The sequence below is a fragment of the Trichosurus vulpecula genome, chromosome 5, assembly GCF_011100635.1.
Source record: "Trichosurus vulpecula isolate mTriVul1 chromosome 5, mTriVul1.pri, whole genome shotgun sequence".
In the NCBI taxonomy this organism is placed as follows: Eukaryota; Metazoa; Chordata; class Mammalia; order Diprotodontia; family Phalangeridae; genus Trichosurus; species Trichosurus vulpecula.
In genome coordinates, this window is record NC_050577.1 from 275,345,859 (window position 1) to 275,604,356 (window position 258,498).

At 41.0% G+C, this 258,498-nt stretch overlaps 6 protein-coding genes across 7 annotated transcripts; 2 read left to right on the top strand and 4 right to left on the bottom strand.

Annotated features, from left to right (window-relative positions):
• Positions 1–3,078: 3,078 nt before the first annotated feature.
• Positions 3,079–108,453, top strand: LIMA1 (LIM domain and actin binding 1). The gene is made up of 11 exons (XM_036761161.1): positions 3,079–3,261; positions 44,392–44,535; positions 52,889–52,934; positions 60,338–60,799; positions 77,980–78,064; positions 78,937–79,085; positions 86,995–87,099; positions 92,345–92,402; positions 94,419–94,528; positions 104,941–105,074; positions 106,190–108,453. The coding sequence occupies exons 2-11, from the start codon at positions 44,417–44,419 to the stop codon at positions 107,187–107,189; spliced, it is 2,268 nt and encodes a 755-aa protein (XP_036617056.1). The 5' UTR covers positions 3,079–3,261; positions 44,392–44,416; the 3' UTR covers positions 107,190–108,453.
• A 6,617-nt stretch (positions 108,454–115,070) lies between these two features.
• Positions 115,071–142,435, top strand: CERS5 (ceramide synthase 5). Its single transcript, XM_036761240.1, has 10 exons — positions 115,071–115,301; positions 134,657–134,762; positions 135,165–135,295; positions 135,972–136,029; positions 136,813–136,863; positions 137,434–137,526; positions 138,595–138,723; positions 138,829–138,935; positions 139,307–139,463; positions 141,543–142,435. Exons 1-10 carry the CDS (start codon positions 115,105–115,107, stop codon positions 141,693–141,695), a joined length of 1,182 nt encoding a protein of 393 aa, XP_036617135.1. The 5' UTR covers positions 115,071–115,104; the 3' UTR covers positions 141,696–142,435.
• A 4,045-nt stretch (positions 142,436–146,480) lies between these two features.
• On the bottom strand, positions 146,481–166,884 carry LOC118850772 (cytochrome c oxidase assembly protein COX14). Its single transcript, XM_036760411.1, has 2 exons — positions 166,777–166,884; positions 146,481–146,891 (listed from the first exon to the last, which is right to left on the bottom strand). Exon 2 carries the CDS (start codon positions 146,881–146,883, stop codon positions 146,704–146,706), a length of 180 nt encoding a protein of 59 aa, XP_036616306.1. The 5' UTR covers positions 146,884–146,891; positions 166,777–166,884; the 3' UTR covers positions 146,481–146,703.
• A 1,298-nt stretch (positions 166,885–168,182) lies between these two features.
• GPD1 (glycerol-3-phosphate dehydrogenase 1) lies at positions 168,183–175,405 on the bottom strand. The gene is made up of 8 exons (XM_036760186.1): positions 175,294–175,405; positions 174,534–174,711; positions 173,573–173,713; positions 173,117–173,255; positions 172,779–172,891; positions 171,298–171,531; positions 170,884–170,990; positions 168,183–170,260 (listed from the first exon to the last, which is right to left on the bottom strand). The coding sequence occupies exons 1-8, from the start codon at positions 175,332–175,334 to the stop codon at positions 170,164–170,166; spliced, it is 1,050 nt and encodes a 349-aa protein (XP_036616081.1). The 5' UTR covers positions 175,335–175,405; the 3' UTR covers positions 168,183–170,163.
• Positions 175,406–178,336: 2,931 nt separating this feature from the next.
• SMARCD1 (SWI/SNF related, matrix associated, actin dependent regulator of chromatin, subfamily d, member 1) lies at positions 178,337–188,572 on the bottom strand. The gene is made up of 13 exons (XM_036761251.1): positions 188,172–188,572; positions 186,912–187,099; positions 186,573–186,615; positions 186,342–186,464; positions 185,776–185,898; positions 184,532–184,648; positions 182,812–182,913; positions 182,479–182,640; positions 182,294–182,391; positions 181,706–181,841; positions 181,011–181,133; positions 180,128–180,229; positions 178,337–180,001 (listed from the first exon to the last, which is right to left on the bottom strand). The coding sequence occupies exons 1-13, from the start codon at positions 188,346–188,348 to the stop codon at positions 179,948–179,950; spliced, it is 1,548 nt and encodes a 515-aa protein (XP_036617146.1). The 5' UTR covers positions 188,349–188,572; the 3' UTR covers positions 178,337–179,947.
• A 1,263-nt stretch (positions 188,573–189,835) lies between these two features.
• ASIC1 (acid sensing ion channel subunit 1) lies at positions 189,836–222,212 on the bottom strand. 2 transcript variants are annotated; one of them, XM_036762004.1, is made up of 12 exons: positions 221,849–222,212; positions 220,597–220,975; positions 219,151–219,346; positions 197,038–197,188; positions 196,092–196,219; positions 195,627–195,777; positions 195,027–195,083; positions 194,136–194,289; positions 193,688–193,779; positions 193,069–193,148; positions 192,813–192,917; positions 189,836–192,123 (listed from the first exon to the last, which is right to left on the bottom strand). In XM_036762004.1, the coding sequence occupies exons 2-12, from the start codon at positions 220,956–220,958 to the stop codon at positions 192,019–192,021; spliced, it is 1,581 nt and encodes a 526-aa protein (XP_036617899.1). In that variant the 5' UTR covers positions 220,959–220,975; positions 221,849–222,212; the 3' UTR covers positions 189,836–192,018. The 2 variants fall into 2 exon arrangements, with proteins under 2 accessions (XP_036617899.1, XP_036617900.1); XM_036762005.1 differs by lacking the exons at positions 219,151–219,346; positions 220,597–220,975; positions 221,849–222,212 and adding an exon at positions 201,324–201,992.
• Between the last annotated feature and the right edge of the window lie 36,286 nt (positions 222,213–258,498).

Here is a 258,498-nt window from a genome sequence, read left to right on the forward strand (position 1 = left end):
TTCCCTTTCCCACTTCCACCTCAGTATATTCTTCTTCCCTGTCTCTTTCAATTTTTTTTTCTTAAGATCATCAAGATATAACAGCATACTCCCATGTTGTTGTTCAGTCATGTCTGACTCTTCATGACTCCATTTTGGGATTTTCTTGGCAAAGATACTGGAGTGGTTTGCCATTTCCTTCTCTAGCTCATTTTACAGATGAGGAAACAGAGGCAAAAAGGGTTAAGTGACTTGCCCAGGGTCACACAGCTAGTATCTGAGGCCACATTTGAACCCAGAAAGAGCAGTCTTCTTGACTACAGGCCCCAAGCTCTATCTACTGCAGCATGTAGGCTACCCTAATACTCCCAGACTCTGTCTAATAAAACTCTCTCTATGACCCTGAGAGTGATCACATGTATCAGGTCTCCATATCTGAATTTAAGAAGTTTATCCTTGCTTAGTTCTTTATTGTTATTTTTTCATGTTTATCCTTTCATGTTTCACTCCTGTGTTTGAGCTTCAAAGTTTCTCTGAAGCTCTGTTCTTCTCATCAGGAATGCTTGAAACTCCTCTATTAAAGGTCCATCCCTGCCCCTTCCCCAACCCCATAGCATTGTATTTAGTTTTCCTGGGTAGGCTATTCTTGGCTGTAAGCCTATATCCTTTGCTTTCTGGAATATCATATTCCAACTTCTCTGCATCTTTCTAGCTATGGCTACTACATTGTATGTGATCCTGACTGTGGCTCCTTGGTATTTGAATTCTTTCTTTCTGGTTGCTTGCAATATTTTTTTCTTTGGCCTGGAAGTCCTGGATTCTAGCTATGATGTTCCTGGGAGTTTCATTTTGGAATTTCTTTCAGGAAGTGCCCAGTGGAGAGAGAGTCTCTTGTTCCATGGAATCAAATGATTGGCTCTTGTATTTTCTACACCATTCAGAAAACCATGTTAACAGCGGGATCTGCTATAGACTATATCATTTGTGAAACTCTGCCTATTTCTTTCTCAAACTTTTATCAAGCAGTCCTCCATGCTTGTGTAGATTATTTTCTAAAGATTTCATAGATGTAAGAAGGAAAGCATATAGATTGGCAATTGCTAATTTTTTCTCTAGTACTTTTAATGTAGTATACTTTAAAGTACATTTTAGTGCTTTTAAAATGTTTTCCAAGCCTTTATTTTTATACATACGTACATTATACTTATAGTGTGTGTATGTATGTGTGTGTGTATATATATATATGTACACACATATATACGTGTATATACATACACACGGAGTAACTTTTGCTAACAATGAGTCATTTCTTTTGTACAGATCTCCAGGGGGAAAAAACAGTATAGATTAGATTTTTGGAAGATGGCAGAAATAAATTGGCCTTCACTAATTGCTATGAGCTCTGGTCTCAGTTTTTCCTTCACACTCTTTTTTTATTTCTGCTTTCCCATAAACTGCAGCAGTTCCTTTTTGCTCCTCTCCAAAAACTTCTTTCCCCATACCTACAACAAAATCTGTGGCAAAGGAGAGTTGCCAAAGGTAGGAGGGCTTGGATAGAAAAGCCCTTCTAACTCTATGTCTCTATAGCAGAGCTTGGAGCATTAAAAGGAGGCAAATAATGGAAAGAAGCAGAATAAAATGAAAGCCATTCAAAAAAATCTGAAACCAGTTCTAGCTCATCTTAAGCCTTGTGCCCTTCTCTCCACCATTATACTATGAGCTCTTAAAGAGTAGGGCCCCTGCTCTTTATCTCTTTCTTCCCCTGGACCTACCAACATAGCACAACACACAGAGGGCTCTGTTGGATGTGAATGTTCAACAAACAAGCCTAACAACTGCTTCAAGTAGCCGCTGTGAACCTGTAGAAGGCAATGTGGGAAGTTTCACAATGTCCAACTGCACCTGGCATGAGGAGAAGCCAGGGAGCTTACTACGCGCCAAAAAAGGCAATGTTCTTTGTCTCTTCTAGGGTTGAGATTATAGAATGTCAGGGACTGGAAGAAGCCTTAAACATAAGAGGGTAGTGGAAAGGGAATTGGATGTAGATGTACAAGTCTTGGGTTTGAGATTTCCACAGTACCTGTGTGACCTGGGCTAGTCACTTAAGCTGTCTAGGGCTCAGTTTCTTCATCTGTAAAATTTAGAGGGTTAGGCTTCTGAAGTCCCTTCAGTTTCCCATCTACCTCTCAATCTCTCATTCTTACACTGCTACATTAATTACTATTTGTGTGGCTTTGGGAAAGTCTTTTGACCTCTCTGGGCTTTCCTCATCTACAAAGTGGTTGGAGTGGACTTCCTACTGGAAGATGCCTTCCAAGTCTGCAGCTCATATAATCCAACCCTTTCATTTTCCAAATGATGAACCAGAGCCTCAGGGACAGGAGGAGACTCAGCAAGATAGTGGAGAAGCTGGGATTCATACCCGGACACCTAGGCACATCAAACTGAAGACTCTCGTTTTAGAGGCTGCTAGAATGCATAGTGGATAAATGAATACTGGGCTCAAATCTAGCCTCGGACCCTGGCTGTGTGTACCTGGACAAGTCTTCTCTCCTTCCTTCCCTCAGCTGGGAATATTTAAATGGCAGGAGATGGCTCCAGCACACCCCTGAAATTTATACACACACACACACACACATATACGTATATATACATATATATAAATTTAATATAAAATTGTGACTTTGTGTTACGTACAACTTGGTTTTCAGAATACACACACACACCCCACTTAATTAGAGGCTTTGTGACATAGGAGACAAAGAGCCGACCACAGAATGTGCGCTGCCAGTGGCTGTGACCCTGGCCAAGTCATTTAAGTAACCTCTCAGTGTCCCAGGAAAATCTCTTAATTATAAACTACAGAACAATTGCTGATCTACATTGGCGGGGGAGTTTGCAATAAGAAACAAAATAGAAAAAAACCTCTCATGGAGGGCTGAAGCCAGGAGAGAGGTGTCCGCCAGACACCCGAGTTCTCCAGCTCCGGGGTCCCAGGGCAGGCGCGCGTACCCGCCGGCGAAGGCGCGGGCATGGACGCAGCCCCGGGCGTGCGCGCTCCCGCGCCGGGAACGTCAGAGGCACTGGGGAGGGCTGTGCGTGCTCGCGCCCTAAGGTGATGGGCGGGACTGGGGGCGCGGCCGGGAGCCAGGCTGGGGCGGGGCTGCCGGTGCCGTAGGTGCGGCCGCCTGGGTTGCTACAGGTGCGTTGCGGGAGCCCGAGCGCGAACCAGCCGTAGCGGGGTGGACTGCAGCGCCTAGTTTGAGGCAGCCGGGGAGTCAGGTAGGTGCCTCCCCTCTCGGAGTCTTTCTCGTTTTAACCCGAGGGTCAAAGGCGACTCTTCTGCAGGAGAGGCCTCAGGGTGGGGGAGGTGGGGTGCGAAGCAGGTGCGCCCCTCCTAACTGCGCATGCCCCCCCAAAGGGGGTGGTGGGGAGGGGAAAGAGGTGTCCACCAGATGGGCATGCTTTTGCGGGGGGTGGGGGTGGGGATAAAAGGAAAAGTATTCCGTTGTTTGGGGTAGGCGGTTGGGGCTAGAATGACCCGCCCTCACCCCCATGCATGTCCATTTTCTCCCTCTCCCCTACCTGTAAGGTTTGAGGAGGAAAATAGAAGCCAACTAAAACTCGAAAACTCTACTGAGGTTGGAAATGAGCGTAGGAAGCCGAATCCTCCTCCCAATTATTCGTCTCTACTCCTGTCTTCCTTGTATACCCAGTTATCTTTGCTTTCTCTCTCCTACGCTCCTTCAAGTCTTTGTAATGCTGAGGCCTCTAGATGTTTGAGACTTTACAACGGAGGAGAGGATGTGTATTTGTGAGTGGGGTGGGAGCATACTTATATAGTACGGAGAATTCCAATAGCACCTATCACTTAGGTATCGAGCTGTTAACATGGGGTAACCGTATACTCATGGCCACACCTACTAAGGTCCGAGATGAAGATGTTAGGAATAAGCCATCCGGCACACTCTTCTTTTGTCCTCTTATTGATGCTGACGAGCAGTTGTGTTTAATTGACGCTGTTAAATAGAGATATTTATTTCAACCACACCCCCCCCATCCTTAACGTACCCTCCCCAAATTTTCTTAATCTAATACATTTTAGTTGGTCTCACTGTAAAAAAAAATATATATGCTTAAGGCAGCAGTACCTGAGAGAATGCTATTTTTAGGAAAGGAGAATTTTCTTTGTATGGAAAGTATTCCTCATTTCTTTCATTCATTGCATAGTGTTGAAACCAAAAGAGAGACACATGTAACGTCATCTTTTATTAACCTATGAGTATGGGTATTGGTCTTAGGTAGCTGCTTTAATGAAGAGAGGTGACATTTTACTTCCTCTTCAAACATTATTTTCACCTTGTGAATAACAGTGGATATCTATTAAATCTATTTGCCATTTCCATGTTTCTTAATTTTTCTGCTCTACGTCTGTAGAATTTTTGAGTGCAAGAAATCAGGCCAATTAACCTGCCTCCACTTCCATCCTGCTATTAAGCCTATGAGGATTTAGTAAATGTGTAGCAGTAGTCATTTTCATTCTTAATTATGCCCTGGAAGTACATGTTACCTCTTGGTCCTTGAACTGTAAACTATCTCTGGCAAGGGAAATGGATTGGCAACATTAGTAACTGAAAGGTGGCTGGTGCCATCTTGTGAAAAGAAAATTGTTGCTTATTGATTGCCTCCGTCTATGATTTTAACTTTATATGTTTATGATTTTGATATTTTTGATTTATGATAACTTTGTATGTTCCTGATTTTGGTTAAAGGTTAAGACTGAATTTCAAACTTCTAATCACATGTCTAAAAAAGAAAACTTTAGAAGTGAAACTTTTAACTGGATGCTCTACTGCAATTAAGTTTCTGACCTTGTAGAGGATATCTTTTTTACTGTGTTTTTATTAAACCAGTCTCTTCCTAGCTGAATACGCTTGTGCTTGTTGGAGCTGCTGCTTTTACAGTTATGGTTTTAGGGATACATATGTTCTGCAGATCTGAGAGAATGCTGCTTTCAAGGAAAAGGGCTTTTTTTGGATATAAAAAGTATTAATTTCTTTCCTTCCCTGTATGAGTGTTGTACAGAAAACACACACAGGCATCTTGCCATCTTGAATTACTGGATGAATAAGCATATTGCTAATAGAGTTGATATAATGAGAATATAGGTTATAATAATGTTGATTTTTTTTTCTTTTGTAATTTGAACTATGGTACTCTAATTCCAAGGTGCATCTCTCCTCTCTTCTGCTTTCTATTCTAGAAGGAGGAAGGTATTTCTACATAATTTGTGTATTTACATTAATGATGCTATTTTCTCAAACAGTTTTCAAGCTAATTCTAATTATTGCTCCTCTTTGGGTTGCCATTTTTTCCTTTCATGTTTTGTCATCAGTATGCAATAATGAACATAGATGGTCTATGCCAGAAAAAAGTACTTTAAAGAGAAGGAATACACAAAGGTCCAAGAGAAGATATAAGGGAGATGGAGAGTTAGTGTGGTGCAGTGGAAAGAGTGCTGGATTTGTAGTGTAAGGATCTGGATTTGCATACCAGTCCTTTGTTTATCTGTAAATTGAAAATGAGATGACTCTTCAGATCCTTTCCAGCTCTAAATCTATAATCCTCTGGTGAGAACTAGTTAGTAAAATGACCTCCAGCTGCAATTTTAAGATTTTTTTAAATTAGTTATAAACTTGAAAAACATTAGCAAACATGAACATTTTCATATACAAAGGCTTGCCTCTGACACAAGGCTGTGACCTTGGATAAGTCATTTAAATTACCAGGGCCCCAGGCAAATCTCTTTGATTATAAACTGTAGAACAGTTGCTAACCTACATTGCTAGGAATTTGCAATAAAGTCACAGGTCCAGTTTTAAAAAAAAATGGTAGCATCAGCATTAACTGTCCTACTTGTCATTGTTCCCTTCTGAAATTCCTTCTGCTCTTTTGCATATTTTAAAATGTTTCATTGTTGCTCTTTTATTTCTTCTTTTCTTTTACATCATCATTATTTCTATCTCCACGTCCTTCCTAACTCTCCCCCAAATAACAAGTATAATCAAGCAAAGAAAAAATAAAAATTCATACGTCGGTTGTGTCTGAAAATGTTGCGTCTCAGAATCCTGCACCCAGAGTCCTTCACCTCTGCCAAGATGTGGGAAGCATGATACATCAGTAGTCTTCTAGAGGTGAGGTTGGGCATTAGATTGATCAAAGTTCTTAAGTTTTTTCAATTTCTTTTCCTTTGCTATATTATGTTAGTCATTGTGTAAATTAACCTTTTGGTTCTGCTCACTCTGTATCAATTCATGCAAATCTTCCCAGGTTTCTCTAAAACCATCTCCATCTTTTCTTTCAGCACAATGATACCCTGTTACATTTATATTTGATATTTTGTTCAGGCATTCCCCAGTTGATAGGTACTCACTTATTTTCCAGTTCTTTGCTACAACAAAAGTGCTGCTTTAAATATATGTATAGATTCTTTCCCCTTTGATGTCTTTGGGGTATAAACCCTAGTATATTGCTGGATCAAAAAGAATTTGGAGAATATCATATCAGCTGGATAATCATCAGTTAATTGAGAAATATTTTATGACATCATACTTAAATGCATACTACTCTGAAATAGATCATATATATGGATTAAAACTATGACCTTTAATGGAATATGTACAGCTTTTAGTTTTTCTTAATAAAAACATTTTCTTAAGAAAAGACAATGATTTGAACTTATAAATATATCAAAAGAGCTGTAATTTCATTGATTCAGATACTCCTTCCACCACTTCCATAATCTTTGTGAGTTACAGTGACCAAAAAAATATATGTATATTAATCACTGGGAACTCAGGAAGATGGGAGCCTATAGTCAAAATCTTTCCCTTTGGATTGGTAGTACCTGCCAGAGCTTGTGTTCCCCATTGGCATAGACACTGAAAATCCAGAGTAATCTCCAGGACAATATAAGGCATCAGAGGAGGATTTCATTTATGATTTAGTGCCATGTGAAGCTAAAATACTTAATATTTGGTTATTTTTAAACTGTAGAACACTCTAAAATTACATATTAAATTACATTAAAATTTAAAAGTCTAAACCCTTTACTTTGTACCAGTTCTGTGGATACATGCTTAACAGCTGTGATCAAATAAATGTGATGATGTGGCTCAATGGTACTCTTAGTATTGGGACACTGACACAGTTACTCTGTAATTGGACCCTCAGTCCTCAAGACTCAAGCAGGTGATTGTATTAATGCAGATGTCTCTTCCTTTCACAAAAAGGGCAGAGTTTGAACCAACAAAAAATCCATTATTCTGTTTGCTAAATGCTCTCTTTACATTTAAAATCTGTAGACTACCTATTTCTATTCATTATCCTTTCTCATAGTTAATATGTGTACCATGGTACTAAAACATTTTATTCTTTACCTCTTAAATGATTTGTTTAATCATGCCATAAATCTAGGCTTAAAAAGTGCTACCTTTTAGGAGAAAAGAGGAAAGGAGGAGAAATACAACTTTTCCCTTCCATTAGCCTTTGTCCTCTCCCTCTGGCCCCATGCTTTTAAGAGCAAGTACGGAACTGCTTATTTCCTTGTTTATTCAGTAACAAATCTAAAGTTTAGAAAACTTTCCAACCACTGTGACAGGTCTTTTCTTGTTTCATGCTCTTGGTTTTAGATTTCCAAAATAATTTTTACTTTTCTCCCCCCAAAGCTGAAGAATAGCATAATGTAAGAAACATAAGACCATGATAGTCTAACAGGAAACCTTTAACTATTATATGTGACAATTCCACTTTTAAGTATCTTTGGAGTTATAAAATTTGTACAGCAATGGAAAGAGCACTACAATGAAGTTCACAAAAGGAACACTTTATGCCATATACCACAATTATCTCCAAATAAATGCATGAAATAAATTTGACAGGTCTCTTCATTTTAAAAAGAAAACTAGAGGATAATGGAAGGAGGTCCCTTATGCAATATTGGCTAACTATACAAAGAATAGAAGTGATCATAAAAGAGAAAATGGACAGTTTCAATTTTATAAAATTGAAAAGCTTTTTCATTTGTAAAATTGAAGAATTCAGTTGGGGGAAAATCCTTATAGCAAATATCTGATAAATGCCTGATATACAAGATATTCATGGATTTAATATACACATATAAGAACAAGATCCAATCCCCAGTCATTCTTTTTTTTTTAAGGTGTCCTTATTATCTTTATTTCATAGTTGAGCAAACTGAGACACACAGAAGCTGAGTGACTTGCCCAGGGTCACACAGCTACCAAATGTCTGGATTTGAATTCGGATCATCCAGATTCCTGGTGTTGCACTCTATCCACTGCTGAGGCAGAGGAGGTATGAGTACCCATTTGTGGAGGGCCTTTTCTCACCTGGGAGTTGTCTATTCCATTGAAATCACAGATCTGGTTTTTAAAAAGCAATAACCTGGTAGTGCCCAGGACTCTAACTCACATTTATGGGGCACTTTGAGGCCTCAGGTGCCCTGCTCACAGTGCCTGGGTGAGGTTAGTAGTCCTGTGTGTGTATTTTGATCCAATCCCCAGTAATTCTAACTATATTGAGTTTGCTTTTATGAAAGATTTTCAATTTCATGTAATCAAAACTGTCCCATTTTATTCTTTACCTTCATTTTATCCCTTGTGTGGAAAGAATTCTCCTGGTCACAATTGTCCAAAATTACTTCCTTCCATTTTCCTTTAATTTGTAAAAATGTTGTATCACCTTTTATATTTAGATAATGTGTTTATTGGAGTTTATTATAGCATATGGTATAAGACATTTCTCTTTCCATTACACAGTGCTGTGCAAATTTTTTTTCACCTCAAAATGAGATTTGTTAAAGTACAAATAAGATTGTTCTGAGAATATACTGTATATCGGTGATTGTAAAGTGCACTTGATGTTCATACTAAGCTTCTTACATTGTGTATGTTATTCAGTTTTGGGAATAAGTAAAAATGAGCATGGGCCCCGGAGTCAGGGAAAAAGGAATGAGTAAAAATGATTGGGGAAACCTGAAGTGGTCAGAGGATATGAATGGGCAGTTTTCAAAAGAAGAAATGTAATTTATCAACAACTTTTTGAGGGAATGCTCAAAATCACTAATAATAGGAAAAATGCAAATTAAAACAACTTTAAGGTTTTATGTTATATCTATCAGGTTGACAAAAGTTTTAAAAAGTAAAAATGATAAATTGGCAGGATTATGAAGGCAGGCACACTAAGAAATTACTTTTGGTGAAAATGTAAATTGGGTCAATTATTCTGGAAAATACCTTGGATTTTACCTTTTTAAAAAGTCATAAAACCCTTTATACCCTTTGAGTCAGCAATACTAGACATGTATTCCAAGGGGATAAAATAGAGAGGAAAGCATTCCATAGATACAAAAATACTTATAACAGCGCCTTTTTGTTTTTTGTAAAGATATTTTATTTTTATGTATTGCTTTTACATCACCTAGATTTCCCTTGAATCTCTTTTCCTTTCTTCTCAGGGGAGACATTAGCTGTAACAAAGAATGTCCTTAAAAAAAGAAAAGAGGAAGAAAATTTGGCAAAGCTAATAAATAAATTGAAAAAAAAGAACCTGACATTTTGAGCAGTCTTTCCAAGTGGATACTTCCCCGCCTCTGCAAAGGCATGGATGAGACTTGTCGTCTCATATTTCTTCTTTAGGGCCAAACTTGTTCTTGGTCATTTTGCAAAATTCACTTTTGATTGCTTTGTTGTCGCGCTTTCCATTTACATGTAGTCATTCTGTATTTCTTGGTTCTGCTTACTTCACTGTGTATCAGTTCATATGATCTTTCCATGCTTTTCCTTTCACAGTATTTGATGATTCTTGCAGCACATTCCATAGCATTAATGTACCATAGTTTGTTTAGTCATTCCCCAGTTGATAGGCATTTACTTTTTTTCCTGGTCCTTTGCTACCACAAAAAATGTCTGTGTAAGATTTTAGCGTATATGGAGTTTTTCTTTTTGTCAGCGACCCCCTTGGGGTATATATGCCAAATAGTGGAGTCTCTGGGTCAAAGATAATGAACATTTAATCCACTTTATGTACATAATTCCAAATTTCTTTCCAGAATGGTTGTACTAATTCATAGTTCCAGCAGCAAAGCATCAGTATGTCTACCCTTCCAACATGGACTGTTCCCATCTTTTGTCATCTTTGCTAATTTGCTGAAAACTTCATAATTGTTTTGATGTGTGTTTCTCTTATTAATGGGGCAACGTTCTTTGATAATGGTTAATAGTTTGCAATTCCTTTTTTGAGGCCTATTTGTTCATATCTTTTGACCACCTCTCTATAAGGGAACGGCTATTGGACATACATATTTCTGGTGAGGGTGCGTGTATATGTGTGTATGCATTTATGTATGAATATACATATATCCATGTATTGAATAAATGGTAGTAATGACGTGAAAACAGTGGATGCCTGTTAGTTGAGGAATGGCTGATGAAACTGTGGCATCTAAATATAATGGAATATTATTGCCCAATAGAAATAAGGAATATGAAGAATTCAGAAGAGCTTGGGAAGGCTCATGTGAACTCACATAGAGAAGTGAGCCCAACCAGGTGAACAATTTACACAGTGAGCACAATAATGTAAAGGAAAACAACACTGATTAGTGCCGTGACTAACCAATCATGACTTCAAATGACTTATGGTGAAGCATGGCTCTTCTTGGCAGAAAGTGGTGAGCTCTAGAGACGCAGAACGAGGCCCAAGTTTTCACACATGACCAATGTGTTATTTTGTTTTGCTTGACTGTACTTTTTTTCTTACAAGGGAGGAGGGTTCTGTGGGACTAAGGAAAAGTGACAATAATGGTAAACACCAAAAAAAGGGTGGGGGAAGCATCAATAATTTTCAAAAGAACACTTGATTTAGGGTGACAGTACCAGGTTCAAGTTCTATTTCTATTTATTACTTCTGGGAACTGGGACGTATTTGTGTTTTAATTTAATTAATTGTAAAATAGGGGAACTGGACTAGATGTTCTCTCAAGTCCCATATACCTTAATAATGATAAATAATAATAAATGACCCTACTGAAATAACCAGAATCTCTTCTGTGAGGGAGTTTCCACTAGATCTCACAGCAGGAAAAAACAATTTTTATGGAACATTTGATGAGTAACATGACAAGGTCCGGGTTCCCTGACTCGAATCATTGCAGGGAGGTATAAATTTGTTACCTTTAAATAATGTCTGAACTGCCATTGGGATTAGGAGGGAGAAGTTAAGGGTCAGGTTTACTACTGCTCTCAGCAGGACTTATGCCATTCTTGTTACAGCTTCTGAACAGCACTCCACTGAAAGAGGGTTATCGCTGTGCAGCATATCTGGTAACCATACATTTTTTGGTGGATGCTACAGCAATGTTGAGGGAGACAAAGGGAAGATGGATCATAAAGAAGGAAGGAGACAAGCACTGTGCCTGGCACTGCTAAGTGCTTTACAAATATCATCTCATTTATCTTAAGTAGCACATCTGAGCTTTCAGTTTGCACTTTATTTTAATGGACATGGTCAAAAGAGCCTTATTTGAATGAGAGAGATGTGGAGGTTTTTGTTCCTTTTCTTCAGGGTGGTCAAAAGGGAAAGAGTCCCTTTTCCCCTCAAGAATGTATTCATTTAAACATCTTCATTTAGGTGTTTTGCTATGTGTTCTTCTAAAAGAATATTTTTTTTCTTGAAGAAGTTATTTTCCTAATTGTTGTGCTGTATGTTTTCTCCTACTTAAGCAACAACTATTTATTGAACATTGACTTTTTAACAATTTAAACATTTACCGGGGGTGGGGATGCAAAGATATGAAACAAGATGGAATTTGCTTCATTTAAATTGCTGTTGATTTGAAAAAGAGAAACAAGATATTTGTGTTGAGGATCCAAACTAGGGTGGTGGTAGTGGTTTTCATAGAGGAAGGAATGTAAGAGGATGGAAGAGAACTTGGCAACTGATTGGATATGATTGAAGTAGAGGGAAGCTTAGAGGTACTTAAATAAAAAGTCAGATATGACAAATATAAAGGAGAGGTCTAGAGAAAGTCATTTGAGGGGAATCTCAAAAAGCTTCATGGAGGTGGTGGTATACCTGAATTAGGCCTTGAACCAAGGGAGGGATTTTAAGTGGTAGAGATGGTAGAGGGCCTGCTAAAGCCTTGGAGGATGAGCTGAGCCTTTGGTGTGGCATGGAAGACAAGATACAGCAAGAAGAGAATGGAGGCCAGTGAGTAGACTGGTCTGGTTGGAACATAAGAGTGCTTAAAGGATAATTTTGCAAGATATTATTTTCTAGGTAAGTGGGAACCAGATTGTGGATAGCCTTGAATATTAGGCTAAATTTATACTCATATTCAGTTGGTATTGCTGAGCTTCTGAAGGTTTTTGAACAAGGGAATGTATTAGATTATTGGTTTTTTATGGTAAAGAAGAGATTGAAGAGTGTAAGAGAAGGCAGTCAGGAAGACCAGTTAGGGGTGGATGTAATAATAAATAGACCAGAACAGTAAAGGATGCAGATGAAGAATAAGATTTGATCTTATTCACACAACCAGAATTAACACATGTGAAACAATAGTGAAAAATACCAGCAGAATATATTTGTGCTAAATTGTGTCTGTGCTGTAGGATAGGCATCTCAAATTCTACATTTGAATTGCATCAATACCGTCCCCCCTCCTATGTTCCTCATGTTTACAGACACTTTAGTCAGATAAATATACAACAGAGTTTTTGCTTGTTTGTTTTGAAAGTAACTGGAACTTGAGTAACTAGTTTTTCAGTAACTAGAGCTTGAAATAAAAAGGATTTTCTAGTTAATCAGAAGATGTAATTGCAATTTCTCCATTCTCTTAGTATTGTGCTTAATTTAAATGTTACTGCAACTAGGTTCAAATAACCTATTTTTCAATTCTATTTTCTCCAGAATCTGGTTTGAAAAATGTTTAGGAAAACTGAATACTTCAAAGATATTTTTGTGGTGCATTTTTTTTTGTCTAGCATTTAGGAGATGAAATAATCAACCATGTTAGTTTTATAATTTAGAACTGGAAAGGGTCATTAGGGATTATCTAGTCCAATCCTTTCATTTTAAAGATAAGCAAACTGATTTTTTTCATAGCTCTCAATCCTTTAAAAATTTTGCTACATGGCCACAATGCTGACTTGGTCTTTTCTGAGGCTGTTACACAATACTTTTGTTTCATGCCCTGTCTACATTTGTCTATCTATATTTGTCCTCATTTGGAACAATTATCGTATATTTACTGCTGGGAATTTTTATAGAGAGGACAACTTGACAGGTATACATTTTGTTTAAAGGGAGTGATTAAGTTTATCTTAACTGGCTCTTTATATTGTGCAAGCTCTGAAACCAACAAGTGAGCTAAAATTTCAGACAGCAGTTGAAGCCAGTCCTTTCCTGGAAATGGCCTGAAGTGAAACTAAGAAGCCTTATACTTGGAGAGAACTTAATTATTAATCAGAAAAGACCTGTATAGAAAGGTGGCAGTATCATTAGGGAAGTAGCTTGTTAATATATTCTTTTTGCTTTTGAAATTTTAAGAGGAAGAATTCAAGCCAATTATCCTGCCTTTATTCAACAGATACTCATTTGTGTAGCTGTCACTGGTGAGAATTCTAGGTTAATGCTTCAACATCCCTTCAGCCAATGTTTATTGCACACTTAACTGTGCCCAGAGCATTGTTATCTGACATATTGCTTTGCAAGGGCATGGTGCAAAGGTTAAGAAGAGAACTGGGCCTGCAAACTTTCATGTGGTTTGTGTGATTGCTCCAATAATTGGTAAATTCCCTACCTTTCTTTTCTTAGAGACCTCTATTTTCCTGTTTCAGTCCAGTATCTTTACCCCTAAATAATTTTGCCATGTTGTCTCTATGTCGAAAGACATTTATTCACTAATGCCTGAAAACTCTATTGAGCTGTCCCTGCCCTTACAGTGAATTAATTAATTATCAACTCTTGGGGAAAACACCTAAATCACCTTTACCAAATGGCATTATTTGGGAGTAGGGTGGAGTTAAAATTAATTTCCAAATAACTTGAATTAGCCCTGGTGAGGTTTTCTAGTATAAAATGGACTAGAAAGATTTAGTTAGTTCCTAGGTTCTAGGATGTCTTAGACAGTAATCTTAAATATAGAACTTAAGTAAGTTTTTCACTTGTGTAAATGACATAAATGATGATTAACACAGTAATGCAAAAATGAATATTTTTAAGTAGGAAGGATATTTAGCATAACAAGGGAAGGTAGAATGTAGTAGAGTTGTGGTTATGTAATTTTCACCTTGAAGTTTTTATAAAGAGATTAGGTTGTACTTTTATATTTTTCTTTTATAAGCTACAATTTAAAATATATGTAGACTTTTTAATCCAGAGTCATGTCAACATTTGGGACCAAAAAAAATCAACAAACCTGATAAATTTGTTGCATCTGCTGGACGTTAGGTTACACACACACATGCATATATGTGTGTGTATCTATATATATCTATCTATACATACATACATACATATATATATATGTATATATATATATGTACACACATACATATTCACACATACATTTCAGCTGTCCAGGAACGTGCCTCTGGGCTGAGATGGGCCTGGGGCTTTCTTGTCCTGAGTCTTTAAGAGCTTTGGATGGTCTGGGCCTGAGTCCTTGTTAGTTCTGGGACCTTTGAGAAGATAAGATACTTCTAGGCCAACTCTAACTTTTAAGGTTCCTTTAATTTGCAGTCAGGAGCTTATTTTGGGATATGAAGCCTAATACTGGTACTCATGAGGTTCTAGACTCCTAATCGATTCTGGAGTAGCTCTCTTCTTTAGAGCAGGAGTGTCTAGACTACTGGCCCAGCAGCAATAACATGGTTCACCTTTATATAGCACTTCATAGTTTACCTCACAATGACCTTATTAGGTAGGCAGTTGCACCTATTATTGTCCTCATAGGATCATGAGTACTGGAAGGGACCCTTAGGGATCATGTTATCCAACCCTCTCATTTTAAATATGAGGAAATGGAGGCCTAAAGAGAGGAAGCGACTGATCCAAGCCCACATAGGTCAGTAAGTAGCAGAACTGGGATTTGAATGTAAGCCCACTTGTGCCCAATCTGGTGCTCTTTCCACAGCCATGTTGCTTTTTGTTTACATACATGAAAATTAAGAATCGTAGAATCACTGAGTTTGATCACTGGAAGTGATCTCAGTGTCATCTAGTCCAACCCATACATGAAAAGAATCCCTTCATTCAAAAGAATACCCAACAAGTAAAGCAGCCCACTCCGTTTTCAGGCATCTCTAATTGTTGGGAAGTTTCTTCTGATATTAAGCCTAAATTGGTCTATTTAAGATTTTCATCCATTGCTCCTGATTTTGATTTCTGGAACCAAGCAGAACAAACATAATCTCTTCTCCAGGCTAAAACATCCCCAGGTTCTTCAACCATTTTTACTTCACATGGACTTGCCATCTTGGTTGTTTTCTTCTTAAGTACTCTTCAGCTTATTAATGTCCTCTTTTAATCAGAACTAAGAGCAGTATTCCAGATGAAGTCTGATAACAGCAGAATACAGTGGGAATTTCTCTTCCCTATTCCTAGAAGTTATTACCTCTTTATAGAGCCCAAGATTGCATTAGCTTTTTTGGCTAATGAATCACTCTGTTGACTCATTGAATTTATTTATATTAAAACCTCCCGATCTTTCTCAGAACTCTTTGTCGACCTTACTTCCACCATCCTTTATTTGTGAAGGTTTTTGTACCCAAGTGTTAAGATTTTACATTTCCTCTCATTGAATTTCATCTTATTAGATTCAGCCCAGTGCTTTAGCCTGTCAGATCCTTTTGGATCTTGCCATCCAGTACTTTAGCTTATACTTCTCAGTTTAGTCTCATCTGCATAATTTGATGAGCATATAATCAATGATTTTATTCAAGTTATTGATAAAAATATTAAATAGCTCTGATTGCTGGGACACATCATTGAATACCTACTTCTACCATGACATTGAAGTATTTCTTTTCTGAATTCATCCAGTTGTCTTTCCATCTAGTCTATATTTATCTTATATATGAGAATAGTGAGAACCTTTATCAAAAGCTTTGCTAAAGTCCAGATAAACTAAATCCATAGTATTCTATATACAAATTATAATCATTCAAAAAAGGAAATGATCTTTTAAAAATAAGTCATGTTTTAATCTTCACTGGCTCTTTGTTTTTGTCTTTTTAAAATGTTATTTTTTCATTTTTATGAACTTGACAAACAAACATTAGTATTTCTCCATATGAAAAAGAGCAGAAAGGGTACTGAATATGAAACTGAGTCTCTACCATAGATGGTATGGAAATATATATATGTTTTTAAAAGTAACATTTTAGTTCAACTGAAAATTTTAAGAAGTAACATTTTACTTAGCCTAAAAAAAAATCTTTTAGATATAGACTTCTTAGGAAAATAATTAAAAGGTCAAGATCAAAGGCTAAGGGCCTGGGAATTAAGAATGGACCACCAAACTTAGAACACTGAGTAGCTCTTCTCATTAAGATAATAGAATACTCTATACCCAAATCTATCTTGGGTCTCTTCTTTCCCCATTTCCTTATGGGAGGTTATTTACATTTACTCTGAGCCAGTCAGGGCCCAAACAATTACCAAGTGGGGCTTGGCCTGGGACCTGTTGTTGGATGTGGCATCACTTTCCTGACGTCATGATCCTCTTTGAGAACAGGAAGGACAATAACAAGGGATTAGGGGATGGATTAGAGGGCCTCTTGATTACTTCAGTTCACTTGTGACCAACTAAAAAGGAATGGGTAGCCCTTGAGGGGAGTGGTCGAAGAGGGATGACTAGTTTTAGCTGGATGATTCTGAGTGTTCTAGAAAAATTAATTTAATATTGCTTTATTGGATAAAATAGAATGCTAACACAGTTCTGTGTGTTTTGTCATTTTGTAACATTTTCTTTGTTCAATATTCCTACAAATTGTCCTGGGATAGAGGAATGTCTGGGGGCTTTGGGAGGCGGGGCAGATTATGTCAATTTGGACAGTTTTCTCTTTAAGTTATAAGTTCTTGGGTTTAGAATAACGTTAATTTAAAATTTTTTCTATTTATATATTTAAAATTAAAATTAATTTTTTAATGAAAAAAATCTGTTTTCTTTCCCTACTTCACTCCCCGCTACCTTGAGAAAAGGGAGAAAAACCCTGTTACAAATGTGTATAGTCAAACAAACAAATCCCTGAATTGACCATGTTACATATATGTCTCAATCTTTACTCTTGAGTCTCACCTTTCTCAGAGGGTGAGTAGCATGTTTCATCATAAGACCTCTGGAATGTGGTTGGTCATTGCATTAGTTAGAGTTGTTGAGTTTTTCCAAAGTTGTTTGTCTTTACAGTATTGAATTGTTCTCCTGGTTCTGTTCACTTTATTCTGCATCGGTTCATACATACAAGCCTTTATGGGTTTCTCTGAAATCATCCACTTCATTTCTTCTAGTATAGTAGTATTCTATCATAGAATAATGTTAAATTAATTTTTAAAATTTTCTAGCATACTTGTGTCTAAAATGTACAGTATTATTATTTTTTCTTTGACAAGTTTAACATGGTTTTTTTATATTTCAAATTTTACATGGTAATTCCAGTACCATGTGTCTATATCCCCTTCTGATCTTCTTTGGCTCTCTGTGTTTATTATTTATTAGCAATTCTGTAATGCTCTTTTCTTTCAGTAAAACTATCCCTACTCCCTCCCACCAAAAAAGCTCTTCCTTGTAACAAATAAGTATAATCACACAAAACAAACCCATATATTGGCCTTATCTGAAAATGCATGTCTCATTCTGTATCTCTAGACCATTATATTTCTGCCATGAAGTAGGAAGTATGATTCAGTATCCAGATTCAGATTGCAGTCATGATTAGTTATTGTGTTGATCGTAGTCTTTCACAGTTATCTTTTACAGTATTGTTGTCATTGTGTAAATCATTTGCCTGATTCTGGTTTTGCTCCTTTCACTTTGCATCAGTTTATATAAATTCTCCCAGGTGTGTATGAATCTATCCCTTTCATCATTTCTTCACACTAGATCTTTGTAATCACCACTTCTCTTTGTAGATTTTTGTAAATGATCCCTTTCTAGAATTCATCTATTCTAAGATTCATGAATTCTAGGATTCATCCATTCTAGAATTCATCCATTCTAGAATTTTCCCAGGATCAAAGTCAGGCTTATTGGTCTATAGTATGTAGGTGCTGTTCTCTTTACTTTTTTGAAAATTGCGACAATATCTGTCTTTTTCCAATCTTATGGTGCCTCTTCTCATTTTTCATGATCTTTCAGATGTCACTGAGAGTGGTTCAGCAGTCACATCTATAAATTCTTTTAGGACACAAGGATATAGTTCATCTGGGCCAGGTGACTTGAATTTATCAATTCAAATTAGATTAGCTCTTACTATCTTCTTGTCTTGGACATCAGCTCCCTGCTAGTTGTTTTTGTTTTCTCATTTTCAGTGCAAAAACTATCCTCCTTGACAGAGGAATGAGAAGTAAAATAATTATTGAGCAGCAATGCTCTCTCATGTTAGTTATCACAACTCTACCATCCCAAGCAAAGGTCCTGTCCTTTTCTTTGAGCCTCCTTTTTTCTCCCCACAAAAAGCCCTGTTGTCCCTCATCGATCTCATTCTTATCTTTAGAATTCCTAATACATTCAACAAAGAGTTATCAAGTGCTTGTGTGCGAGGTTTACTCAGCTAGTATTTATGTTATGTTAAGCACTAGTAGAAAAGTTGGGCTAAGTTAAATTAGTCCATGGCAGGATTAGATTCAGAACCCATTGACTCTCTCATGTAATTGTAATTTGTGAAGCCTCATAATTCGTAATTGCCCCTTTACTAGAGTAGATTTTTTTTATACCAGATCTGTGATTTTATCAGTATAGGTAGTTAGTTCCCTGGGAGAAATTTCCTCTGCCAGTACAGATTAGTGTTTTCTCTGACACCAAGAGGGTAAGTCATTTGCCTAGGATCCTGTTTGAACCCAGGTCTCCCTGACACGAGGCCAGTTCTATAGCACGTGGCAGTTCAACCTCTTGATATGCTTTGCTATAATAGATAAAATGCCAAATGTTTTAAGATCTAAAAACAATTTCTCTTTGGATGCTTCTTGATACATTTTATATATTTTTATGTAGTGTCTTGAAGCTAATCAGACTGGGAACAGTAAGAATGAAATGAATGTGGCTTTTTGTTCATTATAACTCATCTGCCTATTAATATTATGCAACTGTGATTTGGGAAGCACTAGGTAAATCTATATGTCAAACAGTTATTCAAACAGAATTTTCCACCTCACTGTCACAGGTTCACTATTGTTCCATAGGCACAGCTATTTTCCAAAGTCGTTCATAGCTTGGCTGTATTGCTTTGAGTCATTTAACAAAAATAGAATTTTATTGATCTCTTTTGTTTCTGTGTCACCTCCCAGTGAGTCATCCCTTATAAGAAAGAGGTATTAAAATTGTTGTAGGCGGAACTTTAAAGCCAGCGTTCTTATAGTTCAGGCTCAGTGTTGGGATGAAATGACCTAAGTCACTGAACATTTAACAAAAGAGGAGGTTTACTTAGCCCTAGCACAGCAAAGATACATAGCAAGGTTACTGTGGCACTTCTTTTCAGCTTTGGTAGACATGCCCTTCCTGCCTCTTTATGGAAGAATCTGATAAGCCAGGTCTTTGGGATTTGATGACTTCACATGGTCTTAGGTAACAATCAAATCTGAAAGGTCCCAGTTATACCTGGCCGGGACTTTTTGTTCTTCAGACCAGGAAGCTCCATTAGGGAACTTGGGGTCAATCAGAAGCTGTTTGAAGGAAGTCAGGGAAGCTGCATTAAAAAAACAACTACACTGGTCCCATCCCAACTCTGCTCTTTGGAATGCTTACACCATGGGTAACAAACTTGTTTTCATCTTAAACCTTTTTCTCCCTGCCCCCTCCATCTTCTTGCACTCTCTGAAACCTGACTCCTCCTGATGACAGCTTCCCTAGCCCCTCTTTCCAGCTCTGGTTACATTTTTCACACCCCAGAACTCACTATTAAAGTGGAGGAGTTTGAATATTCCTTACTCCCTGTTGCCACTACTAGACTCTCCCAGCTCTATCACTCAGTAACTTCACTTCCTTTGAGGTTCAGTCATTCCATATTTACCACCCAATAAAGATTCAGGCAGCTATTACCTACTGAACTCCAGGATACTCTCCATCTTCCCTCAACCCATTCAGTTTCTGGCTTACATTCTTTCTCCTTCCCAATTCATGGCCTTATACCAGAGGGGTTTAATATACATACATATTGATAGTCCCTTGATACCCTAACCTCCTAGTTTTTACTCATTTCATATGACCTATTCTCCTACCCTTTCTCAGTTGCACACAGATGGTCATACCTTTAATCTTGCTATCACTTACAAGTGATCCACTTTTCATATTCATGAACTGAGAAATTCTTATTTCTAATCACAATCGTTGTTACTCTGAATCACAAACACTGTTCTTTATCCTCCCCGTAACTTCCAATCCATTCAGTCCTCAGTTCTTTCCCAGGCTATCACCTCTGCACTGACTACACTCTTTTCCTTTACCCATCTTCACCTCTTGATTAACCCAGTTTAACTCTATACTGGCCCTCTTCAAGTGCCTTGAATAAATGTCTTGCCCCTTATTCTTTTGCTGGTCTTGCCCTGCCAAGTCTCAGTCTTGGCTTATTCTGCTGCTGAAAGAATCTGGAAAAAAAAAATCACAAAACCATGTTGACTGGATCCACTACAGATTTATGTTACATAATCTCAATTGGGCCCTCACTTTGGCAAGGCAGTAATTTTATATCCGTCTAATCAATTCACTCTCCTGCTCACCAGAGTGCCTTTTGTACGCCTTTTCATCCCTTTTCAAACATTCCATGGTGTCCCGTCCCTGCCCTCCCCCCCACCCCCTCTTTTTCCCAACTTGTCACCTAAGAACCTTGGCTCATATTTCACTGAAAACCTTGAGGCCACTCCCCAGAAGTTCCCTCTTATATCTCCTTCTTATGTCACATCACTCAGATGCCACTGTCTCCACTGTCACATGAAGAGGTGGCCCTTCTTGCCAGGGCTATCCATTCCTCAGGGTTCTTTGCTAAATCTTCATCCAGGTTGTTTTCGTAATGCAAGAGAGTTTCAGCGAAGAGCAGAGTGATACAGGAATAGCAGTTACAAAACTTTATTACTATTCACAGAGTTACAAGAGGAAAAGAACAGATGCCAACAGGGATGTTGTGAGGCCCCTGTTGCTCTCAGTTGAGGGCATAGCTTCCAGATGTGGAACCATGCAATGACCTAGAGGCCCTCAGGTCTCAGACTTATATAGCATTAGACAGAGCCCAGCTGGCAACCTAATAAGGAGTGAGAAATGAGGGGTCAGGAGTTCAGGAACTTAACTCTAACTGCCATATAGCAAGGGGAGGAGAGGTAATGCCCAATATCTGGGTAAATTAGCCTTAGCATACATGCATCTTGGGAAGCAGGTACCCATGAGTCGAACTAGTTTGTATTGGTTCATACCCATGAGTGATTCGTTATTACATCCATCATCAAATATAAAATCCTCTGACATTGAAAACTTCATAATCTGCCCCTCCTTACTTTTCCAGTTTTCTAATACCTTATCCTTCTCTCTCCCCCCCCCCCCACCCTTTGCTCCAGTGACACTAGCCACCTTGCTGTTTCTCTCAGAAGACACTCCATCTCCCCTGTCAGTACATTTTTACTGGCTGTTCTCCCTCGTGTTTGTCTCATGGACTCCCTGGCTTTCTTCTAGTCCCCACTAAAATCTTACCTGATTCCCTTTCATGTAAGTGCTTTCCCTCTGTTAATTATGTACAATTTCTCCTGTACATGTCTTGCTTGTACATAGTTTGCATGTTGTCTCCTCCATTAAACTGGTGAGCTCTTTGAGAGCGGGGACCATCTTTTGCCGTTTTTTGTATCCCTAATGTTTAGTACACTGCCTGGCACATAGTAGATAATAAATGGTGCCTAACACAAAATAAAAAAAGAGGGGAAAGGTTTAGTAAAACTAACCAGCACATCAAGAAAGTCCGATATTATCTGCCAGCCATGCAAAGAAAGAAATGAGGTGAATGAATGAAGTATTTATTAAGCACATTTTAGGTACAAAGTGCTATGCTAAGCCCTGGGGATTCAAATAGAAAAGTAAGACAGAATCTGCTCTCCGCTCTAGCTCACATTCTAATGGGGGGAGAAACACACTGGAAAACTGAACTGCAGGTCAAATGGAAAATCCCCATCATCCTTAAAGGTGCAATGACAAGGCAGATGGTAATGACTCTTCTTGATATCATTTCTGTTGATAAAGTATTTTTGGGTTCTGGGTCCTGGGCCGTCTCTGTCAGGGTGCATCAGATATGTCTTCTCAGGCCTCTTCTTTTGGCCTCAAGCTTGATCATTATAATTTCACATCAGTCTGTTTCAGTTGTTTTGTTGTCATTTTTTCCATCTGCCTTGGAATAGTCATTGTATTTATCATTTTTGTGGTTCTGCTTACTTCATTTTCCATCACTTCATAAAAGTCTTCTCATATTTCTCTTATTCATCATATTGATCATTTCAAACAATACAGTAAATAATATTCCATTACATTTACGTATCCAACTGGTTAGCCATTCCCAAATCAATGGGCATCCACTTGAGTTTTTTGGTGTATATGGAGCCTTTATTTTATCATAAACCTCCTCAGGGTATATTCTCAGCAATAGAATCTCTGGGTCACAGATTTCAGACTTTTTAATCACTTTCTTTCGATAATTCCGAATTGTTTTCCAGAATGATTGAATCACCTTACAAGCCAGTGTACATTTTTCCGTGATCCCAAGACTATGGACTTTCCTGTCTCTTGTCATCTTTGCCAAATTGCACTGGTGTGAGGTGAAAATTCAAAGTTGTTTTGACTTGAATTTCTCCTTTTATCAGTGATTTAAAGTTTTCCTTAATATAATTAGGGTAGCTAAGTAGCATGGTGGATAGAGTGTTGGTCATGGAATCAGGAAGATCTGAGTTCAAATTAAGCCTCAGACACTTAGTAGTTGGGTCATTTAACATCTGTTTATCTCTGCTCACCTGCAGAATGGAAATAAGAGCATCTACTGCCTCAGGGTTGTCGTGAGTTTCAAATGAAATAATAAATAATAATAAATATAAAGGGCTTATCACAGTGCCAGGTACGTGGCAAACACTATATAAATGTTATATGTGCAGTTCTTTTGAGAACTGTTTATTGTTATCCTTTGACTACCCTAGCTGTTGGTGAATGATTTTTGGTCTTAATTTTCTTTGTTGGCTATATATCTTAGATATCAGATTCTTATCAACAATATTTGATAAAAAGGATTTTCCCCCACTGATATGGGCCATCTTTATACTGGGAAAACAATGTTGGTGTATAGGATTATAATTGGTATCAACTGGTATAAAATTATGATTCAAATGACTTAGTAGTTAAGTTCCTTCAATAACCTTCATTACTTTGAAGCCCTATGACAATTCAAATGAGGCTAATACTTTTTTTTTTCTGTCTCTAAAGTTACCATTTGGCTCTGCTACCAGTGGAACCAAAGGGAATTATTATTAGTGTTTGTAAGAAACACCTCAATAAAGGTTCACAGGGAGTTTATAAATCCAGTCTGGATTGATGGGGTTCAATTTAATTCCGCTTGGATTTACTCCAGCTGTTATTTCCCTAATATCCCCTGGTGTTACTTTTCCCACAAGTGAGCTTACTAGCTTACTATAAACAAACCAGGCCTGCTTTGTGTTCTGGTGGCTCTTTTTTGTTTGTGAGTGCCTGTGTGTTTTGAAGACTTATGCTTTCAAAAACATAGGAAAGGCAAACAGTAGACTTGAGAAGCCCAGAAGTGAGAGTTGGCCTTGCCGATATGTTAGGAAAAGATTTGCACTAAATCTAAAAGTTGCGCAGTTTCCAATTTGCTAGAACAAGTTGTTTGGTCGAAGAAAAACCGATCTGCCACATTGCTTTATTTGAGGGAAAAGTCTTTCCTAATTGATCAAGTCACTTAATCCTGCTTTACTATGTAAACATTGGTGAAAAGTATCTTAATGTCATTGAGTTTGTAAGAACTAGCGGAATATAGGATAAATGTGCCAAATTTCCCGTCTCAGTAATTTATGTTCCTCTCTGGAAGGCTTAGAATCTGAGAGAGCAGTAGTGGAGGAGTCTTGGATATGCTGCTTTCTCCTTTAGCCTCCTCTTTCTTGAATTGGAAATTATTGGAGATAGTTAAAAGTTAGTCTTTCAGAAGATGGAAATTAGTCAAAGCTGGGATTGTGAAAGGAGGAGTACACTAATAAACTGAATTGGTCAAACCAATTCAACAACAGGTGGCATGGTGGATAGGGCCCTTTGCTCTAGGTGCTATCAGGGAGCCCTGAATTTAAATGAGGCCTCAGATACTGCCTAGCTGTGTGACCTTGGGCAAGTCCTTCAGCCTCTGTCCGCCTCAGTTTCCTCAATTGGAAAATGGAGATAATAGCACTGTTGTGAGGATCAGATGAGATGTTTGTGAAGCTCTTAGCACAAGTGCCTCGTACACAATAGGTGCCTAATAAATCCTACTTTCCTCTCTAGTTCTTCCTTCCTCATCATATCCACATTCTTCTGCCTAGCTTTTAGGGTCACCCACAATTTGCTTGCAGATATTTATTGAGTGTTCAGGACACTGTGGTAATTTCTGTAAGAGATACAAAAATATAGGACGTGAGCTCTAACCTCAAGTAGCGTGTGCTATCATAGAGTTCTCTAAAGTCTTAGAACTCCCTATGATAAATATCCTCTTCGTTTAGTGAGGCTAATCTCCTCATTGTCCTTTATGCTAGCTGGGCTAGTTGCTATTTCCGTGTCTTTGCTCAGGTTATGCTTCTTTCCACACCTTAATGGCCTTATTCCTCCCCTTTGCCTGTCCAATTCCTATCACTCCCTCAAAATCCAAGTTAAAACCCACTTTTTCAAGAAGCCATTTCGATTATTCCACTTCACTTCATCTGATCTGCTCTTATCCTCTTCAGTGATGCACACAAATTTAGCACTTTGTTGGACTCTTATTACCTTTTTTCAATGGGATTCTCTTTGAAAGTAGAGACCTTTGGATAAGATTTATTTTTCATACTTTGCCTTTCATACTTCAGGGGAAGTCAAGTCAAGCCAAATCAACAAACACTTATTAAGGGCCTTTATGTGCTTGGCATTGGTTAAATGCTGAGGACACAAAGAAAGTAAAAACAAACAACCAACAACAACAAAAAAAACCATCCCCTGCCCTCAAGGCATTCACAATTTAATTGGGGAGACAAATGCAATCAAGATATATACTGGATGAATTGGAGATAATGTCGGTAGGGAGACTCCAGAATTAAGGGGGTTTGGGGGAGTGCAGAAGACAAGAACTTAGCTGATACTTGCAGGAAACCAGGAGACAGTATGAGGAGTGAGAGAATCCTAGGTATAGAGGACAGCCAATGAAAATGAAAATACAGTGACAGGAGAGATGGAGTGTTATGTGTCAGGAACAGCGAGAAGGCCAGGGTCATTGTGTCAGGAAGTATGAATAAGGGAATTGAGTCAAAAAGGTAGGAATAGAAGCCAGGTTATGAAGTGCTTTAAAAGCTGAACAGAGAATTTTGTTTTTGATCCTGGAGGTAAAAGGAAATTACTGAAGCTTTTTTGAATGGAGGGATAGTTATTAGTGATGTGGTCAGAGCTGCACTTTAGAAAGATCATTTTGGTACCTTAGTGGAGGATGGACTGGTATGGGGAGAGAGGGGAGTCAGGGAGACAAACCAGAAGGCTATTGCCGTAGTCTAGGTGTGACGTGATTAGTATCTGCATTGGGGTGGTGGCGGTTTCAGAGGAGAGACATATATATTTGAAATGTTACAAAGGTAGAATCAATAGGACTTGACGACAGATTGGACATGCGATTGGGAGTATGAGAGTGAGGAGATAACACCCAGAGGTTGTGAACTTCAGTGTCAGAATTAGGAATTTGGAAAGAGAGGAGTGTTTGTGGGGAAAGATAATAAGTTTAGTTTTAGACATGTTGAGTTTAAGTTATCTACAAGATATCCAATTTGACATATCTAATAGGCAATTGGAGAGAGGCTAGGGTTGGATAAATAAATCTGAGAATCATTTGCATAGAGATGATAAGAGAATATACATGGTGCTCAATAGGTTGACAGAATTAGATCTTAAAAATTTTATTTTTTTTCAATTACATGTAAAAATAATTTTTTTCTTTTTTAAAAAATTTATTTTTTTATTTTTAGTTTACAACACACAATTCCGCAAGTATTTGGGTTCCAAATTTTCCCCCCCTCCCACTCCTCCCCCTACCCCCCCAGACAGTATGTAATCCAATGTAGGTTCTACATATACCTTCACAATGAACTTATTTACATAATAGTCCATTTGTAATGAAGAATTATAACCAGTGGAATGAATCATGAGAAAGGAGTGTAAAAACAATTTTTAACAATCATTAAAAAAAAATTTTGAGTTCTGAATTTTCTCTCTTCCTCCCCTGCCCCCTCCTTTAGAAGACAAGTAATTTGATATAGATTATTCATGTGTAGTCATGCAAAACATTTCCATATTTGCCATGTTGCAAAAGAAAACAGACCAAGAAAAATAAAGTAAAAAAAAGTGTGCTTCGAACTGCATTCAGATGACAGAACTAGTTTTGGCTTTTGAAGGCTATGAGTTTAAAAGTCTTCAGTGGAATGAAAAATTCAGTTCAACTCAGCAGTAGCCTAATCACTTGCCTACTTTACATACTTCTCCAACATTGTTACTCTGACTGCATTAATTTCTCAGTGTTTAGCATACTTCTGCCCTTCATCCTCTTCTCATCCCAAATACAAATACTAATTCACTCAAATACAAACCCAGTTCCAGCTGTCCACTCCTTCACTTCAGCCTTTCAATTCACCCTTACCCTCTAAATGATCCTACTCTAGATTTGCCCATCCCTTCCCCTGTTTGGAATGCCTGCAAATTTGCTGTCATCTTAAAACTTTTATTTTCTCACTCCCTCAATCTGTTGGCATTCACTGAGGCCTGGCTCTTTTCTGATGATACTTCATCCCTAGATTCTCTTTATAGTCCTATACTTTCACTCACACACTCTTTGGTCATGGTGGGGGAGTTGCTCCTCCTTGCCACTTCCAGACTGTTCCTCTACCACCATCACTCAGCAACCCCTCCTCCTTTGAGGTTCATACTATTCAAATTTATTACCCAATCCAGATTCTGATGGCCAATATCTATTAACACCCAGGATATTCTCTTTTCTCCAACTTCTGCCCTCATAGAAGGGAGCTTCAACATACATATAAATACTCCCTCAAATACCTAACTTCACAGTTCCTCATTCAGTTCCCATGACTTACTCCTCCCCCTATGCTACATACTGATTTGGTCATACCTTTAAACTTGCCATCACCCAAGTGTCATACTTCGTGTTTGTGAACTCAAAAATTATTTTATCCGATCATAACCTTTTATCATTCCATCTTTCTCTCTGCCTTTTGACCCTTAACCCTGTTCTTTGTCTTCACCATGACCTCTAGTCTCTCCAACCCTCAGTTCTTTCCCCTGATATCACCTCTGTACTGGCTGGACCCTCTTCCCTTCCCTAATTCTACTTCTTGTAGAGTCAGTTCAGCTCTATACTATCATACTGTTATCCTTGCCTCCTTATCCTGTAACTGATCATACACACCTTGCCAAGCCCCAGCCTTGGCTTATTCTCACCATTTATTGCCTTTATTCCTTTTCAAGTACTGCTGAATGGAATTGGAAAAAGTCACAAAACCTTCCTGACTTGAGTCCATTACAAATTTAGCATTACATAATTTCAACTGGGCCATCACTGCAACAGTGGAATCATTTTATACTTTCCCAACCAATCTGAATTGATATTCCCATTCACCACAACTGCTATTTCATGTTTTTCATTCCTCTTTAAAGCTCCTATTCATTGTACTCCCACCCCACCCTCCCCCAGATGAGGACCTCACTTGATATTTCACTGAAAAAAATGGAGGCCATTCGAGCTTCATCTTCCCTCCTCCTCATCTCAGTCTCTTTTCTTATTATTTCCGCCATCCTTGTCTCATGAAGAGGTGGCCCTTCTCCTTGATATAACAAACTCCTCTACATGAACAAGTGATCCCCCTCCATTTCTTCTTCCCCATCATGGTCATTCTTTTTCTCTAATCTTCAATCTCTCACTCTCCACTGACTGCTTCTCTTGTGTCTCTAAACAATGCCTATGTCTCTCCCATCCTTAAAAATCTCTCATTTGATCCTATAATTTCTAATCTCTCTTTTCATCTAAACACCTTGAAAAAGATATTGGCTGCCTCCTTTGCCTTTCCTTTTTCTTCTAAACTCTGAAATCTGGCTTCTGACCTCATCATGTGACTGAAACTCCTCTCTCCAGTCTTACCAGTGGTCTAATTGCCAGATCCAATGGCCTTTTCTCAAGTCTCATCTTCCTTGATGTCCCTAAAACTTTCAATACTAGATGATTTCTCCTCTAGTTTTTCATGATATTGCTCTCTTCTGTTCTGCTAACTGCCCAATCATTCCTTCTTATCTCCTTTTGTGATTCTTCCTCCAAGTCAGGCTAACTAAATGGCGATGCTCCCCAAGCCCGTGCCCTCTTTTCTTCTCCCTCTATACCATCTCATTTGGTGATCTCATTAGCTCCAATGAATTTAGTTATCATCTCTATGCAGATTATTCTCAGTTTTATATATCTAGCTCTAACCTCTCTCTTGAGCTCTAGCCTCTTATTAGTTACCTTTTGACAAGTCTTAAATTGTATTCCTGGAGTTATGTCAAACTTAACATGTCCAAAACACAGCTGATTATATTTCCTCTTGAATCCTTCTCACTTCCCAATTTCACTTTTACTAGTGTAGGAGTCACTATCCACTCAGACACCCATCAATTTTCTTGTACCTCACTTCCAATACATATTCTTCAGTCTAGTGACACTAGTCTCCTGGCTGTGCCACCAAGAAGGCACTCCATTATCCGGCTGCCCCGCCTACCTGGAATGCCCTCCCTCCTCCACTTCAACTGTTGACCTTCCTGGCTTCCTTTAAGTCCCAGCTAAAATTCTGCCTTCTTCCGGAAGCCTTCCCTAACCCCTCTTAATTCTGGTGCTTTCCCTTTGTTAACTATTAACTATCCTGTACCTAGCTTGCTTTGTATACATTTGTTTGCATGTTATCTTCTCCTTTAGGTGGTATGCTCCTTGAGGGCAGAGACTGCCTTTTGCTTCTCTTTGTGTCTCCAGTGCTTAGCACAGTGCCTGGCACATAGTAGATGCTTGATAAATATTTATTGCTTACTTGATTGATTCATGATTACCCACATTCACTTCACATTTGCTATGTGTGGCCAAGACTTATTTCTAACTTCACAATGTCTCTCATTCACCCAGCCACCACTCTAGGTTTTAGGCTCTCATCACCTCTTGTCTCTCCCCACTTCTGTCCGCCCTCCATTCAGCTGCTGAAGTGATCTTTGAAAGATGTAGCTCTGATCATGTTTCTCTAGGATTAAATATAAAATAACCTGTTTTGTATTTATTAAAGACCCTTGCAGCCTAGCCCCCTTGTATTTCTCCACTTGACTTCACCTGCTCTGTAATCCCCCTACCCTGGTCTGCTCGCTGTTTTTCCCACATGAAGTTCCGCGTCCAAGTCAGTGCCTTTTCACTGCCCAGCCCCCATGCCTGGAATGCTTTCTCTCCTCACCTCAGCTTCCTGGCTCTTCTTTCATGATTCATATTAGATCCCATCTGCAGGGGGACTTTACAGATCTGGTTCTCCCCCCCACCCCATCCCAACCCTCCTTCACTGCTAGTGCCTTCCCTCTGGTTTTACCTTCATCTAACTCTACATGTATCTTGTGTGTACATGGTTGTTTTTAGATCATCTCCAGCTGTTCGAATGTGAATTTTTTGAGGTCAGGGACTATGTTTTTGCCTTTCTTTATCTTCCCAGCACTTAGCACAGTTTGTTGCGTGTAATAAAATGCTCCTCGACTGTGAGCATTTCTTGGTACTAGGAATAAAAAAGAAAAATGAATCAGCCCCTAACTTTAAAACAACATGTACATGCCAGGTATGTGGGACAGCTTGTTCAAAAGCATGGAGGCCTGGTAAGCGAATATTGTGTAATGAAAACAGCAAATAGATTAGTTTGTCTTGAAAGTAGAATGAATGAATTAGAGCCTTTAAAGGGCTTTAAATACCAAACAAAAGAATTTATAGTTTATTTGTAGACCAGGATTTTTTAAACCCAGGTCAGTCCACGGCCCCCTAAGTTTCTGTGGATAGATTTCAGGAGGGGCCCATGAACTTAGAAGAGAAACCATCACATATTCGTTTCAATAAAATTGATTTCCTTCATAAGCATATATATGTATGTATGTGTATATATATATTATATATATAATTTTTTGATTTTAAAAACTTTATTCTGAAAATCAATCCATGGGCTTCTTTAGACTACCAGAGGTATCCATGACACAGAAAAGGTTAAGAATTTTTGTCTGAGAGATAATAGCGATCCAGTAAAATTTCTTGAGCAGAGGTATGACATGATCAGGACTAAATACTTTATTGCTATATCCTTAGATTAACTCTGAATGATGTAGAATAAGTGTTTTTTTTATCCCCAGAACAGCTGACATTTTCAGTTTTGATGCTATTGAAAGATGGGAACAGAGCCACAAAGAGAAGGAATGAGACCCAGGTTAAGTAATACCACATGTTCTAAACCTTCTCCAAAATGAATGCTTTTTAAAAGAATTTTTAAAAATTGGAACATAGTCATATGTACAGGGCTAGAAGGCTTGAATTCATAATTCAGAGACGTGGACTAATTAGTAAGCAATATCAGCAATTCTTTTTTTTTAATATCAGCAATTCTTAAATGCTATAGACTCAAAAGCTTCTCGATTTTATCTAACATTATCTCAAAGGATATGGACTATCTCAAAGGATTATACTCTTCTGGATGAGTTAAATCAATTCATTTAGAGTATAGTAGCCAAAAGTCATTGGGGGAATAACTAAATATCTATGAACAAAGGAAAACTTCCTTGATCATAGTCCCCTAACCCTTGCCAACTATCTTACAAAAGAATGTTCTTGGTCACAAAAGGTTCTGGTCAAGAATGTGTACATAAAGAGATAAATTAATGTAATGAAAAGGGACAAACAGTACACTGGAAAGAGTTCAAGACCTAGGTTCAAATCCTGCCTCAGTTCTGGAGAAGTAGCAGGAAAAAGTACAAAGAACTATCCTCCAAAACTCATGCAAACTTTTCTAGTCAATGTATCTCACTAAATCCTGATAAGGAAAGCCAAGAAAAAAAAATCACAATGAATCACTTTTCTAGCCTAGGTTGGTATAGGGAGACAGCGAGGTCTTGGGCATTGGATTCGGGCACATGACCAGGAGCATGCCAGGCATGTACTCTAGTGCCCTGGAACTGGGCCTAAGGGCAAGATGACATCCCAGACCCAAACCATGGTACAGCCTCATGCAGGGTGTAAGAAAAGGTGCTAAATGACAGTTTTGTCAACCACTATCCAGTTCTGTGTCACAGAACCAGGGTGAACTGAAAGAGTGACCTGCACCCAGCCATTAGGAGTGTTTGCAGGCTCTGACTTGACCTGAGCAAGGAGGAAGTCCACAAACAAGAAACAGCAGTGTGGCTTGGACAGCAGGTTCTCCGATCCAGCTTCTGGCCCAGTCTGAAACCTACAGAGAGAAATAAGGAAAGCAGGAATCCTAGATCAAAGGGAAGCCTACATACAGTTCTGTCATTTTGAACCAAGAGAGTTTTCTAGTTGGCTCATAGTGACAGAATCTAGTAGCTGCCTACTGTTGCTCAGACTCAGATCTAACTAAGAAACTTGCTTAGATAAGGTAAGCAGTAATCAGAATTTGCCCTGGATCAAACCATCTTGGGAACAGTAAAAAACTTGTGGGGCCTCAGTTTGAACTGCTCCTGAGATCTTGGAATAATACAACATTCAATACCCCCAAGTGAATAGCATAAGGACCAACCCCAGACCCTCCCTCCAGAAGTTCATAGGGCTAGGCCCCTGCATTAAATGAAAAGTCAGAAAATAGGCTGGAAGAATGAGGAAACAGAAAAAGAATCTCACCACAAAAAAACTATTATGGTGAAAAGAGTATGCTCAAGACACAAATCCAGAAGAAGAGAATGCCTCAAAAACATGTACAAGCGAAGCCTCAAAGAAAAATGCAGCTTGGATACAACTAGACTCAACTAGAAGTCCTTGAAGAGATGAAGCAAGAGTTAAAAAAAAGTTTTAAAATATTTTTATAAATGAAATGGTGATACTAGAGAAAAAAAATGATCAAAAAAGAGCTATGGAAGAAAGAATTGGAAAGGAAATTAGCAGCTTGGCACAAGAGGTGCAAAATGCTGCCCAAGCAATAAACTCCCTGACAATTATAATAGACCAAATAGAAGCCAGTGATTCCATGAGACAACACAAAATATTAAAACAAAATCAAAGGTTGAAAAATAAAAGAAAATGTAAGGTATCATAACAAAAACAACTGCCCTAGATAACAGATTAAAGAGAAAAAAAATTTTTTAAATTTAATTGGACTGTCTGAAAGTCATGACCAAATGAAAAAAAGGCCTAGACATCGTATTTCAAGAAATCATAAAAGAAAACTATTTTAAGATGTCTTAAAACCAGAAGGAATGTGGAAATAGAAAGAATCCACTGGCCACCTCCTAAAAGAAATCCCAACATGAAAACTCCCAGGAACATTCTAGCCAAAATCTAGAGGTTCTGTGTCAAAGAAAAAACTATTACAAGTAGTTAGAAAGAAAGAATTCAAGTACCAAAGAGCTAGAGTGAGAATCACACATGATTTGACAGCCAGTCAATAAACATTTATTAAGAACTTTCTTATCATGTGCCCAGCAATGTACTGAGCTCTTCACCACTTAACCTCTATTTGCAACAGTTTCCTTATCTGCAAAATGAGTTGTACCTACCTCACAGGGTTGTTGTGAAGATAAAATGAAATAATATTTGTAAAAGCACTTGGCACAGTGCGTGACACATAGTAGGCACTATATAAATGCTTGTTCCATTCCCTTAGTCCCCTTTCATTACTGGGAAGGAGTGGAGAACTTGCAATACAATATTCCAGAAGGCAAAGTATATAGGATTACATCCAAAAATAACTTACACATGAAAACTGAGTATAATCCTAAAGGGGAAAAATGGATCTTTAATTTTAAAAAAAGAGAGAAATTATAAGCATTCCTGATGAAAAAATAAACCCAAGAGGTACATAGAAACTTTGATGTATGAACACTGGTGTCAAGAGAAATATAAAGGTAAACACAAATAAACAATGGTGAAGGACTAAACAATGATAAATTGCCTACATTCCAGTATGAGGAGATGATATATGTATCTCCTCAGATCCTGATCTTAACCTTGATGGGTTAAGTTAGTCGAATTGTGGTTCTGTTATGATTTGATCTTGATAGAATGGAAAGGGAGGGGAAGAGAAATCTGGAGATTAGAGGAAAAGGAAAGGAAGATTCTCTCATAATCAATATGCGAGTAGAAGTCTATATATATAAGGAGGAAGGTAGGGAGAATGACCAGCATTTGAACCTCACTTTCATCTGAACTGGTTGAAAGAGGGAAGAATACTCACTCAGAATCGGATACAGAAATACATTTCACATAACAAGGAAATAAGAGGGCAAGAGAAGAAAGGAAAAGGGGAATTAAAGGGAAGGTAGATTAAGGGAGGGGACTATTCCTAAGCAAAACAAACTTTAAGGATGTATGAAACTATTTATAGCTCTTTTTGAGGTTGTGAAGAATTAGAATTTGAGGAAGTGCCCATCAATTGAGGGAATGGCTGAACAAGTTATGATATCTGACATGATATGGTGTGATATGATATATGATATAATGGAATACTATTATGTTCTAAGATATAATGAAGGGGATGGTTTCAGAAAAACCTAGGAAGACTAACGTGAACTGATGCATAATGAAGTGAACAAAACCAGGAGAAAAATTTATACAATCACAATAATATGGTAAACACAAACAACTTTGAAAAGACTTAGGAACTCTGATCAGTGTAATGACCAACAATGATTCAAGAGGATTGATGGTGAAATATGTTATCCTTCTCTTGATAGAAGTGAAAAACTCAGAGTGCAGAAACACACATACACACATCTTTCTTTTAGTCCCCTCTTTGCCTTATAGGGAGACTATAAAGAAAATAGTTTATAAATCTCAAAACTCTCAGTACTGTAAATGTGCAGATTTATCTCCAGAAAGTACTTAATATTGTAATTATCTACCTTTTGATGTTCCAAGGCTATGTTTGTGATTGTCATAATATCAGTTCACATTCTAAGAGCAACATTTTAGAAAAAAAAATGGAAAAACTGGAGGAAGGGAGCCAACAAGGTGAAGGGTCTGGAACATCATATACACTTAATCAATGCTTATTGATTGGTTGATAAGCTCATGTCAAATGAGGATTGGATGGAGGAATTAGGGATATTTAGCCTGAAGAAGCAAAGACTTTGACATGATAGCTATCTTTAAGCCTTTGAAGAGTTGTTTCATGGAAGAAGGAATAGACTTATCCTGCTTGACCTAAGGTCAAAACTAGAAGCAATAGTTGGAAGTTACTTGTTAAATATAAGTTTAATATAGGGAAAAACTTAACAATTAAATGTATTCCAGAGTGGAGTGATCTGCCTTAGGAGGTTATGGATTTTCTCCTACTGGGGATTATCAAGCAAAAGCTGAATGACTACTTTTTGGACATCTTATAGAGGGGTATAGGTTGGTTTGGATTTTATAGTATCTGAAGTCTTTTCCGATTCTGAGATTATAGCATAGTACTGTATCAGTCTAAATGTGAGTTGTCATTAATGTGGCTTAAAGTCGTATGAGAAGCAATGTGCTGTAAAGGATATAGAGCTGTCCTTGGCGTTGGGAAGACCTAGGTTCAACTTCCCCTTCTGACCCATACTGGCTACTTGATACTTAATTTCTCTGTACCCCAGGCAACTCTCTAAGATTGTAACTGGAAGAGCAAGTGCTAATTTGCATTGGTAGTGAGAACCTGGAGTTCCATATGCCAGTGAAATCGTAGGTCCAACCAAAAAAATGTTAAATTAGCTCTTTTGACTACCACATCATACTGCTTATGTTGAGCTTAAAATACTAATAAAACCCCTGTATGTTATTTGCCACCACCCAGACACATGAACTGCATCCCAGCCACAGCTGTCTTTTTCACAAATCCTGTTTCTGTACAATTTACTTTTTAACCCAGATGTTGAACTTGAACTTTAATAGACATAAATATAATCAGGTTCACTTCAGTTTATAGCTCATGACTGTTGAGATATTTTGGTAACATAGTTATGCCATTCAATAAAAATAACTCATTCATATAGCACAAAAAAGTTTATAAAAGTCTTTCCTCATATCAACTCTGTCAAGTATGTAGTACAAGTGTAATTATCTTCTTTTTTCATTTAATTTAATATATTTAGTTTTCAGCATTGATTTTCACAAGAGTTTGAATTACAAATTTTCTCCCCATTTCTACCCTACCGTCCATTCCAAGATGCCGTATATTCTGGTTGCCCATTCCCCAGTCAGCCCTCCCTTCTGTCACCCCACTCTCCTCCCATCCCCTTTTCCCTTCCTTTCTTGTAGGGCAAGATAAATTTCTACACCCCATTACCTGTGTGTCTTATTTCCTAGTTGCATGCAAAAACTTTTTTTTTGTTTTGGAACATCTGTTTTTAAAAACTTTTGAGTTCCAAATTCTCTCCCCTCTTCCCTCCCCACCCACCCTCCCTAAGAAGTCAAGCAATTCAACGTAGGCCACATGCGTATCATTATGTAAAACCCTTCCACAATACTCATGTTGTGAAAGACTAACTATATTTTGCTCCTTCCTAACCTATCCCCCTTTATCCAATTTTCTCCCTTGACCCTGTCCCTTTTTGAAAGTGTTTGTTTTTGATTACCTCCTCCCCCATCTGTCCTCCCTTCTATCATCCCCCCTTTTTTATCTTCTTCCTCCTTCTTTCTGGTGGGGTAAGATACCCAGTTGAGTGTGTATGGTATTCCCTCCTCAGGTCAAATCTGATGAGAGCAAGATTCACTCATTCCCCCTCACCTGCCTCCTCTTACCTTCCTACAGAACTGCTTTTTCTTGCCACTTTTATGCGAGATAATTTACCCTACTCTCTCTCTCCCTTTCTCCCTCTCTCAATATATTCCTCTCTCATCCCTTCATTTGATTTTATTTTTTTTAGATATCATCCCTTTATATTCAACTCACCCTGTGCCCTCTGTCTATACATATATATATATATACATGTATATATACACACATACATATATACATACGTACACACACATATATATATATATATATATATATATATATATATATGTGCATATTCCCTTCAGCTACCCTAATACTGAGGTTTCATGAATCATACACATCATCTTTCCATGTAGGAATGTAAACAAAACAGTTCAACTTTAGTACATCCCTTGCGATTTCTTTTTCTTCTTCTTTTTCTTGATTACCTTTTCATGCTTCTCTTGAATCTTATGTTTGAAAGTCAAATTTTCTATTCAGCTCTGCTCTTTTCACTGAGAAAGCTTGAAAATCCTCTATTTTATTGAAAATCCATATTTTGCCTTGGAGCATGATACTCAGTTTTGCTGGGTAGGTGATTCTTGGTTTTAATCCTAGCTCCATTGACCTCCAGAATATCATATTCCAAGCTCTTTGATCCCTTAATGTAGAAGCTGCTAGATCCTGTGTTATCCTGATTGTTTTTCCACATACTCAAATTGTTTCTTTCTGGCTGCTTGCAGTATTTTCTCCTTGATCTGGGAGCTCCGGAATTTGGTGACAATAATCCTAGGAGTTTTCTTTTTGGGATCTATTTGAGGATTCTTTGTGGATTCTTTCAATTTCTATTTTACCCTCTGCTTCTAGAATATCAGGGCAGTTCTCCTTGATAATTTCTTGAAAGATGATATCTAGGCTCTTTTTTTGATCATGGCTTTCAGGTAGTCCAGTAATTTTTAAATTATCTCTCCTGGATCTATTTTCCAGGTCAGTGGTTTTTCCAGTGAGATATTTTACATTGTCTTCCACTTTTTCGTTCCTTTGGCTCTGTTTTATAATATCTTGATTTCTCATCAAGTCACTAGCTTCCACTTGCTCCAATCTCATTTTTAAGGTAGTATTTTCTTCAGTGGTCTTTTGGACTTCCTTTTCCATTTGGTTAATTCTGCCTTTCAAGGCATTCTTCTCCTCATTGGCTTTTTGGAGCTCTTTTGCCCTTTGAGATAGTCTATTTTTTAAGGTGTTGTTTTCTTCAGTATTTTTTTCAGTATTTTTTTGGGTCTCCTTCAGTAAGTCATTGACTTGTTTTTCATGGTTTTCTCTCATCCTTCTCATTTCTCTTCCCAATTTTTCCTCTACTTCTCTAACTTGCTTTTCCAGATCCTTTTTGAGCTCTTCCATGGCCTGAGACTAGTTCATGTTTTTCTTGGAGGCTTTTGATGTAGGCTCTTTGACTTTGTTGACTTCTTCTGGCTGTATATTTTGGTCTTCTTTGTCACCAAAGAAAGATTCCAAAGTCTGAGACTGAATCTGAGTGCGTTTTTGCTGCCTGGCCATGTTCCCAGACAACTAACTTGACCCTTGAGTTTTTCAGTGGAGTACGACTGCTTGTAGAGTAAAGAGTACTTTGTTCCAAGCTTGAGGGGATGCGCTGTTGTTTTCAGAGCTATTACAGCCAGCTCTGCCACATCGGCACTCCTCCTCCCCCAAGAACTACCAACCCGGACTGGACTCAGATCTTATGCAGGCTGTGCACTCCTGCTCTGATCTGCCACTCAATTCCTCCCACCAGGTGGGCCTGGGGCCAGAAGCAACTGCAGCTGTAGTTCTGTAGCTGCACCACCTCCACTGGCCCTGGGGCGGTGGCCAAACCGTGAGCTCCTTCCACTCCCTGCAGCTTTTCCCACTAACCTTCTCTGTTGTCTTTGGTGTTTGTGGGTTGAGAAGTCAGGTAACTGCCACAGCTCACTGATTCAGGGCACTAGGGCCCACTCCGCCCGGCTCCCAGTCTGGTTGGTCCTGCTGCCACCCATGCTGGGCTCTGCTCCTCTCTGCTCCCAGCTCCGTGTACGATAGACCTTACCCAGAGACCATCCAGGCTGTCCTGGGCTGGAGCCCTGCTTCCCTCTGCTATTTTGTGGGTTCTCCAGTTCTAGAATTTGTTCAGAGCCATTTTTTGTAGGTTTTTGGAGGAACTTGGCGGGGAGCTCAGACAAATCCCTGCTTTCCCGCCGCCATCTTGTCTCCGCCCCAGTTATCTTCTTTTTTACAAATGAGAAAACCTCAGGTCAGGTTAAATTACCTGCTGAGGATCACATAGCTATTGTTAAAGCCAGACTTCGAGACCAAGTTTCTCCTAACTCCAAGCTCAAAGTTCATTCCACTGAACCATGTTACTTCTTAATGAAGATTAATAAAGATTTACTATCTCTCCCCTGTTCCTATAATCTGAAAATTTGGTAAACATGCTATTACTTCATCCAAGTCTTTTATAAATACGTTAAATAGAACATTAAACAGAACATACCCTAATAAGTATTCTTTGGTTCCGGACGGTCAACCAGTTCTGACCCAACATTATCATCTTGTCCATTTTGTCTATCTTATCCATCATGAGAGACTTTGTCAAGTACTTTGCCCCTGAGAAGGCAGCATGAGACATTTGATAGTGTTGGAGTTGGAATCTGAGCGACCTGGCTTCACACCCTATCTCTGACACGTATTGGCTGTGTGATCGTGGACAAGTCATGTAATCTTTCTAAGCTTCAGTTTTGTCATCTGTGAAGTGGGGGTAGTAAAGACTGACGTGTATACTATGTACCCCACCTCAAGGTGCTATAAAATCAGAAACTTGCTATTAAAATTCAGATACAGTGTGTCCACTGCGTTCCTTTGATCTCTACTAGTAATGCTGTCCAAAAAATAGGAAACAGTCCAACGTGAATTATCCTTAAATACATCCTGACTTTATCATCACTTTCTAAATGTTTGAAAACCATTTCTTGATAAAATTCTATTGTGAATTATTAAATGGAGAAAGTCAAGCCCACTAGCTCGTATTTTGATTTATCTACCTACTAACCTTCATGTTTTTGGAAAGTGGGACATTTTCCTAATTCTACTTTCAAAATAGCCTATCACTCCAATTTATTATGCAAGACTTAGCAGTCAAAGTTCATTCAGTACTCTAGGATATATGTACATATATAGGTATATACATATGTATATGTTTAGGCATAATGACGCTATAGAGGGCAAGTAGGTGCTCTTTTATCTTCTCACTTATCTTGACTTTCATTTTCTTGTTGACTTGTTCTTCTAGCCTTCAGGCTATTCTTTTTGGTTGAGAAAACAAGTTCATTACTTCTGCCCTTTCTTTGCAAGTAGCCTGGTTTCTGAGTATCACACAGACTCATTAGCTGAGCTACTATGGGAAAGCCAGCTAACCTCTCAGTGCCTCAGTTTCTTCATCTGTAAAATGAGGTTAATAATTGAGCCACTTAACTAAAGGTATACCATTTAAGGTAAACATCCTAAAAGTTTTATAAACGTGAGTAATTGCTGTTCATTTTCTTTCATTCTTTCATTCTCTTGTCCTACTCGCAGAATAATCTTAAAAAAACAAAACGACCAAAACCTTTTTATAACCTTTAGCATTTATGATGTCTCCATTTGTATACTGCATTTTAAACTACTTACCACTAATGCTAAAGAATCTCACCAGTCTTCTACTTCTTTCTAGTTACCCAGTTCCATCTCTTTTATATACCCTTTTAAAACCCGAGCTCCTTAATTACCTCCCTATTCAGATTCTCTGGTTTCTTTAGCCGTGGCTCTTTTTTTTTTCTTCCTGGTTGAAATAATTTGTATTTTCATTACCAGAATTTTGGTTTTAAGAGCTTTCCATGCCTTTGTCTTATTGGCTTGAATTGAGCTGAATTCCCTTTTAGAGCCTCAGGACATGGAATCTAAGTCTCAGTTTCCTCATCTGTAAAGTGGAGATAATGAGTTGTACTACCCACTTCACAGGTTCACGACAGTGTAAAACTGTCAAATGGTATTGAATGGGAGCTATTATTATTAGTACAAATCTGTTGCCCCAATACTAGAAGCAGTAATGCAAAGTTCATGTTACAATACTTGGAGAGGGGTTCTGTAATAGTAGTCACCATTATATTCATATAGGAAGACTAGCTTGTGCATGTTCTTTTTAGAAAATGCATTGTACTGGCAAGCAGAATTGTAGAAGACTTGATTTTGATGCTCTGCTACTTTACTAGCCAACTGAACTGGAGGAAATCAGTCGCTTAATCCCTCTAAACTTTAACGTCCTAAACACTAAAAAAGGGATAATAAATATTTGTACTACAAATTTCAAACTCTCCTTTGTTAGGATCAACTGAGATAATGCATATAAAAATGCTTTGAGTATCATTAAAAGTGCTATATATATATATATGTAAGCTGTTAACATTTTAATACTGGTCTCTGTTTAAAACAGAATAAAATGTGCCATTTCTCACCCAGATCTTTTACAGTGTTAACCATTGCTTTAAAATAGCAATAAGCTTTCCATGTGTTTGTAGAGAAATGGAATAACATTTGTTTTGGTTTTAATTATATAATGTAATTAAAGATAGAGTTCATAACAAGGCCATAGGATCATAAACTAGAAGGGACCTTCTTCAGAGGTCATCTAGACCGCTTCCTTCATTTAGATCATGATTCCAAGGCACAGAAAGGTTGAGTGACTTATAGAAGTAGAAGGGATGGGATTTGAACCCAAGTCTCCCTACTCCAAATTCAGCTCTTGTTCCATTGTACCATGCTGCTATCCCTGCTGAAAATCATAGGTTTTTTAATGTAACTAAACTTGGCAATCGATAAATTTCTTTTTCATATTGAGGCCCTCTTGATTCATAAATAAGTAGTTTCATTTTTAAAAATCTGCAAATAGGGTGCTTCTTATGTCCCCTTTGTAATCATTGGACCAGTAGACTACTCTGCAAAGAAATGTTTTGACCCAGAACTGACCTAGATAAAAGAATTGGCAAGAGCTTTACCACACAAGTTTTGGAGACATAATTGTACAATATGAAAGCCTGAATATTTTTTAACCAAATTGTGTCTGAATGTTACTTACTTCAGTTCTTCTTTTGGTTTAACCTAAACCAGGTTAAAGTATATTTATCATATTAAGGAAATGCTTAGTTTAGTGCAGCTATTTGTTGCAAAAAGAAGAGGCGTGATTATTTTGAACTTTTTGTTCAGATGGCATCTTAGTTAAGAATTAAGGTCATTCCTTGACTGAGCTATTCTCATCCACATAATGATCCAAGACAATTCTGAAGAATGTATGATGAAAAGTGCTTTCTACCTCTAGCAAATGGACTGATGGAGTCTGAAAGCAGATTGAAGTATACTTTTACTTTTTTTTTTATTTCTTTTGCAGCATGGCTAATATGGAAATGTTTTTGCATGACTGCACATATGTAATCTGTATCAAATTGCCTTCTCAAGGAGGAGAAAGGAGAGCGAGAGAATTTAGAAAAGTTTTTTTTTAAAAACTAAAGTTTAAAAATTTTTTACATTTAATTGAGGAAAAAATTTTTTTTTAAAAAACTGTAAAAAAAATTAAAAAATGTCATTCTTATGGGCTTCCAGTTAAGATGACTGCTTGAAAGACAGGCATCTCAGCTGTCACACACCTACTCCAGCAAAACACTAAAAATTGCACTAGACCAAATAATAATTAAGAAATTAAAAATGCCTTCATCCAGTCTAGAACTACACCAAAATGCAGCTAGAAGCAAAAAGGCAGTAGGAAAGGAGGCTGGCCACAAAAGCCTCCATCAGCACAGGCTGACTTTCCTTTTAGACTCTACTTGAACCTCTGAAGCCATTCTTCTTTTGGGTTGGACTTTGGGGTGTTTCTGGATCTACAATAATTCTTTCAAGTCGTCAGTATCATCTTCTATTTGCTTGCATCTCCAGCTTTAGTTCCTGAATTGGGGCTTAGTACAGCTTTTCTTTCACCACCTTCTTTGTAAATGGAATGAGTGGCATGGTATGCAAAGTATAGGAAGATATGATGGCATTATTATTCAGTGATTTCAATTGTGTCTGGCTCTTCACGACCCCATTTGGGTCAGTAAAGATATTGGAGTGGTTTGCCATTTTGTTTTCCAGCTCATTTTACAGATGAGAAAACTGAGACAAACGGTTAAATGACTTGCTCAGGTTCACACAGCTAGTGTGTGAGACTAATTTTGAATTCAGGAAGATGAGTCTTCCTGACATCAAGGACTGTTTCTCTGTCCACTGCACCACCTACCTGCCTCATTTGATGGAGGCAAATACGCAATTAACCATAACCATGAACATGAATGGGGTGAATTCTTCCACAAAATGAAGAAGGGCTAGTACAGTGGGTTAGAAAGCAGAATCCAACACTAACAAAAGATCAAGAATCTCAAGGGAAATCATGTGGGAGAAAATGGGAAGAAAAGAGGAAAGAGGCCTAGCAGTACCAGCTTTCTAACTATACACACACACACACACACACACACACACACACACACACACACACACGCACATACACACACACACACATGCATGCATGTACACTCTATACTATAAAGGAGAAATCATCAAAACTCTTTGGTGCTTGTTTTAAAAAAAATAGAAAAGTTAATCAAAGATGACTGAAAAAGGGAAAATGAAAATCATTGGACGGGCTTTGGGAAAACAGGCACACTCATACACTGTTGATAGAGTTGTGAATTGGCTTAGCCATTCTGCAATTTGACTTCTGCTTTCTCATCCATAAAGTGAAAAGTTGGATCCTCCCAACTCTAAAATTGTGAGCAAATTAGATTCATGAATACATAGAACAGTATGATGGTATCAAATTGTCTCAATCTTTATTAACATAACATCTAACATAATTCAGTTTTAGAAAGGAATTATGAGTATTTGAAGTGACTATAAACTAGGATTTTATCCTGCCAAATAACTTGTTCTACCTACTGTTGTGAGTATTATAAACTACTTAAATTTACATCTGTGTCTTTGCAAAACAAGGGAACCAGTGATTCTATTCTGATCTCACCTTATTGTGACAAAAGTGGGAACTCCAACTTTTATTTGATTATTTGGAAGATTTTGATGATTTACCAGTACAAAAATCAAACTAATTTCTTAAAAATTAACTAGTAATGGACCTGTTGCTATGAGGGACACTGTTCTTATATATTTGCTTTCAGTTATCACGAACACATTTAATTCATTGAAGAATGGTAAAAGGATTTCTAGAAAATATTGGAACGTGGTAGCCATTATAAAGCTTTTTATCAGCTAAATGTAAGCTAAATTGTTTTCCTCACTTTTTTAAACAATTGAAGGGGAAAAAATCCCTATAAGCAAGGCTAATGTTAACTAACACATGTAGAACCTGTGTACCTTTATTAAAAACAAAGAGTTTCCGGAGATCTTATTGGGGACAGACAAAAAGGGAACGTGAAGGTAGCTTCAGCACCTTTTGTGCCATTGTCCCTATCTTAATGACAACTTTTTTGAGATGCTGATTATGGAAACGCCACTTTGACATTGAAATATAAGGAGAGATAAAGAGGGAATGTCTACATGAGGGACCAGTCATAGGATCATAGAAGCACTGAATTTTTGAGCCAGAAGTGAGCTTCTGATTCAGTCTCCTTATTTTGCAGATACAGAAACAGACTAGAAAGAGGTAAAGCGATTTGTCTAGTAGCACATAGCCAGTTAGTGGGAAGGTGATTACTAATGCTACTACTTGTTGACATTCAGATAGTGCTTTAGGGATTGTAAAGATCTCTTTGTCCAGTGTCCTTTTGAGTATATTGTCCTGCTTCCTTCAAGTCAGCACTTGGTGGCATTGTGACATTGATCATCTGATGTTCCTTATTCCAGGGGAATTTCAGCATCTTGAAACAAGATGGACCCAACTCCATTTAACAGGCGACAATGGGCTTCTCAATCATTGAGGATCACTGCCAGAGAACTTTCTCTCGTCAATAAGAACAAGTCATCTGCTATTGTAGAAATATTCTCCAAGTAAGTATTGATAATTATCCAGAGCAAATATTACCACTTATTAGAGAATAAGGGACCAAGAAGCATATTGTATAAAATATTAAGATTGAAGATGCTGACCTAGGAATTAGTTAACCATTTACTAAGTGGTTTCTCAATTTAGATCTACAGAGAAGCATATTAATAGAAGTAGAAGACATGGTAAGGAATTTACCACTTAGTTACAAAAGTTAAAACTCACATATGAAACAGCCTGAGCAGAATAAATTATAAAGCAGAATATCAACAAATATAAAGCTTACTAAAAGTATGTAGAAAGGAGTGGAAGAAATGATAGGTATAAAGTCACAGAGACATTGGGATTAGCAAATAGTATACTCAAGATGGAAAGCAGATTGACTGGAGTGGAAAGTCATTATTAAGGAATATTGAGAAATCAGATTGGCGAGATTATTGAAGGAGGTACCATTATGATAAAAGGCCATAAATACAGACCAAGTCTAGATTTTTTTATCCTAGGCAATATGAAGCTGCTTTGATTAGGAAAGTGAAGTGGTAAGTAGAGACTGAAGAAGATTATTCTCATAGTCATGTGTAGAATGGTTCAGAGCAGACAAAAACTGAAGGTTGCTAGGAGGTAGTTGTAATCCACATGTGAAGTGATTAGAGTAGTGCTTATAAAAATGAAAGGAAGGGGTGAATCAAGAGAGATTAACGGGAAGAATTAGAAGTATTTCTTCACTGATTTGATAAAGGAAGTGTAGATGAGGGGAGCAAAAACGGTGAACTGGGAGACTAGTAGTACCATTGATGCCCATTAGGAAAGTCAGTCAATAAGCGTGTATTGAGTGCTTACAATGTACTAGGCATTTTGCTGAGTGTTGGGGATACAAAGACAAAAGTCAAAGTTCTTACCTTAAGATGTTTACATTCTAATAGGGAAAGAAATGTGTATTCCTTATACATGTGTATGTATGTGTACACTTACACCCACAGACACACACATGAACACACATTGAATATACAAAGTGGATATGGGATCAGGAAAGGCCTCATGTAGAAAGTAGCACTTGAGCTGAATCTTGAGAGATAGGAATGTCTTCTGAGATCCACAGCTTTCACCTCTGATATTCTATAATACCCTCTGCTCATACAGAAGTGCCTCTCAAGGAGCTCTCTAATACACTTAGGTAACAGTTCTAACCTGACAGCCAATTCATACAGAATTTCTTTAAATAATTTCTACCATCTTCCCTATAATTAATTATTGTCTTCTAGCACTCTAGGTTCCTTCTTTCCCCCTCACCAATTACAAATTAACATTCTAGGAAGTCCTCCTAACTCAGAGATTCAGAATTTGTCGTTTGAAATATCTGTTGGCCAGGGCACGCAGTAATAGCAATACTGTATGTCAGTGATGAATGCTGTTCTGTAAAAGCTTTGTTAGCACATTAACAAAATTGAAGTCTGGGGGCAGCTAGGTGGCACAGTGAGTAGAGCACCAGCCCTGGAGTCAGGAGGACCTGAGTTCAAATCCGGCCTCAGACACTTGACAAATGTACTAGCTGTGTGACCTTGGGCAAGTCACTTAACCCCAATTGCCCTGCCAAAAAGCAAAAAAACAAAAAAAAATTGAAGCAGTTTGGACACAGGATCTCCCTCATTTGCCATGATAGTATGCCCAGTCAGAAGGGTGTTTTGATGCCCCCAATGGTGAAAAGTCCATCAGACCTCAGGAATGCCAGTTCTTTGTTCACTGGACTTTTGTGATTTATGATCATAGTGACCCGAGACATCCAGGAAGTTATGTAAAGAATTTAAGCTGTAGTCCTCTGGACCAATTCAGTCTCTAGAGTGATTTCATTTCCTTTTTAGGGGAAAAAAAAACTAGCCTAGGTCACAGGCACCTTCCAGTCTTCTTAGAGTACGGCTGATGAGTTTTAGCTGTGCAGCAGGTCCTAATATCATGAGTTCCAACCAAATTAGTTGTGGATATTGCTCCCACCAACCCCTCAGTGGCAAGGTCCAAAAGGATTTTTAGAGATTCTTCTACCACTAGCCTCAGTTAATAACGTGGAGCTCAACTACTTTCAGTTCTTTTGGGAATTCCGTGAGCCTCATTGTTTCTGTCCAAAGTTCTTTCCAGCTGCCTTTTAAGTGACAAATTTAACCCAATGATATTTGTTATGTTTAGTCTTTTCATTACATTGATGGGCCTTGTTTGGTCTATGTGAACTTGTTCTGTGTTTTAACACAGAGTGGTCATGAGTGTCTAGACCAGGGGTGGGGAACCTGGGACCTCAAGACCACATGTGGCCTTCTAGGTCCTTGGGTGCAGCCTTTTGACTGAGTCCAAGTTTTACAAACCAAACAGAAAGATACACACATAATGAAAATAAAAGGCTGAAACAGAATTTTTATGCTTTAGCTGAAGTAAAAAAGGTAGGGGTAGCAATTGTTATTTCAGACAAAACAATACCAAAAATGGACATAGTTAAAAATGATAAATAGGAAAATTATATTTTGTTGAAAGGTATCACAAACAATGAATTAATATCAATACTAAACATATATGTGCCAAATAGCATAACATCTAAATACTTGAAGGAAAAGTTAAATGTTACTGGGAGAAATAGATAGTAAAATTATAATAGTAGGGAATCTCAATTTATCTCTTCTCAGTTCTTGATAAATCTAACCATTAAAATAAACAAAAGGACCTTAGTAGAATGTTAGAAAATTTAGATATGATAGACATTAGGGAAAGTCAAAGTAGAGAAAGAAAACTATAGACCAATATCCTTAATCAGTATTTATTTAAAATTTTTAAATAAACAATTAGCAAGGAGAATAATTAGCAACATATAAAGATTATATATTATGACTAGATTAGATACATACCAAGAATGCAGAGTTAGTTTAATATTAGGAAAATTATAAACATAATTGACCATATTAATTGCAAGAACAACAAAAATCATATGATTATATCAATAGATGCAGAAAAAGCTTTTGACAAGATACAATACCCGTTCCTGCTAAAAACACTAGAAAGCACAAGAATGACTCTTTCCTTAATATGGTAAGCAATACCTATCTAAAATGATGGGCCAGCATTATCTGTAATGGTAATAAGCTAGAAGCCTTCCTAGTAAGATCAGAGGTAAAGTAGGATGTCCATTATCTCTATTATTATTTAATATAAAACTAGAAATGCTAACTATAGCAATAAGACAAGAAAAAGAAATTAAAGGAATAAGTATAGGAAAAATAAGAAACAGAATTATCACTTTTGGGAGATGATATGATAGTTTACTTAGAGAACCCTAGACAATCAACTAAAAAACTAATTGAAACAGTAAGAACTTCAGAAGAGTTGTGAAATATAAGATAAACTCCCGTAAATCATCATCATTTCTGTACATTACCAACAAGACCCATCAGGAAGAGCTAGAAAGTAAAATTACATTTAAAATAATTGCAAAAAGTATAAAATTTTGCGAGTCCATAAGCCAAGATACAGGAATTATATAAACACAATTACAAAATACTCTTTACAAAAAGACTTAAATAATTGAAGAAATATAAATTGCTCATGGGTAAGCTAAGCCAATCTAATAAAAAGGACAGCACTACCTAAATTAATTAATCATTCAGTTCTCTACCAACTAAACTATAAAAGGATTACATTATGGAACCAGAAAAATAATAACAAAATTCATCTGGAGGAACAAAAGATCAAGAATCTCAAGAGAATTAAGAAAGTGGGTAAGAAAGAGGTCTTAGTAGTATCAGATTTCAAGCTATACTACAAGTCATTAATCAAAAATAATTTGGTACTAGGTAAAAAATTGCTCAGTTTCACTATACAGATTGATAAAAACCAAAGATCCCAGCTGGAGGAGCAAGAATTCTATTCAGCAAAAACTTACTGGGAAAACTGGAAAGCAGCCTGGCAGAAACTGAGTAGAAACCAAAAACTCACACACACTGCAAATTAAGACAGTCTCCAAAGGGGCACATGACTTATGCAAAAAGGGTGACATAAACAAATTAGAGAAGCAAGAGGAAATAACCTGTCAAACCTATATATAGGGAAGAGTTTGTGATCAAATAAGAGAGAGAATATCACAGAAGGTAAAATGTACCACGGATAAAATTTCAAAGTTTTTGTGGAAACAAAGAAAAGCAGAAAAGGGGGGAAATCTTTGCAGCAAGTTTTTCTGATAAATAAGATATATAAGGAACTGATTCAAGTTTATAAGAACAAGAATGATTCTCCAACTGATAAATGGTCAAAGGATATGAATAGGTACTTTTCAGAGGAAGAAATCCAAGCTATTGATAGCTCTATGAAAAAATGCTCTCAATTGCTAATAATCATAAAGATGCTAATTAACAAAACTGAGGTTCTACTTCACATCTATCAGATTGGCAAAGTTGACCAAAAAAATAACAAATATTGGAGGGGATGTGGGAAAACAGCTAAATTAATGCACTATGTTAGGTGGAGCTGTTGGTCCTCTAGCCGTTCTGGAAAGCAGTTTGAAACTGTGTCCCAAAAGCTACTAAACTGTGTAGACCTTTTGATCTGTGATACAGCTACTAGGCCTAGCCCACAAAGAGATCAAAAAAAGACAAAAAGGACCCATATGTACAAAAATATTTATAGAAACTCTTTTTATAGTAGCAAAGAATTAGAAACTGAGGAGGTGAATTGAAGAATGAACAAGTTATGGTACGTATATGATGGAATACTCTTGTGCTATAAGGAATTACGAAAAGGATGATTTCAGAGAAACATGGGAATAAATAAATACAGAGTGAAGTGAGTAGAATCAGGAGAATAATTTATATAGTAACAACAATATTTTAAAGACAGAACTTTGAAAGGATTTAAAACTTCTCAGCACAGTGACCCATCACAGTTCCAGAGGACTCAAGATGAAGTGAGCTACGTGCCTCTTGATAGAGAAATAGTGGATTCACATTGTGGGGGAGGGGAGTGGAGGGGACTTAGCCAATTCAGCAATTGGTTTTGCTTGACTCCACAAGTTTATAGTACTAGTTTTGTTTTTCTTGCTTTCTCAATGGAGGTGGGGTTGGAGGTGGGAGGAAGGGGGCAGAAATTGCAGATAAGAAAATAAATTTTAATTCAAAAAAAGATCCCTGGTGTGGCTGAGTCAAAAACCTCAATCAGTCAATAACTATTAGTGCCTATTATGTCTCAGGCACATTGCTAAGCACTGGGGATACAAATATAAAAAAGAAAGATAGTCCCTACCCTCAAGGAGCATAAAATCTAATTGTGAGGGGAGGTGCTGGGACATAGTGGAGAAGTCAGAGAAGTCCCAAGGTAGTGCAGCCAGATGAGAAAACTTTCAGTGTGTCCAGAATGTTCTCATCTAGGGCCAGGTCTGATTACTAGTCTCCTAGTCTGAGCTTAGCGAGCTCCTGATCCCTCAGTTTGAGTCTGGGTGACGGAACTTCAGGCTTCTCCTTAAGTGGGTACACTGCTGCTTGTCCCACTCTCTGCTAGCTAGAAGGTGCTATTGATTCAAAGCAACAGATTGCAGGCTTCTCCTTGACTTGGTCAGAGACATGAAGGTGCTGCCAATTTCTATTCTTGCTTCTTGCAAGCACGCAGCCTCATCTCCATGACCACCGCTTGCCCTGGTATGCAGTTAGCCTTAGGTTGAAGTTGCAGCATCAAGTCAGTAAGTCACTTGCCCCTAGGTTTAGGTCTCCTCATTCCACATTAGATCCACATTCCCTTCCCCCAGTGACAAAACTACCAATTGTATCCTATTCCTGCAGAGAAGGCAAGTATTGGGTACAAACTAGGGGTGGGGTTTAGTAAGGTGTGATCAGTGATAGGATAAAAGTACAAGATAGAGGACAGAAACCGTTTCTCTAAGAGATCAAGACTGGGGAGAGAAGAGAGTGTAGTCAGAGCAAAGGCAATGGTCTAGGAAAATATGGAAGGCTAGAGAGTTTGGAAATTTTGGTGAGAACAAATAGGTTTAGGTGGAGTAAGACAGAAAGATGTGATAAGAGATTATGAAAAAAGCTGCTGGTGATACCTCAGTTTTCTCAACTGTAAAATGGAGATAGGAATAACACCTACAACTCATGGTTGTTGTGAGGATCTGATGAGATAATATTTTTTTCAAGTGCTTAGTTCAAAGTTGTGGCATATGATTGTGATGAAGTATTATTATGCTCCAGTGAAGAAATGGTGAGGAAGGTGGTTTCAGAAAACCATGGCAAGACCTGTATGAACTGAAGCAAAATGAAATGAGAGGAGCCCAGAGTTCATTATGCACAGTGACAGCAGTGTTGTTGTAATGATGATCAGCTGTGAATGATGTGGCTACTCTGATCAATACATTAGTCTGATTCAAAACAATTCCAAAGGACTTATGATGGAAAAAAATGGTATCCACCTATAGAGAGAGAACTGATGGACTCAGAATGCAAATTGAAGTATAATTTTCTTGCTTTACTTTTCTTGCTTTTTTTTGGAATATGGCTAATGGGGACATATGTTTTGCACAATTTCACACATATAATGGATAACTGATATTGCTTACCTTCTCAATGAGAATTTAGAACTCAAAATTTAAAAAGAATGCTAAAAATATTAGAATGTTTTTAAGTGCTTATTTAAATACCTGGCACATAGTAAGTGTTTAAATGTTTGTTTGTTTTTAAGAAAGATTATGAGAGAATAAAGGAATTTGAGAGTTCTTGAGAACGGAAGTGGAACATTTATCAGCAACAGCCTGACCAAGTATGTGGTCCGCTTTATGTGTAGCTGAAGTAGGATGATAGAATAAATCATGGAAGTTGAGTAAATTGATAAAATCTTAGGTTAGAGTGTATAAGGGAGCATCAGTATAAAGCTGAAAGTCTCCTCTAGTATGAGAGCAGGAGCTAGGGTAGAGAGGGAGACTATAAAGCAATTCACTGAGAAAGAAGGAAGAATGTACTTGGTGTCAGGAGATAATAGCCACCAGGCCTGGATTAGTTGATATATTTGGACAGTGTAAGCCTCTAAGAAGAGAAGATAGCTAAGTGGTAACAGCAGAGAAAGTCTGGAAGTGGTATTCTAACCCTGCCCCAGACAAATTTTTCGGAGGATGCGGTATATGAGACAATGCAACAGGTATCAGAAAGGATGCTAAGAAACGTAGTATCATTGGTGGGATAAATGTGGGAGGACACCTCTCAGTGAATATCAAGAGCAAGAAGGAAGGAACATGAGAGAAAGTGGAATGAAGGTAGGTTTGTTAATTCTAAGTGATAATTCTTGAGGGCACAAGTAGAAGAGATGGGTTGATTTGGAGAGGGACATGGACAGGGATAAGATTGAAGTGGATGGAGGTGAAGAGTAGGCAACAGGAGTTGGGGGGGAATGTTTGCTCTTTGGTAGTCCAGGATTCAGTGTCACAGAGAATGAGAGAGTAAGAGAGGGTGGGCATCTCCTACGCCTTGAGGAGTGGATTCAGGCAGAGTATCACCGGTGGGAAGAGCTCTTGAAGGCAGCTGAGTAGGATGTTCAAGGGGACTTAACCCGAAGGACTTATACCTGTTGTACAGGCCTTATGGTCTCTCCGGAGACTGAGAAACCTAAGCAGATCTTGGCTGTTAGTCTGGTTCTTGGTGTACCCCTGCTGCCCAAACAGCGGCTTAACTGTTGAACATGTCACAGTAATAGTCTGTGAACTTTACCCAGCTTAGTCACTTTAAAATTTGTTTAGCACTGATTGGTAAGCACTGGGTAAGTAGGAGCTAACCATAGTAAGACTGGCGGATTTTGGTATAATGGGGAGTGTGGCTTTAAGGGATCAAATGCCCTATCAACCTTGGATTCAAGACTCCTAGTAAGCTGGTTTTATTCTGTTATGCTGGTCTTTATCTTCCCTATTTTCCTTGAAGTGGTCCCTAAACACCCCAGATGGCCCTTGTTAGTCTTTAAACTAAGGGTGATCCAGGTTCAGGCTTTACAAACTTAGCTCAATCTGGACCAGACTGCATCACCCTTACACCTGATCTAATTTGGTGTTAAATACCTCGTAACTCTCACCCTGAGATGAAGTTACCACAGACACTCAGTGGGTAGTGTATCTGAAATATGCCCCAACTGGCTTTCTTAGAGACCAGAAGGGTGGAGTAGAAAGAGCCAGGTGGCAGAGTTTGAGGATCTGGTGGGTCCCACTTCTGATGCTTCCTATACTTGTGACCCTTCCTGGCACTCAGGTAACTCATTTGTTAAATGAAAAGTTGGATTGGATAACTTTTGACATCCCTTCTAGGTTGTAACCTTTGAAACAGTTATTGATCTTATGATATCTTATTTTCTCTTCTGAAGGTATCAGAAAGCAGCTGAAGAAGCAAATACAGATAAGAAGAGAAATGTAAGTATTCAAAAAATTACCACGTCTCTCATAATAACATGAAGAGAGCCTGTGTCACTGAGCTACAGGCAATCACTATGGGGTTTTTCAGCTCCTTGTCAGCTAAGCTAGGCAGTCATGCCAAATGTTTAGATTTCTTAGCTGTTTACTTAGGAAAACTTGACTCAGACTTATTGAATCTCACTTTTCCAGTTAAGTTTTGCTTTTGACCCACTTTCTTTTTTTGGTTCCCTGAAAGATGGAGAAGTCAAGTGATATGTCTGAGGTCAACAAGACAGTTTACTGGTTGTGCTCCAATTGGAACTCAAGGTTTTTCTGTTCTTGTCATCTTTTCCTTTAACTGCACAATGTAAATGTTTCTTCCATGATTTTTAACCATCTTTGCTGCTTCTTTGATTCTGTGACTTAATTCTTTAAAGCATCATTTCCCAGACTTTTTTTTGTTATAAACTGCTTAGAGGTTTGAAATATATTGGGAGAACCCATGAATGCTACTTGTAGGTGGAATGGAAAAGTGGCTTAGATATGAAATATCAATGGAATATACGTCAAGGACACCATCAAAATATAGGAAACAGAATCTGTTTTATGCTGAATTGTTGCCTTGTAATAAGTTGTTGAAATATGTTGTTAAATATATTTAATTTAATTTTTAATATTTTTGAGGGGGAAGTAATACTGAAGTTTTTTCTTGAAGTGCTCAGAGGTCACTTAGTACAACTTGTACCCGAACAAGAATCTCCTCTATAAAACAGAATCTTAATTTGTGTTGTAGGCAGCTAGGTGGGGCAGTAGATAGGGAACCGATCTTGGAGTCAAGAACACTTGAGTTCAAATCCACCCTCAGACCTTACTACTTTTGTGACCTTGGGCAAGTCAGTTTGATTCCGCTTTCTCAACTGTAAAATGTAAAAAATAAAAGAGCAGCACTTACCTCCCAGGGTTGTTGTGAGGATCAGATGAGATCAGCGTAAAGCTCTTAGCACAGTGCCTGGCACATAGTGAGTGCTATATACATGTTAGCTATTATTATTTAGAACACTATGAGGAAATAATGCTTTAAAACAAAATTCCTTGACCCCTAATCCCGTTAGCTGGTTGAAGATTCACAAAATGCAAGGGTCCACAGGTGTCTCTAAAAGGTTTGCTGCACTTCAGCGAAGGAGTTGTATGGTACGGAGAGAAGATGGGCAGGTCACGTAATAAGAATGAGGGATGACAGGTGGACAGTCAAAGTGCTCCAATGGTACACTCAGGATGCAGGGACAAAGTGAGGAAGGCCTCTAGCACAGTGTGTAGAGACCCATTGGTATTTTTTGGGAGGGGCAGGGGTGAATGGATTTCAGTCTCCAACACCACAGGTTTGTTCCAGTATGCTGTATTTATTTTCCTCAGATTCTTTGGCGTAGAATGTGTTCATTTAGCTGAATATTTTTTAAAATTTAAGTTTTGACTTCTATAAAGATAAGTCTGGGAATGACGCCTGACACACTAGAAAACAGTCAAGATGTGAAAGGGTCTTAACAGGCTGGAGCGCTGGACTGAATCTAAGAAGATGAAACTCAGGATAAATGTAAAGTCTTGTACTTGAGTACAAAAAGTCAGCTTCATAAGTATGTATGGAGCGGATGTGGTAAAACAGCAGTTATTCCGAAAAGCTTCTGGGGCTTTTAGTGGACTCATTACATGTCAGCAGTGTGCTTTGGGAATCAAAAAAGCTAATATAGTCTAGTGTTCCATTTAGAAGGGCATGTCTTCGGGGGGGGGGGGGCGGGGCATAGCTTTCAGGATTGGGAGAGGGAAAGGGTTAATAGTTCAGCTATACTTAACCCCTGTGGGCAACATGGTTTAAGAAGCATGTTGATAATCTGGAGAGCATCTGAGGAAGACAACCAGGATGGTGAAGGGCCTCAAGGGCTTGTCATATGACGACTGTATTTGTTTATCTTGCAGAACAGATTCATAAAAGGCTGCCTCAGTGAGAAACACCAGACTCAATGGGTGAAAATTGCAGAGAGGCCAATTTAGGCTTCATATTAGGAAAAGCTTCCTAACAATTAGAATTGTCCAAAAGTACAGTGGATTGCCTCAGGACGGTAGCTTTCCCTTCAAGCAGGAGCTAGATGACTGCTTGTGGGGTAGCTTATAGTAGTAGTAGGGATTCTTTTCGTATATGACTTGGACTAGATGGCCATTGAGGTCCCTCTAATTTCTGTGATTCATAGGATCACAAATGTAGAGCTGGAAGGGAAATCAGCGGTCATTGAATCCAACTGCTCATTTATAGGCAAGGAAACTGAAGCACAAAGAGGTTAACTAACTTGCTTATGGTCACAGAGTTATCAGGCAGTGGAGCCAGGGTTTAAACCCAGGGTGTTTAACGCCAAACCCAGCACTCTTTTGGACGTCAAGTCTGTAAGTAATAGTTTAACTGAGTGAACTCTGCAATATTGCTTTCTGTGATGAATGAAAGTTCACATTAAGGTTAGGTTTGTAGTCAGGAAGGTTTGAGATGGAAAAGGAGGATCACTGTCGCATGTCATGTTAAAATTTTACTGTATTCCCAAATATGTTTGTAAAAGATACTAGAACTGTACTCAGTAAATAAATGACTGTGAAGCACTGTGCTAGGGATACGGAAGTAAAGAACTCCTGCATCTGTGGAGTTTAAGGAGAGGAATGTAACATATACAGGAGTGACCCAGATCTAGAACATTATCAGAACAGAAATGAGGTTAGTATGTCCTGACATCAGTCCATAACCATTTGTTCAGTACCATCTACGTTCTAGGCACTGTGCTGAATGTTGAGGAAACAAGAAAGGTGAAAGTCCCTGCCCTTGACAAGCTCACGATCTGATGGAGGAGACAACGTGGAAATAATGATGTACAAACAAGCTATATAGAAGGTGTCTTTATGAAGCCATACTGTCTCCCACAAGTTTTCTTTCCCTAAATGCTAATAAACCATTCCTTTAATAATTCATCCTAGACTTTCGCTAAGACAATCAGGAGGTGGACATGCCCTGATTTGAGAGAGAGAGGAAAGAGAAAAAGAGAGAGACAGACAGACGGGCAGATGGACAAACACTGAGACCAACCAGGTTCTTAAAAGTATAGGCTTGTGAGCTTAGCTTGGGCTCCTGACAAGGTTTTAGAATATATTCTTAAAGAGATGGTTTGTGAGAATTAAGAAAGGGAAGTAATTACTTGGAGTTAGCATAGCTTCATCAGGAACAGCAAGTGCCTAACAAAATTTATTGCCTTTTTTAGTTTTTTTTTCTTAAAATTACTATTCTGGTAGATCATCAAAGGAATGCTGTAGTCATGGCATGCCTGGATTTAAGCAAGCTATTTAACAAAATCTCTCACATTTTCCTCGTATACAAGGTATTAGTATGTGGCCTAATAGCTAGAGAAGGATGACCAGACTGGTGAGGTGCCTATGGATAAGCAGAGTGAATCAAGTATAGGACTTGGAGTAAGAAAGACCTGAGTTCAAGTGTGTCCCCAGATACCAGCTGTAACCCTGGACGGATCACTCAATCTCTGTTTCCTCATCTCTGAAACAAGGAAAAATAATAGCACCTGCCTCCCAGGGTTGTTGTGAGGATGAAATGAAATAGTATTTGCAAAAAAAATGCAAAAAAAAAATTGCAAATATTGAAGTGTCATAAATAATCGTAATCGTAGTTATTATGACAGTAATTATTACATACAATATTTTTATACAAGTATTATTATTACATACAATAATAATGATAGTTATTATTACAAACAACAATTTAAGAAACTAGGTCTTTTAGCCTGGAGATGAGGAGACTTAGAAAGGACGTGATTATTGCCTCCAAGTAATTGAAGGACTGTCCTGGGAGAAAGGGATTAGGCTGTTTTGCTTGACCCCAGAAGGCAGAACCAGGAGCAATGGTTGAAGTTATAGATTTAGATTTCAGCCCTGTATTTGTAAAACTCTGCTAATAGAGCTGTTCAAAATGATAATGGTCTGTTTCAGGAGATAATTTGTTTCCAGGACCTAGAAGTTCATCAAGTAGAAGGTGAATAACCCTTTGGGGGGACATTTTAGAGGGTATTCCTATACAGATTGGTTTCATTTGGACAAGATTGCCTCTGAGATCCCTTCCAGATTCTGTGACTAGAAAATAGAACAATTAGGTGGATTCAGAATTGGTTGAATGGTCAGACCAAAAAAATAGCCATTAATCATTAGAGGTCAGCTTGGGAGGGAGAGTGCCCTCTATCCCTGAAATGTTCTCCCTCTTCTCTTAGATCTCTTGAAATCCCTAGGACTCTTCAAGCCAATTCCACTGACATTGCTTTGCATTGACGGTACTTACCTGCACACCTGTTGTATCCTCCCTGTAGGAAGTGAGCTCTTTGGCAAGGATTGCTTCCTTTTTGTGTTTGTTTTTCTCTTAGAATAATCAGTCCCTTGCATGTATAATAGAAGATGATAGCTAATGCTTATATAGTGTTTCCTGTGTGCCATGCACTGTGCTAAGCGCAGCGATTTCATGTGATCCTCATAACCATCCTGGGGGATAGGTGTTATTGTTATCCCCATTTTACAGATGAGATTCTTGCCCAGGTGGGATTTGAGCTCAGGTCTTTCTGATGGCAAGCCTCATGCTCTCTCCACTTGGCCACCAGCTGCCCAGGTACCTTATAAATCCACAATGAATTAAGGAGAGTGTTCCAAAGAACTTTCCTTGCCTCTGTGCTAGTCATCCTTTTCAGTGAATTGACTGAATCAAAAGTCAACAAACATTTATTAAAGTCCTGCTGCCTGTATGTAAGATGCTAGAGATAAAAAGACAAAAATTAAACAGTTCCTGTCTTCCACATATACACATACGTGAGTGTAGGTAAAATATACATAAATGGACACAATGGAGCCATGGGTGTTAGGCTGATCTAATTTTCAGGTGAAATGAAGCTGAGACAGACAGCTGATACGCTGGGTGACTAAAAGTCCTCCAAAACCCTCAGCAGGCTGGAATGATGGGCCAAATCTATACGATGTAATTTAATAGGAATAAATGTGAAGTCTCTCATGAGGGTTCAGAGGAACAACTGGACAAATACCAAACAGGAGCGTTGGGGCTAGACAATAGTTTGTATGGAAAGATCTGGAGATTTTAGTGGATTTCAAGCTCAATACAAGTGAATCAATAGCAGATATATGACAGATAAATACACTCTCAAGATATATTTAAAAAAGGCATAGTGTCTAGAACGAGAGACATAATTATCCAGCTTTATGTAGTCATGATTAGACTGCATCTGAAGTATTTGAGGTTTTGTTTTTTAATTTTAGGAAGGTTGTAGATAAGCTGGAAAACATCCAGTGGAAGGTAGCTGGGTTCTGAAGACTGGAGACTATACCATAGTTGGAAGAAATTAGGTACATTTTACCTAAAGAGATTAGGCCTAATGGGGCTAGAATAGCTTTCCTCAAGTTTTGTGAATGACTCTCACATGGAAGAAGAGTTATACTTGTTCTGCTTGGCCTCTGAAAGTAGAACTAGGAGCAACGGGTATAATTTACAGACAGAGAAGCAGATTTCTAGCTTGATTTAAAGAAAACCTTCTTAATAGAGCAGTGAAATAGATGGCCTCAGGAGGCAGTGGTTTTTCCTTCATGGTTGTCTTTGATCAGAGACTAGAATATAGATTCCACTCGTTCAAGAATGTTAGGGAATTCCCATTTCGTTATGGGTTATATTAGATGATCCCTGGGGTCTCCTCTAATTCTGAGATTCCATGATACATGGTAGAATGTGATGGAGCAAAGGAAAGATCCGGATCAAGTATGCTAGAAAAAATTTGAAGGAAGAACTTACATTCTTCTAAGGGGATTGAGAAAGTCTTCATCAAGAAAACAGCTCCTGAGCTGGGCCTTGAAGATTTCCACAGACTGGGATAAAGAAGTAAGTTATAGACACGGAAGATAGCTTGTGTGGATGTACAGAGGGGAAAAGACTATAGGATGAAATAGGGCAATACTAGGGATCCAGTTTGTTTGGAAGGTGAGGTGCATTTAGTAGAGTAGGGTGAAATAAGATTTAAAAGGTTGGTTGGAGCCAAGTTTATGAAAGTTAATAATAATGATAACAGCAACAATAATAATAGTGCAGACGCATTGACGTTCTCCTAAGAGCAGTAGGTTTAAGACTTGCACAATGCTTTACATATGTATTATCTTATTTTAGGTTAAGAAGTTTGCATTTTTTCTATAGACAGTCAGGAACCACTGACATTTTTTGATCAGTGTAATGACTTGTCAAACCTGTACATTAAGCAGATTATGTTGATAGTTCTGTGAAAGTTGAATTGGATAAGGGAGTGGCTCCAGACAGGGAGACCAGTGAGGATGCTCTTAATATTGTCCAGGGACGAAGTGAAGAGGACTTCAGCTAGAGTGCGACAGTGTCATAGAAGATGAATGGTAATGGAAGTAAGAGAACATGGAAGCAGAACAACAACAGAATTTTACACAGGGCTTTCAGATTTGAAAAATGTGTTGCATAATTATCTTATTTGATCCTCACAACAGCCGTATGAGATGAAGGTGCTGTTAACTAGACTTTGGACTTGACAGTTAATTGGATGGGGAGGTGGGATTGAGGGAGAAAAAGAATCAAAGATTAGCCTGGGTTACTGATGGTGTCAGGCAGGATCCGAGGGGAGGTAAGTTCCACTTTGGACCTGCTGGGCTCTAAGTGCTCCTGGCAGATGAAGGTAGAGTTATGTAAGCAGGCGCTCAGGGAAAGATAGATAGAAGATCTGGCAATTTTCTTCATAAAAGTGACAAGTAAAGTCTGAGAACAGATGAAATAAACAAGGTGGAGAGATTAGAAAGAAATTAGAAAAATTATAATATATATATTTAAAATTTATGCAAACACATAAAAATTGTTTCTAAGATGTTTTAGTTTATTAATATTATGTGGAATGACTGTGTGCTTTCATCTGCCCTCTATCTCTTTTCCTTAAAAACCTTACATTAAACTCTTACTAATTTAGACATAATGCTTAAAGTTTCCGGCATTTGGATATTGTTCCTTTTCCCTTAATTCTTAGAGTGAAAACCTCTGTCTCCAAGGTAACTACCATTAGATTTGGACTTTTCTTTCTTCCCATTTTGTCCTTATAAGTCTCTCCTGTTTTATCACTTCCTGCTTCAGTCTCTGACTTTCTTTCTCTTCCCCCCTCCCACCCCTGGGGTGTAGGCTTTCTCCATGTGGCACAGTCGTAACTGTTCACAGCTGTCTGAGACAGCAGTGAACAAGGAGCAGTGCGGAGTTTTAACTTTCATTTTACAGAAAATATGTTTGATGCTTCAACAGACAGGTTGTAACTAGCAATAATTTCTCTTTCTTCCAGAACACTGAGAACTTCCCCCAGCATTTTAGAAAGGGGACTCTGAGTGTGTTAAAGAAGAAGTGGGAGAATCCAGAGCTGGGAACGGAGCCTCAGACAGAATCTCCACGGAACAGCAGTGGTGAGGTGAGACTGAAGGTCGACCGTCTCTGTGTTCCAGTGGAAAACAACACTTCTTCAGTAGCTGAAACTACTCAAGTAGAAGGGATTGATACCAGATCTAGACTTCAGTCCTCTCCAGAAGCCTTTATCCAGGCTCAGTATCCCAGCAATCACAGTGAAGAATTTAACGTCCATTCACTAGAGACTGACAAAATGGAAAATTGCCTGAGAGAATCCAAGCAAGAAGTAGGAAAACCTGAAGCCAATGAGAACCCAGATGCTACAGGCAAAATAGAGAAATATAACGTCCCACTCAACAGACTTAAAATGATGTTTGAGAAGGGAGATACAGCTCAGACAAAGGTAAGGACAGTGGATTGCAAACTTAAACAATTAAGCCGTCTACTTTTCTAGTGCACCAAGAAAATCAATACATTAAGTATATAAGGGCTGTTACAATTGATATCTTTTTTGCTTTGTAGGTAGTGAATTAATTGTGGGTTTCAGTTTCAAATTAATTTCACAGTCATAATCTGATTTTTTTTTAACAGGGTAAATTCAGTTTAAATTTCAAGCTAATCCAAAGGAGTAGGATGAGATGTGGAATAAGCTGAAAATTGTGTCTTGTGCTTTTCCTTTTAATTCTTCTTTCTGTGCCTTTGTCATTTTAAGCCTTAATTGTGAAATCATGGTTAAGATTCCATCTATTTTGACACAGCTACAGATGAAGTGTTATGCTAAAGTTTCAGCATTATGACTTGTCTCTTTCCCAGCCGAATCCTTTCTTTTAAACTTCCTCCTTTGTGCTCTCAACAAATGTTTTCTATCAGCTAAAATCCTTTCCCAGGGAAAAAAAAATAAGTGAAGATGGTAAGCCTAGCCTTTGCCTTCACTAGTTTTGACTTGCAAATACATAGGGCTTGCATTTTCCTACAAGTGCTAATGAAATTTGATCCTGCATGTGGACTGCAGACTAGGTCCCTAGAGGGAATTAACTAGAAAATGAGTTGCATATGCCAGTGACTTATAACACAGTCCAGGGGCCTCCGAGTTGGTAGATTTTTCCAGTTTTCTCATAGTTTCCTACATATTTGGTTGTTTCAATGGAGTGGTTTGTTACAACATTCATTATGATTAAATAAACAGATTTCATGGTGAGTAAGCCATTACTTGCTCTACATACCATCTAGATAGGAATGCTGATTGTACAAAGCTAAATATTTAGCCTGAATACCTGTTTACAAACTCTTTTTGTGAGGAAATCTTTTTTGCTACTTGAGTTAAAAATGAGCAGTGAGTCCTTTTGTTAAGGCCTGGAGAACCAAGTAGGTTGTGAACAAATTGATCTCTTCTTGGAACTTTGAAAGAACAGTGCTCCTCAAGTTTGATCCCTTGAAAAGTTCTTGATTAAGTTATATTTGGGAAAATAGATGTGAGGAAGAAAGAAGATTTTTAAAAGAAAAAGGTGCTAAATTTCAAAAGTCAGGTTAGTTTTCTCCATTGAATAAGAATTGGCTTTCTATTTATCCATAGCATTGAAACTAATTGTCATTAATGTTGTGCAACAGTTTTAATTTTTTTTTTAATAAAATGAAGCATGTGTTGCCAAAGGCCTTTTTCCCTACTTAAATTCTGTTCCCACCCAGTTTCATACTATAGGCCTACCAAATCTCCTTTTCTTCTTCACAGACTTTATCAAGAGAAAAAGGAATTTTAAATGAAAGGAGAAAAATTTCAGAAATCTAAAATGGGGGTAAAGGGCTATGTTGTAACTCAAAGCACCATTGTAAGTTGCCACCTCACAGACCCTGTTAGGGGCAGAAGAGCTGATGTCATACCAGCACATACAATGCAGATACAGTGAGGAAGGCCTAGATGCATGTTGAAACTGATCTAAGGTAGAAAATGACTGGGATAGTAATACAAAGTGCTAACACATGCAAGGATCTAAAGAGAAGCATTGTTTTTTTTTCTTCTTTGCATTTTCCCCCCAAGTTGTTGACCAGGAGATCGTGGGCCAGAACAAGCTTGTCTGTAGTCTGGTTGGAGTAGAGCTCTGGCATACATTTAATAAGAGCCTACCCAGAGGGCAAATGTTGTTGGATAACCCGGTGGTATGGAAGTGTTTGAGAAGTGCCGACATTTGGCTGCAACCTTCTTGTACCTTTTCCACTCACTGTTTTAAAGAGTTGTAACACTTAATAGATTGCTTAGGACAGTCTTTTGAACTGCACTTGGCCTTATTGGGGTTTACACCTGTTTAAATAATTACCATTTTCTGTGTTGGGAAACCATTCTGGGCTGCTCTAAATAGTGGACTAGAGATAAATTAAACTGGACTACAGAACTATATGTAGTATCTAGTTATCTGTATGTAGTTATTACTAGCATTGATTCAGCTTTAACTTAGCTAAGACATTAAGCAGAAAAAGCCATAGAAATGTGGTATAGTATTTATAGGATAATAGGAACTCTTTTAGAATGTAGATTCTACTTTGTACGTTCTAGGAAGATGCAGTGAAAGCTATTATTTGTTTTTCAGTGAAAATTAGTGAACCTAAAGTATTAAGTACAAATTACAGGAATATAACTCCATGATTGCTCTTCATATTAGCCATTCTTAGTTATCTTTGGTTTGGGGGCAGCAAGAAAATGGATTATGGAAATATTTAGATAATCCAAATTCTACCAGTATTTTATCAGCTACTAGGCGGTCTAGTCTTTCCCTCTAGTGGAGGTGTTATTTAATTTTCTACTGAATACAAAACAGAAGATAAGATCCCTTCAGAGGTACAGTTCCTTTTTAGTTAAGTTTAACTTTTACATCACAGTTAAACTTAGTACCTCAATCAGTCATCTTGCCAAGCATATGTTAAAAATGACTATGTATGTGTGGTAAACTGATCAAAGCAACCTATAGTCATTACTAGAAAATATTGCAAATGATATGTACTGTTGACAGTGCTAGTGAGGACCTCTTTTACAAATGATAGATACAGGAAAAATATATAACCTCTAGGATTCTTTCCACCCCTGAGAGTCTGTATTTCTCTCTCAATTTTGAGTTCTCTTCATTCAGTAAGCATTCCATTCCTATCTAACCTTGTGGGCTAAATTTATTGATTTGTCTTATATGTCTTTAAACATGTGGTATTAAAGAACTCTGTTGAACAGAAGCCCAAATTTGAGTCTGGGAGAATTGATACATTCTCCACAGTTTTTAATTTTTATATCACATCTAGTTTTTAGGGTTTGTTTTTTGCATAGTATTATGTCCAAGACTTTCTTAAAATGTTTTCCATTTTTGTCTGTTAAGTTTTGAGTCTTTCACTACATACTGACCTATCTGTCTTCAGGGATTTAAGATGGGGTAAGAGGGTAAGAGACAACTAGATGGCTCAGCGGATAGAATGCTAAGCCTAGAGTCAGGAAGACCTGAGTTCAAATTTGCCTCAGACACAAGTTTACTTTTGTTGAGTTTAAGATGTCTATGGGAGATAAAATTTGAGATGTCTAGTAGGCAGTTGGATATGATACTAGAGGTTAGCAGAGAGATTAGTGCTGGATAAGTAGATTTGAGAATCATCGCTATAGACATCATAATGTGATCCATTGGAGCAGATGAGATCACCAAGCAAAATTTTCTAGAGGGAGAACAGAAGGCCCTGCACAGAGCCTTGGGAGAAGGTCTAGCAAAGGAGTCTGAGAAGGAGCAGTCAGATGAGTAAGAGGAGACCCAGTAGAGAGTAGTGTCATGAAAACTAGAAGAAAAGAGGATGAACAATAGTGTCAAAGACTGAAGAGAGATCAAGAAAGATGAGGACAGAGAAGAGGCCATTAGATCTGGCCTTTAAAAGATCATTCGTTACTTCAGAGAGAGCCGTTTCAGTTGAGTGATGAACTCAGGAGCCAGACTTCAGAGAGTTAAGAAGAGAGTGAGAGGAAAGGAAGAGGACACACCTATTCGTAGATGGCCTCTCACAAAAGAAAGGAGAGATATTGAAAGATAGCGGGAACAGAAGGGTCAAATGAAGGTTTTTTGGCTTTTAAGGGAGATATGGGCGTGTTTGTTGGCAGTAGGAAAAAACCAAGAGACAGGGAAAGATTGAATTTAAGTAAGACTATAGGGATGATAGAGAAAACAGTCTTCTCCAGCAGCATGCCAAGGTGTCAGCTTTGGGAAGAAATGCTACCTTTTCATGTGAGACAAGGGTTAAGGAGAAGGTTTAATGTCAGAAGACATCTGAGTGATATGAAATGAGGAGGAAGGGAGAACAGGGAACTCTCAGAAAATTGTCTCAATTTTTTTCAGCAAAATATGAGGCAAGCTGCTCAGCTCTGAGGGTTGGGGGGAGAGGGAACAATAGGAGATTTGAGAAGGGATGAAAAGGTTTGGAAGAGGCACGAGAGAGAGAGAAACAGAGGACCATTTCATTTTTGTATTTGTGACTCCAAGGCTCACCACAGTACCTTGCATATGGTAGGGCTTAATAAATTCCTGTTGATTGATTGATAAAAAATAATCAAATAAACATGAAATGAGGAACAAAATAATTTGTCATAAAATTGTAATAGAAATAACCACATGAATTGCAGTATAAAATATTGGTTGTATATATTAATTTGACATAATAGATACTTTGCAACAGTCGTTGAGACAAATCCCAGTTCCAAGTACATTGCTTGGAAAAATGAGTTTATCAGTTAACAGAAAGGTAAGATGTGTCTTTTAAACTTCACAGCATAGTACTAACACTATCTTTTATTTGACCAGAATCATCTTGTTTCTACACTTTGACTTTATTTATTTTATTTGTGTATTAGCTCTGCTGTCTTCCTTCTGCATTGCTATGTGTCTCTGACTTCTTTCTGTTCATTCTTTGCTTAGTAATAATATTTATTACATTCACACACCATGATTTGTTCAGTTTTACCAAACTTCAGGCTGCTGATTTATTTCCAGCTTTTTGTTACTATAAGTAGTGCTCCTGTATAAGCTTTGTTGAGCGTAATGATCTTTTCTTATTGTCAGCTACCTTCATGTAACATAGTCCCAATGGTAGAATATCTGAGTCAAAGGGTATGAATATGAACACTTACTAGTTTTTCTTGCATAGTTTCAAATGCTTTTATTAGAACAGTAGAACCAATTCAGCCATGAATTAGCCTATTTATCTTTACATAGCCCTATCCAACAATGAGTTTCCCCATTTTTTTTGGCATCTTTGCTAGCATGAAAAATGTGAGGTGTGATACCTTAAAGTTGTTTTAATTTTCATTTTTTGGGTGGTTATTATATTTCTTCATTATTAAATTATCAGTAATTTATGTTATTTTAATTATTTTTCTGGTATTTAATATCTTAAAATTTTTTTCTTATTTTTTGGATCTGATTATTTACCTTTTTCTGACATTTTAATACTGTTCATATTCTGTGACCACTTCATGTAACATTTGAACTAAAATTAATGAATGAAAAGTATTTATTTTGTGGCCTTTCCTTGTAATACCTGATCCTTTTATCACCTTTGGCTTTCTTTTTTTTAAAGTATAGTCGTAGTCATGGTATATGTCATTTTTCCCCCCCAAAATTTTTGTTGATGCATTTTATTTTCATAAATTGGACACATTCTAACAAATATGCAGTTCTTTTATATCCCTAAAATGGTCATGGGTAAAACCATCTACAGGAGTGATCTCAACTAATAGTATATGTCACTTTTAACATTTCCTGTGTAACAGAAAGGAGAGACACATGTAAATATTGTTAACTAAATTTGATCCAAGCTTCTGTGCTGTTATTTTTTTTTTTTGGAGGGGGAAGGCAGGGCAGTTGGGATTAAGTGACTTGCCCAAGGTCACACAGATAGTGTGTCAGGTATCTGAGGCTGGATTTGAACTCAGGTCCTCCTGACTCCAGGGCCGGTGCTCTACTCATTGCGCCACCTAGCTGCCCCTCTGTTCTATTTAATGTCTTTATTTACATAGTTTCAGATATTAGATATTGTTCTTTGGACTCTGCTTTCTCAAATCAACTTTACTTCTTGTAAGTATTTTCATATTTTCCTGAATTATTCATATTTGCTGCCATTCCTTACAATATAATATGTTCCATTGCGTTCATATGCTAAAATTTGTTCAGCCATTCCCCTAATATTGGGCGTATAAGTCGTTGCCACCTTTTTTCTATTACAAATAAAACTACTAACCTAAGTGTTAAAGTAGATAAAGAGTGGAGTGGCACTGGGAACTCAGGTTCAGGCTCTATGTCTGACGTTTGCCAGCAGTGTTGACACTTCATCTCACTCAGCCTCAGTTTTCTCATCTATAAATTAGAAATAAGAAGGCCTGGAACACACCTCATGGGCTGGTTGTGAGGATTTAAAAAAACCATCAATTAATAATTTTTTTAAAAGACTGTCAGTATTTTGGTTAGTTTTGTTAGTAAGTCAACAAGCATTTATTAAGCACTTACTATGTGTCAAGTACTGTATTATTGTACCACTATAACACTGCTGAGGATACAAAGAAAAGCAAAAAATAGTGCTTCTATGAATATTTTAATATACATACGTGGTTCTTTTCTTACCAGTAGTAACACTTTAAGGGGTATAAACCCAGCCATTGGATTGCTGGGTCAAAAGGTGTAAGTAGTTGAGTGAGTCTTATGTGTACACAATTCTGGCTTTGGATCAGTTCATACAAAGTGATATTCTATATTCTCTTATTTTTATTATCTTTTATAGTTCCATGACATTCCATTCTGTTAATGTACTGCAATTTGTTCAGCCATCTGACTAGTGTTGGACAGTCTGGGTGCTTGGTACTTCAGATAGAAAGCAAAAACAAAAAGTCCCTGCCCACTCTGCTTTCCTTTTCATTTCAATTCAGTGCACATTTTTATTAAGCACCTATGATGTGTAAGGCATTGTGTAACATGTTGGGTATTCAAACACGTACAAAACCATCTGTACCTTCCTGGAACTTCCATTATCCTGGGGCTATGTGAGTTGAGAGCTCAACATGTACACAGATAAGAAAAGTACCAGGAAAACTGAGGTAGGAGAGAGCATTAATACCTGGGAAGATCACTTCCTTGAAGAGGTATAACCTGGTTGGAGCTAAGATGAGGATTCTTATGAAGCTGAAATGAGGAGGGAGGGGAAGAGGAGTGAATAGGGGCAAGAGATAGGGAATTGAGTTCGGGAAATAGTTACTAATCCAATTTGGCTAGAATGTAGAGTTCAAGAGGAGAACATTATGAATTTTGTAAAGATAGATCTATTTTTCATTTTCAGTTTTCTTTATTCTCAAAGGTAGTGATTAATTTTGTTATTCTTAGTGTATATTGCCATATTGCTTTCCAAAAATTTGCATTAGTAAACATTGTTAACAGTTTCCTTTGTGTTCTTACTCTTCCCTTTTTCAAATCTATTGAGAATCAGTCTTTTCTAATTGGGAACTATGTCCAAAAAACTATCATTTTTAGTCCTATATCCCAAAGAGCTCAAAGAAAGAGGAGGACCAATATGTGCAAAAATAACAGTTTTTTTCATGTCAGCAAAGAACTGGAAACAGGTTGTGCCTATCAATTGGAGAATGGCTGAACAAGTTATGGTTTACGAATGTGATGAAATACTATTGTGCTATAAGAAATGATAAAGGGGGTGGTTTCAGAATAACCTGGGAAGACGTGTATGATCTGATGCAAAGTGAAGTGAGAAGAATCAGGAGAAAAATTATTTACTAACAATATTATAAAGATAAAGAACTTTGAAAGACTTAAAAACTCTCATCAATAAAATGACCAGCCACAAATCCAAAAGATTCATGATGAAACATGCTATCCATCTCCAGAGAAAAAGAGCTGATAGATTGTGAGTCAGGAACATGTTTTGTGTGACTATCCATATTTGTAATGGGTTTTGTTTTTCTTGCCTTCTCAATAGGTGGGGAGAGAATTCAGAACTGAAAATAAAATGAAATGAATTTTTAAAAAAAACCTTTTCATTGTATTAACTTGCTTAGGAGTTAATTTCTCCACCTTTATGATCTTCACTTTCATCATTCCAAATATGAAGAGGAATTTTGCACCCTAGAGTTGTTTGAATTGACTTTGTCCTATAGTAGTAAATTTTCCATAACAATATGTAATGTTTTCTTAACTATAAATAAACCCCACTCAATGATTCTGTGGTTTTATAAAGTACAACTGGTGGGTTGGGTGAAGGCTGGTGGTCTGAACAAGGGAGTACAGCTAAAAGTTATGCAAGGACACTTGTCTGAAGGCAAGCACTGATTTCGAAGATCAGTTCAAGATGAGACATGAAGAAGCAGGTATCTTTTTAAAAGGTCAAACCTAAGTCCAGGATCTTCAGTGGAAATGGTAGCAATTTAGTGGACACATAGGAAAGTTTTAGAAAGATTTAGAATTAGAATTTATGAGCAAAGTGGTGTTCAAAGTCAGGAAATACAGTTTCATTAAGTATCTATGAAATGAGGCTGGAACCCATTTATTAAAGAACTTGTAGGCAAAGGAGAAGAAGCTTTATTACACAAGATTGAATAAAATAACTTAGAAGTTGAAGGGACCTTAGGAACCACTTTATTTTAACAACGGTGAAATTGAGAGCCAGAGAATTGAAATGATTTGTATCTAAGTAAGTAAGGATTGTGATTCAGTTCTTCTGAATCCATATAAGCTACGAGGCAGATATAGTTCAACCACAATAGAACAAGGAAGTTGTTGGGAAAATGAGATATCAGGATCAAAGGAGGATTAATACCAAGTATGATGAAATTGAACCGCTGAACCATACATGGGTTCCTTCTGTTCCATAGTTTATAGATGGGATTGATCTCCATTTGGGGGGTGGGATGGGAGTGTGCATGTGGGGGGTATAAATGGCTTCAGCTCTGAAGGTTAAGGGTACACAGAGGGAAAGAGGAAATAACCCATTAAAATGTTGCTTGTTCAGTTAAATGTGGATCCACATAACCACATTTTCCACAAGCATGTAATGACTTCATCAAGTGTTTTGCTGAGATCAAGATAATAACAATTATAATAGTAAAAATAACAACAAATAGCATTTATATAAGCACTTTAAGGTTTGCAAAGTGCTGTGCATGTTCTCTCATTTGATCCTCACAGTAATCCTGTGAGGTATCCTCATTTTATGGAAGAGGAAACTGAGGCTGAGAGGTTAAGTGATTTTCCCATGATAACACAGCTATAAGCACCTGAGCGAGAACCATTTATGTTATTAATCTAATTTATCTAACTATTCATTTTCTTTTAAAAAAGGAACTACGCTAGTTTGGCATGATTTGTCCTTCCTAAGTGTCTTTAAGAGTCTTGTCTTCCCACCTCTCCTACCCTCTTCTGTTAATGGATTATAATATTTTAGACTCTCTCAAATACCTGGATTGTGGAGACAATGGGTAAGAGATGAGATGTGGGTGTGAGAACAGCTATGTTTTTCTTCTGTTTTATGCTGCTGATTTGAATAATAATATTGAGGTGATTATCATTGACACTAGGCATGTATAACCAACCCATAAAACTATTCCTGGTTGGACTCCCAGGACCTGGGCAATAAGCTTCATGTAGAGAAGGATGAGCTTCCCTTGCTGGAATGGGAATTTAAGTCCTAGAAGCTGTGGGCTGTGGTTTGGAAGGACTGTTGGGGAATATATGAAGAGTTTTATCTTTAAAGAAAAAAAAAAGACAGTATGGAAGGGAATATCTCTTTTTCCCTATAACTTATGGCAGTAGGTATAAAATGAGTAGCATAGAATTGACCTCCTACTCAGGTTGAAATAGTATCTGAATGCTTAATAGAGGGAAGTCAACGACACAGAATGTCAGAATAGAACTAGAGACAGAACACCAAAAGCTCCACAAACAGCATGTTCTTTTAGCACTGTATGCTTGCTTACCTTCCACAAAAAGTGAACATTTGAAATTCTGCCTCTTATATGAAGGTCAAGATTCTTTTTCTGTTACAAGAGAAGCAAATGGAATAACTTTTCACATCCTAAAAAATTCTAATTTTTCACAGTGATCATTTTTCAGTACAGTCCTTGGAATAAGCCTTTGGAATTTCCTTCATTTTGCTGAACAGCAAATCAGAAATGTATTTGGAAAAAAGGAAAACTTATGTGGCTGTGCAGTGCCTGCCAAACTTACTCTCTTCCCTCTGCCTGTGATTGCCATTCCCAAGGACACACAAGGTTTAATTTCCAAAGAAGAGTTGTGACTCCTAATCCAATTCCAGGTTCATCTGTGAACATGGCTGCTGTTTGTACGGTAGAGCTGAATGTGATGTGGCAGAATTAGAGTTGCTGCAAGTGATTTTGAGTTTTTTGTTTTTTGTTTTAGTTCTCAGCATTCACTTTTGTAAGATTTTGAGTTCTAAGTTCTTCCCCCTCTCTCTATTCCCCCTACCCCAAGATGGCATGCAATCTGATATAAGCATATTAAATATATTTCCACATTAGTCATATTGTGAAAGAAGAATCATAACAAAAGGGAAAGCCATGAGAAAGAAAAAACAATAAAAGAAAGAGAAAATAGTATGCTTCAATATGCATTTAGATTCCTTAGTTCTTTCTCTGGATGTGGATAGCATTTTCCATCCTGAGTCTTTTGGAATTGTCTTAGATCATTGCATTGCTCAGAAGAGCTAAGTCATTGTACAGTGTTGCTGTTGCTGTATACAGTGTTCTTTTGGTTCCCACTTGTTTGACCTCTTTGGGATATAGCCCCAGAAGTGGTATTGCTCCTTCAAAGGGTTTTTCACAGTTTTATAGCCCTTTGGGCATAGTTCCAAATTATTCTCCAGAACGGTTGGTTCAGTTCACAACTCCACCAACAATGCATCAGTGTTCCAATTTTCCCACATCTTTTCTAACATTAATCATTTTCCTGTTTTGTCATGTTAGCCAGTCTGATAGGTGTGATGTGGTACCTCAGAGTTGTTTCAATTTGCATCTCTCTAATCAACAATGATTTAGAGCATTTTTTCATATGCCTATAGATAGCTTTAATTTCTTAATCTGAAAACTGCCTGTTCATATCCTTTGATCATTTATCAGTTAGGGAGTGACTTGTATTCTTATAGATTTGACTCATTTCTTTATATAGTTTAAAAATGAGGCCTTTATCAGAGACCCTGGCTGTAAAAACTATTTTCCAGCTTTCTGCTTCCCTTCTAATCTTGGTTGAATTGGCTTTGTTTGTGCAAAAACTTTAAATTTAATGTACTCAAAATTATCCATTTTGCATTTCATAATGTTCTTTGTCTCTTGTTTGGTCATAAATTCTTCCTTTCTCCATAGATCTGACAGGCATACTATCCCATGCTCTCCTAATTTGTTTATCGTTTCACTTTTATGTCCAAATCATGTACCCATTTTGACCTTATCTTGGTACACAGTGTAAGATGGTTGTCTTTTTCTAGTTTTTGCCAGTTTTTTCCTGTCATCCCAGCAATTTCTGTCAAATAGTAAGTTCTCATACCAGAAGCTGGAGTCTTTGGGTTTAAGGTAATTTTGAGTTTTAAATCATTTTGGTTAATGATACGGCTAGGAAAATTGGGTGAAATATGCATACAAGTGAATACATTTTCTACTGGTGAGGAAATTTTCTGGTCTCTTATCACCGGAAGAGTAATCTTATTCATCAGATTTTTCTCTAAGATTTCTGAAAGGTGTTCATCCTCTTGACAGCCAAGGCACATGTCAGTTTAGAAGACAAACTAGTTTGCAAAACATTATTGTTTCACCATTTCTTAGAGAAGTTTAAAGACAAATGCAGTGTAATTGCTAACATGAAGAAGCCAAAAGAGTCCAGAAACCTCTTGGGCCAAAAAAACGCTTAAATTCTTTAGTGAGCAAAAGGACACAGCAGCCAAGGGTAAGTAAAAAAAAAATGTGAATTGGTCTCAGGCCCAAAAAGAAATCTCAGAACTCAAAAAAGGATTTTAAAACTCAAATTGAGAAATGGTTAAAGGATATGAACAGGCAGTTCTCAGAGGAAGAAATTAAAGATATCTATAGTCATATGAAAAAAATGCTCTAAATCACTATTCATTAGAGAAATACAAATCAAAACAACTCTTAGGTACCACGTCTCTCCTGTCAGATTGGCTAACATGACAAAACAGGAAAATGATAAATTCTGGAGAAGATGTGGGAAAATTGGAACATTGCTACATTGTTGGTGGAGTTGTGAACTGATACAGCCATTCTGGAGAGCAATTTGGAACTGTGCCCAAAGGGCTATAAAAATGTGCATACCCTTTGACCCAGCAATACCACTTCTAGGGCTGTATCCCAAAGAGATCACAGAAGTGGGAAATGGACTGGTATGTACAAAAATATTTATAGCAGCTCTTTTTGTGGTGGCAAAGAATTGGAAATCAAGGAGATGCCCATCAGTTGGGGAATGGCTAAACAAATTGTGGTATATGAATGTAATGAAATATTTTTTGCTATAAGAAATGAAGAGCAAACAGACTTCACAATAACCTGGAAGGACATATATGAACTGATGCTGAGTGAGGGGAGCAGACCCAGGAGATCATTATACACAATTACAGACACACAGTACCCTGATGACTAACTTTGATAGACTTGGTTCTTCTTATCAATGCAGAGTTCAAAGACAGCTCCAAAAGACTCAGGATGGAAAAATCTATGCACATCCAGAGAAAGAATTACAGAGTCTGAATGCAGATTGAGACAAACTATTTGCTGTCTTTTTTTTCCCCCCCTTCATTTTTGGTTTCATTTCTTCTTTCTCATGATTCATTCCATTGGTTATAATTCTTCTTTACAATTGGACTATTATGTAAATAAGTTCAATGCAAAGGTATATGTAGAACCTATATCAGATTACATGCGGTCTTGGGGGGAAGGAGGGAGGAGAGGAAGGGAGAGAAAATTTAGAACTCAAAAACTTGTGAAACTGAGTGTTGTAAACCAAAAATTAAAAACTCAAGAGCGGTAGAGGACAAATTGGGAAAAGAAATGACAGTGATTCAAGAAAATGATGAAAAAAGAGTCAGTAACTTGGTAAAGGAGAAACAAAAAAATACTGAAGAAAATAACACTTTAAAAAACAGAATAAGCCAAAGAAATGATAAAAGAGGCACACATATACATTAAAGAAAACAACTCCTTAAAAGGCAGAATTGGCCATGTAGGAAAAGATGTACAAAAATTCGCTTAAGAAAAAAACTCTTTTAAAAGTAGAATTGGCCAGATGGAAACAGTGATACAAAAGCTCACTGAAGAAAATAATTCCTCAAAAAGTAGAATTAGGTAAGTGGAGGTTAATGACTGCATGAGACATCAAGAAACAAAATGAAAAGATAGAAGAAAATGTGAACTATCTCATTGGAAAAACAGGAGGAGAGATAATTTAAGAATTATTGGACTACCTGAAAGTCATGATCAGAAAAAGAGTGTAGACATCATCTTTCAAGAAATTCTCAGGGAAGACTGTCTTGATATTCTGGAACCAGAGGGTAAAATAGAAATGGGAAGAATACACCGATCACCTCTTGATAGAGATCCCCAAATGAAAACTCCCTGGAATATTACAGTCAAATTCCAGATCAAGGAGGTCCTGGGAGGTCAAGGAGGAAATAATTCAAGCAGCCAGAAAGAAACAATTTAAACATCATGTAACCACAGTTAGGATAACGCAAGATTTAACAGCTTCTCCATTAAAGGATTGGAAGGCTTAGAATGTGATATTCCAAAAGACAAAGCATTACAACCAAGAATCATCTACCCAGCAAAACTGAGTATGATTCTTCAAAGAGAAAATGGATATTCAATGAAATAGGGAACTTTCAAGCATTCCTGATGAAAAGACCAGAGTTGAATAGAAAATTTGACTATATCTGAAAGACTCAAGCATAAAAAGTTAAACAGGACAGAGAAATCATAAGGAATTCAATAAGGTTAAACCATTTATGTTCCTACGTGGAAAGATATTTGTAAGTCCTAAGAACTTTATCATTATTAGAGCAGTTATAAGGAATATATATAGACAGAGGACATGGCTGTGAGTTGACTATGCTGGGATGATGACTAAAAAAATAAAATTAAGGGGTAAGAAAGAAGAATGCAATAAATTAATATCAATACTAAACACATATGCACCAAATAGTATAGCATCTAAATACTTATAGGAAAAGTTAAATGTTACAGGGTAGAAAGAGACAGTAAAACTATAATTATGGGAGCCCTCAATTTATCCCTCTCAGACCTAGATAAATCTAACCAAAAAATTAAAAAAGAAGTGAAAGACCTGAGTAGAATTTTAAGAAAGTTAGGTATAAAGGAGACTTGGAGATTACTAAGTGGGAAGAGAAAGAAGTATTCATTTTTTTCCACTGTGCATGGTACCTTTAACAAAAACTAATTGTATTAGGGCATAACAACCTTGGAAATAAATGCAGGAGAGCAAAATTTTTTTTTTGCAGGGGGGACAGCAGGACATTTGGGGTTAAGTGACTTGCCCAGAGAGCAATCATTTCTGAATCATAACACACTAAAAATTATGTTCAATAAAAGGCTACTGAAGAAATGAATTTTTTTTACAAATTTATTTATTTTTAGTTTTTAGCATTCACTTCCATATGTTTTAAATTTTCTCTACCTCCCTTTCCTTTCCCTTCCCCAAGATGGTATATAATCCAATATAGGCTCTACATATACATTCTTATTAAGTATATTTTCACATTAGTCATTTTGTATAGAATTAGAATGTATGAGAGGAACCTTGAGAAAGAAAAAACAAAAAAGAGCCAATGGTATGTTTCAATCTGCATTCAGACTCCATATTTCTTTGTCTGGATGTGGATAGCATTTTCCATCATGAGTCTTTTGGAGTTTTAGGTCCTTGCATTGCTGAGAAGAGCTAAGTCTATTGAAGTCAGTCATCACTCAGTGCTGAAGAAATTACTAAAAATTCATTAGAGATTACCTTAATCCTAAAGAATGGGTAGATAAAAAAGCAAATCCTAGAAAGAATCAGTAATTTTGTTAAAGATAATGACAACAATAAGACAACATACCAAAAATTTTTGCCAGATAGCCAAACATATAAGGGAAATTTTATGTATTTAAACACTTTCGTTGATAAGTGAAACATCAACAAATTAGGCACACAACTAAAAAACTAGAAAACCACAAATTTAAAAACCCTGACTAAACAGCTAAATAGAAATCTTAAAAGTCAAAGAAGAGACTAATAAAAATGAAAGCAAAAAGACCTATTGAATTAGTAAATAAAACTATGATCTGGTTTTTGGAGGGGAGGAAGGGATATCAACCATTGGCTACCAAACTCATAATTGGATAGGAAAAAATCAGGCTGGATTCACTTAGGAAACTTCACATTATTTTCAGTGGTCCCAAATGATTTGCTACCAGAAAAGACCACCTCTTCAATTCTAGTGTTCTGATGATGTTATTTTGTTTAAGTGAGAAAACACCATAGTCTTAGAAAAGTCAGAACTGCAGATAACCTGAAGTTCAAAAATAAGACTCATGGTGGGTATAAGCAGCCTGTGCCTTATAGTCAAGATGTGGCATAAAATGTTTTATCAAGGAGCTGGTCATGAATAATCCCAGGAACTGTATTGGTAACCTTGAGATTGAGAGAATGAGAAGATCACCAGCATATTGCCTGTATTACTTATGAAGGATTTTTGAAAAACATCAAGAATCTTACAAGATAAGAAAGCATTTTAAGTCTGCATTGGTAGAGAAGCACCCACACTAATCAATAAGCATTTCTTAAGCACTTACTATGTTCCAGGCTCTGTGCTAAGTACTGGTGATGCAAAAAAAATAAGTGATAAAAATGTTTTTATGGAATTTTTCTATTCTATTGGCAGAAACAGTAAGTACAAATAAATACATAAAAAGTAGATATATAGTAACCTTCTGGGGGAGCACCAGAAATGGCCTCCTGCAGAAGGTGGTGCTTGACCAGTGCCATAAAGGAAGCCAAAGTTTCTAAGAGGCAGAGAAATATCAAGGAGACGAGTATCTCAAGAATCATAGAGTATGTGGAAGGGAGTTAAAGTATAAGTAGAATGGGAAGGGAAGGCCCAAGGTTATGTAGAGTTTTAAAAGCCAAATCAAGATTTTCTGTTTCATCCTGAAGGTAACAGGATGCTGCTGGAGTTTATTGAATGGAGGGATGGTATAGTCAGACCTGTGCTTTAGGAAAATCACTTTTGGCAGCTGTGTGAAAGACAGGATTGAGTGGGAAAAGATGAGGTAAGAAAATTCATTAGGAGACTGTTGCAGAAGACCAGACAAGAAATGATGAAGGCTATAACATGAGTGAAAGTAAAAGGAAAGGAAAGGGGGCATATACAAGAGATGTGATGGAAGTAGAAATGACAAGATTTGGCAATTGTTTGGATGTATAGGGTGAGTGAGAGTCAGGAGTTGAAGACAATACAAGTTGTGAACCTGAGTAACTGGAAGGATGATGGCCAGTAGTAATAGGGAAGTGTGGAAGAGGTGACAATTTGGGGGATAAAGATATAGAGTTGCTTTTGACTGAGCTTGAGATGTTGAATTTGAGATGCCTTGGGGATAATCAGTTGTTTGTGCCCAAGAGGCAGTTAGTGATGTGGGACGGGAAATCGGGAGAGAAAATAGAGAAGACTATTTAGATCTGGACATCATCTCCATTACTAATAACAAAATGAAATAACAGATACACCAAAGTGTTCTTTCGCATCATCTCAAGAGAGGAAAATTCCTTTAAAACTAAATAATGCTTGAGTTATCTGAGATCAGGGTTTAAAATTTTTATTAACTAGTGATAGGTGTTTCCTTTTGGGAGAGAGATAGGGGGTGGACAGCAATAAAGGGAAACAACTAGTATGGAATGCTATATACATTGTCAAATGTTCTTGTCTATTGATTTTCCTTTTCTTTGTTACGGAGAAGGTGTGGGGGCAGGGAAGTCTCCAAAAATAAATTTAAAAATAAAGGCACTAATAAAACTTTTCTCCCTGGTTTTTTTTTTTAAATAGGAATGAAAGAAATGGCTATAACTTCCACGGATCATTGGAGACTTGCTAATTAATTTTGAAAGCTATATGCCCAGGGCATCTGGGACTAAGCCTCACATGTATACTGATTAGCTTTTATTACTAGAAGTGGCAATTGATTAGGCAGGGTACTGATCAAAGTTTTGGGAGCTGATGGTGGAATAGATTATTTACTTTATATAGTTGCCTTCTATACCATTTTCAAGGACCAAAAAGACTAAAATTAATTTTCTCAGATTCCTAAGTATATTCTGGTTTATTTATCTGGTTGTTATCCATGGTAATTGTTTTTTTTTCTTTCTCAAAGTCAGTATCATATTTAACTCTTGCTAGGTTTCTAGAACAAATACAAGGAATTTGGCCAGTAGCACCTGTACCTTTCTGAACATTACATCAGCTACTCATCTCTTCTGCAAAACTCATTGGTGCATTTTATTTTATAAATAGATTCTTTGGGACCAAAGCAGAAGTGCAGGTGGAAGAAGGATCTCAGAAAACTGCCTTTCTTTGGAAGACTTGGAAACTGGCCCTGGTAAGAAGACAATACCATGTGTGTATGAGTTACTCAGGAAGTTCTAAATAGTAGTAAGACATTCAGGACTTGTGGCTACCATTGTCAGGGGAAAATGGCAGGAAAAAAAATAGTTGACAGTTATATAGTGCTTTATGGTTTGCAAAATGTTTTATGTACATTATCTCATTTGAAAAGTCTAACTAGACGGTTTGGGGTGACAGGACGTAGACCATTATATGAAAATGCTCCCTTTGTTTACATTTAATAATTCTCTCCACAGGTGACTTCTTTGTGTTTTCAGACTTTTCATTTTAAAATTTTTCTCCCTTAATTGCTGTACCCTTTATTACAATGTGTGCCAAAAGTCTGAACTGTGAATGCTACATGGCAATGTTGGGCTAGCCTCAAAGAACTTAATCGTCAAAAGATTTACCAATTTTCAGTCTCTAATGAACCTCCCTAGCAATTTAATGTGAATTGTATTTTATGTACTGTACCTTTCACAGTGCCAAAGGTAAGCATTGTAAAAAACTTGCTAAAATTTAGTGCAACATTTAAAATATTTTATATGTAGTATAGTTTTGGTCCTTTGCAGGGTAAGGCATATACAAAGAAATGATTATTAAATGCTTATTAATTATTGCTCAATGTAAGACAGAATAGGGAAGGGTGAAGCTTATATAAAAAAACTTGCTTTTTAATATTAAGTAAGTGGGTGAATTGGATTTGGGTCAAGTATCTTCCTGGTTCTTTTCTTTGTACCTTTAATAGAGAAAATTAACCATTTTATGTATAACAACATCTCAGAATTTAGAACCTTGAATCAACCACTAAAATGTGTTATTATTTTGCCTTGTAAAAAAAAGATGTTATTTATTTGCCTTTTCCAGGTCAGTTGTTATCTTCTACGTTTAGTTCAGAGAAAGGTGAGAGTAAGAAAAGTCTAGAGATCCCTCGCCTTTCTGAAACATCAATAAAAGACAGGATGGCCAAATACCAAGCAGCAGTGTCCAAGCAAGGCAGTTCCACAAACTATATGGTGTGTATCTTATATTATTTATCTTTTCAGCCATTTAACATTCAACAAATATTTATTGAGTTCTGGAGCTAGGAAACTCGGTAACAAATTTAAAAAATGTTGTGTTTTTTAAACCAGTTTGAAGGAAATCACCTCAGATAAAATAGATACTTCATTTTTGCCTTATATTGTATATTTTATCTTATATATCCATTTTGCTGTAGACATTTAAGGCACCCCTTTCCTGGGTCCCTATCTTGGAGTGATTTCTTTTTCTGCGTCCAGCCCTGGCTTCTTATTTTGTGTCTACAGTATCCTTGAAATTACATTTAATCCATATCATATATTGGGACCCTGACTTAGAACTTTCCTAGGTTTTGTATCCAATGTCTTCTCGGAAAGTTTTCCTGGATATTCTGATGATTATCTCATTTGATTTTTTCTTAGGTTCATTGTAACTCATGATAATTTTGTACAAAGGATGGGAAAAAATGAATAATAAAGTAGGAAATGTTTTTAAGGAAAGATAGAGTACATATTCATGTAATAATATTTTGGACACACAACAATTTTTAACATTTGTTTTTAAAACTTTGAGTTCCAAATTTTCACCCTTCCTCCCTCCCCATCCGCCCTCATTGAGAAGAGAAGCAATTTGATATAGGTTATACATCTGTAGTCATGCAAAACACTTCCATAATAGTCATGTTGTAAAAGACTAACTATATTTCCCTCCATCCTGTCCTGCCCCCTGTTTATTGTATTCTCTCTTTTCACCCTGTCCCTCCTCCAAAGTATTTGCTTCTGATTATCGATGCCCCCCCCATCTGCCTTCCCTTCTATTATACTCCTCCTTTCTCTTAATCTTTTCCCCCCTTACTTTCCTGTAGGATGAGATAGATTCCATACCCAGTTGAGTGTGTATGTTATTCCCTCCTTAAACCAATTCCAATGAGAGTAAGATTCACACATTCCCTTTCACCTCCCCCCACTTCCTTTCCACCATAAAAGCTTTTTCTTGCCTCTTTTATGGGAAATAATCTACCCCATTCTACCTTTCCCTTTCTATTCCTCCCAGTACATTCCTCTCTCACCCCTTAATTTTACTTTTAGATAGCATCCCTTTATATTCAACTCACCCTGTGCCCTCTGTCTATGTATATTCCCTCCAACTACCCTAATACTGAGAAAGGTCTCATGAGTTACAAATATCATCTTTCCATATAGGAATGTAAACAATTCAACTTCAATAAGTCCCTTGTGATTTCTCTTTCCTATTTACCTTCATGCTTCTCTTGAGTCTTGTATCTGAAAGTCAAATTTTCTATTTAGCTCTGTTCTTTTCTTAAGAATGCATTAAATTCCTCTATGTCATTGAATGTCAATTTTTCCCCTCTTGGATTAACACTCAGTTTTGCTGAGCAGGTGATTCTTGGTTTTAATCCTAGCTCCTTTGACCTTTAGAATATCATATTACAAGCACTCTGATCCCTTAATGTAGAAGCTGCTAAATCTTGTGTTACTGTGATTGTGGTTCCACAGTACTTGAATTGTTTCTTGCTGCTTGCAATATTTTTTCCTTGACCTGGGAATTTGGACCTCTGGAATTTGGCTATAATATTCCTGGGAGTTTTCATTTTGGAATCTCAGGAAGTAGTTAGTGGATTCTTTTAATTCCTATTTTCCCCTCTGATTCTAGAATGTCAGGGCAGTTTTCCTTGATAATTTCTGGAAAGATGATGTCTAGGCTCTTTTTTTGATCATGGCCTTCAGGTAGTCCAATAAATTTAAATTATCTCTCCTGGATCTGTTTTCCAGATCAGTTGTTTTTCCAGTGAGATATTTCACATTGTCTTATATTTTTTCATTTTTTTGGTTTTCTTTTATAATTTCTTGATCTCATATAGAGTGATTAGCTTCCATTTGCTCCATTCTTATTTTTAAGGAATTATTTTCTTTAGTGAGCTTTTGGACTTCCTTTTCCATTTGACCAATTCTGCTTTTTAAGGCATTCTTCTCCTCACTGGCTTTTTGGAACCCTTTTGCCATTTGGTCTCATCTATTTTTTAAGGTGTTACTTTCTTCAGTATTTTTGGGGGTCTCCTTTAGCAAGCTGTTGACTCGTTTTTCGATTTTCTTGGATCACTCTCATTTCTGTTCCCAATTTTTCCTCTACTTCTCTTACTTGATTTTCAAAATCTTTTTTGAGATCTTCCCTGGCCTGAGACCAATTTGTATTTTTCTCGGAGACTTTGGATGTAGGAGCTTTGACTTTGTGTTCTTCTTCTGAGTGTATGTTTTGCTCTTCCTTGTTGCAAAGCAAGATTCTATAGTTTGAGTTTTTTCCATTGTTTGTTCATTTTCCCAGCCCTATTATTTGACTTTTTAACTCTTTGTTAAGGTAGGGCTCTGCTTCCAGTATGGAGGACATACTGTCCCAAGCTTTAGGGGTTTTATGCAGCTGTTTGGAGAGATATTTCTAGGGACCTGTAAGTTTTCAGTTTTTCCAAAGTGGTATGATCCAAGGAGAGGTGTTTACTACTCTCCTAGCCTGTGTTCTGATCTGTGAGTGACCACTAGCACTTTTGTCTGTCCTGGAACTGTGGAACTGCTGCCACAAACTCTGGTATGCCAGTGCTCCTCCTTACCCCAGGACTGCCACCCAAGACTGTGAACCAAATCCAAGTATGGGCAAAGCAACAGAGTCCTGCCTTGGTGCCAGCAAAGAGACCCCTGTAACCTCCGTCTGACCAATTGTTCAATACCTTTACCTTCTGTGGGCTGAGAACTGGCTCCAGAAACAGCCTCTGCTGCCACTGCTAATTCAGTCACTCCCAAAGCCTGCTCCTGGTTGGCTGGGGCCAGTATTGGACTGCACTCCTCTCTCACCCAGGTCCGACAGCCGTTTCCTACTGACCCTCTAAATTGTCTCTGGCATTTGTAGACTGAGAAGTCTGGAAACCACCACAGCTGCCAGTGATTGTCACCTGAAGCCTGCATCGGGTTTGCTGGGGTCTGGTCTGTGCTGGCGCAGCCTATGCTAGACTGTGCTCTTCTCTCAGCCTGGTGCAACAGACCTTTCCTGTCAACCTTCCAAGTTGTCTTAGGCTGGAAATTTGTTTCACTCTGCCTTTTTGTTGGTTCTGCTGCTCTAGAATTTGTTTAGAGTCATTTTTGAAAGGCATTTGGAGAGGTTTAGGAGAGAGCTCTCTATTGCATTGTTTAGCCCTGCATGGCTGGGAAGCTGGACCCCTCTACCTGTTAAGGGTCTCTGAGACCCTTAACAAAGGACCTAGGTTATGCTGACCAGAAACCCAGCCAAATCTGAAGATTGATACAAGGAGTTTTCTCACAATTATAACATGTCAAGCGACCCATATGTCTTATCTGAAAATTGGCCCTGTCCTGGTCAGTCAGTTCCTGTTGCCTTGTTTCTTTGATTGAATATACACATGGAGAGGCCACCTCTTTTTCTGATTTCAGGGAATTGGCACCTGTTTCTTCTCCTCCTTCCAACTAAGAAAGTCTCTAATCTTTCCTCTCATTAGAGATCATATTACCTAATCTTGTATCCTGGTTTGCATCCTGTTTATTGTTTTCTTTTAATGCATAAAAATTTGTCTCCCCTTTTATTCAGGGTCCAGTGCCAAGGTGAGGAGGCCTGGTCCCAATTTGTCATGCAATTGGCATGCATTGCTTAATCAATCAATATGCTCAGAAGCTCAAACCTTCGTTTCCTCAGTTATTTCAGATTTTACTTATTACATAACAAAGAAAGAAAAAAGAGATGGGGGAGGAAGTTCAATTAAAATTAATCAGCATATCAAAAAAGTCCGATATTATATACTCTGTTTCTCAACTATGGTCTCTCACCTCTGCAAAGAAGTGAGAAGTGGTTCCTCATATCTTCAATTTCCATTGTTCTGTTATTGTTGCTTTTGTTTATATTGTCATAGTTGTTGTACGTATTGTTTTCCTGGGTTTTCTTCATTCTGCATCAGTTCATAGAAATCTTTCCCTGATTATTTATCATATTCATGATTTCTTCTATTACATCAACATTCCATTGCATTCATGTGCCATAATTTGTTTAACCATTCCGTAAATGATGGGCATCTTCTTGCTTTACAATTCTGTGCTACCAAAAAAACCCTAAAAAGTACTGCTGAAAATATTTGGTACATATAGGGACTTTCTTTTTTACAACAATGTATTGTAAACAGAAGTTAGCATTTCATGAATTTTGTAGACCAGATTCTGTTCCCCAGTAATTGGTCAAAGGATATGAATAAATAGTACCCAAAAGAAGAATTGGAAATTATTAATGACCATATGAAAGACTCCTCCAAGTCACTAATAATATGAGAAATGCGGTGATCAGAAACCAAACCCACAATGTCTCTGAGATATGCCTGTACATCTGTTTTAGAAAACAGTTTGGAATTGTGTAAATAAGTTGATTAAAGTGTCTATACTCTTTGACCCAGAGATTTCACTGCTTGGCATATACCCTAAGGAGAAGTCATTGATAAGAAGTAAGTCCCCATAAACAGCAATATATTTATAGCATCACTTTTGTGATGGAAAAGAATTTTTCTTTAAAAAAAAATTATATGGGATGACTTCTGGAGGGGGAGGGACATTGGAGGAAGATAAATTTATTTTAAATATTCTTTGTTCTAAGGGATGACTTTTGGTGGGGGAGGGCAGGACATTTAGAAAATTTAGAGGAAATTTAGGCAATAAGATATCAATAAACATATATTTAAAAACAAAAATTAATCAATAAACATTTATTAAGTACCTATTATAGGCCAGGTACTTGCTAGGCTCTGGGGTATGAAAAGAGACAAAACACAGTCCCTGCCCTCAAGGAGCTCACAATCGAATGGAGGAAATAACATACAAACATATATACAAAGCAAGCTATATACAGGATAAATGGAAAATAACTAATAAAGGGTAGACACCGGAATTAAGAGGGGTTAGGAAAGGTTTCCTGTAGAAGTTGGGATTTTAGTTGGGACTTGAAGTCAAGGACGTCAGCAGTCAGAGCAGAGAAAGGTTAGCATTCCAGGAATGGAAGATAGAGAAAATGTGGCAGCCAAGAGATGGAAAATCTTGTTTGTGGCACAGCCTAGAGACCAGTGTCACTAGATTGAAGAACATGTGTCAAGGACTAAGGTATAAGAAGACTAAAAAAGTAGAAGGCGGCTAGGTTATGAAGGGGTCCAAATGCTGAACAGAGCATTTTGTATTTGCTCCTGGAGGCAATAGGGAGCCACTGGAGTTTATGGAAAGGCGAAGGCGGGGGGTGGGGGTGACATGATAGTCCCTGCACTTTAGGAAAATTGCTTTAGTATCTGGAGAAAGGATTGTCGTAGAGAGAGACTTGATGACCCACCAGCAGGCTATTTCAGTAATCGAGACATGAGATAATGAGGCCTACACTGGAGTAGGTGCAGTGTCAGAGGCAAGGAGCTGTATTCAAGATATTTAACAAAGGTGAAATCTACGAGCCTCGTCAGCAGATTAGATATAGAGAGTGAGAGACAGTGAGGAATCCAAAATAACTCCTAGGTTGTGAGCCTGAGAGTGTGGCGTTGCCCTCCACAGTATAGAAGGAAGACAGGAGGAAGGGAGGGTTTAAGGAGAAAGATAATAAGTTCCGTTTTATTACCTACTATGTGCCAGGCACTGTGCTAGATGCTAGGAATATTAATACAAAGAATGAAACAGCCCCTAACCCACAATCTAATAGGGGAGACAAGAAGTACATATAAGAACATATGTAGGGGAGAGCTAGGTGGCAAAGTGAGTAGAGCACAGGCCCTGGAATCAGGAGGACCTGAGTTCAAATCCGGCCTTAGACACTTGACACGTGTACTAGCTGTGTGACTTTGGGCAAGTCACTTGACCCCAATGCTCTGCCCAAAAAAAACAAACAAACAAAGAACATATGTAGCACAAATATTAAATTAATAAATATAAACATAGACATATAGTTAAATACTAGGTAGTTTGGGAGGGAACTAGAAGTTGGGAGGATCAGAAAGGCAGAAGACGCTGCTTGAGCTGTGCCTTAAAAGTAAGAAAGGGACTCATGATTTGAAGGACTGGTGTCACAAAAATCTAGAGATGAGAGAATATCCAGAAGGATAGGATGTCAGTTCAGATCTCAAAGGTATTTTTTTATCACAGTATTTTCCAAACTTTTTTCATATCACATCCCATCACTAAAAAGTTTTTGATGAAGCATAGTCCAAATCTGTATATTTGCCAATTTTATATGTGTGTGTGTATAACACGTTTATATCTATAAAGATTGAATTTTATATAGAATATATAAATTATATATAGTAAGAATTGAAATAAATGTTAATTGTACACACACACACACACACATATATATGTGTGTATATATATATATATATATAAAATTATGTTCATTGCAAAACTTGCACAAAAAAATAGACATTTTAAATGGATGAGCTAAAGTTGAAATGATATTTGGTCCTAGAGTGAATAGGAAAATTTAGTGAAATTTACTGAGTAAAGGAGTGGCATGATCAGACCTGTCCAGGCTTGAATATCAGTTTGTCAGCTGTGTAGAAGGTAGATTGGAATGAGGAAAAACTTGATACAGAGAGTTCAGTTAGGAAGCTATTGCAGTAGTCCAGAGGAGAAATGACGAGGACCTGAACTAGGATGGTGGCTGTTTGAGTGGAGATAAAGGGATGAATCTGAGAAACATTGTAGAGGTAGAATCAACAAGACTTGGCAAGTGATTGCATATGTGGGGTGAGAGAGTGTGAGGAATCAGGGATGACACCAAGGTTTACTAGAAAGATGGTGATATCTTTGCCAGAAGTTCAGAAGAAGGGTGGCTTTTTTGGGGAAAGATAACAGAATGAGATTTTGATGCTAATTATAAGTCATCCACACCTATTCATCCTGTGTGACTCATTCTGTCCCATCAAAAATTAAAGGGAATAGGGGGCTCTTATTCATCATGCAATGCCCCAGAAAACAGACCCCACCACGGGTAATCTGGGGAATAGAAGAATGTTACTCAGGATCACTGGAAATGAGTAGATTTTGATTTCACAACTGCTGATATGGTTGACCAGATTGGGTTTTAACAGCCCTAACACTCAGAGCAGAAGAAAAGAGGAGGCCAGTGAGGGAGAAGGGAAAGAGAGTGATACTGGGAGACAAAACTCCATGGCTATCACAGGAGGGTGAGACTAGCCCTATCTTCCCACCCCCTTTGGGTCATTTCAAAGCCTAATGAACTAATGGGGATATAGGTTTCTTACTTGAAGACCCTGCTGTTCTATCAAGTTGGACTGTTTTATGGGAACATTAGGTAGTTACTTTGTGGGACCTGATTTTAATTTCTTATTTAAAACATCTGAAAAAAAGGTTTTTTTTTACAGTATCAGTAAATGTTATCTTAGTAATTAAAATATGTCTCTATCAACCCTGTCTCTCTTTCCAGGCCAGTCGTTTATGTATATGGTTAGTACATTTATTGATTGTTGGCATTTGGCATCTCCCTTTCCCTTGCTTCTGAATGGTCTTTTCTGACAAAATTCACAAGCTTCACATTGCCTCAAGCTCTGCTGCCAAGAGTGTGAATCACAAGGCCTTTGTGTGTATGTGTTGATGTGTCTGTGTTCTAGGGAGCATCCTATTTAGACCATTTTACAAACTCATAATTCTGAGGTATTTCCACAAAGCTGCATTTGTAATTTCACTAATCAGTGGGTTTTACTTGTGAAAGTCAGGGGGCTGAGTGTGACTTGAAGTTGCTTGAAGGGTTTTTTGCTTTTGTTTTTTAACATCACGAGTTTCTTTAGAGTATAACTTGAAAGGAAAGGAGCACCAAGAATATTTCTTAAATACTTAAATTATTTTTCTTTTGTAGAATGAGCTAAAAAATACTGGTAATGAAATCAAAACCCATAAATTGGAGCAAAAAGAGAATGTTCCCCCAGATCATGAAGACCGTATCTCCCATCAAGGAGAGAAGGTAGGTGGAATTGTCTGATGTTCAGTTGCTAAGGAAGCATGTGTTCTAGATTAGATGCTTAAAATTAGAAATAACTCAAACACTGTTGCTGTAGAGTGTCTGGGAATTTGGTTGCAGCTGCCTGTACAAATCATCATTTTTTCAAGTTACATAACTTGAGTTGATGATATCTGAAGTTTGGTAATAAATTATTCTCTTAGAGTTGAACAAGTAAAATGAGCATACAGTGAAAACTCGTTTGGTTAGCTGACATTTCAGAAAAATATGCTAGTTACTTTAAAAGATCTTAAGTCTTGATAGGAAATTGATGACTTCATGGGGTCTTTAAATTGTTGATCTCTTAATTGGTTTGAGTGCCCACTGTTTTCAAATCTCTTAATTAATGACTGCTCTAGCATTAGTTATGTTTAACTTAACATATCATTTTCTCTGCTATACAGTGCTTGTTTCTATTGTTTTGGTCTCCTGAACTCTCAGCATAACAAATTTGAAATGAGATGAGGAAAGGCTTTTAAACATATTACAGTAGCTGATTGGTCTTAAGAGAAAATCATCACATAAATTAATAACCTTGGCACTGTTCTTTCCTAAACTGACTAGAGTGTGGAGATTCTGAAAGTTAGGCGGAGTGTTCAAGTTAGAGGGAGCTTTAGGGATCATCCTGATGTTTCTCATTTTAAAGATGAAAAAACTGAAACCCAGAGAGGGGGAAATAACCAAATATTTCAGTTGACCCTATGACCAATTTTACACTTCCGTTTTGCTTTCATATTTATTATATACTGGAATGCTAAGCTGAACTACATCATCAGAAAATTTTAACTGTCATTTATTATAATGAAACATTAGTACAGTTGATTCACAAAGTAAGGGAGTAGATGAGGAGGTGGGGATAAAGATAATACATATTGTCCAAGCTTATGCTGCAGTTTTGTAAACAATCAGCAGTCGCAAAACTTCTTTCATCCTTCCTTTTCTGGCCATCTGCCCCAACTACTATTTACAACCACCTAAGTCATGTTTGAACTTTAACTTGGTACAAAAGGATGCTGTTCTTGGAATAAAGGATGAAGCAGATCATTTCATTGTTTACTTCTTCCTTTCTCCTGAGTGTACCTACATCTTGCTCTAATGAAATGTTTAAACAAAATCTTCTAGCGTGACATTTCCTGCAAGGAAGTCATAGACTTAGATATGCACTATGATATCAGGGATTGGCATTAAGATTTTGCTGCAGGATCAAGATCAAATTAAAAGGAAAAGAGAACACTGTAAGGTTGGTATAGCTATTGATCAGCCAAAATCAAAGAGTTGCCTACTATATCTGCATTCCCTTATTGGGAATTGCCTTAGTCAGCAAAGCAATTTAAGGTGTCGTGTATATTTATTTGTAGCACCTGATGAGTGCCCACCTAACTTACACTCACAGGTCAGGTCCCCCTATACCAGATTCAAAATTTTCTGTGAGATGGCAGTCCTAAAAGTTAGAATTTGTCAGCCATATGACACAATTATTTCAGTGTAAAGCATTTTATGAAATAGCATAACAGGAAGACTTAGAACAAAAGCATTCTCCCCATAAACTTAGGAAGCATTCTCCTACATATGTAAACACCATTAACAGAGAGAGTGGTCAGACATAGAAATTGTGACTATTTCCACAAAGGACATGAGGAACATACATGGAAGAGCAACTGAACACCTGTGCTATTGCAGGGCTACTCATGTCCTCTAGTGATTTCTCAGTGCTGCTCCTTGCTGAGTGAGACCACAGGGTTCACTGGGCATATTCTCTTGCACTGTCAATTGGCCATAGCTTCCATCATCTCCTTGACTAGAACACTGTTGTGTTCTTTCAGAGAGAATTAGAACCTCTAGGACCAACTAGGAATTCTTCCCAGTTCAGCTCCCTCAGAGTCTTGGCTCTGAAAACTACAATCTCCCAAGCATCAAGCTTTTCCCCTCCCTTCCCTTGCCCTCCCCTCTTCCTCCCTTCCTTTCTCCACTTCTCCTCTCTTTCCTCCCTCTCTCTTTGTCTCCCTCCTCCTTTCTCTCCATAGCAGATTGAGGCTCAGGGGTTCAGGAAGCACTATGCTTGAATTTCTCTCAGGCTACATTCAAGCCCATATTTCCTACAGCCATTTGCTTCTACTGCAGGATACCATTGCCGTAGTGTATAAAAGAATTGCCTCACTGCAGTGAAGGCCCGATTAAGGTTATATGACATAAATTTGTAGTGGATATAGTCAGCATGATTTTGTGGCTTACTCCAGCTCCGTTCAGCAGCATATGAATATGAATGATGCTGGCAAATGGTGGGAATAATCTAAACTTATTTTGGCAACGCATGATCAGTAGGTGATAAAACATGGGAGCAAGGGTTTTGAGTATAGAGAATAGTATAAAGTTGAACTGAATCAGGAAGGGGTCAAGATAGGAAAGGAAGGAGAGTGAAGCCGGTGCAAGGGTAATAGCTGGGGAGGAACCTGAGGGTTGGAGGGACTGGAAGTCATTATGAGGACAAAGAACAAGGTTAGGGATTGTTAGGTATTTGGAAGGGTAGAATAATAAAAGGTTATGATCAGATAAAGAAATTTCTGAGTTTATGAACATGTACAGTTATCCCGGTCCTCCCTTCATACCAGAGAAGAAGTCTGATTTTTTTCTTTTTCTTTTATGGGGTGTTTACAGTACCTTATTGTAAAATTTGGATTAAGTATTTGATCATAGCCTCTGTGTTGTCTGCTGGCCTTTGTGTGTTCCCATTTAACTTCTTATGCTGACCCACAACATATCAAAATCTTGATAGGGAAAGTTGAGATGTGAAAAGGGATAACTGTAAACATTTGTGGATCATGGCAAGATCAAAGGTATGACCATGTGTACAGCTAAGTTGGAGTGGAGGACTAGGTCATGAAGATTGAAGATAGATTGAAGAACTGGAAAATTAGGGCAATGTATATTGAAGTCCCCTAGTATGAGGGCTAGAATTAGGGAGGAGAAAAAAACTGGGCCAGAACTGAACTTATTCAGGACTTAAGGAAAATTTCCTAGAGTTTGATAGATAGTAGCCACTAGGACCTGGAGTGGGTGATAAAATTGAATAATATAATCTCAGAGGAGGAAAGGTTGTTGAGTGATAATGGTAGAGGAATAATATGGAAGTGACAGTGGGGAGAAATGTGTATTCCAACTACCCCACCATGATCACTGACTTAGGGGGAATGAATGAAAAAGTACAACCAGTGTTGGAAAGGGTGGTCAAAAATGCAGCATCATCAAGAGAGATCCAGGTCTCAGTGATGGAGGGAGGGAGAAATAAAAAGAGTGATGATGAAGGAAAGTTTATAAAATTATGAAATAGACATTCCAGGGAGCATAATGGAAGGGTAGATCTAGACTGAGATATATTAGTGGGGAAAGAAGAAGTGAATAGGAATGAGGCCGTGAGCAGTTGGGTTTAAGGAACAGGGTTTGTGCTTCAGTAGCAGGGGTTTCTAGGCTATCAGGCAAAACGTATCCTATAGATCTGTAGTCCATAAGGATCTTGGGCAAGCTGTATGGACTTAAGCCATAATAGAGCAAGCAATCTAGAACTGTCCAAAAGTAAAAGTAAAATACAACTCATCTAACATGTATGAAACTCCCTGAGGTTATCTCAGTATCCTTGTCTCTTATGTCATGTGGCACTCCTTTTAACACAATAGTTCTCTCTTTAGCTCTAGGCGCATGTTAGATACGAGCATTCTACCTTTGCAGCATCCTTACCATTCTCATCAGCTTCCACTTGTAATGGGCAAAGTTAGTACTTAGCCATACACCCATGTAAAACTTACAGCAACTGGTCTGCCTTAAAGAAAGTTGATTGTTTAGAGGCTAAAAAATTTTTTTTTCAGTGCAAAATTTTCTACAGCAGATGCCTACCAGGGCATCCTCCAAGATGGAGATTCTGAATGAGAGTCATTGTACAGTGCTATAAGGGCCCCCCAGAAGGTGGTCAACATACCATTACTGATGGTAGGGGAGGAAAGAGAAATTCTCTTCTTCCTGCTCCTGTACTCATTTTACAGTCAAGTCCTCAAAAGTTGAGGACTTCCTTCAAAGCTCACTCCTCAAGTTCCCCGTCTATCTACAGAGTATGTCCAGCTTCCTTTTTATAAACAGCTAGGTGATTCAGTATATAGAATGCTGAGTCAGAAATCAGGAAGACCTGAGCTCAAATCCAGCCTCAAACACTGACTCTGTGACCCTGGGCAAGTTGCTTAATTTCTGTTTGCCTCAGTTTCCTCAAGTGGAAAATGGGGGTGACAATAACACCTTCTTGGGTTGTTGTGAGGATTGAATGAGATCATATTTGTAAAGCAGTTAGCACAGTGCCTGGCACAAATAGGTGCTTAATAAATGTTTGTTCTCTTAAAGGCAAAAGGGGCATGGTTAATCCTCAGCTAGCTAATCACTGGAAGTTCTTTATGTTTTTTTCAGTTGTTTCCTTCCAATGACCAAAGTCTTGGAATGTAATCAGGATGTTTAGGAAATCTCCCAAATTTGAGGAGGTGCTGGCCTGTTCTTAGTTTGACAGCCTCCTGCCTGGGATTTTAATCCTTTGTATATGAATAGAAAAGCATGATTTGGGGAGTTAACATACAGACCTTAGCATAGGTCTAAGGCTAAGTTTGTTAAGAGCTGAAGGAATGCTTGTTTTTTAATAAGAAATCAAACTAATCATCTCAGTCAATAGCTGCAGCTTCTCATCTAGAATAAACTAGCAAAAACATTGAAGGGATATAGTAAACTTATTAAATCTAGATACTTCTTTAGGTTCTCTAGAGAAGTATTCCATACTTCCCTTTCTTAAGAATGCTTTTAATTATAGTTGGGGAATTAGGAATAGCAAATAAGAATATTTTTGATATTGGATAATTTTATTCTCATTTTTTGAGAGACTTGTGGTAGCCTTTCTCATTCATTCCATCCCTTTATAGAGTTGTGGCTTAGGGGATCTTTTACAGAGGGAGATGATATACACTTCTGGCAGCTGAATGCAATCTGTTTCTAACTTTCTTGTGTAATTGAAATGCACATTAATGGCCTCATAAAATATATTTTGCCGCCTTTTATTTAAATGCTCAGCTGTTCTGTTGCCTGTTACTTCCCTCAGGCAGTCAGTGACTTAGTGGAGTCAGCAGGTTTTAATAGTAGTTCCCTCTTTATTTTTAATGTGATTCATAATTTTCTTTTGTTGTAGATTCCAGCAACTGAAAACAGCCTGACATTCCATTCCAACATTACTGAAGATGGCTCCTGTAAGTATTCACTTTTAGATCTTGCAGTTTGGAGGGTGAGGTATTCCCTTTGTGTGCCACACTTGAGCCAGGATTATCCATATTACTTGTTGGCTTTCAGGAAGTAGCAGCTGTCTCTTGCTTACGACCAGCAATTAGTTGATCAAATAATGAAATTGTAAGGAATGATGCCTGAAAAATACCTCATGCTTAACTCATGAGGTAGGGAACAGTTGTTTAAATTTAGCTTGACTTGAAGGATGAAAGAAATACTTTTAGTGCTATTATCATTAAAATCTTCCTTTTTTGGTGCCAAATATTTTGGTCATTAAGGATAACCTGATTATGAAATTATTTTTCTGTTTAAATTTTTTTTGAGAAATGGTACTTCATATGGAAATGATATGCAGGTTTATAGTTTTTAAATAATCTTTTCCTTAGTTATCTAAATGTATTCTCTCACCTCCAAATCAGGTTTAAGGTTTTGTTCTTACAGTGCTGTTCTAATTAAATCTATTCTGATTTTTGTGTGTTTGGAGTCATTCTGAAGCTAAAGACTCCAAGAAATGAAAACCTTCTGGTTTGACTTACTTTATTCTGTGATTCTGGGTTTGCAAGGTAAAAAAATACTTCATTTGCCCAGTTTAATCAATAGAGTGGACACAAAACATTCCATAAGGGATAGAGAAAATGATATCAGAAAAGAGACAGTTTTGATTAGATAAAAGGTAAAAGTTTTTGCACAAACAAAACAAATGCCACTGAAATTAGAAGAAAAATCAACTGGCAAAAAAAGTCTTTGCTGCAAGTTACTCTGATGAAGTATATAGATAAGATATATAAGGAATCTATTAAAATTCATAATAATAGCCATTTCCCTAATTGATAGGTAGTCAAAGGATATGAATAGGCAGTTTTCAAAAGAAGAAAGCCAATAGCCATATGAAAATGTGCTCCAAATCACTAGTAATCAGAGAAATTAAAGTTAAAGCAACTCCGAGGCTCTACCTCAGACTGTCGAAGATGACGAAGAAAGGAAAAAAGTAAATGTTGGAGGGGCTTCAGGGAAAAGGGCACACTAATGCATTCTTAGTGGAGCTGTGAATTGTTTTTAGTCATTCTGGAAAGCAATTTGGAACTCTGCTTCAGAATTACTAAATTGTTCATACCCTTTAACCTAGCAATGGCAGTGCTAGGCCTGTATCCCAAAAAAAATTCAAAGAAAGAGGAAACGGAGCCATGTGTATAAAAATAATTATAGCAGTTCTTTTTGAGGGTGCAAAGAGCATCAATCATTGTGGGAGTGGTTGAAGAAATTATGGCATATGAATGTAATGGAAAGCTATTGTGCTATAAGAAATAATAAGAGAAACACTTTCAAAGAAACCTAGGAAAACTTGTATAAACCGATAGAAAGTGAAGTGAGCAGAACCAGGAGAACAGTTTCTATAACAACAACAACATTGTAAAAAAAGAGAGAGAGAGAGAGCTTTAAAAGACTTAAGAACTCTGATCAGTGCAATGGGAAGGGAAAGAAAATGGATTTGTATTAATTAAAAAATAAAGTTTTTAAAAAATAATGAAAGGGATAGTTTTCGTGAAGCTTGGAAAGAGATCTGTATGAACTGATGTAAAATAAAGGAAGCAGAACCAGGAGAATAATTAAATTAAAAAAACTATACAACTTTGAAAGTCTTAACTCTGATGAATGCATTGACCAGCCACCATTACAGATGACTGACTGATGACGAAGCATGTTACACACCTGCTGGCAGAGAAGTGGTAGATTCAGGATGCAGTGAGACATCCATTTTTGGACATAGCCAATGTGGGAATTTGTTTTGCTTGATTATGCACATTTGTTACCAGGATTTTGTCTCTTTTTTTTTTCAATTTGGGAGGGGGGACGGATGGGAGGGAGAGAAAATAAACGTTTATTAGTTGAAAAAAGTGAAGATAAATCAAATTTACATTAAAAACCTCAGTGAAGAATAAAAATAAAAACATTTTATTTCCTGTCCCCTATCATTGGACTAGGTAACTCCCAGAGTGAAAGTGAAATCCAAAAGCCTGTACATCTCAAGCAGCCAAGTCCTGACTCCAGAGCTGCTGGCTATTCAGAAAGTTCTCTTCCTAAAGCAACAAAGGTATAGTAACCACTTATTTCTAAGGTCTTGTAGCAATTAATAAGTATTCCTTACTCCTTAACTGTCATCTCCAGGGTTAGTTTATTTTTTAATCTCGTGATAATAATAGTGCATGTTTATACAGTGAAGGCAGGTTCTAAATAAGAATACTTTTAACCATTCAGCTTTCCTAGAAAATCTTGTATCTTCTGTCCAGGTGTTAGTGTCGAGAGTTAGAAGTATATCACAAGCCTACTGAACACAAAAGAGTCACAAAATCTTAGGAAAGCTAAAGTTGCTTTGTTTTTTAGAAAATAACAAAGGCTACAAATATATCATAAGTTGTGATTATTTAAGTACAGTTTCTGATTCTTTTGTTTTGAAAACAATCCTTAATCTCTGGTGATCCTTAGCTTCTAAGGCCCATTTTTGATCTATAGGAGATTCCAAATTTAAAATTGAGTCATTTTCCCCCTAAATAGGTCTTTACCATTGTAGGAAATAGAACACCACAGCCAAATACTATATGTTATGGAAGGGAACTAGAGAAGTGGCTGGCTCAGTAATAGTGATTTTATTCAACACATTTATTGAGTGGCTGTTATGTGCAAGGCCCTACCAAGAGTGAAGTTGTCTAAGAGCACAGTCTTATCTTCTTAGGAGCTCCTCATATCAAGTCTAGTAGGTGCCAAGCAGGCACAAATACTGTACCGTCCAGCTGCATGTTCGATGGGCTAGCCCATCACCTCCAGGATCAAATAAAATTTTGTAATTTTTAAAGCTCTTCACAGCCTGGTTCCTTCTTCCCTTCCCTGTCTTCTTACACTTTACTCTGTGATGTAGCTGTATTAGCCTACTTGCTGTTCTTCAAACAAGACACACCATTTCAGTCAATCAGTCAGTAAACATTAAGCAACTTCTACGTGCCAGGCACTGTGAGATGACATGCAAACAGGCACATACAAGCTGTCGGCAGAATAAGTTGGAAATAATCAACAGAGGTCACTGGAATTAGGAAGAATTGGGAAATGCTTCTTGTAAAAGGTACAGTTTGCTGAGATTTGAAGAAAGCCAGGAAAGCCAGGAGGAGGAGATGAGGAGGGAAGAGCATTTGAAGGCACCAGAGAGCCTATGGAAAGGCCTGGAATGCTCTCCCTCCTGGATTCCTTCAAGACCTAGATGAAATTCTGCTTCTCCAAGAGGCTTTCCCAAATTCCCCACCCCCCACCCCGGGCAGTCTCTGACTTCCAGGAGCTTTCATTTTAATATGGAGAGGGACACATAAAAGGAAGTGGTGACCAGGAAGGGGTTGGGCTAGGTTTCGTTTGGTTTGGTTTGAAAGGTTACTAGGATGATGAGTGGAGTCATTGACTCGCTCTGCCCAGAAGCAATTGGCAGTATTGATTAGCTCATTAATCTGAAGAGTAGAGGGAGGGGCAGTCCCCAGGGAAAGGACCATGCCGAAGTAGACATCTGATAGCCGAGCAACGAACTGAGGTAGATAGAGCTGGCTCAGCCTGACAGAGGACCACAGAAGACTACAAAAAAGATCTCTGATCTGGGGGTCAAGTTGTCTGGGAAGAAGATGGCTGAGGAATAAAAAGTATCTCAGAAGGCCCAAGTTCAGGCTGAAAGAAATTAAACTGAGAGTCAGGAGCCCTGGGTTCTGGTCCCTGCTCTGATATGAAATCTGGACCTCTATTTCCTTCTTTGCCAAATATGGAAATTGGATAAGGTGGTCTTTAAGGTTCTTTCTAGCTCTGACAGCCTGTGGATTTATTGGATTTGGCCTCCCTTTGACTTCAACTCAGCTCAGCCAGTAAACATTTATTAAGCCCCTACTATGTGTCAGGTATCATCCTAAGCCCTGGGAGTAGGAGCTAAATGAGCCCTCCTCTGTAAGCTTGAGTAATTTACTTCTTTCTGAGTTGGACTAGATGATCCCCAGTGTCCCTTCCAGCTCTAACATTTTGTTTTGATACCTTGAGGGTTTGGGGGGTGTTGCTTCAAGCCCTCTTTTGGTGCCCCCTCCCTACAATGGGAAGCCTCTTTGTTCTAGGGAAGGAGTCCTTAATCTTTTTTGTGTCTTGGACCCTTTTAGCAGTCTGTTAAAGACTACAGATCCCTTCTCAGAATAATGTTTTAAAATAATTAAAGGAAATGCTAAATTTAAGTTAGAGGTTAATGAAATATTAAAAATAGCTTTTTTTCTTAACCAACTTCACAGGCCCCCTGTAATCTAACCATGGATTCCTTAGGGATTCATGGACCCCAGGTTAAGAATCCTTGCTTTACAGCAGTGGTATCCAGCTCAAATTGAAATGGATCTCTGTAGCCATATTGGCTTGGAAAACCACAAATTAGCGTTATCTATGTTATATTGTGTTTTTTAAATTTTATTAAACATTTCCCAATTACATTTTAATCTAGTTGTGGAAGTTTGACACCTTTGCTCTGGAGTTTACCATCCTCCTCAATAATCAGGCTTCTTAGATGCTAAGTGGCAAGAAACAACTGACAATTCCAAGTTATCAAAAATAATTAGTTAAAATAGGAAACTACATTGTTTTCTGCCAAGAGGTAATGGCCCCAGTTGTTGCTTCATGATGTCCTTGGGACTGGTCCTGGGGACTGTGTTGCCTCCTATCACCACTCTTCCACCAGGATTTGGTTTGTGATACCCCAGCTACAAAAAATTCTGGCAATAACAGTTGTTCTCACTAAAATGTGCTTGAAGTTCCCTTGGATTAGGGAGGAAAGTGCCTCAGAAAAAACTTGTTTCTCAGCCCAACCCTATTCCTCCAGGCCTTTTAGTACTGATCCAGAGTAGAGACTTTTCTTTCTACTTCTCCAACATTCCTAAAGCTGGTCAGATGAAATAAATTTGTCCAGAGCCTTCACCTTGCTTTGGGACTTTCTATAATACCATAGAGAAGAGACAGGTTACGTGTCCTTGCCCTTCACCATGACCACATTAGTCCTTGATTTGTGGGTCTATTCTCAAACTTGGGGTTCTATATTCAGACTAGATTGAAGCAGCCCAGCTGTCTGTGCTTTCAGGCCAAAGTCTAAAGCCTACTAATGTAAATAGACCATAATCTAGGATGTGAATCCTGTTTAAAGCTGCTAGTGCTACTTAGCACTGCTAACATTTATTGCTTGCTTTATGAACCATTACTGATTTTTCACCACAGCTCCTGTAAGAAACAAGCTCACTTTGTAGTCATAGTACAGCTAAGAATAACTGGTTCTATAATAGATATTTGTTGAAGACCCTTTCAATCACTGAATTTTCTTTGTCTATGGAATTTTATGTGATTAAGATGAAAGTTATTTGTCAAGAAAAATGTTTCTGTTGTCCCAAAGCCATTCCTTGATTACCTGTTACTGTACTTTATATTGGGGGCTTAGCTTACAGTATTTGACATCTTAAATAAAGAAAAAATTATATATTTTTCCTCTTAAGGATTTGGAAGCATTTATCAACATTCTGTGGTTCATTAGATCATTTATTTAGAGAAATTACTAATCATGTAAAGGTCACAGTTTCAATCTTTATAAGGGCCAATTAGTTTTCTCCTTTTCCATGACCATACAGTGCACCCTTTCTCCAGCTAATATTTTTGAAAATGAGTAACAGTGATCCCAAGGGGAATAGGAAAAGTATATGGTGATGGAGCCGTATAAATCCATTATTACTATTGGAAAAACAAGTATGTACCCCATCATATCAATGGTCATTCATATGTATATGACATTATTTGTGAATATTGGTTATGGACTTATCACTTCTCTTAATCCCAAAGTGTTTGCAGTGTTTTGGGCTTGGAACAGTGGAATGCAAAGAAATTAATATAGTTTCTCTGAAGCCAAACAGCAGAAAAATGACAGCGTAGGGCTAGGCATGGTACAGTGAAAAGAAGAATACAGACTCTGGAGTGAGAAGATGAGGGCTCAAATTCTGTCTCTGAGATGATCCGTATGACCTTCAAGTAACCTCATGGGGCTTCAGTTTCATGAGTAGAGTGGACCATGGATGGAGTGCTGGGCCCAGAGTCAGGAAGACATGAGTTCAAATCCAACCTCAGATCCTTGTTAGCTGTGTGATCCTGTGCCAGTCATTTAACCCTTATTTACCTCAGTTTCCTCAATTGTAAAGTGAGGATAATAATAGTCCCTATCTCCCAAGGTTGCTGTGACGATCCAAATGAGGCAATAGTTTGGCACATAGCAGTACATAAATGCTTATTCCTTTTGTCTTTGTGCCTTTCTTCTTCCCTTTCTAGACCTGTGAACCTATGGTCTTTTCTTTTCCCACCAAAAAACACATCTTATTTTGGAATTTTTACATTTCTAGGCTGTGTAGAATATTCACGTGGAAGTCAGAGTTTGAAGTTGTTGATGACAGTCCTACTCTTAACTGTGATGAAGTCACCAAAACTTTGCTGTGCTTTTCCCTGTATGTAAAGCAAGGTTTATAATACTCTCTTACCTGATATTTAATAGAAGCACCGTCTTAAAGATTGTTTTGCCAAACAAAAGAGAAGAAGGAAGAGTGCAAGTTCACCATGGCAACAGTGACCTCTGGATATGGCTTATGTTCACTGTTATCCAAATTGATATGGGTGTTATTAGGGAAAGTGGCTGACTGGGTCAAAGACAAAGAACTAGAAGCAGCAGCGGTAGCTATATATACTGACCAGACATTGACCCACGTGGCACATAAACAGGTCAAAGCACCCTGAGCTATATGAAAGTACGAGGAACGCTTACAGAGAAAACCCCTCTGTGAGCTCCAGATAATACTGTATCCTGATGGCAGCGATTAAATAGGAGTTTCTTAGTTAACGGTGCTATCTTTCTATGGAGAGAAGATCTGTATTGAGTCAACTATTCAATGGTAAAAGTATTGGGTGATAGGAAGAAATGACTTTTCACTGCTATGGTCTTTGGCGTCATTAAAAAGAAAGTGGTTCTAGTTAGATGTGGGAAATAGTATGATACTAAATAACTGTTAAGAAGGTACTGCCAGCGTGGGGGTACGTTCTCTTTAAATACTAAAATCTGAGTGATTTGAATGAGAACCTATCTAGCTAAGAAGTATTGATTTTAAAACAAGGAAAAAATGTTGCTCCTGGATGAGTACCTACCTCCATGTGTTTAGTGCAGTTGCAAGCAAAGGGCTCCCAGTGCACCAGATGCTATGTATTCATTGAAGGTTGTTACTATTTGTCTCTTCCAGCTTCTGTTTCCTGCTCCTGGTACCTAATTTCTGTTCCTGCCTTCTGCTTTCCTCCTAATGTGAGCTCAACTTGCAACTTTCTCTCAGGTTCTCCTTTCTATTAATTGTGCTTTAACCTCTGCCTATAGGACTATTTTCCGTATGTGTATATTTGTAAAGAAAAGTATTGCTGAAGCTTTATTCCCTATAAATATACTAACTCATAAATTCCCTATAAATATACTAACCCCCTATACTAACTCATCTCTATATATGTAATCCCTTCCTCCTACCCTAACTTCACAGGTACTGTTACCTGTCCTGTTATTTATTACGTTCAGGATAATGGTTGTTACCCAAGAATAGCGATATTTACAAATCCTATAACTGAAAAGGGAGTTTGAGTTTGTATTTAATTTGATTGGGGCCTTTGTTCTATAACTGTTAACAGTATGCATTTTGTGACTTAGATGAAGCTTTTCAGTAGTCTCAATTCTACCATATATTCAGAATTTACTTATAACCATACTTACTGAACACCAGGACCCAGTCTTTTGAGGGTAAACCTAATTGAAGGCATCTTAGTTATATGTTGAATCTAGTTGGGATGAAAAAAAAATCCAAGCCCCCATTGATATTAACATGATTACTTCCAGCAGGGTAAAATAAAGAAATTTGTATATAATGGAAGAATTTGAGTGACCTTGTGGAATTGAAAAAAAAAGTATAGATAACATTTCCCTTTTTTGTTTGTTGTTGAGTTTCTTAGAAAGGAAATTGCTTCCTGGCTTGAAAGTAGGCTATTTCTAGCTTCCTTATTGTTATATCACTCAAATCTAATTTGGATGTTTATCACTAATTATTATATTACCTCTTTATTATATTATCCTTTTCCCTCTTCCCTTTTTAATTCTTCATTCCTTTTCTGTTCCTCATTTTCTTTTAATTGACATAGTCCTTTCTCCATTCCTTCCTTTTGTAATATGACAACAGTGAGCCCTGGTGTGTAGGTTCTAAGTTCAATTTTTTATCAACATTATGTCCTGCCCACAGCCAGTTTATTATGAGCCTACCCTATTTGTTCAGGTCATTATAAGGATAAGGACTATTCAATGATTTACTTAGTGTGTTTTCTATCGAGATCTTATGCTAGTCATCCTGGTAATAGTTATGTTGCTTTGACGTCAATCTGAAGTTGTTCTAGCCAGATCTTTATACATCTACCACTTATAGAAGCGCTTACTGTTATGGGTATCAGGCTCTTTACCCACTTTTGGTTCCCATATGGCCATTTGTAGCAACAATTCAGCTAGCAGCTATTGTGGGGTGTAAGAACCAACAAGACCAGTAACAAGAGCTGCCAGTACAGGTTCTTTTGATCTGCTATACTAAGGAAAGTAACTTTAAGGGGTTAACAATCTTTAATCAAACACATATATAGATAGATACACACATACATACATATATACACTCACTTAGTTCAGGAGGAAAAGCCAGCAACCTGAACTTCAGAGCAAATACAAATAAATTACAAACATACACAATATAAACAGACCAAACCACAATTAATAGTTACCAGGAAAGCATCAACATCTGAGTTTACAAGCCGGGGGCTCTTAAAATGGCTGCCCAGAGTCCCGCACCACTCTTCTAGTGAGAGCCCTAAGGGAGAATGCCAAGCTCTGGGTTTATATATCTTGTTCAGGGTCAAAAGGCATCACAATGTTCGACTCAAACCCATGTGGCCTAAAAGCCTCTGTCGTCACAAACATGTCACTCAAACCCATGCAAACCAGGCTTTCCCTTGAGGCAAGGAGGTCATCAAAGACTTCTAATTTAATCAAAGAAACAAAGGCCGGTCTCATCAAGGGCACCTGATTAAATAAGTGCTAAAAGAGGAAACAAAAAAATAAAGGCCCACCTTAATTACCAGTATACCATTTCCCATCACATAAACTTTGGTTATCACCCATGAGGTGGTAGGTCACATTAGAACTTTGATAGTTAATATTTTATATTCTCAAGAAGCAGAGAATAGCAAGTTAACACCTCCTTGAATATATGAGAGACCACGTACACTTTACATTCCATGTTGCAGAAGAAGATAACTATGTTTTGACCTTTCAAGTATTTTAATGAGTTAACGAGTTTTCTTTTAGGTACATCTCCCTCTTCTTCCCTTTCCTCACTCTATAGCATTTTAAATTTTGGCAAATTTTAGAAATCTTATAGCAGGTCATGGGTCTGAAATTTGGTATATCACTTGAGTTACGGAGTTCTGAGCTGTAGTACAAAGTTAATCAGTTTCCACACTAAGTCTAGTATACCCTAGGGATGTGGGACCATAACCATAAGACTACCTAAGGAGAGTGGAGCCACCACAGGGTGGAAAAACTGAGCAGATTAAAGCTTCTGTGAAGAATAGCAGTGGGGTCAGGCCATGAGTGGCTGAAGCAGGACCACCCTAAAAGAGATAGACCAGTCTCAAAAAATTTTTTTAAAAATAAATTTTGAAAATCTTATTATAGTTTATGCCAGCTTCTGGACCATAATGCCCTGATAAAGGAGCTCCTTTCTACTTTACTTTGTTCCATCTGTACTATGAGATATTTGAGGGTGATTGGGTTGGTTTTGGGGTTTCTTTAAGTTTTATTGCCAATTTGGTTGAATTGTTCTTGCCCAGTCAATTATAAACCAAATAGAATAAAAGATACTTTATGAAAGTGTATTTTCCTGATTCCCAAAGTTAAGTGGCATTTTTGGCCTTGAAACCAATGCTGCATACTCTGTTCCTGTTCCTTGTACTTGACTGTTCCTTCCTTGGGCTTGACATTTGAGGCAAATGTCTTCTTTTGTGTGTTCAGTCAGTTGAGCAGTACACATTTATTAAGCACCTACTGTGTGCCAAGCACTGTGCTAAGTGCTCAAGATACAAAAAGAGATAAAAGAGTCTTTGCCTTCAAGAAACTTACAATCTAATGGGAGAGACAACATGCAAACCAATATATACAAAGCAAGTTATATACAAGACAAATAGGAAATAATTAAAAGAGGGAAGGTACTAGAATTAAGAGGGGTTAGGGAAGGCTTCCTGTTGAAGGTGGGATTTTAGTTGTGACTTAAAGAAGAGGAATAGAGCAGAGGAAGGAGAGCATTTCAGGTATGGAAGACAACCACAGAAAATTCCTGGAGCCCAGAAATGGAGTGTCTTGTTTGTGGAACAGATAGGAGGCCAGTATCACTTGATCGAAGAGTATGTATAAGGTGTAAGAAGACTGGGGGGGCATGGTGCGGCTAGGTTATGAACGGCTTTGAATGCGAAACAGAACATTTTGTATTTGCTCCTAGAGGCAATAGCAGGCCACTAGAGTTTATTGAGTAGGGGAATGACATGAGCAGACCTTCACTTTAGGAAAATCACTTTGGTGGCTTAATGGAGCAGGGAGAGACTTGAAGCAGACAGATCCACCAGCAGGCAATTGCATAATCAAGGAGTGAGGTGATGAGGGTCTGCACCAGAGTGGTGGCAGTGTCAGAGGAGAGAGGGGCACATATTCAAGTGGTGTTCCAAGGTGAAATGGACAGGCCTTGGATACAGTAGAGGAGGGGGTTTGAGAGGTAGTGAGAAGTCCAGGATGACTCCTAGGTTGCAAGCCTGAGGGATTGGCAGGATGGTGTTGCCCTCTACAGTAATAAGGAAAATGAGGTGGGGGAGGTTGGGATGAAAGATAATAAGTTATGTTTTGGACAACTGTTTCAAGATGATTGAAAGGCAGTTGGAGATTCAAGATTAGAAGTCAGCAGAGAGTTTGGGGCAAGATAGGTAGATTTGAGCATCCTTAGCATAGAGTTGGTAATTAAATCCACGAGAGCTGATGAGAATCATCAAGTAGCATAGAGGGAGAGGAGAAGAGGGACCAGGACAGAAACCTGAGGGACATCTACTATTAGAGGGAGTGATCTGGAGGAGGATAGAGCAAAGGAGATAAAGAAGGAGCCTTCAGATAACCAGGAAAACCAGGAGTCCAAAAAACCTAGAGAAAAGATAGTGTGTCAAGGAGGAGAGAGTGACCAGCAGTGTCAAAAGCTGCAGAGAGGTCAAGGAGAATGAGGATTGATAAAAGGTCATTGGATCTGGCAACTAAGAGATCATTAATAACGCTGAAGAGAGCAGTTTCAGTGGAATGATAAGGTTGGAAGTCAGATTGTAAGGAGTTAAGAAAAGCTTGAGAGGAGTGGAGGAGGGAAGAAAAAAGGGGGGGAGAGGAGTTACATGATAACTTTATTATATATTTAATAGGAATAGCAAGTTGTATTTAATAGATTTGCAGTTTCATGTACAATCTTTTTTTTCTAGTTTATATGTTATGGAAATTCTTGTTTTATTTCTTCAGTTCAGAATAAAATAAATGTGGACAGCCCTTTTGAGGAGTTTGCCTACAAAGGGTAGAAGAGAGATAGGACAGTAATTAGCAGGGATGTAAGGGTCAAGTGAGGGGAGACACTCCGTGTTTGTAGGCAATAGCAAATTGGCCAGCGGAGAGGTAGAGGTTGAAAAGAAGTGAAAGAATGGAGATGTCAGAGGGGGCAGTCTGTTGGAGATACAAAGTAAGGCCTCTTCACCACTTTGAAACAGGAGGAGGAGAGAGTGGCAGAAGGTCCCTTAGTGAGAGGAAATGAGGAAGAGGGGAGGAGAGGGATTTCATGGCAAATGGTCTCAATTTTTCCTGTAAAATATGAGGCAAAGTTTTCAGGTGAGAGAATGAGGAGAAGGGGGAGCCATGGGAGATTTGAGGAGGGATGAAAAAGTTTAGAAGAGCCACTGTGGAGAGTAAGTAGCATTGTGATAGTAAGTTGATAGGGGAAGTATAGTAGTATTGCCTACTATTGTTGACATGTTCTAATCTCATTTTCCTTACACTCTACTCACAATGTGCATTTTTTGATAGTGGTTTATCCCCTTTTGAATTTCCAGACTTCACTTCACCTGTGCTCAGCAGCTGGTACAACTCAAAAATAGCAAGACATCTTGGGAGAGGAAGACAGGAGAGGCTCTTGGTGTTATGGAGTTAGGTACTAGTAGGCCTAGAAAGGGTTAAAGTCATCTACTAATGAGTATTATGGTTTGGGGCTTCATCTCAGCAGAATGCCAACAAAGTATTTACTAATCTCTACTTGGACTAACTTCATTTATTCTCTCCTTGTTACTTAGAAATTCCAGCTGCCTGCAAAAGAGCCCTGTGTTGAATGTCAGAAAACAGTATACCCAATGGAGCGCCTCTTGGCCAACCAGCAGGTGTTTCACATCAGCTGTTTCCGTTGTTTCTATTGCAACAGCAAACTCAGGTAAGCCAGATAAAAGTAAGGCACCCCCACCCTCCAACTAGTAAGTCCCAGGCCACCTAACATATAACATAAAATTTAAAAAACCGGAAAGGATTTCAAGATTCAGTCCATCTAATCTAACTACTTGCTTCAAAGGAGGTAGTTATATTTGTAGTTAAAAATTTAGGAAGGTGTACATTAAATCAAAATAATCCTTTAAGCCTTCTTTTTAAAATGTATCCTTTTTTCCTATATTATGAAGAGAAGTAGAAAGTCTCTAGGGAACAGGTATCCATCACATTCTTTAGAAGCCATTTCAGTGTCACTTACCTTTATTATTTGGAACTTTTTGGTCTCACCTAAGTCTGTCTTGATAAAGTAAATATTCTTCATACACATGAGGGCGTAAACATTAGTCATTCCTTAGCCTGTCCTCTTCCAAAGTAAAGAACTTCACAATTGTTTCTAAAATATACTTTTTTATAAGCCATTAATTATTGTAATTCTTTTTCTGTGGAATTACTATAGTTTCTTTATGTTCCCTTTAAAATGTAATGCTCCCAGATAGACACCAATATTTCTAAAGGAGTTTCAACAATACTGACTATAGCAAAGACAAGATATCCCATCTCTGTTGAGATGAAGCCCCAAACCACAATCTCAAACCATAGGATACCCTATATAAATATGATAGAAGAAACAAACTGAAGGTGACATTAAAAAAAGATCTGACAAAATACATGCACAATTATAGATTATAAATGTTTGGGAACTTTGGGGTGAACAGATATAGGCAGAAATAATTCGGGAAGACTTCCTGAAAGAAGTAATTGTTTAAAAGTTGAATTTTTGAAAGAAAGGAATATGTAGACTAGCAAGCATATTTCAGGTTCAGTGATGACATTACAAGGGTTCAGAGGTGAGAAAGAACAGATTGTGTGCAATATACAAATAACACAAGCTGGAGTCCAAGGTGACTGAATTAGCCTTTTGATAAGCTTTTCAAAATATGACCTTTGAATATGTCAACATTTCCTCATCCAGTCCATTTTTAAAGCCCTGAAATTTTGTAGAATGCCTTCTATGTAATTGTGTTTACAGTATACTAACTTTATGCTGCTTTTAATTGCTAACAGTCTAGGAACATATGCATCCTTGCATGGGAGAATCTATTGCAAGCCTCACTTCAATCAGCTCTTTAAATCTAAAGGCAACTATGATGAAGGCTTTGGACATAAACCACACAAGGATCTATGGGCAAGCAAAAATGAAACTGAAGAGTCTCTGGAGAGGCCAGCCCAGCTTATAAGTTCAACTGAGAGTCCCCAGAACCCAGGAGTCGAGGATGCTCCCATTGCTAAGGTGGGCATATTGACTGCAAGTATGGAAGCCAAGGCTACGTCTCAGCCAGAAAAGGAAGACAAACCAGCTGAAACAAAGAAGTTGAGGATTGCTTGGCCACCTCCGACAGAACTTGGTAGTTCAGGAAGTGTTTTGGAAGAAGGGATCAAAATGTTGAAGCCAAAATGGCCTCCTGAAGATGAGATCAGCAAGCCAGATACTCCAGAAGATGTAGACCTAGATTTGAAAAAGCTAAGAAGATCATCGTCGCTAAAAGAAAGAAGTCGCCCATTCACTGTAGCAGCATCATTTCGAGCCACATCTCTCAGAAGCCCCAAAACCCTGTCTCCACCTGTTAGGAGAGACTGGAGCATGCAAGAACAGAGTGAGAAACTTGAGGGGAGTGCAATGATGGAGAGAAAACAGATAAAGAAAGGCAAAGTCAAGGAGAATGGGAGTGTGGAGAAAGTGGACTGGAAGAACAAAGAGAGAAGGAGGAGCAGGGAAAGTCCCGATATCGAGGAAAGGGATGATAAGTTTGTAGAGAATGGTCAAGTAGTAGGTGCAGATACATGTGAAGATGTAAACACAGAACATCAGTCCTCACTAAAATCAAAGTCCCCAAATTGTTCCAACTACGTGGATAACAGACCCATCAAGGAATTTGCAACTTCTCAGAATCGGAAATCTCAGGATGTGGGATTCTGGGAAGAAGAAATAGAAGAGTTATCAGTGGAAGAGCAAATAAAGAGGAATCGGTATTATGATGATGATGATGAAGAAGATGAAAAATAAATGGCTTTTAACTAGAAAATTTGCAAAGGTGCTGGGCCTTAAATTGGTAATAGTGTTAGTAAGCAGCTGCCATCCGTGAACGTGATGCTTTAACTGCACGTGAACAGATAACCTTAGAACTATAATTTATCTGGAAGTAAATTTGGTATTAAAATGCAGTGGATGGCATTTCCAGCTTACAAGTACCTCTTCTTAAATTATTAGCTTCTTCAGACAAACCCCATATTGCTACCCAAATGAAAATAAATGCAAGAGATCTTGTTACTTAAATCCTTTGATTTTATGCAAAGATAATACGTGCATTAAGTACTTTGAAGTTGAAGTCTTGTACATTCAAAGACAAAAATTACACTAAATGATTCTTTTCAGGATTTTCTTGTGTTCTTCAAAACCAGGGTTGCAGCCAGATTTCAGTGACAAACTATTACTTCAACAAACACTACCACGGACTAGGGACCAGTTCAGAAGGGTCTTAGAAGCCTAACAATTATGATTGAATGCACTTTAGCATAAAGGGCACAAATAGCATATTTTCTAATGAAAAATTTAATTGCTTAGTATTCATTCAAGTGATCAAATTTTTAGTCTCTTTAAAAATAAACTCATTTTCTCCTTTAAATCAGTTTTAAAAAATAAATATACCATTTGCGTTTTCCAAGCCGCATTCTATAATGAAATTGTTAGGGGATAACACCAGCAATCTTGGTGGAATATCTTTTGAGGGAATTGACATTCGTCCTTAGGCGACAGTGTTGGGTTAGGGGTGGGGTTCAGCTATCACCCAAATAAAATACAACATTTGCCAAGGAGTTTTGACATCTTTGCAAGAAACTGTTCAGTATCCTTTCTCTGTAGGATTCATGTTCTCTGTAATTTACTTAATATGACAACATTCTTGAGACTCTTTAAAAACCTGGACCTCTGTGGAGACTTCATTTGTAATACTTAATTAGCTTTGAAATGTATCAGTTACGTTAAAGACAATATTCCCAATGTAAAGCTAGACCAGCTGTCGTCCTTTTTCTTGCAACTTGTTTCTTGTGTTAAGATTTCTGAACACTTCAAATATTTGATTACGTTTATTTTACATAATTTATATTCCAGATTGGGGTGGGGGGCGGGGTTTAAACTGTAGACTTTCGTACTGTCTCTTTAGAAATTTAGCTCCGATTATATTTTTTAGAGATGTAAAATATTCTGCTTTCTTACCAATATCTCTCATAATGAAACATTTTTATCCAATAAAGCTTTCCATTTACATTTAAGACTTTTCTGATTGTCTTTTTTTCTCTCTCTTACATTGTTAGAATCTCCTAAATCAATATTCTTCCCATAGTTGTCAAAGAAGGGCAAAAACAGAAATCTTGAGCTACCACAAAGTGATGTGGTATCTTCAAACCAGTAGGTGGTGGTAATGGACTGCTCTTGAATGTCAGCGAGTACATGAAGCTGCATTTTATATTGTTTAGTTCTTGTGTATCGAGCCCACGTCTAGTGTCCTCCTTGTTACCGCAAATTTTAAAAGGGCATTTTTGCCTTGGGTTTATAGATGTTCTGTAAATCATCCATTCTGTGTTATATCCTTTGTGATGCCTAGTTGCCGTTTGCAAAGGCCTTGGTACATTCCACAGCTTGGAAACAAAATGTAAATACTTTCAGTCCCCGGGGTTCAGCTCAGGCACCTGAGCTCAGCAGAATTGTATTCCTAATTTTTCACCCAATAGGGACTGAAACAATATATAAATCTCAGAAGCCCTTGCTCACGTGTTTAAGTGCCTTCAGCCTAACTACCCTAGCATTATCCATGACCCACTGTGTATGGTAATTTGATGAAGAAAAATGTGAGAGTAAGGATTGTATTCACAAACCATCATCCACAAATGTTCGGGAAGCATTATATTTTTCATTAAATCCTAGAAATACAGGGTCATCAGGGGGTACCTAGTCCAACTTTTTCCCCTGATTTATGAATCTATAAAATCCCGGACGCGTCATCTTTTACCTTTTGCTTAGAACATCTCCAGAGATGGGAAACTTGTATTTCGTTATCTCATTTGAAATAGTACGTAAAGTCCTTTGTAAGCCTTAAAGCTCTATGTAAATGTTAGGTGTTACACACAAAAGGCAGTCCATTCCGTTTTTTGAAACGGACTTGTTAGGAATTAATACTGAATTGAACTGTGACTCATAACTTCTACTCATTAATCCTTTGTCTTCCTTCTGGAACAAGGCAGAATCAATCTATTCCTTCTTCCCAAAGGAACCTCTATATTTGGCAACTCTGAACTGATGTTAAGTAGTCAAAGGAAAGCCCAGCTTTTTGCCCTCCAAAAGCGCTCGCGCGCGCTCTCTCTCTCTCTCTCTCTCTCTCTCTCTCTCTCTCTCTCTCTCTCTCTCTCTCTCTCTCTCTCTCTCTCGATCTCTCTCTCTCTCTGCCCCCCTCTCTTTCTCTCCTTCTCTCCCTCCCCCCCACACACTTATATACAGAAAAGACAGAAGTTGAGCATGTCACGGGATGGTGTGCTGTATGAGCCCCTAAAGTCAGCTTTGCTGCTGTTGTTCAACTAAGGAGCAAGGAGAGTTGAAGCAGGTGGCCGTTGGTGGCCATAATGCTGAGGAATAGAGGATGGTGGCTATTTGCATCAAAATTGGGCCCGGCTTAGCTCAAGCACCATGTCAGCCTCATCACTAGTTCCTTCAAGTGGGCAGAGAGGTGGTACAGTGGATAGAGTGCCGGTCCTAGAGTCAGGAAGACTTATCTTCCTGTGTTAAAATCCGGCCTCAGACACTTTAGTAGCTGTGTTGACCCTGGAGAAGGAAATGGCAAACCGCTCCACATTTGCCAAGAAAACCCCAAATGGGGTCACGCAGAGTCAAACAGCAGCAACAGCAATTCCTGCTAGTATCCAATTTATTCATTGCTGAGCATCTCTTTAGAATTTGCAACCGTTGCCTGACTGACCTTGACTAGGTATTTGAAATTAGGCTGAAATCTTAAAGCTAACAATTGGAAAGGACACATTCAGTTGGCGGCACACTACTGTGCCTTTTCACTGGCTGCGTCCCTCTTGCCTGGAATGCCCTTCCTCGACTCTACCTCCTAGTTTCCTGGCTTCCGGAAAGAATCAGCTCTAATCCCACCCCTGCAACAGGTCTTTCTCAATCACCCGTAATGCTAGTGCCATCCCTCTGAGATTGCCTTCCTCTTACACCGTATACATTCTGTTTATACTAAGTAACTTGCACTATGTCTTCCCCATTAGAATGAGAACTCCTTGCTGCCAGAGAACCAAGTTTTTGCCTTTCTTTGTGTCCCCAGTGCTTAGCGTCTATTAAGTGCCTGGCACGTAGTAGGCACTTAATAGAAACTTGAAGACAGCATGGTGTCTGCACAGAAAATGATCACTTTATCCTACAGAAAGGCTAACAACTCCAAGCACATTTAATAGGGAGAAAAAAAAAAACTGGACAGATAATATTGCAGTCGCCTCCCAAACCTGGAAAATGATGTCAATCTTGAATGTCAAGGTGTTTCAATCTTGTGATCTGAGCCTTTATGTTGATGAAGCAGGAGAGCCTCCAGCTCATGACTCTGATGTCAACCCTGCTGCTAAAGGTGACAATTCTTTCTGGTCAAATTACTTCGTGTTGTTGAAAAGGAAAGTAATGTCAACATATCTCATTGTTTACAGAAAGCAATGTATGTCCCAAGAACTAAAATGTGTTCTCTTTGAGTTGGAGGTGGTAAGTATCAAAGCAACTTTAGGTAGTCAGGATTGTGTGTCTTCTGATGCTAGAGAGGTGATGTGGTGTAGTGGAAAGACCCCTGAAATGACAGCCAGTGGCCCTGACTTTGAATCCCAGCCCTCCCACTGGGCTGTGTGACTGAACAGGTTGTTTGGCCATTCTGAACCTCAGCTTCCTTGTTAGGAATATAGGTATAAAACTTTCACTATGTAGGCTTTGTTTTCAGAAAAGCAGATAAATGTAAAGCACTATATAAATGATGAATTATTACATGCAAAGTTAACATTTGCTTTGAGGCTCACAAAATTTACCACTGGGTAAGAGATAGGATTTGCTCCCTTATTTAAATTATTTTTAGAATACAGAGTATTTTCAGTCTTCTCTAGGAGGAAAAACAGCCTTAGCTAAAACTCCATTGGATAAAATAACCCTTTTCAACTTTGCGTTTTGGTCCAGTTGTGCTGAGCCCTTCTCTGATACACTCAACACTGGGTGTGTACATGCTTTAGTTGGTTATAAAATTACCTTATCTCTCTTTGCGTAAGGGATACAGATTTAGTTCTTTCAATCTACTTTCAGATCAATCTAGTCAGCTTCTTGTGGTAATTAACCTTGTAAGTGGCTATAGCTAGGTGTTTTATTAAACAGGTATAAAGTTCCCAAGGCATGAGGCACTCCAGGGCTCAGAGTTCTCAACCTTTGTTCAGTGACAGTTTGCGAGCTTAGCCAGTTACAGGCCCTCCCCCTTCTCTTTTAACCTTTAAAATCCCGAACTAAAGTATAAAAGTGTTGCAATTATAGATCCAATGTCATTTTAAATATCACTTGATTAATTATTACTCCTTTAGGCAACTCTCTGCTTTTCTCAATTCACTCTGATTTCAATCAAAAAGCAATTATGACTGCTCTACTGATAGGCATTGGAGATAAAAATTCAAAAGTGAGAACGTTTCTGCCCTCAAGAAGCTTACAAGCCTACACATCGCTAGGGGATGCAACATAGCCACAGATAAATAAATTTAGAATAAATATACACAATAAATCCACAATAATTTCTGGAGAAAGAGGCATTAACTGGCTCAAGCTTCCAAGATGATCACTTGAAAATTATTTAGTCAGCCTTAAGTAGCTTTTAGAAAGGGGTATTTACTAAAAAGAGTAGGTACAAAACATTTCACCCTCAACTCTGTGACAGCCCCTCCCACAAGAACATATAGAAAATCCAAGAGAAAATGGATTTAAGCTTAGAGAGCTCGAGTTGCTAATCAGGGAAGCTAGCAGATGAAGTGAATAAAACACTGGACTTGAGTTCAAATGTGGCCTCAGACACTAGCTGTGTGACCCTGGGCAAGTCCCTTAACCCTCTTTGCCTCAGTTTCCTCATCTATAAAATGAGTTAGGAAATGGCAAACCACTTCAGTATCTTTGCCAAGGGTACCCCAAATGGCGTTACAAAGAGTTGGGTACAGCTGAACAACTCAGGTCCCAGGTGTTGGAAGTCTTCCTCTCCCATTCAAATTCACTTTAAGCAGGGTTAATTTTTGTCCAATGATCCTTGGCTCCCATTGTAGAACATTGCCTCCAGCTGATCCAGGGATACCATTTGGGACATTGGGAAGATGGGAAGTCCAATATCCTTTGGACTCTTTGAAGCTGAGAAGCCCTTCTCCAGCTGAATTGGAAGGCGAAAGGGAGACGAGAGGAAAGGAAACTTGATCATAGCTTAAGCTAAGGTTTCTTCTCACCCCTCCTCCTAACCCCCCCTCCCAGTAATTCCTTCTCAGGGGGTTCAGCTAGAGCCCCCAATCGCTCCAATACCTTAAATTCTCCCATTCTAGCTAGATCATTAGATGCTTTTATACAAGACCCAGAGAGTATAATAAAATTCCCCAGTCAATTAGAATAGGCCTCTTATCTGGTCATTTCATTTCGTTAAATGGCTATCAAAGACTTTTCATACTTAGTCTTAAGCTCTATGATGGATCAATTGATTGAGATGAGTTCTTACTAAGGTAAGGTATCAAGCCTAAAAGTCGGTGAGGTGTTTTTGAGCTTATTTTTACATCAATGATCTCCTAATTGCTATATATTGACTTCCTCCATCATTTGACACTTTTGACCACCCTCGGTTTCCCCTCTAGGTTTTTGTAAGACTGTTCTCATCTTAGCTATCTGACTGGTCCTTCTCAGCCTTCCATCATGCATGTTACACCCACTGTGGGTGTCCCTAAAGGCTTTGTCTTGGGCCCTCATATTTTCTCCATATACTGTACTTACTCTCAGAAATTTATCCACTCCCATGAGTTTAACTATCTCTATGCATCCAAGTCCCAGATTTATATATATATATATATCTATCCCCTAGTTTCCTGCCTGAGTTTCAAGCCCTGTTTATCTATTGAACATTTCTAAATAAATGTCCCAAAATCCAGGTTTGAAACCTTGGTGTCATCCTTGAACTTCACTATGAATCCCCCCACATATCCAATCAGTTACCAAATCTTATTTCTACTTCTACAACATCTCAAGTCTGTTCCTCTCTACTTGCACAGCCACTACCCTAGTTCAGGTCTTCATTGCCTCCCCCCTGGACTACTGCAATGCACTTCTATGTGGCCTCCCCTCCCCAAACCTCTCCCTATCCCATCCATCCTCCACACAATTGACTAAGGGATTTTCCTAAAGGGAGGCCTGATTACATATCCGTCCATATCCAGTAAACTCTCATGGCCCTCTGTTGCTTCTAGGAGCAAATATAAACTCCTTTGTTGTACATTTAAATCTTCTCAACCTGCCCCCTCCCTATCTTTCCAATAGTCTTACGTATTACCACTTAATGTGTAATTGATGTGCAAGATGCCCTTCTCCTTGAACACTGGGATCCAGCCAAGCTGGCCCATTTTTAGGCCTCAGAGCTGGCTGCCTCCTAGTCCTACCCCGTTCCTGAAATGCACTCCATCCTCACTGTGGATTCTTGGAATACCTGCATTCCCTGGAGACCCAGCTCTTTCGACCCTTCCACAGGAAGTCTTTCCTGATTTGCCCTCCCATCAAACCTGTATTCATTTCGCATTTAAGTATGTATGTAGTTTTGTATATATTGATACAGTACATGCTTATATACGTGTGAGTATATTTATATAGTTCAATGTGTTCATGTTCCTCCATTGGACTGTAGTTATTTTTGGTTTTGGATGAGCAAGGCTTAATTTGTGGCAAACACTTGTTGACCGAGGGATTAATTTAATTCCTCCCGGGCCCAATTTCTTTCCATCTAGCCCAAAGAGGGGAGACTGGTAAGAGTTAAGAGAATGCAAGCATCTCTCGAATGTCCCTCCCTTGTAAGCGCCTTCCCTTAAAATGCCTAAAGAGTGGAATATCGGGTCTTGGAAGGGAGAGTCCAAACAGTGCCAGGAGAAAACAAACACACATGGGGGTGGGAAGATAAAATACTGTTTCACTCCCTTCAGTTCCCGTGTGGGGGAAGGGGGACCCTAACGGCAGGAGGAATGAGCACCGTGCGGGGAAGAGTAAAGGGAAAAACTATGAATTAGGGGGTTTGATGGAGCAGGCACCAGAGCCAGGGCTTGGAAGGGAGGGGCCCTCGGGAGGGGCGGGGTCGGGCCCCGGAGGTAGAAAGGAGAAATGTAGGGCCTGGAGGAACTAGCCCTTCGTAACCTGAGGAAAAGAAAGAGGCGTGGTTGCAAGGAGGGGGCGGGGTCCAGTGTCGGCGGGAGGGGGGCTAGAGGAGAAAAGGAAGAGGGAAGGAGGGAGGGAGCGGGAGAGAGACTAGAGACGAGAGAGGCGGGGCTTGGCGAAGGCGGGTGTGGTGGGCCGGTCTTTGGGAACGGGGAGGCGTGGCATCGAGGAAGGAACCTGGAAGGGCCGTGGCCGGGCCTCGGGACAGGAGAGAAAGCTCTCCCCAGGGGGCGGGGCCAGAGCCGCTAGAGGCTCGGAGGCGAGGCCCGGGGAGGCGTGGCGAACTGAGTGGGCCAAGCCGGGCCAGGGCGGAGCGGAGCAGGAGGGATGGCCCAGGGGAGCGCCCGGCCCTTGGGGCGGGCCAGGGCCGGAAGGGGGCGGCTTCCTGGCCGGGCCCCGCCCGGCGGCCGCCTCCCCGCTAGTTCGGTTGGCTCTGGCAGCGGCGGCGGCCGCGGGGCGGGGGGGAAAGATGGCGACAGCGGCGGTGGTGGGGGCCCTGGGCCTGCTGTGGGACTGGCTGTGGAGCGAGAGCTTCTGGCTGCCCCAGAACGTGAGCTGGGCCGACCTAGAGAGGCCCGGCGTGGGCAGCCTCCCGCGGGCCCGCCACGTCCTCTCCGCGTTCCCGCTGGCAGCCGGCATCTTCTCCGTGCGCCTGCTCTTCGAGCGGTGAGAGGCGGCGCCCCCCGGGGACGGAAGGGGAGGGGGCCGCCCGGCTGGAGGGCCCGGGGCCCTAGGGAGCGGGGTCACGCTCGGGACCCCGAGGGAGCGGAGCGCGGGCCGCCGCCCGGCCCAGACGCTGGGGCAGCAAGGAGGGGGCGCGGGCCGCCCGGGAGCCGACAGCGGAAGCAGCCCGCCTGCTGGCCGGGCGGAGCAGCCCGGGGCTCTTAGGCCTCTAGGCGCCCTCCGGCACGTGCTTCTCTGGGGAGGCTGGTTTGGGAGGAGCGGGCTAAGGAGCGGGAGGACTGAGGGAGGACTGTTGGGCTGTGCTGGAGCCCTAGGCCGCCCCAGCCTCAGAGCGGTCCTTGACAGCCCGAGGGGCGAGAGGATGGGGAGAGGGGCTGGGGCGGGGGGGGTCTGCGGCCAGGGGCCCGGGTGGTCGTGGCATCTCGATGTTCGAGCGAACTTGGGGGAGGCCTTGGAATCTGCTGGCCTAGTTCATAGACTTGCCCAAACCTCGTGGCTTTCTTGTTGGACTCCTCATCCTAGGTTTCTGTGGATTGGGCTTGGTTCACCCCGAGTGCTGCAGTATCCCAAGGAAAGCAAACATCTGCTCGGGAAAGTAGACAAGACATGTATCCAAGTGCCACCCTCACTCCTTGAAAGTTGTGGGGACAGAGTCACAGGGCTTATTGCACGTCATCCGTCGACTCCAGTCCGGGGGGTACTTACTGTTCCCTTTTATCTTGGTCAGATATTTGCAGCACTTAGGGACAGATGGTACCTCATCTGGGAAGGGGAAATGTGTGTATCTGGCAGGAGAAACTCCTACCCTTTGGTAATGGGTATTTGTCACCAGTGTGAGCCTTTGTGAAGTGCTATACCAGTTCATTTATAAAACACTGATTTAGCATAACTAGACGTTATATAACATAGTAAGAGCTAGGAGAAATATGAAGATGTATAAAACATGTTCCCTTCAAAGAGCTTACATTCCAGTATGGAAAATGGAAAGAGTGCTCGTCCCAGTGCAGCAGTGAAGTTGCTTTTAATGAAAACAAGTGAAAAAAAGGAAGCCTGAAGATCTGATGTCTTCCCCTAGACCCCAGAAGGTAGATTTGTTGTTCGCTTTAAAATCATCAGTCTTAGTAGGCACTGTTTCCTGAAGTGGACCTTCAGGCCACTCTGGATTCTACAATGCCTTGGGGCAGAAAAACTCTTGAAGCCTACAAAAGGTTAACTGAAACCAAAGGAAGAGGAGAATCCAGATGTTCAGATTGGAAGAGGGTTTCACCCCTTAGCTTAGTCTGGTAATCTTGGTAAACAAAGCAGGAAAAAGTAGGCTCCTGTAGGGAATATGTATCTGCTTTTACATGATGGTTATGTATGTTGTGGGGGGAGGGGAGGTTTCCTAGTGTCTGTGACGGGAAGTAATTCTTGATTATAAACCTCCTGTGTGTTTGCCTACCTCTATTAGAAAGTAAGATTGGAAAGCCAGGTGTTGCTAATGGATAGAGCCCCACCCCTCCACTCCATCCCACCCAAAAAGGAGGGCCAGAGTTCAAATGTGGCTTCAGATAGTTATTAGCTCTGTGATCCTGGGCCGGTCACTTGCCTCAAATAAAAAAAAGCTCCTTGACTGTCAGGGACTATCTTGCTATTTACATCCTCAGCACTAATTGCTTTGCACATAGTAAGGGCTTTGTAATTCATTCATATAATTACTCTTATGATCCTATGTACATCCATCTGAATTTGCAGAGTTCCAGATCAGCAGTGTCAAACTCAAATAAAAATGGGGCCACTAAACTATACATAAAGATCCCTAAGAGCCTCATATCGATTTTGAAGACCACACATTAACATCTTCTATTCTATTTTTGTCACATATTTCCCAGTTAAATTTTAATGTCCTTCGAGCTACACTGAAGTGTGTTTGACACCTCTGTTCTAGATGACTGTAAATGCTACATCTTATCTGAACCACAGGTACTAAAAGATTCTTTACTTTTGGCTAAAAAATTCTTTCTGAGCATTTCTGTGGAGCTGTGGGCACTGAGCTGCTCATTGTGAATAGTTTTAATAACGTCTGGGTTTTTAAAGGAATGAAATATGAGGCCGAAGGATACTACTGAGATACTCCCTCGTTAGTGAGGATTTGGACTTGGCCTTGTTTGGTGCTGGCACTCTCAGGCCCAATAAAAGACCCGCTGTTCCTTTCCACATTGGGACCTGCTCTACAAATTATAGGACTGCACAGTTGGGTGACTAAGTCTCTTGATGGCCTCCTTCCCCACGAAGAAATGATAGAAACTACTCTTGGGGGGGGGGGCGGGGAGGCATAGAGAAGAAGAGCCTGATCTTTAGGGGTCATTTGAATGTCCAGATGTCCAGCTGCCTGGAAGTGAAGGGTTTAACTGACGAGCTGCTTTTCTCTCAAAGGGAAAAAGGAGAGGGCAGGAACCGAAGGGAGCTTTCCCCTGTGGTCTTTAGCTGGTTAAATCCCAGTTCTGATATTGACTTGCTGCATGGCGTCTAGGTCTCATTCTAGCTCTATTTTTTACCAGAGCATGATGTCTTTTGCCTAGTAGGCACTCGAATATTTATTTGAATGAATGGAGGGGGCATGGGCTTTCCCCCTTGTCTCTTTAGTGCCCTGGGTAGTAGCACTGAAGCTAGGATATGTGATCTGATTCAGAGGGGAGAAATCCTTCCTTTGTAATCTGGGGCATTAAACTTCCTGGTGACATTTATACCTGAGACCATTTTCTTTCTTTTTTTCTTGTTCCACCCTTGTAGTAATTAATAGTTCACATTTAAATAGTGCTTTATAATTTAGGAAGGGCTCTCCTCACAAAGCTTAATAAGTTAACATAAGTGAAAATATTCCCATTTTACAGATAAGAAAACCAAGACGATATTCAGAGGTTTGTCCAAGGTTACACCAGCAAACAAATGAGTGAGTTGGATTCAGATTTGGACAAAAGACCATTTTCTAGAGGACATTTAGAGAAAGGGTAACAATTGTCCTCTCTTTGATTTCTTTTTCTTTCCTCTCTGGCATGTTCATTGACCTATGACCTAACTCAGGTATGAATTCAGTCTTAGAGGTGGAGTTGTTTCAGCCTCAATTTCCCTGCCAGATGTCATCTAGAAAGAGTTAATTTGGGAGTTATATGGGAGTTCATGACTCAGTGCCGCCATCAGACATCCTGCATTTATTGTGAATACTGTGGAGCAGAGAGGGCCTTTGTGATGATACTAGAGAGAAATTGCTTTGTGAATAGCACATGAAATTATGTTGCAACTATTACTGTTCATTCTTCCTGTTCCTTCTCTGTTGTCCCAGAGCTGCCTCCCTGGGAAGCCAAAGGAGAAGCCTCTTCATCAATACTGTCCTGAGGAACTGACCCCAGCCAGCTGGGTGGTGACTAAGAATCTTTTCTGCTGCATGTTTTTCAGACGTTTCTTTTCTTTTTCTCTTTGGCCTTGCTGACTATTGTAACCTAGTTTCTCTCTGTTTTCCCCCACTTCAGTGGAGAAAGTACTTTTCCCCCTCTTCTTGACAAGCCTAATGTCTTTCTCCTTCCCAAAAACCTATCTCTGAGGCTCCATACAATACAGCTGGATCCTCTTGACTCAGCCTTAGTAGGTCACCCAAGCTGAGGAGAGATGCAAGGGAGTGGCTGTTGGTGATCAGGGCCAGAAGCCTACTTGCATTGCTGAAGTTTTCTATTGGGCTGGCAGTTTTTGAGTTGTAAATTACTTAGCTAAATCAAGTTTACTTATCTAGCCAAGCAAGATTGGAGGAGAACGTCACACACACAGCCCTTATCTGGGAGGCCTAGCTCATTAATTGGCTCCAAACAGTTAAAGAAAATATTCCCCAGCCTTTCCTAGAGAACTTTTTCTCCTCTTTTCTGTGAATATAAAGGCTCTACAGATGGTCTGAATGATGTCATGCAGGAGATTAGGTTTCAAGCTTCTCTCCATAGAGACAATGCGTTCAACCAGTGAGAGAAAGCAGAGACAAGGGTATCAAGTGCAATCTCTCAGCTACTTCCTGTTGCAGAAAGAAGAGAGTCTCCTCACCCTGTTATGAGCTGTTGGTTTAGTGGTGAGATTAAGAAAGACATCCAGTAAATGACTTTTTTCTTTTTTTAATTACATACTTGACAATTAATAAGCACAAACATCCCAACATACAAAGACCAGCAAAAGAGGATTGTGTAAGTCCTGTGCATTTTTGTCATTGTCTTTTTTATTCTGAACTTAAGCATCACCAAATACAAATAAACAGCAGGATTGCATTTGAAAATGTGAACTTTTGTTACCTACAGTTTGCTTTCAAAAGTGCATATTAAATTTAACAAAAGAGTGACAAAAATTGCCTCATTTGTTTTTTAAATATTTCATTGATGTGCCTTAAAATTTTTGTTGCATCTCTGACACTTTGACTAACTCACTGTCCTCTCTCCTCCCAAATAGGAGCCCTCTTTCACAAGAGATACATATTTCACATAAAACAAATCAACACATTGACTTGTGTCTGAAAGTAAATAAGAAGCAAGCTTCATCAGTCTTCTAAAGTCATCACTAGTTTTTCCTTTATGCTTTTGTGGTTATTGTGTAAATTATCTTAGTATTGATTATTACCCTCTGCATCAGTTCAAACTATGAGTTTACCCAAGTTGTTCTGAATTCCTCATGGTACAGTAATCTATTATGTTCATATGCCATAATTCATTTAGCTATTGCCCAATCAATGGGCATCCACTTTATTTCCAGGTCTTTGCTACCACAAAACATGGTGCTATAAACATTTTTATGTGTAAATGTCCTTTCCCTTAGTCTTTGACTTTTGGGACACCTAGTAGTAGTAATTGCTGGATCAAAAGATATGTATAGTTTTGAATATAGTTTCAAACTGTTTTCCAGAAATTACTGAACAAATTTATGGCTCTTAAGTAAGAATTTTAAAATATAATTCCTCATTCTCTGTTCCTTCAGTAATATATGTACGTCTTTCCTCCCATTAGATTACAATAATTAATATTTATACAATGCTTTAAAATTTATGAAGCACTTTGCTCACAATATCCCTGGGAAGTGGTTAGTGCAAGAGATATCTCTGTTTTACAGATGAAGAAACTAAGGGTTACATAGCTAGAAAGCTGGTATTCAACCCATGTGTTTCCTGACTGCAGTTTTTTATTGTCTTTTTTTATTATGAACTTTGTTGCTGTTCAGTTGTGTCTGACTCTCATGACCCCATTTGGGGTTTTCTTGGCAAAGATACTAGGGTGGTTTGCCACTTCCTTCTTCAGCCCATTTTACAGATGATGAAACTGAGGCAAACAGGATCACACAGCTAGTAAGTGTCTTGGGCCAGATTTGAACTTAGGAAGATGAGTCTCCCTGACTCCAGGCTTAGTACTCTGTAGCCACTGTGCAGTCTAACTGTGTTATAAACTTCATCAACAAATATTCTATGGTGATGGCAAAAGCGGATTGTGTTTTTTAAATTTAGCAAATAACAAAGTTGTGGTGTGCGTTTCTGTCACCTTCTAAACTTTACTTTTGTATAGTTTGACTAACCCCCTCCGTATTAACCCTTTCCCACCCCAGACACTCTCTTTTGTTTCAAATACTTTCAACACATTGGCCATATTGGAAAAACATGTGTCTGATTCTGCACCTATCCTGTTTACTTTCCACTATCTTATGTGCTTCCTTAGCCTACCTCTTGGGGCTGCAAACAGGAGGTCATTGAGAGTGGGGACTGCACTATGTTTTTTGCCTCTTTTTTTTAAGGTTGGAGTAGACTTTTTTTTTTTTTCATTTTTTTTTTTACCAAGTAAGGCAATTTTATTAGTATTTATGCCCTACTTTTTTTTTATAAATTTATTTAATATATTTAGTTTTCAGTATTGATTTTCACAAAAGTTTGAATTACAAATTTTTTCCCCATTTCTACCCTCCCCCCACTCCAAGATGGCGTATATTCCCCAGTTCCCCGTTCCCCAGTCAGCTCTCCCATCTGTCACCCCACTCCCCTCCCATCCCCCTTTCCCTTCTTTTGTAGGGCAAGATAAATTTCTATGCCCCATTGCCTGTGTATCTTATTTCCTAGTTGCATGCAAAAACTTTTTGTTGTTGTTTTTGAACGTCTGTTTTTAAAACTTTGAGTTCCAAATTCTCTCCCCTCTTCCCTCCCCACCCACCCTCTCTAAGAAGGCAAGCAATTCAACATAGGCCACATGCGTATCCTTATGTAAAACCCTTCCACGGTACTCATGTTGTGAAAGATTAACTGTGTTTTGCTCCTTCCTAACCTATCCCCCTTTATTGAATTTTCTCCCTTGACCCTGTCCCCTTTCCAAAGTGTTTGTTTTTGATTACCTCCCCCCGCCCCCGTCTGCCCTCCCTTCTATCATCCCCCCTTTTTTATCTTCTTCCTCCTTCTTTCTGGTGGGGTAAGATACCCATTTGAGTGTGTATGGTATTCCCTCCTCAGGTCAAATCCAATGAGAGCAAGATTTACTCATTCCCCCTCACCTGCCCCCTCTTCCCTTCCTACACAACCACTTTTTCTTGCCCCTTTTATGCGAGATAATTTACCCTATTCTATCTCTCCCTTTCTCCCTCTCTCAATATATTCCTCTCTTATCTCTTAAATTGATTTTATTTTTTTAGATATCATCCCTTCATATTCAACTCACCCTGTGCCCTTTGTGTGTGTGTGTATATATATATATGCATACTCCTTTCAGCTCCTATGATATTGAGGTCTCATGAATCATACACATCATCTTTCTATGTAGGAATGTAAACAAAACAGTTCAACTTTAGTAAGTCTCTTATGATTTCTCTTTCTTGTTTACCTTTTCATGCTTCTCTTGATTGTTGTGTTTGAAAGTCAAATTTTCTATTCAGCTCTGGTCTGAGAAAGCTTGAAAGTCCTCTATTTTATTGAAAGTCCATATTTTGCCTTGGAGCATGATACTCAGTTTTGCTGGGTAGGTGATTCTTGGTTTTAATCCTAGCTCCATTGATCTCTGAAATACCATGTTCCAAGCCCTTCGGTCCCTTAATGTGGAAGCTGCCAGATCCTGTGATACCCTGATTAGGCTCTTTTTTTGATCATGGCTTTCAGGTAGTCCAATAATTTTTAAATTGTCTCTCCTGGATCTATTTTCCAGGTCCGTGGTTTTTCCAGTGAGATATTTTACATTGTCTTCCACTTTTTCGTTCCTTTGGCTCTGTTTTATAATATCTTGATTTCTCATCAAGTCACTAGCTTCCACTTGCTCCAGTCTCATTTTTAAGGTAGTATTTTCTTCAGTGGTCTTTTGGACCTCCTTTTCCATTTGGGTAATTCTGCCTTTCAAGGCATTCTTCTCATTGGCTTTTTGGAGCTCTTTTGCCATTTGAGTTAGTCTATTTTTTAAAGTGTTGTTTTCTTCAATATTTTTTTTCAGTATTTTTTTGGGTCTCCTTTAGCAAGTCATTGACTTGTTTTTTATGGTTTTCTCTCATCATTCTCATTTCTCTTCCCAATTTTTCCTCTACTTCTCTAACTTGCTTTTCCAACTCCTTTTGAGCTCTTCCATGACCTGAGACCAGTTCATGTTTTTCTTGGAGGCTTTTGGTGTAGGCTCTTGCACTTTGTTGACTTCTTCTGGCTGTATGTTTTGGTCTTCTTTGTCACCAAAGAAAGATTCCAAAGTCTGAGACTGAATCTGGGTGCGTTTTCGATGCCTGGCCATGTTCCCAGCCAACTTACTTGATCCTTGAGTTTTTCAGCAGGGTATGACTGCTTGTAGAGCAAAGAGTACTTTGTTCCAAGCTTGAGGGGATGCGCTGTTGATTTCAGAGCTATTTCTATACAGCCAGCTCTGCCATACCTACACTCCTCCTTCCTCAAGAACCCAAGAACCACCAACCCGGACCTGATGCAAATCTTCAGCAGGCTCTTCACTCCTGCTCCTATCCGCTACTTGATTCCTCCCACCAGGTGGGCCTGGGGCCCGGAAGTAACTGCAGCTGTAGTTCTGTAGCTGCCCACCTCCGCTGCTTCCGGGGCAGTAGCCAAACCGGGAACTCAGTCCACTCCCCCAGCTTTTCCCACTAACCACTTCTGTTGTCTTTGGTGTTTGTGGGTTGAGAAGTCTGGCAACTGCCACAGCTCACTGATTCAGGGTGCTAGGGCCTGTCCTGCCCGGCTCCTGGTCTGGTTGGTCCTGCTGCCTCACATGCTGAGCTCTGCTCCCCTCTACTCTGTCTGTGCGCCATAGACCTCATCCAGCGACCACCCAGGCTGTCCCAGGACAGCTGGATCACTGCTTCCCTCTACTATTTTGTGGGTTCTGCAGTTCTAGAATTTGTTCAGAGCCATTTTTATAGGTTTTTGGAGGGACGTGGTGGGGAGCTCACGCAAGTCCTTGCTTTCCCGCTGCCATCTTGGCTCCACCCCCGGAAGTCTAGGCTTTGTTTTTTAAAGATTTGCACATCTGAGGGAATTTTAGTCAGGTCAGCTGCTTTCCAAGGAATTCACTGATTTCACTTCAGGTATTCACTGTTGCAAATGAAATTCTAGTTTATTACAGGGAAATAAACTAGGTAAATTATCTGGGAAAGGACTATCTGGGTGTCCCCAGCCTTGGGCAATGAGAGAGGCCCAGAAACCCAGAAATAGGGGGAAAGCAGGACTTATGAATCATTAGGCTGTGAATGAATAGAATTCAGGGCTAAAAGCCTAGAGACCCAAGTCCTAGACTGGCTCTTTTACTGACCAAACTACCTGTGTTGTTGTGGGCAAGCCATTTATTGCCTCTGAATTTTTTCTCATTTTCCTCAGCTGCAAAATCACTGAGCTGGAGTTGTGACCCAACTCTAGTTTTTCATTGTACCTCACTGCCTTCAAGAAGTTTCTTCTTTTCAAGGGTGAATTGTTGGAGAAATGTCTTCTTTCTCTTCCCCTACCCCATCTCTTCTCCCCCTTGCCTTAGAGTCTCGGGCTCAGAGTGAAGAGTGGAAACACTCTAGGATCTCCAGAGGTAAGTTACACAACAGGGTGAGACTCAGAGCCTTCCTCGTTCTGGAGGATGTTCAGTGGTGGGCCCAAACTGTTCTCCAGGAGTGCAGACCTGGGGTGTTATTTGTCTTATCCTTTGTTCTTCATCCGCACATGGCACTGTGCTAATAAAAACAACTTTAGAGGTATTCCATTCCCTGTAGAAGAAAACAGAAACTTTCTAACCTGGTATTTAAATCCTTCCATAAATCTGATAGGTTACCTATCATCTGCCTTTCCAGCCTTATTTCATATTATTCCCACCTGTGCATTCTACATTCCATCCAAGGCGGACTCCTAACTTTTCCAGTTTTGTCTAACCCTTTTCTTCTCTGTATTCCCGCAAGCCACTCTCCATGTTGGAAATACACTTCTTTCATGTTTCTGTCCATCAGAATCCTACTCTTCTCTCAAGGCCTGCCTTAGAAGAACACTTTTCCATTGGCCTCACCCTGACCCCCACCCCTAATCCTAGCATATTCCTTATAGCACTATTAATGGCTACTCTTATCGCATTGAATTTATGTAATCATGTACACACGCTGCACCTCACCTTAACTCATCAGATTGTAAGTTTCTTAAAGACAGGAGCTGGTTTTCATTTTTGATTCTGACCACCTTGTGAGGTCCCTTGAATGTAGGCAGGACTTAATGATCTTACAGTTTAAGTGGGGAAAGAGAAAACAATTATGTAAGAAGAGGTCAGAGGAAGGGTCCTTAGAAATTGTAGAGTTTGGTCTTTTCATTTTACTGCTGAGGAAAGGGCTTACAGAGGTAAAGCAGCTTGCCTGATTTGGTCTGTACACCAAAGGCCAGACACTACTTTCCGTCTTACTCACACATACTATAGTTTTTGCAGGAATTTCCTGATTAACTTGATTTTACACCATACCAGAACAAAATAACAACATAGTTCTTTTTACATGTGCCCTCTGTCTGGAAGCTCTGACTACGCTAGTCACTGCTTTTATGGTCAGTTACACAAAATGATATTTTAAAAATTGTGTCTTTTCTACCTCAAGTCAGTTGGAATTAGTCAACCACACTTGGCTTTCCTACGCATCTACATACATGCTTTCTGCCCCGCCCCCCATTTGCCCTTGGCAGTTGTTTTTTAAATTTCATTCGTCCCTGTGAAATCTGGCACGGTGCAGTGTGTTGTGATAGCCAAGCAGCTTACATGTTTGAAGGAAACTTTAATTCTCTCTATACAAGTAAAACATCAGAGTTACTCACTGAGAGATACTGAGTTCCTTGAAGTCCACTCTGAGCATTTCACATTTGTGTGAGACTGAGATTTGCTAGAAGAGTTATTCACCCCCCAAAGTCTCTATCCTTAGCCCATCAGAATGAAAAAACATTTTAATAGTCCTTAAATTTGCCACTGAGGTATGGTGCCCAGTCCATAATCAGAGGCACGTCAGTGCCCCGTATCCCTGTCGTGGAAAGCCAGTGGTTGGCCAGCTCCTCGTGCTGTGGTTCACCATGACGTGGTCCCTCCACCCCTCAGCCTCTTTCACATGTCACCTGAAGCCTTCAGGGTTACCCTTGTCCACCTTGACCCCTGCCTTCTTTCAGGCAATATCATTTGTATGTTCAGGATCCGTTACCTAAATGATGAGTGAGATGTTCAAAAACAGGTGTTCTGCTTCATGCTGTACCTGTTTTGATAACCACTTTGCTATGCTCTAATAACCACCAGCTATGTAGCTAGTTAGTAGGAGAGCCAGAATTTGAACCCAGGTCTTTCTTCACTTAAAGTGAATGTTCTTTTCACTGACTCAGTAGGGTGTAATAGAAAGAAGGCTAGACTTTGGAGTCTACATCTCCAGGGGATATGTGGGTTTGAATCTTGATTCCAACATTTAATAACTATGATCCAAGATGGTTTACAACTTCACTTAACCTGTTTGCTCTCATGTAAAAGCGTGGAATTATAGATTTAGGTCTGGAAAGAACCTCAGAGAGAATCCAGCCCTACCCTCTCACTTTATAGCTGAGGAAAGAAGATGGTAATAAAATGTGGGTGATAATACTTGTAGTACCTAGTTCACAGGATTGTTTTAAGGATCAAATAAGGAAATGTGGGTTTTTGTGCACCTTAAAGCATTATATAAATGTCAGGTGATATTGTTACACCACTTTATTGGGGGGTTTGGATGTAATATACTGAAGAACAATGGTATGCAGAATATTTTATCAACAAACATGAATGACTATCTTAAAATCATAACCCATTGTGAAAATTACATTGAGGCAGCTAGGTGGCGCAGTGAGTAGAGCACCAGCCCTGGAGCCAGGAGGACCTGAGTTCAAATGCAGCCTAGCTATGTGACCTTGGGCAAGTCACTTAACCCTAATTGACCTGCCTTTCCCTCTCAAAAATTAAAAAAGAGAAAATTACATTAAGCAAAATGGGGCATTTAGTTCCTTAGGAACAATGTTTTAAATGTGCTATCTTCTCTTCCTATGATGTGGATGCGGATGTGTGTGCCTTCTTATCCTGAAACTTACCTACCTTTAGAAGCCATAAGATTACAGAAGATACCTCAAAAGTCTCAATTCCATTTTACAGATGAGAAAACTGAGCCCTAATAAAGTCAAGTAGCTCGCCTGAGTCACTTCGTGGCAGATGCTGTGGCATTGGTGGCATTTGTGGTGGTCCTCTCATGATGTAATGCTATTTTCCCTGTATTACCCTCCTTCCCCTGTCTGAGGTCACACTGGTGATAAGTAAGAAGCAGTCAAATAAGGCTAAACTGGAAGGGGACTGCATCGAGTTTCTGATTTCTATCCATGCCCCACCACCCACCCGCCATACCATGTTCTGGTCCTGGAGGGGATCTTTTAGCTCAGGAAAAGGTCAGTATTGGCTTTAACTAGTCCCTCTAGAGATTGATCTCCGGATGCTGTGAGATGCTTATATTTTTGAGGCATTTTGTCGTCTTGTTTGTTTTTTTAAAGAGCAAGTGGGAACTAGTTCTGTAATTTCATTGGCTAATTGGCTAAGTATCAACTCCACTTACAGTCTGAGAGTGCCTGGTGGTTGAGTGATTGCCCGGAGTCACATGTTATTGATGAGTGTTTTCAGTCCTGTTGGACTCTTTGGAACCTCATGTGGGATTTTCTTGGCAGAGATACTAGAGTGGCTTGCCATTTCCTTCTCCAGCTCATTTGATAGATGATGAAACTGAGGCAAACAGGATTAAGTGACTTGCCCAGGGTCACACAGCCAGTAAGTGTCTGAGGCCAGATTTGAACTCAGGAAGATGAGTCTTTCTGATTCCAGTCCCAGAGCTCTATCCACTGTGCCACCTGGCTGCCCCTAGAGTCACATAGCTAGTATGGATCTTTTTGACTTTCTATTCATACTGCACAACATAGGTGTTTTAACAATCCGGCTAGCAGTTTCTGTGGGGGTGTAAGATCCACCCACAGCCAGCACCCAGAAAGCTGCCGGCATGCTGGGAAAGCACAGGTTCTTTTGATCTGCCTTAATAAGGAAAGCAAGGTTGAAGGGGTTGACAAGCCTACTTTAATTCAGCATACAAATATCATTCACTTAGTTCAGGGAAAAGAGCCAGTACCCTGAACTTCAGAGCAAATTACAAACAAAGTACAAACATCAACAGACAGACCCAATACAGATTCACAGTTACCAACATTGAGGTTCAGCCCGGGAGCTCGGAACAAGGGCTGGCCCAGAGTCATGCATGCCACCACTGCTGTAGGTAAGAGCTCCAAAAAAGAGAAGTCCAAACCCTGGTTTTATATCTTTTTCAGCGACTCACCCACGGGACCTAGAATTGTCACAAAGAGGAGACTTAAACCCACGTGGTCTAAAAGCCTCTGTTCTCCCAGACATGTAAACTATGCCCTCCCTGGAGTTTGCCCCACCTTGGGCCCCACCTTAGTTGCCAATCCACACCCACTAAGGTTTTACACCTAATAGGGGTTTGGGCCTGGGGCCCAAACTTAGTAAGACTTAGTAAGACTCAGTGAAATACACTGAATTACTCAAAGCAAACAAAAGCCAAACTCTTCAAGGGCACTTGTTGAACCAAGTGCTAAGAAGCCCATTTTGCTTACCAACACAATAGGCCATCGTATTAAGAATCAACAGGAAATTTGAAATGAAGAAATATTTATTAGTCACCTTGTACAAAGCACGTTAGCATTTTCTAACAATCAGAACTTCTTGAACTTGGAATGAGCTGTCTTGAATAGAAGTTAGTTCCCTGTCACTAAAAGTATTTAAACAGTGGGTCAATACACACCTGTTGGATATTGTAGAAGGATTCTGTGTTAGGATTGTAATGGAAAATGCAGTGGATTTTTAATTTCAGAACCCTAGATTCAAGTCCCAGCTTTGCTACTGATTCATTAATTGACCTGGGGTAAAACAGTTTCTTTATAAAATGAGAGGGTTGGACTAAGTATCCTTAAAAGTGCCTTCCAGTTATAACATTCTGTGTGATTCTGAGTCTGGCCTCCACCACTTGACTTTCTGTGAGACTTTGGGCATGTCATTTCAACTCTAAACCTTCTAAAGGAAGATGATCGTATGTAGCTCATGCTTGTTGTAAGACTCAAACTAGATTCATTAAGTGGCAGTTCTTTGGAGCTAGGATATAAATGTAAGCTATTATTATCAACGGAGGGAGATTAGATGATGCCAAAGCCTCCTGACTAGAAGATGTATGAGTCAGTAATTCAAACCAGTAAGCTCCAAACGTTTTTGATTGTGCACCCATCCCATCTAAAAAACATGTTTGAGCATACCACCAATACATGTGTATTTATTTATAAATTATATCTATGTACTACTGTACTAATATATTAAATTATAAAACATACACAGAATATAAATGGAAATGAGATAAAGATTAAATTATATTTTAAAAGTATTGATTTTTAAGAAAAAACAACATCGTTGGGAATTCCAGGTGAGGACCTTTTTCCTAGTATAGGTCAGGACCCTTTCTGCCACTGAGAGGTTAGAACCGAGAGGCTAAGTGACATGCCAGAGGCAGGACTGAAATTCTAGTCTTTCTGCCTCCTAGGCCCATTCTGCATAGGGACCAACACCTTTTTGACTTTGATTAAAAAGTGAGAGCAATATGATTGAATAATGAGTCACTGTTTTTTGAAATCTTGGTCTAATACTTTGTGATGCCATGACTAGAAGGTCTGCTTTTAAGTTTATCTTACCCTTGATTTTGTCATGCCTGGAAAAGATAGCTCACACAGATATATAGATCCAAATAGAGGAAACGCATTGCTGGCAGAATTTACTAAATAGTAATACTCATTTTTCAGTCCTGTCCACCATTCTGCAAGGTTTTTGTTGAAATTTGTCTAGTAAGTTTTCGTCTTACCTGACATTTGTTTTTGCTTTCTCTTTATATCCCCAACACTTGGCATAGTGCCTGCTACATAATTTATAATTAATGCTTGGTCTTGCAAATTAATTAGGTGTTGAATTTTTATATTTTTCACAAATGGGTTCAAAAACTTGTCATTTGGAATATTTTTAATCAGGTTAGAAAATTATGTTTCTGAGTTTTTTAATCATGCCAATTTGAGAGTTTTTATAGAGGGCACACCTCATTTTTTGGCAACAAAAGCTAAGTTTTTAAATGGCTTGCTAATGATGGCATTATTCTGTCATTAGCTAATATTTCAAGGTTTGCAACAAAATATACTTCTACTCATTGGGCCTTGCCTTTGTCTGTCTGTGAGTCCAAACAGAACAAGTCTTCCTTATGATAGGCCTCAGATACTTGAACCATATCTACCATAGCCCTTATAGGTCTTCTCTAAGTTAAAAATCCTTAGTTCATTCCACCCAACTTCATACAACATAACTTCAAAACTTCTTCCCCATTTTGATCCCCTCAAGCTCTTTGTAAAATATGGTGCTCAGAACTGAACAAAATATTCTAAGTTTGGTTTTCATTAGAGCATAGTACATTCATCTACAACACTGACTTAAACTACCCTAAGCTGGTGGGAAGAGATTTGTCCTTTTAAGAGCCACAAGGACTTTAAATTCAACATATATATTCATTAAGCAATTATAATGTGAAAGACTAGATTTTAGACCTTTCAGACTAAAAAGACAGAGCCTCCAATCTCTTCATCCTAAATTCATAAAATGTGAGTGCTAAAAGGAACCTAGGAAAGAAGAGACAGGACCTAATGAGGTTATACACCTAAAAATACCTTAGAACTAGAAGGCATCTCAAAGATAATTTGGGCCCATCTCTTTTTTTTACAGATGAAGTAAATGAGGCTCAGAGAAGCAAAGTGACTCACCCAAGGTTCACAAAGATTGTTATTAACAAAATATGTACACTTCAGCCTTGTGGCTCTCAGTCTAGCACCCTCCCATACCAGACTACGCCCCTTACCCTGTCCTCGTTCAGCAGTACTTATCACGATAGATTCCTTACTGAAGGAAAAGATGTAGGCCTCTGCTAAATGCCCCTTACTGAACTTAACTGAATTGTTCTCAGATTCAGTGCTTCTGCCTTTGCACAGAGTTAAGGCAGCTTAGAGTTGGAAGGTGTGTCAGAGGTCACCTCCACTTTACCATTTCTGACAGGTGCTCAGTACCTCCTAAGGCAGGTCATACCATTTGGGGATAATTTTAATTAGTAGAAATTTTCCCCTTTGTGTTGAGCCAAAATCTTCCTCTCTCTAACTTCTTTGCATTGCATCAAGTAAAACAAGTCTAATGCTCTTACATATGATAACCCTTTAAATTCTTGGATTCTGCTAGTATATTGTCTACTCTCTGTTGTCTTCTCTTTTCCATATTAAATAAATATCTGTGGTTCAGTTCTGTATGGCATAGTGTTTAGGCCACTTAATACTTGGTCATCCTCCTGAGATACATTTCAGTTTTCTATTGTATTTTCTAAAATGTGGTACCTAGATACAGGATTCCAGATATCTCCTGACTATAATATAGTGGGAGTACTACTGCAATATCACTGCTTTAATTCTGGATACAGCGTTTCTATTAAAGCAGAACTTACAAGAAAGCCTCAGACCTTTTTTGTACCTCACAAATCTCCTACTTGTGCATACTTGATTTCTTTGAATCCAAATAAAGGACGCCTGGCTCTTTGTGATTTTTATAGCTACTGATTCTGCCATCCATTATGTTAATCACCCCTCTTAAATTCTGCATTATCTATCTGCAAGTTTGATAGGCATGTCATCCAAGTCATTGGGAAAAATACTGACTAGTTTAGAGCCAAGGATAGTGCTAGGGCACACAGCTTCAGGTTTGACAGATCCATTAATTATCACCCCTCTGAGCCAGTCATGGATCCTTTGAACTGTACCAGAGATGCTTATTGTTTTCATTGTCCACCAGGATATCATGAGAGACTTGATCAGATGCCTTGGTGAAATCACATATGTTGTATATTTAGGGTAGTGCCTTGCAATTGAAGAATTTTGCCAGTAATTCAAGTCAAGCTTGTACTCCTATAGTCTTTATGAAAATAATGTTTGTCAGGAGAGCCTAGTAAGTATCATTTTTTCTCTCCCCTCAGGACTTTACGTTTATTGGAAAGGGATGTGTGTGTGTGTGTGTGTCTGTCTGTCTGTCTGTCTTGTCTGTCTATATATGTATCACACATACACACATGCAAAGGAAGTAGTAGGAGCCAGCAAAAATGTTGGAAAGATACGTGTCCCATAAAGTGGATCATTTAATTATGGTATCATAAACTCTTTGAGCAGAATTGAATCTCAGAAGTAACTGCAGAATTAAAAAATTTGAGAGTTGGAAGGACTTCAGCATCCATTTAATCTAGTCCAATCCATATACAAAAAGAATCCCCACCATTCTGCCCAAGGTAGTCCATCCCACTTTTGGACAGCTGTAATCGTTAGGAAGTCTGTTCTGACATCAAGCTTGCATTGTCTTCTTTGCATCTTTTACCCAGTGCTCCTGATTTTAAGCTCTGGGGCCAAACAGAACAAGTCTGGCTCCTTCCCACATGATAGCCTTTCAAAGACAGCTATTGTGTCGTCCCCCACTCTCCAAACTTCTCTTCTGTAGGTTAAATTTGCCTAGTTTCTTCAACCTATCCTTTACGTGACATGGACCCAGAGCCCTTCAACATTCTGTTCCCTGCCTTCTGGATACTCTCCAGTTTAGCCAAGTCCTTCTTAACTTAAATCATGGTGCCCCAAACTGAACATGACCAAATGTGGTCTCATGAGGGCATAATACAGTAGGACAATCATTTCCCTATTCCCCATTTTCCTTTTAAATGCATCTCAAGATCACTTTAGCTTTGGTGGTTACCATGTCACACTATTGACTGGTATCGAGACTACATTATATTAAAATTCCCCAGATCCTCTTCAGAATAGCCATTGTCTATTTGTGCCTCCTCATCTTATTGTAAAATTGATTTTTTTTTTTAACGCAAGTGCAAGATTTTTACATTTACCCTCATGGAATCTCATGCCTAGTGCTCTAGCCTTTCAAGAGCCTAACACATTGTCATCTAGTATTTTAGCTAGACCTCTCTTTATGTCATCTGCACATTTAATGTATGTGCCATCTGTGACTTCATCCATATCAATGATAAAAATGTTAAGCAGCATGTAGCCAAGCACAGATTTCTGGAGTACCATACTGAGACCTCCAGCCACATTGGCATTGAACCATTGACAATCTTTGAGTCTAGCCATCCAGTCAATTTTGAATCTATCCGCTTGTATTTTTGACTAACCCATTTCTCTTCATCTTCTCTATAGTAAGAAATGCATTGTTAAAAGCTTTGTTAAATCTAGATAAACTGTATCATCATCATTTCTCTCATCTATAAGTTTAGTACTGCTTTCAAAAAAAATAATGAGGCAAGACCTGTTTTTAACAAAGCTATGCTGGCTCTTTGTAATCACTACTTTCCTTTCCTTACCAACCATCTCTTTACCTAGATTTGGCAACCCTTCTAAATCTGCTTTCCCAAAATTTAAGGTGTGTGTTAAATTCTGCCAAGATTTCTTTTCCTTCTTTATTATAAATTCTAGGATTGAGAGGTCACCCCATTCCCACCTTCCAAGGTTCCCATCATGTCCACCACAGCAACTAGTTCTTCCGTGTTAATGAGAATTAGTTCCAGAATAGAATCTCTCTTTGTTGGCTCCTTTACATTTTGAAAGTTCATATTATTACTTAGGCAAATGCTTGCTTTTTACTTGCTTTGCTTTTTAGCAGAGATGAGAGCTTCAGTAGCTGTCTGGATAATTGAAATGTCCAACATTATTGCCAGACCTGTGATCTGTTTCTCAAATTACTCGTTTAAATTTTCTTTTTCTGACCAAGTAGTCTGGAGTATAATCCAGTGACAAAATTATTTCTGTTTTTACCTTCATGGACCATCACCCAAATTTTTTTCTCTCTGTCATGCTTCCCATCTCTAGTTTCTGGTTCCTCACATGAGTAAATCTTCTTAATATATTTCCACTTCCTTCCTCCTTACCTGTCTTGTTTCTTTTGAATAAGATATACTTGTCCGAAGCCATAGTCCAGTCATGGATTTCATCTTACCAAGTTTCTGGGATACCTATGATCTGGTTTGCTGCTCAGTCTTCTACCACGTCTTCTGCATGAATCTCCTTTATAGTGTTATTGCCGACAGATAGTCATCCGGCCATAGTCATCCGGCCTCTACTTGAAGACTCCTAGTGATGAAGAAATCTCCACCTCTAGAGACATTCTATTTCATTTTTAAATGGTTCCAGTTCTAGGAAACACTTTCTTATACTGAGCTATATAATCAGCTTCCCGGATGTTGCCTTCTAGTCATTCTAATTCTTCGCCCTGGGACCAAGCAGAATTAGTCTAATCCTTCTAGATGGTAGCCCTTCAAATCATACCTTATATGCCGCCATTTCTTTCCACCTAAACATCCCTCGTCCTTTCAACCAGCCAAACGTAACTTAGTTCTCTCACTGTCTCTGGTCGTGCTCCGATTTGTCATTGTCCCCCGCTAAAGTGAGCACTCAGAATTGAACACAGTACTCCGGATGGATTCTGACCAGGGCAGTGTACAGTAGTATTACAACCCTTTTTGGATGGAGGGAATGATCATAATCTAGTCAGTTAGTAGCAGATTTTGAAATGAAATTCCAGAGTTTTGGCTCTCAGCATATTGCTAGACCTATCTATCACAACCTATTCAAGTCAAGTGCTTTCCTTGCTGAAACAAATTATAATTATATTTAGAATTGGCCTTTGGCTTGCTCACTGCAGGTTTATTGCTAAGCCATGTGCAATTCATCTTGGCATCCAGGAGAATGTTCCCCACCAGGCACAGCCCAATGCCATCCTTGAGAAGGTATACACATCCATCACAAAGGTGAGTCAGTAGAAAAAGGGAAAAGACAGCTCTTGGGGGAAGAGATGAAGGTCCACAGAGGATCCTGCAAGGGGATCCAGGCTTCCAGAGCTATGATACAGAACAGTTCAGGGTAGCAGCAGCATGCTAGCCATTTCCTGGCTTAGTTTCTATGAGCCAGTGTCTGTTACATCCTATCCTGAACCTTTTCAGGATTACACCCCCCCAACCCCCTTGGGAGGGTATGTATGTATGGTTCGATCAATTCTTTCTGACAGGAAATAGTATAAAAATGAGCAAAAAAAAGTCCTTAGTTGTATAGGGTGGGGGGTCCCTTCTTCAGTTGCAATGATTAGAGGGTAAGGCCATTGGTATGGAAGGGTTGAGGAAGAGAGTGTGCTGATTATGGCCTTATATCCACAGTGTCCTGATGGGAAAAGGCTAGAGGGCCTCTCAAAGCAGCTGGATTGGGATGTCCGAAAAATCCAAGGCTGGTTCCGCCATCGGAGGAACCAAGACAAGCCCCCAACACTCACTAAATTCTGTGAGAGCATGTAGGTCTGCAGGTTGGGGGGGTGGGGTTGAGGAAGTGGGTAGGACTGGGCTGATATTTCCCGTTTGTATCAGGACACCTGTGGCTGGGTGTGAGTCACCACATTAGAGCTAGTGTAGAATCCTTGGGTATTATCGCTAAGTACCTAGGAAGATGGAGGACTGTAGAGACTTGTCATCCTTGATCTCTTGGCCCACCTGAGTACTAAGCCATATGTGTAGTTCTAACCTGTTCTAGGTAGGAGGAGATCCCAAGGCTAGGCATAGCCATAAATACTGTCAGTTGGTGCTAACTGTCATCTTGGAAGGAAGCCAATGAGTTGGTAGGCATCGTCCTCAGGGGCAGAGTATTGCTGTGACCATTGGCATAGACAAGTAAAACTAAGCATTATCCCTTCTCCACCCTTTCCTACCTACACCCTCCCACCTATAGAGTCTATTCAGGGGAGGAGACAGAAAAATAAATGATACCTAGTGAAACAGATAGAAGCAGAGGATTAACAGTGTTTGTTGATATAGCACTATGTGTCCCTAGCCTAAATTTTTATTCTAGGCTTTTATCAGTAGCCTGACACAGATACCATTCTGATTTTCCACTCCCTCCCTATCCCAAATTTACCAGAGATTTTGTGTTATCTGGACTTGTGGCTAATCTCTACTCTCTCTCTCTCTACTCAGGTGGAGGTTCACTTTTTATTTATGTATATTCTGCTACGGGATCCGGTTTCTCTGGTTGGTGAGTGTGACCTGGCCACTTGATGTGCTCTACTAGCTAGGGTGCCAGGGGTCAGAGTTGAGCACCCTGGAACTTTTTCCCTTTCTTGCGTTATTTTTTTTTTCCCTTTATAATGGTCTCAGTTATGCTATGCAGATTGTCTTTCCTAGAAAAGTTGCCCTAAGAAAGCTGTCTAATTTTAGTGCTGCAAGCCTTCTAAAAGTAGGAGTTCTGAACCTTTTTTGGATCATGGATGACTTGAGCAGCCTGGTGAAACTTAGGGACCCCTTGTCAGAGTCATGTTTTTTTAATAAACTGAGAAGAAAGAAAATGCTTGATTTCACTTAGAGGTTAGTTCTCACCTAAGCTCTCAGATGCCCTGAAATCTAGCTATTGACCCCAAGTTGGGAACTCTTGCTTTAAAGGGTTCCATGAAAGGTCAACTTTTGACTTTTTGCATGGTATTACCTGCCAATTGAACCAAATGGAGGCTTTTCCCTCCTGCTATTTTCCATATCCAGGGGGAGGTTTTATGGGTAGACCCTGTTGTTTCACCTTCCTTGACTTTCCTTTGAGTTATTCCAAACATGTTCTCTATATGTGGAATGATGGATAAATTCAGATGCCTGCCAAACCTCATGTGAAACTTGGAACCTGGCAGATGATTCGTCTTTCCTCCTGTCCATCTTACTTCCCTTCATATCTTCTATGTCATACAGAAAGAGTGGGAATATAAGATTAAGAAGCTCTCAGGACCAAGCTGGGTTCCTAAAGACTGACCAAAGTTTTCTGTTCTTTCCTTAGTCACCCTGGTTCTGGGACACCCGACAATGCTGGCACAGTTACCCCTATCAGGTAGGAATTAAGACTTCAAAGAAAAGCCCTAAAACCTCAGGGATCTCAGATGAAGGGGCCCAAACAGTGAAACCAATGGCACATTTCCTTTTGGTTCATCAAAGGATGGGAAGCCAAGTCCACTCGATGATGTAACATGGTATGTCTGCAGTGAGGTTTGTTCTGTTTTACCCGTGGCTGTGACCTCTTGGATGAGCTGGTGTCACATGTGACCAATATTAACTTTGTGAAGAAACATAGGAAAGCTACTAGAAGAGTGGAGAAAGGAACTTACTTATTAATATCCTATACTGTGCCTGGCATTCTGATCATAGTCTTATCACTGCTTTGCCCCAGGATAATCATCACCTTCTTTTGGCAATTAAAGAGGAAAGTCGAAGTGGATGAAAGGCAGAGTTGGGGAGGTTGGTCTGAGCACTCAGAAGAAAGTTTTTATCTATGCCAGATCTAGGGCAGGGGCCTTGTATAGTCTGAATGGGGTGGGGTTTTTTTGTTTTTTAAAGGAAAGGTTGGAGAGATGGAACAACTTTGGTTAGTTAATTTCTAACTAGTTCTCCTTACCTTTTCTAGCCTCTCACACCTGGCCTTTACTACTACTATATCATGGAACTGGCCTTTTATTGGTCTCTTATGTTTTCTCAATTTATAGACATTAAGCGAAAGGTAAGAACATTATCTTCTAACAAGCTCTTATCTTTCCCCCTCCATTCTTCTCTGGCAAATACCTTCACTGCCCAATGATGGACGCTCTCTTTTCTCTGCCCAGGATCTCAGAGAAGTAGGTTTAATGGGACTGTCATTTTTGGAAGACACTATTGTATAGCATTGGGAAACAAGGATTTATGGGTGCACTCTGTTTTATTTTAGACACTGGGGGCAGATCAGTGAGTTCTAGATAATCTGAGCTAAAAGACTACCTGGCAGAACTTAAATGAGAGAACAAAGAAACATGATAAGGATTCAGGCCTAGCATATGGATGAAAATTCTGCCTGCAATTGGTGATCACTGTTCTGTGCATTCTGTTCTCTATACTTTGGTTCTGAGAATTACAAATTATTAGAACCATTTGTAATCTTAGAGATCATCCAGCTCAGATTCCTAATTTATTCCAAGTGAGAAAACAGGCCTAGAGAGAACCATAAAATACGAGATGTTACAAATAAGTTATAGATTATCTGCCGAAAGCTCGTTTTATAGATAAGAAAACTGATTTTTCCATAGTCACACAGTGAATTAATGGCAGAGCCTAGAACCACCCAGTTCTGACTCTCAAGTCTGGTGCACTTTTTCACTGCATTAAGCTGTGAAACTTTGAGCTAGTTGGTGGCAGAGATAGAACCAAGGACTTGAACCCTCTCCAGAAGAGAACAAGATTTAATTAATGTTCTTCATGCCTTTCTAGTATAATGGATGTGTCATTCTGTTAACTTGCTGAGAAATGGATGAACCCAGAACTAGCTTAGCAACCACAGTTTGGGCATCCTTTCAGTACCCGAGGCATAAAAAATGAAATCTCTTTCTTTTAGGTCATGCTAAACAGATTTTTGGTCTGAGCATTGGGACAGGTAGCACCACATGGCCCAAATGCAGGCAGAAGGGAATCCTTTCAGGGAGGGGGTCATGGAAGAAAATTATATGGGATATGGAATTGGCTAGTCCCAATTAAGGCCTTGGTTGAGGGCATCCCACCCCACCCCTGGACCTTGCCTCACCCACCCATACCTTCCTAGGATTTCCTGATCATGTTTGTGCATCACCTGGCCACCATTGGGCTCATTACCTTCTCCTACATCAACAACATGGTGCGAGTGGGAACGCTGGTCATGTGCCTTCATGACTCCTCGGACTTCCTGCTTGAGGTGAGACCCCTGTCTTCTCCTTTTTCATATTTCCTTTTCCATTTCCCACCAATCCCACCAAGATCCGCTTCCCTCTCCCATTTACTGTTTTCTCCTCCTCCCCAGGCAGCCAAATTGGCCAACTATGCCAAGTACCAGCGGCTTTGTGACACGCTGTTTGTGGTGTTCAGTGGCATTTTTGTGATCACTCGCCTTGGTATCTATCCATTCTGGTGAGTGCCTGGGCACTTAGTATTCCTAACATTCCTAACTGTGGGGCAGTGGTGTCCTGTTGGATGCTTAAGGGATAGAATTTGGAAAGCCTGCTCTTAAGAAAGCTATGTCCTTTGCTCAGTCTGAGTGTGTGTATATACTATTTCATGACTTCAGCTGCCTTAAGCAATATGCTTAGAATCAAGGGCCCAGACCCCAGAGTCCCTAGCTCATTTGGTGCCCCGACCATCTTTCTTCTTATACAATAGAAGCATCCCTTTGGGAAGCAATTTCACCAGAAAGAAAGAATAAAAAAAAGATGGGTCCTGATTCTAAGGTTTTCAGTTTTATTGCATCTCCCGTGGTCTGACTATTGGCTTCCCCTCTTTAGGATCCTGAACACCACCTTGTTTGAGAGTTGGGAGATCATTGGACCTTACTCCTCCTGGTGGCTCTTCAATGGCCTACTCCTGGTCCTACAGGTTCTACACATCGTCTGGTCCTACCTAATTGCGCAAATTGCTTGCAAGGCACTGGTTCGAGGAAAGGTAAGGGTCAAGGCTAATTTCTCCCACCAGCTCTGACTGGAAAGATTAGGCCTAGAAGAGATGTCCCCCTTTTTCCATGGTACTCAGTGAACTATTTCTGCAAATGAGGCAGGGAGCCTGTGGCTTCTCACTTTCTCCATTTCTTATTAACTCCAAATATTTTACCCTCCTTCCTCAAAAATGAAATAAGGGCCAAGGGGAACAAAGATCCATTCTTTCAAAGCACTGAAAATATGTCGTCGGTCAGGAATATCTGAGGTTCTCCAGATTTTCTTGAGGTGGCCTTATCTAGGCTTCTTGTTCCCTCCCCTACTTTGTGGAGTGAATGATGCAAATGTCTTTGATGTCCCAGGGTGACTGACTGCAGTGCTTTGAAGTAACCCAGGAAGATAATTGGTTTGAGAAGCACCTCCTTACATCCCAGGAAAAGGTCGTCTGGCCCGTAAGAGAAAGGGCCGGCTGAGAAAGCTCAACACCTGGCTCTTGCTTGAATATATTAAAGCAGAAAGGAAGGGAGCTTTTAAAGAGGCTTCTAACTGAATTAATTCTCTAAGTTCTGAAGTAGTCAGGGTCCCAAATAAGCATTGCTCTGTCATCAAAGAGTGGCAGGTTCTGCTAGAGGAAGGAGCTATTTCTCCAACTTGAGAAGGAGTTGTGCAGCCATGTCTGTAATGTTGTGTGTTGATGTCCCTCACGGCTGCTGCTTCTGGTTCTAGAATTTGCTTAGTGTCTCTCCATCTTGCTGCATCTATCCAACACCTTCCTTCTCTCTGGCTTCTCTCTCCTGACCAGGTGACCTAGCCAGGAAGGATTAGATCCCGACTCTATATTCTCAACTCTTTTCTCACCTCCTTCCTTTTCTCTGTGCCAAGTGGGAGCTGGACAGTTTCACCTCTTGCATGTAAGTGCTCTGCTGCTGCCGCTGTTCAGTAGATCATGTTTCTTTGTGTTTTCCTTTTCCCTTTATCCTTCTCTTGTCTTGTAAGGGCTTGTCCTCACTCCTGACTTTGTGGAGTGATTTGGGAAGGGGCCGCTGCTGAATAGAACCGACTGGAGGAGTTGGGCAGTGGAAGGCGCAACCTTCCTATTCCCATTCTAGGGTCAGTCTGCCCCCTGGTGGAGATTTCCTGATGAAAAACAACTGTTAGGTTTGGACATCCAAGCCAGATTCAAAATTTTCTATAAGTCATAACCAAAAGCTTGAGATCAACCCAACCATTAGTTCATACTCTGAGATTCATTATTGTTATTTGTAATCAGAGTTCATATTTATATAGCATTTAAAGGTTTACAAAGTACTTTCCTCACGATGACCCTGAGAGATAGGTAATCTAATTTTATCCCCATTACAGATGAAGTAACTGAGGAATCCTCTCAGTCAAGTGACTTGTGAAACTGAAGCCCAGAGCTAGTGAATGGGAGAGCCAGGAGGCCATTTGGGTTGCAGTAATCCTAAGTCAATTTCTACTACACACTGTATCATGGTCCTGCCCAAGGAGACAGCCCATGGATTGGGTAGGGTAGGCTGGTTATAACAGAGGCCAGGGACAGCAGAATCTCCTGGAAATTGCCTGGCCTGGGGTCAGCACTCGAGGGACTGAAATGGCTTAGTTTGTGAGTGTCCATAAGTACTGGGGAATTCAGGGATGAAGGGTGGGATCAGGAAGGTCGTTGGCTGCTTCACGTCACTACCGACAAGACCCATGTTTTTGAAGTGGTTAGGTTTCTTACCCTTGGAGTTTGGGAAAATAAAGGAAGACTAGATTTTCCTCAACTTTACCAATTCCTACGGTATGAGAATTTAGCTGTTTTCTGGGTAGAGATGCTGAGACAAATCAAAATTGAACCCGAAGGAGTCTATTCCCAGCCTAAGCTGCCTTCATCATACGTTGGAAAGCCTTCCTCCATATGCCCATATCAGAGATGGTGAGGGAATTCAGTTGGACAGTGTAGATCCTACAACTCCTAGAGCCAGGAATTGAGTGTGTAGATTAAGAGACCAGAGATTGCTTGGCAGAGAACATGGTTTTAGTTGCAGCTCTGTACTCACTATTTTTTCTTCGGCCCTTGCCTCCCTAGGTATCAAAGGATGACCGAAGTGACGTGGAGAGCAGCTCAGAAGAGGAAGATGTGCCCACTGGGAACAAGAAATATCCCCATGATGGCAGTTCCAGCAGTGGTGCCAACCAAGTCAATGGCCACATGAGAAACAATTGCTGGGCAGAAGAGTAGGGTAGGCTGATGTGGTGACTCCAGGACACATGAACTTTCAGGGTCACTGGCAAACCTGCTCCCCATGTCTGTTTCCCCACCCATAGCCCCACTCTTGTGTGGCCATGCGGACCCGCCAGGCACTGAGGAGAGAAAAAGAAGCAAACATTTTCACTTTTTAAAAAACTCTGCCGTTTTGTATTTAATAACTTTCTTGTCAGTAATGTTATTTGCTGTGTGTGCGTGTGTATGTGTTTGTGTGTGTGTATATATACATGTGTGATTTGGTGGGTTGGGGCACAATTCTGGACTGGACTTCCTGAGCTATGCCTTGCCCCTTTACCCCCAACTTCAAGTTCTGGCTGCATTCCTGGATCACGTTGACTTGTTCTTGGATCACCATTCCCACCTTTATTGTTGCTTATGGCTCTGGCCCCTTGGACTCTCTGAATAGAGCAGCCAGTCTCAACCCGTTTTCTGCAGCAGAGCCAGGAGGCAGCATGTGATAACAATTACTTTGGGACAGAAGAACTCTAGATGGATGGCCTGGGTTTATTGTGGCCCTTAGCTGGACTCTTTCTCTACCAGCCTCCCTCTTCCCCCTTCCCCCAGCAGCACCAGCAGCTGCTGATATCCTGCTCATTACTCAATGGTACTTGGGGGTGGGCTGATGTTGGGGGAGGGCAGCAGCCACTGGGGGAGCTGTTACCATTTTATACCATTGTTTACTCTTTTCTGTGATTAAAAGTGCTTCAGCCCTCCTCTACTGTCCTAGCTATTAAAGTGACTGTTCCTACCTATCTCACTGGACCCATAGATTGGAAGTGAAGGTTCTTAAAGAGGTCTAGCTCTCCATAGAACACTAAGGGAAAGTATATCTGAGTTATAATTAAGAATTGCTTGGTAAAAGAAAGAGATGTGATTCCCCTTAAATTTATACAAGAGACTACCACATTTTTAAGAAATGAAACAGGTGAATCGTTCTGACTAGATGATTTCCTCAAGTTCACACTGTTATATGTGAAGAAAGGGTCATATAGTATGGTCAAGTGAGCATGTGTTACATGGGGCAAGTCACATAACCACAGAATCATAGACTGCTAAAAGGGACTTTAATGGTCACTTACCCTAAACAACTCATTTTATGGAGAGAGAAACTGAAAGCCAGGCCAGTGCAATGGCTTAAGATCAGAAGCAGAGCCTGGACTAGGACCAAGGTCTCCTGACTCCAAATCCGGTGTTCTATACCACAGTGGGTCGGAGTTGTAGTTTCCTTATCTGTTCAGTGAGAGATTTGGAAGAGATTATTTCAAGGTTCTCCTCATCTCAGAAACTCTGAGGTCTAAGGAGCCAATGAGAGAAACACTTCCAATTCACATCTTGAAGCTTTCCCAAGAATATTGCCCTGTCATTTGGTCTCCCAGTCATTATGCCAATTGATGAGAGTTTGGAGAAATGAAGAGATAAAACTGTCCACTCTTGGACCCTTTCTTACAGACTTTTCCAGGACCTACCAAAGCTTGCAGACTGACCTAGGGTTCCACTTTCATGCTACAATGAGACATCGGAGGGCCTGTTTAAGGATCAGCCTGGCTAAATTCAGAGAAGTACTGTCAGGTTTGCTGCATGATGATGGATTTTTTTGGCCACAGCAACTTGTGAAGACCATCTGCTAATTTAAAAGGGTGGATATGACCTGATGAATGATAACTGAAAGAATATGTTATCTGTAGGTGCTGATCTTATCAAAATGTTCGTGAGATTTGGCTCTAAATTTCAAGAACCAAATTATTGGTGTATATGCCACCAGGTATATCTGGCTGACACTGATGCAGATTAAAATTAGAACGACTAATGTATTTCCTACTCCCCTTGCTTCTATAGAAGTTACTTTGTTAAGGTGACCAAAAAAAGGGCCTGAAACTGGACATGGGAGAATGTATTTTCCAGTGGCTAGGCTTCAGTATCTAAATGTGCTTCCTGAACCTGCCACTTCCCAGAATAGTTTATCCTGGTGAATATGTATACTCAAGAATGTCTTCAGAGTCAGAAAAGATAGCTTCAGCTGGTTTTAGGATTTGTAGAATCACCAAATCCCAAATTGATACCAAATCCAAACTGCACCTAGCTTACACAGGGCTATATGGTGTAGCATATACAGTATTCCCAGTGTCTTGGTAGTGGGAAAATGGACAATGCTTCTGTTCTATTTGGAAAGGCTACTAAAGTTAGTCTCATGTAAACAGTCTAATTCCCAATGCAGAACTGACTGTTTTGTGTCTCAGTCTTAGTAACCTGGGGACCACGGAAAATCAGTAATTGGTCACATTGCCACTATTTGTCACTAACGGCTCTCCTGAGTTCTCTCAGCATCTGGGTTTACTATTCAGTTCTTTTGAGGAAATTTTAACTTGAAACATTCCAGACCTTTCACTACCTCCCCTGCTGGCTAAAGTCTGTTTAGAAGGGCCTTTCAAAAACCAATGGGGAAAAGGGGTATGGGGACAAAAAGCATTTAAGCCTCTTTTGGGTGGGACATGGGCTATCAGCCTGTCCCTCTTCTACTGACACTTTTGTAGAAGAGTTAATAAAAAGAAAACAGTTCTGGTACGATGAAACGGGTTCATACCAAGCAAGGCTTCACAGATATTCTTGGGAGAATGATGAGGGACCAGTTACAAGTCTAAGCATCTCAAACTGAGTCATTTTTGTTTCTGAGAACAGGAATATGACAAACCATAATCAGGGTAGTAGTTTCTCTGTGGATTCAGCTTTACACAAATGACCTAGCACCTATTTTCCTCTAGCCAAGAATAAAGGAATCTATGAGCTCTCTTCTGATCAATCAATACAGATAGAGTAAACCTACAAAATAGTCCAAGGAGATTGTGCACATGGCAGGCAGTAAATAAATATTTAACTGACAGAGGAGCCTTGAGACTTACTGTCCTCACACAAAATAGGGATTAGACTTGTTCTGTTTGGCACAAAGGTCATATCTATGTACAACAGGCACTATTTGCAGAGAAGCAGTTAGGCTTGATGTAGCTTCCTAATTAGATCTATGCCAAATTGGAATGGAATCCCTTGGCAGGTTTGGTCAGAAAGGGTCTCATATGTCATCCAGCCTAACCCTTTATTTTACATATGAGGAAACTAAGGTCTGAGGAGGTTGTATCTTCCACACAAAGTGTAGGGGGTGTGAAAGAGGGCTAGCACCTTTAGTGCAGGGCTTACTGAGCCCTTTTCATTCCACATTTGGTGTCCAACTCTCAACTCTTACCCATGACTCCAGGAAGCTAAGATATGGAGTGGGCATACCCCAGTAAAACCTTCTCAGCAAACAGGTTCAACCAGGTTGAGGGTAACCCATAGGCCTCTAACCCATCAGTGAGTTAGGGGATGTCTACCCTAAGCATGTGAAGATTTTCCCCTGGCAGAATGGACAGAAGAGAACAATTTGTTCCAATGGCCACGAAGGAGGTCAAAGCAGGTGCTGTAGAGTACCTAGGGCCTGGTTAGACATCAAAGACACCACGGTCATTCACTGCATCTCTGGCCACTGCTGGTCGTCTTGACTTCTGTCTTGCTGCTGCACTTCAATGACTGTACTAGAGAGTGTGGCTGACAACTTGTGCCACTGCCTCACTCAAATCCAGTTCACACACCAGTCATCATCCCATGATGTCACTGGTCCTCTTTGAAAACAACAGACAAACAATGGCTGAGTTGTGATTTAACCCCAGGTCCTCTTAGTCCAAACCCATCACTCTTCCACTATCTCATACTGGGGGTTGGACTCCCCATCACAGGAGTTTTTATGACCCTTTCTCAATTATGTAGGGATTCTTATTCCAACAACAGGTTGGATTGGACTATTTGGCCTCTGAGGTTCCAACTCTTGTACCACATACACCTATGTACCCCTAAAAAAACATAAGCTGTCAAGCTATCCAGATTACTGGGGCTTAGGGTCCTGGGTTGTTGAAAGCAAGCAATTTACCCCTAAGAGCAATGTGTTTCTCTCCTACTTTGAGGAAGGGAATTTTAATCTGAAAGCCTAGTGAATCCCAAAGAACTATATTTTTTATGTGTGAGGTTATCAATCTCTCCTTGAAGATAATCCTTTAGGGTTCTAATTGAATCTTAACAGGTTTGCTTCTGAGTACAGCTATTTGAAAAAAGCAAAAAGACTAATATATACTCAGTGAGTTTAGTGTCAATCAGACTACAGAGTACTCAGTTCTGGGTCCTATTAACAATACCAACAAGGAGGACCAAACTGAGATGTTTGGAAACCGTAAGGATCAGTTGAAGGAACTGAAGTTTAGGCAAAAGAGATGTGGGAGAACAAGGAAGCATAATCACTCTCTCAGATGAAAGTAGCTTTAGGAAGCAAAACTGTACAGAAGTTACAAGGCGCTGTATTTTGTTTTCATAAAGAAATTCCTAACACTTAGAGAAATCTGATGATGAATTAGGCTGCTTAGCAAGTTCCCAGGTACTGAAGGAGCTGAAGCAGAGGATGGATAGTATCTGTTAGGGACATTATAGGTCATTAATACTTTGAGTAGAGGTATGGACAGATGATTCTTGCAACCACTTCCTGCTTTGGCAGTGTATGCAAAATAAACCGCATATTTCTCAGGTAGGTAACTGCCCATGTTACTTTATAGGTAATCAAATTCAAGGGAGGTTAGGAGTACAATCTGACCAGGATATTGGGAAGCTGAGCTCTCATCTCTGTGATTTCTGCCCTGATCAAATAGAATAATCCCCAACTCAAGAAAACAAATACCACAAGTCTGAAATGGCAAACCATATTTAATGTCTTTATGTGTCCTTCACTGTCACCCCTCTGCTGTGATCTATCATCACTCAGAACTCGAGGCAGGGAGTACATCAATACATTCCTCTGACCAAGGTTGGAAGCCAGGGAGACTCCCAAGCTAGGGCCCTTCCATGCAAATAATTTCAGGTGTTCTACAGCAGGCCTCAGGCCTCTTTATCCCAAGGTAGAATGATCTCTTCAGTCCTGTAGAATGTTTGGAGCCTTTTGTTCTTCAGCTGCCTGACGGAGGACACCACGATGTTTAAAGTAGCGATAGGCCCGGGCACTACACAGGAAGCCACCATACACGGTGAGCAGCATCATGGAGGCAGAGAAGGCCTTGTAGCCAAAGTCAGCTAGTTGTTTAGACGATGGCATTTTGCCCCCTGCAAAGAAACTGGATTCAGAGCCAAACCCTTGAATATGATACATATACTCCCAAGTGCTCACCACCCCCTGCAGTACACAATATATTTCCCATATAAAAAGGCTAAGAGGTATGAGGAAGTGAAGACAAAGACTTCCATTGGGAATTCTCAGTACAAAGAAGCAAACAGAACCACGAGAAAACAGAATGAACAAGAGCTGAATCAGGAGCTTGCTGACAATCAATTATTCATGTTAATGAGTATGAACAAAGCCAAAAAGACAGAATCCAAAAGTTGTTTCACTTGGTTTAGGGCACATGATCTGATTTTTTTTAGATTAACTTTCTTAGTTTTGTTTGACTGAGGATAATAATTAAATCTGCATGCCCTGAACATTTGATGGATTAAATGGCCAGTTAAAGACAGGTATGAAAGATTGACACTAGCCGCAGCATCATGTGGCCCAAAGTGCCACGTTCAGAGAACATGAATAAGAAATGCTTCACGATATGAACTGTAATCTTTCAACTATACTTAGCCACCCTTCGTAACACTTTTCTTTCTAAGAAAAGGCATTCTTCCAATTTGACCTTCTAAGTCTACAAGCCCTAGAACTCTATGCCCTCTGTAAAGGTGCTATCCAAGGCACACATTGTCAACTGGTAGAGATGCCAAAAAGTTCAATACGTCCAAAAATGATCTCGTAATCCTCTCTACTTCCTTTCCCCCTAAAAAGCCCTACTACTTCTTTAGAATTCCCTATTTCCAACGAGGATATCCTCATTCTTTTAGTTACTCAGGTTCACGAACTGAGTCATCCTCGATCCTTTCTTAGGCATATTATGTGCCAGGCACTGTGCTAGGCACGGAGGACACAACGACAAAAAATTACCTGATCCCTATTCTTGAGCACTTAGCATGACAGACAGCAGGGCACAATGACTAGAGAGCAGGCCTAGAAGCCTCAGGACCCTGGGCAAGTCACTTAAACTCTCAGTGCTCTAGATAATTCTCTAAGACTCTAAGCTGCAGAGAGATTGCCAACCTTCAGAGTTTTACAGGGATTTCTCTATACCAAAGAAACCACAATTCTAGTCCTTATCCCTGAAAAATAAATATAGAGCAAATAAATGCTAAGTAGTTAATAAGGGAAGGCACCATCAGTAAGGATCAGGAAAGGAATGTGCGCTTGGAGAAAATGAGCAATTCTGTGAATGAGAGGTGAGGAAGGAGTGCATTCCAGTGGTGGGAAAGCTGGCACAAAGGCAAAGAGCCAGGACACAGGAGTATCACATGTGAGGAACAGAAAGAAGACCCTGGACCATAGTGTGAAGAAAGGGGAGCATGCATAACACAGCTGGACAGATAAATTAGGCACAAGTGGTGAAGGACTTTAAAAGCCAATCAGAGTTCATATTTCATCCTAGAAGCAACAGAGTTACTTAGAAGGGTCACATCTGTGCTTAAGGAAAATCACTCTGGCAGCATGTGGAGAAGTACACGGCGTGAGGAGGAAGCTGGGGCAGGGAGACTAGTGGGAGGCCACTGCAATAATCCAGCTGAAAAGAGATGAGGAAGGGCCTTGGCAGCTGTGGGAAGAGACAGAGGGGATCAGATAGGAGAGAGACTCTAGAAGGTAGAAGCAACAAGATTTGGCGACTTAGTGCGTATATGAAGTGATGAAGAGTGAAGAGTTGAGGATAGTGTCAAAGTTACAAATAGAAGAGAGAGTGGAAGAAAGGAAAAATGACAAATAGGTAAGTTTGGTAGAGAGGAGGGTTTGGAGGAAAAGTTAATGAATTTAGGTTTGGACATATTGAGGGGAGGGAGGCAACAGTGGCAAATGCAGCAGAGATCAAAAAGGATGAGGGCTGAGTAAAAAGACCGTCATGTTTGTCAAAAGAGATCAATGATCTTTGGAGCAGTTTTGGCTCTCCCACCCTCCAAATCTAACCAGTTGCCAAATCTGGTCTTCTCTATGTCCCTTACATCCACACAGATTTACAGTCTTTTCAAGGCAGCAACTGTTGTGTGTGTGTGTCTCTCTCTCCCCCTCCCTCCCTCTCCTGTATATTTCTAGCAACTTACAGATCATAAACATCTATCTATAATGTAATTAATGTCTGTACAAATGAATGTAAGATGGGGAACAGTTGAATACGTTTAAGAGACCTGAGGGCTGAAGACCCTGGGATGAGAATGAGGTAACAAGCCACAGCACTGGGCTGGCAAACAAGAGTAGGGTCAATAGAGCTGAAATTCTCTGTTCCCTCCAGTACCAATTATGCTGAGCCCTGCCACCAATTTTAGGAAGGGAATACATTCTGAAAATTGAACAACAGACTGCTCATCCAATTCAACGTTTATTAAGTTGGGTCAGAAAATTTTTTTAAATTAATAATAGTAATGACAACAAGTAGCTAGAGTACCTTTCTGAGGTAAATGTCTAATCAAATGAGGGACAGAGGGGATTCTGTAATTCTGATTACATGAAACTAATGGCTTTGCCACGGACAAAAATTAATGCAACTAGGATAAGAAGGGCAGTGCTAAATGGGGGGGGGGGAACCTTTGTTTCAAATATCTCTGATAAGGTTCTGATATCTAAGATATCCACGCAACTAAGGAAGATTTGACAAGTTATTCCCTCATAGATAAGTGGTCAAAGGACATGAATAAACAGTTCTCAAAAAACTGCCAACTATTAACAAGATAGGAAAGAATATTCTAAATCACTAATAATGCAAAAAATATACATCAATAGCACGGGGTCTTCCTCACACTCAGCAAATTAACAAAGACAACAAAGGATGGGAATAATCAGCGGTCAAGAAGTTGTGGAAAAACAGGCACACTAACACACTGTCAGTGGAACTCTGATTGGTATAACCTTTCCGGAAAGCAATCTAGAATTATGCAAATAAGGGAGTTAAAATTTCCACTGTTACGGCATATACCTCCAAGGAGGTCACTGACCAGAAAATCCTACATACAGTTCTACATTTATAGCAGCACTTTTTGTGGTAGCAAAAAATGGAAACCAACTAGATGTCGATTAATTAGGAAATGAACAGAAAAACTGTGGTACATGAATACAATGCAGAATTACTGTGCTATAAGAAACAATGGCATCTATATAGAGAGAAACATGGACTTAAATGAACTGATAAAATAAGCAGAGCCAGGCACATAACACACACATCCAGGTAAGTGGGAAGAACAACCAACCAAGCAAAAGAGAACAAATGCTGCAGAACTGCAAAGAACAAGTTGGGCCTCCACATGTCCCTTAGCTTCTTTGCAAAGGTAAGGAAAGCCACACATAGGAAACACTGAATACAACATCGCATGTTTTTTATGTACTGATCAGTTTTGTTGAATTTTTTTCCCTCTTTCTCATTTTTAAAATTCTCTGTATGCAGAGTGAAGCAGGCAGAGCCAAGAAAGCAATATATACAATGACTACTGTCTAGTCCACTACATACAATGTATAGTGGAAAGAACTACACACACACACACACACACACACCCAAAGTGAATACTGCAAAACAATAAAGAATCAAGATGGTTCCAAGGAAGAGATATGTAAGATATTCCCACACTCCCCTTTCAAAGAGATGGGTGGGGCAGCTAAGTGATGAAATGGATAGAGCCCAGGCCCCGGAGTCAGAAGGACCTAAATTAAAATCTACCCTCAGACACTTGACACCCATGTGACCCTAGGCAAGTCACTTAACCCTGACTGCCTTGAAAAAAAATGAAAGAGATGGGAATTCCACGAGTGTTATTTTCAGACTTTTTCTATGTATTGGTTAGGCTAATTTTTCTCTCCTTTTGTCTTTAAAAATATTATTTCTTATATGGGATGACCCTCTGGGAGCAGGAGAGATACTAAGGGAAATTAGAAAAAAAAAACAATATATAAAGACACTAATAAAAGCTTGTTTTTTAAAAAATTCTTTGTTAAAAGGGATGCTCTAAAGAGATGTTGTGGGAGGGGCAAAAGGGGAAATCTAGATGGTGTAAAAACAAAGATCGATATAAATCTATTTTAAAAAAAAATTGCAAATCAAAAGAGCCTTGAGCTTTCACCTCACTCACACCCTGATAACTGCCCAAATGACAAAAGATGAGAACCATTAATGTTGGGGGAATTACGAAGAGTCACAGTAACGCACGACTCATAGAGCTGCAAACTTATTCCACAATTCTAGAAAGCACACTGGAATTAGGAGTGACTAAAATGTCCATATCTCCTGACCTAGAGATTTCACTTTTGGGCACATAATACCCTAGCATTATTAATAATAAAAACACAGGGCTAATACACACCAAAATATTTATGGTTGAGCTCCGTGTTTTAACAAAAGATTTGAAACAGCGATTTTCATTCAGAAATGGCTGAACAAGTTCTTGTACATGAATATAACAGGGTATCACTGCGCTATAATAAATGATAAAGACCAATACAGCAACACATGGGAAGACTTATATGAAGCAATGCAAAGCGAAATAAGCAAAACTAGGAAAACCATGTACACAAAGATGACAACAATATACACAGAAAGAATGACAAAACAATCAAAACTGAATGCCGTAAATTATAATGATCAAACTTGGTGCCAAATAAGATTTATGAGAATGATCTTCAGCGTACTTTTACAGAGATGGAAGACTAGAGGTGTGGAAATGAGTATGTCAGATTTTTTTTTTAATGTCTTGCATTAGTTTTACTCAAAGTTTTTTTCTCACTTCTAAAAAATATTGATAAGGTACGGCTCTCTTGGATAGTGGTGTTAAGGCGGGGGTGGGGTGAGAAAAGGAATGTAGGTAATGAAATAAAAATTTGTTTTAAAGAATTGGCTGTGCTAGGGCCTGGGAGGAGATACAAAGATCAAATAATTAGCCAAGAACCCTCTCCTGATTAGGTCTATAATAAATTATTCAACCTGAAAAAGAGAACGCTAATATGGGACTGAATAATCACTAGTTCTGATCCTCTTTGCCCCACTCTTTCAGATCCTTCCATTTCTTCACTTTTCAATGAATCTCTTTCCATTGGCTCCTTTCTATCAACCTCGCTAAAAACTCTATCATGATCCTATCTCTTTCCTTCTAGATGTGGCCTTCAAAAAAGCTAAGAAGACCTTACAGAGGACACAATGGAAGTACAGTGTTTTCCATTTAACCCCAGGGTTTTCCCTGAACATCCATGCTGACCTTAGATATGCTGCTGGTATATATCATTTGGTGGGCAATTGTTATAAATATTTTTGTACATATGGGGTACTTTTCCTCTTTGATCTCTTTGGGATATGGACCTAGTACCGGTTACCACTGGGTCAAAGGATATATACATGTTAACCTTTTGGGCAGTTTCAAATTGCTTTCCAGACTAGTTCATAACTCCACTAATGGCAGACTAGTGTGGCTATAACACAGGATACCACCATAATCTGGAGCTTACTTAAATGATCCACTACAGAAAAGAACAAATCAGCATTGGGCAGGAGAATATAAGATAATTATTTGCATGGTTTCATAGCTAAATGAAAAATTTGGAGGCAATCACGGAGTATGGAGTGTCTCCTTTAGGGGAAAAGGTAGCAGGGTTGCTGGGTGAGTGACGGAAGGGTTTTTCATAGATGGTCTTTGGACCATAAGGTATTATGTGTGGTAAGCATGTAAAAGGAAAAATGACATGGGGAACAAAATGGGGGTGCAGGAGGAAGGTGTCAGAAAGGTCTATTTGTCTACCATAAGGCAGCCTCCGCCACCACTCTAGAGCAGGGCTGAAGTTCTTGAGCTACAGGATCAAAGAGTTAGAAGACAAAGGCAATGGCCCACATCTCAGGTTCTAGGGGTTAACACATTACAGCTGCCACAACTCCCAAATCCTCACGACAAAAGAATGTAATGGATGTGTAAAAGTCTAGGAGATCTACATCTGGAGGCGAAGCTCACACACTGGATGAAGGAAAAAAGCACCTCATGTTCTCTGTGGCAAGAAGCAGACAGGCTTTGCCAGGCCTACAAATTACTGCATCCACTGCCTACAACAGACAACAGTCCCCACGAATTTTTCAATTTGCCATTTAGTTACTGGCATGAGAACAGAGTGAAGTGGTCCTGACCCAAGGTGACAGGAGTGGTGGGAAATCTCATGACTCCATAGGTTTCCTGGGTAAACTGGAACTTGGATTTTGACATTTTATGGCTTCGCTATGCAAATGAGTTGAATAAAGAGAGAATTATGAAAGAATTTTCCTTGCTTTGACTGCGAAGTAATAAGTTATCAACAAATCAGACAAGGGTATGTCCACAAGAGAAGGGGGGAGGGGATTCCCCTGTGAAATTCAACTCCAGGTAAGCTGACGTCCCTTGACAAAAAGGAACTGAGAGTCTGGGTAGAGCAAAATGGAGAAAAAGGCAAAGGAAAAGTGAACAGTAAACCACAGGGTTGGGAACAACAAAGTGGTGAGAAACTACAAAGGAGTTGATAATACAGAAATCTTAATCAAAGTGGTCACACAGGGTTCTTATCTTGGTCAATTTCTCCTTCTTTCTTGCCTAGGAGGATTAGGGGCATATTACAAGGCAAAGTGACACAGCACAAGATATTTTGCTAAAGAATGAATTCAATGAAAGGAGTGATTCCTTTTTGGGCATCTTTTACAGGGGAATCAGGAAGAGGAAAATAAAGAAGAGTACAAAAGAGCTGGCCAAAAGAGGTGGGAGGAGCAGAGGGGAGTAAGGATTTCTGGGAAAAGTTGAGGGGCAGGATCAGTTTAGGATGGAAATTTCTGGAACTCTAGCAGCTTTTGCTACAACTCCAGTTTATTTTTTGCTTCTGTCAGGGAATCTTTCTAGCTAGCAAATGCTTTCTTCTTCCTTTAAAATGTATCTGATCTCTCAAAAAACCCTCAATAATCCATTTGTCTTGGGTCAGAATTTCCTAAAAAGTCTTGTAAATAAGTCTAAGTCAAATGAGCCTGCATCTGGCCACTACCAACTGGGATCATCTATGGTATACCCATTCCACACGACAAGAGAAAGATGAAATGTTTTAGAGATAATTCTGCAGCTAACTATCAAGGATGACTAGAAATTCTTTCTTTCTTTCTTGCCATTTGTGCCAATGGAATCCCAAGGGTGGTTTTACTCTGCTGATGACTCCTGGTTGAGTCTATCCACAGAAAAGAGGGAGAACATCTATACACAGTCATCATTCTCAAGGAGAACTGTTTTCCCTTGGAAGATTCTTTCCTCAGAATCTTCCCAGGTATCTAGGCTTTCTTTCTCACACAGACTAATACTAGCTGTATTAAGTCTCAAACAATTAAACACTCAGTGATGTCCAGGATCATGAGTCCATAGAAAAAACCCTACATTCGCTCTTTCTGTTAAAGTTTCCAGAAGGTCTCAAGACGGCCTGACTCGCAGAGAAAAAAATGACTTACCCCTTCGGGAATCAAGATGACTGCAACAGCACAGGAAAGTCTGGTGAAGGGGGAGAAGTTTTACTTAGTGGCTTCCCTGAGAATTCACCTATGCTGCCAGTCTCATGGGTCCCCAAATGAGTTCCAGTTATCTTACTGCTGACACCAAATTGTTGGCAGATTTCTCAAACTGGGGTCTTGAGGAGCCGAGGGAGAATAACAGCCACTAGCTGGGTCCATAAACTGGAGGTCAATAACTTCAGAGATCAAATGAAAAGGTAATAGGAAGTTTGTTCAAAGCTAGATAGGGGAACCACTAAGTGAAAAGTGACTCTCTGAACAAGGGTAAGCCACACTAGGCTTAGTAGAGTTTATGCTATAAGGCTCACCCTTTTTTTACAGAGATTACCTTGTAAGCTGCACACTGTGGCAGATAGATTAGGATAAGGGTATATGTTAAGAGGATCCATAGGGCTGTCTATTCTTGGACTTCAAGCAAGTTTGTGTCCTCCTCAGTTCCTGTTTTAAGAATACCACTGACAAACCTCACACCTCCAAAAAAGGGCAACCAGGATGGTAAAAGAATCACACCACATGAAGATTAATTTGAAGGAACTGAAAATTTTTAGATTGGAGAAAACTTAAAAAAGTCATGTTACACAGAAACAGGATTAAATTCATTTTGCTTGGCCCTTTCAAAAGGCAGAACTTGGAGCAAGGAATAGAAGCCGCAGAGGGGCACAATTTAAATTCCCAATGCTCTTCTGGTGATGCTATATGCCTGTGAAACATGGAATACCAGAATCTCAGAAGACTCAACATCACAAAGGTTTTTAGGGACAAGAAGCCTCAATTATTTAATTTGTCTCTCTGCCAGCACCTAGCAGTGTTCTGCAAGTCTAAACTGAATTAAACATTGTGTGAGGCTCCAGATGGTGGATCGAGGAATAGTGGGTAGATGATGCAGCGGAGCAGTTTTCAGTTCGATATAAGAAAGAATGCAAAAATTAGAGCTCTCCAAAAATAGAACAGGCAACCCCGTGAGGTAGTGATTTTCATGTCACTGGACACAGTCTAGCAGAGGCTGAACTGTTTCATTTTTTGTCTTTTGTCTTTTAGCCTAGTACCTAGCAGAACGCTCTGCACATAGTAAAGGCTTAATAAAAATGTTTTGTTGAATTGAAATCAGATGATTTTTAAGTTCCCTTCCAAGATACTTTCTATCATTTTTGGGGGGAGAGAGGAAGGCAGGTCACACAACTAGTAAGCGTGTCAAGTGGATCTGAACTCAGGTCCTCCTGACTCCAGGGCTATTGCTCTACTCACTGCGCCACCTAACTGCTCCACTTTCTGTCATTTCTGTCAACCAAACTTCTCAAAATTAATCTATACTCACTACCTTACCTCCTATTTATTATTATTGATAACAGCTAACCTTTTATACATAGAACTTCAAGGTTTGCAAAGCACTTTACATTTTTCACTTGTTCCTCACAACAGCCTTGTAAGGTGGTGACATGATCCCCATTTTACAGAAGAGGAAACTAAGGCTGAGAGACATTTAGTGACTCGCCCAGGATCCCACTACTAGTGTGCATCCGTGGAAGTCTTCACGTCAGAGCTTTCTGACACCAAGTCCAGTGCTCCCTTCACAGCGGTTTTCTATTGTCTACAGAAAGAAGTCCACCTAATTGCTATTTCCCCAAAGGAATCTTGTATTCTGGTCAAACTGGTCTATTCATTGCTGTTGGAAGACAATCATCAAATTCCTTTCCGTTCCCCACTACTTAGAGGGACTGCCTACTTCTCTCCACAGATGGCTACTTCCTACCATCCCTTCGCCACCAACCACCCACCACCCCCAGCTCAAGCCACGTTCTGTGAGACCCCGACTATCCCATTCAAAGGTGATCACTTCTCCCTCTGAAATCCTATACCAATTAATGGAATGACATGGTAAGAAGATTAGATTTTGAGTTTAACACACCTGGGATCTCATCCAGCTTGGCCACTTTATTAGCTGTGTGACCTCTGACAGGTAATGACCCTTTTAAACTTCCTGAACTTGTTTCCACATAGGTAAAATGTGAACATTCTTATCTTGAGTCATGAAGACCTGGGTTCAAGTCCTACCCCTGATTTTGGCTGAGTAAAGTGTCTGGAAGACTTGGAAACAGAAGTGAGGAAGGGTTGGCTCTCATTCAGGTAAGAAGGAGATGGGAAACTTTATGTGGTTATTCTTTATGACATACAACTTGAAATTCCCCAGCTCCAAAGCTGGGGGATGAGAATCATAAGACCACTACTTATATGAAAGTTTCCAGAAGAGCAATTTGGAACTATGCCCAAAGGGCTATAAAAAATGTGCATACGCTTTGACCCAGCAATACCACTTCTAGGGCTGTATCCCAAAGAGATCATACAAGTGGGAAAAGGACCCGTATGTACAAAAAATATTTATAGCAGCTCTTTTTGTGGTGGCAAAGAATTGGAAATCAAGGGGATGCCTTTCAATTGGGGAATGGCCAAACAGTGGTATATGCATGTAATGGGAATACTATTGTGCTATAAATGAGGAACAGAAGGACTTCATAAGAACCTGGAGAGTCTCATACAATCTGATGATGAGTGAAGGGAGCAGAACCTGGAGAACACGGTACACAACCACAGATACATTGCTTTTGTGATGGCTAACTTTGATAGACTTGGCTCATCTCAACAATGCAATGCTCTTAAGACAGCTCCAAGAGACTCATGATGCAAAAGGCTATCCACACCCAGAGAAAGAATTACAAAATCTGAATGCAGATTGAAGCAAACTATATGCTCTTTTTTTTCTTTTCTTTTCAGTTTTGTTACATCTTTGTCATGGTTCATTTCCTTGGTTATAATTCTTTACAACTTGATTATCGGGAAGTAAGTTTATTGTGAAGGTGTATGTAGGACCTACACCAGATTACATGCCGTCTTGGGGGGAAGGGGAGAGAAGAGAGAGTAGGAGAAAATTTGGAACTCAAAAATTTGTGGAACTGAGCACCATAAACCAAATTAATTAATTAATGGGGGGGGGGGAGTAAGTCTCCAGAACAGAGAAGAGAGGATGGAGACTATACCACTGACGTAAAAGGAATTCATCAGGCTCTTTGGGTGTTTGGAAGGAAAGAGAAACAAGGTTACACTTGGAGTGCCACCATGTGTCTGTAAAAACAAGTTCACTGATAATAATGGGCTCTTTTTGAAGTGCTAACCATAAATAGCCCTTAGATACATTGAGATTTAAATGTTGACATTGGTGATTATTAATCCAGATTTGATTTGTTCAAAGTCTGTCCCAAAAATAAATCAGAAAATATTCTCCTATTAGGATAATTGTGGTAAATAGAACCAAATGAAAAAACATATGTTATTTGGCATGAAAAATGCTAAAAACTGCACAGATCAAGAAAACCTGAGTCAAAAAACTCCAGTCTCAGAAACTGATTAGCTGTTTGACTTCACCTCTATTTACCTCAGTTTCCTGATCTGAAAAGGAGAAAATAAGATAACAGCATCCACCCCCTAGGGGTGTCGTAAGAATCACAAGACTGTAGAATGCCTAACACAGTGCACATGGCAAGCACTGCAGTGACTAGATGAATGTACAACTACTGTTTTTCTTCTTATTTCCTCACTGGATAACTTTATATTGAGTTTTAGATATGAGTAGTATAAAATGCCAAAGGTGAATAATTAATAATTTTCCAGGTAAGTTAATTTGGAAATTCATTCAACTGAATCAAGGTGACCAGAGCGGTAACTGGTTTTGTTTCATGTTTCAAATTGTAATATTGTCTATGATGTCACTGTTTCTAAATTTTCTTATATTGTGAGATTTCATAAATCATTATATCAAATGTGCTGTTAGGAAAGCAGCTTCTCCTTTAATTTGTATGTTGTTAGATTATGAACTAAACTGTTAAAAGAAGACAAAAAGTTATCTTTTGGGTCCTGCTGACCATGTGTTGTAATATTCTGAAACACTGAAATTTAAGAAACTAGCACCTTCCAGGTTTGCCTATAGTTAAAAGAAGTTTCTGCAAAAATTATTTATCACGTATAAAAATTATGAAATTATTGATTAAATTATTAGGGGTTACTGTCACAATGTTAAAACCTATCAAGTATTTAGATGGGTATATGTTAAAAGGGAAAATTGACAATTACTGTGAGGGAAAAGGTACAAAGATCTTGTAAAATCTTATTCATACCTACAAGGTTTCCTGAGACCATCTGCTTGGGCAGCATCATAAGCTCCTATCAGTCCTGTGAAAAAGCTTGCCAGTCTTGTAAAATTCCTAAGTAATGAATTGGTTTATTGAAAAAATTGGGACCCCCTTTTCCTCTCCTTGCAAAAATGGGGATGAGATTTTCAAGCTTGCTTATAGTAAAGAATTTCCTCTGAGTTCATTTGCCTATCACTTGTGAAGGTTATGAAGTCATACCTGGATAGCATATATTAAAGTTATATCTTGAGCCAATTTAGTCTCAACAAACTCCAGTCTTAAAAAGATTTATTTCTGCCATAAGGGGTGAATATACAGCACTTCAAGAGACGGATATCTGTTTTAGCCTGGAGATTTACAGTAATTAGCCAATTTTTTTTTCTGGGTTTTGAATAAATTATACATTCACTATCTATGTGGAATTCCAGAATGCAATTATTTTCTTGACTTCTAATGACTGATTTTTACACCAGGATGAGTTTAAATGCTAGAATAAGGAAAGGATGTGAATTGTTTTTTAGGGCCTGGTAACTTTTGTTATTGTAACACCATGAAAGAAATAATAACTTAGCCCTAAGCTGCGATTAGTGAAACTTTCTATTTGAAGTAACATCTCATAGGAATATAATCTGATATCAATCTAAATTTTGATTTCAGATATGACTGCATGTACTGTCATGAGGCCAAAAGTCCACCATTCAAGGGGGATGCCAAGTGCTGCCCAGGAGTGCAGTCTGAAAACTGTTACAGGTAAATATCTATGTCTGGGAAAGATTGAGGGGACAACTTTGGCATGGCTGAAGGTAGAATCCTCTTGACTCAGTTTCCCGATAGTGTTACTTCCCTTTGAATAGGAATGTTTCCCACCTGGCTAATCCTGAGACTGTCTATAATACCCTGTAAATGAGGAGGAATTTAGCTGTTTGATCAGCTGTTCCTAAAACTTAACTATGACTCTTACCTGAAATCAAAAAGAGCTAAAGCTGTTACATCCTAGAATACCTAGCATTCTCTGCCCTTGGGCCTGGAGGACCAGTTTTAATGCTGTTATAACCATGTCCATTCTTCTTCCTCTAATAGCAAATTTCTATCCTAAGCAAGAGTTAAATTAATGCTTAAACTTGTCATATGTATAAAATTAAATCCCTGAAGTAGTTCATTCTTTCAGAATATGGGAATAAAAAATAATTTTAAAAAAGACTATGGGAACAATCAGACAATGATTAATAAGCTTATGAAATGTTATAAATCTATTAATTCACAAATTTAAACTCACAAGATTAAAGTCAGAAAACTTCTATTTTTGTTTTTAAGGAATAGAATTTCAGTGAAAGCAGCTAACTTAGTGGAGAATAATTTATGAACTACCTTACAGCAAAACCGATTTTACCTAGGTTTGTTATTTAATACAGGACTAAAACCCGTATATAGAACATATCCTGAAACGCAAGTAAACTACTCAAGAGTAACCTTAAAGATGTTCCCTTTTTGTAAAGGGCTTCTATGAGCAGTAGTCTATGTTTGTGTAATATCTATTACACTTTAACATGATTAAATGACTGAACATGTTTTACTATAGACAACTTGTTTCATATAAACTATTCTCAGTATACAATTTCACATTAATTACTTAGTATATTTACACATCCTAAGTATACTTACACATCTCAAGTCTTTTGTTATTTGTTATTAAGCATCTTTTAAGCAAATTCATTTGTGTACCTGTTGAACCTAGAGAAAAAAGCATCTTACTTACAATGAGTGCTGAATTAGATCCTTAAAGTATCTTCCTCCTAAGGTAAATTAGCAGGCATGAAAAGAAATTTTGAGGAAAGCAACAAGATCAGATAATTATATATGTCATGGGGGCGGAGCCAAGATGGCAGATGGAAAATAGGGACTTGCATAAGCTCCCCACCAGGTCCCTCCAAAAACCTATAAAAAACAGCTCTGAATAAATTCTAGAACTGCAGAACCCACAAAATAGCAGAGGGAAGCAGGGTTCTAGCCTAGGACAGCCTGGATGGTCGCTGGGTAAGGTCTATCGCGCACAGAGCTGGGAGCCAAGGGGAGCAGAGCCCAGCTTGGGCGGTGGCAGGACCAACCAGACCAGGAGTCAGGCAAAACGGGCCCTAGCACCCTGAATCAGTGAGTTGTGGCAGTTACCAGACTTCTCAATGCACAAACACCAAAGACAACAGAGGAGGTTAGTGGGAAAAGCTGCAGGCCACAGAGTGAAAAGAGTTCACAGTTCGGCCACTGCCCTGGGGGAAGCAGGGGTGGTGCAGCTACAGAACTACAGCTGCAGGTGCTTCCAGCCCCAGACCCACGTGGTGGGAGGAATTAAGTGGCTGATCAGAGCAGAAGTGCAGAACCTGCTTAGGATCTGAGTACAGTCTGGGTTGGAGGTTCTTGGGGGAGAAGTAGTGCTGGTGTGGCAGAGCTGGCTGTATAGAAATAGCTCTGAAAAAAACAGCACAGCCCCTCAAGCTTGGAACAAAGTACTATCTACTCTACAAGCAGTCATACCCCAACGAAAAACTCAAGGGTCAAGTAGTTGGCTGGGAACATGGCCAGGCAGTGAAAACAGACACAGATTCAGACTCAGACTTTGGAATCTTTCTTTGGTGACAAAGAAGACCAAAACATACAGTCAGAAGAAGTCAACAAAGTCAAAGAGCCTACATCAAAAGCCTCCAAGAAAAACATGAATTGGTCTTAGGTCATGGAAGAGCTCAAAAAGCACTTGGAAAATAGAGAAACAGAGGAAAAATTGGGAAGAGAAATGAGAAGGATGTGAGAAAACCATGAAAAGCAAGTCAATGACTTGCCAAAGGAGACCCAAAAAAATACTGAAGAAAACAACACCTTAAAAAAATAGACTAACTCAAATGGCAAAAGAGCTCCAAAAAGCCAATGAGGAGAAGAATGCCTTGAAAGGCAGAATCAGACAAATGGAAAAGGAGGTCCAAAAGACCACTAAAGAAAATACTACCTTAAAAATTAGATTGGAGCAAGTGGAAGCTAGTGACTTTATGAGAAATCAAATAAAACAGAACCAAAGGAATGAAAAAGTAGAAGACAATGTCAAATATCTCATTGGAAAAACCACTGACCTGCAAAAAAGATCTAGGAGAGATAATTTAAAAATTATTGGACTACCTGAAAGCCATGATCAAAAAAAGAGCCTAGATATCATCTTTCAAGAAATTATCAAGGGGAACTGCCCTGATATTCTAGAGCCAGAGGATAAAATAGAAATTGAAAGAATCCACAGATCCCCTCCTCAAAAAGATGCCAAAAAGAAAACTCCTAGGAATATTGTCACCAAATTCCAGAGCTCCCAGATCAAGCAGAAAATACTGCAAGCAGCCAGAAAGAAACAATTTGAGTATTGTGGAAACACAATCAGAATAACACAAGATCTAGCAGCTTCCACATTAAGGGATCAAAGGGCTTGGAATACAATATTGACTTTCAAACACAAAAATCAAGAGAAGCATGAAAAGGTAAACAAGAAAGAGAAATCACAAGGGACTTACTAAAGTTGAACTGTTTTGTTTACATTCCTACATGGAAAGATGATGTGTATGATTTATGAGACCTCAGTATTAGGGTAGCTGAAGGGAATATACATACATATATATACATATATACATATACATATATACATATACATATATATGTATATGTATATATGGATGTATATATAAATATATAGAGAGAGACAAAGGGCACAGGGTGAGTTGAATATGAAGGGATGATATTTAAAAAAATAAAATCAAATTAAGGGATGAGAGAGGAATATATTGAGGGAGGGAGAAAGGGAGAGACAGAATGGGGTAAATTATTTCACATAAAAGTGGCAAGAAAAAGCAGTTCGGTAGGAAGGGAACAGGGGGCAGGTGAGGGGGAATGAGTGAATCTTGCTCTCATCAGGTTTGACCTGAGGATGGGATAACATACACACTCAATTGGGCATCTTACACCACATGAAAGTAGGAGGAAGGAGATAAAAAAGAGAGGACAATAGAAGGGAGGGCAGATTGGGGTAGGAGGTAATCAAAAGCAAATACTTTCAAAAAGGGACAGGGTCAAGGGAGAAAATTCAATAAAGGGTGACAGGATAGGAAGAAGCAAAATATAGTTAGTCTTTCACAACATGAGTATTGTGGAAGAGTTTTACATAATGATACGCATGTGGCCTATGTTGAATTGCTTGACTTTTTAGGGACGGTGGGTGGGGAGGGAAGAGTGGAGAGAATTTGGAACTCAAAGTTTTAAAAACAGATGTTCAAAAAAAAATTTTTTTGCATGCAACTAGGAAATAAGATACACAGGCAATGGGGCATCGAAATTTATCTTGCCTACAAGAAAGTAAGGGAAAAGGGAATGGGAGGGGAGTAGGGTGACAGAAGGGAGGACCGACTGTGGAATGGGGCAACCAGAATATATGCCATCTTGGAGTGGGCGGGAGGGTAGAAATGGGGAGAAAATTCATAATTCAAACTCTTGTGAAAACCAATGCTGAAAACTAAATAAATTAAATGAATTTTTTTTTAAAAAGGAAAAATATATATGTCAAATGTAAATTATTCTAATGGGATATACAGGCCTTGAACATATAAAAATAAGTTCTAAAAATTGGGTTCAGAATTTTACATGTAAAATTTCACTAATAACTGTAAAGAAGATAGAAACAGCAAGTGATATGTAACAACTGAGATTTTCAGACATTTCAGGTGTATTATAGGTTCTTAATTTATATTCTTCCTATAGCTCTATTGTTAATAAGACCAGAATCATAAGATTTGAGCTCGTTTTCACCACATGACCCTGTTATTTTTAAAAAGGCAAATTTAAGAAGTTATACTAAGTTGTATTAAGTCTTGTTACTAACAGATTTGGAAGAATTACTTAAGAATCTTCTGCAAGTGACTTGGAACCAGGGAAGACTATCCACTGGAAGAAGACCACTCCAGAGCTGCCCTGTGACCAAGGCCTATTCCAGGATATCCAAGGGAAGATATTTCTAGGGGCCAGAAAACTGCATGGGACATCTAGGACTCAAGATGAAATGCGCTAATTAACTAAACACTGGGAGTGGGTTACCAGGTTACAAGGAATATTGAAGTTATCATTATTATACTATTTCGGTCTTGTTTTATGGTATTTGTTTACTGAGTTTTCTTGGTGACTGTGCTGATTTGTGAATCTCCTCTCTAAAAATTAGTACGAGGTATGCCCCTGATCTGCAACAGGCCTTAGTTAAAAGACAGGGACTATTTAACAAAGTTTGTCTTGTTGGGGGATACATGAGATTATGACTCTGTTATCTAAGCTGATTCAAGCCTGTGACATTGATGGAAACACAGGATCATTATTTGTGACATTCATGCCCATAGTACATTTATTTTCTTTTGTGAGTTTAAAATCTCTTGGCTTACAGCCATTAATTTGGCGCACACAGCAGGGATTAGGATGACACAGCTGAGGATAAAGGAGTAATATAAGACCAAAGGCAGTGCAGAAACAAGTATGTATATTTTGTTTTGTTGTCCAGTCATTTCCATTTATATGGTTAACACCAAATGGGGGAATTGTTAAGTTATGCTGAGAAAGTGACCCATTGTTTCCAGACCAGTTTGTCAATATGCTGGGGGAGGTGTCACCCCCCCCCCCTTGGCAGCTTTTGTATTATCTGTTATTTATCACCTATCAGGGCACCAGTTAAACATCAAATAGGCCTCAGATATGGCAATTAGGGAGGTGCTACAACGCAATGGCCCAACTTCTTTTCCTGACTGTGGTCCTATCTTAATTGCCTTTATCTCACTTATCAGTAAAAGCTGGCTCCATCTTGAATCCCTTGCCGATCTCTAATGATTAGCCTGTCAATGTTTTGCTGCCTTGACATATTTTTAATAAGCTCTTTTTAATTCTCTTTGTACTGAGTTTTGCCTTGTTAATCCAGGAAAAGCCCCCAAAAAGGAATTTTCCTTTCAACAAAAACCTTTTATAGGCAAGGCACTTTGTTGGGCATCATGAATAAATAAAACATAGCCCTATCCCCAAAAGAAAGATAAAACACAGAATTTTTTTAAAATGGTGTAAGTGCTACCTGCAAAAAAGGACATGGGGAAATTATGAAGGAAAGAAGAGATGGTTTGGTCAGATGGCAAGAAGTAACAAGTAGATAACTTGAGAGCTCTACTGGTGTCCTGGAGATGTCAGGGGATATTGAGAAAGGCCCCCAGTAAGTAGGGTATGCCCCTTGTGATAAATTCCTGGAAGAATATTAACAAAAAGTCACAAAGGAGGAGGAGAAACAGATGAGTTGACACCTACATCACTGGAGGGACTATCCAAAGTCATGAAATTAGACTATGAGCTCCTTTGCAATCAAGGACTGTTTTTCTTTCTTTTGGGGGGGAGGGCAGGAAGAGGGGGTTGCCTTTGATGGGGTGCTTGTGCTTGGACCCTAATTCTAACATCACATTTCCCCATAGCCTCTGCTTGAGTGCCTGTGCCTGTGGCAAAATTCCAATCTCAGAACGCATCTGGTTCTCAAACATATTCTTTCCCAGGCAGCCCTTCTATAGCTAAAGGGCAGCATGTCCCAAACTATCTCTGCTTCTTCCTCAGTAAGGAGCTATGCCCAATTATAGATTGATTCAAGATGCTGATAACTGACTATACACGGAGTATAAACACATATCCTAGACATAGTCCCTTACATTAATCCTGACTAACAAGGCACTTGATGGAACCTAGCCAGTATCTCTAGCTAGCCCTGAACTCCTGGTGACTTAGTGACTTTTCACAGGCAAAACCACACCTCCTCCTGCCCCCCCCATTTCCCTGTGAACTCTGGGTAATATACCTGTGCAGTAGGTGCATGTTCCTTTAAGAACTGACCAACCCCTAATCCCACCCCAACACACCTGACAGGTTTCATCCCTAAATCTTGTACTTAAAGCTTTCCCTGTAGCCCTGTATGGTTGCAGGTTCCCTAAGAACTCTTGCCCGATAAAGCGTAATAAATCTTTGCCTCCTTGACTTAAAGAATGCTTGGGTCCGCAAATTCATTCCAAGCGCCTTGCCTTGGGAATTCTGGTTTGGGATTTCTACATCCCTGGGTTCATTTCTCCCTCTACACCTTTATATTCCTTATAGGAAGCACAGGGTCATCAAGCATAGAGTAAGCCTTAATAAATGCGGAGTGACTGATACAAATTGCCAATCTATTTCAGTATCTGAGTAAGTGCTACAAGACAGGTGGACCCAGGTAGAAGTAGAAGTTCAGAGGAAGGAGAGTTCAATGCCCATTTGGGAGGGGTTCCCAGAAGGCTTCATGTAAGAACTCTGAATTATGATTTTTGCCTGACCCTCCCTTGCTTCCTTTAAAACCCAACTAAAATCCCACCTACAAGAAGAATCCTTTTCTAACCTCTTAATTCGAGTGCTTTCCCTCTCTTAATGATTTCCTATTTACCTTGTATACAGTTTGCTTCGTAAATATTCATTTGCCTGTTATCTCCCTCAGGGACTGTCTTTTGCTTCTTTTTGTATGCCCGGGGCTTAACACAGTGCCTGGCACGTAGTAGGCGCTTTAAAAAATGTTACTGAATTGAACTGAATAGGCAAGGGGGGAAAGGGAAAAAAAGGAGCATAGTTGGAGCAGGGTCCAAGCAAAGGGAAGATTCTACATAAGTCTACAAGTATTAGGGGAGGAGGGCTACCAGGTGATTAGGCCTTGAAAACCAGACTAAGAAAATGAAAGGTCTTCAGGCGGCCCCGAGGTCTTCTCGATAAGGGATTGTGCAGAGAGCTCGCACGGGCGGCGGAACGCCCAGGATCCAAGAGGTGGTCTCTGCTCGGGCCTCTAGGGAGCTGACCCTCGCTGGCCACTACAGCCAAACTACAGGAGGCGAGGGCAGCCGGGTCGGCGTCGGCGCCTGCCCACTTGACACCCAGCGCTCGTTCCCCCGGCCGCTGACCCTCAGGTCGCGCGGGCCTCCCGCCCTTCTCCAACCTTTCCCTCCACCCTTTCCCAAGATTGAGGAAAGAGCCAAGCTTTTTAACGCTTTGAGATCCGGGGAAGCAAGCGTGAGCTCGGGAACCCAGACTCGGCCCCGCCGCCCTCCCCGGCCTGGCTTTGCCTTGCCTTGCCTCTCCCGCCCCACAGGTTCTCCCTCATACCTGGCCCTCACAGTTAAGACCACAGCCTCCCTAAGTCCTTCGACTTCGCTCAGTCTCAGCCACTGCGCCACTTCCGGCCCCGAGGGAAGGTGGGACCGGAACCATAGAGATGCAACAGCGGGAGTCAGGGGGAGGGGAACGTCAGGCCTTAAACTCTAGAAGTGCCGAGACAGAAGTCTTAGAGCGGAAATGGATTCTTACCCTCCCGAACTAACTTCCGGCCTCAGTCGGGAGGGATAAGTCTAACTTCCCGAAGCCGGCTAGAGTACACTTCCGCCCTCTGAGGCGGAATATCCGCTACGACGTGGGCTGAACCCGATGAATTTCCGGCTCACCGGGCCAATCATCGGCGCCCTAAAAGCCTCCAACGAGTAGTTTGAACACACAGAATCCTGGGCTTTGTAGTCATTCCTCATTAGTCCTCCCTGTCGCTAAGGATCGAGAGTTCTTAATCTAAAGGCCAATCCCAAGCACGCATAATCTAGTGATGTCACTAGTCGTCGGGCAGATCCTTTCCTGGAAAGATTCGATTTGAAGCCTAATCAGTGCGCCCCCTGGTGCTTCTTCCTGCACTTTCCAGGCGGGGTCAAATCCCAGAAGCATGAATGCCAAAGGGAGTGACCCTCCAGGGTGAATAAGGTGCCGATCTGGACCCCGCAGACAAAGATGACCAAGTTAGACAATGGTCATGTGCTGAGTGGGAAACAACGGAGAGCCAAAGGAAGCCTCTCGTTCCCCTAGTTTTAAAGCTGCCACAGATCCCCGAAGCCCCGGTATTTGCTTGGAAGAATCATAACGAGAATGCGGAGAAACAGCCATAGGAAGAAACTCTGGGCCTGGAGCCTCGTGCTGTTAATTCATGTCCTGCCGTGTCGCGTCATTATATTGCATGTTATGTCACGTTATATAATGATGTCATGTCATGCCGTCACACTATGACATCATGCTTTGTCACGTCCAGCCATGTGTCATGTATGCTAGGCATGTTATGCTATATGTTGTGCCGTGTCATTCTGTCGTGTCATGTATGCCGTGTAATGTCATATGTTATGTGGTCATGTCATGCTATGCTGTGTTATGTTATGTTAGCATACAGCTAGGAAATGTTCCAGGGTGGTTTGAACTCAGGTTCCCATGGCTCTACCCACTGGACCACTCAGTGGCCTAGGAAAGACGCCCAAATCCACCATTCTTTCCACTGCACAGACCAATGAGCCAGAATAATAAGGGGCCAAGAGGCTCTGGGGATGAATGACAAATTTGATTTTGTTAGAACAGTAAAAATGGAATTCTCCTCGCCATAAGGAAAAATAAGGCGGGGGGGGGGGGGGAGGGGAGGAAGGGAAGAGCAGAGTGTCACACGTGCACACACACACACACACACACACACACACACACACACTCAATTCAGAAACGAATCTGATTTTATTGTAGAAACAAGGATGTCTGACTTGAAGGACCTAGATTAAAGTTAGGAATCTGTTCAGTGCCAGTAAGTCGTATTGCTGAATTTCAGACCTATTTCTACAGGATGGGGTGGTGCAGGTGTGGGTGTAAGTTCTCTGGTCTTTCCCCCAACTCAGCAAGACAGTACCACTCAGGAAGACCTAGAAGACTGGCCCTGATCCTTTGGTAATCCTATCTCCCATCTCAGTTATCCAGGGGCTTGGTAGCCCTGCACTGCCCTGCAAGACATCCTAAAATCCACTGTTCTTACTGCCTGACAGTGCTTGGAGGAGGGGTTTCAGAGGTATTTAGTCCCTGATTTGGGGATGGAGGTGGGCTGTAAGAGCTACCATTTCCTGTTAGTGGCCCACAATGTGCGGTTCGCTGACTAGTGTCCCCTCTGCTGCCTGGACAGAGCCCCAGAAGACTATTAATAGCCCAGTGCCCAGGCTGCTGACCTGCTAACATTCCTGCTGCTGCCACCTGATCCTTGACCAAGCCTAGGGCCAAGAGTACTCCTCTCCTCCCTATCTCCCCCTTCTCCTCCCCATTCCCTTCCGTCCACTTAAGCCTCCCTTCTTTACTCCTTTTTGTCAACTTGGCTTGAGAAATGGGTATGAATATTTCACTCATTCCCCTGGGCCCTGGGTTTGACCCTCTTGAGGCAATGCGGGCAGGTCTTCTGAGAACAATCCTAGCTTTTGGAGAGGTCCCTCTTTAATCAAAAGTCCTGCTCCCCTTCAGCCCCTCTAATTCTGCATGTGCTAAGATGTGGTATACAGAGATCCCTTTTCTTCACTTTTAATACCTCCTCCCCACCTCCCAGAAGTGGGAGGAGAAACCAGCCTTGGAGTACCTCTCCCAAACCATATAATGATCAGTAGCCCCTAGAATTGAGACTGAGGAGCGAGAGTATTTTAGGAAAGGGAGGGGTGGCGTTCAGAGAGTGATATCCTTTTCAAGAAGTCATATCCACAGCTGAAGGCCAGAGGGAGGTAAGGCAGGGGGTGGTAAATGAAAAGGTCAGAGTCAAAGCCACTCTGAAAAGGTACAGGAGTTGCTTCAGTCAGAAGATTAAGTTCCTGATACCCAGAGATAGAGTGGGTGAGCCCGGCGGGGGGACGGGGGGGGGGGGGGGGGGGGAGAGTCACTAGAAAGGTCAGCTGTAGGAGAGGAGCTGGCAAAGAGAGTGCCAAAGTTCAAAAAGCAGGAACCAGGAAAGCCCAGGGAGGGGAGAGGCGCCCCCAGGGCCTCTGATGCCAGCATAGTTGATTCTGATGCCAGGGGAGGAGGGGAATGGACATGCTGAGAGGGTTCTGAGGACAGAAATGTTGCTAGGAGAAGCTGGAGGGGAGTTGAGATCTTTGTATTTTGTTACAAACACTGAAATCCATTGACACAGGATGGTGCCCCTGGTGAGGCAGGAGCCAAGGTTCATGGGGTTCTACCTTCTTCCTCTTCCTTCTCTCCCTCCCCTCAAGCCCAGCCCACCTCCTAAACTGCTTCTGCACCAACTTCCTCACTTCCACAAGAAGCTGACACTTCTAGCCGCCTCATTGGCCACTCAATTGGGCATGGGAACTGAAGAACAGAGTTTTTAGCTGTGGGCATAATTTTTGTAGGTCAGCAAAATGTAGCAGCTGTTCTGGCCCCCCATTAGACAGAGAGCATTGAGGTTCATTTCCCCCATCCCCAAAGAGAAAAGAAAGATGACTCCACCCCTAGAGAGCAGGTGGGAGGAGGGGAAGACCCAAGAATTCAGGACTTCCCAAGCTGAGATGAGGTAAATTGCTTGGGTTTGATTTGGCCTGCAGCTGAGTTGAGGGTGAGCAACTGTGAAGTCCTGGAAAATTTCTCAGCACCCAGGATGCCCTGGAGCCTCCTGCTCTGTAGACAGGTTCAGGAAGCTGGGGATCTTCAGTAACCCAGCCCCAGCGCTGTTCACATGTGTTCCGGGTGTTTCTGGAGGCAGTGGATAAACTTCTGCACTGGGTGACCCTCATAGCACACCTGGTACACTGCCATAAACAAGGGGAATCTGGGAAGAGCAGGAGGAAAAGAACAACTCACTCGCTCTGAGTCTGGAAGCCCTCTATTTCACATACTAGTGACCAACTCCTCAACCTTAGGGTGAAAGGTCGTTCCCCTCCAGTTGTTCCTGCCACCACAATCTTGGCCTACATTCTTCTCTCCTGGACCGGGAGGTGGGGGTGGCCCTCATGCCCACTCCTTGTCTCCCTGCCTGCCCCATTCCCTTAGTCTAGGCAGTTCCTCCCATCAGACGACAGAGCAATAGCCTCAGCCTCTTTCTCTCTCCTCTCTGACCAGCCCTCTTCCAAACCCTTTTCAAAATTCCCTGCCTCCAGGAAACTTTCCCAAACTCAACTAATCATTCCGGGGCATCCCTCTAGCAGGGTTTGCTTATGCATACAACATATACACTCATGTTTCTATGTGTGCTTTTAGAGTGAGCCCTGAGAACTGGGACCCTGTCTCCATGCAAGGAGTTGGGGTGCTCAGGATAAGTGGGAGGGCCAAACAAAATGCCTGATTGTCAGAGTCCTATCCCTGGGTTCCTCTAATCTTTCCCCCTGTGGCAGGGAAAGGGTCAGATTGAGGAGGGCAAGGACAGAGGTTCTGGTTCAGTGTGACTGCACTCACTTGTCCACCAGGCCCTTGTGTTTCAGAATGCTGTGCAGCTCCCGAGCTGTCTGGGGCCCCTGAAGCTTCTGCCCATTCAGCATCTCTTTTTCCAGTTGTTCAATAGACTGTGAAGGAGATGGAGTTGGAACGGGGGAAGGTAGGGAGCAGAGGGTCTCAGTAGTTGGGGTCAAGTGGAGCCTGAAATCTCAGATAGGGAGTAGGGGCACTGGGGAGGAAATTCTGGGAAGGGGTAAGAACATTCACAATAGATGCTTAGCCGGTGCCTTCTCCCCAGTACCCTGCCTCAAGCCTCCTGTAGTCCTCCTAACCCCTCCCCCCACAACCTCCCAGAAGCCTTCCCAACCCCTCTCCTCTTCCCCAATGCCCTCTTGGACCCTCTCCCTCTCAGTATTCTGCCATCTTCCACTCTACCTTTCCAGTTCGGGCAAAGGCTTCAGCCACTTTTCGGTTCCGACCCCCATAACAGGTGGTAATGAGGTCAGCGACTCCGCAGCTTTCCAGGAAGGTAGCTGAGGAGACTGGGCCCTTGCAGAAGAGCTTGGAGAAGGCGATCATTTCCATGAGCCCCAGCCGGATCACAGCGGCCTTCGTGTTGTCACCAAAGCCTAGTCCATCGCAGAAGCCAGCCCCAACAGCAACCACATTCTTTGTGGGGAAGAGGGGGGAAGCAATGTAGTCCCTAGGCAGCATCTTAAGGGCCATCTTATCTCCTCCCTCAACCCCATATGCTCTCTTTATAGACCTGACTGGGGTCTGTCAACTTCTAAAAAAATATATTTTCACAACTCTATTTCAATAGAATCAGTGTAAGTTTTTGTAATTTTTTTTATTTTTTAAATTTTATTGTATGCCTTTAAAAACATTATTCTGGGAAGGATTCCATAGGAATGCTTCACCAGACTGCTAAAGGGATTCATGACAAAAAAGGTTAATAATCCCTAAAGCAGAGGGTTCTGCCTTTTCAATAGCAAGGCCAACATGAAAGATTAGCAACTGGAGGCCCTAATCCAGGGGTGAGGAACCTGCGGCCTTTTGACTGAGTCCAAGTTTTACAGAACAAATCCTTTTATTAAGGGGATTTGTTCTGTGAAGTTTGGATGCAGTCAAAGGGCAGCACTTGAGGCCCTAGAGGGCCATATGTGGCCTCCAGGCCGAAGGTTCCACCCCCTGCCCTAACTTGTTTCCAAAGTACTTTACACTGCCTTCTCTGAGTCCAAAGACTGCTCCTTTTGCCTGGGATAGCCTGTGTCACTTAACCTAGGTGGGACAGTACATTGAACACTGGGCCTGGAGTCAGGAAGACCTGAGTTCAAATCCAGTCTCATATACTAATTAGCAGTGTGCCTCCGGGCAAGTCACTTAACCTCTGTTTGCTTCAGCTTCGTCATCTGTAAAAAGAGCACCTGCTTTGAAGGGCTGTTGTGAGGATCAGACGCGATAATGTAGTTCTTAGGGCCCATCCCCCTCACCAACCCTGCTTCATACCTCCTTCCTCTAGAAATACTTCCCTGATTAATTCATAACTTTAGCATTATTTCTAGATCTCTTGCCAGCTGTCCCTTGTTTTTTTCTTATCGCTAAATCTGTATCTTTGGTGTCTCCCTGTCTCCCTCTCCCACCAGACTGGGAGGGCAGGGGCTCTTGCCTCCCTCTGGACCTTCCTTTAGCCTCAAAGACTTGAGGGCTCTCATAAAGGGCATGGGTGGTCCAGGTGAGGGTGGGTGTTTTTCATCTCACGGTGGGTGGAGGGAGGATCTGAATCTGTTTCCCCAAGGTGTCTCCATAGTTTGCATTCACTGTGGTTTTATCTAGCCTGGAGTCCAGGCAGCCTGTAGTTCTCTTCCTCCACATCCTAATAGGCCCCTAACTCCTCCCCACCCTGTGCCCCTCACCTTGAGGGCCCCACAGATCTCTACTGTGTCCACTTCTTGCACCACAGTGATTCGGAAATTTGGTGTTTGCAACAGATCCTTCAGCAGCTGACCCTGGGCCGGGTCCTTGCAACCTAAAGTGGAAGGGATGAGGCTGAGCAAGAGATACCACTCACTGACAGCTGTTCTCTTTTATCTCTGCTCCATACAGAGTGAGGGTAACCCTTCTACTCCCCTTGCCCTACCATACCCCTCTATCCTCCCTCTAGTCTACCCCTTGGCAGTATCGTTATGGGGGAAAAAAGATGGGAAAAGAGATGAGTTGGGCTATGGTGGGGGTCGGGACAAGGAGGTCTCACCAATGGTGGTTTCACAGAATTTCTCATCAGCCACCTCATTGGCAATATTGGCCCCCATCAGCACACTCATGGGGATGCCCAGTCGTTCGTGAATCACCTCAGAGATCAACTTCAGCCCTTCGGGGCCCTCATCCACACCCTGGGCACAGAATGGGACTCAGAGCTAGCTTTTGTCGGTTACTTACTTCTCATCCTGCCCCTCCCCTCCCCCATCTCTTTGTCTATCATCCCAAGTCCCCATACGGGGAGACCTATCCCCTCTAAAACTAGCATTCAGTAGCCTGCCTTTTGCCTCAGATCTTCCTCCTACCCCAGCTTAGGAACCAAATGAACTTCTTTCCTTAGCCATCCCCACGATGCCTCAAACCAACGCACTACTCCCCTCCCCTATTTCCTTGCAATGCTGCTCTGGTTCTCACTCCACACTACAGCCATTCCTTCCCCCGCTCTAGGCACCTTGATAAGAGACACCCCGATGGCATTTCCTTTCAGATGACCCTTGAGTTGGTCACAGATTCTGCCAATGAATTGATGGGGCACCACGAAAATGAGGATGTCTGCATCTGCTGCTGCCTGGATCACATCTGGTACAGCCACCTACAGGAGTGGTAGAGCAATGCTGACACGACTATTCCTGGGGGTGGGGGAGGGTGGTGGTGGTGGGAGAAGTAAGCAGGGAGACGGGTGCATGGGGGCAGGATTGGGTTTCATAGGCGCTATTAGATTTAAAGAGACAGGGCATTTTCCCAACTTCCCTCCCCCAACAGCTCCAGCTATTCTGTGGGGTAAAAGACTCTTGAAAACAACTTCTGAAATGCTAACTTGCTTCCAAGCCATGTCTATGGGACGTGACAGGTAACCAAAAAGAGGATTGATTGGGCTGGATGGAGCACTCGGATGACTTTCAGGGCTAAAAATGAGCCCCAGACAACATGCCCTCTCTCTTTTCAGGGGGAAAATGATAGACAAATGAGTTTGGCCCTACTCCTGTAGTCCACAAAGCTGTCTCCAAGGTCAGCCACCGGGTGAATGAGTAACAGGATGAGAGCCAGGGGCACTATCCTAGACCCTAGAGTCTGGAAGCCTGTCCTTGGTTGCCACAGAGATGACTTGCTTCTAAATCTCCCTCCCCCTTTCCTCAACCAACCCAGCCTTGGAGCTACCTTATGGAAAGTGGGGACTGCATTTCATTCCTTCTCTGGTCCTGAAAAACCCCAGATCAGTATTAGGGGACTGACGCCCCTTGGATAGATAGGTTATGCTTTATGCAGACCTTCAGGCACCCTCTGGGGCTGGTACTGATCTGGGATTAGGTCCAGCTTCCCTCAACCGGCCCCTTAATTTAGGACCTGGAGTATGACCCCATACACTCTCCACTCTCATTCCCTACCCCCATTCATCTTTAAGGGGACCTTACCACATTAGGAGGCAGCTTGTGCCCAGGCAGGTATTTGACATTCTCATGCTTTGTGTTGATGATCTCTGTTAGCTTTTGGCCCGAAACTTCCTCCTCAAACACCCACATGGCGACCCGAGGGTCAAACTGTGCCAGCTGGGCCACATTGCTACCCACAATCTTGGCAATAGCTGAGCCCCTGAGGAATAGTGATAAAAGAGGAGGATATAGTGAGGTTAGTGGTAAAGGAGTAGTTTCTAAGATCTGAGTAGGCTGAGGAGACAGTGGGAACAGCTAGCACCTATACTTAGGCTAACAGATCGAGCTCACTAAAATTTAAATAACCACCTTGTCTATCATGTCTCCCACTCCTACCCAAGTAATAATGGGCCTGAGACTTCAACTAGTTTGGGATACTAATGAGATTTAGACCTACTCATTAGGGAGGAGACCCAGGTTCCAGATTCATACCTGCTGCTAGAAAAGGCACCTGCAGTCACCCCAACACAACTTAGTCAATCAGATATTGGTGGGGAGGAAAAGTCAAGGTGGCTTCTTTTCTTCAGCATTATTGGTGCAAGGAGAGGGAGCAGCTCTGAAGCCCCATACTCCTCTTGTTCAGAATAAGGATATAGGGCTATTGGGGTAGCTGTTGGGGCTAAGTCAGGGCAAAGGGTATTTCCTACTCTCTCCTTTCATACCCTCCACACTGTGCAGCTCCTGATGGTCATAGTGTTTCCCTCCCTTTCACCCCACCGTAGTCTTCAACAGGGCCTCTTACCAGTTCCCTGAGCCCACGATGCAGACCTTCTTGCCAGCCATGGTCCTGCTTCCCTGCCTGGGCCAGCTCTGTACCACACTCCCCTGCTCCTCCGTCAGCTTGGAGCATTTAACTGTGGCCCATGGGGGAAGCCAAGCTCCACCCCTAAAGCGGGGGTGGGAGTAAGGGAGAGTCCAGCAGGGACAGAGAGGAACAGACGGCAAGAGGTGGGGACAGGGAATCAGGACAGAGACTAATCTCAATCTTTTTCTACCCTTGGCTGGCACCTTCTGGTCTCCTGCTTCCCTAGGTGGGCTCATTAGGCAAGGAACAAAGGCTGTAGACCTAGGAACTATACCTTTTCAAAGCACCAGGCTGTTGTCTAGCAGCAACAGTGACCAATACCTCATAGTGATCTCCAGGGGCTAGTATCCTGCAACTTTACAGACAGGGAACCCCCAGAATGAAAGGGCTCTTCCCCCATATAACCTTTCACAGAGATAGGGAGTTTGAGAATGAGAGAGGTCTGGCTCCTCAACCAACACATTAAAGACCAAATGAGTCTCCAATAAAATAGTCATTCTGGATCCCCACCTCAGGTTCCTTTGACTCAGATATATTTTCACACCTGAGGGTGTGCGAGGTGAAAATTTGTTGATCCAAGTCCCCATGTGACATAGCTCACCTTTGCAACAGACTCACTTTTGAAGGGTGGTAGTGGTTTCTCCCATTTTGAGATGACGGGGTAGAAAGGTTCTGAGGAAGACTGGGCAAGGAGTCAATCAATTTATAACCTTCCCCCTCCCCCTACTCCCATGCACACCTCCTCAATCGCTTAGAGGGGCGCAGAGGGCAGGTTTCATGCCTAATACAATCTCATCCCAAGCCCAGGTTGCAGGCTTTGCCAACACTAACATGCTGATCCTAGAGTGTGTATGAAAGGGTGTTAGGAGAAATGGCCAGAATACATTCTGCAGGTCCAAGTCTGTGTGCTCACGTGGCCATGTTTGGTTAAGAGAGGGCAAAGGTTCCCAAGCTGCCTTAGAGTGAAGGGTAAGAGGCCTCTTGGGCATTGCTGCCTGTGCACTTTGGCCTAACAGGCAGACATCACCCTAGCCTAAGGCTGCACTTGCATGCCCAGCTCCTGCTCCAGCCGTTGCTGCTAGATAAGAACTGGGCCAGAGGGAAGCCCCCATCTAACTAGGGGAGAGAAGTGAGCACATGGGAGCTAAAAGTTCACAACAAATGGTAGATGTGTTATTTTTAAATTCCAGAAGATGGATGGAGGAGCCTATGGAGGACAGTCCAGGTTCTACGATCCCTCCTCCGGCTAAGAAAGAACTCATCCCAGGATAACAAAATTTCCCAGAAGCTTGGTTATATTCCCTCTTCAGAACATAATGTTGATTCAAACTCAAGGCCAGCTTCTTTCCCACAGCTCCACCCCCCTCTCCCCCCGGCACAGAGTGTACAGGCTGGCAAGAGATCAAGTACCAGCTGGAAGCACTGGAGGATAGGCAAAGGCGGAGTAATTCCGCCCCTGGAACGCCTCCATTTCCTTCACAGGCTCAGAAGACACTTGACAGAAGTACCACAGAATGTAGGTGAACTCCAACATCTGGATCCGGCTGGGGTGTAGTAGTGGGCAGAGCTTCAGGTCACAAGTCAGAGAGCCCCGAATTCAAATCTGGTCTCACACACTTACTAGGTGCATGACTGTGGACAAGTCACTTCGCTTCTGTTTGCCTCAGTTTTCTCGACTATTAAATGAGGATAATAGCAGCACCCACCTCACAGGGTTGTTGTAAGGATCAAAGGAGACACTCTAACAATGCTCAGCACACAGTAGGTGCACTTCCCTTCATTTTATTGCCAAGATGCTCTACGAATTTGATTCCTTCCTTCTCTCACCCAGAGTCTTCTCAGGGAAGGATAGAGATAAACTGAGGTTCAGGGAAAAGTCAGGATTGGCAAAGTGTTACATTGCTAGTTTTCTATTAGAGCTAGGACTCATTAAGAAAGACCAAACTGCAAATTATACATCTACTGCTATGAAAATGGTATTTAGCAAGTGCAATCTCTTTCCAGCATTAAGACCCTGCCCAGTTCCAATGTCACTGACCTCTGCCACCAAGCTACCTCCCCTATTCAGAAATGATAGGGTTCTATGGTTTGAACAAGGAACCATAATCTAATAGACACCACTGTAATCGCACTGGCAGCTTGCAGCTCTCTCTTAATGCAGGGAAGCAAAGTAACAAGAGTCGCTTAACTTTGGGATGTGATTAATAACAGACCCATTTGCTATGCTTAATACCCTTTCTCCTTCCAGTGGGGTCCTAACACAGCAGCCAAGACCAAACTGACTGGTGAAGGGAAAGCCTGGGATAATCTGCCAGACAAATCACTGAGTTGATTGTAGGGAGTTATCAATGTAGGTTAATATACTTTGGGGACCAGTCGCTCCTGAGGGATCCTTCTGGCTCCTGGGTGGGTTCACTTTATAGAACAAAAAACAAGTAACAGCTTACTACTTCCAAACCTTAGATGTGATTGTATCCTCTGGGACTTTAAAAAGGGAATCCTTAAGACAAGGAAAACTAGTAAGAGGCCATGCAGTAGCCTTAAAATGACCCAGCAAGCAATGACAACAGCCCAGCCCACCCCACCTTCCATCCCCTCCCCAAGCACAGCTAATTCCAGGAGCTCTGACTCCAGTGTCCTAGGAATCAAAGGCTTCAGATGAAGCTAGGGAAGTTCAAGACAGAAAGGCAAACCGTGAGGAGGGACTGGAGCTGGCACAAGCTGTAGAATTTTCCTCAGGAAAGGTGGGGTGTAGGGGAGGAGCCCCTATGATCCAACCACAGGTAACAGTAACTACACCCCTCCCAAAATTTCCTTCCATACCTGAAAACTAATCCTGGTAAGTACTGAATGCCTCAGTGTTATTTTAGTCCTCCTATAGTACCCAGGTTCCCTTTCCCTGTAGAGTAAGCCATTAAAAAACGGAGGCTGTGGACATGTTAATTGGTAGTAGATAGAAGGCATTAAATGGGGAAACCCATACTTCAGAAGATGCTTTTATTAAAACCGGGTGACATCTCTAAGGGGACAGTACAAAAAAAATTTTGGTCCATGAAAAAACATAATATTCAGTTAATAAAAAGTTATCTGCAACAGGGACACTGCCTAAGTGGTTGGAGGAAGGCCGGTGTCTGAGCTTCCTTCACACGGTCCTGGCCAGGAGTGGGGCCAGGGCTCAGCTGCCCTCCCCCAAAAGAGGTTTGTGAGGTGTCATTGTAGTAGTGTAAGGGAAGCCTTTCAAAGGGACGATGGGAAGATTCCGCTGCCACGTGACGTGGAGCAGGCACGGAGGAGGGTATACTCGCAGGAGCCTGAGGAGGGGTGGGGAGGCAGGAGTCTGTCAGTTCTGTGGGGTTTTGGAGCATATGCCAAACCCAACGCCCCTTCTGCACCTGGCTCTCTCCCACCCTGCTGTGTTGAGTCTGCGAGCCTGAGATATACTAACTTAAGGGAAAAATTCAACCTGGAAAAGGAATATGGGGCTTTCCTGGAAGGATGCAAAACCATCTCAGTTCCACTGGGCCAGACCCCTGGCCCTGCTGCTTACCTGAGGGGCTGAAGGATTTCAGTTAGGATTGGGGTAGAGAGAATCACAAACCCAACAAAGAGCCGCTCTCCAGCCCTCGGCTCTCCTTATTCCCCAATGCCCCAGGACCCACTATGGGGTGCTAACTAAAGGGGCAAGGGACAGGGAAACAGAGATGGCCCAGGGCTTTTAATCATTAGGTTTGAGGTGTCTCTCTCTACTGGGGAAAAGGTGGAGTGGGAGGGTCGGTGGCCACATCTCCAAGCAATAGCTGGAAGGAATGGATGCCTTTGCTGGCAGTGACAACACACAAGGGAATGGATGTGGGGAAAGGCAGGGCTCCCAGCCCAAATGCCCTGGCTTAGGAGGAATCCTAAGAAAAAGCAGCAGCTATAGGGAGTGTGCCAGGTAGGAGCAGCAGTCAGGGAACAAACTCTAATACTGATGTGAACCCCCATAAGGGGGAACTCAGGGAAGAGCTAAACCAGCAGGCCATCCTAGGGGAACATGGCCTGGGGCTCAATTAGGTCAAGTGGTCTTAAGGTTCCCTTGGGTCCCAGAACAGCCCATTAAGATAAGAGTTTGTACCAAACTGATGAAAGAAAATGGGGTTCTATATAGGGACAACCAAAACCAACTAACTTACAGAATGCCCCCTGGTCCAGACCTGGGAAAAGAGACTATGGCCCTCAATCCTAGGTTTCATAAGGGCAAGGTGAGTTTAGTTGTTTCCCTTGAAGATCACTTGGCCTTAGGCCCAGTCCATTCAGAGCATTGATTACCACTATAAATTCTCTCACTAATACTAACTAGAGGTCCTATGTAGACCAGGAAAAGGGAGAGGCACATGGGAGTTTTGTGAGGCAAAGGGGAGTTGGAGAGACTGGGGAGGAGAATATTTGTCTCTTGAGACAGAAATGTGGGACCCTTTTCGTCTTGGTGTCATCCTTCAACCAGCAGCTTCCCCTGGGGGACCCCCAAGCAAGACTAGGGCAGGTGCTATGGGGAGGCACAAGAGCCTAAACGAAGAATTGGTGTGGCCGGGCTGAGGATGGAGGAGGGGCCTTATGTATTTCGGATGCCCAAGGCCTGCTCCAGTTCCTGCCGTCTCTGTTGCACCTGGGAGAAGGAAAGAGAGGGGGGCTAGAGGCAAGCAGGCCCTGACATCTCTGGCTTCCACTTGCGAAGCAACAGGTCCCGGCCCCTTGCTCTGTCAGTTCCCTTTTGGTCTTCTCAGGTACGTACCTTAGAGTAGAAGTATCTGCACACAGCCTCCTGAGCCCATGGCTGGAAGTAGAACTCAGCTCGGCGCTCCTCCTCTGGGTTACCCACTACATCAGTCATGGTCTAGAGAAGTGGGCAAGGCCAGAGTCATTCTTAGTGTGAGCCATCACTCCACACCCAGATTAATGTAATGGCCTTACAGGTGTACTCCTTGACTTCAGGCTGGATTAAGTGTTCTTAAATGCTACTCGTCACGTCATCCTCTTACTCAAATATCTTTAATGGCTCTTTATTTCCAATTCCACTATCTAAATATCTCTTTCTAATTTTCAAGAGCTCCTCTATAATCTGCCAACCTTATTTTACTTATTACTTGTTTTAGACAGGTTAGTCTCTGAACTATCCCACAATCTAACACTGGTCATACTTGGTTCACAGTTCCTCCTCCTCCCTCCCAATCCAAATTCTACTCATCCTCCAAGACCCAGTTCATCTTTTCCATGAAGCCTTCCCTGACTAGCCCAACCTTCATTGATCTCATTCTCCTCTGAATTCCTACAACAATTCACATTTATGTAATGCTTTAAGGTTTTCCAAGTGCTTCACTCACAACAATCTCTACCGCTCAATTAGATACTGTTTTGCACTGTTTGTTACTGTTGCTTTATATGCATTGGTCTTGCCTTTCCTATTAGGGCAATACTTCTATATCACCCACAGCACTTCGCACAGTACTGGTTTCATAGTAGGCAACTCCATAATATCTGTTGATTGTTTAAATCTCCATTTCCCTACCTAAAATTAAAGAGCGTGGAATCTTTAGAAATCTGGCTCCTACAGCTACCTCTCCAGTTCCTATCTCAGCAGAAATGAGGCAAATTTGTAACCCGTCTGAATGTGTTACCTTCAGATCTCGGCACTGGGACTGAAGCCAGTCATTGATGAAGCCTTGGGGGTCTCTCGCAAAACTCAGCATGAACTCTCTCTGGGTTTTCAGCTGGTTGATGGTCTCTATGGTCTCATGGATCTAAAGATAAGGATACGCTTAAAACAGTCTGGATTTAAGAAAACCACAGTATTTTTTCTTATGAGTATTATCTTTTATTTATATAGTGCTTGATAGCTTATAAAACACTTTCATACCTAGTATCTCCTTTGATCTCACCACAGGCAAGTGGGGCAGATGGTATCAGTCTTACTTTACAGACTAAAGAAACTGAGGATCAGAGATGTGAAGTGACTTCACACATGCAATGCCAAACATTCAAGAAGTAGCAAAATGAGGACTACAACCCAGGTCTTTTGACCTCAGCTCAGAGCACTTTTTCCTGTACTGTGACTGCTCTCCTAGGGTTAAAGGCAGGTGCTCCTTCATGACTCTTTTGTGTTACCCCAAACTCTGGCAAAGTGTGCTTTAGAGAATTACCCAGATGCAGCTATGTACATAGTGAACCTTTAGTCCACCACTCTGTCTCAAAAGAATCTGAGGGCAGAGAAATCTGTAGTGGATACTTGAGCTCTATGAAGAGGCAAAACTGGCCTAGCAACTTTGACTAGGAAAACCCATGGCTCCCAAACTATCTGGACAGAGGTTCTTACCTTGTTGTCCAGGGCAGCAATTTCCTGCTGGCTTGCAGTAGATAGCAGGAAGGAATTCATCTGGGTCTTGAGGGTATCATCCACCTCCACGTCAATGTCGTAACAGGCAGTCTTCTTCTGGTCATTGGGGTCAACGCTGGGGAAGAAATCACAGTGGTATGGTGAAGGGAATGCCTCCAAAAACTCAGTTACTGAGGTCCAGAAAGATGCTCTTAATTCTGTATCACTGAGCTTAGAACAGTCTAGCTTCTAGTGATCCAATTCGCATTGTCTGCAGAATCTTGGGTTTCATGCTAAGTAATGGTACCCCAATGGGAGAGAAATAGAACCAAATACTGAAGCAACAAAACCTGGAAAATGGTCCCAGGCTCAGCTATAGAAAGAAGGTACGTTAAGGCTATGAGGCTCTGGAGATGCCTTCCTCATTCAACCTCTGCCCAAAAGTGAAAGGGGGAAATGGAGAAAATGTAAAACTTCAGCTCCTGCCTCTTCGTTACAAGAAGAAGAAGGCTCAAATCCTCCCACCCTCCAGTCCCCTGCTCTTCAGCAAAGAAATGTCTTCTTGTCTTGTTGCTACCATGCCCCCACCTGATGACGTGATTAATGATGATGGGCTCTGGTGGCATAAGCAAGGCATGGAGCCGCTGGGGGATCTCTGAGAACTTCATCCGTTGCGACTCGAATATCTACAGGAAGAAGCAATTTAAGGCTGAGGATACACAGGGCTCCCTGCCAGAACACAGCGAACTCTAACTGAAGAGCAGAACCCTCACCTGCTGGAGGTATTTATCACAGATAACAAACTCCCGTTCATGGGGGTCCTGAAGCTTATGAGTCTTGATGTACTGCCACAGTGCTTGGATGATCACTGGACGTGTCTGGGTGTGGATACCCAGAAGCCGGGCCAGGCGGGGGTCCAATTTAAACTGAGGAGGCTACAGAGACACAAGGGTAATGGGAAGGTGTGGGCACAGTAAGCCAAGCCTGTCTGCATCTTCAAGGACATCGGAGAGAGGGGTAGGGAAAAGATGACTCAAAGCTTAGCTGGAACTGAGAATAAGTAATGTGATGGGGCTGTGAAAGCAAGACTCTTCCCCCCACAATACCTGGTAATCTAGCATCAGCAAAACAGTGCAACGAACATTTACATCTCCTGGCCGCTTCACCTGGAAGCCATCTGTCTCCTGGGTGGTAGCAGTCCTGTGCCACTAGAGAGAGAAATATATCAGGGGCTGCTCTTCCAAAGGAAGAACAGCAGTGGGGAGGAACATCTTTTTATTGAAATCTGATTAATGTTTTTTTTTTTAAACACCACAGTCTTTTCCCAGAAAACCTCTTTTGTTAATAACTATATTCAAAACAATTTTTTGTGCTGTTGAAAGGGAATGGTAATGGAGGGCAATCCAAAAAAAACAACTTTTATTTGATTTTGAAATTTTGAGGTGGGCAATATATTCTACTTTTAATTTGCCTGGCTGACTTATTAAAATTAGCTTATACTGTTTGAGTAAAAAGCTAAATAAATGCAAATTTCATTCCCAAATAAAAAACAAAGTATAAATTAGCTGTAGATACGTAGATTTCTGTTGATTCCATGCCTTGCTTCTTTGACAGTGAGCTTAGTGAGGCTAAGGACCATGCATGTTTTATCTCCCAAGCTCCTGGTGCCTGGCTATGCTTCTTGCAACTTCAACTGATATCCACTCATTGCTAGAGAGCCTAAGACCTTTAAAGCCACCAGCTCTGTCTGCTCCTCATTACGGCCAAAGAAAGGCTGCCAATCTATGAAGTTCAAGGTAGAAGAGAATGGGGAGCTAATTGTGTACTGGCAAAGAATGAAGCGAAATAGTGGAAAAAGAATTGGCATCAGTTAAGACCTGGATTTAAGTCTCATCTTTGGCACATACCAGATGTGTGATGCTGAGTGAGTCATTTAACCTCTCAATGCTCCAAGCAACACTCTAAGACTCAAAGTTTCAGAGTTTGCACTGATCTGCATTGGCAGAGGGAGCTTCCTCATCAGTTCTCTATGGCAAGGAAGTCGCAGGTCCAGTTTAAAAAAAAAAGTGGTGGTGGAAGACTCCACCTGGAGCTATGGATGTGATGAGCCACCCATTCTGGTGTAGGATATCCAAGGGAACAACCATGTTTCTAACTTGATCTATATAGTAACAGGGCAACTAGGCACATAATAAATGATCTTTTATAATAATCACTCATTGTCTGTAGTTATAAAAACCCTCTGCAATAATACCCAGAAAGGGCCAGTGATTAATGTGGAAGGCCCAGAACTGAGAAACATGCATCCAGAAGAAAAAACTTCTATTGTGCCAACTGACACCATGAGCTAGAGCAACTCCCCCCAGGAAGAAGCATAAACGGGTTTTAAAGTGACACATGATCTCACAGGTGGCAAGCAGGATGGGGAGCTGGCCTTGAACATGGGTATAATCAAGAGGCCCCAGCTAGGATTTCGGGCGGGAGGGGAGGGGGAAAGAAGAGGAGAAGGAAAGTGGAGGAAGGAAGGAGAGAAGGAGAAAGCAGAACCTTTAATGTGACTAAGAAGTCCTAATAGCAAAGAGGCAAAATGTCAAAGGTGTCTCCTAGCCTTGGGATGAACAAGCTCAAATAGCTCAGAACTAAACCAGATGGTGCCACCTGGAGGCCAAACTATAAAGGACAGATACTTGGTGTGGAGGTAAGGTATACCTAGAACAATCTCTTGAATTTATTTACATTTCTCTCCCACTACCTTAGGATCCCAAACTTGGTTTCCAGTTCCCTCAGCCCCATCCATGTCAGAACCGGGACAAATGAACTACTCACTTCCACCAGGTGGTTGTCTGGCCCGTATAAATCTTTGTCCAGCTCAATCACCAAAGACTTGAAGAAGGAGGAGAATTTACGCTTCTGCTTGGTAGCATCATATTTAGACAGAGCTGACTGAAGAAGAGAAGACGAAAGCCATATTAGGGAAGAAAAATTAGAAAATGCCCAAAACAAGGCCCATGGCCAAAGAACCCACAATGATACTGGGACGAATTCAAGCCAAATGGAATCAGAAATGATTTCTAAATATTTTTATTGGGGGATGGCAGGTTGATGTCTTAGGCAACAGACCAGTCATAGTGACACTGAAACCTTGAAAAAACAATCTGTAACATATACATGGTCATTTATTCACCCACCCCACTCCCAAGGGAAAAATACTTCTGTGAATGAGGCAAGGAATTCTAATATCCACATTTAGGAACAGAATAAATTTGAGGAGAATAAAGCCTGACTGGAGGGAAAAGTGAATCATAAGCAACAGCAGCAAGAACAAAAACGGCTTTACTGGGACAGAATGACAACACAAGCAGATGGAATGCACTTATGTACATGGGAAGGAGGCTCTGATACAGAGCTCCAGTTCTCTGTGCAAAATTCACTCAAAATAGCTTGGCTATAAGCAGCTGCCATGGCTGAAAACAGGCTAAGAGGTAAATGATGGGAGGTAACGAGGAAGAAGTAAGCTTCCCCGAGAAGCGAGTGGGGGTGGGAGGTCTGGGGGCTTACAACCCCCCAGCTGGCACTCAGCATGAAAGAATGAATAGCACATCAGAGAAATCTGCCTGTTGTAAATCATGATGTGTTCTCAGCAACAGCAGAGAGAAGGGAGATCACACAGTGGGAATTAAGGATCTTAAGGATTCAGACAGAAGTCATGGCCTGAAATGCCATATGGGGGAAAAACCTGCAAACTCACTTGATAAATAAGCCCAAACCAAGGTAATCAGCAGAAACCTGGGAAACCATTAATGGCCAGAACGAGCCGAGGGGGGAAGTGAACAGCAAATCAGATCACAGGACAATAGTGTTCTCAACACGATATGGCAGTGAAGGCCAAAGCTGTGGGAGCTGCACACAAAGAGCCATTGTCTTCCAACGCAAGGAGCCGAAGGTCCCTCTCCCTGCTGCTCTGGAAAGGAGTTGTGAGCACCATTCAGGGTCCCTCCAGACCAGAAAGACATTGCTCTTCTCTAGATGCCCCCACCCCCAGTCCCTAGCAGTGTGAACTTTGCACTCACATCCTCGAGGAGTCGTCCTTCCACCCGAAGCTCCCAGGAAGCCACAGTTCCTTCCCCATCTTCAGCATCTGATTTAGCTGGATTGAAAGTATTCGAAATGAAAATACGAAGTTTCCGTTTTTGCTGAAGGGGGTGGAAACAAAGATCAGTATAGAGCTTTGAAAACGATACTGTGTCCTAACCATTTAATTCTACCAAACCAAATTGCTGTCTGCTCAGTCCCTTGGGGTGGGTAGAGATTCCAACTAGGAGAAGTGAATGGGCAACCAGCCCTGAGTGCACAAATAAGGATGCGAGACAAACAAGGATATCCTCAGTGCCAACTGGGTTCCTGGGTGGAGGATGCGATTACAACAGTGACACGGAAAGTACAAAGATTGCTGGTGAAACAGTGGGCCCTCCTCTCCTTTTTCTATTCTGGTACTTCTAATAACATTAGCTATTAGGGAAAAGGGGAAACTTAAATGCCTGGGACAGCTACAGTGAGCTTTTAATTTCTTATTCTTAGACTGCTGATGGTTTCTGAATCCCTCTTTCTTGGCTCTTTGCCTAGGAGTTTCCTGTACCTTGATAGGTCGTTTCAAGGCCTCCTGGATATCTAGCCGTTTCCTCATGATGGTCTGATCCAGTTTCCTTTCAAAAGCCAAGAGATCCATATAGGCCTGGGATTCTGGTACCAGCTCACGAATCTAAAGGGCAGTAAGATACAGTCAGGTATATAAAATTTGCTTTCAAACTCACAGGTACTAGGGGCCCTAGGGGAGACTGAGGATGTGGGGAAGGTGTGCTGGACTCACCCTTTGAGGTAGAATTTTGTCAGCCATCTTCTTTTTCTTTGCACTGTTCAGAATAAACATTGGTATTAGGCTGGGATGGAACTGACCAGAACCTGAAAATGGGGAGGGCAGCATCCTCATATGAATGCATAAGAAAGAAGAAAAGGGGAGCCCAGGGACTGAAAAACTTCTTTCAGACCAGAGAAATATGCCCCCATCCCATGACAAACTCAGATAAGATAGTTGCATGAGAAAAGAATGATATGTTACACAGGTTTACAGACACGCTCCCCATTTTCTGCTGCTCTTCCCACCTACGTCTCCACAGAATCCCTTTTACCCTTCCCAGAGGCGTCTTACTTGTGATTTCGATTCTGGACCGCCTGCTGCTGGACCTGCTGGATCTGCTGAGGGGCTGGTCTCTTTCGGGACTGATCTATTCCTGACTGGGCCAGACCGGGTCGAACTGAAGGGTTCCCCCCATAGCCGGGAGGTCCCATAGAAGGTCCCTGAGGTGTCATACGGCTCCCTGGCAACATGCCTGGACGCTGCGGATGAGACACAACGCAGAGATGTCAGAGCTGTCTGGGCTGGTGGAGGGGAATGTTAAAAAGAATCTTGTGTTACTTTGGTGAAAGGTATGGGGGAAATAGGAGGAGAACCCTAGAACCCTCTATGAATGCGGGCTGGCTGGAGCTTCCTTCAGGATCCTGGCTCCAGAGAAGGGAGGTCCAAGAAAAGACCAAGGTAAAATTTTATCCAGCCTAACCCCAAACTGCAATTTCAGGGCTCTCTTCCAGTTCCTTTAATGCACGAAGATGCATTATTTGCTATTCTGGGACTTCCCTTAAATCTCTTTACGTTACCCAGGGCCCTTTTCTGGTGGCTATCTCTTTGACAACTATCCCTTCAGTAGTCATCACGACTACTTGGACTGGTCATGGGGCGCTGGAGTTCTTAATCTTTTCCTGTCCTCCAGGCCTCCCTATTCACCCTCTCCTCTATTACCTAACTCTCCACCCGTCCAATTAAACAGAACTGTTTAAATTAAACACTCCAATTAAACAGACTGTTAAGAGTTGGACTGGACCTTAGAGATCATCTTGTCCATCTCCCAAATTTTAACAAGGAAGAAGCCAAGACACCAAGGAGTTAATGCAGAGGTACACAGGAAATGGACCAATTGGGAGTCTGACAGGTCAGCTCAACCCCTTCCTTTTACAGATGAGGAAGCGGAGGCCAGAAGGGCCCAAGATCACCCAGGCATAAAGTGGCAGGGCCGGGATTTGAATCCAGGTCCTCCCCCCTCGGCCCTGAATCTTCTCCCGTGTTCCAGGCCTCCCTCCCTAACCTCACCCAGGGAGAGATGGAGCCGGGAGATGGAGCATCTGGTTCTGCTGCTCACTCCACTCCCCAAGGCCGCCCTGCCATGAGGATCTCAAACCCCGCCCTCTGGGTACCAATACCAACTGCCCTTTACTCCTCCATCACTTCGTCCTCACCTTCTCCCCTCTTCGGCCACCGCCCCCCCCCCCCGCTCTTTCTGCCACTCATTCGCGGGTCCCGCCCCCTGTCCGCGCGCCCCTCCTCCTGCCCCCCCTCTTCCCCGCCCCCACTCACCGGATAGGCTGCTCCGGGCATCGGGGAGCGGTAGAGCCCTTGGCCGGGTGCCGGGCCCATTCGCACTGGGGGCCCCGGGGTCCCACCCGGGCCCAGAGCGGCCGCTGCGCCCGCCCCTGACGCAGCTCCGGCGCCGCCGCTCGGAGCCACTGACTGGAAACCAGCCCGGGCCGCCATCTTCCCCGGGAGCCGCTGCCGCCGCCGCACAAAGAACCGGAACCGGAACTCCCCCCCTCTCGGCCACTCTCCCTTCCCCCTCGGCGCCCCACTCCCCCCTCTCGCTTCGACCCGACCTCCAGAGCCTGCCTGCAATATGGAAGGGAGAGGCTTCGAGCAACGAGACTGCGGGCTAGAAGGGGGTGGTGGAAAAAAAACGAGGCGGGCGGTCCCCTCCTCCTGGCCTCCTCGCTCTGGGAGGAGAAACCAGCGAGAAGGAGCTGTGGGGGAGAGAGGCTCTGAGCCGCGCCCCCTGCCGGCCGGAGGGCGGCCAGGCGCGAGCCTCCGGGTCCCGAGCGCAGCGGGCACCTGGTACGCTACCCGGCCCCTTCCGGGATGGATGGCGGGCCCAGCCCCGGGCCGCGCTGACCGTGGGAAATAACCGGTTATAGATCGCGGCCCCCGAGTGCGGCGCTTGCGACTTTTAGAAGCGCTTTGCTAGCCTCACGTTATCTTATTTCTTCCTGTGAAGGGACCTCCCTTTTTGCAGATGAGGAAAGTGAGGCTCAGCGACTTCGCTTGCCAGTCTTGATACAGCGCTTTATGGTTTGAAAAGCGCGATACAAAATATCCTAGGGAGGTGGGTGCTATTTCTGCCCCGGTTTTACAGATGGGGAAACTGAGGCAGACGGGTGAAGTGAACTTGCCCGGGGTCACACAGCTGTGGCAGCATTTGAATTAGGGTCCAGCCTGACTCTGGTCCCCGTGCTCTACTTGGCCGAGGTCGCACAGACAGGTCTCCTCCAAGACCTTGAATGACAGAGACCCTTGTAGGAGGCGGAAAAGTGCTTTGGGAACCTTACGAAGAAGCTCGGTGGTTTGCCCAAGGGCCCACAGCTAAGAAAAGGGAGTGTCAGAATTTGAACCCGATCTCCTTACTCTAAGCCACTAATTTATTTTTGCAAAGACCTTGTCTTTCCCCATCAGCCGCTCACCTTTAGGTCTGCCTTACGAAAACCTGAGCTCATAAAAGGGCCTCAGACACCAATTAGCCCTGTGACCCTGAGCAAATCACTTTCCTATCAAATGGGGAGATTGACACTCGCAACTTACATTATTACAGTGCTACTGTAACGTTCCAATGAGAAAAATTCATAAAAGCTTTTCTTAAAAAAAAGTTTATAAAAGTTCACGTAGATACTTTTAACCTAGACCCTAACTACCTTACTCATTCCGGTAGAGCCTTTCTTGAGGGATCTCCCTGTTCCACTTCCTCCCTTTCCCTGAAACTCAAGCTCACCATTGGTTCTGTTAGGCAGGCCTAGCTCAATAGGACAAGGATCTTCAGCCTAAAAATGGCCACCCTGGTCCTCTCAGGGTTCTTTCCCTCCTGGCACACTGGTGCCAAACCCAGCAGTGTTCTTAGCCCTGAGCATAATGCCAGGTGGTGTTTAACACATACTCGTTGAACCAATTAATGAACAATTAATAACAACACGGTGAGGGGAGATGGTTGAAACCTAGTTTATTAGACCAGAGAAGTGTGTCACCCGCAATCCTGCTTGCTGCCACCCCTGCTGCTTAGAGCGTACTTCCTCCTGTTTCTCTACAGGAAGGTCTGCTCTCTGTCCAAGTGACAACCAGGAACCAGGTGTTTATGGACTTCCAGCATTGTCTTCCTCCCCAGTCTCTACCATTTCCCCAACAAATGGGATGGAGAGAGGAGAACAAGTTATCTCCTAGAATTATGTCAGAGGCCTCATCCTCATCATCGGAGGCTAGTTGGCTGAGGTCTTCTCCCAGGGAGCTCTAAGCAAGAGGACTTTCGGATGGAAGGGATATTTCTGGACCATCTGAGATAGAGAAAGATGAATGGAAGTCTCGAACCTCTATTTTCACCATTTCCCTGGGGGAGTATGGCGAGATGGTGTAACACCATGAGCTCCCAACTTCCTCTAGTCCTATCTCATTATCAAGTCCAGCCTTGCCCCTAAAATCTGTGCAATGGAGGTATAGGCTTGGACCCCAGGTAAGGTAAGAAAGGATGGGTAGTCAGTAAAGGGGAGAATTTGACCCTAGCCAACATAGTCTTGGGGATAAGGGCCTTAGACACTAACTCCTCGCCACCAGTATATTTTTCAGTGGCTACCCTTAGAAGCTGTGGGTTGTTTCCCACCCTTACACTGTCTCTGACACCTTATCTCCATGATCCAGGGACTCCATCATTTATAATTCTCCTTGGCTTTGAGCCAAGAGAGAATATCCATCCTCTGAGCTAAGTGCCAATTCTGTGTCCACCCCTTCCCCCAGGAGGAAAGTCCCAGTCAGAAGGGAGATAATAGGACTGATAGGAAGGAAGGAAGAGGCTTTAAGGCTACAGGGAGGGCAGAGAGTGCTCAAAGCATAGGAAGGTTGGGTGGAGGGGGGCAGGCCAGAAAGAGGCAGAGCTTGTGATTCACAGCTTCCTTTATGTCCAAGACAGTGAGAGAGTTACAATGCGTACGTCGTCTCCTTGTGCTTCTCAGGGGGATGTGTGTACACAGTACAGACACCGGAGGAGAGAGTCCAACACTTTATACAGGTGAAGGCATTCAGAGGGATTGGTAGGGTGGTTGTAGGGTAGAGAGACAGAAGGAGATTTGGGAGGAAGTAGGGATGGGACTTGGAGACACAGGGGATGGGGATGGGGGTGGGCAGAGACAGACAAGGGCTTAAGGAAGGGAGTATATACAGAGTTATAGCAATATAGAGTCTGTATCATATAGAAATAGAAAATGCAGATGAAGTCATAGAAAGAAACGAATGGAATAGAGGACAAAGACTTGGGGAAGTTCCATAAGAAAATTTATGGATGTGGTCCCATGCAAGGGACCCCTGGAGGGAGGAACTGGGAGTTAGGAGAGAAATAGGTGCCAGTTCCCCTCTCCCTGAGTTGGGAATCAAGTGCCTACATCTTTTTCATGGGATGAGGATGACGGATCCCATTCAAAAATTTCTCTGATTTTGGGGCAGGACCAGGGCATGAAAATTTGTGCCTCATCCTGCCCCGAGTCCCTCAGGGAACACCATCCATTCCTTGACCTCTGAGGGGCACCCAGTAAGTATGAGGGAGGGAGGGCCAGGGGCCTCAGTTCCTGCCCTTGTGATTTACAGTTGGAGGGGGGGGAACACTGTACTGAAAGGGTCTCTTAAGGCTAGGGAAGCCCTCCTCCCCCATTAGCCCTCCCTCCTAAGGTACATTCTCTGTCTGGGGCCCAATTGAAGACCCCTAAGGAGTCCTTCCACTCATGTCCTCCCTGCTGGAAGAGAGCTTCAGTGAATGGTGAAAGCAGGATGAGGATGGATGTTCAAACAGACATAGGTCAGGCTAGGAGCAGGGGGAGGCAGCACAGGGCATAGAGGGATAGCCTGGGGTCCCTTGCCCTTTCTCTTTGTAGTTTATTTCTGTTGTTATTTGTTTCATTAAAAATAAAAATGTATGGATATGGAGGACAAGGGAGTAGAGAAGGGCACTGGACTCAGAACCCCCTTCCACCAGTTCTAGGAGGGAAGGAATTTGAAGGGAGTTGGGAGCTGCCCTTGAAGTGGGAGGGGCAGTGGCAAGCCCCAGGGCAGGTGAGCAGCTTAATCTCCCAGGTTTTCCTTGCCCTCCTCTTCCCTCCCAGGCCTTTGGTATGATGGCTGGCAGGGCTCAGCAGGTAAAGTCCTCAAAGGTGCCTCGGGTCGGATGGTGAGGTAGGATGTTGGCGGCATATGTCATCCCAGCAGGATGGCCCCGGAGGCTCTCACAGGGGTTCTAGGGAGGGGGGGAGAAAGAGCAGGGAAAGAATAACTAGGAAGGCAAACAAAGAGGTTCAGGGTGAGGAATATATTTGTGGGTTGGGGAAGAGTCAGGGCAAAGGAAGACTAGGAGTAATTTTTTATTTCCCGGTCCTTCACCCTCAATATCCACCCAAACGACTGAATCTTATAGATCCTTCTTTCAGAATGTTTTTTTTTTTGCCCTAATATTTCTATTGCCACTATCCCAGTCATAACTCTATTATTCCTAGATTAATTAATAATTCCTAGAATAATTAATTAATACTACCTTATTCCTAGATTATTACAGTAGTCCCTGAGATGGTCTCCCTGGTATCTGCCCCTTCTGGTTAATTCTACATGTCCATATGGTATAAGGTCTTTGTGGGCAGACATTATTTTTAATCTTTGTCTTTGTATCCCCAATACCTACAGTGCTTTGCATATAGCAAGTGCTTAATGAATGTTTGTTCATTGTTGAAGAGTCAAAGAAGGAAATAAGTTCAGTGAAACATTGGAGATAGTATTATCTTTGGGGTCACCTAGAAGGAAGAGTAGATAGACAATGCTGGGAGCCCAATGAGACCAGTGGGGAATGAGAGAAGGAAAGAAAATACCTTTTTGGTTTTTTGGTGTGTATTAGTGGGAAAAGGAAGAGAGAGCATCTTATTCAGGGTCTCTTACATGTCGCTTGACATCATCCAGGCTGAGGGCTACACCCTTGTCTGCACTGTTCCTTTTAGACTCCTTCTGGCACCTGCCCCGACGGCACAGCTTGTGCTTAATCACCTGGATGGAAGAGAAGACCTGCAGTGGGGATGGGGGTCTAGCCAGAACTACCCAATTTGGATCCCCAAACACATCCTCCTCTAACATGTCCCCCTCCCAGTCTCTAGCATCCCCATGCCCATCTCGCTGCCATCTGTTGCTCCCTTCTCACCTCATAAGCATAGTCGAAGAGCTCCAGAACAGTCAGGATGCTTGCGCCAATGAACAATCCCATCTGACCCCCAATGTCACCTAAATAGGGAGGCCACCAGGCCCATAGAGTCCATGGCAAAGCAGTGGGATAAGGCACAGGGTTACTGGAGTTGGGCAGAGTGGATTGCATCAGGAGGCTATCAATGGAACTGGAGAGGGGTCCATGGAGTTGGGAAAGGGTCAGTGGTGTCAGAGACACTCTGCTGGAGTTGGGACAGAGGCTGGCAATTAAGAGCATGCAAGTTCAAAATAATACTCAAGTCACCTTTTAGTGTATCTGCCCCAACAAAAAAGGTCCCAGGTAACACCTGTTTCACCTCATGAGAACAATAGCTTGCCCTTACTCTACTCACAATAACCAACAATCTACATTCTACCCAGCATATTAGGAGAATAAAGGTTAGAACTACTTGTAAAAGTAGCATAATTAATAGGGACAGGGAGATGTTACTGAGGTCCAGGAGAGGCCACTGAGGATGGACAAGATCATGGGACTGGTTTGAACTCCCTGCTTAAGGACTAGGGAATTAAACTAGCCTTGGGTGACAGACCAGGTGGCAATTTCCCCAGTAGCTCACCCAGGAGTCCTGCAATCTCATAGGCTTTTTTTTGTTCAATGGTCTCATAGTTCAAGACTTCAAAAAAGATGTCCAGCACCAGGATGTTCTCTCTGCAGTGGAGAAAGTGGAGGGACAGGAGGGACAGGAAGAACAAGAAGAAGGGAGTGAAGAATTAGCTTGAATGATTTCCTTCCTGTTCTTCTGCTCTCTCCAACCTGGCCCTCACTCCACATCATTTCAACTTTTCAACTTCCCAACTCTCATATGACTCCTCTGACCATTCCTGTGTGTGCTCAGCCTCCTCCTACAGCAGCAGATAGAGGGATCTGATATTTCAGCTCCATTCTTCAAAGAAGTCCCCTTCTGCGTGGTGTTGGCCCAGCCACTTTACGCACATACTCTGGTCTATCTTCACACCCTACACCCACCTCTCAGGCTCAGCTCTGGTCCCAGGCAAGACTCTCACCCAATGTACTGCTCCGACTTGTTGAACTTTTTGGCCAGATACTTGGCTGAGGCTTTGCTGGGAATCTTGACCATGGACAGCTCCTTCCCATAGCGAGTCAGGTTACAGGGCATTTCACATACACAGTAATCCTGGTCCTTCTCCACCAGGAAATCTAGGATGGGGGTCCAGGGGACAGGAGGAAGTGGAGTGAGCCAGGGCATTGAAGACCACTGACCCCATTCTAGGAACTGTGTTTTCCCCACTATCCTCCAAACAAACCAAAAGATGAATAAGCTATTTGATGGCTTTTTCTCTATGACTGGTGCAATATTTGACTTTAGCCCCTCATCATCCCCTACCCCTCATCTCTCCTCCCCTTCTCTATCACCCTAATTCTAAACCTGTCTTCCCCAGTTTGGCACCCTATCCTATTCTCCCATCCTGGTACATCCATATGCAACATTTATTAGTCTTGGATATCATCCCCTTAGGGCCCAAGCTGTCAGTTGGCTACTTTTATAAGTGCAGATTCACCTTCTAATAGGAGAGAGTAAAAAAAGGGGGAAGCGGCTCTCCCAGCTTAACACAGATGCATTTTCACAGGGTTCTTAAATTTATTTTATAGCTCTTCATGACCCTCATATTTAGGATTTCAAGCCAGAAAAAAGAGGAATGGTAGAACTTAGTAGGGAAATATTTGGAGGCAAGTGGCCCTTAGTTTTGCCTTCAAACAAGAGCAAATCTTGCTCCCCCATTTTCTTTTTAAGATATTTTTTCTTTGGGACTTCAGTGGAGGTCCAAGACTTCTCCTAAGTCATTGTTTGAGAATGAAGGATTTGAAAGAAAGGGTGACTAGGGGAGGGGAGAGCACAACCACAGTTCTTTGCAGTGGGGGGGCTGTAAGCTTACCCAAAGCAGGATCTGCACACTCCTTATATTGCTCAGGTGTGCAGTATGGGGCATCACCTACAAAGGAGAGAAATTGGGGGTGGGGAGAGGGAAGAATAAGTGAAAGGCAGACAATAGGAGACCCTTCCTACACAATCTCAAGTGGTCTATAATCTTGTTCCCTTCCACTTCTTTCCCTCCTACTAATCAGAAATGGAAGGGTGCAAAAAGATAGTGAAATGGGAATGAAGATAGATCTAGAAATGGAGAGGGAAGAACCATATGGTACCTCTGTAAGTCTGCAATGGAGATTACTGGGGAAGAAGTATAGACCATAGAGTCCAGTTAGTGGGGAAAAACACACATTAGTCAGCTATGTTTGTTAAATAAGTAAACTTTTTAATAAGAGAATGGAAAGTGTTGAGGAGTTATGTGCAGGAGCAACTGGAGAGGAGACTACAAGGAACTAGATAGAATGTAAGGGCCAGAGGAAAGCTATGGGCCTTCAGGGAATATTTGGAGAAGAAGCTATGAGGCAGTCAGTGAGGGGGGAAAAGGCTTCAGGTCCTTCTAGGTGCAGTCAGTGGGTGTGGGAAGAAGAAATTGGGGCTAGGGGCAGACCTGGCATGTGCACCATGCGGCAGTTGCAGTTCTCCACTAGATAACGTGTTTCACAGTCAATGCGACAGGCTGTGATGCTGTATGAGTCGAAGAAATCTGAGTCCATGGTAACAGCTTTACAAGTACCCCAGGGTGGAGGCAGGTAGATGAGCTGTAGGCAAAGTGGGAAAACCAGGGCTAATGGAGGGTAGAAGGGAAATCACCCCAAAGGCCCCCTAACTAATGTTGATGGGGATTCAGAAGTCAAGTATTTTTCCTCCCATTGGTAATCTCCCTAAACCTTGGCTGTTTCTTTACTAATTTTCCAAGGCGCATATGTCTAAATGCTTGGCCCCAATTCATCCCCCTTGTCTCCTTTACTTGGTTCCTTCCTCCAACCAAACTTCTATTCTTTCCAGTTTCCAGTTAATTCCTTTCCAGGTCCCAGATCCCAACCAGAAGACTGTTTTCTAATGGATGGCTTACCCGTTGTTCCTGGCAAGCCACAAAGGTCTGGAACCCAGGAGCCACACCAAAGCCTAGCTGGTCAATGAAAGGAGGCTCATCCTGGCTGTGAATCTGCACCTTGATCCCAGCCTCAAAGGAAGTTTCATCTGTAACAGTAATGTCGGGAAGAGTGCTTACAAAAGGGAGGGTTCTTCTGACATGACTTCCTGGCATAGTTTGCCCCTACCTTTCTGTACCCTGGAAATCATTATAGCTAATACTTTGAGACTGGGAGTATTGGGGCTAAAATGCTTTTAAGGGAAGAGAGGTGGAAGGAAAATGTGGCTACTTGGATGGAGTGAGGGTTTAAAACCCCACATTTCTCCTGGAGTCAAAGATCCATTAAGTCCAAAAAAATCCCTAATCAATCATCACCCTCATCTTCTTTTACTCACCTATAATTCTCATTCTCATTCTCTCTCTCTCTCTCTCTCTCTCTCTCCTCTCTCTCTCTCTCTCTCTCTCTCTCTCTCTCTTTCTTTCTCTCTCTCTCTCTCTCTTTTTCTCTCTCTCCCTCCTATCTGTCCCAAGGCCCCTGAGAGCAGATGGCAGGCAGCCTGAGAGAAGATGGAGTTATTTATAGAGCTGAGTGGCGGTTCCTGATAGAAAATGATGGTTGGTTACCTTGGAGAGGAACTGAGCCAGGATGGAGAGAGAGGAAAGAAAGAAGGGACAGATAGGCAGGCAAGCAGACACTGGGTGTCAAAGAAACAAAGATACAGAAAGATATACAAAGTGAAAAAGAAGTTCCCTACTCTGGATGCTATAGTCCCAACAAGGACAGGGAACTTAGGAGATATCCACTTGGGGCTGTGACCTGGGGAAGGCGTAATGTGCAAGGTTTGGGGGAGTAAGTGCTATGATGAAGATGGGTGGGAAGATGGTACCCTGAGTGGTGATGGTAGTGGCAGTTGAGTGCCCATACCCGTCTCTCCCCAGACTGGCAGGTACTCATCCTGTTGGATGTCCAGCATTATCTCTAGCCCGTTGCCTGTCCCACCCTTCATAGTCTTGAGCAGTGGCCGTCCATCCTGGCCCGCATTGAATGTGTAGCACTTTCCGTAGCGTGTAAAGACCTAGTGGGAGGGAGAAAGACAAAGCCTGAGCCTGAGCCTGAGACTCTTCCCTTCTAGAAATTTCTTATCCCCCAATACTAAGACAAATTACCCTGAATTTGCCCAGACTCCTGACCCCTAAAACTATTTTGTCTTCCTAGAACTAGCCCTCTTACCTAGATCCTGAATCCTCTTGCTCATACCCACAGCACAAAATATCCCCTGCCTCACAATGTGACACTGTCATTCCTCCTGGAATAGGGCTTCTCTCAAGTCCCAGTCCTTCACCCTCAGAACATGTCCCTCCCATAGACTCACAACCCTGTGTCTCTTGGCCAATACCTAAACTTTCTGCTCTTCTCCCATTATCAGCTCCTTGATCAATTGATCTCATTTTCAATCATAGCACAAACTATGTTTATCACCTAATCACTCCCCATATTGTCACACCCATTTCTGTCCCTTGGGCACGAGGGGCCCAATCAGCAGGCATACTCACCAGGTCCTATATCAATATACCAGTAACAACCTATTGATAACCAAAGCTACCAATGCCTCTGGCCCAAATCCTTGACCTCTGAGAGGTCTCCTTAGCCATCCCACGATCCATCTCTCCTAAGTAACTCCCCTTGTTTTTTATGCTTCTCTCATTACAGAAGGAGGTAGGGACAGAAACAGAATCAATATGCTGAGCTTGGGCTAGGTTTACCTGAATATCCATTTTGATAATTGGTTCCTCAGCCCTTCCAGGCTAACACAAGGGGTATTAAGTACCACTAACCAAGGAACACTTGAAAATTCATTTCCACAAAGGGCCCAGAAAACATCTCTGCTCACAGATAGAAAGGCCCTTGACCTACAGTGTTTATTCTACGGCCCCCACTAATCATGCCTTTTGATTTTCTCAGGATCCTCTCAGGAGAAAGGAAACATGGTCTGGTGGATAGAGTGCTAGAGGGAGCATCACTGGATTTGGAGTCCTAAAGGGCTGGGTTCAAACCCACCTCTGATGTTTACTAGCTATGTGACCACGGGCAAATGACAATCTCCCTATGTCCCAGTTTCCTCATTTATAAAATAGGGATAATAATACCCCTAGTGCTCACCTCACAAGGTTGTTGTGAGGATCAAATGAGATAATGTATGGAAAATATTTTATAAACTTTAAGCACCTTATAAACACCCAGAATTATTAAACCAATATTCCCACAGCACTAATTAAGGATAACAGTTTTCCACAAACTTGGGGTGTGTGGTTGTAGCCAGGAGTACTGTTACCTTTGAACAGTGTAGAGTCTCAAAGTATATTATAAAATTAGTAGAGACCAAGGTTCTTAGTGTATGTGTGTGTGTGTGTGTGTGTGTGTGTAAGATCCACCCCTTTGCCAGTCTAGCGAAGCCTATGGACTCCTCAGAATGTTTTTAAATGCATAAAAACAAAAAAATACATAAAACAAAATACACAGGATTACAGAAGAAACCAATTAATACTAAAAAAAAACTTAGCAAATTGCTTTTTTCTTTAAAGTTCGTAGACCCCAGATTAAGAACCCCATGTAAAGAGAGAACTCAGGAGACAAAGACAAACAATGAGTATGTCAGAGTCAGGGCTAAGAGGAAGAAGAGCACTATTTCTTTGCTGATTCCTAATCCCCACCCTCAGAAGAGTCTAGGGCCCCAGAATCTAGCGAGCCATAAGACACACCTGCTGACCCTCCCCACAACCAGGAAAAATACTCTTTTTCCTCATTTCATGGATAAAGTCCAGCTAGCATAACCGTAGGATCTGAGACTTAAGTTCTCCCCCTTAACCACAAATCAAAGCCCATTGACTTCCTAGCTAGACCCAGAGGGAACATGGTAGTAACCTGAAGTTTCCTTGAGTGGAGTCAGACCGTATTGCTAAGGCATTGCAGTATCCTAGAGAAAGCAACAGATTTGGAGTCGGAAGACCCAGGTTCAACTCTTAGTTCTGTCACTTACTTGTGTGACCTTGAATATATTTCCCTTCCCTAAGCCCCAGTTTCTTCATCTATAGAACTGGGGGCCGGGCAGGGAGAGGGCAAGTAAGTCAAAGACAGAAATTAAGGTCCCATCTGTTCCAAAACATTTATATGAGCACTCTTTGTGGTAGCAAGGAACTAGAAACAAAGGGCTTCTCCATCAATTGGGAAACGTCTGAAAAAAAAAAACATGGCATATGTATATAAAATAATGTTTCTGTGTTGTAAGAAATGACAACTATGTAGAAGTCAGAAAAATGTGAAGATCCGTATGGACCAAAGTAGTAAAAAATGAGCAGAACCAAGAGATTAATATACAATTTAATTCATATAGCAACTGTAATCATGGAAAGATTGCTAAAAAGAAGTTGAACTCTGAGTAATGGAAAAACCAGTGAAGTTCCCGGAGAAGAGATAATGAAACAGACCTCCTCCCTTACAGTGGACAGGTAGGGGACTACCAGGACAGAACACTGTATACAATCTCTGTATCAGACAGTCTCTGTATCATGTTTTTTGCTTAATTGTTTATCTTTGTGACAAGGGAGCATTCATTCCAGAAAGAGCGATGAGAAATAATCTGATATGAAGACAAAAGGCGTTAATAAAACATTTTTAAAATAAAAAATAAGAATCGGATGATTTCTAAGAATGTTTCCATTTTTACTATTTTATGATTCTGGTAAAAGTGTTTTATTTACTATTTTTTTATTAATTCATTTATTCAATATTTGAGTATCTAATGTGTCCAGCAAAAGATTTCAAAGAAGCAGAAGATTCAGTATCTGTCACTAGCTGGGGAAATTAGGGGGACTGAGTAGGGATGGAGGATGAGGAAGACAGGCGATCTGAGCTGATGGCACTGTGTAGGTTGGGCCTAAACTTTAGGCCATCAGGCTATGAGATACTGCTGCCACCTGGTGGTTCCAGATGAGAAGTGCCAGCTTATCCCTGGGCTTATCCTATAATCTTTCTCCCCAGATCCTCTCTTCCCTAGTCCTAATGTTTCTGTTTCTCGAGGATCTTTCATTTATTCTCATAGGCCTGGAAGCACAATGGCTACACTTCTGCCAGGTCTCCATTCTTTCTGATGTGACATAGTCTAGCCATCTATTCCTCCTGCCAAGGTTTTGAACCTAGACTTTAGAGAAACGGAACAGAAAATGTTTTGAGAAGTCAAATAATTGGTATCTTGGAGAAAGGACAGGTGGCATGCAGACGTTGGACCACGCAAACTATACAGACTCTGGAACTCTTAGGCAAGATGGAGCTGGAATTCCTCCTGAGAGTGAGACCCCAGTAACCTGAATGATTCCCAGTACCTAGTACTAACTACCCTTTCCCCAAGGATTCAGAATAGCTGCAGATGGAGAGAAGCCAGCCATGGGAAGATCATATCCCATTACTGCTCACATATACTCTTGACCTTGTGAGACACAGGAATGCACATTCACGAGTGCGCGCGCGCGCGCGCGCGCGCGCGCGCGCACACACACACACACACACACACACTCTCTCACATACACAAACACATGCTCACACACACACACACACATACACACATACAACCTGAGGTGGGGGAGTGAAAGATAGAGTTTTGGAGAAGCACGGGGGAAGAAAGGGAAGAATAAATCTCTGTACAGGCCATGAGTGTCCAGGAAGCTTTTGTCTCTGGTCTTGATGCCATGGAGGAGGGAAACAACTAATTGTCTGTCCACTTCTTCTCCCCACCTCTACCTTGTAACAGACCCTGGCAGAACGGTTCTGACTCCTCTTCTTTCCAGTCCCTCTGTCTACCAGATTCCTGGGTATTGACCAAACCTCAGAGGATCTCAACCTCAGATCCCCCCTTCTTTCTTTCTTTTAAGCCCTTCTCAGATCCCTACTTCCAAGCCCTGTTCCAAAGCCCCTGAAACAGACCTATCATTTAGAAATGGGCTGGAGGTGGGGGTAAAGCTTGCAAAGGCCTTTTTATAGGAACCAACCCCTCTCTTGGAGGAAAGGGCATTGTGGAGGGGAATATTGCTGGGCACAGACCAGATGCCACCTGGAGTAGAAGCCAATGGGATGATGCTGATGCCCCTGGAGGTAATGGGAAGGTGGGCCCCATGCTCCCTGGCTGTTGAAGATGAAGGGGGATGACCCTGACTCACCACAGAAAAGTTGTGGGGGCCACAGGGGCCCCCTCGATAGGAGCAGTAGAGCAGCATGTCCTCCAGCCGGTGGCAGGAGCGATTGTAGAAACGGTGCAAGTTGAAGGGCTCCCCAGAGAAGGCATCAGGGCCCGGTGGAGCAAGGGGCACACCGGGGTCTTCCCCATCCTCCAGCCCAAGCAGCGGGGCCAGGTAGAGCAGGTCAGGGTAGCTGAGCTGGGACAGCCGCACAGCATTGGTGTTGCAAAAGGTAACGGCTGGAAAGGCCAGCTCAGAAGTGGACACTTCATCCAACAGTGTCACATGGGGGTAGCTTCGGTAATAGGTCACCCGATCCCCAACCTGGTACAAAAAGGTGCCCAGTGCCAGGGCAAAGGCCACAGCCCATAATGCCTGGCGTGGTCCTAAGCCTCCTGACACAAAAACATGGCTGGCACCATGGAGGGTACAGCTGTTGGCAAAGGCTACCAAGTCCATAGCTAAGCCTTCCTCTTCCTCCTTTGCCTCTTTCTCTTCCTCCTCCTCCTCTTCCTCCTCTTCTGATTCAGATTCAGACCCCTCTTGCTGCTGTTGGTTGGAGCCCCAGCTGTCTCTTACAGCCCCCGGGTCCTCACCCGAGGAGAAGGACAGAGAACAGAAAATCTGGATGGGCATCTTTGGGAGGTCAAGGGAGGGAGATGGAGGGATGATATCCCTGAGACTGAAAGGATGGGAGGAGGAAAGGGGAGGAGCAAGAAGAGAAGTGGGTAAGATGCCCAGGCCTGGGCTAGAGGGTGATGCCAGCCAGCCGTGCCCCAAAGCAGTCCAGCTGTCTGTGCCTGAGCCCTTAGTGAGGAGTGAGAAGGAGAAGAGGGAGGGAACGTGGGGCGGAGCTGGGGAAGAGGCAGAGCCGTTCAGTCATCTATGCTGCTGAATAATTGATGGCCTATAAGAAGGGGGAGGTAGTGAGGAGTGGAAAAGGAAAGCCCCCACCCGCACCCCCAACCTACCAGCTTCAGCTAAGGGATGAGGAATGGGATATGAGAAGGCCACTTACAACGCCAACCCACCCACACAGACAAGGAATCCAATTGCTTAAACTAATGACCGATGCTCCTTATTTCTACCTCCCCCATGAAATACAGAGGGTAGGGTCTGGTCCAATAATCACCTATATCTTTGATCAAACCACAATAACTGACCCAGCAAATCCCCCCCTCTCCTTCCCTCCCCCAAATACCTATACCCCAGGTTCTGATTTAAATCACTCTCCAAACCCATACCAGCCATTTCTGGGATCCTCATCCTGATCTAGTCCCTCCTCTGAGCCTATGGTCTCCAGTTCCTTTTGAATCACAGCACTTAACTAACCGCTTCCTATAGCTAGGAAGCTAACCTAGCTCTCCTCCTATTTTTCTAATCCCTTCTACCTGCCTCTTACTCCTCTCCTCACCCATCCCACAACAAATCCAATTGATGCCTACCCTCCGCCTTCCCCACCCTCCCTTTCCCTCTGTGGCTTTTAGGGCAGCCCAAAGATCCATTAGCAGAAGTCTTTCAGTGACCACAGACTCATTTGTAGCTATTTCCCGGCATGGGGTTGGGGGGGTACAACCCCCTCAATCACCTAAGAAGCTTCCCGGCTGCTCTTCTACCTCCCTTTGTCTGCACCATCTTCTCCCCCTTCAACACCTCCCTCCCCCTTCCCCCACTGTCATCCTCCTACTGTCTCTCAGACATCAGTTCTAGAAATCTTATCCTAAACTATGGGGCCAAGGTCAGGCTGGGAGATCTGAGAACCAGATCAAGAGAACTCAGGGTTCCTGCTGGCTGACCTTCTACCCCATCCCTTAGCCCCTTCCTCATTGTCTTGGTCTTTATAGCCTTTCGAGCATTCATTCTCTCAGACCCCTAGACCAACATATCCAGCTCTCCCCTTCTGGGGGGCTCTTAGGTCCAATCAAACCTCATAGCCCTCTTGGCCCCCCAGTCCCTCAGAGGGGCTCTGGTTACTTCAGCCCAGTGGGGAGGAACTTGAGCTGCCAAACATTGCTGGGACAGTGATGAGGAATGGGGCGGGGGTGGAGAAAGAGAGAAAGAGAAGTAGGGTTAACTCTTGTTCTGCTGTGTCGACGTGAGAAGAGACAGATGCTAGAAGAATCCCCAGTCTGTTCTGCCTGAGGAGTTTATACCATAGCTCCAGTCCAGGCTCTTCCCTTCCCTCTGCTCCTCCCTCATTCCTTTGTGACCCTTTATTTCTTCCAGCTGCATTCAGAGTTTTGCCAGGATGTTGAAGGGAAGATGGGGAGGTTGGGATGGATAGGGACCAAACTCCTAGGGATTCTCTGTGCTGGATGGTGGCAGGGATCCAGGATGCCTGGGTTCTATCATAGACAATGTGAGCCTCTTAACTTTAGTCTCCTTGCTGAGAAGGAAGGACACAATGGAGGAGAAAACAAAAATATCAAAGCAGCAAGAAATGCAGAGATGTGGGGAGAAACACGGAAAAGCAAAAAGAGAAACAGAGAAATTGACACATGGAGACAGAACTAGAAAGATAGGCAAGGAGCTAGAGACCGAAACACGGAGAATCGAAGACAACAAAAAATACAAAGAGCTGCAGAAGTAGAAACAAAAAGAGAGACAGTGAGAAAGAAGTTCCTGGGGGGAGAAAGAGAGATCCCTTTCAGATATTCTACAAACCATCACCACTGAGGGATTTGGGTTGTTCTTCCCAAATACATACATACATACACATATATGATATTGCATAATAATTAGTGAATGGTTCAGAGATTCTCTAGTCATTTTCAGGGTGTCATGTTTTCTCAACTAGACTATAAGCTCTTTGAGGGCAGCCGTACAGTCTTTTGCCTTTTGTCTCTCCTCTGGTGCTCTGCCTACCAAAAATCCGATACCCATCTAGAGCTGGGGGCAAATGCTTATGTCCTCTGTGGTCACTAGAGGGCACTGTGCCCCACCCCAGCCACTCTTACCTAGTGGGTTTACAGAGTGGAGTTTGGGGAATTTGGCACTGGGATTTTATCATTATGAGTCAGGGCTAAATGAATATACACACGCCGGGGAGAAGGGGAAGCTGGATTCTTATACACATACACATACGCATACACACACACACACACACACCCTCATAAACATCACTAACAATAAATGATCTTAGTCTTGGGCATGCAGAGACTCCGTCTGTCTCCTTACTTTTACTCCACCCTGTACATGTCAACCTTTCCCTTCCAACAAGAGATATACAGCCTTCTTTCTGCATCCCTCCAATATCTGTGTGCAGAGACCCTCAGCGACCCCCCCCCACACACACACACAGAGAACACAAACATATAGAGTACAGAGACACTGAACCCCTCAGGCAACCTTTACCATTATCCACCTTGCTTTTTCCCTTTTCTCCCTCCTTTCTCTTGCAGCCCTCTCCATTCTGTAATGGATTCCTTCCTCCCAGACCCACCCCCATCTCCTTCTGCCAGTGGTGGCTCTGACCTTCTGTGGCCCAACAGCTCTGAACTTTTCAGGGCTTACCAGCAATTCCCTCTTCCCCCACCTTCTCAGTGATACAGGCTTCTGAGGCTGGACTATGGGGTTGGATGTATGAACAATTGATGAAGGAAGAGCTGCACACACTCACATGTATTTACATGTCCACAGACCCATGCACCGAGCACACACAAAGACGTACAAGAAGAGAGAGGCATTCACAAACATACATACTGAACTTCAATAATGTTCTTTGTCACAGACTCCTTGTAATCCCCTTTCCAAGCCTGGGAGAAGGCCACCCTATGTGATTTTCCACCCAGAGCTTGTCTTTCTAGAGCTACCTGCCTTTCAATGTCTCTGCTTCTTTCCATTTTTCTGCTTTTGAGCCATCAAATATGGGAAAGCTCTGGGTCCAGGATATATGTCCATTGATACACATTAGTCCATCTACATACACTTGCTTTCTCACAGTTACATACAAAGAGAACCTCTCCTCCTCCTCAACACGCTCTGACATACACACACAGTTATAAGATAATAGTGTAGCCCATGTTCGAAATATCTAAAGAGAAGCAATTCTTTTTAAAGGAACAACTTCTTTACAATAAAATTTCCCTTACAAAATTCCTGAAAAAGGGTCTTCCAGCCCTTACTTAATGATTTCTACTAGAGAACTCACAACCTTAATTCTTTTTTCAGATACCTACGTTATCAGATACCTTCATTAGGAAATTCTTCCTCACATTAAGCTGAAATCTTACACCTCCACAATTGCACACACAAGCATACCAAGTCATATACACACTGTCACACATTCTCTAAGTTACATGCAAATATATAAAATGTACATGGTTATGCACACAGAAGTGTACATACACATATTTCTACTACTACTACTACTACTACTACTACTACTACAACACACACACACATACACACACAGAGTTTTATGCATGGTACTGAAGAAAGATTCCTGTTTTTGGAGACAGAAAATATAACTGAAAGATTGTTTATGTGTATATTTGTGAATGGAGATATGTTATAATGGATGGACACTATAGGGACATAGATTTCATCCAAATAAACCTCAGTTCAAAGTCCAGTTCTGCCACTTACAAACCTATGTAACAACAAGCAAGTCATTTAACCTCTCTGGGCCTCAGTTTCCCCATCTGTAAAATAAGTAGGTTGGACTAGACGGCCTCTGAGGTCCCTTCTGGCTACAGATTCTATGATCCTTCTTTATGCACAGAGGTATATATACATGCACGCACATATTCCCAGTGACACACACAGACTCCCATAGAAATGTTCATATACTCTCTCCTAGTTATATACACTCTTACAAGCTTCCCTTGTCATATATGCAGAGGTTCATGCATACATAGTCCTTCCTCAGACTGGGCACATATGTATCCACACATAATCATTCACACACATCCTGATGATTATCAAGAAGCCATACAAAGCCCTGTGCCAGCCAGACTATGCTATAGATGGTAGCAACATGACCCCTAACTTGGCAAGATTGCTTCCAAATCTGATACCTTGGCAGTCAAAACATATTAAAGGCACATGGACAGGTGCATGGTCACTCATCAAGTACCACATTTATCTGGCTTCAAGGCTCCCTCTCATTCCAGAAAAGATACATCAATGGTTTGGAAAACATTTACTTTTAAAGGCCTTGATGGATCTTGAGGAAATGAGTCAGACTTCTTAACCCATTCCCTAGAGAGTAGCCTTAAACAAAGAAAAGAGAATCTGGGGAGTAGCTTGTGGGATGGTGTGACTATGATGAGCCCTATTCACACCCTGGTGGTTTTTTAAGGGGACTCTTCTTTGAGACTTTACTACTTAAAAGGCATGGCAATTTTGGGCATGTTATGGAATGACAAAGATGGAGTTTAGTTTGGTATACATCTTCAGGACTTGGTAATGACTGGCTTTCTGTTGATGACCCTCCTAGAACTTAGCTAGGCTGGTCTTCTGATGATAGTCTGCCAGGCCTGTACTCAAAGCGTTTCCCACTTGGAAGCCTTTGCTAGGCATTCTGCTCTGTGGGCATGGTTCTGAAGGACTCAGGGTCACCTCCCTGCCCATGATAAGGCACTGGAAGACTTGGTGGGAGTCTGTAATATGGAAAAAAGAGTCAAGTTGTGGGTAGAAGGGCCTAAATCTTGGGGATGGGAGAAGACTGTAAAACACGAATTTAAACACAGCATTTACATCCCATGCTACTTTACAGAGATGCACAGATGTGCATAGACAGGCACTCTGCACAAAATGATGGGTGTTCCTTGCTGGCTCCTCTCTCTTCTGCCAGTGGCTCCAGCAGCCGAGGGAGGTGCTGAACCTTGGCAGTGAATATCTCAAGAGGAATCCAACTAGTAAGTAGGTGGGATCAGAGCAAGAAATACTGGAGAACAGAGGAGGGAGATAAGTCATGAAAAGCAGAGGGGGAGAGTTTAATAGCAGAGAACAGAACCCAGGAATTCTAACACCCAGCTTCATTCTCTACTCATCCCTGAATTCAATGTGTGTAAGACCTACCTCCCCAACCTTATCAATTGCTTAGGGCAACTCCCAGAGAGTCCTGGCCCAAAGGAGGTAGAAAATCTCCAGAATCAGGACAGAAGCAACTACAATACACCAGGCATTGTTCTAATTGCTTTATAAATATTACCTTACTCGATCTATTTGGTATGTGTGTGTGTGTATATATATGTACATACATATATATATACACACACATATGTATATATACACATGTATACATAAATACCATATACATACATACAGCATATATATATATCATATGCATATATATACCATATACATATATATACCATACACACACACACGCATCTCTCTCTCTCACTCTCTCTCTCTCTCTCTCTCTCTCTCCATATATATATATATATACATATATTCTCAGCTCATGTCAGGGAGAAGAAAGGGAGGAGTACAGGGAGCACAGAGGTCCTAAGAATTCTATACCACAGAGGTTTACTGAAGAGATGAATTAAGATGGCGTAGCAGGTTTCAGGAGGAGATGGGGCAAAATTAGAGGTAACTGAAATAAAGCACCTTGCCATCACTCAATGTTTGAGGACCTCTGCAGTTCTGCTATTTCACCTTGATCTCTGTCTCTATGGCCTATCCCCATTTTCAGGATTTAGGTCCTCTCACTCATACTTGGTACTTAGCTCCCTTCTCCGGAGCCTCTCTATCCCTAGTGCTTACCCCTCTCCCAGAGTCACACACATTTGAAAATGTTTTCAGTAGAGTCATTTCAGGAGCCTTAGTAGCAATCTCTATCCACATGTAGATAATCCCTAGGAACTCCATTAGACTCTGTCCCTCTTTCCCCCATAAGCCCTTAGCCCATAGCTGTAATCTTGAACATATAAGTCACGTCCTTCAAGGATAGATAACCCTGGACCCATTTAGCACAAGAGGTCCAAGACCCAAAGCTGCTCCTCCCCCTAGCTCATTCCTGGCTCCTGCCCCCAGAGGCACTTAGTTACTTATATCAATTCCCTATTACTTTAGCCAACAGTCTGGCGATCAATTAGCTTAGAGCAGCCACTTAGCAGACTGCAGCCTGGGAAGTCGGAAACTAGAAAGAGAAGGGAAAAAAATCCTGCCCTCAGGATCTCCTTGCTTCCCACTACTGGGAATGTCTCAGACCCTGAGATAAACCCAGCTTGAGCTCTTGAAGTGAGTTGGGAAAGGGTGGGGCAAGATCCTCCTGGGAGAGAAGAGAGCAGTGGGTGTCGGGGTGTGTAGGGAAGGGGAATTAATAAAAGATGGTGGAGCTAAGGGTGGGGGTTGCCCCATAGGTCATAGTACCACATTAAACCTTGGCTAACCCTGAGCTACTTTATCCCACCTCATTCTTCACTGGCCTTGAGTGGAATGAATGAAAGTCTCTCATTTAAGGAAAAGGATACTTAGTATTTTAGCTTCCATAACGCCTGAACTATATCTTTAAGTTTAAGAATTAAACCCCCCCCCCCCGTTCCCCCGCTTAAACTTGCACATACGCCACATGTATCCATATCCTGCATGCACATAGGGTGAGCATGCCTGTAACAGAGGTTAAGGTGTTAGATTAAGAATCTTTCCTTGTTTCAAGAATGTGGGGCCAACTATCCCCCTCCCCCCCACCACGGATGGGGATAGAGGTTCAGGGGGTTTTGGGGGCTTCTTAGAGTTATTTTTGTAAGGGGGGTTTTGGAGCTTCTTAGAATTGTTTTTGTAAGGGGATTTTTGGAGCTCCTTAGAATTGTTTTTGTAAGGGGGTTTTGGGAGAGGGCCTTTAAGGGGTATATAAACTGACTGTCTGCCTTCTGAAACTTGCCTCCCCACCCCAGACCATTCTGGAGTGGGCGATGCCCAATTCTCACGGGAGACTTGCAAATAAAGCCTCTGTCTTTACCTTAAGAAACCTCTGATTTTATTTCATTTTCAGGGATTATTGTCCCACACAGCCTGAATGCTTTATCTTTTTTTTTCCTTTTACTTACCCCCTTTTCTTTCTGCCCCAGTTCTCCCTCACAATTGCTTTTCTGTCCTTCTGCTTGTCCTTTTCTGGCCCAAGGTTCCTACAAGAGTCCCTATTCCCCTCCTGCCATACCCCTGGTGAAAGGTTCTGAACCCGGCTTCAGTAGAAGAGGGATGGAGGCTGGGGGGAAGGGCAGGGCACCCGTACAAACTGGGCACTTATTTGTGATCTCCCCCCTCCCCCCATTCCTGCGTTGTTCAGCATTCTATCCACATCAGCTTCTCCCACTGCCAGGGACAAATAAGGTGCAGCTGGGCACCGAGGCCCTGGCTGCAGCTGCTCCCGCTCCCCCTGCCACACCCCCTCCCCCCAGCATCAGCATGCAGCTGCAGCTCCACAACACCCCTTCCCTCACTCCGTGCCCCTTCTCTGCCCAAGGCCCCAGCCCCTCACCCAGGGTAATGGTAGCCTGGGAGGCAGGGAGCACAAACCCTGTTGCCCTGGCAACTGATCACCCAGGCTGTAAGGAAAGAAGGTCAAGAGAGTTGGGGGACTTGGAGTTAAGCTTTTGAGTTCACCTTTGGGACAACTGGGAATGGAAAGTTGAGAATTTTATCAGTGAGATTTCTGGGCATTCACAGGGAGGAGTGTCTCACTGGACCTTTTCCTTTACCTTACTCATGACCTTGCCTGCCCCTTGGGATCTCCCAGCCCATGATTTCTCTCTAGATCTGCTGAGGCTTTTTGCATTCACCCACTCTCCCAAGATGGCTCAGCCTCTGCCAGGGATGATCACAAAGAGGGGGCACCCAAGTGTCCTGGGGCCCATGAATCATCTCTTCAAAACCAGGCAGCAGGGAATTCCATCTGGAATTCTACAGCTTCTATCCTCTGGCTGAATTACAGCAAAGGTGTCGGGAGAGCTCCAGGAAGCTGGGGTGTCCGTTCCTAGTTGGGAGCTTTGAGAGGCATAGAAGTGGATAGACATTGGGCTTGGAGTCGGGAAGACCTGAGTTTGAAATACAACCTCAGACACTTCCTTGCTATGTGACCCTGGGAAAGTCACTTTCCTGCTGCTTGCTTCAGTTTTCTCATCTGCAAAACGGGGGTAATAATACCACTTACCTCCCAGGTTGTTGTGAGGACCAAATGAGAAAATAATCATAAAGCGCTTAGGACAGTGCCTGGCACATAGTAAACACTGTACAAATGTGAGCTATTTACTATTGTTATCCCTGAGGCAGCTGGATGGTATGATGAATTAATGGAGTGCTGGACCTAGAATCAGGAAAACCTGAGTTCAAATCTGGCCTCAGACACTTATTAAGGTGTGTGACCCTGACCAAGTCACTTAACCCTGTTTGCCTCAGTTTCCTCATCTGTAAAATGAGCTGGAGAAGGAAATGGCAAGCCACTCCAGTATTTTTTCCAAGAAGTGTTGAACACAACTAAAAAATGACAACTGAAAATAATCCTGTGTGCCAGTAAGGTCAGAGGGAGCCAAGAAAACGAGGAAGAACCCTTTGTATGGGAGGGGATGCTATCATGGAGTCATCTTTGGAGGCACCTGTGGAGAATGTATGTATATATGTATGTATGTGTATATATATATATATGTATATACATATATATGTGTGTGTGTGTGTGTGTGTGTGTGTGTGTATATATATATATATATATATATAAAATGTGTGTGTGTGTGTGTGTGTGTAAGCTAGGGAATTAGAGGTTGCAACATTGGGCTAGCCTGTTTCAGAGTTCCAAGGCACAGGTTGCCAGGAAGTGAGCTTCCGGCTATGTACTTTATATTTTGCACATTTGGGACAGTCCGAAATGAATGAAGAGAGGATGCTAAGAGGCCCAAGTCTCTCAGATGGATGCAGGCTGCAACTGTAGTTCAGTCAGTCTTAGGAGTCCAGCAAACCTTAACTTTCCATGAGATCTCCAAACTAGGAAGTGGTGCTGTATGCTCCATTCCATCCCTGGAGGCCTTCTTTGGGTCTGCACCATGAATCCATTCACCCTCCTTGTGCCTCTAGAGTCAGAGCCAGCATCTTTTGCAAAGAAAGAAGCTCTGAGCTCCCCTGAACACTTATATTTTGTTATCACTGCTCAGAATTTCCCTCAGACGATATGAACTGCAGCATTCCCACTGTCGTGGACCAATTATTTCTCAGTATCACCACTGAGAAACCTCATTTGGACCAACTGAAACTCAACATCACTTCTTATATATTTTTGCATCTCATCTTTATGCTTTAATACTAGTATGAACCCATCATCCCTTCAGATCTTCTCTAAACAAATGAAAGGTCATGACCTTTTTCCTCTGGCCTTTCTGGTCTACAGCTGTCCAAGGGACCCTCTCTTTGTCCCAAATACCCAATGTCTCAATCCTGAGAACACAGTCAGGGAGAAGAGCTTCGATGATGCTTTTGCCCTTTGGATGATGGAAAGAAAACTGGACTTAGAGTCAGAAGACCTATACTTAAGCTCTCACAACACCATTTACTAGCATGCACCTTGTGCAAATCATTCACTTCCTCTGAGTCTGTCTTCTCATTTGCAATAAGGCAGGTGATGACAGTTACACAGCCTGCCTCACAGGAGTATTGTGAGAATAAAGGAAGTTACGTACGTAAAGTGCTTTATATAAGTGCTACGTTGATTTTGGTTTTGGTTCAGATCTGCAACTTCATTTGTGTCAGCGAGGGGACCTCCCTCCACAAAAGCAGATTGGCAACCCAGCTAAATCTCATAGTTTTAGGGAGTTTTCTAGGACACTGAGAAATTAAGTGACTCGCCCAGCTGGAGTGACACAGCCAGAAGCAGGATTTGAACCCAGGTGATGCCAAGGCTAACTCTCAAACCACTCTGCCTCTCAAATGCAAGTTGTTTTTAGGTTGGGGTAAAGGACGTCCAAGAAAGAGACAAGGAAGTTGAGTTTCAGACAAATTCCAAGGACATCAACAAACATGGTTAGGGAAAGAGCATACATCTTTGCTACATCTCAACAGAAAGAGCTTTGAGGAATTGGCAATGTTCCATACAACATCACTGGGGTCAGGATTAGGAGAAAGGAAGAGAGAGATATTCCCAATCTGCTAGCTACTTGCAAAAAAAAAAAAGCCATTTCCACTGTATGTCTTATTATTTACAGAAGTTCTGCAGACATGGGAGGTCTGGGGGGAAGAAGACCAGAGACAGAGAGCATTGATGGCAGGGCAGAAGAGCCAGGGAAAAGGCAGGAGAAGATCCAAGAAGGTTTCAGTCAATAAAGGCAAACCTGATTTTAGAAAAATAATTCCCCCAACTGGGAGCAGAGTCAGTGATTCCAGCATCAACATCATGGTCCAGTGAACAAGGCAGTGGGCTGGGAGTCAGATGATCCAGGATTCTAATCCTGGATTTTGCCATTAGTTGGATGTCTGACCTTGAGCAATTTGGAGTCATTTTCAAATCCTCCTCCTTGGAGACAGTTTGGTGAAATGGATAGAGCACTGGACCCAGAGTCCAAGAAGACCTGAGTTTTAATCCTGTCTCAGATGCTTATAATTCTGTAATCTTCACCTTCAGCCTCAGTTTCCTCATCTGTAAAATGTGGGTAGTAATAGCACCTACCTCTTAGGGTTGTTGTGGACATAAAGTGAGATAATATAGGAAAAGCACTTTTGCTTTAAGCACTATATAAATGTTTCTCCATCCCCACCAAATTCAATCAGTTGCCAAGTCTTGTCAGTTACCAATATCTCTTGCATCCATCCCCTTCTTGCCATTGTCATGGCCGCCATTTTAGTTCAGGCGCTCATCATCTCTCCCCCTAGACTACTGCAATAGCTTCCTAATTGATCTCCTTGCTTTCAGTCTCTCCTCTCTTCAATCCATGCTCCATAGAGTTGCCAAAACAATCTTTCCAAGACCGTGTAATTCTGAACATGCTTGGTATTTAAAGACTTCCACAACCTGTTCCTATTTTTCCAGACTAACTTCACATGGCTCCCCTTTACACACTCTATACATTCCAGCCAAAAGGACTACTTGATTTTCTGTGAACTTGACATTCTATCTTCCACCCCACGCTTTTGCAGTTTTCTGTGCCTCTCTCTTCACCATTGCCTCTTGGACTCCTAAGTCTCCTTTTGGGTTCGGCTCATGTTCTTTTTGCTATAAGCCTTTCTTTGATCCCCTTACTAGTTTCTAATAGTATGAGTTAGTACTCGTCTCTTCTCAAATTCTTATCCATGTGCAGGTCATATCCCCGGTAGAATGTAAGCTACTTGAGGATAGAGGCTGGTTTTCATTTTTGTCTTTCTATTCCCAGTGCCCATCATATTAACTTGTACCTAGCCGATGCTCAACCCAAACGCTCACTGAATGAAACTGAATTGAATGTCTTTGTGTTTCAGTTTCTGCATTTGTATCAGAGATACTACTACTTTGTAGGGTTGTCATAAGGATTCAGTTACCTGATAGATAGGGAGGTGCTTTGTATTATTAATAATAATAATAATTAATAATACCCCAAATCAAATACAGAACTGGGATTCCCAAACATTCAACTAGGGACAACTGGCCTTGAGGTGGATGTTTCTAGGTTAGCAGTTTGGTCTCATGGAAAGAATGCTGAAATGGAAGTCAGGAGAACTTAGTTCATATTCGGCCTCTGAAACTTACTTGGCTGTGTATCTTTGGGCAAATCATGTCACCTCTCCGAAGAGTAGCTCCTTATCTCTAAAGTGGGAATAGTAAACAAATTACACCTTGATTGATTCAACCTCGATTGACTATTGCCTCTGGCTAATAGGGCATAGCGCCATGAAGAAAGCACTCTGAGTATCTTAAAATGCTTCATAAATGGGAGTTGTTGTTACCTAGGGCAAGTCACTTTTCCCATCTAGGCCACAGATTACAAAGTATGTAAAGTGAAGGAGTTGAACTAGTGTCCTGTTAAGGTCTTTTCCAGCTCAGAACCTAAGATCCTAGTAAGGAACCTCTCTCCCTTTAATACTTGATTAGGCAGCTAGATGGTGCAGTGGGCTTGGAGTCAGGAAGATTTGAATACAAATCTTTCTTCGGATACTTGCTAGCTGTATGACCCTTGTCAAGTCATTTCACCCTTGTCTGCCTTAGTTTCCCCATATGTAAAATGGAGATTATGATAGCACCTATGTCCCAGAGTTGTTGTGAGGATCAGATGGGGTAGTAATTGTGAAGCACTTAGCACAGTGCCTGGCACATATAAGTGTGGATTCAGAGCTACTCCACTTTGAGAACTTCTCCATTTTGTTCCCAAAATCAATTAATTGCTGTACTTTTACTTCTCAAGTTGTACAGTCTATTTCAACTTAGGCGACTTAGTGACTAATTGAACTAAACAATTAAATTCTGTTGAATCATTTCAAACTGTTTGATGTTTGGAGACTGCACGTATCAGGGAAACCTGAGTTACAATCCGATCCCAGAAACTTACTAGTTGTGTGACCCTGAGTAAATCACTTCACCCCTGCCTCAGTTTCCTTGTCTGTAAAATGGTATAACAATAGCACCTACCTCCCAGGGTTATCGTAAGAATCAAATGACATAGTAATTGTTAAGTGATTAGCACAGTGCCTGCCACATGGTAAGTACTATATAAATGCTGGTTATTATTATTATTTACTCTATACTGGTTTTTTATTACAATTGGTATATATTAGAATAAAATGCCAAATTGATAGATGGTGATTTCTATTTGAGGATTCATAAATGCATTCAACTGAATCGATGTTATTTGACTGGGGAAAAAAAGTTTTGTGTTATATTTTTTAAATCCACAATTCTGTTTATGTTATTGTGGAGCTTCCAATCTTTCTTGCATTGTGATTTTTTGGGGGACGTCATCATATGAGACCTGCTGTTACTTTGAGAAAAATAACATCTGGAGAGTAATTCAATTGTAACATTAGAAATAGGGCGGCTAAGTGGCAGGGTGGATAGAGCAACCATGCCTGGAGTCAGGAAGACTTATCTTCCTGAGTTCAAATCTGGCCTCCGACACTGGCTTAGCTGTGTGACCCTGGGCAAGAAAGTTAATCCTATTTGCCAAAGTTTCCTCATCTGTAAAATGAGCAGGAGAAGGATATGCAAACACTCCAGTATCTTTGCCAAGAAAACCCCAAAATGGGGTCACAAAGAGTCAGACATGACTGAAACGACTAAACAGCAAAAAACATTAGAATAATTAACTTCTCTTTTAATCTAGATGCCTGTTAGATTATGAATGGAGCAGGTGAAGAATGTAGTCACAAAGTTTAAAATTCTTAAGTATTTAATGGGGTATATTTTGCTTTAAAATGGATGATAATGATGACTTCCAGTTTGGAAAAAGAGTACTACAGAATTCTTAGGATGTCCTTTTCTGTGAAGTTCTTTGAGACGTTCTTTTTGGGCAGAGTCATAAGAACTTATCAACTCTGTGAGAGAAGCTGACAAAATGAAATGGTTTGATAAGGAGCTAAGACCACCCCTAGCCAAAGTGAGAGGACTTGCAAGTTTGTTTATAGTAAAGAGTGAGCTTTATTTGAAAGATTGTTTCTTCATCACTTATGATGGCTACCTGGAGTAGCTAGGTAGCACAATGGATAGAGTGCTGAGCTTGGAGTCAGGAAGCCTTTATCTCCACGAGTTCAAATCTGGCCTCAGACACTTACTTAACTGTGTCACCCTGGACGAGTCACTTAACCCTGTTTGCCTCAATTCCTCATCTGTAAAATGAGCTGGAGAAGGAAATGGCAAACCACCCCAGTATCTCTGCCAAGAAAACCCCAAATGGGATCATGAAGACACAACTAAAACTGCTAATAAAATTTTAAATATTAAAGTTACATCTTTGAGCCAATTTAGTAACAAAAGACCTTAGATTCAAAGATTTTATTTTGCCTTAGGGGTTAATAGGCAATATGAATTTGTGGTCAGCTTCATATCTTAAGCAACTAGGTGAATGAGTTCTTCAGCTTGCCATCGCCTTGCAAATAGATCCTTAAAGTATCTCATTGTTTCAGCATGATATGAAGATTTTATACATACATATATATGTGTATGTATGGGTATACCCATACACATATACATATTTATATGTGTGTGTGTATAGCTTGTCAACAACCACCTTTGGATATAGCTATCAGACAGAAAGATATCCTCAAAAGAGGGGGATAAGATAAAAATGTAAAAATTTTTAATTTTTAATGAAGTAGTAAACTTTGAGAAAGCAACAAAATTAGACTATTTTCTCTAAGAACAAGGATACATATATGATTGGCCTCCAAATGTTTCAAATGGAATACGTGGGCTTTGAGTATGCTTTAGTAACATGTTCTCAAAATTAGGTTAAGGATTTTGCATGTAAAATTACATTAATAATTGTGAAGAAATTTTAAAATCATATTCTTTTCCTGTTTTGAAGTCTCTCTGATAATATTAAGAGACAGAAGAAGGGTACATTTTCCAAGCCAGGCCCTCATGGATCCTTATTAAGATTCTTCCCTTCAGGCTGTTGATGACATTGTCCATATCTGGTACAGGGTTCAGGTAAAGATAGTAAGAGCAAATTGTATGTAAAAACTGAAATTCTCTGAACTACCAAGTGAACTATGGGTTTATAATTTGCTGTTCTATAGTACTGTTGTTAAGAGGATTAGCTCCATAAGGTTTGGACTGGTTTTCACTTGAACTAGTTACTGGAAAACCAAATCTAGGAGGCTATATTAAATGGTATTGAGTATTGTTAGTGGATGATTTTAGCAGTATTATGTAGGAAATCTCTGCAAGTAACCTGGAACCAGTGAAGTGGATCTACTAGAAGGAGACCCCTCCAGAGCTGCCACGAGAATGAGGCCTATTACAGAATTTCCAAAGAAAGATGTTTCCAGAGACCAGATGATTGCATGGGATAGCTGGGGCTCAAAAAAATTCCTTCTAAGCACATGGATTTTGGGAGTGGGTTACCAGGGACAAGGTGACTTGGTGTTATTCAGTAGCAACGATGATTATGGTATTACTTTGGCTTTAACGTTTTATGATATTTATGTTTGCCTGCAAGAAGGGTATGACTAAATCACTTTTTCTTTTCTATTTTTTTTCTTCTTTTTGCTGTTTGGGAATCAGGGTCATTCCTCCTGTAACTTTTGTTGAACTGAAAGCTTCTCTTCTGTTTATATTAACCTCACCTGACCGAAACTTGATTTATGGAAATAAGTCATCTGACATTCCTCAGGTAGAAACCAAGGGGAAGTTTGAGCTTCCTAAAGTGGTTTAGTTATTTGTCAGCAACCCAGCTAAATGGTGATATTTAAATCTCCCCTCTCAATCACTCTATTGTGAACCCTCTAAATTAGTAGTTTAATCTGTAACCTGACTTAGTTTACCTATAGATTCTGTTTCATGAGGTTTGTCTTTTCAAGGGATGTATGAGATTATGACTATAAGTTTGTTCAACTTTCACGACATGAAAGGAAGCACGGGACTCTGATTTTTTTATGATACACATGGCCATAATGTACTTGTTTCCTAGTGTAAGTTTGTGTCTCTTGACTTATAACCACCAGACTAAAAAATAGTTCTTTGTGCTCTCTTTAGGATGGCTGACTACTTTGAGTGTCAAATCCTTGGAAACCCTAATCTCGAAGGGCACGCCTAACCATCTCACACTTATAAGAATTTGATCCATGGCCCCTTTTAGTCAGGTTGTTGTGCTTGCACAGCACAAAAGGGCGGAAGTATGGATCCAGAGGTACTCCATTTTGAGAATTACTCCATTTTGTTTACACATATATGTCTATACTCTCCTATTCATGCCTACAACACAAGTAACCCAAAATCGTATGTGCCATGGTACCCTGGTATACAGCCTGTTCTGAGAAACAGCCTAGCCCCCCCACATCCTGTTACATCCCTAACCATGAAACTGGGTAAAAGTGTTATTATACTAGATTAGCCTCAAACCTTAGCAATAGGGACCTTGACTAATCAACTTTTACCCCATCCCTACTCCTCTCTAGCCATATAATAAACACTGCTCCTTCCCTGAAAGATGTGATTCTACCTGAGCCAGAAAGCCACCCTCGCTGGCTTTGCTTTACAAATTTCTGCTCCAGTTTACTTGGTTTTTTCCCATTCTTCCACATAAGTGCTATATAAATGTTAGAAATCACTATTATTATTGATTCAGGCCTAACAGAAGAAGTTGGCAGAACTAGAACCTCCATCTGGACTGTGCTCCAGAGGCCTTACCCATGCTCTTTAATCTCTTACCCCTCACCTCTACCCTGGCTCTATGACGATTGCAGCCATCTAACTCAATTAGATTGTGAGAGAGGTCCCCTGCCTGACTGTTGTGCCTTCCCTCCCCTGTTTGCTCTATCCCTGGTAGAGAGAACCACCCTGGTACCAACCTGGTATGAGTGAGCCCCTACTCTGATATTTCTGTTCCACAGCAATGGGACAGAGGGGTTGGTCTGGGACGCAGTCGGGGTTGGGCAGGGCCATGGCAGCATGAGTGGGGTGGAAAGGGGTGCGTGGGACTGGCAGCTCCTGGAGTCAAGAAATGTAAAAGCTGAAGGGGCTAGGGACACCCCACTCATCCTGAGATACCAACCTCTAAGTGCTAAGCAACACTGCCCTCCCACTCTGAACGCTGAGCAAACACTGTGCTCCCAAAGCAGCTAAGAAACACCCCTCCCCATTCTAAGCAAATCACTTCCACGATAAATCCTAAGTCTAGCCCTTCCCACAACTAAAGTAACCCACCTGACTGACTCCCACACACTCCCAAGCAAACACCACTTCCCTCACCACTTTGAAGTCATCAGCACTGCAGACTTCACCCCGAAAGTGGCACGACAGCAACATGTCATGGATGTCATGTCCAGCTCGGTCATAGAACTCCAGCATGTTGAAGGGTTTGGGCTTAAAGTTTCGGAAGTTGGCCTTGTCCTGTAGCATTTCCAACTGTTTTTCATCTGCCATCTGTGTGTCTGGGATCTCATACCTGGGCCAGAGAGAGGGGGGTTGCAACTCAGTCTAGCAAACACTTAAGCCTTGCTCCTCTTTTTTCTTTCCATGACTGAAAAAAAAGGTGACCTGACTATGGAGACAGAGGACTGGGAAGCAACAGGTAAAAGGGGGGTGGGTTGGGATATGATCATGATGGCTGGGGCAGAAGACATATTGGGGTAAGGGTCCCATTCAGACCTTGGGCTTTATGGGGGGCTGGAATGAAAATGGGGAGCTAGACATTCTAGGACCATAGGCTCGGAGTTATAAGGGACATCTAGTCAATTAGTCCACCCCCGAATCTTAGATATGAGAACCAGAGAAGTTAAGAGATTTGCCCATGGCCACACAGGTTGTAAGCAGCAGAGCAAGGGCCTTTTAACTCCAAATACAGCACTCTTTCCACTCACACCAGCATGATTGCCCAGAATACTTCCTGACCATTTGGAAACAGAATGGAAAATTATATTCTCGGGTTCAGTCAATATCTCAGCAAATGTCCCCAGGGTAGCACCTGTGACTACTAGGTGAGTTGAGAGCTCTCAAAGATAGGCACATAAAGAGTCTCCCTAGAGGTCCAGGCACACAACTTCAAGGGACAGTGCCAGGAGAGAAGCAAGCAGGAGGGCTGAAGAGGAGGGACATGACCTATGTCATTAACTTCTACTCTTTATCCCAGTGTATGTGGGGTTATGGACACTTTGGTGCCTAGCCTTAATGGGTGCTTCATTGCTCCTAAAGATTCCATAGTCACTGGGGAAGGGACTGGGCTCTATCCAAGGAATGGAGGTCATAATTAGGCTCCCTAAGCCAGGGACACAGAGAATACCAACTGTCATTGTCTGTGTATGCGTGTGTGTGGGGGGGGGGGGGCGGGGTGGTAACATGGTGGTCCAGAGTCAGAGGTAGCTTGAGTTGGGAGCAGAGATAAGCAACACCAAAAGGAATTTAGCATTTGGAGGGAGAGACTCAATGAGAGCCAGGTGTAAATAAAGCATAAACACCACTAAGAGTGGTGTTTTCCAAGCTGAATTAGGAGGATATAAGGAAGTGGTGATGAGGGTACTCAGATATAGCCCGAGCTAAGGATACAAATACTAAGGTGAGGGTAACTCCTGAGGGGCAGGGCCTGGACAGAAGGAATGTCTGGGATAGGGTACAGAAGTACATTCATAGGTATGTCTGGAGGAAGAGGGGGACTTGGTGACTGGGACCAGGCCAGGGAAGGGATTGGAGGATGCCCACCTGTTGTTGAGCAGGGCCAGCAGCTCACCAGCATGGTACAGGTCATTCTTGGAGACTCGGCTGAAGCGAAATTCATTAAGGTTGCACAGGGTGATGGCAGGGAAAGTGAGGTGTGAGGCTGCCACTTCATCCAGCTTGGTGACATGGTGGTAGTGGAAGTAAAACTGTACACGCTCCGTACACACACACAGCAGCACAGCCAAGGAACCCAGGAAGCACAGGGCCCACAGTGCCCGTTTCAGGGACAGCCGCTCGTAAGAGAAGATATGGGCCAGGCCATGTAAGGTGGAACTGCTGGCAAAGGCCTGAATGCTGACAGGCTGGACACCACCCACCTCTTCCTCATCTGCCTTCAGCTCCATCCTGCCCAGGGAATATCCTGGGGAGTGGAAAAAAGGGTTTGTCTTCCTATATGGAGAAGATGGAGAATGTGGATGGGAAGAGGAGAGGGCTAAGAAGTATTCTTCCGACTACCCCTGGAAACTCCCTCCAGTCCAACTGACTCCAGTGCAGGGAATCCCCCAGACCTGCTTAACCCAAGGCTTGGAGCCACTCTGCCCAGAATGGGGGTTCCTCCAAACGTGGGGTAGTCTGGGGCAGAGTCTCTCCTGATGTGGTCAGCTTAGGACGAGGGATCTCTCTGTGAATATGCTTGACCCCAGAATAGGAGATCCCCAAGATGAAGCAATATGGGGCAGGAGAGATGTCTCATATATTCCCAGGGCATAGGAGTTCTTGCCTGTCACTCAGGGACAGCCCCCCCCCCCCCCCCCGCCCCAACTCCCTCCCTCTCTTCCTAGTAAAAAGATTTCCCCACCCCCCATGTGCTGGGGGCTCTTTTTTAATATGGGTGTCACATGGACCAGTACTCTCCCCGTGGATGAATTCAGGGTCAGGGCATCCTTACAGGCTGGGGGGAAGGGGGGCTGTTTTCTTACCTGCAAGTCCCTATAGCTTTCTGTGTGTGTGTGTGTGTGTGTGTGTGTGTGTGTGTAAGAGAGAGGTTGGAGGGCAGCCCGGGTGGAAGGATGGGGGGGGGGGGCGGTTCCCTCTGACAGAGGGCTTTCCCTGCCCCAGAACCCCCACTCCATAGATTCTCGCCGCAGCGAGGTCTTCTGCCTGCCCCACACCCCCCACGCTATCTCCTCAGCCACCGCACCACCCTAGGAGCCCAGGAGGAGAGGGAGGGAGAGCCCCTGCTTCTGGGTGATGAGGCTACCCAGGGCGTGCGACACGCGCGTTGGGGACCAACCTGGGGTAGTTCCGGGAGCCCAGCGATCGGCGGCGGGTCCTGGAGAGCTGGGACCAGACGCCTGCTCAGCGCCGAACCACCGAGGGGCTCATGGCTGAGAGCGGGAGAGCCCCCGGCCGATGCGCCGCGCCTCGCAGAGCCCTGCAGGGAGCGGCCCGCCCGGTCCGGCTCAGCCCACCCGCCCGATCAGCTCGGTTCAGCTGTGTCCGGCTTGGCTCGGCGCGCTGTGCTTTCAGCCTAGGGATCTGCAGGGATCCATCGTCCGGCCAGGGAGGCTGGGAGGCGGGGAGGCGGGGAGGCAGGGAGGCAAGAAGGCGGGCGGTCGGGTGGGGGGCGCGTGCGCGTGCGTGCTTGAGTGTGTGTGAGTGTGTCTCTGTGCCGTGTGCTTGTGTGCGCGGGGTACCCTAGATCTGGGAAAGAGGGGATAACAGAACTCAGTGTGACTGCCAGCCTCCCTGCCTTTTCCTATCCCTCTTTCACAGATGTCTGTTTCTCTGATGCCTCCCTCTTTCTGAGGTCAGATGGCTAAGTGCTAGAGAGGGCTGGAGCGCAGAGGTTGTGCATCAAGGGGTCTGGGAGTGAGCTTGTGTGTGTGAGAGTGTCGGCACTCCAGCGTCCGCTTCCCAGAGCTGTCTCGGATCGATGGTCCTGCTCCTTGCTGCTGCTTCCTCTGGTGGCTGCAGCTGTACATACACACGCATACACGGTTACAGAGACACACTCAGAGAGACACACACAAGCACACAGTCACATTGAACAAAGACAAAAATACACAGTCACACACCAACATAAACAAATGCCTATACATTTACAACGCATATGCAAGCACACAGAGACCCAATAACATATACATGTACATGTTTGTATATATGAACACAAGCACTAACAGAAACTTACCACACAAACACAATTTAATACACACATTCCCGTTTGTATCTTTGCACACCTGAAGGTCCTCATCCAGACACTATAGGTTCAAACAGATTTATAGGTACATTCATTCACCCATTCTTACACATTCGCACACAGACACAGGGCATGCACAAACATAATGTCCCCAATTCTCTGACCCTATTTCCTAGTTCTAACCCTGCTTAACAAGATTAGCCCTGTTCCAACTGAAACAAAATAGGGGAGAAGGGGACAGGTCCCTCAGTGTCAAATTTCTAGAAGGCTGGAGGAAAAAAGAGAAGAAAGGAGGCGATAATTGAAGTTGAGGAACTTGGACTGAAGGATGAGGGGAAAGAACAAATAAAGGGAGGGAACAGGGGGTAGAAAGAAGGAAAAATTAAGAGTTTAGAGGAGGAACAGGAGGGTGGAGGAGGGTTAGAAGACAGAATTGGATGGGGTATTGAGTTTTGTGAAGGAACTCAGGGCTACTTCATGGGGCAGTGGAAGGTGAGGTATACTCACTGTGGGTCTGTCCTTCACAATCCTCCCTTCATCAGATGCCTTGCTGGGTTCTCCCCATCTAATTAACAGGAAAGGAGCAATCAAGGCGAAGGTGTTAATTTGCTGATGCTCATTAGGAGCTCTTAGCACTGAGGCTGCTGAGGTCCTGATGTTTTCAAATTATTGGGAAAGAAGGTGGTGATGGGCAGAGAGAGGAGGCTAGAGTTTGGGGAAGGTGGAGGAGAGACAGTCTGTATACTAGAGGTGGAATTCAGTTTTTAGATTTCCATACAAAAGCCTAGAGCTGGAACATGGGAGAAGCTGGAAAAGGAGGGAGTACATGGGGAAGAAAGGAGAGAGCAGAGAAGTGTGAAGATTAGAATTAGAAGGATAAGAAAGTCATTTAGGGAAAGAAGCCAGGTTAGAGGAAGTAGTGGTGAAAGGTGGAGGGTGGAAAGAAAGCACCCATGGAAAAGCTTCAGGAACACTAAAGGGAGAGAGGTAAGGGGCTGTAGTAGTGAGGGAGGAAGAGGCCAGAGAGTGCAGGGGCCAGGCAGAGAAACCCTGAGCTAGATCATACCTCCTTGGGAGTTGTTCAGAAACACCTAGAAGCTCTTTGGTAGGTGAGGCCTCTTGGTAGATAGGGTATATGGGCAGCCACTGGATGGCAGCAACTACTAGGAGACTTAGAAATCCAGTGAGGCATTACTGGGTTAGAATTCTGCAGGATGAGGTCTTTTAGAAGATGCAAGAGTGCCTAAATCTGGATGCCTGGATCCTAAAGTTTCTTGGACATAGGACCTGTCTAGGGGCATCTGTAATTTCCCCCAACACCCAACCCCAACAGAGCTGAGTGATATATGAAATTCCCTTCAAGTGACTTCCAACAACGGACTACAAATTGTTTTAATCAAATGAATATTATCTAGGAAATAATAATAGGAGGGAGGGAGGGAGGGCGAGGTGAGGGTGTGTAAGGAGGCCAAGTCAATACTGAGGCACTTAGCAACGTTAGTATTAATTCCAATAGGACCACCTATAACCCCTTCTAGTGAGGTAAGAGTCTCTTCTAGAGATCTCTAGGGAAAAATCTAAGGCTTCCTTCTGTGGCAGATTTTCAATTTCATAACCTCAGCTTTTAGAAGGTCTTTTTTGTGTCATACTGAAATCCCTCATATAGCATTTTAAGACAGTTTCTTGTTCAGTCCTCACCAAAATGAATCCTGCCCTGACTTTTGTAGCACAAAAAACAACTAACACCTACTCAGAGACTCTTCCTCCTACCTCCCTCTCCTTCTGCCCCAGGTCTTCTCTCTTCCAGGCTGAAGGATCCTTAGATTCTTCAGCTTACTCAATTGCCACTATTCCACAGTGGTCCCCACCCCCCACTTAGTGCAAATTCATTCCCTTGAATTTGATGTTCCCATTTCAGCCCAACCCCCTTGTGGGTAGGGGATGAACCTAGAGGTTCAGTCAATCAATCAATAAACATTTATTAAATGTCTACTATGTGCCAGACATTGTGCTAGGTGGTGTGGATATAAAGAAAGGTAAAAAAGACAGTCCTTGCCGTCAAAGAGCTCACAGCCTAATGGGAGACAACATGCTTACAATTATGTACAAATAAGCTATGTACAGGATCAATTGGAAATAATCAACAGAAGGGAGGTGCTTGAATGAAGGGAAATCAGGAAAGGCTTCTTGTTGGTGGGATTATAGTTGGGACTTGAAGCCCTTCCTCACAAGGTTCTATTTAATGAAATAAATCATTACCTAAATGAAAGCTAGTACTACTATTGTTCACGAAGAGTTGGGCACCACTCATCTAGGTCTCCATCTACTTTAGACCCAGTAGTTACCCTAACACTTCCTGAAGTTAGGCAGATAGGACCTCAGAATCAGGGAGAAAGGGAAATACTGGTTCCCCAGGGATGGGAGAGAACCCCCGGTTCTGATTTCCAATTCTTCTCCTCCCCTTCCTTCGTCAATGGTCCCACTCCCCCCAAGTGTGAAATTACAGGCTCCCCAATCTGTCTGCACTGACTTAACTGCCAGCTCAGCAAATGCAAAGACTATTAAGGAGTTAATTAGTGGGCTGGTAGGAGGGGGCTGCAGGATCAAGGAACAGCATTAGTTATGACGGGTGCATCAGTTCTGCCTCAGTCATCCCACATATACCACCTTCCAGTGACAAAGGGTAGTAGAAGCAGGGTTATGGGTATGGGAAGAAGAAGCCTCTGCTATTCTCAAGCATTGGAGGAACTTAAAACAGATTAATCCAATGCCTATGACCCTTCTCTCCCTCTTCTCTCACTTACATTCATCCTTTACTTTTCTATATTTCCCCATCTGGGATCTCTAATTTAGAAAAATCCCACTGCCCTTTAACTCTACTCTTAACCATTTCCTATCTCCCTTCATTCCTCTCTTTGCTACTCTTCCTCTCTCCCTCTTCTACATCCTGTTCTTCCCTGTCTCCCTTCTCCCTTCTCCCTTCTCATTCCTCACCCCTCCCCAGTTCCAGCCTCAGCTCTCTCTAACTCTGCTTTTCTCTATCCTGCCTTTCTTCTCTCTCCCTTTTCCCCTCTCTGCCTTTTCTCTTCCATTTAGCGCCCTCTTGAAGTCTCTTTTCTTTCTCCCTAATCTCCTACATCCTCCCACACCTCCCTACCTCTAATTTTGGTCTCAGTAAATTTGCTTTGCAAATTGGTCAACAAGTGTGTAACTATATATTGGTACCGCTGCATGTATTTGAGCAGTGTTATGTCCATGTTCTCTGTACATCTAATTGTGTTATGGAGGCTCTTTGTATGTATTTACATATGTTTCCATTGGTTGCTGTGTCTCTCTGTATAGTTGTTTCTCACTATATCTCTCTATTTTCCGTGCTCCTGATTTCAATGTCTATTTCTCTTTATGCATCACTCTCTCTTTCTCTCTCTCTCTCTCTCTCTCTCTCTGGGTCTATCCATGGCAATCGTGTCCTCTTCCACAACCACCAAGTGAAGACAGATGGTTATCGTTTTCATGCCACATTCTCTGATTTGTGGCCTCAACATGTACTTGTATTACAACAGCTTCTCGGGTGGAGTAGAGGGAAGGGGGGGATATAACAGTGAAGAAGGGAAAGTAAAGAGATTATAATACAGAAACAGAGGCCAAAAGAGATAGAGATAAAGCACAAGAGATGGAAAAATAGTCTGAGAATAAGAGACAGAGAAATAGACGAAAAAGAACAGAAAATAAATGAGGGGGGAAAGGGATGAGATACAAGGGAAAATGAAAGAGATACAAGGTGAGAGTCGAGGGAGAGGGATGGGGCAAGAAACAGACACAGAGAATTTGGGTAAGACTCTACTCAGGGAAGTCTTCCTTGACTAATATTTTTTTTCCTTTCTTTCCCCTGACACTACCCTTCACCATCATCACTCCCTTCTCCATTCATGACTCAGGTACCTACAGCTTTATCCACACTACCTAATTCTCTTTCTCTGTTGGGCTGTATCTTTCTTGGAAATATATTCCATCTCCTCTATAAAACTGAATACCTCCCCATTGCAGAGACTGTGTCTCTCTGAATAAGAGATAGAGTAGGGGTGGAGGTGACAGTGTAAAGGAGGAAAGGACTTTGCACTTAGAGAGGCTAAGACTGATTGGATTAGCTTTGCACAGGCCCTTGAACATAGTAGGTATCAAGTAAATATTTGGTGATGATAACAAGGACTCCCCGAGGACATGATTGGTCCTGGGAACCCTTTAGGCCTGAGAATTCTGCCTTCTCCCCACCTACACTGTCCCTCAGACATACAGACACATTATTTCACACACGAAACCTAAGCATTCACCCTTATCTGCCTGTCTTTTCCCTAGGTATACCTCATAACTTATTCCATTAGCTAGAGCTTCTCCAGCCAACACATATGTAAAAGTGAACCCTCTGAGAAACCTGCTGGTCTTTCACCAGTTTTCACCCTATCCCGACCCCCTACCTTCCCTCTTTTGAAGGCAAGCAATCTCGGTGCCCTCGGCCAGGCTCTAGAGCCAGAGGAGGCTGCATCCAGTGAATAATTCATGGTGCTAGGAGGCCTGTTATCTCCTCTGCCGAGTCCCACACAGGGCCCCTGGGCTAGGCTGCCATTCCCGCCTCACCTCCCTCGGCTCCATGCTTTATCTCCGAGCCCAGCTTGTAATGCAGCCCGCCATATCACAGGCAGTTGGGGAGATTAATTTTCTGGTTTTGCATGGGATGGGGGTGGGGGGAGTGAAGTAAGGAGAAGGGAGCAATGGGGATGTAGTGAGATGCAGAAATTGGGATCTTTCTGATTTCAGACTTCAGCTGCTTAATCCTTTCCCAGGTCTACAGAAAGGAGAGGAAGAGAGTGTTTACAGCCAAATTTCATCAATGGAAGCCCCAACAGAGGGAGGGAGGTGAGGGCTGTTTAGATGCCTTTATGTAGGGGAGAGGCACTTGAATACTCAAGCCTAGGATCACACATGCAGTCTTTGGGACTGAATCTATATGTAATCATGAACATGACTGTGCATCCCCACTTACATGCATATACAGATTTACACACATGAGCATACATGCATTTTTACCCATGCCAAGAAGAGATGACGAGGATCATTTTGTCACCAATTATGCTCTACATATTCATACAGTTAGCCGTGTTTCTACACACAACAATGCATCTGTGTGTACATAATAATTAACTTGATTTATGTAGTGATCTCTAGTTCTGTTTACATATTCTGCTGCTCACTACCCTTTAGTCAGGTGATTATCTTTCTCACGTCACAATCTATGATTTTTGTAGACACATTTCATTTGGACTTGAGTAGGTGGGTAGGGGTAGAGGTAAGGCGAGAGCATGAAGAAGTGGAAAAAGGAGACTATCAAGACTAAAACGCAAGAGGCAGAAACTAGAACTCGTCCAAGGTCATGAAGGTAGTAGCCGTCGAGACCAGGATTGAAGTCTTGACTCGAGTCCTGAGACTCTTTCATATATGCCACATTGGCTTCTTATGGAAATGTGACTGTGTACAGCTAGTGAGTTACTCAGATCCAGGAGTGGGAGATGCATGGCTCCATGGAGGGCTTTTGCTGGGTGGGATACCCATGCTCAAACAAAACAGGGAAACACATCTCTGCACAAACTAAAGGGCACATTTCTGGCAAATCTGGTGATGTGAAAGGTCCTAGGTAAGTCTATCTCCTTTGAGAAACACCCCAGCAAAGATACAGAAGTGTGCCAGATGGAGCAAGGATTTAATAAAATAAATAAATAAATAAAAATTTAAAGAGAGAGAGAGACACCAGTAAACTCATCCATCCAGTCCAGGACTACATAAGGAGGAATCTGGAAGAACTACAGGCATTCTGGATGGGAAAGCCTTTCAGGAGGAACGGAAGCCAGCATGAACTACCATTAATGGGGTCTGATGTTAAAAGGATTTTGGTCGCAGACACAGAAGGGGACAAAGCCAGTTCTCAGCAGATGATTGCCCAACAAGGAGACAGAACAGAAGCCTAATAAGTTGCTCCAGGAGGCTTGAAACCAGCTCAATGTCCATTGTCTGGTCAGCGCCACACCAACTGGCTAAAGTCCTGATCAGTGACTACAAAAAGAGAAAGATGTGGGGCAGAAGACAGGATGAACATCAGGCCACCAGGAGACAGAAATGTGGCAGAGATTGCCAAGGAATATGGCAGAGGGTAGGGCATGGCCCCGCATCTAGGGTTCAGCTCTTGATTCCAGGCTAGTATGATGAAAGAAGGTAGAAAGGAGGAGTAGGACCTGGACACTTCCATCTAGAGCTATGGCAGGGCAACAGCAACATTATTCTGACTGCAGTGGGGACAGGAGATGCGTCTAGCCTCCCCATCCAAGAGTGTGGGGGAGGGCAGAGCCTGCTCCTAGCTCAAAGTCCCAATGAAGAAATGAGGGAGAAGGCATGAGTAAACAAGAAAATTCCTAATACTGTACACAAAAGGTAAATCTAGAAGAGAGTATTTCCACAATAAGTACAAGCCATGTCCAGCCTCCTAGGTTTGTGACCTTAGCATTTCTTCAAGTAACTTGGAATATAGAGACAAGTTTGACTACATGGTCATGAGTGCCAGGGGCCTCTGGGCTTGGATAACTAGTCTTTTGTACCCAGAAGTAAAGAGGCTCTATTCTTCCCCATGGCAGCTGGGATCCCACCTTTATCTTTTTTTTTTTTCCAAAAAGGTTGTTAATATTTTTTAGATGATTCTTCCAATTTCATTTTCTCTTCCTCTTTTCCCGTAACTACACATTCTAAGAACAGGCAGGAGAGGAAAAGTGCAATTTTTTGGAAATGCATGAAATTAAGACCTAGTCTGTGTCTTTTGTTACTGCAAAAAAAAATGAGTAAAAACAAGCCCTCCAAAATGGGAAAAATTATTCTCTAATCTTGTAGGTTCCAGCCAAATTTTCGGACTCAGCCACTTTTTTCCTGGAGTTTCCGGGCTTTTCTACCCTTAATTTCTCTAGAGTGGAATTAAATTAAATTGAAAGGGTGTTGGGGATAGAGTGTATAGGTGTATTTGGTGGGGAGGTGGGGAGATGGGATAGGTGGGGTAGGTGTGTTTAGAGATGCGAAAACCTGTAACTGAAAAAGTCCAGTAGCCAAAGTAGGTTTTGGTTGCAAAAAAGAAAGTTTTTTTATTTTTTCACTATCTCAGTCTTGATACTCATTGGGATACTAAAACAGTGCGCCTATTTCTCTCCTATTTCTATCCCTTCCCAGTAAATCCTATGATTTAATTAAAAAAAACCAAACCTCTTTATTCTCCCTCTCCTCACGTACCCAATCAGTTGGTAAATCCTGTTATTTCTACCTCCCTAACATCTTGGGCATCTGACCCATTCTCTCTACTTACACAGCCACCACATCAATTAAACCCTTATCACTTCTCTACTGGACTATTACAAGACTATCTATTTGACCATAAGGACTCCACGAGTAAGTGCATACTATGTGCCAGGCTCTGTGCAAGGTTTATATCAGGGGATACAAAGACAAAAGGAAGGAAGAGGGGGAAGGAGGGAGAGAAGGAGGGGGAGAGAAAGAGAGAGACATAATCACTGACATCCTACTGGGAGAGATAGCATGTGTGTGTGTGTGTGTGTGTGTGTGTGTGTGTGTGTGTATGCATATGTAGAAAGAATATATCCAGAATAATGAGATACTTAGATACAAATTAGTCAGGGAGGAAAGGCATGCAACTGAATGCAACTGAAAAGACCAATTTCTGCAGGAAAGCTTTCACGGAGAAGGAAGCACTTGAGCTGAGTTTCATTGGAAGAGCAGGACTAGTGGGTAGAGATGAGGAAAGATTGAGTTCCAGGCAGAGGATATGGCCAGTGCAAAGACATGGAGATGGGAGATGGAAGATGGGGTGACTTGTGTGAGGAACAAAGAGTAGGACTATTTGACTAGGTCTTAGAGTGAGGGAGGGGGAAGGAGTAAATGTTTATATGGCACTTTCTATCTCCCAGGCACTCTCATTTAATCCTCACTATAACCCTGAGAGATAGCGGCTATTGTTGTCCCCATTTTACAGTTGAGGAAACCAAGGTCAACAGAGGTTAAGTGACTTGTCCATGGTCACACAGCTAGTGTCTGAAGCCAAATTTGAACTCAGGTCTTCCTGATTCCAGGCCCAGTGCTCTAACCATTATGCCACCAGCTGCCTCAGGAAGGGAGTAACCTATAATGAGGCTGAAGCCATAGAGCAGAACCCAGTTGTTAAGGGCTCTGAAAGTCGGACAGAAAACTTTACATCTTATCCTAAAAGCAACAGGGAGCCAACAGAGTGTATTGAGTAGGTAAGTGCTGTGGTCATATTTTTACTTAAGGAAAATCACTTTTATAGGTTGTGGAGGATGAGAAAAAAACTTGAAGCAGGAAGAGCAATTAGAAAGTCATTTCAATGATCCAGGATGAGGACTTTAACTGAGATGATAACTATGTGAGAAAAGAGAAGGGGATGTAAAAAAGTTATTGTAAGGGTAGAAATACTATTCCCACATCCACAGAGGAGAGATCAAGAAGGATGAGGACTGGAATAAATGAAGCAAGATGAAAAATAAAATTAGAGTTCTTGAGGAAAGAAACAATTAAAGGAGAGTAAACAGATTAGAACAGAAGCTAAATAACTTTACCCAAGTAGTAGACATTCTGAAAAACAAAAAGTAGCAGAACTCAATGATTCAATGAGAAAACAAGGAATATCAGGGGAAAAAAGTTTAAAAATTTTAAAAATTAGAATATATGAGGTATCTACTATTAAAAACAAATTATTGGAGGTGGAGACAAGATGGCAGAGTAAAGGCAGGGACTCGCCTGAACTCTCCCCAAAATCTCTCCAAATGCCTTTCAAAAATGACTCTAAACAAATTTTAGAGCAGCAGAACCCCCTAAAAAAGATAGAGTGAAACAAAATATCAGCCCAAGACAACTTGGAAGATCAGCAGGAAAGGTCTGTTGCACCAGGGTATGAGAGAAGTTCAGTCCAGCACAGGCCACAGTCAGCACAGCCCTGGCTACAGCAGACTGGGAGCAGGCCTTGGGAGTAACTGAATTGGCAGCTGTAGTGGTGGCAGCAGCAGCTGCTTCCAGCTATCAGCCCACAGATGGTAAGGGGGTTGAACAGTTGGTCAGAAGGACATTACAGGGGTCTTTTTGCTAGCACTGAGGCAGGACTCTGTTGCTTTGCCCATATTTGGATCTGGGTCACAGTCCTGGGTGGCAGTCCCAGGGCAAGAAGGAGCATTAGCATAGCAGAATTTGCAGCCACAGTTCCAGGGCAGAAAAGAGTGCCTGTGGTTGCTCACAGTCGCACAGGCCAGGAGAGTAGTAAACACCTTTCCTTAGATCACACCACCTTGGAAGAACTGAAAACTTACAGGTCCCTAGAAGTATCTCTGAAAACAGCTGCACAAAACCCCCAAAGCTTGGGACAGTATGCCCTCCATACTGGAAGCAGAGTCCAACTTAACCAAAAATTACAAGTCAACAAATAGGTTGAAAAAATGAGTAAACAACAGAAAAAAATTCTGATTATACAAAGGTACTATGATGACAAGGAAGATCAAAATGCACACTCAGAAGAAGACAACAAAGTCAAAGCTCCTACATCCAAAGCCCCCAAGAAAAATATGACTTGGGCTCAGGCCATGGAAGAGCTCAAAAAGGATTTTGAAAATCAAGTAGAGGAGAAATAGAGGAAAAATTGGGAAAAGAAATGAGAGTGATGCAAGAAAATCATGAAAAGCAAGTCAACAGCTTGGTAAGGAAGACCCCAAAAAAATACTGAAGAAAATAATACCTTAAAAAACAGACTAGGACAAATAAGCCTTAAAAATAAGCCTTAAAAACAGAATTGACCAAATGGAAAAGGAGGTCCAAAAGCTCACTGAAGAAAATAATTCCTTAAAAATTAGAATGGAGCAAATAGAAGCTAATGACATTATGAGAAATTAGGAAGCAATAAAGCAAAAAGTAAAGAATGAAAAAATAGAAGACAATGCAAACTATCTCTTTGGAAAAACAATGGACTAGAAAACTAGATCCAGAAAATTTAAAAATTATTGGACTAACTGAAAGCCATAATCAAAAAAAGAGCCTAGACATCATCTTTCAAGAAATTATCAAGGAAAACTGCCCTGATATTCTAGAACCAGAGGGTAAAATAGAAATTGAAACAATCTATTGATCACCTCCTGAAAAAGATCCCAAAATGAAAACTGCCAGGAATGTTATAGCTAAATTCCAAAGTTCCCAGGTCAAGGAGAAAATATTCCAAGCAGACAGAAAAAAACAATTCAAGTATGGTGGAGCCACAGTCAGGATAGCACAAGATTTAGCGGCTTCTACATTAAAGGATCAGGAGGGCTTAGGATATGAAATTCCAGAGGGCAAAGTAGCTAGGATTACAACCAAGAATCATCTACCCAACAAAACTGAGTATTTTCCTTCAGGGAAAAAAATAAACATTCAATGAGATAGAGGACTTTCCAGCACTCTTAATGAAAAGACCAGAGCTGAATAGAAAATTTGACTTTCAAATACATTTCAAGAGAAACATAAAAAGGTAAACAAGAAAGGGAAATCATGAGGGACTTAATAAGGTTAAACTGTTCGCATTCCTACATGGTAAGACGATATTTGTAACTCATAAGACCATTCTCATTATTAGGGTATTTAGAAGGAGTATATATGAACAGTATATATAAATAGAGGTATGAGTTGAATATGAAGGGATGATATCTAAAAAATAAAATTAAGGGGTGAGAGAGGAATGCACTGGGAGAAAGAGAAAGGGAGAGGTAGAATGGGGTAAATTGTCTTACATAAAAGAGGCAAGAAAAAGTTTTTACAATAGAGGGGAAGAGGGAGGAGGTGAGGGGGAGTGAGTGAACCTTACTCTCCTCAGAATTGGCTCAAAGAGAGAATAATATACACACTCAATCTGGTATAGAAATCTATCTTACCCTACAGGAAAGTAGGAGGGGAAGGGAATGAGAGAAGGGGTCTGTGTGTGATAAAAGGGAGGGCAGATTGGGGTAGTCAGAAGCAAGATACTTTTGAGAAGGGACAGGGTGAAAGGAGAGAGAATAGGCTAAATGGGGAGGGATAGGATGGAGGGAAATACAGTTAGCAATAATCACTGTGAAAAAAATTTTGAAGCAAGTTTCTCTGATAAAGGTCTTATTTCTCAAACATATAGAGAACTGAGTCAAATTTATAAAAATAAGAGCCATTCCGCAATTGATAAATGATCAAAAGATATGATCAGTTTTCAAATGAAGTAATCAAAGCTATCTATAGCCATATTGAAAAAAAATTCTCTAACTCACTATTGATTGGAGAAATGCAAATTAAAACAATTCTGAGGTACTACCTCATACCTATTAGATTGGCTAATAGGACAGCAAAGGTGAATGACAAATGTTGGAGGGAATGTGGGAAAAATGAGGCAATAATGCATTGTTGGTGGAGTTGTGAACTGATTCAATCATTCTGTAAAGCAATTTGGAGCTATGCCCAAAGGGCTATAAAACCATGCACACCCTTTGACCTAGCAATACCACCACTAGTTCTGTATCCCAAAAGAGATAAAAAGGAAAAGGACCTGTATGTACAAAAATATTTATAGCAGCTCTTTTCTAGGGGCAAAGAATTAGAAATTTAGGGTATGCCCATCCACCGGGGAATGGCAGAACAAGTTGTAGTATGCCATTATGATGGAATGCTATCGTATTATAAGAAATGATGAGCAGGATGCTCTCAGAAAAACCTGGAAAGACTTGCATGGGCTGACGTAAAGTGAAATGTACTGTATACAAAGTAATAGCAATATTGTAAGGTGATCAGCTGTGAATGAGTTAGCTATTCTCAGTAATACAATGATCCAAGACAACTCTGAAGGACATATGATGAAAAATGGTATCCATCCCCAGAGAAAGAACTAATGGTGTCTGAATACAGATTGAATTCTACTTTTTTTTAACTTTCTTTATTTTTCTTGAGTTTTTTATCTGTTTTCTTTCACAACATGATTATTATGGATATATTTGGTATGACTACATTTGTATAACCTATATCAAATTGCTTGTCTTCTCAGTTGGGAGGGTGGGGAAGGAGGAAGGGAGAGAATTTGGAACTCAAAGTTTTAAAAATGAATGTTAAAAATTATTTTTACACATATATAACTGGGGAAAAATAAAATGCTAAATAAAAAACCCAAAAAAACAAATTATCAGTCAAAGAACATAAAGAAACAATTCTCAAAAGGATATTTGCAAACAATTAAAACTGTATCAAAGAATGTTCCAAGTCAATAATAAAGAGAAAAGCAAATCAAAACAAACATGAAATTTCACCTCACACCCAGCAAATTGGTGAAGATGACAAAAACTAGGAACAGTCAATGTTGTGAAAAAACAGGCATACTAATGCTTGGTTGGTGGAGCTGCGAATATGTATAACCATTCCAGGAAACAATTTGGAACTATGTGAATAAAGTGGATAAAATGCCCATACCCTTTGACCCAAGGATTCCACTGCTAAACATATAGTCCAAGGAACTTATTGATAAAAATAAAGGTCCTACATACACCAAAATATTTATAGCAGCATTTTTTTGTGGTAGCAACCAACTGGAAATAAAGTAGCTGGCCATTAACTAGGGAATATCTAAACAACTTATGATGCATAAATGAAATGGAGTATTACTGTGTTGTAAGAATCAATGAAAACAGAGAAACACAGAATCACTTACATGAACCGATACAAAGTAGAGCCAAGAAAACAATATATACAATGACTATAAAAATGTAAACAGAAAGATCACCACAAAGCAACAGAAAATGAATGCTACAAAATTATAAAGAAGAGATTTGAGAAGGTCCCAATTCTCTAAATTCCTTTGTAGAAGTGGGGGAGGAGGAAAGGGGCATGTACTTAAGTGTGGAATAGTGCTTATATTGTCATATTTGAGGAGATGTTAATTGGTTTTGCTGATGTTTTCTTCTTTTTCTTTTAAAAAAAATTCTTTGCTATAAGAGATTACTTTCTAGAAGGAAGAGACAGAAGAATGCAGGAGGAAATTTAGGTGATATAAAAATAAAAGACGTCAACAAAATTGATTATTTTTGGAGAGGGGAAGGCAGGGCAATTGGGGTTAAATGACTTGCCCAAAGTCACACAGCTAGCTAGTAAGTGTGTCAAGTGTCTGAGGCCAGAGAACTCAAGTCCTCCCCACTCCAGGGCCAGTGCTCTACTCACTGCGCCACCTAGCTACCCCAACAAAATTAATTTTTAAAAAAATGACCTGGAAAACAGAATGAGAAGAGATGATTTAAGATCAATTAGACTCCCTGAAAAGCATGACCAAACAAAAAACTTGGATATCATGTCTGCCCTTTTATGTATTGTCTTCTACCCCTAGAATATAAGCTCCTCGAAGCCAAGGACTTTCTTTTTTACTTTTATTTATATCCCCCATGCTTAGCACACACTTAGCAAAATGCTTAGCACAATACCTGGTATGTTGCAAACACTTAATAACAAACACTTAATAAATGCTTGGTGTTGACTTAAATCTTAAAACCAGAAAGCAAAGTGAAAATAAAAGAATGTACTCCAAATTGAAACACTTACAAATGTCATAGTCAAAATCCAGAATTTTCATGTGGAAGAAAAAATACTATAAGCATCCAGAAAGAAAAGGTTCAACAACCCATAGTGAAAATCAATAAATTAATTAACAAGTGTTTGTCTGCTACGTGCTAGAAATTGTGTAAAAAGAAGAAAGAATGAATGAATGAAAGGAAGGAAGGAAGGAAAGAAGGAAAGAAGGAAGGAAGGAAGGAAGGAAGGTCATTATTCTTAAGGAGCTTCTATTCTATTAGAATGAATAACAAATACATACATAAGTACATAAAGGCTAAAAATACAAGTTAGTTAAATAGTTAAGTAGAAGGTAGACCATTAGTAGTTTGGGAAATTAGAAAAGGCTTCGTATACAAGGTCTTGCTTGAGCTATGTTTGAAGGATATACCAAATTCTATGAAGTGGAGGTCAGGTTGGAGTGGAAAATGGACCTTTAATGGAGTAGAACTATTGAGCATTTCTCAGAGAAAGACTAGAGCTGAATAGAACCTAAGAAGGTAAATACATTTGAGCAATGCAAAGGGGATGAAATAACGACTGAGTGCTTAAGGTTGGTTGTTGTCTTTTGTTCTCAAATAGGACCAAAATGGCATTGTTATGTTGGGGTCAAGGTATGGTGTCTGACCAGGGCTAATCAGACCAATATGAGGTCCCATGGCTCTACCACAGGTTGGGCACAAATAGTCCACATGAACATTTGTAGTTGAGTTGTCTAAATTTGTGCGTCTCACATTTCTTTTCGGCTAATACAATTCCGCTTTGCTCATAAAGCACAGCAGGCACGTCATTCTGGGTGGTCCTTTGCCAGTGTCTTCACTGTCTCACAATTGATTCCAAAGTTCTTCAGAGACACTTTGAAAGTGTCCTTGTATCACTTCTTCTGACCTCCATGTGAGCACTTGCCTTGTGTGAATTCTCCATAAAACAGTCTTTTAGGCAAACATACTTCTGGCATTTGAACAACACGGCCAGCCCATCAGAGCTGCACTCTCTGTAGGACAGTTTGAATGCTTGGCAGTTTAGCTCAAGAAAGGATTTCAGTACCTTATCTTGCCAAGTGATCTTCAGAATTTTTCTAAGATAATTCAAATGGAAGTGATTCAGTTTCCTGGCATGGTGCCGGTATACTATCCAGACTTCGTAGGCATATAACAATGAGGTCAACACAATGACTCTACAACCCTTCAATTCAGTAAGCAGTCTAACACCTCTTTTCTCCCATACTTTCCTCTTGAGCCTCCCAAACAATGAGCTAGCTCTGGCAATGCATGTGCCAACCTCATCATCTACGTGTGCATCCCTGGAATGTGCACTGCCAAAGTAAGTGAACTCATACACAGCATTCAAAATTTGTCCAGTTGTAATCAATGGTTCCACATATGGATAGGATGGTGCAGGCTGGTGAAGAATCTGAGTTTCCTTGGTGTTGTTAGACCAAAATTAGCACAAGCAGCAGAGAATCAATCCATATTTTGTGGCATTTCATCTTCCGAGGCTACATTGAGTGCACAATCTTCTGCAAACAAAAAGTCATGCACCGACTCTCCCTCCACTTTAGTCTTGGCTTGTAGCCTTTTCAAGATAAACAATTTACCTTTAGTGTAGTAGCTGCCTTGATGTTGTTTTCATCTTTGTTGAAGGTGTCCAACTACATCACAGAAAACATCATGCTAAAAAGCATGGAGGCAAGCACACAGCCTTGATTCACTCCACTGGAGACCAGGAAAGCATAAGAGCATTGTTTATTATTCAGAACCTGGGGAAGCATGCTGTCATGAAAATGATGTACAATACTGATGAACTTCTCCAGGCAACTGAGTGCTTATATTCTAATAGGAAAGAAAGAGTCAATTATCTCTGTAATCTCACTGTCTTTAGATGTGACAGAGAGAGTAAAGAAAGACAAATGCAGGGCCTACGTGTAGTTTTGTTCAGTTTTGTTGGTTTTAAAAGAGAAATTATAAAAGAAAAAAAGAATTTATTAGAATAAAAATGAGGAAGATTTTAGAGTAACTGTCTCTCATAATTGGAATAGAATGGAAGAGTATACAAATATACACAATGAATTTAATAAAGAAAGACACTGATCAACAGAGAAGTAAGTGGAGTCAGGGAAAGAAAAGACATGAGTCTAAAAGGAAGGGTAAATTTGGGTAAAGAATAGTCACAAAGAAAACAAACTTCAGCTCAGGAGGGCTGACCATAATGGAGAAATTAAAAGGAGAAAAAGAAAGTGTGAGAATGAGCCCTTTGATTTTGTCTTGAGCAAAGGAAGGAAGACTAAAGAAGTAGGATCAGACAACTCAAATTATAGATTACTACTGTTGATCCCATTCCTTTTCTTTCATCAGCTTCTTTTTATTTGCAAAGAGGATGCAAAGAAAGAGAAAATTATAATAGGATATTATGGACTACATATATTATTAAACCAAAATTAATAAATAAAATGATGAACAAGATTAAAATAACCCATAAAATGGAGGATAGCAGACTGTACTAAAAAGTAGAATCTAACAATATGTTGTTTACAAGAAATATATTTGAAATATAAAGATTCAGGCAGTTAAAATGAGGGGCTGGGACAGAATTTATTATGCCCCATGTGAATTGAAAAAAAAAAAAGCAGAGGTAGCGATCATGATCTGTAAAAAGGCAACGATAAACATATACATGGTAAAAAGAGTTACTCCAGGAAACTACATTATGCTTAAAGGCACCATGGATGATGAAATAATATCAATACTTAATACATATGCATCAAATGGCATTTCATCTAAGTACTTAAAGGAAAAGCTAATTGAACTACAGGGAGAAATAGACCACAAAGCTATGAGTTCCTCTTTTCAAATATAACCCAATCTTTAAAACTATAAACAAAAAGAAGTTAAAGACCTCAATAGCATTTTAGAAAAATTAGATATAATCAGTTTCTGGCAGTTACTTAATGGAAATTGAAAAGAGTGTATATATTAGGTTTGCAAAAAAAGACAGCAAAAGTGTCAAATACACTACCCAGTCAGCAACACATTCCAGTATGGCCCGAAACAGATTAAAATATACTTAGGAAGAAAATAAATAAAAATGCAATAGAACATAGATAATGTTAATACATGAGTTTCCAAGTCAATATACAGTGATAGGCAGGGTTAGGTGAGGTTTATTGAGTTTCTATTTGACACTACTGTTCTGGGCATAAAATAAACACATAAACAAATGCAAAAAAGAAGAAAAATTAAGCACATTCTTTACTTACCACAAGGCAACAAAAATTATAATCAATAAAGGGTCTTTCAAGAAAGCATTCAAGCTTAAATGGAAACTAAAAAAAAATTAATACTAAATAATTGGTGGGATAAAAAACAAATTAAAGAAGCAATAAATAATTTTATTTTTTTAAAATGACATCAATAAGAAACATGCTAAAACCTTTTGGATCCCATCAGTTCTTAGGAAAAAGTGTGTGTATATATATATGTATGTATGTATGTATGTATATATACATATATATATATAAATACTTTCACCAACAAAAGACACAAAGAACAGAAGAAATGGACACACAGCAGCAATAACAAAAACGAAAAATGCCTTAAAAAGAAACACATTAGAAAACAATATATATATATATATATATATATGCAAAAAATAGAAATTCTGAAACTCAAAGAATAGATAAAAAATAGAAAACAAAAAATTTTGAATTGATCAATAAAACTAGGAGATTAAAAAACTAATAAAATAGGCAAATAAAATAAAATAGTCTCATTTAATTTTTTTTTAGAGAAAGAAAAACAACATTACAAAAATGAAAAATGAAAAAGCAGGACATACAAAAGAAGAGGAAATAAAGGAAATTGTTAGAAACAATTTTGCCCAATTATATGCTAACAAAGCTGATACTTAAAATGAATTAGATTCATACTTACAAGTATATAAACTACCTAGATTAATGGAACAAGAAACAGATAATTTAAATAATTTGATCTTAGAATAAAAAAGATTGAATAAGCCATAAATAAACTCCCAAAGGAAAAAACCTCACAACCAGATGAATTGTACCAAACATTCAACAAATGATTTATCCTAATATTACATAAACTGATTGCAAAAATAGAGAGTGAAAGCATCCTGCCAAACTCCTTCCTAATGAGACAACTATGGTCCTCATACCCAAACCAGGGAGAAAAAAAAACTATAAACCAATATTTCTAATGAATATTTCTGTAAAATGTCAAATCAAATACCAACAAAGGGGATATAATAACATATTAAATAGATTATACTTTATGATGAGGTTGGATTTCTACCAGGAACATATGGTTGGTTTAGCATTAATAAACCTGTAAACATGATAGACCATATTAATTATGAAACAATAAAAATAACATGATCATATCAAAAGATGAAGAAAAGGCTCTTGATAAAAATACAACACATATTAAAAACACCAAAAAGCATGGGAATAAATGGTTCTTTTCTTAAAATGGCAAAAGTTATCTATTTGAATCTAAGAGCTAGCATTTTCTGTTATGAAGAATGCTAAAGATGTTTTCAATGAGATTAAGGGTAAAGCAAAGATGTCCATTAACACCACTATTATCTGATACAATTCTAGCAATATTGCAAGAAGAAAAGATAAAGAAATTGAGTAAAAAGTAGAGGCAAAGAAGAAACAAAATGATCACCATTGACACATGATAAGATGGTCTATTTAGAGAATGCTAGAGATTCATCTAAAAATTCATTGAAATTAAAACTTCAGGAAAGTAATAGTATGTAAAATAAACCTACAAAAATCATCTGCCTTTCTGTATTTTACTAAGAAGATGCAGCTGGGAGTGATGGAAAAAGAAATTCCATTCAAGATATCTATATAATTTACGTAAAATAGGTGGGAATCAACCTATCAAGACATGCTTTAGACTATATGAATTCAACTACAAAATAGTCTTTAGAAAAATAAGGGAGGACTTAAATAATTGTAAGATATTAATTGCTCATAGTTGGTCAATGCCAATGAAATAATGTGATAATATTATGTAAATTAATTTACAAATTTGGTGTCATAGGAATCAAACATACAAGGAGTTATTTATAAAATTAGAATAATAATAAAATTCATTTGGAGGAACAAAGAGCCATGAATCTCAAGAGAAATAATAAAAATAATAGGAATGATGGGGTATAGCAGTAAGCATATCCAGGATGGCTTGCTAGCATAGGTTCTTTAATCTGCTTTTCTAGAAAAGATTGCTCAAAGAGGGGTTAACAATCCTACTTTTAATTATATTCACTAGTTTCGGGGAAGGGTCAGGACCTTGAATGTCAGAGAAAATACAAGCAGAGAAATTAGACCAACAGAGTGGGCTCTGACTGTCTGAATCAAAGCAATATTGCTATACACTTTACATACACCACTGGATGGAGAGAGCTTTTACATCTGAACAGTTGGGGGTCTGAACATATGGCTACTCAGATTCTTGACCAAGGAATCACAAGGTCCTTCTCATAAGCAAACTCCCAAAGCAAAATGCCAACTCAGAGTATATATACACTTCTCAGAGGCAGAAGGCATCACAACCCTTGTGACTCAGGTCCTAATCAACTCAGTACCAAAAAGTGTGAAAGCCTTCCTACAAGCAAGCCTCCCCTAAGCAAGCTTCCCTTAATGAGCTCCACATGAGGCCTCTTAATGGGCAGGGAAGATTTTCATATCCCATTAACATTACATGGGGAACCTAACATTACCAGATCTTGAAATACTACAAAGTAGTAATTGTCAAAACTATTGGCTGACTTTTTATGAAAGAGAAAAGTAGACCAATGGAACAGGTAAGGTAAACAACACTCAGAAAAAAAAATGAACACAGTAACATAGTAATCAATAAACTCAAAGATGCCCAGCAATGACTAGAGTAAGGACTCTGTATTTGATAAAAACTTCTTGGAAAATAAGAAAGCTGTCAGATTTTTGGAAAACAGAAATTAGGTTTAGAGTTTAGAACAGCATCTCATACTATATACCACAATAAGCTTTAGATGAGTACAAAACATAAATTAGAAAAAATCGTATCATAAACAAATGAGAAGAGAAGAAGATATTCCTTTTTTTAAAAGATCTACCTTTCATAACCATGGAGGGGAAAGAATTCTCAAGTAAGTGATACAGATATAGAAACTAAAAATGGACAAAGGCAAGTAGATGGCATGTGTGGCCTCAAGTGATCAGAGCATTTTTTCACATGACTATAGATAGCTTTAGTTTCTTCTTCTAAAAATTGCCTGTTCATATCCTCAGACCATTTGTCAATTGGGGAATGCCTCTTATTTTTATAAATTTGATTCAGTTCTATATTTAGTATATATTGGAGAAATGAGGTCTTTATTAGAGAAACTTGCTATAAAATTTTTTTACATTAATTTATTGTCTGTGGTAGCTTTTAGCAAAATATAGTTTCCCTGATTATCTCTTTTGATTAGGTCTATTTTTTGCTCTTGCTTTGTTTGAAATCTTGATTGCTACCCCTGCCTTTTTTACTTCAGCTAAAGCACAATAAAGTCTGCTACCACCTTTAATTCCATGTGTATTTTTTTGTTTCAAGTGTGTCTATTCTGCTATCCACTTCCATTTTATGAGTTGTGGGTTAGCTCATCCCATTCATATTCGTAGTTATGATTACTATTTCCCTTCATTTTATTTTCTTGTATTTATCCTTTTCTCTCTCTTTTTATCTTGTCACTCCTCAAAAGTCTGTTTTGCTGGGGCTGCTAGCTAGCAGAGTGGATAGAGCCCTCAAGTCTGGAAGACCTCAGTTCAAATTCTACTTCAGATACTTACTAGCTGTGTGACCCTGGGCAAGTTACTTAACCACCCCCAAGACACTCTGGAGTGTTCTAGTGGCTTGACACAAACAGCATGATGTTTTCTTCAAACCAGAGATATTAGAGGACCTGACCATGCACATTGAATCCCTCCCTATAGAAAAAAAAGTCTGCTTTGCTTCTGATCACTCCCTCTCTTAATCTGCTCTCCCTTTTATCATCCCTTCCTCTCTCCTACCCCCTCCTCCACTCTTATCTCTTATTCCCTTCCCCTCCAGTTTCTGTTTTGGGTAAGATAAGATTTTTATACCCACCTGAATGTGTGTGTATGTATGTGTGTGTGTGTATTCTTCCCTCTTTGAACCAGTTCTCATAAGAGTGCGGTTCAAGCATTGCCTGCCACTCCCCACTCCTGATTTTCCTTTCCACCAGTAAAAGCTCTTCTTTGTGAGTCTCTTTTATGTGAAGAATTTTTCTCTATTCTACCTTTCCCATTCTCCCAGTGCATACCTCTTCCTTATCCCTACATTTTTTGAGGGGGAAGATCATCCTAACATAATTGACTCGCATCCATTCCCTATTTCTATGTAGACTACTTCTAACTGCCCTAATAATGATAAAGTTCTTACATGTATCATCTTCTTTTATAGGAATGTAAACAGTTTAACTCTATTGAGTCCCTCATGATTATTTTTTCATGCTTACCTTTTTTTTGTCTGTTTGTTTTTCTTGAGTCATCTGTTTGAATGTCAAATATTCTATTCAGTTCTGGTCTTTCCATCTGGAATAATTGGAAGCCCTCTATTTCATTAAATATCCATTTCCCCCCAAAAGAATTATATTCAGTTTTGTTGGGTAGGTGATTCTTGTTTGTAATCCTATATCCTTTGCCTTCTAGAATATATTCTAAGTCCTCTGTTCCTTTAATGTGGAAGCTGTTAAATCTTGTGTGATCCTTACTAATGTGGAAGCCACAATATTTGAATTGTTTCTTTCTCACTATTCGCAGTATTTTCTCCTTGACCTGAGAGCTCTGGAATTTGGCTATAATATTCCTGGGAGTTTTCATTTTGAGATCCCTTTCAGGATATGATTGGTGAATTTTGATATCAGGGCAGTTTTCCTTGATAATTTCTTAAAATGTGATGTCTAGGGTCTTCTTTTGATTGTGTATTTCTGGTAGTCCAATAATTCTTAAATCTTCAATCTATTCAATCTCTTCAATCTATTTTCCAGGTCAATTGTTTTCCCAATGAGATATTTCACCTTTTCTTCTATTTTTTCATTATTTTGACTTTGTCTTATTGTTTCTTAAAGTCTCATGGAGTGATTAGCTTCCACTTGCCCAATTCTAATTTTTAAAGAACTATTTTCTTCAGCGAGTTTTTGTACCTCTTTTTCCATTTGCCCTATTCTGCTTTAAAGGTTCTTCGGTGAATTTTTGTGCCTCTTTTATCATTAGTCTAATTCTGTTTTTTAAGGTGTTATTTTCTTCGGTATTTTTTGTGCCTCTCTTACCACACTCTTAATTCTTTTCATAATTTTCTTGCATCACTCTCATTTTCTCCCCATTTTTTCCTCTACTATTCTTATCTCTTTCTTTAATGTTTCCAGAAATTCTTGCTGGCCTTGGGTCCAATCAACATTTTTCTTTGAAGCTTTGCTTATATCTGTTTTCACATTGTTGTCTTCTTCTAAGTCTTTGTCTTGCCTGTGACAGTAATAGGTTTGTTCATTTTCCCAGTCTATTTCTTCATGTTGAACTTTGTGTTAAAGTTGGGCTTTGTACCTCCAGGGGTGGGAGTCTGCAAGTTTTTAGTGCTTCCAAGATGGTGTTATCCTGGGAAAGGTATGGTCACTGCTCTCCCGGTTTGTGCTCTGGTCTTTACCCAGGAAGGGCCTCTGATCCCCTGCAACTAGTAGTAATAATGCTCCTCTTGGCCCTCAAACTGAGACCAGGTCCTCTGCTCCCTTGTGACCAAGCATAAGTGCTCTTCTCCACCTTGGAACTGCAACCCAGAACTGTGTATAGGTAATAGAGTTGCCAATCAGTGCAGCTACACCCAGTGCCAGCAAAGAGTCCCCAGTAATCTCTTTCTGACCTGTTGTTTGACCCCCTTACTGTCTCTGGGCTGACAGTTCTACGGTTGTTGCTACTGTCACCCCATCCAAGACCCACCTTGCTCCTCCCTTGCTCCTCACCTGTGCTCACTCTGGCATTACAGACCTTACCTGTGGACCTACTAAGTTGTCTTAGGCTGCAAAAATGTCTTCCTTTGACCCTTTGTTATCTCTGCCACTCCAAAATGTTATTTGAGACATTATTTTAAAGTTGTTTGGAGGAGAATGTTGAGAGAGTTCAGCTGGGTCCTAGTCTGTACTCTGCCATCTTGGTTTTTTCCCTCCACCGTACAGAAAGATGTTAAAACCCTTTCTGTAGTCTTCCTGTTCTCTCTGACACAGACACCATATAAAAACTCCCTGTCTCTCTTGGGCTTTCTCTTCTTCTTTCTTCTTCTTTCCCTTTGTTTTTTCCTCCCAATTGCCCACCATTTGCTATTATTTATTATTTCACTTAATTGCTTCATGCAAAGGATCAAACTTTAGGAATAACCCAACCTAATCTAATCCAACATTTATTAAATCCAGAAGTTATGAAATCCATCCATCCCAGCATTTATCAAATATCTACTATATGTAATAGCACTATGCTAGGAAATACAAATCAAATCTTTATGCGTCAGCATTAGGAGATGAATTTTGTTTGGCTCTATTTGGTAATAAAAGTAACTGGTGGTTTGAGGGAGAGGGGTCTAGGTTTGCAATAGGATGCAGATGCTAGTGATAGGACTAGAACCCATATTTCTTTATTCCTAGCCTATTCTCAGAAGTTCTGTGAACTTGCTCCTTGGACATTAACTCAGTTGGCAGGGCAGAGATTATTGATTGTGGAGACTAATACAAAGGCTAGGGGAGTAGTATATCCAAAACATAATCCTATAACTTTCTGATCTTCACTTTTCTCTTCTCCTGACTTTGTCATTCCATTTCTCTGTACCCTCCTGAAAAATGAGATGAAGTTAGTGAATAATGGCATATAAGAATTTGGATTAAGTGTCCCTCTACCTTCTTTGACTTCAGCTTTGTCTAGCAGTCTTAGATGATAGCAGCTGAGTATGGGATGCATTTATTTTATGGTAGGTGGAAGAACCTGGCCAGGAGAAAGAGAGAGGATGAATGAAGACAATGATCCAAATCACAGGAAAAGAGAAGAAGAATATAGTGTCTGGAAGAGGTGGGAATCTACCACACTGACTGTTAGCAAGTTTAGGGTATATGCCCACATTCCCTCCCTCTCCTTTCTCTTACCTTTACCCTGCTTTCAGATTTATGGGAGGTAGGGAAGAAAGAGATAGAGATTAGAGAAAACATAGTATCTTCAGAGTGCTCCCAATATGAGACTGATACACACAGATATGGAGAGGACATAGAGGTAGCAAAACAGAAATAGAGACAGAAAGGCATTTACATTACAAATAAGGCAGAGGTGAATGGATTACTTCCCCAAGTTCCTTCCCCACTTTGGAGATACCTCAACCCCAGAGTGGCACAGTAAGTCTGGAGGGATTACATAGGCCTCTAGGAAAAGTCAGACCACCCAAAGGAGAAAGTTTCCCATAGATAATTTTGGGCTCAGATACGAATCCTTTGGATATCCTTTGCCGTATGCAATAGATACTGTTCATGCCTTGTTGGCTTGGTTCTAGCAAGGAACTAAAGATGCTGAGAAAAGAACCTTCAGTGGAACCATGAATAGTACATTGTTATCCACAAGTCTCTCAGATTAAACCTGGCCCATCTATCCTCAATGGAGACATGGATTGTACTCAGAACATGTATGATTGGGGGAGCAGGACAAGACACTATGTCTCTTCACCATTTTGGAAGTGTGTTTTCTCCTCTCACCACACCGTATGATTCACACTAGTAGGTGGAGGAAACAATATGGGCATTAGTGTAAGGAGGATGTAAGGAAGTACGGTGATGAGGAAGGAAGTAGAAATAGCCCCTCTGTGTCTAATGGTAGCCGTGATAACTTTGAAGGTAATAGCAAGTTGTGCAGGACAGCTTTGCAGTTTCATGTGTAATCATCTTTTTTATTGTACTGTTATGGAAATTCTTATTTTGTTCCATGAATCAAAATAAATTATATTTTTTAAAAATAGCCTCTATGGAGATGATTTTGGCAAGGAGTTGATTGCTGTGTTTCATAATAAGAGAGGACCAAAATGATATCACTATATCGGGGTCAATGTTCAGTGTGTCCAACTGTGACTGATCACACCAATGCAAGCTCGGAATGCTCTACCACAGATTGGACACAAATAGTCCATATGAACATTTGGAATGGAGATGTCTCTAAATTTGCACACCTCACATTTCTTTTGAGCTATTACAATTCTGTTTTGCTAATAGAGTATAGCACCTTTAATGCAGGCACATCATGCTGGGCAGTCCTGTGCCAATGTCTCCTATGTCTCATAATCAGTCCCAAAGTTATTCAGGGAGACCTTGAGAGTGTCCTTGCATCACTTCTTCCAATATCCATGTGAGCACTTGCCATGTATGAGTTTTCCACAAAGACAGTCATTTAGGTAAACGTACTTTTGGCATTCAGATAGGAGAAGATATGATGGATACAGGAGTTTTGAGAGTTGGGATTCCTGGTCCCAAAATGGCTATGGTCTTAGACTTCCCTACATATCCTGGCTGGGACCCTCAAGCTGACAGCTCTCTTCCATCAAGACCCCCCCAGAGAGACTAAAATCAAATATTTCTACTCCCCTGTTCAGGCAGCCTTATTGCCATTGACAGTAAATGTATTGCTGTAATCTTTTCTCATTTTGCTGGGATAGGCTCCATTCTGACTTCCCTAATAGCTTTAAAGGTTTTACAGAGGCACAGAAGAGGGATAAGAAGGGAGGTAGTGGGGAAAAGAGGAGGGAGGTGAAGGGTTTGGAGATTGATTCAAATTAAGCTAGGGAAAAGAAACATCAGCCTGCAGAGAAGGGAAGCCTAGAAAGAGGAACACTATGTCTCATGGAGGGTGGTGTTTGTGAGGAATTCAGATGATCGCATTGTCATGTATGGCTCTTCCTCTGTCTCTAGGAAGCAGAAAACCAGGGGAAAGAGTCTCTGGTTTCTCTGGCAGCTACTCTCAAAAAGGCTGGTTATTCCCTTGAGGAAATGACCCTGAGGGAGGAATAGATATGTGTTCCTGTTCTTGGGGAGCTAAAAGTCTATTGGGAAGGTAGCACAATATAGCCTGTACATAGACCCAGTGATCCTGCCCCACTCCAGCATCAGTACAGTGTGTTTGGGTGATGGGGTAGGCAGGGGAAGTGTTGAAGGAAGCGAAGCTGAGTGTGTTCAGTAGAGGAAGGCTTCTTAAAGAAGGCTTTGTAGGTTCACAAGCAGGAAAGGTCAAGGGTAGGAGTCGAGGAGGAAGTACACTATAGGACAAATAAGGGGAAGTACTTGTGTGATAATGTGACAAAAGAGATAATAGATGACGGAGACAGCAAATTACTTCAGTGAAGCAGAATTGCTGTGCTGAAAAAAATCACAGAATATATGAGAACGAATAATTCTTTTTCCTACGGTGTGTCTGCCTGACCTTAGAGCTACAGATCTACTATTAGCCATCATCAATAGCCCCCAGAGGACACCCACCTCAACCCCTTGTTCTAAAAGTCCCTTTATTAATCTGGGAGCCTATTGTTCAACCACGGCCTTAAGCTCTGCCCAAATTAAGCACTCAGGATTATCAGGATTCAGAAAGGCACTACATAAGAATCAGAGGAGAGAGTGAATAGGAACAAAGCAAGTCTTGAGCCTGGGCGATAGTAATTATTCATCAGAAAACCTAGCATTTAAGAGGCTGCAGCAGGGGGAGAAAGTAGAAAAAAAGAGAAGAAAGAGACAGAAGAGGAGAACGGGCAGAAACTCTCCAGAGCCAGTACGTCAAGTCAACAACAAGGAACGAAAAGGTCAGATCTTGGGCTAGGTCAGAGGACAGGATGTCCATAAAGTGACCCAGAGTATGGACCTCTGGAGTTTTAGGAATGTGCCCCCATGTGCTTTGAAAAGATCAACCAAACGTGGTTAGATATTCTTCTTGGGGTGGGGTGGAGTACTTCTGTCCCAGGGTACGGAGTCTCTCTGCCTGCACAAGCCGGAGACTACTTCTTAATTTCATGTATCTCAAATCAGTCAACTCAGCCTGGTCCTCAGGCATTTCCTTCAGCTCCTACTTACCTGTCTCCAACCTAATTTCCACTGTTCAAATAAAGGAATATTTTGAAATGCATTGAGATGAATGAATGTCCCCCAATTGTTCCAAAATACATCATTCACATTCCCTCTTCCCTACCTTTGCTCGCACTGTTCCCACTGCCTAGAATGTTGCTCTACCCTCCTTTCCATTTGTCTAAAGTCTTACATTTCCTTCAATATTCAGCTTAAAGTCAACGCAATTCAACAAACATTTATCGTCTACTGTGTTCAAAGAATTGTGCTAAATGCCAGGGACACAAAGATAGACGTGATATAGGTAGGCCATGCTCTCAGAGAAAAGAAAGGACACAAGTAAATGTTATGCAAGCAAAAGTAGGTGGAATGAGTATAATGGAGAGGTCTGGCTTAAGTTTTAGGAGAATTTGAGAAAGAAGAGATGTTTTCACCTGGGAAGGTCAGGAAAAGCTTCATGGAGTTGGGCCTTGAAGGTGGGAAAAGGCTTCATTCTAGACATCTGTACAGGATGGGCAGGATGAGAATGGGAGATGAGGGGTAGGCTGGTTTGACTGAGATAGAGAATACAAGTGTACCTCAGAGATATTGTGGTTTTGGTTCCAGACTGCCACAATGAAAGTGAATATCACAATAAAACAACTCGCACGAATTTTTTGATTTCCCGGTGTATTTAAAAGTTACATTTACGCTATACTGTAGTCTATTAGGTGTGCAACAGTATTGTGTCTTAAAAAAAAACAATGTATGTACCTTAATTAATAAATACTTTATTGCTAAAAATGCTAACCATCATCTGAGCCTTCAGCAAATCATAAAGGGTCATGCTCTGATATTGATGACTGCTGACTGATCAGGGTGGTGGTTGCTGAAAATTGGGGTGGCTGTGGCAAATTCTTAAAGTGAGACAACAATGAAGTTTGATGTGTCGAATGATTCTTCCTTTCATTGAAACACTCAGAGACTATGGTAGGGCTATTAACTAGTCTAATTTCAGTATTGCTGTGTCTCAAGAAATAGGGAGCTGAGGAGAGGGAGAGAGATGGAACCACCAGCTGACAGAGCAGTCAGAACACACACAACATTTATCGATTAAGTTTGCTGTCTTGTATGGGTGCTGTTCATGGCATATAAAACAATTATAATAGTGATATTAAAGATCACTGATCATAACTATAACACATACAATGATAACGAAAACTTTGAAATGTTTCAAGAATTACCAAAATGTGATGCAGAGATACAAGAGCATATGCTGTTGGAAAACAATGCCAATAGACTTGCTTGATGCAGGATTGCCACAAACCTTCAATTCATAAAAAAACAAAAACAAGTTTAAAAAACCCCACAATCTCTGTGAAGCACAATAAAGCAAAGTGCAACAGAACAAAGTATGCCTGTGTATGAAAAGCAAATAGTATGACATAAGGTTGGTCAAGTATGTCAGAGTGTGAAGGGCCTTGAAGGCTGGAAACATTGGTTTATATTTCATTTGGTAGATGGTGGGCAGCCTCTGAAGGTTTCTGAGTACAGTGGTGACATGAACATAGCAGCTCATTAGGAAAAATTACTCAGGTAGCAGTGTAAAGGATGAATTGGAGGAGAGAAGCAAAGGTAGGCAGCCTTATTAGAAGTCTAATACAATTATATAAAAAGAAATGAGGGACTAAACTAGGATGGTTACAGTGGGAATAGAGAAGAGAGGATGGGTCTAAGAGAAAGAAATACTAAGACATGGCAAATGGGAAGGGGGAAGAAAGAGGGAAAGAGTCAATTTTAAAGTTACAACTTTAGGGGACTCAAAGAACAGTGATACCATTAACAGACAGTCAATCAAAAAAGCAGTAGTGTCAGGCATTATGTTAGGGCCTGGGGATACAAAACAAAGAAATGAAACAATCCCTACTCACAGGGAGCTCACATTCTAGTGAGGGAGACAATTAGTATATATTAGAATATGTACAGAATAAATATAAAGTGATTAAACACAAATAAATAGAAAGTACACAATTACATAGTAGTTTGGGAGGAATGGCATTAGCAGCTGAGATTCAGGAAAACCTTCATGCAGAGGGATTCTATGAGGCAGAAGTAAGGAGGTAGTTCATCCTAAGAATGTGGGATGTTGTTGTTCAGGCATATCTGACTTTTCCTGTCCCATGACCATAGCATGCCAATGCTGTGCATGGGGTTTTCTTGGAAAAGATACTGGAGTGGTTTGCCATTTCCTTTTCCAGCGGATTAAGGCAAACTGAGGTTAAGTGACTTGCCCAGAGTCATACAACTAGTTAAGTGTTTGAGGTCAAATTTGAACTCAGGTCTCCCTGACTCCAAGCCTAGCACTCTATCTACTGAGCCACCTAGCTGCTTCCATCCAAGGAGGTAGTTCATTCTAGGAATGTGGAATAGTCAATGCAAAAGTATGTAGGTAGGAGATAGAGTGCCTGTGTGAAAAATAGAGAGAGACAAGCACAGTTTTGCTGTATGCAGAGTGAGGCTAGTGGTAGAGAAAAGGTGGTTTCTCAGTTTCTCATACCCTATGAGGCTGGAAATATAGGTTGCGGCCAGGTCACAAAGGGCTTTTAAAGCTAAACAGAGGAGTTTGTAGTGGCAACAGGAAATCATTGGAGTTGATCGAGTGAGGAATCACATGGTCATATTTGTGTTTAAGGAAGATTACTTTGACAGCGCTGATTAGAAAGATGAGATAGTCTTCAGGTTGGGAGCTCAATTAGGAGGCTGTTGCCATAATCTAGGGGGTGAGGTGATGAGGCCTTGAACTAAAGAGGTCAGATGTGAGAGACGTTGTGGAGGAAGAAATGAAAAAAATGACCGAACTGATTGCATATGTGGGGTGAGGGAGAGTAAAGATTTGAAGATAATGCTGAGATTATGACCTGGAGACACTGGAAGGTTGGTAGTTCTTTCAACAGAAACAGGGCAGTTTGGAAGACGGGAGGTTTGGAAAGGTGGGGGAAAAATACTGAGTTTTGTTCTGGAAATGTTGAGTTTACTTTATCTTTGAGACATCCAGTTTGAAATGTCCATTAGGCAACTGGTGATGTGGGACCGAAGCTCAGGACAGAGACTGGAGCTGGATATTTATGTATTTCTGAAGCATCTACATAGAGATGGTGGAGGCCATCACAATTGTCCTGACCTGTGTCTTGCCACTGGACTCTGAAGACTCTGGAGGAGAGAGTGAGGATGATAACTTTGCATAGCTTTGCCTCACTTAAATCTAATTCATTTGCAAGTCAAGACATTACCCTCCTGCTGTCATTGGTCATCATAGAGATGGTCATTAAAAACCGTAGGAGCTGGAAAGTGAGAGACAGCGGGAGAGAGAGAGAGAAGAAGAAGAGAAGAGAAGAGAAGAGAAGAGAAGAGAAGAGAAGAGAAGAGAAGAGAAGAGAAGAGAAGAGAAGAGAAGAGAAGAGAAGAGAAGAGAAGAGAAGAGAAGAGAAGAGAAGAGAAGAGAAGAGAAGAGAAGAGAAGAGAAGAGAAGAGAAGAGGAGAGGAGAGGAGAGGAGAGGAGAGGAGAGGAGAGGAGAGGAGAGGAGAGGAGAGGAGAGAAGAGAAGAGAAGAGAAGAGAAGAGAAGAGAAGAGAAGAGAAGAGAAGAGAAGAGAAGAGAAGAGAAGAGAAGAGAAGAGAAGAAAAAGGACCTAGGACAGAATCTTGGTACCATGAACAGTTAGAGGTTGTCATCTGGATGATGAGCCAACAAAGGAGTCAGAAAAATTGTTTAAACCAGGAGAGAGCAGTGTCATGGAAACCTAGAGAGGAGAGAGTAACCAGGAGGAGGGAGTGATCAACAGTGTCCAGCCTCCAAAGAAAGGTTGAGAAGAATGAGGCCTGAGAAGAGATGATTGGATTTGGCAATTAAAAGATCATTAGTGACTTTGGAGAAAGCAGTTTCAGTTAAGTAATGAATGAGGCCAAGAAACCAAATTTCAAAGAGTTGAGAAATGAAAGGAAGTGCAAGCAGCATAGAAGGCTTTTTCAAGGAGTTTGGCTGGTGAAGGGAGGAAAGATATAGGACAATATTTGAGGGGATGGTAACGAAGGATCTTTAATTAAGGATGGGGGAGATTTAGATATGTTTGAAGACAGCAAAGAAGGAACCAATAGATCAGAAGTTGAAGATCTGAGAGAATGAGAAATAGAGGTTGGGGAAGGGCAGGTTGTGAGAGGAGGACAATGAACCAATTTTTGACATGATACATTTGAAGAGCTGGTAGGAAATCCTAATGCACACATCTGGTATTTAGTTGGAAATTCAGGACTTGAGGTGGAGTTAAAGAACTGGGAGTTATCTGCATAGGCAGCCTATTCCACACCACTAGAACACTAAATAGATTCCTTGTTTTCTATTTCTCTGAGCTCCTGTAGCACTTATCTGTTTTCATGTGATAGTTAACCTACTCTACCTTGCATTACTATTTATCTTTTTATGTATCTGCCTTGTCTCTCCCGACTGGAACTATAAGCTGCTTTAGGACAGGGACCATGCCCTATATTTTACACTTCTTTGTCTCTTACACACTCTGCCATACACAAAGTAGGCACTCAATTCAAGTTTGTTTTTTGATGGTGATAACATAACTCTAGCTCCAACTCTGCCAGGTATTATTACTATCTGTGTGAGTTTGAGCAGGTCATTTATTTTTCCTGGGCTTCAGTTTCCTCAACAGTACAATGAAGATATTGGACCAGATGATCCCTAAAATTTTTTTCTAGTTTTAAAATTCCATTATTTAAAAAGGAGACAACAAAGCTGGAATATTTTATTCTATGCAACCAAGGTTAACACCCTCTCCTAGGTTTTAGGTTCCTCCTCCTTTGGTGAAATAAGATTTGTTTCCAGTTTACTTTGCAAGCTGGGGTGGGGATGAAAGCTCTGCCAAAAAATGTTTTCAGTCTCAGTCTCACTGGATCTTCAAGGGCTTAAAGAGAGAGGAAGTTCATAGAATCATAGGATTTAGAGCTGAATGAGATTATCTGGTTCAACCCCCTCATTTTACAGATGAGGATACTATGGCTCAGGCAGTTCATACAGGTGATAAGTAGCAGAGCTGAGATGTAAACCCAGGTCCCCTGACGCCAAAACTGGTACTTTTCCCATTATGGCCCGTGGGAGAGAGGGGGTGAAAGAAAGAGGGAGGGGCCATCCCTAGGCTGGTACAGGATGGTGGCAAATCACTTTATATGGGTCATCATGTATACAGTATAACTTTTTTATTCAGGAGTCATTTGGCTAAGATGAACCTCAAGGGTAGCTTTAAAGGAATTTCTTCTTAATACTCAATCAACAAACATTTGCTCAATGTGCCTACTAGTGCCTACTGTGCCATGTCCTAGTACTAATGAAATACAAACTTAGACTATTAGTTTGACTCCCCCAGTGAAGGAAGAGATTCACAGAGAGTCTGTGCTGGGAGAGGGGAAGGAGACTAAGGCCTCAGGAAGAACTGATATCTGAGGCTGAGTAGTGAATGCTGTGGTGAATAGAACATTACACCTGAAGACAGGAAGGCCTGGGTTCAAATCTTGCCTCAGACACTAGTTGTGTGATCCTGGGCAATGAGCCTGTTTACTCATCTGTAAAATGAAAGGGTTAGACTTGATGGCCAGTAAAGTCCTGTCCAGCTCTAAATTTATGATCCTATGATCCTGTGAAACGAGGAAAGGAGGAAAACAGACAATAAGAAGCCAGAAAAATACATCAACAAAGCAGAGAAAGGCAAAGAACAGTAAAAGTCAGTAAGCAAGAAAGAAAATGGAAGACAGAGGAGGAGCAGGTGAGACCACAGAAGAAATCAGATTTTTTACCCCAGTCTGGGCCAGGAAATCTCTGGGTGCTAAGTGGCGTCCTGTCCTCCAGGAAAGGGGTAAATCAAATTTGTCACTTCATGTCACAAAGTGAAGCCTGGGGCTGCTGGCAACCAGGAAAGCCCAGTGGAATAAAGGTCTAGGAGGCCCAGGGAGCAGTCAGGCAGAGCGGCAGCCACTGGCACACCGAGGCAATCACCTGCATCGGTCCCATTAGCATAAATCCCATTAGCAGTTTCCTGGCAGAAGCTCAGAGTCTGGGTGAGGGGGAGGAGATGGGTGGGGGCACAGGCCCTACAAATGATAACTACAATAATGGGATGGAGGCCAGCGTCCAAGGTTTTCTTCCCTCATCCTGTCAAGCTCCTCCTAGAAATTGTTGGGAGGTTTGTACCTCTGGATCCTATCCCGTCAATCTGGAGGTTTGGAGGAAAAGATGTCAAAAGCCTCCCACCCTTGCCTTTATTCTTTCTTTCCTTCGAAGGCTGAATGGTTGATATAGAAAGTTAAATGGGACTTGTCTGGGATAAAGATGACCTTAGATATGTCCATGCAGTAGTTAAGCATATCAAGAGATCTTCCTTTCCTCTTTTCACAATTTGTTCTGAAAAAAAAAACATTGCTGGGTTTTTTTTTTTTTGGGTGGGGGGAGGAAGGGGTGTGCAGGGTGGTAGTGATAGAAGATTTCTCATTGGATCTATTATTAAATCGCCATTTCTAAGCTCTACCCATTCACGCAGGTCATTATTCACCCACTTCATCCCTAATTCACTGACACTCCGCTACTCTCCATCAAATTATCTCTTTACCAGCACCCAACATTTTCCCCAAGACTCACCCCTTCCAGGAAACCCATTATTAGAGGTTTCCTGGTTACTCCATTAATCTTTTATTACAGTAACTTCCATTCCCCTCTACTTCTTTCCTCCCAACCCTTTCCTCCATTACATCTGTCCCTTTATAACTTGTGTTTCTGATTTTTGCTTCTTGTATTTCATTGTCAGTGTTGGTGCTTGTTCCATCTCCTCCATCAGACAGGGTAATCCCTAGGTCAGAAGGCCCTCAGACTCCTGGGATGGGACTCTCCAGAGGCTGGTCTGGAACAGGGACTGAATGTTCGTAGGAGTGAATCTTGCTCTAGACAATCATTAAACCATAGAACGTTAGAACTAGGAGTTGACTTAGAGCTGAAATCTTTCATTGAATCTCCTTATTTTTCGTTGTAGTCGCGGTTATTCGGTCATTTCATTTACATCCGACTCTTTGTACCACGTTTGAGGTTTTTTTGGCAAAGATACTGGAGTACTTGGCCATTTCCTTCTTCAGTTCATTTTACAGATGAAGAAACTGAAGCAAATTGGGTTAAGTGACTTGCCCAGGGTCACACAAGTTAGTAAAAGTGTATGAGGCTATATTTGAACTCAAGTCTTCCTGACCACCTGGCTGTTCCTTCCTTATTTTTTATATAAGAATACTGACCCAGAGAAGTAAATTGATCTCCCCAAAGTCTGAGCAGGGCAGGGTATAGAGGGAACTACTATATTCCTTGTTTGGGACACCATGCTTCTTTTAATACAAGATTAGATTATATAAGGTTGGTTTTCTTTTTTAGCAACCGTATTATAACATTGATGCATACTGAATTTGTAGTCATCTAAGACTCTTGTCTCTCTCTTTTTTAAATGTTCACTGTTGATTCTTTGAAACTAGAGCAGGATTTTTTTTAAAGTTTCATTTTCTGGCCTGTTAGATTCTTGAATCTTGATTCTGTCATCCATCTTATTAGCCATTTCTCATAGCTTTGTGTCATTCATGAGTATGATAAACATACCTGCTATGTCTTTTTCAAGTTAAGTGCCTGCTATGGACTAGGCCAGAGGTGGAGAACCTATGGCCTTGAGGCCATATTCAGCTCTCTAGGTCCTCAAGTACAGCCTTTTGACTGAATCCAAACTTCACAAAACAAATCCCCTTAATAAAAGGATTTGTTCTGAAAAACTTGGACTCAGTCAAAAGGTTGTACCCAAGGTCCTACATGTGTCCTCAAGGCCACAGTTTCCCCACCCCTGGCCTAGGTACTAAACTTTGGGGATACAAAGAAAGGCAAAGGAAGGTCCCTACTCTCAAGGAGCTCAGATAAGGTGCAAACAACAATGTTCAGATGAGTTATAGACAGGAAGGATGTTGAAGGGAGGCACTAGAATTAAGAGAGATCAGGAAAGGTTTCCTGTAGAGAGCTGAGACTTTAAGGAAGCTAGGAGGTGGAGATGAGGAGGGAGACCAACAGCCAGTGAAAATGCCTAGAGTTGGGAAATAGAGTATCTTTTTTTTTTTGGAGGGGGGAAGGTGAGGCAATTGGGGTTAAGTGACTTGCCCAAGGTCACACAGCTAGTAAGTGTCAAGTGTCTGAGTCCAGATTTGAACTCAGGTCTTTCTGACTCCAGGGCCAGTGCTCTATTCCCCACACCACCTAGCTGCCCCTGAGATGGAGTATCTTAACTGAGGAATATCAAGAAGGACAGTGTCAATGGATTACTGAGTAAGGGGTGTATGTGGTGGGGAATGATAGAAGGGGGAAGGAAGGCAAAGTATAGGAAGGCTAGAAAGGTGTGTGTGTGTGTGTGTGTGTGTGTGTGTGTGTGTATGTGTGTGTGTGTGTGTCCGCGCGCGCGCATGCGTTGGGGAGGTAGTTTATGAAGGGCTTTAAACACCAAACAGACAATTTTATATTTGATACTGGAGACGATAGGGAGCCACTGTGGTATGACATGGTCAGAACCACACTTAAGGAAGATCACTTTGTCAGTTGAGTGGCAGATGGGCTAGATTGGGGAGAGACTTGTGTCAGGGAGACCAACCAGAAGGTGATCAAAATAGTCCAAGAGTGAGGTGATAAGGGCTGGCAGCCAGGTGGTGCCAGTGTCAGAGAGATGTTATAAAGGTGAAATCGACAGACCTTGGTAATAGATTGGAAATGAGGACTGAGAAAGAGAGAAGCTGAAGATAACACCTACATTGGGAGCCTGGGTGGCTTAAAGGTTGGTGGTACTCTTGATGGTAAACAGCGAAGTTAGAAAGTAGGGAGGA

Excerpts from the sequence above, each read along its gene's own strand:
- LOC118850772 (XM_036760411.1), bottom strand. The coding sequence starts at position 146,883 with ATGCCATCGTCTAAACAACTAGCTGACTTTGGCTACAAGGCCTTCTCT.
- CERS5 (XM_036761240.1), top strand. The coding sequence starts at position 115,105 with ATGGCGACAGCGGCGGTGGTGGGGGCCCTGGGCCTGCTGTGGGACTGG. Across the intron at positions 135,296-135,971 it reads ACTAAATTCTGTGAGAGCAT|GTGGAGGTTCACTTTTTATT; the intron begins GTAGGTCTGCAG and ends CTCTCTACTCAG. Across the intron at positions 137,527-138,594 it reads TTATAGACATTAAGCGAAAG|GATTTCCTGATCATGTTTGT; the intron begins GTAAGAACATTA and ends ATACCTTCCTAG.
- SMARCD1 (XM_036761251.1), bottom strand. The coding sequence starts at position 188,348 with ATGGCGGCCCGGGCTGGTTTCCAGTCAGTGGCTCCGAGCGGCGGCGCC. Across the intron at positions 182,641-182,811 it reads TGCTGATGCTAGATTACCAG|CCTCCTCAGTTTAAATTGGA; the intron begins GTATTGTGGGGG and ends GTGTCTCTGTAG. Across the intron at positions 180,002-180,127 it reads GCAGATACTTCTACTCTAAG|GTGCAACAGAGACGGCAGGA; the intron begins GTACGTACCTGA and ends TCCTTCTCCCAG.
- ASIC1 (XM_036762005.1), bottom strand. The coding sequence starts at position 201,977 with ATGCCCATCCAGATTTTCTGTTCTCTGTCCTTCTCCTCGGGTGAGGAC. Across the intron at positions 194,290-195,026 it reads GTGTGCAGATCCTGCTTTGG|ATTTCCTGGTGGAGAAGGAC; the intron begins GTAAGCTTACAG and ends CCCCCATCCTAG. Across the intron at positions 193,780-194,135 it reads AAGTCGGAGCAGTACATTGG|AGAGAACATCCTGGTGCTGG; the intron begins GTGAGAGTCTTG and ends TCTCCACTGCAG.
- GPD1 (XM_036760186.1), bottom strand. The coding sequence starts at position 175,334 with ATGGCTGGCAAGAAGGTCTGCATCGTGGGCTCAGGGAACTG. Across the intron at positions 173,714-174,533 it reads ACAAGCTGCCTCCTAATGTG|GTGGCTGTACCAGATGTGAT; the intron begins GTAAGGTCCCCT and ends CCACTCCTGTAG. Across the intron at positions 170,991-171,297 it reads CCTTTGCCCGAACTGGAAAG|TCTATTGAACAACTGGAAAA; the intron begins GTAGAGTGGAAG and ends TCTCCTTCACAG.
- LIMA1 (XM_036761161.1), top strand. The coding sequence starts at position 44,417 with ATGGACCCAACTCCATTTAACAGGCGACAATGGGCTTCTCAATCATTG. Across the intron at positions 78,065-78,936 it reads AGACTTGGAAACTGGCCCTG|GTCAGTTGTTATCTTCTACG; the intron begins GTAAGAAGACAA and ends TGCCTTTTCCAG. Across the intron at positions 79,086-86,994 it reads GCAGTTCCACAAACTATATG|AATGAGCTAAAAAATACTGG; the intron begins GTGTGTATCTTA and ends TTTCTTTTGTAG.